The following is a 226,406-nucleotide window of genomic DNA, read 5'->3' as shown; positions in this document are numbered from 1 at the left end:
GTTGGGAGCAGTGGAGGAGACGTGAGTGCGGGTGTTTCTGCATGGCTGCAGACTGCTGCACCTTGGGGGCCGACTGACCCGGGTGCGAAAGGAGGAAGAAAGACAGCAGGCTGTGGTGAACACTTGCTCGCTCTTTCCCTCTTTCTGTCTCACTCTCTCGCTCTTTTGCCCTATCTGTAGCCCCTGGGGAACCCTTGCACGCACCTCTAAGCAGCCTCTGTATATTCACTCCCCATGTGTGAGTCTTCAATCGCTCTGCCCTTATATAAGGCCTCTTTTCCCTCTACATGTGTGTGAGGCCCTGTCTCTCACTCTCAGCCACTGTGGAAACCTCTGCTTTATTTTTCTCTAGGTGGGAGTCCTCATTCATACTGTAAATAAACAGCCATGTCTTTTTTTAGGGGAAGGTGGTCAAATATCTTTTAAAGTCCTCCTCCTTGACTGAAAAAGAAACAACTTTCATCCAAAATGCAGGGCATAGGTAACCTATAGCTTTTTAGTTTCAATCTTACTCTAACCCTTTAATGTGAATAAAGCTGGACTTTGTGGCATTAAATGCTTTCTCAGTCCTTCAGCATCCTCCCTTTCTCAACACACAGGACAGCTACCACTCCTCTAACCGCATGTACACAACAGTTTGACACAGATTTGGAGTTTATTCACACATCACATACTACAGTGGGTAATGTATTCAAGAAACATTGAACAGCGCTGCCATATATGACACAGGAAAAACAAAAAAGACACTGAACCCTTTCTTTGCCATTATATAAAAATAGTGTTGCTACAAAAGTATAAATTAGGCTTACTAATAAGATAACTCAGATCTGAATCTACACAGGAATCTGCTGCCAAAGTGCGATAAAAAAGACAAAATGAATAGAATCAAACACATTTTTTGCATTTTAGCAGAGTATAAAAGGAAGAAATGCCTGTAAAATAGGATGAAAGCAACACTAATTTCTTAACCTGAATTGATAATACAGACTATAATCCATAGTTAAACAGATCTCCTTGTTAGCATCCTTATACCATATTTTACAATTGAACTTTTATTATTTGAATAAGTTAAAATCCTGAAACAAAATAAAACTTACAGCTGATTTCAGTTTTCTAATAACAGTATCTAAGTTGAGTTTTCTATTATATCAAAACCTTTTGAAATGCTACTGTAGAAAAAAGAGGTATAATGTTATTGGTGCTCCCTACTGTATCTCTGAAATGAAGGCGCCCCCTTGTGGCATAAAAACAGCAGTTCTCTTGTATTTACATAATACATCCTCTGAAAATGGATGATGTCAGCCCATAAACACCAACCCATGATCAGCATCGCTACTCCCACCTTGAAAGGTTAAAATTCAGTCCGGGGTTGTTTATCTAACTCTTGATGAGTGTCTTAAGGTAACGCTACTCTGAGCCAACATGATTCACTTCCATTTGATGAGAAACACTGGCTTATAACTTTATATATCAGTATTCTTATTAAAAGCATGCATATCTTAGATATAATTCTCATTTAATCAACAAAAAGAATGTTATTTCTAGGTAAAATTAAGTTGACATCATTATGTCAACAATGGCATTTTGTCCCAGAGCATATCCTATTTAAAATACTTATTTAAAAACTGTAAGAAAAATCTCTTCGTCACTTCAATTGAGGATCACTGCTAAAACTGCAAACCAATGCAAACCAATATACAGTATTTCGACTATTTCTTTGACCAAAGCTAATTTTTGTAAGAGCAACTGATTTCCAATCACTAAATCACAACATTACCTTCTGAGTACTGAGGTAAAACATTGGATTGGTACTTAAAAAATTAAATTTAAAATACAATTTACAGCAATTTTCTTTTTTTTTTCTACCAAAATATAAATGTGTGACATAAATCAGTTTGAAAACAGCAGTATACATATTGATTTCAGGAATGAAAATTATCACAATGAAATTATGTATGTCTGGGTTACACTGGATCAAGCCATTCTCCCAAAGTCTTACAAAAACGGTGTTAAAACGTTAGACAACCAAATGAACCCAGACATAATAATAATTCCTTTTGAGAATCTAAAAAAAAACAGACATGAAAAAAAACACTGAGATTTATAAAATATTAAATCAAAGCTGTTAATGGAGGTAAGAAGGGCTACAGTCTATTGAAAAACGTCTTGTGTAGTTGTGAACTGTTTGCAATGTAGAGCCATTCACCACTGATTGGCTGACATAATTTAAGACCTTATATGCATTTCTAATAAAAGTCGACATTTTTATCGTAAATGGAAACACACAACTGTATTTAGGTGGATTAAATGATTCTCATTTTAGTAAGACTGATCTGTCCTTGGCTTTTCACTAGACGGTTCACTCAGATGCCCTTTAAATTCCTACGTGCAGTGCACCGACTTCCTTCTCCCAGTGCCCTTATAACCTACAGTCACATTACCTTTATTTCTAACAAAACTGTTCTTCACTCAGCCCCGAAAAAGGATGCAATGTCACGACTCCAGTGTGAGTGATACATTACATACACTGATCAGGGCGATTACAAACTGGGAACAGTCCATGACGGTGATGCTGCAGTTTGTAGCCTGTCAGCGTGATATTGTACAAAACAAGATGGTGACACAGTGTTAGAACAGTGACTTCTCCATTTCAGAGCACAGTGCATCAGTGCTTCCGACAGCTGACCGTGCACATCTGCAAGGTCAAAGTTGAAAACAGAAAACTCTGACCTCTGGAGGTTTAGGAAATTTGTCAACCAATTTGTCTACCATACAGGCTTTAACTGAAAAGAATGGGAGGCTGAGAGAAAAGTCATAAGAGTAATGTGACCATACTTTGTACTGTACTTCAGCCTAAAGGTGTGACTATTAGTGTTTAACATTTAAACCAGGAGTAAGTGATCAAGCTTCTGCCAAAAACAAACAAACAAAAAAAAACTGTTACCTCTGGCCAAGCAGGTGGAGACGTTCCCTGTTCATTCATGTAGAGTGGTCAAATCATTAAAATGTACTGCAGCCTTTAGGATCAAAAGGCAATATTTGAACAGCATCACAAATATGATTAACAAAATCCAAATGAGTGTCTTATATCACAACATCAGTGTGGATATATCTGCCTGTTCTGGTGTAACCCCTATGAATACCTCCAAATGTGATTTCTAATCTACTGAGTCATTTCAGTAATGTTTATAAAGTGTATAGTTGTGCTTGAGTGTGTTATTGTTAAAAATTATTCCCGACCTGAACTGTGATATGACTCTAAAAGCATGCACGTTCAATTAGTTCAACCTTTTTAAAACTTGGGAACACTGGAATAAAGCACTTGTCAAACACCACAGTTGCCCACGATTTAAAAAAGTCCACATTTGACCACCAGAGGACGCTGCTTCCAACCATTAGCCATAAATCCATTGGAGTCTACAGAAAAAACTACAAGCTTTAGAAAAGACGATGAAAAAAGGCCAGTGAACAGCAATATAAAGGCATGATGTTGGCTGTGACTGAAGGGGTTAAGGTGACCGCATGAAACAGACTTAAGGCCCAAAAACACAGATGACAAACTACTATTTGACTGATTAGTACCAGAGGCAACAAACAAATTTTACAGTATAACTTCCATTCATCCAAGTCATTTTAGGAGGTATCACGGAAATGTAGTCTGGAGTCCATAAAAAAATAAATAACTTGACTTCATTAGTATGCATGTGTTGACTATAGTGAATGTACTGGCAGAATTTGTTTTGTCCTGAAAGAAATAAACCCTCAGTGATCCTTTTTTTTTTTTTTTTCGTTTGTTGCAAATGGCACTAAGTGCATTTGGGGTGGAACGTTTCACAAAAGTCACGGTTCAGTACATACCTCGGCATTGAGGTCACAGTTTGGTGTGTTTTAGGTTCAGTGAGGAAAAAGTGGCGGTGCCTGCTTGGGTGCACTCATTCCTGAGAAAATCCCGTTGATTTCACAAAGAGAAAATAATTTACTGTTAATAATAAAGTGTAGGTGCGTCATGACAACAGTCATTTTTAATAGAGAAAGTCGGAAACTATGCCCTATGATAAAGCTTATTGCCTTAAAAAAATGGAAATCTGTAGCTCACAAAAGGAAGACAATGTTTATATTAGAATGATAAATGAGGAAAGAATAATAAATAAAATAATAACCATAACTTTCCTGTGGAAAAAGTTTTCTAATTGAGCTTTGAAAACAAACAGAGACACACACAGAGACACAGTGGGCAAGCACACACGGATTTGTGCACTTATGAATGAAATCCTTGCCTACAAGCTTACCAAACTGATGGCTAATAACACTACTGCTGTTTATCTGAGGGCAATGCTCAGGCAAAACGTCTTCGATGTAAAACGAGGTGTATTGATGCAACTGAGACAGCAGACACAATTGTAGGTGTGTCTTTTCACAGAGTTGACTGATGTGGCATTCCTGAATTAACCAGTACTGGAAACTATCATCAAGCCAGATAAAATGGCCTCTTGATGTTATTGTTCTATATTTACTGACATGCAAGTTGAGTTCCATCAAGTATTAAAGGATAACATAAGATTTATTCATTCAGCATGTTTCTTAATTCCTTGTTGGTGAAATCCAGCTTAGGTATAGCAAGGCTGGATGATATCAGTGTAAAAGCTGACGACAAACAGGTTCTGATATAATGCTGCCCTCTTTGTGCGTGAGCAAAAACTCAAAATTATACAAGTGAACCTATGATTTTGACTTTTGTGCATGTCTATAAGTTTGACTTGCACATCTAGCAGCATAAGACCATTTCGGAATTGTTTACCTCTTTCACTTTAGAAAGAAAACAAAACACTGGATTTCTTCACTCTTTTTAACATATACAAGGAGGACGGCATCATATTGGAATTAATGTTTAATCAGCTGTTTTTTTGTTTTTTTTTTACCCTTCTGGATGAAAAATGCATGCAGTGCAGTGCATGCAAATGATCCGCAGCTACATTTTGAGTCCACTGAAGCAACCATCAAATTAGCTGTAATGTTTTAGCTCTCAGAAATCTCCCACGGCTGAATATGTTGAAACATATCATTTTCAGTGGTACATAACAGTAGATCATAAACCTAGTACACTTAATTGTCAGAGGTACAATGGCAGTGAAGATTCACCGCTTGTTTTTTTTTTTTGGTCATACACCAATGAAAATGATATTTCTACAACATACTGTATATGCTACAGTATTTACTGCTATGTCCTTCTTTGACAACTTTGACAGTTTGATTGTTTTCAGAGGTCTATGACAGTAGTTTCAAGCAGTGAAAGCTGATTTTACCTGAAAATGTTGCCATCCAGTGAGAATAACAGCATTATAGCCTTGTAGCCTTTAAGCAGTTAGGCTGGAGTATTTCAAATCACTGGCCAAGAGAAGACTGAAACTCATCCTGCTTACGTGTGCATCCCAAACCGAGGGAGGCGTACCAAACAGAACAATCTTTTGAGAGTTAACGTTCCACCCCTACATTTTGTCCACAGTACTTTACAACAGTCCTTTCTCCATATAAAATATGTAATAAGCTGTTTTATGGGTGTTTGCAACCTATACAATGTGAGTTTTCCTGTAAATATCTGTCTCGAGAAGTATTTCATGTTCATACACATTGAAGTTTACAGTTGGTCTAAACCTACAGTATATAAATAATAGTCTTGAGTCATTTGTTGGAGGTGAAAGTTTGGTTGATTAGGGTTTGTTGGGTTTCTCTTCTAGCCCATGTTAGAGCGAAGGAAAATGAGTTTGTTCATTTCTTCAGCGGTTACCTGCTGCCTCCTCTTCATAGCCAGGCTCTGCTCGCACACAGTCACACACTCACCGCGTATGCCCACGGCAGGCACCGCAAGGAGCCACAGTGCCAGACGAGCAAGCCTGGGGAACTTCTCCCCCACTGCTGAACTCCAATACTGGAAGAGATCAGGTGTGCCTTGGAGAAGAGGCTCAGCCAGGTATTGAAAAATCTCTTGTCTAACTTGGCTCTGACTCTCATCATTACCAGACACTGTGCAAGATGTGGATGTCCCCCGTGCGGTGCCACCATTGCTCCCACCTCCCTCTATGCGGCTTATTTTAGGGGTTGTTGGGCCATCAGTGTCCCTTTCTTCACCACCTGAACCTCCACCACCTGTCATACCTCCATCCCTGGTTTCAGCAGCCATTTCGCATGCACGGGAGATTATGTCTTCATGCTGGTAGGCCGGCACTGAACGCAGCTTGAGCTGTGGGTCCAGGACCATGGCTACCTGGTGAGCTCGTTCAACCTGGAGAAAGATGAAACGATTCAGTGACTCTGTAGTGACTGTACCAAAAGCTGGCATCAATTCTCTAGTCAGATTTGTTTACTTATTTTCAATTATCACTGTATATCATATATCAGAACGTTAGCTTATTTTGTTAAATGAAAAAAGAATTTTTCTAGAATAATGTGTATAGGTACTGAAGTATTGCAGAAAGCATAATTTTGGTAACAGTGCTGAAACTCTGGCATTGTATCAGCAAAAGAACTAGTAAACTTCTAAAAAATCAAGTCCTACTCCTTACAGAATTTCACTTTTACAGCAAAAAGTAATTTAATAAACTTGAAAGCAATGGAAGCATTATCAGTTCAGTACCTTGAAATTTTCCTTAAGTGCTTCTAGGAAGTAGTGGCAGAGTTTGCTAGCTGTGCCAGTACCAGCTTCTCCTGCTTTGGATGTGAAAAACTTCTCCAGGCGTAGGTAGACGGGCAGCACCTGCTGTAAGGTTGGTCTCCTCTGGCTGCTCAGCTCCAGAGCTGCCAGGCGCAGAGGTGCCAACAGACAAGCCAGCGTGCTGAGCAGATGCTTGTTGAGACCTTGGAGCACAGGAGCCGTGGCCTTACTGCGTCCATAAGCTTCACAAATCTGTTCAAAGTGGGCATGAACCTGCAGAAGAGCTTCAGCCATGCGATCCCAGCAGGGAGGAGTGGGGCACTGTGCAGGGCTGTTCTGTGTACTTTCATCAGTTGTGCTTGTGGATGTGTTGGTGCTCTGTTCCTCACGAAATGCCAGTGTGGTGGAGGAGGCAATATCTCTGCACGTTGAGAGAAGCTCGGCCAGCTCATGAAGACCTCGAGCCTGGAGACTGCGCTTCCCAAGAACAGCCTGGACAACCGCGCCGAGTGAACACCCCGCGCACCGCAAGCATATCCTACCCCGGCCACCGCCACCTAATGGTGATCCAGCAAATCCTGCTGACCACACCCTGGGCTCTGAGACATACACAGTGCGAATGTCTGACATCACAAACTCAGACAGCACATTCTGCACCCAGTGGTGAACCTGCTCAGGCCCTTCCCTCAGCTCAGCCTCCCTCACGCCGAGCACATAGCGCTTCAGTCTCGACCCCTCCACCTGGTAAGCTGTGAGAACATAGCAAGCATCTGGTCCAGATGTCTGGGAGTGGCAGGTGACAGCGATGCCAAGTGAAGCATTGGAGCCTAGAGCACACGTGACCTTGACTTTGACTTGGTTGTACATGCGGGGCAGCTGGCGCAGTGCCAAGGCACTCATGTTGCCAAGAGCATCACGGGTGGAGTAGGCACCATGACGAGCACCCGTATCCACTAGGGTCTGTGCCAACTTCAGGAAGTCCTTGCTGTTAAGCACATTTAGCATGCTCAGATCTGAACACATTACCCGTAAGAGGCGCTCAGCCACCTGCTGTCGCTCCTTCTCAGGTAGTCCATTATTTTCTGACAGCACAAACAGCAGATGGATGGATAAGAAGGCAGAGCAAAACATAAGATAGATAATTAGTGTTAATGTTCGAAACTCACAATCACAGAGAATGATAAATACGTGGTATTAACATGGGAACAAACCTGACTTTGTTTTACAGACCAGATTCACGTCAAACTTCAAAATTTATACTTAACATGTTTTGAAATATATTCACTTGAGACAGAAGTTTTCCTCACAGCTGTAGTGTAAAATAAAATAATATATTGTGTCAGAGAAATATAATAATTCAGTATTTTTGTTTTGCATTTATTTGACTGAAACCTTAAATACACAGACAGGAAATTCAGAGATATAGAGAGGTATGGTGCACAACAAATGTCCATCGAAATCACCAAGCCACGTAAAAAAACAACAGCAAAGGGTTCAAAGAGTGAAGGGTTGTACAAACCTGTTCATTTCTCCATGTATACAATAAGAGTCTGACTGAAGTTGATGGTAATACTTACGGCTGAGTGTGTGGTTTCTCTGGGAGATACTTTGAGGCTGGATTTGTAGTTTAACTGAGGAATGGGCCTGAGCCTGAGAACCTCGCCACAGCTGCTCCTGAGGACCCGAGGCTGAGGAGGTTTTGGGAGAGTCCCCTTTGGTGTGGTTCTCATTGTCAGCTGAGGAGATACAGAGATGAAAGATCAGGCAGAGGCGACAACATTGTACAAATTGAATGGAGAAAGTGTGTGTCAAGTGTTTCTAGTGAAGAACAATGTAAAGAATAAATCATGACACAAAATTAAACAGACAAAACAACAGTCAGCAAAAGAAAAGCCAAAAATACATTACTTGGCCTCTCCATGTCTTTCAACTGGATTGTTTTCTCAGTCAATTTTCAACTAAGATCAGCAACAAATCTTACATGGAATATGTTATTAAAAGAAGTCAGTCTCACAGCAATAACTTGAAAAGCAAAAACATAAGCGCAATGCCAAACAGCAAATATTCATCATATGAGGTCAACTAGAGTAAAATATATTTTGTTTTCACATGTGAGGCTTGGGCAGCATTTTAAGACTGTCCACATGATAACTGTATACTTCTAACTGCTTGTAGGGCAACATGATTCATGTATGAAGGCAAACAAACTACACTTATGTTATCATCAAGCAAAAATACCAACTTGCTTAAATATAGGGATTTGCTTGCTATGTTTGTTGGGATACCATTGTAAAATTAATTTGTCATGACTTTCAGCTGTGTTTGCTTTACACTGGACGTGGCCTTTATTTCAGACATTTTATAAAATAATTGTTTTATTAATTGATAATTAATTAAAAGATAATCAGTAGACAAACCGTCTGTTGTATGTATTTAAAGTGTGACATGCATGATGCGTTAAAGCTTTTGCAATGAAACAAAAACTGTATCCAGCAGCCTCAGATCCAGATCTGCAACAACCCTCATTACAACAATGTTCCTTGGAACTCTATACAAATGTTGTGTTGTGTACAACAATTCTAAGCCTAAGCCTCAATAAACATTAAAAGGTTTATGTGTAACCATACAGACTTTCACATGCATTGCAGCCACTGAGGGTGTGCTCACATTCTGTATTTGTTTCCCTGTCGAGCTTAACATGCATTGTAGTGGTGGACTCACCAGCGTGGGACTGCATGTGCTCCAGCAGGTTGTTGTAGAACTGGAACTGGATGCCACAGGCACCACAAGTGTAGGGTTCTAAAAAATCACAAGGCCCAGAAGAGTGTTGACTCTTTGTTGGAGGCAAAAATGAAAATACTGCACAACTGTCCACCTGATAGCCTCTGTTATACCTGATCTATGCTGGAGCTCTGTCAAATGCAGCAGCTCTGAAAGTCTGTCCCACCAAGACGAGGTTGCGTTTGTGCTTTTTGCAGCCTAAAGTGGCTGAATTTGCAGAAGCACTTCTGAAAATTTTGTTGTAATTTGTAAAGGTTTTATGCACAATTTTGCATTTGAAGTCCAATGTTTGAATTTGGCCCAAGACTTCTGGTCCAAGCCCCCCTGAAAAAAATCCCCTCATTTCCTTTCTATTTCTACTGGATCCTGTCTAATACATGAAAAAATGTTTACATCTTTAAAACATCATTTTAACACTTCTAACAGCCCTTCCATCAATCTTTGTCCAACCTTGTAACAGCATGAGTCAGCAAATGCTTAGTTGTCAGTCATTGAAAGACACAGCTATATCTGAACACAATGCAGATGTACAATAGGACTAATGTTAATCATTCTGTTCAGACAATCCCTGGTGATAACGAAGCTAAATGCAGAAAATCTGTATAATCACGGTGGATTACTGAGAAACTATTTGCACCAAACAATGACAGATTAAGAAAAAATGAAGCGCACCAGAAAAAAAAAGGTGAAATGAGACGGAGTGCTGCATGCATATATTTTGTTTTTGAGCAGGAAGGTGGGGCTGCACTTACTCTGAGTTGTAGAGAAGGAGCTGGCCACCAGAGGGCTCGGAGTTCCTGTGGACAAGAGGATAGGGAGGGAGTTAAGACGACAGACACAGTGAGCCATTCTCTATTGCTCTTTTCCCTTGCGCATTCAGTTAGTGCCTAATATGTTTACTGTTAATTTTTAATATTTCTTATTTGTGCAAGCATGATTTACAATCAAGGAGCATTTACTCTATATTTCCGTGACTTGGTGCAGAACATAATGAGACCTCAGAAATTTTGATCAGAGACTGATGGTGGTGTTAACTGTATATAATCAATTTAAACAGAGCGTCTATTGCAGGGACATATTGATTGATTTCAGCACCAAGCAAACAAACAACAATATTCCTAAGCCCCAAGCAGACAGATACGTAGGTGCAAAGAAGACAGAGAATTATCTGCCCATTGAAAAAATAAAATAAAATAAATCCTTGCAAGTCATCACAGGCACTGTAATAACAATGATCAGAACATTAGAACCACAGCCATAAACGAGAAGTGGACTTCCCTCTTTTATTCTATATATGCCACTTCACAAACAGGAGCATGCCAGAGCAATTCCACATTTACTGAGAACAAGCTAAAAATGCTTAGAAAAAGATTTGATAAAAGTTACATTGAAAAAGTCTGCATCTGTTATTGCCACAAGGGCTGGTTTTAACCTCATCAAGACTGTAGAGTTCCCTGTTTCTTTTTGGGTGTTTTTTCCCCAAAGGAAAATGCTTGCTAGGTGGGAAGTCAGCTTTAGAACCAAAGTACGGTGGATGTAACAAGTACCAAGTAACCACCAAACACCTGTGGAGTATGACAACCAATTTCGCACATTTGCCTGCACAGGATGTAACAGCAGATTCACAGTACCTGTGCCGTCCATGGAAAACCACAGAAGGTGGAAAAGGCATCCATAAGAAGGAGCAAATTTAAGCAGTTAAGTGAAGCACTAATGTCAGTTTGAACTTAAAGTCCCGCAAAACAGGGTTTCAAATCAATTCCTCAAGCCTTAAATCTTAAATACCCTCTATAACATGAAATGTTCATGATCAAATAAGCAATTAAAGTCTGAAAAAATAAACATCCTGAGGTTTTTGGTTTTTTCTAAGAGTTTAACAAAGCAACTAACTCATCAGATTCTGATTCTAATATTGCTGACAACATGTGATGTCACCTTTTTCCAACAGAAAGCTCTATCGAAAATGCTGCGTTCGTGTACAACAACACTTCTCATAGAAAGAAGCCAATTAAATAATATGTTTTCAGGGTATGTAACTACAAGACTCTATGGGAGTGGCAGCTGTTGTCAGGAGCCAGAGGTGATCCAACATTATATTCAACAAGGCCTCCGCTGTCATGGTCTAAGTGTGGCGTACAATAATAATGATAATAGAGCACTTGGACTTGAGTTTTATATAGTAACAACTGATGCAAGGTAGGTCATACAAACCTCTTTACATCCTCTACTCCCCTCCATCTCAATTTTCAGCCAGGGCATCAGCTGCAAAACACTGTCTGCAAAAATACTCTTTCTATCTAAACCGACATTTACATGTACCTGCTTTGTAGCAGAACTGAAAATGCGTTTCACCGTTGGAGCAGAAATGATACATTTCCACACAAACAGGCACACATCCGCGCACAATAAGTGACTCAGTGCTCACCGCTTGAATTCTGCGAGCTGTTTGTGTCAACCAGACTAGACTGAATCGCACTCTCCAGTTTTCGCCTGAATGGACTGTCTGTTGGTGAAAGCACAGGAAAAACAATGACTGACATGGCCGTGCTAAAAACTGTGGATAATATTTTTAATTCAAGCTATTAACTACACAACAGTTAAGATGGAGACAAGTCAATGACATGCAATTCACACCTAATTTTAGTTTAGCATGCAAATCAATCACACTAACAGCCTTGACAAAGGATCCGAATGTTCATATTACATTTAAATATGGGTTTAATTCCTCTTCTTCATTCCATCTTTTTGACCCACTTCTAAGATGTGAGTGTGTGCCGTGCTTTAAATAGTTCTTTATGGCAGAGTGCTTCTTAGCAGAAAGATTGGGGGGGGGGGTTCATGTACCACAAAATACAGAACCAATTGGGAGAAAAATCAATGATTTATGATAGCTGGAAAGAATGTTTTCGTGGAGCAATGGAATGGAGTTATCTAAAATTGCCTACATTATTGACAATAGACTGTATTTAATATGTTCAGATCTTTAGTCTGACTAGAAATAGCTGAGGAATCTGTGCAGTCTACATTAAATTTAACTGTAATGTTTTTAAACACAATTTTAATGTGGTTAGGTGCTCGAGGCGATACAAAAAAAATCAATCTTAACAAGGAAAAAAAACTTTTTCCATGTATCATCACTTAAGTTGTGCAAATAACCATTCACGAAAGGTTAATAGTTTCCTGCAGCAAATACAGTAGCAAGGGCAAGATGACCCAGAACATTACATCCAAGAATCAAGGTTCTCTTATATCCTTTTTCCACTGGCTCAGTGTAACAGACTTCAGCCATAGTGTGGTGTGTTTGTGCCCATTTCCAATGCGCCCTCACAGCAGGACTGTGATATTATTGTGATGGTCTCTGCCCTCAAACGCAGCTATGCCAATATCATGGTAAAATGACTGCACTTGTGTGGTCATGCAGGCAGCAAGAGTCACAATGCCAATTTAAAGTGTTTCGTTTCTGGTCACGTTCTCTAAGGGGTCATTCCATGCCAACTCACCCAGAATTCAGAACTTTTCCCATTTCATGTCATGGATCTCCTCAAAAAAAAAAAAAAGAATGTAAAAACTTTTATTAAATTTGTGGGATCTTGCAAAATCCTATGCCTCTACTCCAAATACATTTTTAGTGATGATGTTTTTTTTTTTTTAAGTTTGGCCTTGGGAGCTAAATTTCATCATTTTACAATTCTTTGTATGAGTATTCTAAGCCTCACCAATCGCTTACTGTTCGCTGGTCTGGATTTCCCCAACGAAGACTCTTTCATTTTCAAAAATTAGGATCTCCACTAGGTTTCACTTTCCTGCAACCAAATTTGGTCCTGCATAAAAAACTGAGTGCCACAGATGTTGCTGAATGCAGCTTCTGAGCTGAAAAACCCACATTTTAAGATATTTTGACTGTATATTTTCCCAAGAAGGATTTTTTATTACCATGAAACTTTTTATGGGATAGTGTTAATATTCATTGCCGATATATCAAAAGATTTAATTTAATATGTTATATTACTCCATCATTTCATAATTTTTGGAAAAAAGCTAAATAATTAATAAGGCAAAAGGTATTTGGAGTAGAGCTATAGCATATTTTGCAAGGTGTCATGAATTTAATAGAAGATTTCACATAAAAAATCCATGACATGACCTGGGAGGTCCTGGGTGAGAAATTTCATACCAGCTCACCTGAAAGTTGTTTTACCATTTTGTCAGTGTCTATGTCCAACAGTATTTCAATTTGACATGTCAACCCCCAGAGACAATTACAAAGCAATCAAGTTCTACATCACCAGTAGCAAATATTATGTATATGATCTGTAAATACAAAAAAAAAAACAGGAAATAAAAACGTACTGCTCTAAGGCTATAACCACTATCTACCAAGGTTTAATGATCACATTTCAATTAGTTACCATCCTGTGTGTGTGTGTGTGGAGAGTACAAGTTAACTTTAAACTTTGCTTAGCACAATCAATCAACAAAACTACTGAAAAATGTAAGAGAAACAAATAATGCTTACTTTTCATTTTACCAGTCTGGCTGTGGCCAAACTTACTCATATCCATACTACCACAGTCCTGTACCCGTGATGCCTTTATATCAAAGGAGCCTACATCAGGAAAGATTCTCAGAGTTAGTTGTAGTTCAATAATCCAACTTAGATCAGTGACATAAAATTTGACACCACTGATGTTTTTCCTCAAAAAGATTTAAGACTAACATTGTAAACATTTAAAAACAACATTCGACATATTAGCAGTTCCTCCGTAACATACTGTATATTTATAAGAGGTTGTACATGTACAAACAGACCAATATAAGGACTCTCTGCTTTAAGCAGTAACTAATGGGCTCACCCATCGGAGTGTGAAGAGCAACATGCTCCTGGTATGGGTTGAAGTACTTGTACTGCTTCCCACAGAACTCACAAATATAGCTCCCAGTTTCTGGAGACAAGAAAACACAAAAACAAACCTTTGTTTTCCTCAAAATCCATGTTGGTGATTTAAACCTGTGTCATATCAATTAAGATCCAATTTGTTGGATTAGTTTTGTTTGATTTAAAAAAAAGTGACAGAATTATTTTGTTAATCATGCCTTGTGTCACGAAGGAGAATCAGAAAACAAGAGGTTCTTATAGAGTGGAGAAGAGGAAGGAGTTGGTGATTCTGACTGTATCTTTTCCTGGGCTGAAAAGTCCCATCGTAAAGTTTACATTTAGCAATACCTCATATTTAAAGAAGATAAAAACACAGGGGTCTCCCTGTATAGTGCGTGGAGGTTCACTCTATCCCCCCAATCAGTAGGAGTCATTAGTGCTGTGACAAGTGCAGGCTTCCCACCTGCGAACACTGCCAATTGTGTTTGAAGGGACACCCGCTGCCGTCGGTTGAACCCACGGTCTCTGCGGAGGTGGGCGAGTGCTTTTTCCCCTGCGAAGGAGGACTTTTGGACTCATGTTCTGAAACCTTTCCAGTGTGGAGTTAACTCATATGCTTACTGTTATTTTTCTAACATGGATCATCTGCTTGACTTAAGGTAAGCTTTCATTACAAACTGTGTCCAGTACACTCAACGGGACTCAGCTGGACTGTCAAGGTGGAACGGGAGTTTCAATGCCAAAGCACACAAATATGTTTTAACACAGATTTCTGCTTTTGTCTTCTTAATCGTCAACAAAATATGACATAAACCAAATGATATCAAATAACTCTGAAACATTAGTTTACAGTGACAAATAATCCCAACTGAATAGGTTTCTTCTGCAGGTTTTGATTACACTAAATACAAAACAACAGCTGCAAATTCCTTCCGAAGCCTCTGTATTTACAGTGAGTTTTGTAATCTTGATCTACTATCGCATCTCTCTTTTCTCTTTAAGTTTCCAATGACCATTTAAAGACATTTTATATAAAAGAAATTGAACTAACTTTAAAGCAAAGATTACATCAAACAGTCTTACTTGGTCCAATTTTCTGATAGGGTTCAACTGGTTCCTCCTCTTTAAGGCCATCCACAGGTAACACTACCTGTTCATAAGGATCTGAGAGAGAGAGGGAAGAAAAGAAAGGACAGTTATTTCCTCACTGAATGCTTAGGCTTGTCTTGCATAAATTGAGCTCATGTTTATATAACATTTTGTTCCCACTGTCATAATTCACACATACTGACCTCCTGACTGTTCAATTTTCATAGTGTTACATTGTCAAATGTAATTTTGGTCATGGGCACAAGCTTTGCTGCACTTTACTTATTCTTTATTTTCAGGGTGGATTTAAATGTAATCAAATAATAAGCACTGAGGTTACAACTGAAAAAAGTAAAATATCACAAGCAACAGTTTCCTTTGTGTGCAAAGCATTAATTTAACAGCACATTCATTTCAAGAAAATAACCCATAACACTTTCTCTAATCAAGAAAGCTTGATTAGAGAAAGGTATACATTGGTATTAACATCTCTTTGTTTCTTTTCTGCTTACAGTGGAGAGTGGCAAGGGCATCCTATTGTTTACCTACAAATTTAGACCTTCTCTACCTTCTCCATACCATAAATTCTTAAAACATAGCACTTTATTTACCTCCAGTGAAGAACTAACCTGCCCAAATTACACTTCACCTGAGACAGACTATTATTAGCAGCAGGCTATTACTTCTCACTTGATAGTGTATTTTCTAGTTTTTAGCAAAAATGCCCCACATTTTTCTGATCTACTCCTCTTTACCAGGCTGCTCAGGCTCTGCAGCCAGAGGACAGTGTGAAATGGAAAGTTCCCTTATGAATGGCTTTCAAATTCAAGCCTTGGAGTTTCAAAGAAAAAAAATGTCAAGCAAAAACTTCTTGTTACCATCAACTGCATGCAGGTCACGGTGCTCCTGAAAGCAGCTGTAGTATTTATACTTCTTGCCACAGATGTCACAGGAGTAACGGAAGCTACCTGCAGATTAAGAGATAGAGAGAGAGAGACACACAGGCACCATTTATATACATGACAAGCACACACAGGCAGGAAGACAGTGGATATTACTAGCAATGACAAGCAGTACATTGTGGATGAATGAATCGCAAACTCCAGGGGTAGATAACAACCTAATAATAATAAAACAAGAACAAAAACTTTTCTTTGTTGCACACTTTATAGTACATATAGCAGGAGAGATGGGAGAGGGCAGGTAGGTGATGCGGCTTAAACTGAACCATGGATATTACAGCGTATACACTGTTACCGACTGAACCCCAACACACAGCAACTTAAGAAGTCCAGAGAAGCAGTAGAGCACCTCGTACTCCAAGGTGTTCCAATTACTTTTCACACATTTGCAGAAAAGTATTTCATGGTGCCATATACTGTAAGCAGGGGCAGAGAGAGCAGAGTTTTGTTGTTAGTCATACTGTATTTGAAAGGTAGATAGATGAACAAACAAATGAGTTTAAAATACACAATAAGATTTGATTGCATTAGGACAGGCAGAGAGAGAGAGGGAGGCTAAATGAGATTAGATAAACAAGACCAACAGGCAGATGAATCCCTGAGGGAAAAAGTGAAAGAGAAGTTAATAATGATTAGATTATTTTATTTTGTAATATCTGCATATAAACAAAGCTTTAAAAAAATATGTGTGTGCAAAACAAACAAAAAAAAATCAGGTCAAGTCCATCTTTAATTTATGATATAATTAATTCTATATTTATCCAAATTCAATATAATATAGAGTTCTTAAGAATGAAATAGCATATTGTCGGCATTTTCATTTGGAGTCTGTCAGACTGTACATACTGTTACCACATCATTCAAACTGGACGATTTTAACTGGAACATTGAAGTGAAATGTTGTCACCACCCAAATCATTCAAACATAAATCTTTGAATGCGCATTAATACTGATTCCTGTTTACATGTTTAAACATTTATTCATTTCCACAGCCAATTCTTACCAAGTCTGTTGCAGGCTATGTGAGAGTGAAAGGATATAAGGGATGTAGATGATGACTTATTCTGCTCTTGCTGATTTTGTTGCAGTGGAATGCATTGTGCAGCCAGGTGGCTGTTGACAATTAAGAACACCTGAAGTGCTGTTGGCACACCACAGTGAAATCCTGTCTGAGGGCAATCTGTTGCATAAACAGCACAGAGCAACTGTAAGACAAAATCAATTTCTAAGCTCCTCTGTCCAGTCCAGTGACAGAGGGTAGTCTTCTCTCCATAATAATGGGTCTGACTGATGTTGCCCCAGCTGAAAGCCCCTCATCTCACACACCCAGGTGACAAATGTTTTATCATTTAACAGCAGAGCAACAGCTTCTAAATGTTTTCTGCAGTTCATTCTGACTCTGTTATTTCAATCAGCTGCACTCTTGAGTTCCTGAGGTATTTCAAAGTTGTATTTAAATACTGTGCAAAATATTCTACAGCAGAAAAGAAACTATTCTACTCTGGACTGATCATTTTTAAGTCTGAAAAATGTCTGGCGATAATTTAAGTCATAAGATAACCACTGCCAAAATGTATTCATAACATCATGGAGACACAGCAAATGACAGACACAGCTAAAAATGTGATGACTTAAAAAACCACTTTCTTCACTTCACAGCAAAAGGGTTCATGCAATTTATGCTTAATTGGCAACAAGGAAATACAGCTACAAAAGTGACAATTAAGGTGCCCTACTGTAATTGCATTTATAACACCTCAAGGGTTCAATACCATCCACATTCTATAATTTCTCCAGCAATCAACACAATTAAAATGAGCTTCCACAAATTAGCAGGTTCCTGGTATTTGTCAGTGTAATTAAAGTTACACTATACATAACGTTACTGCTCCAAGGACAGGTAAGGAGATATTCAGAGTAAATCGAAAACACAGTAACAACATTTGGATGGTTATGGATGTATGATCCTTGCAGGTCAGACTTGCAGGTCTCTTCGCTTGGATGTTTCTGTACGCTGGCTATTACACAGTCATGACAACTTTCAGTGTCCTTTGATTGGTGCATTTCTATCATAATTCATCCAACCAGATGTTGAATCCTGCCCACTGGTCTTGATGGATGAATATGACAGATTTTAGAAAACAATCCTGCCACTATTCAAATGAAAATGGAAACTGGCATTTCCATTTAATTTTTATATGATAGGCACTAAAACCAAGACATATTTCACATTCAGATGTGAAAGCACAGTTTGCATTTTCATTTTCAAATTTAGGTTGTACACTGTCTGCCAATGCAGCATCTCATTTCACAATCAACATGACAGGGTTATGTCTGCAAATGGAGTTTTTGACAGTGGTGTAAAATGGCTGAGTGCAAGTAAGAAGCTTCATAATTATCTCTCATGTGATGCTTATGTTGCAATGCAATGGCCAAACAAATATATGCTAGCACATATTTCTAGGGTAGATTACTTTGTAACGTGAGCACCGTATTTCTTCTGCTCCCTGGCAATCAGTATGACAAAGATAAAACTGTTGTCAGTGTGATAACTTTCGAGAGCTGTATAATCGTATCTCTTTGTGTAACTAATGTAAACCTCTATGGAGTGTTTTGGCGTCTGATGATTAGTCAAACTAGACTTCCTGGTCTCACCAGTACCTGAAGCAAAACACCCCCACCGCCCCCTTGCATCTTTTTTTATCATAGAGCTGTTTTTGGTCTGAACGCCCACTTCGTCAGAACTACGGAAGGCTTGTTCTAGCCGCGCTCCCAAAATACTCTCTTCAACTCGAAGCACTCCTCCACAACACTACAGCCAAACTTCTTCTATACCTGCAATCCTTCAATGCAGGATATTTTACAAACCATACTAACTGGGAACGCCACGCTTGTTATCAGCTGACTTGGCTTAAATTTCCTCAGTTGGTTTTAAAATACAGGCTTGTCATGAACAGCAATAGGGCATTATGGTAGCCAAGCCAATCGGACAAGCCTGGTCTCGTGTGGGCTCGATTATTATAACTCCATATCATTACTGTGTTGCCCTCAACCTGAGCTTTGAACTACTTTTACACACTGATGTGTTTTTTCTTAAGGGAATAACTGGTGACATATGTATGCATGCATATATAAAATGAATTGCTGCAAAAACAGGTTATGATTTGCCTAAGTTTGTTTTATCTTTACTTGCTGCTATGTTCTTTTGGGGCCACTTGGACTTCTCATAGAGGCAACTTATAGTTAAAAATACACATACAAATTGGCATGCCAGTCATTATCAAGTATAAGGTCCAGATATGTGACATCTAATAAAAAATGCTTTCCAGCATACTCCACCCTCTTGAGAATTTAATCTATCAGCATTTTCTTTTGCAAAGCAGCCTATCTGGCCTACTTATTAACACTGTCACAGACCTTTTGGTTACACTGGGTTTGTATTCCTCATACAGCATAAAAAAAATACAGTTGTTCCGTCTGCATGAGGATGATTGCTCTTTCTTTTCTCTCTGCCATGTTGATACTGTTGCCTTTAAGCGATGTGCACATTCACGTAATGATTGCTGAGAGGGCGTGTAGGAAGCTTTATAAATAACTCAAGTACTACTCTGAGGTAAGAGTATTTTTAGTTCTAATCAAACTTGCGCTGTGATTCCTGGGAGTGATGTTAAGATACCTGATAAATACAGGCGCTGGCAGATGATATACAATGCCATTAAAAGGAGCAACGTCCCCATACCTGCAACCGCCATTTATTTTCATAGGTAGTTTCAGGATTGCCTGTGTTGAATTAGAGGAACTGGTGTTGTCAGGCAATGAGGTTCCTTTGTGTCACTGTTTTGGCTGTGAGGGCGCAGGCTCAAATTGGCTCAGCGCAAAGCCCCCCTCCACTCAAAAATGTGTTTTGCTTATTGTTACTGCAGTCGGACGTTTGACCTTCACTGTGCAGAATGGCGTATGTGCAGAGTTTGTTTTTACTTACATCTGCTGAGGGGGGAAATGTTCTCTGCGCTCACCTCAAGCCTCAGTTTAATGTGTACATACCAGCAGGATTTTGTCACATCACAACTAGCCTGGAAGCCAATCATGGTCCAACATGCAACAAATGTGACGTGGAAACGTGAAACTTCCAGTGCACATTTTGTGTGAGAATTGTTTTTTCATTTAAGTAGAAGAAATCTACAGTGCCCAGCAGTTTAAAATTTGAATTTACAAAACATTAACAAGAGTTTTTAACCTGAATTTACTCAGAATTTACTCTGGGAATCTAAATTTCTTCTAAGTTCAACAAGTGAGCAACACAGTTGTTTCTGTGAATATTAAAGGGCGTAAACTGCTCCCTGTCTGCTAAATTACAAACATGTTTCCAAGTTATAAAACTGCGGACCAAGGATTTATCTTCCTTGGCAAAGGCAAAAGGACCAAAACATAAACACATCTATATTTTTTAGGTCTACATGAGCAAAACAGCTGAGCAAGAATAATAAAAATTCTGCAGAACTTTCCAGAGAATCATCATTATGTATATTTCACAAAATAAATGCAATCCCATACAGTTATGCATAGACTGTCAGTAGCAGATGCTTCAACTAAGTACAGACATCAACTTTAATTATCACTTTGAGCACAGACAGGGCAGAAACTGAAAGTCTGCTCACTAATTCATTTGCACTGTTTGTGTTGACAAGACATCAACCTGATATCTGCAGACAGCTGTTGGCTAGTGTTAGCTACCCGACAGGGACATACTGAATGAAGTAGAATCCACACACTCTTCTGTCGACTTCCACGGCTTCACATCTCATAGCCAGAGATAATATCTCCTCAACAAACACAAACAGAGCTCAGATAAGTGTGCAGTCTTTTTTTTTTTTCAGTCTAACCCTCCAGTCCACATAGACTGTAATTACTCATTATTCATTAGTCACAGTTTACAGGACTGTCATGACTCAAGGCGGCTCGTATAGCCATCTATCATCTACATTTCTTTTTAATTAAAATAACCTTTTTGTGCACGTTGTAATAACTCAATTTCCAGCTGGAAGACATTTCACACATCATGCAGCCTGAACTGAAGCACTACAAATAACCGCTACCTACACATAACATTTAGCACATACGTACAGTATTGGCAAAAGTTTTAGAACAGTCCCATTTTTCCAGTTTTTATTGAAATATAAGCAGTTCAAGCCCAGTGAATCATTTTAGATGGTACAAAGGTAAGTGTTAAGCTACCAAAAGTAAAAAGAAAAAAAAAGGTTATGTCACCAAAAACTGAAAAAAATCAGGCCTTTTTCAGGGATTAAGAAGTTGGTTAATTTGTAGCTTTCCTGCAACAATGGTAGTAAATTAGGCCTTTAAAGTTAATGCATACTATTCCTACAGGTGCCCCAACTTCTGGTGATTACTAACAAACCCTTTCTCTGTACAAGGGCAGTGTTTGAAGAAACTGTGGAGAAAGTGGTACTACATATTGTTATCAGAATGGTAAGAAACAGGCAAGTAGACAAAAGAAGACAGACTAGTTGGTCAGGGGTCCTTCCTACAGCAAGATAATGGCCCAAAACATTAGAAGAAAAGAACTAGATGCTGGCTTCACATGATGAACTGGACAGAAGCTGAAAGTAAAACAACCAACAAGTGCAACACATTTGTGGGAACTTCTGAAACAGTTTTGGAATATTTTTTTCTGAGCAATGTTTGATTTCCATTGTATGACATAAAATGTCAAAAGGGTGTTCAGCTGCTGAATGACACAAAATATGTAGTTCAACAAGAAGATTCCACAATTCTTTGTTTTTAAAATCTCCAATTGTTTATTTGCTCTATGCTTTAATTTCAAAGACACTGAGACACAGATTTACGTACATTTAAGCAATAGCTGGAAAAAGAGGTTGTGAAACTTTTGACTGGTAGGGTACATGTTTACTGAGAAAAGGTACAAATGCAAAGATCGATCTTGGGATCATTCGAACAATAAAAATCACAATTTAAAAATCAATTTTTCAGAACATCAGAACACTGTGTTAACACATGGCATTACTGAGCCAGAAATGTTGAGGAAACGTTACATGCTGCCCAATACCAGAAAAGTAAAGAGACAAGACTGACAGGAGAGAGGAAGCAGGATGGAAAGCAAAACCCAGGACAATGAGGGTACATGATATGGCTTTTAGCCTGCTAAGTCAGTTAAAATGTGGTGCACTGTTTCAGTCTTCTGTATGAAAATCTAAATGATATCTGGTAAAACAGCATAATGTCTGTTAAATGACCCAAGTATGCAATCAACAGATTGTGCTGGCATGCTGATAAACTTGAGTGTGTTTGAGTGTGCAAAAGTGTACTCACTGTTGGGTGTCTGGGGTAGGCCATCGGCAACCATGGACTCTGATTCTATAAAAGTATACGAGAAATAGGAAACAGTCAGCCTTGTAGAAACCTTTATGGCCGAATGGATGAACGCAACTGTGTGTTCACGTCACCTTGAGTTAAAATTGTTATCTCTCAGATTAAAATCATTCAGAGGCCCCCCAAAAAAGGATAATAATTAGTTAAATAAATACAATTCCTGGCCAAACCAGGGCATGTATGACTCATGTAGAGGAAGTGAATAATTTTAGGACCATACTGTCAAGAGAAAAACAGAGCGAGCAGTCAGTTATTGTTTGACTTTTCATTAAGATGACGTACATTCATAATAAAAGCTATAGTGTCTTACCTCTGTGTGCCCTGACGTGTGTCTGAAAGCAGTTATAATACTTGTACTTCTTCCCGCATACCCCACATACATAGGAACCTGCATGAGAATTCAAAGCAGTGTCATAAAAACAAAGCAACGATATTATCAGGGGTATATACATATAGCATATTTGACTGTCATAAAATTTAAGATCTTAGTTCTCTCCTGTCTGCTTCACAACCCCCATTACAACTACTGTGATTATCTATCTGTGAGTTACTTCTCTGAGTAAAACCATATTATTACCAACAACCAGTTAATGTTCTTTGCTCTTTTGCAGTTTTGAATTTGAGTCCATCCTTCAGCTTAAAATTAGTTGAGATTCCACTGAGATCTTTTCTCAGCTTTTGTTGCCTAAAAAGGGAAGAATTACTACAAATCTGATTAACTGATTCAATTACTGGGAATGTCCTGAGCCAAGATTGGTATCAGGGATAATCGAGGCATTTTTAACTGGTCAGTATCAGCTACATAAACCCAGCTTCCATTTCCAAGTCATTGTTTATAGTGCTTCAAATGTGAGATGTCAAAAATGCTAAATTGTGCTCCATTAAAAATGTTTTCAGACACGACTTGGAAATTTGATGTGCTGTTGAATTACTCTGAATTATAATGAGAGGGGATTTAATATTTTGTACACCTTATTTTTATTAAAGAGGGTAAACGAAATACTAGAGGCATTAGAACTTACTTGGAGGTATTACTGCAGGACTGTTGGAGTGCATTAGCTGTAGCTAGGTCTACCTAATAAAATCGTTACGGAAGCTGCACATGCACACATACCCAGTGAGTATGTGTGTATTTGTGCCAATGATTTCACCAAGGAATTTGCTGAGTGGGTGTGGGCAATATTAACAATAATCATTACCAACATCACGTGAAAGCATCAAGTTAGAAAATTAGCAAATGAGCAATTCAGAACACCTCTTCAAAAAGAAGCTCAACTCAAAATACAAATAAACACATTTTCTAAATTAGCCCGACTGGTCCAGTCTCTACTTACTTAGCACTTGGTCTTGGTTTTTATTCACCCAGGATACCGGTCTGTAAGATTTCAGCTGCCACCCCAATACTTGGATATGAAAGGAATTTTGTTTATGCTCACAGGATTGGAAAATTACATTTAAAAAAAATTTACCAGCAACAACAAGCTGTCGATAGTTTTCATATGGGTTATTTCTTCTGTAGAAAGTAGTTCCACTAAAAACTGTTCATAGCAAGATTTGTGGATTATTCTGAATACCCAGAACTTTGCTTCTGAAAAGAGACCCTGCTGCTAATTTTTTTTAAGCATTTTAAATGCTGTGCAGCCTGTTTTGATAGTCAGGGAGTAAGGCCAGGGTCTAGGGACACCAGGCCTGACCGAAGTCAGCAAATGCATGTATATACACACACCTATGCATGAGTCTGTGCTCTTCGTTGGAGGAGGAGTACCAAGGGCAAACATACCCTCGGTCTGAGCTCTACGGGATCCACCTCCACTTGCTCCTCCCTCACTTCCTCCAATGACAACACAGATCTCGGCAGGATTGGCATCACCAACTTTCCCGTTGCTCGTCTCCGAGGTCCCAGGCTCTTTCTTAACTGTGACAGGTGGTGGACTAGGATTCTTGGTCGTTGAGGCTAAGGTTGGTGAGGGGCCATCTGTGGCTGCACTCCCACTGTCCGCCTGCTCCTTCACAGAACTGGGTGCCTCTTGTGCACTCATGACTCCGCCTCCTCTGAGCCTCGGCTTCTGTATGACGGAAAGACACAGAAAAAGACTTTATGGTCCTGTAACAATGTACAGTCTTGATTCAAGCATAATAGTATCTAAGCATAGTATCAGCTCTGCCAGGTCAAACATAAATATTTTGTCGTGGAACACTACAGCACAACCAATATCAGAGGGAAAAAGGCAGTGACTATACGTCAGCTTTGTTTTGAGTGAAGTGCCTAAAAGTAATAAGCTGCATCTGACAACTATAGAAAGCCTAAAAAAAACAACAAATTGTGAGACAGCCACACCTCTTTTTTTTTCTAAATACAGTCAAGAGATGTGTGAGCTGAAAATGCACAGGAGACACCTGTGACACTGTAATTTTGAGGACAGGAAAAAACAGAGAAAATTTTGTGCTGCTAGCAATGAAGAACAAAGTGGCTTAACTGTTCTTAAGTGACCTTTGATGGCATAAATTCCACAGCTTTGTGGCACCCAAATGCTCTAATTTCAGAAATATCCAAATTACACAACTTGCCACTTCAGCACAAGGCTATAAAAGGCCTTGTCAAGAGAATGTGCTCAAAATGCAACCAAGCAAAACAGAGTTATGCCAGGATGACTGATATTATGGAAAGAGGGAAAATTGGTCTTCTATTAATAGCACACCAATACAGCAACAACAAGCCTTTTCATAGCCCTAATACACCTTTCTTTGGACATGACACACAACCATCAATCCTCAGCAAACAGGCCCACGGACTGGACAATGCTGAGACAAAACATTTAAATAGCTTAGTTTCATCAGTAGAAAAATTAAAAGTACTGTCAGCTAAGTCATGCAGTGTGTGTAACACTTTACGGTCCTTGTGCAAGGTTGTGCAAATTGTGTGTTTTGTAGATTTCCTAATAGCTTATACAAGCTTTGTTTGGAACAAGCTTAAACTGCTTTTTTTTTTTTTTTTTTTTTTAAGCTGGTTTGTATGTACAAATGTAAATTTGTGCACAATTTCATGAAAATGTAGTCAATGTTTGTAACTTGTCATGAACCAATTGTAGAGCAAGGGAAGTCTGACCTACTGGTAGCCCTACAGTAAAGGTCAGAGGATCATCAAAGCCAGCAGGACTCATCCTCTGGGGCCAAATTATCATGGCAAACCATCCATTTAATGGCAAACATTTAAGTTTTTAGCTTGAGTGTTTCCATTTTAACTTTTCCATTATGGTCATTTTCTATTTTCAGCTTCATTGAAGAGTATTTCCTTTTCAGTTTTTAATTGCCATTTTCAGTGAGCATTGCTAAAGCATTTTTGTTTGTATTTCCTGTTTCAAGGTATTTCCATTACAGGTTTTTCAATTTCCTTTTCCATTAGTCTTGTCACAGTGTCTGGTTTCACCAGTGGCATAAGGTGCGCAACAAGTGTGTACATCTGTGTAATTTCATCCATCGTCCAGAAAGTAGTCAACAAGTTGCATTTAAATTCACAGGTTATCTGTGGGAGCTTGTTAAGCATTTTAACACTGTTGAATAAAGTAATTACTGTTATTGAAAGGAGCAAATGTCTCACAACTACTGTACCTGACTACAGAAATGAGCCGGACTCCTGCTCAGTGATATTAACTTAAATTATAAGCCAGGTTCACACTGCTTTAATCAGAGGTTCAAAACCACAACTTTAGGCCACAGATGTTTAGACTCAATGGCCACATCCCCCACACAGTTCTTTCTACACTGGTATAAACCTACTCAAATCAAAGCTGCAACTTCAATGTAGGATCCATTTTCTTTCCAAATACAATGTGCTAGAGAACAGAGCCTGAACAACAAAAAATGTGCAACTGCTCAAATACTTACAGTCTGAACTGTACTTAATCAGACATTAAGAAATAAATAAATACAGAAAAAAGAAAGATTAATGAATGAAAGATTAAAATGAAATGATTAAATAATCCACTAAACATTCAAACTAAGTTCATCATTATGAAATACTACTTCACTGTTTATTTTCACAACAGCAGTTTACTGCAGGTCAGTTTTATTTCATCCCAGCAGTTTTTATTTCAAAATGTCCTTTCTCCTAAGTTTGTTTTTATTTCACAATGCCACTTTTCATCTTTCTTTCAGTCAAGACAAACAGAACAAAGCAAAGCTACGTGATAGGCTGTCCTCTCAACAAACCAAAGCAACAAACAATCACATATGATTATTTATTCATAATGCCTTGTTTATTTATTCAATATATAACACTCTGGGTCTCCATACAAGAGCAGCAGGCATATACCACAGTCTGAAGAGTAAATGCATTACTGTACAGTCTGGGTAATATGTATGGATTCATAATTATTTTTATCTATACCTAGATATCAAAGAAACATTTAGAAATTGTGACACTTGTAGTGTCATGAATGCAACAGTCACACTAAAAAGAAAAGTACATTTTAGCACTGCTACAAAAAGAGAATGTATGAACCAGATTTTTAACCTCATTTGGATGCAAGAATTCACACAGAAATCTTTTGGGTCAGCAAAGTTAAGTCACCCATTTATTGTCTACGCAGCAGTGCCAAATTTTACATCTCAGTGACATGATAAATTAAATAGTCAGTTCTACATTTTTTTCTAGCTTTAGGACTGAACAGCCATATGGAACAATTGAATTCTTGAAATAGCGGGCATTCCCCTTTAAGAACCTTGTTCAATGATGCCTCAAATTCTGCTGCAGAAGGGCATTTTCATATTTAAGATCAATGGTGGAGTTAAGGCAAGAAAATGCTTCTAAATGTTTTGTTTCAAGGTAATTGGAGCTCAAGTTGTATGTGTACATATCTCTGTTTTACTAAATATCATTCAAGCATTGCATTACAAAACATATCTATAACAGAAGCTATCCTTTCCTGGTGTTTGTCTCTAAAAATTGCTCCTTACAAGGCCTGTTGCAGTGGGCAGTATCACCAGTGGGACACGGTCCACAATACTACATCGTGAATACTGTGATTGCTCATTCATACACTATGGAAACAAAAGTGATATCCACAAAAATAAATAGCACCTGCGAGTGAAAAGGGATGCCATTTTAACATTTTCTGACTCATGGAGAAAGAGATGATGTAATTCCATTATAGCAGTGAATTTGTTAACCAAAATAAATACAACTGCTCCAAGATGGCAGTAGTTTGAGTGCAGCCTTGAGCCAGCTTCTGTCAACAGGCAAGTTTGCTCGGTGTATAAGGGACATTTAAATTTTGGGAGGCCCATTTTTCATTTTTACTAGACCTGCAGTATCTAGACTGACAAGCTTAACAACAGTATGAACTGTATGGCTGTTTTTTTTTTTTTAATAAGCCATTTTAAAAACAACTGGCTATGTTTTTACAATCTTGTTCCTCCTGAAAATGCTGTGTGAAATGTGTGTTACTGTGTAAATTTAACAGACAGTCACGAAAAATACAGTAAAAGCCAGGCTTCTCTGTCTCAGCATTTTTTTTCCCCAAACGTAGCCTAAGGGAAGCAATTTCAAAGTCAACAACACCGGTATTTGACAGTGTTCTGGCAGAACTTACACTGGTATGAAAATTTTCTACCGTGACAAGTCTAATCCCTCACACATACAAAAAGCAATGTGTCATCATTGTTCTGTTATGTATGATAGAGTAAAGGCCTTCTGTCAGCTTAAATTCTAGTCAAAACAAATAAAGACAGCACAAATATAGCAGCTCTTAACTCTGATGCATTTATCATTCGTTCATAAATTATTAACAGTAAAGGAAATGCATTGATAACGTCACTTATTGGATTAAGTTGAGTTTTTCAAAGCTGTGGAGTAAAGGTCATATCAAAGGCTTTTTTAAGGTCAATGTCAGTCACAAAGTGTTATAATTAGGATCAGCTGATATGATCTCAATCAGCAACAGCTTCCTTTTCTTAAACTTTTTTTTTTTTTTTTACATTAAGTTTCAACATAAGAAGCCTAAAGAAGCATCCAACCACTAACCGTTACAATACCTGCTATTCAAACATACTACTACATTCCTCTAGGGGGTTAATCGTCTTTTAAAAATGACTCATTACATCTCATTACCAGTGGCAAAAAGTAACTAAGCAGATTTACTCAAAACTGTACTGTATTAAAAATATGCCCTGATGTTTCTACTTCACTTCAGTATTTCTATTTTCTATTACTTTAGACTTCTACTCCACTACATTTTGAGCAACATCTTGTACTCTTTGCTCCACTACATTTTTCTGACTGCTGCAATTACTGCAGATTAATATTGTAGGTTAAAAACACATATAGTAAGCTTATAAACTACAACACATTGTCAGGATTAAAGCAGTGGCCTCAGTAGTGTCTGGCTGGGGCCCCTTGCCATGTTTAAGGGACATTACCCCACTAAACTTCTCACATGGTTTCATTTAAATAATTCTTTGAGCCACAAAGAGGTAAGACTATCCATTACTTCATAGAGAAAAAAGGAAAGATTAAAGTCCAAAAAACTAAAACAGATTTGTGCAGCAGAACTTTGTTTATTCTGCTTTGCTCTCCCATTAATCATCTCATGACCTCTCAGATTTATTTGGTGAACATTAGGAGGGGCCTGACCCCTGGGTTGCAAACCGCTGGACATAACTACATAATTGTATCTAAAGTATGAAAAATAGGTGCACCTCAAACAGCTACAACAGTAAAACACAGCTGACACACTGCTGCATTCGTATTAACATTGTAATAATCTCATACATAGTAATAGATGAGTCATGGGGGACATTTTAGTGCAGAACGAGTACTTCCCTTAGAAAAGGAACATGATATTGGCACAATTTGCTCACAACACACTAATAAAAGATCCCAGAGCTCACTAAGCACTAGCAGCCTGTTCTGTAGCTGACAGGAGTCAGTCGGTGGACTGGAGTCCCACATGGACACACTCCCATAGTGGGCAACAGGGCCATCTTAAGCCTGTGTGGGGCTAGAGAGGACCACAAGCTGCCTCTGGACAGCTGTGAGAAGGAGATCAAGCAGTGAGATCAATAATGGAGTGACAATTCTTTGCTTCTGTTTGGATATCCACTGATATTGACTGGCTCCTGATTGATCGGAGTATCCCTACTGATCAATTGCTGAAAATTAAGTGACTTTTGCCAACTGTAACCAAACAAAATAATGGCAAGGACACATGTGTGTCTGAAATAGAGCAATCCCTTTGTCATGCATGTTATATTTCCTGTGCAACATTTTGAATGCATACCCTGACTACATGAAATGCCTATTGTGGCCTTGTTTTTCCTCTAATTAAAGTCAAAATGCAAAATTAGCCATCTGGCCTTCTGTTCTTTCAGTCTGAAGCTTCTGATATACTGTAACCTACAGCACTATGGCAGAATGAAAATCTAAACCAGATGTACATTTGCTTGATGTTCGTTACGATGCATAACCTAAACCAACTAAAACAAAAGGCCAACAGAGAAGATAAACACTACTACAAGACCAGGAAATATGGTTAAATCAGCAAATGTTATTTGCATATCAAGGATCTACAGATAGTATCAGTGTAACAGGCACTGAAATAAGCAGGCGTAGGTGGCATTGTGATTTATGTCAATTTATTAAACTAGTTTTCTTTGTAATTTGACCCAGCTGTGTTTTGAAATGTCAATGCATGCATATTAACCACAATATATTATATTACTGCACTAAATTTATCGAGGTTTACAGACTAAGGAGGTTAGGCATACAAGGAAAACATCTCTAGGACGTACCTCTGTTCAGAATTAGTCGAGGTACTTAAAATAATTGGCCTATATTTGGGCAGTACTGTATCTGCCTTTGCACAATAATGAAGTAAATCAATCACTGTGCTGGGTTAAAGCAAAAAAGAAAAAAATCTTGTGCTTCTAACTTAGAGGGATTTTCTTACTTTGAATTGTATCTTACTTTGCCAAAAAGAAATCACTGTGCTCTGAATGTTAAGTAGACTGGAATAGAGATTCCAAATATAAAATACAAATTTGTTTAAGGCTCATGAAAATGTTGCCACTCTGGAGGGATTAAAAATAGGAATCAGCTAAAATGGGGGATGGAGGGGGTCACTTCAATCACTGCTTTCACTGCATGTTTGTATTATCCAGAGCAGAGTCAGTGACTAGGAGCAAGGGTTGACCAAAACCTGTTTCACACTAAATGTTTTGCCTGCTTTTCCCTGTTTCTTTAATCAAATGCACATTTTCCTGTCCTCTGAAATAAATGTCTTCCAAGATGGTGTATGACCAATGATTTCAAAAAGCAATAATGCAGAGAAATGGATAAATCCCCCACCCCACCCCTCACACACAGACAGACACACACACACACACCCACACCCGGGATGCTATGGAAAAAGAAACTGTGTCATCTAGTAAAATTCCATCAGCATACACTCAAAAACCGCCATAAAAACCTTTTCAATCTATATGTTAATGCCACGAATTAAAATTTAATAACATGAGATATTGAAAAGCAGACTTGAATTATACAAAAATAAATCCTGAAAGATCAGGCCCCTAAAATTAGAAATTCAGGGCGGCATCCGGTCTGCTGCTAAACCCTTGTAGGCTGGCAGATTAAATTTTTGATGAAAATCAAAATTACACTGCACACTGACGCAGGCGCAGCAAACCTGGCACTATTGTGATTTATGGATTCATTAAACCCGCGGGAGTTTCACCCCTCCCCTTTTCACTCAAAGAAATGAGATTTGCTTTGCTGAAAATTTGTATTTTCAGAAAAGCTATTCAGGCTCTGCTCTACCTTCAGAAAATGGTCAAGGAAAAAAAGGAGCTTCTGTGTACATAACCACTGCACGTAAACAGGCCTAATTTTCATTGCTGCAGCAATTGAACGTCCTTATGCATTATTCATGAAACCAATAAGGTTCATTTTTACAAAGGAAGAGGCAGGAAAAATATGTGCAGAATGCACAGAATTTTTTTAATGCAGCAGCCCCAACCTCTGAAAAGCCTTTCCCTGGAGACTAATTTAAGTGGAGCCATTTTCAGACATTTTCAACATGCCATTATGAAAATAACAGAACATAAAATGTTCACTATGTTTAAAAAGGATGTATGTTTCTTCCGACGCAACTAAGCACAAATCATGAATCTGTAATTGTACATTAACAAAAAAGAACTGGCACGACATCAAAGACAGAAACTGTCTGTCAGAAACAGCCCTTACCCTTTAAGCAGAAAACAAAACCTCTGCACTAAGTTGATGACAATTAGAGCAGCAACTATGTTTCAGTCACTCTAACCCACAGACTGTGATATGATCCCTCACCATCTTGTGTTTATCAGATCCTGGAGGGACAAGTTTCACCCCTCTATCGAAACTATTCACTCCAAATATCCTCAGTGAAACAAAGCTTTTGTTCATGTACTGACAGACCAGCATTCCTCTTATGTTACTTAAAATGAGAACACTCCCACAAAAACAGTTCGCATTAACCAAATCAGGGTTTAAGGTGTTTTTCATTGCAACACTGCAGCATTATCCCTGAGAGCTTTATAACTTATTACTTGGTCCTTCAGGTATTCTGCATATAAACATTCCCATCACTTACAGAGTGATCCAACCCTATTAAACTCATGACACTGGTTGCCTCTCTTCAGTTCTGTACTTTAACTGAAACTGCTGCATTTTGATTAGACTTTCCAGGCAAAGGTCAGAATTTACACCCAGATTTTGCATACCAGCCATACAATTTCCACCAGCTCTCTGAATTTATACAGATTTGAAGGTCAGCATTAAAACTACCCACAGCAAAATGGCCTCCACAGTTTCCCTTACATTAAAATAAAAGCAAGCCATGCAAGATGGGAAACAGTTTGGCGTCTGCAGGATTAATATAAACAGTAGAGGCACTGGTTGTGATTGTTTTTCCTGCCCTCAAATTATGCTGACTTGGTCTTTCTTCTTCCAGTCCTGTTCACTTTGGATAGTTATTTTCCGCTTACACATTTCCAATCTCCAGAAATAAAAGCCCAAATTGTTCCATGTTTACCAAGCAGCAAATTATATCTGTATACACATCACAGCACACAAATACACATTCATACAAAAACAAGCAAGGAGACACAGAAAAATTGCAATTAACATGTATGTTAGACTGAAGAGATATAGGATATATAGGACTGAAGAGATATAGGATAGATTGGATGGATATTATTTGTTTTCACATGACAAGATTTCTCACATGAAAAACTTTTTTTTTAATGGTTAAACCTTTAACACAACAATTCAAGGCTGGAATATTCATTATAAAAGCAAGGAAAAAGGAAGAGAATAAACTTGCACAGTGCTTTGAATGCAGTTTTTGTAAAGGTCATTTTGCATTAATTAGCATGATAAGCCCATGGTGCGTCTCCATTTAATCTCTATATACGGAACACGTCTATTCATTTCAAAAGCTCCAATTCAATAAACAATTCTCAAAACTAGTCTCATTACAATTTTTCCTCTTTTTTTGTAATTTCTCAAAATGGCTGCCTACAGGTGGCGCCATTGACCCCCAGTTTTAAAATCCCCTATCCTCTTCCCAAAAATAAAAGTCGAAATGTATTTTTGACCAGACGACACTTCGGTGTTTTCTCTCGTCCGTCCACCGAGACTACCGAGCCGTCAAATACAAGCGAAAGTGACGGCGGTGTTGTGTGACTTTCAGAGGTGCAACTCCAGAGCTCTGCTCAAATTTGCAGGAAAATTCACAAAACATGGCTGCAGGAGGTTTTTGTGTTTCAGATTGTTCCTCCCCTCATCGTCCTTCATGTTGCCACTATCGCCTGGTCCCCCCTTGCTCCATAGGAATATACCCAGTGTTTCTAGCTAGGTGGTGTATATCTGACCAAAACTAGGTGCACAGACGACTAGTCAGCAGTTACACGGAAACTTCATTACGAAAATTCAGTCCGAAAAAAAAAGGGAAAAAAAAAAAAAAAAACATCAACAGATTAGGTCTATTTCGGATGGCTTCAAAGCCTGCACCTGGTTTAGTGGCAGGCAGTAGTGCAAACAGACAGACAGGTCTCGTTTATTACACGGTGGGGGGACAGAAACTTAGCATCCGCCACTGAAATTTCTCAAATTTAGGATTTCTAAATCAGAAAAAAGAAAACACAGCGGTTTGACATACCTCCAAAAACGATGCAGCTCATGCGAAACAGGCTCCCGCTCCCGAAATCTTCCCTCCCCGACCAGAGGTGACTACACAACTGCTTCCTCAAAAAAAAAAAAAAAAAAAATTGTGAATTAGTTATGAGAAATTCCAAATGTTAAAAATTTTCACCACGGCGTTTCTTCCTTCCTCCGCGACACGCTACGTTACATTTTAGTAAAGAGTAATGGCGTAATAAATTATGAATTTGCCGAGGTTTACTCAGTCCGTGCACCCTCTCCGTGTCTGCCTTGCACAGGGGGTTTGTGTTGCGGTTCCTCCTGTGGAAATTTTCGTCCGCCATATACAAGGGCAGATTCCGAAATTGCAGCGCCGGCCTGTGTATTAGCCTACACGAAAAAAAAAGAAAAAAAAAGAAAAAGGAAAAAAGTCTGGGAAGAAGGCAGAAAAAAAAAGAGGTTGGCCGACCATGAAGTTACACGGGGAAAAAAAAAAAGGAGACTGGAAATTACGCAGAGGAAAAAATTCTCATATGAACTAAGAACATTGCTACAGCAGGCTTTACTGTGGCTCTATACTGAAAGCTACCGAGACACTGGGCTGTTTGACTCAGATAGTGGCTTCTGATTAGGTTTATGTTTGATCCTGTTTAGCTCATGCCCAACTTCTGTGTAGAGAACGACGATAGGCTCCTGGTCAGATAAAGGGTGCAGGTGTTTCCTGGTGTTTTTATTGCTCCGAATTTAAATAAAGTTGCAGCCCTCCATGAGTTTGTTCCACAAAAAAAAAAAAAAAAAAAAAAAAAAAAAAAATACTGTTCAGGACTATTAATTAATCGTGCACAATTTATAAATTTCATACAATCTGTTTTCCAAAAAAGAGTGGCTGCTAAATCCACTAAAGCCTCAGATGTTAGTGCTGTTTACTAAGCAGTCTCTACATACGGTTTATGTTACGGTTACTTGTGAAGAGCAAGGTTTTGGTTGGCCAACAAATTTTGATTTCAAAACCCCTCTCAGAATTAACAATCTTTTTTTCTTCTTTTAAAATAGTTAAGTTTTTGTTTCCAGATGTATAAAGAACCATCTTGGACTTGTCAACTAATAATAATTAAAAAATAAATAAAAATAAATAAAAATAAATAAAAAGTGTTTCAAATAAACTTTATGAACAGGTACAGGCTGTAGGCCTACATGAGAAAGTTGATTTGATTACAGAACACCTACATACATACACAACAATAAAAATAACAACAATAACATGATGATGTATTGAATTGTGATAGTGATATTATATAATATGTATTATAGCATCTCTGATGCGATCGATGTAGCAACACTGTCCATAAGCCAAAACAGCATCAGCAAGCAATAATGTACATACTGAAGATATTCAGGCTATTCTGTGCTTTTTCAGGGGTTTTATTATCCAAAGTGGCCCATTCAGAACCTCTGAAAAAACTCTGCTGTTCTCTCATAAAGGATGTGCAGTCATATTAGGAATTCATAGATTTATTAATGACCACATTCATTATTTAATAAATCATCAAATTATCCATCTAATCAATCAATCAGCCAATTAATTAATTCAGTAATTTGTCATTAGTATATACTTTCTGTCAGAAATATGCCTGAAGTATTTACTCCTCCAGGACAGCAGTGGTTTTATTGGTTTGTTTTATTGACTGGTTTTATTTTATTTCATACAAACACACACACACCAAAAAGTTTTTTCATAGAAACAAAAACTTAACATTGATTCACAGTGACTGTAAGAGTAAAAACAAAACCAAAAGTGAACATTAACAACAAAGGGAAAATAGAATGTAAAAAACAGAAGTAAATGTGAAATCTTTACCAAACGATCTCAGTTACAAACATGAAACACTAAATGAAGTGCTGCATAAGTTTCATTATGATGATGAAGTAATAATCTGGGGAAGGATATAAGACAATTTCCAAAGCATTAAATATGGTGTATGACCCTACAAGAAGGGCCTTAAGGGAGGCCAGTAGGATACTAATGACTTTTTCAGTACTTACATGAGGGACTATGAATGAAAGTGTAAGAATAGTCTAATCCAAAATGTGTTTTTGGGGCATCACAGTAAACACTCCAACAGAAACAGCATCTTTGTCACAAATCCTGGCGGAGGCAGCATCATGCTGATACTTCTCTGCAGCTGGCCCTGAAGGACTGGTGAGGGACAAGGGGTCAAATGTATGCAGCAAAATAAAGAGAAATTCTCAGGAAAAAATTGCTGTGGTCTGCAATAGAACTGTAACTTGGGAGAAGATTTTCTTTCTGGCAAGACATCAGTCCTTAACATGAAGCCACAGCTGCAAAGGAATGGCTTATAAGCAACAATGTTAATGTGCTGGAGTGGCCGAGTCATAGTCCAGACCTCATCCAATCAAGAATTTGTGGCAGGTTCTTGGAAAGTTGTGAGTCATGTCCCATGTGCGACTAAACAGAGCTTCAGCAGTTTTGCAAAGAATAATGGGGAAAAACTGAAGTTTGTCCAGATGTGAAAAGCAGATACAGACCCACCACAAAGACTGCTGCTGACTTGAAGGGTGTAAATATATATGCAATCATTTACTTTGTGTTTTACATTTGTACTAAAATCAATTTGTAGAGTTTTCTCTTTGACATTATTTTTTTTTTTTTTTCTGTTACCCATGTCAAAAACCCCAATTATATTCACTTATTTGATGATTTATAGTGTTTAAACGACACAGGAACAGTCCAAGGAGGGGATGAGTCCTTTTTATAGGCACTGGATCCATTAGATAAATTAATTTTCATTTCCTCATTACTGTAACATAATTTATTTTAACTTTAATATCAAGTGAAGCCAGGCCATTTTCCCTTTTCTCTTCAACATGCAGATTGTTTCCCACCAATACAGTCTGATATAAAGATATGACTGGTATTTGAAAATTCTCCCACAATTTTTGTTAATGTAGAATAACGATAGGTCTTATTTTGAGAACTGCTTAATGATTAAATTGATATCCCTTTGCAATGAGAAAGTATTGATATCCCTAATAATCAATATTTACATTTGCTGTATAGGAACAACAAGCCTCTCTCTCTCACTCTTTTGTGCTGCATTTATTTTCTCTGTCCAGCAGAGAGCACCAGCATACCAATGAATAGTCACTTCCATTACCTCCATACAGTGGCTGGTGAGGACTCTGCATTTTTACATTGACACCTGCTCCGTTTTTTGGTCTGTCTCCCTCTGCTGTTAATGCTTTGCAAAGATCTGACCCATCTCATCTTATTAGTCTGAGATATGTCACCTCTGAAGTCTGGTCTTTTGCCTCCCCAGGAGAGCGTGTTTTCTAGAGGCCCCGACATCATGTTCAAGGAAAGTTCCCTCATGAGTTCAGGAACTTCTTCATCATCATCCATTCTCAAAGCAGTGGGGCGATTTTTAGGTGGCACTGTTAATTAAACAACAGTAAAGCAAAGATGGCGACAGCAAACAGTATCATGATACTGCAGCTAAGAGAGCCTTTATATGCTGGCCCTAGCATATTAAATATGCTTGAGCCAGACCATTAAGTGCTTTAAAGAACAGGTACAAAATCAAAGTCAAGCAAAGTCAGTACTGTGATGGACAGGCACCCAGTGGAGATGTTTAAGAAGCAGAGTGATATGATCAGACTTTTTAGTCCTAGTCAATTAGCTAAAGAAGCTCAAGTGGCTTTTGCAGAAAAGCATGTTAAAAAGTACGTCACATCTGACACTAACACGTGTTTCCAGGTCTGATTGGGATAGAAATGATGGACGGCTATTTTGGTAATGCCACCGATGGGTGAGCAAAAAGTAAAGTCAGCATCAATTAAAGCTCCTAAGATTCGTTGTTTGTGAACAGGAAGTGCTAAAAGACACTGGTGAATTCCAGAGATAGCTCACTAGTTGTGACCAAGAGTTCATGGTGACACTCTCAGATGTGTATTAAATCACTTGATGCTGTCACAAGAGGTTTTCCACTTATTCCACAGTGATGACAACAAAGGCATTCAATTCTGAGGTCCAGTGTGCAACTGAGACAAGAGACGAAGAGTGAAGGATGTTTCAGGAAATCGGGGGTGGAGGAAACAGTTCTTCACAGCAGCAGAGAGCAAACTGAATACTTTGACTAAATACTGGGGAAAGAGTTTTTGACTGATGCTGAAACATCTGGCAGCTCAGAAATTTGGGATGAAATGTTTTGTAGCAACTGTCATGTCCTTAATATTACAAAATGCACTCTATCTTTCCCCACAGCTCAAGGTTGGCCTGACCTCCTCTCAGCCTACTTTTTGAGAAATATTCCTTCAACTGGCAGAAAGACCAACAGGTGAGAGGGGCTGACAACAAGGATGCTATTTTTTCCCAATGACCTACTTGGGCTTGAGAGCCGCCAGACCTTTGCTGCATGCTCAAGAGCTCGGCATAAATTAGTAGATAGTTCCCACCAAACTGATGCCACTAAAATCTAGGTCTTCCAAAATTTGAGAAAAATGACATGAATAAAGAGAACAACTTACATGGTACTTTGGTGCCATGGAAATAATTGCAGAATTATTCAGAACTAAAGAATAAGTTGTTGCTGTTGTTTTCACACAAAACAACTGCTCCACATACAAAATCTTCACTGTGAAAGAGAACTTAAATTTACAGTTTTTTTGTATGTAATTTTGTGTATGTAATGTCAAATGTATACTACAGTAAACTGACTTAATCTCAAGATGAAGTTACTTAAACTATATATCTGACAGGTATATTGAATACATTTTATCATTACCTTTATTTACTGTTGGTTGCAGCAGACCTTTTTCACAGCAGACATTTTGTGATAGTAGGAAAAGCACAGGTGTTACTAATAACATCAACGACGGCTGTGTTCAATTCGAGTGTCCCAGTGAGCCATGACAGCTGACTGTGAGCCAGCCTGCACAACACCAGGACCCTGAAAGCGATGCATCTAAATGGAATTAAGCCGTAATTTAATTTAGTACTTACACCAATGTTTTTTCTGCTGTGATAAAATGTCTTCCATGCCCAAGTTCGTTCAAAACATACTGTACGTGGCCATATGAAACAAGCAGTGGATGAGCTTAAAGAAGAAGTTTAAGAAGAAGTTTGGAATGAAAATAATGTGTGTTTTGTGCACTGATTTATGCTCAAACTGTAAAAACACACAAACCACACAAGGAGGCTTGGGTATACAGTAAGGATAGTGTTCAGCCCAAATGATGTACACAGACATGAGCAGAGACAGAGCATGGACATGCATGTACACATACTGAGTATTTGCTGCTGTTATTGGGGTGTGTTGACATCCTTGTGCAAACACAGCAGATGGCCTCATTTAAGATAAAGCACTGAATGAGAACAGTGTTGATATAAACAAAACATTTACAGAATGATAGAATCTCTGCGGTCAGTTGAAATATCAACTACCTCAGTGTAACCAGCCATTACAGTGTAAAAATTCATACTTTACCTAATATGTATTGTTGGTTCAAGACAACAGTAGTTGTTGGCTGACCACGGACAAGTAAAAACAGGTAGGAATCCTGGCTGTTGTTTGTCGTGTTGCCAGTGGTAATTGCAGGTTTTTGTCAAAGGCCAATCAAATCCATGTGCAGTGTGTTATTTAGGATCAGGGAACCAAACCTCTTCAATTCTAATGCTGACCCCAGGCCAAGCCAATAATTTAGAATAAAATAGAATATTATTTGTTTTTCTACTGGAACTGATTTAAAAACAATCAGACATGAGGCTTAACAGAGTTAAAGGAACAGTTAGATGTTTCAGAAGAATAAGCTTGTTTGCTATCTTAAACACAAATAAAATCTTAATTCATGGATCACTTACTTGTTTTTGCAGAGCTTTCAACCACATTTAATGGTTATATAGGTTATTTGAAAATAAACTTCACAAGTATCTTACTCTCTTACCTGTATGCTGTAAATTTCAACATGCATTTGTGACTGTTTACCGGATTGTGCTAGTTCCACCCTCAGTCAAATTATACCTTTCTCATTTACGTAACACGCAAATCTAAGTACAACTATACTCAAAAAAAAAAGTTGTGCTTCTTAGGATAAACATGGATAAAAAAGTGACTTTTAACCTGCTTTACTCTTGCAAAAACAAAATCCACAATAGCAAAAGTGGCACTCTGCCTATTTTAAGACAAACTGTCATGTTCTTTTCAACCTCAACAGGCAGGTAATCAGAGGCTCCTGGCTGTTTTGTTCCTTACATGATTGCAAACCATGACAAAAGCACATAGCCAAAAAAGTCTATAATTGCTTTAATGCCATCTCTACACTTACACAGTGAGCACCTGATTAGGGAAAGAGAAGTGAGTAATGTAATTATAGTTATGACAGGGTAGTATGAACTGACTAAAGCTCCTATGCTTTCAAATGTATCAGAAGCCAAGAAAGGTTGAGGAGGAATCTAAGAATAAAACATACAATGATTATGCAGTAAACCTCTGCTGCCCACAATGACAAAATGTGTCTGATTACAGCAGTGGCCTTTCCAGAGCTAATTATAGTCATCCACTTTCTGTACTTGAGTGTTGTTTTTATGTTTGGTCACTGTACAGTCAAGGCCACAACCTAAAATCATCATCAAGGAACTGAAAATATAAGAGGATGCATGCAATGTATTTATATTTTTCACTGAACTTGCCTTTGACCAAAGTGGGAATCATCAAAGAAAGCGTTTTAACAAGGCAACCAGTGACTTTTGTGACTAAATAATTATAACTCAATGTAATAACTCTGAATAAGCGTGGTCTCTGCCAATGAAAGCCTCACATGATTTGAATTCATGGGAATGATGTCATGTCAGTCTTAAACTAAAACTAAAGTTTGCTTTTGAAAGCTGAGAGGGTCTTATGAATGTCTGAAGTAAATTTCATGATAGTCTGACACGTAGCTGTTGAGATATTTCACTCTAAACCATGAACCTCATGACAGTGCCACAGGAAAAGTCAGGGGATTGCCAAAGTCGTTAGGATATCATGTCTGGAAATCATGACTGTCCATACAAAACTTCATGTCCACCCACCCAATTGTTTTTTAGATATTTCAGTCTGGACCAAAATAGCACGCTGACCAACAGTGCCGCTACTGTGGCTAAAAAGTACCGAAAGGAGTCAGGTGAACACATGTGATTTAGAAATTCACATCATTGTTTACACATTAACTTCTTTGTTACCATTTTCTCACGCTCCCACCTCTGTGTTTTAGAACCCACGATTTAGTGTGCTGAAATGAAAAAAAGGTTTTCTGTTCAAACATCCAACAAACACAGAGCAGTTCACACTGAGGCCAAGGTTAACAACTCATTCCATCCATGTCTCCTCCAATTAGCAGTAAAACTTTATATAGCCTCTACCAAACCCTCTTCTTCACGGAGAAGGCTTCTGAACTCAAAACAGCCTCTTAACCGCGTTTTCCCATGGAAATTATTATTTGTGCTATTGTGTGGTGACTTTGCTCTGGTGAATAATTATTTCTTATTGCCTGAGGAGCCTCTCTTGAAACTAGCATTGGTGAACAATTTTAGGTGTCATACATTTTACATGTCATATTTCCATTTTCTACTCTTTCATGTCCCTTCTTCACAGTGTTTTTTACTCTTCCTTTGTTACTGAGAGTGAGAGAAGAGCTGGGGGTGAGCCAGATTTGTCAAATTGCTTCATCACAGTGAGGAATATAATACCATGAACAAGTAGGAATGTTTGATGTTTGGATGAGCTTTGAGGTGTTATTTTATTTGCCAGTGTATGTGTATGTCCTCCTATTACTTTGTCATCTGAACACGACAGCTTGTCTACTTTCCTTCTCTCTACCATTTGATAAACAAGGAAACAAGTGCATAGATGCTCTTTTCCTGTAGAGCTTTCTTTGAGTAGTGGTTTGGTATCAATTACCATCTATACAAAAACATTATGGGTCATATTTAGCCAAGCAAGATAAGATTTGTACTTTCTGTACCATCATGCAATGCTTTTTGCTACACTTGATAATACCTTATCACAAAAATAGTTCCAGCACTCAGTATCTGTAACTTTGAGTTCAGAATCACAGATACGAAGTCAGGTCATCCTGTTCCATTCTGTGTCTGTCTTTTTATCCTCAGCTTTCTGTGTCAGAGTCATTCTTTGACCATGTGGCTGTCCTCCAGAACTCAGAATTCAACCCCATTTTCTGCCCCTTGGGTGCCACATGTGATCACCACTGCACCGCGTGAAGAGGTTTTCACTGATATGATGATCAGACTGAGACAAAATACAAACATTCAAAAATAAAGCTACAGTTCCGAGGTATCGCTTATGCTGATGTACAGCACATGATAATCCCCACAGCTGTAGCTGACTCTCCATTCCACATTGCTGAGTTCATCACCAGCTAAATTAAGAATGTACACTGATAGATAAATTGAGTTTAGTGTTATTGAAAACAGTGACAATGACCTAAATGCACCATCTGTCATAACTTGCTTGAGAACAAAACCAGGAAGCCAGCCAAGTTAGAGCGACAGATTACAAAGCACCCCAAGTATGAAGGAAAACAAAATGATTTTTCCATCTGCAGAGGGAAGAATACACTTTCCAGAACTTACAGATGGTGACAAAATTTCAGAAGACGCACAGATGGCTTCGTATCAAGCTGAGGAGAAATAAAACTGAATAATAAATGACCCCACTGTTTGACTGTTTATAAGTAAAAGTTACATGATTCAACTCATAAGAGTCTATGTGAACACAATCAGGGATTGTTTTTGGCAGTGTGGAAGACTTTGGAACTTTGGGACCATGTGGTGCGCTCATCGTCTCAAAGCTGACTTTTGACCTGACCCAGAGCTGGGGTTGTGACAGTTGACAAGAGACAGGCTGTCTGACCTCTAACCAGAGAGAAGGTGTAGTGACAGCTGATGACACACACTATACTCATGCACTTTGTTTGCACAAACTTAACAAACTCCATACTTTTTAAACACAAAATAACCCGCTATTCCTGCTTTACATTAGATCACTGATGAGATCAGTTTCAAGCGAGATGCAAGCATTGTGCTGGATCATGGTGGCGAGGACAGAACGTAGCCACAAAGTCACAGAGCCAGAAGAGGCCAGTTTGCACCCTCATCTATCACCAAAGGAGTGAGGGGCCCGCAGCTTCAATGAGATTACACCCCTGTGTGGCGGCCATATCGTGGCTGGGCAAGGGTTTTCTCGGATCACACTGAAGGCCCTCAATGTGATGTACAGCTTTGAGTTTCAGTTTCTACTCAAATAGAAGGCGGTTATGTAACTGTAACAGTATATATCTGGGGCAAGAGGAACTCCTAACACAAATTACTGGACTAACAAATTAGGAAAGCAAGACTTTTGAGGGGATTTGTAAATTGCATTTACTCATGAGGAATGTGCTCCTTTGCAACTCGGATATGGATATACTGTATGAGTGTGTGTGGATGTCTGTGTGTGGATGTGTGTGTGTGTGTGTGTTAGCATGACCTGAGCATTGACATCATATAAATGAGCAGTCTATAAATGGAACCTCATTAGCAGGCTGTTATAATAGAGACAGGGCATCTCAAGGACCCTGGGGGCTTTAAATTCTGCAAGTGATGCAACACTCAGAGACATGTTTTTGGCTCTTTCACAAAAGAGTTTATGTTTGAGTTTTTGTCAGCTATCACCTTTGGAAACATATGTTCCAGTGTCACTGCTGCTTACTATTTTGAAAAGAAAACTGCTGAATATTTTGTTCAAAAAACATTTTGCTCCTTATCTGCTAAATGGTCCACTGAGTTCACCAGTCGGTCACAAACTTTGTCACAGCTTTATCACAGTCGTACATAAACAATTATGTTCATATACTAATAAATGGCAAAAGCAAATGCATTTTGTGGGTGACACAAAATCACTGGTTTGTGTTCAGAGGCTTTTTTTTTTTTTTTGAAGTATTGAAGTGCTACATTCATAAACAACAGCAGTCAGCAGGAACTGGCTGGGGTGGATGGCGAGCACACAAAGCACATGACTGTAACGCCACAGACTGGGGCTAGCATCCAGAGCCCTGCCCTTTGGTAACAGTAAGAGAAAGATAGATGGTTTTGGTTAAAAGTAAATGAACATGTGGTGTTGGAAGTCACTGTTAACCTCCAACCCTAACCCTCAGACCAGATCACAGTCTTTCCTTAACCTTAACCAAGCACTGTAAGTGCCCAAACAGAACCATAAAAGTTTTATAGTGATGTAGTCACTACAAGTGGTACTGCAACATCTGATATCATATATGCCTGTGAACATTTTACTTTGGGACTTGCCTTATATGTAGATTTACAGCATAACCTCATTACATTAATAAAAAACGTAATTGGTGACAATTACATTTTCAATAAAACATGTTTGCTGTTGCAGTTTAGTTGTGTATGCTTTAGTGCCATAAATGCCATGAGGAACAATGCTGCATTGTTCCAAAAGCAGGGCCGATAAAGAGACTGGCTGTCTGTGTGTAGACCCAGCCCCAGGAGTCCATTTACATTTACTGTTTATTTATCATTTCTGCCACCTTCTCTCCCTTGTGGCGCATCTTATTTCTTTCAGTGTGGATGATGATGTTGTCAGGTTCACCGAGATCGTCACGTCAGAGGAGTTGGAGGACTTTTTCAGTGTGAGGACACCAGATCTAGCTTTCTCTACTCAGGGAATTTTCCATTAGGGTCAAAGAGAATTGCAGTTTTTGGGTGGTGGTCACCTCGTTCACCCTTCTCTTTCTGTGCCACCTTCTAAACTTGTTATTGGTTATGTAATGTTTGTCCCTTGAATATACTTCCCTGACCATTCACACTTTACCGAGAGCTGAATATAGCTCTTTGAAGCCACTGTTCTTGTGTGAAGAGGCTTTTTCATTTTCCATATTCATCACCCTCTGTGTAATCTGCACTCAGGATCCTCTTGTGCAGCTTGCTTCTGTCTCCATTGTCCTGAATGTAACATAACAAGCAACTAAAGATAAATGTACCAAGAGGGAGACTTAAAAGAATGGCTTAATTAATTTTAATTTGTAAGTAGGTGGAGGACATTGGCCAGTGAGAGAAAAACCTGGGCTCTTTCTGTACTTGCCATTTGTCTCATTCCTCTTTAAAATTTGTCTTATGACTTGTTTGATTCTCTCATCATCTGACCCAACTGCTGCTATTTTGAGCATGTTCTCCCTCTTGCTCTCCTTTCTGAGTATTACCTTCATGGTGTCCTCTTCAGTGTCTCTCATATCTTTTTCTTTTCTTCATTTCCATTTTCCCCGTCAATCTTATCACTGTCCTCCTCCCAAATCATCTTCTCTCCCCCTCCATCCCTCTGTCTGTCTGTCTGTCTGTCTGACTGTCCCTCTTGTGAATGAAGTCAGTGACTGAAACTGCGAATGGGACTCTGCAGCCTACACAAGAGTGTTACAAAACACTGCAGTATGTTATTCATAGGGCTGCCCTACTTTCATCAGTACCTATTTGTGAAAGTATACACACCTACTCTGAATGGATGGATTCATAAATTTTCCATTAATAATATTCCGAAATGATGATTCATGTACGTAGGTTTGCAAACAGAACTGATCTGAGACTGTGGTAATGAGCCTATCTACTTGTACCCATGTGTGCACCGTGCAGTCTTTACAGCAGCCGCTGCTACTGCTGATTTTGGAAAATTACATCACACAGTCAGTTTGTGATGCTGACAACTTAGTTTCCACCACTGAAAGCAGAGCTGAAGACCATTTTTCCTGTCGTTTACTGCCTAAGGTGGGAGAGTGGTTCTCTGCCCCCTGTGAATGCAAACTGTTCATCAAAGTCCTGATTGCTCCCATACATAGCAGCTCCAGATCTCTGTATGCATTACCAAGGTACTCATTATCACACTCACTTGCAGTTTGCTGCTTTCTGCATGTACTCAGAGTAAGGACAGAGAATGAATGTGCACTTCATCCTGAGCTGGCTTTGGTGTTCGTTGCACCAGCATTCAGGATACAGGTTTTATTTACGCATTGAAAGAGTGGGTGCTCTAGTTATGTCTAGTCACGTACGTCACGTACATTTTTATTCAAGTACATATTGTGGTGGTTTGGTGGTGGTTTATTTGGAAAGCCTGGGCCACCGTCAGGATAGCTTCTAGGCAGCTGGTGTCTGACAGAGCATACATATAAGATGACACATGAGACTGGAATGATCCCATCAGATACAGGAAGCAACACTTTTTCTTTTATAGTATAAGAAAGAGAATCTGAGTTATTACATCACAGATTACAACAAACACAGCTTTAACGTGTGTGTTTGTTGTCTAAATTTATTCCCCTTGAAAACGACAGTAATTTAAGGGCACGTGTAAATGTTACGCACATGGAAACCTTGTGGAGAAAACGATCCGTCCGGTGCTGCAGTACACGTGCCTTTGTCATTCATTTATTTCTGCTCTGTACTGTCTTTCCTTCCCTTTGGGGAGTGTGTCAGTCCTTTTTTCTGTCTTTACACACATCAGAAATGGAGCCACTTAAGCTCATGCTCTAATTGTGTGAAATTACATAATTGACCTACAGGTATAACCGACTTGGAGAGCAGGGGAATAGGCTTTGCCTTTATTCTCTCATTGTTCTGCCCCTGGTTTCCATGTGTTGTAAAAGCACTAGTGTCTTTCCTCTCCTTAAAAGCCTTTTTTGCCCCCATTACAACGGGAAAAAAAATGAGAGAATGATGATTAAGTGCAGACGTACAGACATTTCAAACCTCAGTGTACTCTCTGACAAAGCAAACTATATATTTTTTTCAGCTGTGGGAAAATAAATGCACGTATAGCATGAAGTTCACATTGAACATGTCACTCATGATTATCACATGGTATGGTATTTTCCTTAACTAAGACTTGACTTTTCATTTTATAAACAACATAACTGCAAACTACTCTTTTCTGCCTGTATATTTGCTAGTATTGACATGATGTCATTCACCCTTTTGTTTTGTTTTGATGTGCGCAGCTAAAAATACACATCAAATAACCTTAATGGATGACTCCCCCTTCTATGACGTTGGGAGCTACAAATCCAGCTGTGTACACAGTCACAAACACACACATGTGAATGTGCACTATTGTTTGCGCATCATTTCTCATCATAAAGCTTTGCTGGTGATGCCAGAGTTGAGGATTATGCTAAACCAAACGTGAGCTCTAAGCTGGATGAGTTTCCAACAGCTCCTATCTCATTTTTGAGGCTTGAGTGGGAATCGAGCATCATGGTGACCTAGATGTTTTATTCCAGGCTTCCAGTTATGGTTTTACTTGTGAATGAATGAAGTCCAGTAAAGATTATTTTTAGATTTTACTAAATACTGCTCAGTATGTCTTGATTTATTTCATTCCATTTCACTCTTCCCTGCATCAACCTTTCTTGCACAAGCCAGGGAGTTAAAGTACATTTGTGCCAATAAAAAGTAATAAAAAGAGCATTTATCATTTCCACCAAAGATTCATGGGGATCAATAACTACAGATACTGCGGTTGGACTTTCATGTTGTTGCCCATACTTTGTCATTCAAGACTGAGTCATGAGCAGCAGGATATTGTCAGAGTGCACTTACCAATCAGCTAAAGTGTTGACATCCCACAGAGAACCCTCCCATGGTGATGTGTGTATAAATATATATATTCATATGGAAACGTCATGTACCCATACAAATACAAGTACTGTAGCCCATACAAAACTCCATGACGTGGGCTGCCCTATTTTGATCCCCATTTTGATTCAGAGCTTTACAGGATGTGTTTGGGGAGGGGGTTACGTTATATAACGTATAACACCAAAATCATTTTGAGTGGAGAATGAAAGTGTGGCTCATCAGTTGATTGTAGAAGTGAGAATTACTCAGATCAGATGGAAGCAGAGCTGAACACACTCTGAACACAAATACGCACAGAGACATAGTTTGTGGTTCTGGTGCCATTAGTTTATAGCTAACATCTGGACAGTTGATACACTGGCTGTTTGGGGTGAATGAGTGCAGATAAACTGCACAGAGGTTTGTAGCCTCCTTGCCTCTTTTGAAGGTAACACACAACCTTTTGCTGTGGACCACTGGAAATCTTGACTGTATATTTTTAGGCCTTGAAAACACGGAAGACAGCCTCATGTGACAAGACAGTCAGATAAAATTGAAATAACGTCCCAAAAAAAGCACCCAAATTTGACTTTTTACTGGAACACTGGTGCCTTTTACCTCAGGACCCTCCTCCTCTGGGGGTGGACACGCTGAGTTATCCTCCATAACAATAACAACAGCTATAAGTTTTCTATTCCCTACATCTCACTCCTCCTCAGACCAGACAGACACGGGAGTGGTTTTGTTATGTTTGCCATGGTGTTTGGTCACGCTCACTTGAAGCATTTCCAGTAACGGGCAAGGAAGTAATACACAGTGCATCATTTTACCTTCCCCCCGGTGGCATTTTTGTCTTTCATTCTCAAAACCCTCTTTAAACAACTGCTTAAGCCTGTTAGTCACAGTGTGACGTAAAGCATGCGTCATTACTGAACTGATGAAAGTTATGAGCATGTGTTTGGTATAATTGCTGAAAAACGGCAATTGTGTGAGTGTGTGTGTGTGTATGTGCTGCTCCTAAATTTCTGTTAGTGATTTCAGTGCTCCAGTGAATTATCTGTTTACTCTATACCCATCTACTCATCTACACCACCCAGCTACTCATCTGTTGTTTGTAAGTCGGAGTTGATTCAAGGGGCACACTCACATTCCCTGGTATAATAAAAGTTCAACAAGGAAAAAAAAAAAAACCTCACCGGATCCACTGATATTTAAAGCATGTAAAAGCAGAGTTCTCAGGAAACAGCTAATAAGTACCAGTTGTGGGCTGATTGCTCAGTATTTGCACCTGGTATTTATTGGCTGTTGATTCCTGACACTTCCACGTGCTCCTGTTAACTAAAGCTGTAAGATTGAAACAGCAACAATATCACTCTCCTTTCTGAAGTAACTCTTATAAAAAGAATTAATTAAATTTTCAATCTTTTTTTTTTCATTTACAGGATAATTTGGCACAAGTTGTAACACTGGCTCAAATATTTAACATTTAATATTTAAATAATGTTACATGATTTTATTTCTTAATGAGATGACGTTGATGATATACATTAGGGTGTATTTATATTTTACAATTTAGGGGTTAAAATAGAAATTATTGTTTATTTAATCATTTATTTTTGCTTCTGAGTAACCATAGAAAAAGAGTGAAATGTAATGATTTAATATTTGGGATGAATGCTTCAGAAAAGGCTACTGAGAAACTTTGGGCTTGTGCGAGGAGTAAAGGATGAGGTGGCCTTCCCAGCAAGATATAATTTCATTAGTTATTTTTAGTCTCGGAGAGTTCAGCAAAATACGTTTTATCATTCTTCCCATGCTGAGGAGGAGAAGGAGAATTGCCAGTTACAACATTATTGTAGGACATTGGCCTTTAGAGGAGGAGAAAACATACCTAAAAGCTTTAAAGTCAGTTACATTTGCAGTAACAGGTAACTGAAATTAAATTTAAAACATTATAGCCATTCAGACACTGAACCTGCACCCACTGCAAAGCTTTTAAGGACAGAAATAAGTTTATCAAGAGAAAGATTTTATTTGAAGTCTGTCAAAGATACCAGACATTGCCTGTCTTATAAGAAAGTCTCCGCGTTGTTTGTTTCTTCAAGAAATTTCTTCATTTCATAAATGTTTCCCAAAATTCTCCCAGTCATGAACAAAACAGAAAATGACTACATTAAGTACATTCAAGGCATTTGTTTTTTTACCCATTTGTCATGAAGCTATACAAATTGATGAATTAAATTTAAATTGCTAAGAGGATTTCTAAGAATTTCTTTCTAAGATAATGTCACCATGTTTCTTCTCTCTTATACTGATTTCTGAGACCATTAAGCAGTTTTAATAAAGCACATATCTTAGAATCTGTTGACTTCGGTCACATGTATGCCTGCAGGGAGTAGAATTAGGCATTATGTTGCCAATCTCTGGTTCCTGTTTTCTAATTTTACACCAGAAAAAAGGAGATGAGGAGTTTCCTGACTGCATCCAGAGGGATCAAGCCCTGGTTGCTAAGAGACTAATGGAAAATCAGGGGCTAAAGGAATGGCAGGAATGAGTCACTGACCAGGGAAAACTGAATGTGTATGTGTATGAGTGAGAGAAAGAGAAAATTAAAGGGGGAGATGATAAAAAATTATCTACCACTGCATCACTATGGAAAAACTAATGAGTATAATCATTATTCCCTTTGGTTTGGTATTTCAATCCAACATCTGTTCGCTTGTGTGTACATGTGCAACATCTTACCACTCTGATCTTCAAAAGCAGCTCCTCCCTTAGTGGCTGTTTCTGACTGACACAATTTTATTGATCACTGCTCCACTGCAAAAATAGCAAGAGGAATTAAAATTCAAAACATGACTCCTTCCTTCCTTCCTGTGAATTAGAGGCACAGAAACATGAGACTCTACCTATGAAAGAGATCAACAGATAATGCTTTTCTTTAGAGAGCAGTTCACATTGTGGCTGCAAGTCCCTTAGGAACTTAAGTTTATTGGACTTGCTAAACCAAAGCTTGTGTGGTTACATATTCACATCTGTGCAGCGTGTCTAGAATAATGTGTCACGGAGCAGAGAAATGAGAAACATGACGATGAGAAGCAGGTTAGCAGCATTTATTACGCATCACTTGGACCTCCCAGTGCTATTAATGTCCTACTGACGCCACTACGATGGCTGGATTCGTGCAGGGATTAACTACTTCGTGGGCAAACTAAAATACAAGACATTAAAAATAGCTTAAAAAATTGTTACTTGTTGGGAATCTAACCCACACCTGATAAAACAGTTTCTCAAATACAGAGGTAGCAAATCACACAAATTAAAAATAACATCCCCCATCCCCAACCAAAATGATGTTTCATGCCTCAGAGATTTCAGGTTCTCTATTAATCTCTATTAATTAGTAATGATTTTTGCAGAAAGTTTATCAACAGATCTTTTGAACATTTTGTTGTCTTTTAATTCATGTAATTCATGTAATTCATTAACTGACACGGGCATTTGTTGTCTCATGGTATAGCTTTCATTGTTAATGAGTTGCACTCGTATTTTGTTTATAATCTCCTCTGAACTTATTAAATACTCACTTTTCATGCATGATGATTGATGTAGAAAACAGAATCATTGATGTTAAACTTCTTGTTATAGAATTAATAACACGTGATACGTTTCCAGTATTTTATTTTTATTCACTCATTCCATTATCACAACTTATCACAACTTCTACCTAAACCTAATAAACCATGGCTCAAGCGTTTATTTTTGTAGTTTCTGTCCAGAGTTGGTAAATTTAGGTGCTGCATTCAAAACCTGGCAGTGCACACTGACATTAACCGTTGTGGTATTAGGTAACAAGTCTGTGGGCGAGGGGAGGACATGTGTTCCTGTTAGGTTTAGCATGATTAGCTGAATCTGCGCTGAGGTCTTTCCTTGACATTTTCAAAGTGAGAGAAAGGAGAGGGTGTGTGTTACAGAGCTGCTTTTGTGGAACAGCCATTTATGTAACTTGCTCCCAGTATATCAGTACCACAGATAAGGTGAAACAAAATTGCTTCATGCAGTGACACACAGACAGATAATGAGATAATCATTAAAGATAATTGTTTCACAAATAGCCTCGCATGCACACACACTCATATTAGTACAAAAATAGGCCTATGTTTGCAAACAAGACAAAAATATTTTAAGTGCCAAAAAATGTGCTTGACAGAAAATGTTTTGAAATCATTGCCTATTTATATATTTGAGCACATATACACAGACTCATGATGAGGTATTTCAGCAAACAAGCAAGTATTGTGCCATTTGCCAAATAGCTTTACCATTCAGCTACAACAGAAGTCACTGAAAGAAAGTCTTCTTCGTGTAACATTTAAAACATAGTCATGTTGACACAGACATTGGTGACTTGACTGTCCCTGCAGCTTAGAGAGAGAAACCTGCTCATCAGTTTTTGGACTTTCCAGAGTCTTCTTCTTTAGATTAAGTGTTACTGCCTGTTGCAGTCAGGAGGGAAAGGAAGGAGAAAGGAGCAAATGTGTGTCAACTATCACATGAACCCATAATCTCTACTAGTACACCTTGCTTCACATTGAAGTGTTGTATATGTAAATGCTTCTCCCATTTGGTAGCGGGTACTGCCAGATAGCAAAGATGGAAAGAAAGCTTTTACATGTTTCAGACTTTTACTCTTGCCGCAAGAAATCAGTCATGCCCCCGCTGGTTTGAAAAGGCTCTCACAAAAGACCTGGAGCTGCTGCAGATCCTCGTATACCTGCAATTTTTCAAACCACCACTTAAGTATGTGGGACACACTGTCTGAGACAGGAATAGATCCAAAGGAAGTGAAAGCAGTCACAGTGGAAAAAGCTCATTTGTCATCACCACGGTTTTTACTAGGCCTCTGTGGCTACTGTTGCAGATTCAAAACTAGTTATCCTGCCATTGTCCAACCACCGACCAAATAAACATTTTAATGTGCCCTTTTTAACAAGGAAGAAATGCTTTTAAAGACAAGAACCACCTCAAAGAAACAGGGATGCGTGGAGACCAAAGCTGCATCACTGTATTTTCCAAAATCATCGACAGCCTCACCCATCCACATGTGTTTGCTTTGGGTGACGTAACCAAAGTGAGTACAGTGTATAGATTTCAGCCTGAAGGAACAGTAATCAACCAAGGATACACAAAGGGACTTAAGAATAAACAAATCTGAGAAGCTTTACCTCCTCATCAGCTGGAATTTCTGCCTTTTTTTTTTTTGTTGTTGTTAAATGAAGAAATTCCAGGATTACTGAGTAGACAGTCCTCCCACTTGTGTGACAGTAACTACGAAACTGGATGCCACTGGCCACAGATGGCTGGCAGGCCTCACTGCTTATGATTTTGTTATTCAGTGTCAGTTCAAACACACTGAATTACATTTGTTGTCCTGGAACCAAGGCATGGAAAAAATGCTTCCCTCTGGAAATAAAGCTGTTACTACACTGTAGATTAGAGTCAGTGGATCGCCAGGTTTTTCTTTTCAGATTAGTGGTAAAAAGTGCATCCAAGTAAGATTCCTGGCATGTATGCTCTCCCAACATACCTGGAGGAAGAGTTCTGATTTATTTTTTGCAATCAGTGTGTAAGGCAGGGATAAACCCATCACCCCGCTGGACATTCCTAAACAGACTGACCTTTGTCTACTTGTTTACATGCAGTCAAATTGTTCCTTTTTCCTTCAGGTGTGGAGTGGAACTTCTACAGCTCCTCACATGGAGCAATAGCGGCTTCGCCCTTTCATTACCACAATATAACCACTGTGGTGGAAAGATGAGTTAAGTAGGATTGTTTCTGTTGCTCAGGAGTCTAAAATAGCACCAAAGAAGCTGCCTCCTTAGGCGGCTAAGGCGTGCCATTATTGAATGACTTTGATTTGACCCAGCTTAAACCGTTACAGCTTTATTGTGTCATTCTTTTACAACATATGATTTTTTTTTAATTGTGTGTTTTTGATCAGAGGTTTTACCATGTGATCTGGCCCACCTCGTGTTTATTTCTAGTGCATGTGTCTAGTGGCACTTTGTAACACAAAGTTTGGTGTGAATTGGTGATGTGGAAATAACTTCTGTTTCCTTTTCTTACATTGATTCTTGTTGTGTTGTGAAATTTTGGAGTGAAAACCTGACAAAATCAAAGCTCTTGCAAAACACGCCACGAAATGAAAGCACCGTCAGAAGAATTTCAGCCGTAGAATTTCTTTATTTCATAAGCACACAGTAACATTTTGATTTAAAATGAGACTCAGACCAAAATACATGTTAACCACAGAATGTCTGACCCAGCAGTCATACATACAATGTAAACTTGGCATGATATAAGTGTACTCTTGAATTATAAATATTGTTGAGCACAAACACTTTTCCTTGGAGGTTTGGTGGTGCAGCAGGTTGTGTAGTGTCTTCTCCTGACCCACTGTATCGCAACCTTGGAGTCTGATGTTCTGCTTTCTACTTTACGCTATTCTTCCGCTTTTTACACCCAACCCCTCCTTTTCTGGTCTATTTTTATCAACCATATAGTCCATTTTTATCTGGCAGCCAAGAAATGCACCATTAAAGAATTAGTGGTCTGAAATCACAGGATGTGGCCTAAAGCCAACAGAGAACAGCTGTTGACGAGTCAGCCTCTGATCCCATATGACAGCACCACTCCTCAACCAAATCTCCCACCCACCGCCCTGAGTGATGACACAAACAGGAAGAGGAGAGGAAACAAGTCATTCATATGTCAGACACTAACCTGCCCCAACAAATCCATAACTTCTCCCACTGGGTGTTACCACCCAGAGGTTAGAGCCCTCCTCTGTCTGCCTGGCTGCAGACATGTAGGTGTCTCGTGGAAATACTTACAAACGTGAAGCACAAAAAAAACCTAAAAGGCTGGTGAAGTATTTCAAGGATTTCTGCTGTGAGTTTGTTTTGGAGTCTGTCAGAAATTACTTAATGCATCTCTAAGCTGTGGCCAAGCTCCTACTGTATGTTTCCATTCCCCTGTGCCATACAGACACACGTGCCCACATGGCATGAGCCAAACAGCGACTTTTCAACTGATCCTTCTAGGAATTATTCTTCTAAGAAAAGTAGGAGTCTAAAAGAATTCTGATCCAGTGTTTGCAGAGATCATAAAGTTAACAAATTAATTGAAAAAAAATTGTTTGATCAGTTATTAATTTTTTTTTTGCTTGACCTTAACAGTAAGTGTCCGTATAAATGGGGAGAAGAAGAAAATAATGGTAGAGAAAAATGCTCAGCAGTAAGAGCAGTTACATTTTTCAAGCTCCCTATCCTCAAAAGACCATATGCCTTATTTATTAATAATTTGCAAACATTTTCAACACATTAACTTAAAAGGTGATAGTATGATATATATGAAAAACCTAAACTGGCAACCACCTCTTCATTGTAATTGTTATTATTGTTATTATTATTATTACTGAAAAGTGCCACATAAACGCAGTGTACTTACTTACTTGAGTCCCTGCTTTTTTTTTTCTGCCTCCTGCATTAACTTGCACAGGCTTGGCTGATACATTAATCCTCAGGGAGATCCAGTCTGCAGATGCATGACTCACTGCCAAGATGGAAACCGCTGAAAACCCCTTTAGCTGATCCAATTCCATCAGTCACCACATTCTTAGTGATGGAAGATAAACTTTCTACAACCAAGTTGAGACTGATATTTGCTGCCCTAATATTTCTCTCTCTGCAAGGGAAGTTTTCTTTTTCTATTACTGTTTGTATCCAAGTGTTCTGCATGTAGAAGTAATAATTATTTTGTTTTCTTTTCCACATGCCTGGTGCAAAGACAGTGCTATTTTTGAAATCTGTTATTTCTGTTTATCTGCAAGAAGGAACAGAAATGCATCTTGGGTGCAGCTCAGATATTACAGAACCTTAAAATTTGCCACTTAACTGGTTCAGCTACAGGTTTTTCACTGCACAGTGTTTTATTTGGCATCCAACATGGTGCTAAACCATGTTGGATACTCCTCTATAAATGTTATAAAATTATCCAAAATTATATGAAATAAACAGTATTTTGCAAAGCTCATGACTTTTTCCACACACACAATCTGTTCTTCACGCACAGCACTGAACGTCATGTACTTGCAGCACACAAAGAACAGACAAAAGACAAAAAGACAATCAAGAAATGGAAAGCAAGAAAAGCTGAGACTGGTTAGTGTTAAACTGTTGCGTAACCAAATCACTGTGACAGAGAATCGGAAAATGGATAAACCACTGAGCTGTGGCAAACACCTGCAGATGCAGCTCAGTACACCTAATCCATGTGTAAACCTTGCATTGATTATTCCATGTAGGCTATGTTTGTATGTGTGCAGTACATAGACTGTTGTCAGCGCATGTGTTTGTGTGTACGCCTTAGGAAATGCACTTTGTTGATGTTTGCGTGTTTATGTGTGTGCAACCACATCGATTTCTGAAGCACTAATGCCTTCCATCTCTCTGTGCGCTGCCTCTGAATAATGAATTACCAACACAAAAATACCTGAAATTGCACTTTTTAGAACATGAGTGGGTTTTTAGATGTTTAAGAGATCACCTTTGATGATCTCTTACAACCAATTTTGTGTTTTATTTGAAAGAAGGAAATTACAGCTTTATCCTCGCTGTGGAACATGAAAATATGTTTAATTTTGTGAATGTGAATCCTCCAGCTTTGTACGAGCGAGACCTTTAAAAAGGGACATCATAAATTCTTTGTGTCTCAGTGTCTCAGCGTGGAAAGGCAGTGAGATGGCTTTCAGTTTCGACTGATACTGATGGAGGTGTTCGTGTTTTTCCCTTTAGTTTCCTTTTTAACAGAAAGATGATTTCAACAGAATGGATCTGATCAAAGCACTGCCCAAACAAAAAGCCTTCTCCTAATGGGCAGAAACAAACCTCTGGTGGGAGAAAAGTGGACAGAGCAGAGTATAAGGCTGCCGTTCACTAGGTGGTTTAAAGCTGTTCTAATCAATATTTCTGAATTAACAATAGATGAAATGATTGTGTGACATGTAAGGGGTCACTCATATGATTACACTGAATTACTACCCTTCTCTGCAGTTCCCCCTCTGTGTTTTAGCATCTTTTAACCTATTGTTTTGGTTTTGTGGTTTGCAGCTTTACTGTTTTGTCTTACAGCTACTGTCCATACCAGTCAAATCCACCTGACTTGAGCTTCCTTTGATTCTGGCCCAGCCTCTCTGTAAATTCCATGCTGTGGCCTTAGGATAATCCAGAGCCACATGGCAGCAGAGGAGAGATGAGTATTTTGACCTTATCTGGCAAGGTTAAGAGGCGTCCCAGCACTGGCTTTATTATACAGGGGTAAACAAAGCTGGGTTAAATGGTACAATAGTAAACGGGATCAGAGGTGACTGATGCTGGTGTTTCCTCACATTACAGCTTGTTGAACATTAACCAAACAAGTTCATTTGTCTCATGTCTCGCTGTGAAGCCGCAGCTTCAAGAGTTCCAGATTTACTGTGTATCTGGCGACCAGGACAAAAGAAACAGAAGAGAGATAGATGGAGAGCGTCGATTCTCAGTCACTCCTGTCTTCTCCTAAGGAGTCCATGCATGAAATCTAGTTTCCATATCCTGTGATTACAGAATTGCATCCAGGAAATGATTTGTAAACCTGAGTTACAAAAGGCTTTGTGTAGCACGTGTTTAAATGTAAAGAATGCGCGAATTTGCAATCGTTCCCACTGGCTGGCTCAGGTGATGAGGTGTTGACGTCGTTGGGGATGTTGTTTCTATTTTCACCAACGCACAAATCACAGCTAACCGAGGAGAAAATTACACATTTGTTGTTTTCCATGCTTCAAGGCTTGGAAATATGCAAGGAAGACAGCATTCAGCCCCAAGACCAAGTTCATGGTCACATGAAATGATGTGTGAGCGTCATCTTTTCACAGTCACGGATCATCATTCCTGTGATGACGCCTCTCATTTTTTCCAGTTTTTTCATCCCAACTGAGCATTTTTCCAAGGAAATAGGGAAAGTGTGCCTCTAAAAATGCTTCTTTTCAGTTTATTTTTAATTGAATGATTTTCACATGGCCCATGAATGATATAAACTTTGAAGCCAGAGACTGCCGACTGAAACTGAGTCAGCAAAGTATATTTTCTGTGGAACTGTTCTTGTAACAGTAAACGGGGTGAATGAAAAACTATGAGAAAACCGTTTATTCCCAGACTAGTATCATAGTGAGTGATCTTCATTCCTCTGTACTGGCCGCTCAACAATATCTGAGATGCAACATGTGAATGAGCCTGTGAGTCAAGCTAGATTGTGGAACAATGTCTTAGGTAGGACATGTCAGGGTGACATCATGAGCTTGATTCATTTCCGCTGTTTCACTTCCCCACTTTGAATGACACACACACACTAATGCCAGTTCACCACAGAGTCAAACGGCTCATTAATGTGATTCAAGAGACACAATCAGTGATGCAAAGCACAGGGGGAGGAAACAGTGCCATATCTGGCAGAGGGTGCACGTCTGTGGCTGCCATCAGCAGCCTGGAAGCTACATGGGGTGGAGGAGGGGGAGCCTGGAACATTTCACGCAGGGAAAAAAAATCGCTCCAAGAAGAAACTGAAATTGCAGATGCAGATTGAGTTAAGTCAGCTTGGACAGCAAAAGAAATACACTGCTCTGAATTTGGGGTTGGTAAACAACAAATCAGTTTTTATCGGTGCATTCTAAACCTGCTCAAGTGTTATCCCATGCATGTAATGCTCACTGCAAAGAAAAACACTCCAGTATTGGACACAGTGAAATTTTGAAGTTAACAAAGAAATTGCATGGTAATCCATACGAAAGCTGTCAAGATATTTTCCTCTGAATCACAAGTTTCTTTCTGTTGTAAATATACATTGTAAAGCTTTAGTATTATTTTTGGCAGCAAAAATGAACATGGACTGTTTTTTGGGAGTCAAAAGTGAACTCCAGTCTCTGGTGTTGAAGGCAAAGGTTTCATCTGCCTCCTTATTTTTGTAAAGTAATTAGTTAGGTAATATACAGTGATCTCCCTGAAGAGCAAAGAGATGGCTGACAGCATTTTAGAGGAATTAATGAACAAATTAATTAAACCACCAGACCAAGCAATAGCCCCAAACTGACAAAATGCAAAACACTATTGAAATATCTTCTATTCTATTAAAGACACAGGTTTTGTAAACATCACTATAGATACTACAGGAGTTTAGTGGCTTGAAGCGTAATCTGATGAAGTCAGTGGGTTTTCGGTTGATTACAATCCTATTAGTGAAGTGCATTGTTTGGGCTTAGTGTTACTGTGCTTACAACATTCATCATTTAAAGTGTTTTGTTGTGGAGTAGCCCACCTGGCTTTTCTCTTCTCCACTGAGATGGAACATTCAGTAGTGTTCCTGCCAAAAAACGGGTTGATGAGAAAAAAAAAAAGGAAAAACTGAAAATGTTTTAACGTGGGGCACAAGGAAGACTTGGCAATGGCCAATGTGTAAGGAAAATCTGAAAATATTCTTTTTAATGTGTAAGATGGAAACAATCAAAATAAAAAGTCAAAAGAATCTGCCTTGACTAGAAACTTTCAGACAGGATTGAGATGTAAAGGGATTGGGAAACATGAACAAAAAAAAAAAAGACCAGATCCTCTTGGGCCATTACCATGTCTGTCTCTGAAGAGCCGTTGAACCTCTTGAACTCAAATGAAACGTGGAAGTGGAAACACCTGTCACACATCAGATGGTGTAAAGTGGGCGTATGGACCTGAATGGTGGCCAAGAAAAATGCTTCATGTGTTTTTCCCCCACTCTTTCTGATTGACCCTGCAGAAGGTTACCTTGATTTTACACCTCAGCCTGTACATCTCAAAATAAAGTGTAGCACAGTGTTGATTAAACGCTGTTTCATTAAAGAGGAACCATCTGGAGTGGTTTCACCTCTAAAGATAACTCTGTCCTTGAGCTTCAGAAACTACAAAACTGACTATGTGGTGCCTTGAAATAACCTGGGAGGACACAATCAAACAACAATCTGTTACACCAGATCAGGATTTCTAACACTGGGCCCAAATGCAGACCTCAGAACACATAGACAAATAGGGCAGTTTGACAGTTTAATAGTCTTTAGAGAATCAGATCTGTCAGAGGAGGCTAATGAATGGAGATCCTATAGCACAGGTAAGACAACAGACGTGAGTAATCCAAACAAACAGACATTCTTCAACACAGGTAAGTAATTTTCCAGCTAGGTTAGCCAACGTGTCTGCCATGAACATGGTCAGACAGACTGGTGATGAGTAAATTGAAGCACCAGTCTTCAATATATCCAGGAAGAGGGTGGAGGGATGACTGGATTCACAACAGGTGTGCAAGTGAGTTGGTGAGGAATTGTCACGTCCCCACACTTTGTCCTGACAAACACAAAAACACACACACCCACCAACAGACAAAACAGACATACACGGACATACAACACAGCAGAGACAAGAGGAGAAGGAAGGAGACCCAGTCTAACCCTAACACAAACTGTACTGGTTTGAAGTTATGTAATGTAATAGATGGTTTCATGGTATTCGCTGAGGAGTCTACAGAATAAGCAGTTAAGAACGGAAACAGTTTGGCTAAGGAGGGAGAAATCTGCCAATCCCTGACACCCAAATTGCATCGTGCTGCACATTCGCTCAGCACGTTCAAGATCACAGCACGACAACATAACAGTGGGGCATTTAAAAGTTTCAAAAGGGGCGTCTACAAGATAATAGGTGGAAGCTCTTTTACCTTTTTAAAGAAATTTTACAGGAGAAGATGCAGTCACAGACAGTCTGTTTCCCCCTGTCTCCAGTTTAAAACCAGACTCAAATGATCATTGGTTCATATTTAATAACAAGCATGTGAGTGGTACCAATCTTTTCATCTAACTCTCAGGAAGAAAACAAACAGGCTTTGCGTATCAGATGGCTACAACGGCACATGACACATATGGCTCTCTTTGTGAGGTTTTTTTTTTGCTTGCTTGCTTGTTTGTTTTCTTTTAATGTATTTTATGTATGTTGTGTGTCTAATTCTGAGGTCCACAGCTGTTTCCTGCCAGTCAGGCTATGCCTGCTTGGATCTCTTATACAATTTGGTCAGTGGAGGACTTTTTCATCAAGTGCTCACACACACACATTCATGCCTATGTATGGTACACAGACAGACAGATAAAAACACATGCATGTAAACATATGGACCTTCTCTCAACTCATTTTCATGGAATTCTAACAGAAAGTTCCTGCACCTTGTGGCTGGTTAAGCGATGGCTTCATTTAGAAATTGTTTTGTTTACATGTAAGGTTAAAGATATGGGTTTATCTTGCTCAGTGTGGGAGGACGGTTATCTACTGAGACTTCAGCAACAGATCAGATACTTGACTCATCATGTCTGCCGCTGTCATCTCTCCTCCACATGATGAAAATACAACTTTGACTGATTTGCATTGATTAAACTATACAAATTTAACTTGTTACAGGTCAATTCTGTTACCTTTGCACAGTGCTTTGTTTCCAGTCTTTGTGCTAAGCTAAGTTAGCTGGCTGCTGGTGAAAGTGAAGAAGTGCATTTTCTAAAATGTCAAACTATTCCTTTAAAGTCCACCATTTCTAGTATTTTGCAAAAACATCAGCAATACTTGTATAAAATGTACCTATCTCTATAAAGGCCATCTATTTATAAAGCTGACCTGTTCTGATTAGACCATTGGGATTAGACAGGCTATTAAATTCTGCTTCCTTCCACTCTCCCTTCCTCTGTCTGTTGCTGTTTTTAAAGTCCCTGTCTACCAGCAGCGACAATGACATCCGCTCAAGCTACCGAGTTACGTGCTTGTGATGGAGAACTGGTGAAGCTCTGGGGCTGCGCATGAGGCAGGCAGTGTGCCATGTGCAAAATGCTCCACCATGAAGGGGACCTCAGTGCAGCCAGGGCCCCCCTGGCCCCTTCAACCCAAAATGTATTTTTACATTTGTGCCAGACTGAGGAAAATCTGGAAACATGTACCTGTGAATTGACAGATGGTACAGTTACAAGGGCACAAAAAAAACCATATATTGAGCTCATGATGACATCAGCTAAAATAGCAGGTCAGAAAATGAGATGAACGTGGCAGAATAAACACAGAAAAAGACCAGACACTGGTGAAAATCCGCCTCTTTTATCTGTCCACATGTTGCGCTAAACTGTGTGGATGAGACTTGGGCTAATGGTGTGAAAATAAGAGACTCATTCCATGCGGCACACAGAGCAGACGAAAAACAAACACACAAGTCCTACACCAAACAGGACTGAGGGGTCCACTGAGTCAGCGGGGACAGCTGGGGAGACGTGATGTTTCTTTTGTAAACCTGCCAAGAGTTGAAAGGATAGGCTGATCTGAGAATTAAGGCTTAATCAGGGCTTAAGCCCCTTGACTGCTGCGCAAATAAGAGAATAATAATATGAGGGACCAGAGGGGAAGCCCCACTGAATTCAGCATGACTGCATACAATGGGTCTTCTGAGTTCATGGTTCTAAAAACAGATATCTAGTACACAATTTAGCAGCTTGCTTTTGAGACGGTTAATTACACGATGTCATGGCTGAGTTATGGTTTTACGAGGAGTTACGTGTTTGACAGTCTCTTGGCCAAATGCTGTTTGCCCCCTGCTTCCTGTCTTTATGCTAAGCTAAGCTAATTGCCTCTGTTGTGAGCTCTTGCTTCACAACAGACTGATATGAGTGTGTATGGTATAAACCCAATAAACATCTTTCTAAAAATATCAAACTATTCTTTTAAGAATTTTTAAAAAAAGAAGAACTAACTGAGTGAAGTGATCTTTTTATGCCAGAACTGTGAAAACAAGATGCATACAAGCCTTCTGTCTTGGTAATAAAAAGTGCTAAATTAAAAAAAAAAAAAAAAAAAAAAAAAAAAAAGATCAGAAACTTGTTCGCCTGTGGTCTGGCAGACGAGACATGGACATATTTAAAATGTTGTCCAACACAGAAAAAAACGTCTGCAAATAAAGATAAGAATATTCACTCTCACGCTATTTCCTAAAGAGCATTTTTTTTCTTGATAAGAATGTGAGATAAGAGACTGTCACAACGGAAGAAACATTGATAGCTGTATTTGGAATAGCAGGACATAGATGTGGGCAGGAAATGCGAGCTGGTGTGTTTTGGGGCTCAGGTGACAGCTGAATTTGAAAACAATGACAGGCACTGTGATATGGTTTACACAGATGACAGAGGGGAAGGAAGCTTCAACAAAAGGATTTGGTAAAGGAATCCAGCACAAAAGCAGAACCTCCATTGAACGGCACACAAGATGAGCGTGAAAAAATACAAGCATGGGTTCTGAAGACAAAGGGACAGTCAACGGGGAGCGAGATGGAGAGGAAACAGGCCTAAAGAGGAGGCAGAAAGGTTGATGACAATTCCTTTTGGAAAAAGAAACTGCGTCTGTCAAAACAGATGGCAGCTGGTAAAGAAGATTAGTCGCTGTTACAACTGTCTCCAACACCACTTCAGACTGATCAACTCCCCCCAAACAGACAAACACACACACCCACACCCACACACACACACACACACACTGTATTCACAGACCTCCAACTGTTTCCTCTCATCCCAACCCAACAACCAGGCCAACACTCGACCCTGTGTGACACTCACTTGCTTTTCTTTTCAGAAAACCAGACAGCTGTGATCAGGACGAGTCTTTACGGTCAGCATCATCAAACACTACTCCACTGTCTCCAACAATTTAGGGTTGTTGACAAAGTTATTCTAATTCATTCATACAATTCATACGATCAGGGAACAGGGAACACAGCAACATGTGACAGGGCAAGAAATGCAAGTGTTCAGTCGACGAGGCAAAGTCAAATTATCTAAACCAAGAAATCTGTGGAATCTGTGATTTGTGACAATTGTTTGAAACCTGCGTGCGTCTGATCGATTGCGTTTCTTTCCCGGATCTAGGAAATTAACTTGTTGAGTTCAAGGTTGTTAATGTCTGTTACTTTTCATCAGAGCATGACAGCTTGTGGACTGCTTGAATGCACATCAGTCCTGGCGTGTCTGTGGGCGACCTGCCCTGGCATGAATGTTATCAAATATGCACTATAAGAAAAATCCAGAGACAACAAGTCTTACTTCATCAGTTGGTTGGTTTATTTATCATTAGCAATGACACCAAATGTACTCTACTGTTTTCACTTGCTATCATAGGAGATGCATTTTGAATTGTAAACAGTGAAAATGATCAAATGCATTTCAGAAAACTCCTTACAAGCAGTGTATGACCAGGGAAAAGAGCAGATTGTACCTGCTCTTGCTCACCTATGTTTTTTTAACAATACACGTCATCTTATAGTTTTGAGTCTCTCGTATTTACATAGATACAGCTGGGTCCCACATTCATCACCAGAGACCTATCGGTTTTTTGTTTTTATTTGTTTTTAATGTGTTATCACATAGTTTTCTTAAAGAATTATATTTACAACCATATCGTCCCCAGCTGCCTGCTGCCGGGGGTTAACACACAGTTAGAATCACTTGCTTAAAATTCATTAAACTACTTATGGTTCTTGAAAGTTTACGTTGTAAGTCAACCTTATAGCTCTAAGTTTTTTTTCTTAACAAATAAAGTTAATACAGAGCTCAAGCCGTTCGTCTTCCCCATAAAAATTCAAAATTATCCAAATAAATGAACAAACCAAAAACAATAATAAAATAAAATAAGAAATAAAAAAATATTGCACTTAAAGTTCAGGACAGCATTGGACCTGTTTGGTGGTTAAGAGGAAAGTGAAAGCTTTTAGGCGAGTGCTTTGGAGGAGGAGGTGAGAGTGTCTGTAGAAGCATCCAGCAAGTTAATCTAAATAAATAGGCAAACCTTTGTACAACGTTGAAGCAGTTTTTTTTTTCCTCCAACTATGACACGAGCAACCTGTGTATTGCTCAGTAGAACTAGGGAGTGCAGGTTGGAACCCTAAAGCAAAACATGTCGAAGAGTAGAAACAGCTGAGAAGATAAACCAAACCGGAACCTGTCATAGCAATGTCCTGAGAATGCTTCCACGATTAGTCCAGAATGAGCTACAATGTTGAAGGAAATGTCGTTTGGCTGCACCGAACATATTGTCTTGAGTTTTCGTTCCTTGTTGTAAACAGTCTTTGGAGAGAGGAAGGAAGCAAGTCGTCTTTTTCTTTTTTTTTCTGGCTTCGAATGTGATTTTGAATGTCTTTTAATGTGAGAGTGACACACATCTGTGTTTCTTCACAGCTTCAGTCCATCCGGTATTTATACATTTGTGTTCTTTGCCCGTCCCTGTCTCCGCCTTTGGCCCTGTTGAACGCTCACAGTATCTTTCCAGTCTTGGGATGAACTGAATAAGTTGAAAGTTGTTTATAGAAGCTTTGAGAGGATGTAGAGTTTAACAGAGATGGATGTGAAACAGCCACAACGCTAGCTTTCATTCAGACATCATCCTGGTTTTTTTTCTCTCCATCACACACTTTAGAGCCTGATGAAAAAAACGTGAAGAAAAAGGACTTTGTGTCGTACCAACAGCTTTTGAAGTGGCTTCACAGAGGACGTGGTGGAGGAAAGGAGGGGATTTAAAGTGGGAGTTTCAAAAGGAAATAAAGGAAAAAAGTGACAAAACAGTACCGGACTGTCTTCATGTCTGCAGGGTTTGTTTTTGTTTTGTTTTTTTTGAGTAACCCCTCCTTTTCTCCAGTACAACTGGACAGAAACTTAAAAACACAAATGTCATATTTTTCTTACACAACACTGAGATTAAAAAAAAAAGACAAAAAAGAAAAAGCAACAGTGATCAGACAAGCGTCCAGCTCCTGCTTCAGCCCTCACCTGTGGGCTTCTGTATTTTTTTTAGTAACATCCATTCATCCATTCATCTGTCCATCCATTCATCCATCCACCTGGTAACTGTGTAAACTACATTCCTTTGCAGTGCCATAGCTTTGCCGTGTCCTCTCACACCGTGAAAACAAAACCAAAAAAAAAGTCAGGAAAAAAACAGGATGACAGACACAGAAAGAAAAATTAAAAAAGGCAAACAAAGAACCTCACATCCCGCCCACCCACTGTACGTTTTTCAAGTCTGCCCCCTTTTTCTTCTCTCGTCATCATCGTTCTCTTCTCCTCCGTTCTATCGTTTTCTGCTCTCTTATGATGAAGACGAAGTCGAGGTGGAGCTGGGCTTTTTTTGGTTGATTAAGTCCAAGTAGAGTTCTGAGCGGAGGAAGCGGGGATATGAGTCCTTTTCCATCAGCCCGTATATCCGCCTCTGTGCTAGGTCAAAGCAGGAGCGTGTCACATTCTGCAGGTTGTCCTTAGTGTGATCTCTGGTGTACGAATCCAGATTTACCTGCAGAGGAAAAGAATGAATTAAGTGAGACAAGTACTAAATTATGCTCTTATTTTAAAGACACAAAAAATGGAAAGTTCATGTTTTCTGTTTTTCTTGCAGGAGGCTGTTTTGATGTCATTTTTTCCCTGTTGTGTTCCCTTTCACTCACCTCTTTACAAGACTGGATGGCGATGTATTCTGCAAAGATTTTCTTGGCTTTTGAGGCCATCTTGGACTGCGACTTGATCTTCTTGTATTCCTCACATGCTAGCCAGAATTCCAGATTCTCTTCGCTGAACTCTGTGCGCAGGAAGGCTCTGAACGCAGCCAGACCATCTGAGAGGAGGAGGAGAGGGAGGATAAACAAGAGGAGAGTTGACTAGAGTGCCATGGCAACCTCACAGCTGAAGCGCTCCTTGGAGTTTCAGTGCCTAAAATAGCTTCATGACAGCCTTTTGAGTCATGTGGTTGGAATAAAGTGAGACATTAAAAAGCTCTCTCAACACCACAGTGCATATTCTTCTTTTAAGTGACATCACACCGCTGACCCAATCTTTCCTTTACTATTCAGCATGACATCTATGCACACGAGATGAATGAACAAAGACAGGACTGTTTCAGTGTGAGGAGGGGGAGAAAAAAGACTAATACTGCAAATCTGGGCATTCTAAGTTTTGGTCCAGTTAATGATTTGAGGAAGAAGGCAGCCAGGAGAAAGAAAGGCAGGAAGCTGTGTCCACCCACTGCTTCTGTCTGCACCTTTCCGTTCCCATGATTCACCCACGCTGATAAGCAGAGCCAGTGCAAGCAGTCATCTCTTACCTCATTCTCGTAAGCAGGAGTGAGGTAAGAGGTGAAAGAGAGGAAATTAGAAGAGGGAGAATAAAGAGGTCAACAAAGCCAGATGAGGAACAGATGTGGCGCTGGCTTTGTATCAGCTTTAAAAAAAAGAAAAAAGGAGTGGGAACGAATGGAGGAAGATGAAGTGTGGAAAACCAAAATAGCAACACACTTGCAGGTTGTCTTTTTTTTGTCTCCCCTCTTCTTTCTGTGTAGCACATGGTCTCTGTCCACTGGGATTAGGGAAACTTGCTGCAAGCTTCACTGCGGCAGTGTGTGTATATGTGTGTGTGTGAACGTGAGAGATCCATCAGTACATGCATATCTCCTGTGATTACCACCCTCCCCCACCACCTTAAGCATGCACTGTATTCACCCATTATCTAATACTGTGTTGCACTAAACCATATGGCAAACATGTTCAAGACAAGATAGCTGATTCCCACATGTGTAAAGTAGGGAGAAGATGAAATACAAAGGAGAAAAAATAAGGAAAAAGCATTTAAAAGTAACTTACATTTGTGAGCCAGCAGCTTGTCAAGTGAGTCCCCCCATTTCAGTGCTTCCTCCGGGGTGGGCCTGCAGATAAAAGCAGAGCGATTCTTTAACAAGCCCATCTCAGCCAGGTTTCTCATTGTGTGACCCATCCGCAGAAGTTCGTCTATGCTGGGTGGGTGAGTGGAAACGTGGAAGTGGGTAATTCCTCTCCGCTGCTTCCTTCCAGTCTAGTCTGTGTCTGCTGCTCTTTCCCTCACATTCGGTTCTGCCTTACGAGTGGTTCCAACACTGAGAGCCATGAGTCTGTCTGCCTTAGTCTGGTGGGGGTAGGCTTTTATATTCCCTCTGAAGGCAACTTGGCAGGCGGGAGGGGAGGGGCTTCGGCCAGCCAATGGGGATGGAATGTTGGGTTTAGAGACCTCCTCCCCCCACCGGTGTATGTCTGCCCCCTGCTGCCTCCCATCCTTTCAGTACCCTGCTATAAAGCATGGCTCTTTACACTCACTGTAATCCACATCTGAGGCCTGATTTGACAGACACCTATCATCATCTGTCCTGACAAATCAACACAAATCGCATTCCTTCTTACACTTTACCATCTTGTTTCTCTTACTGTCATCATGTGTTCTGAAGCTGCTGTTGCTGAATGCTTGTCTCTCAGATTCTTGAATGTGTCTTATGATAAGATTAGATGCATTTAAATAAAGTATAAGTATCTTTTACACTTTTAAATCTGTGGTTTTACTGCAATGACCAAAGTACAGGCAATATAAAATCAATGGCCGAGATCTCACATGTGTGATATTTTACATTAATAAGTTTGATTTGGTAAATACATTTTCTGGATAAGTAAAAAAACAACAACATCCAAACAATTAACTTTCCCTCCTTCTGTCATGCCGTCCCTACTAAGACATCCTCCCATTCATTTTAATAATGCCACGCATTAAAAGCACACTCCCATCTCTCCTACTGCCCACATGTCTGCCTTCCAACACCAGGACATCACCAGTTGTGGCAATACCCGGAAATCTCACACACCCACATGCACATGTTGTCAGGAAGTGGCCACTTACTTGACTGACTTCATGGATTTGTCTAACTTGCTGGCTGGGTTACTTCCTGGGGATTCATTCCTCCTCCGCAGGAAAGCCAGCCGATTCTTCATGTCTTTGGCCCTGAGTGAAAGAAAGATGAGGGAGAGAAAGAGGGAGTGAGTTGGAAAGAGAGGGAAGGGCGAAAGAAAGATTTATGAGTACAGAAGAGAGGGGAGGAGGGGAAAGTTGAGGTGGGACAAGGAGAAAAATGAAATCAGGGATGACAGGAATGATAAAGTAGAAAGAGAAAGTAGACAAAAAGAGAGATGGGAAGAAAGTGTTGAGTCTCCAAGTCCAAAGTCCACAACTGAAACAATCCAAGGCATGGGAATCACCAATTAAGCTCTTCAGCGCTGTAAATCCAATCGATATGAAATCAAACCCACAAATGCCAGAAAAGATGAAAATAAATGCCATGTTGTGTACATTTTAGTCTTCAGCCAGGTATGTTGGTGTGGTGGAACAGAATTTTTCCAAAAGGCGGATATCAAGCTCCTTTCCGTCGCTTTGTGTCAGTGTCTCTCCTGTCAATCTAATATCTCTAACAGTCTTTCCTGTAGATGTGTCCCTGGCAGGTTCCTCGGCAGGGACTGAGCGAATGTGGCAGAGAAGGAGGAGAGAGACTCAATGCTCACTCCTCTGTTTCATCACGCCATTCTCCATGTGCCCAGAGGGGTTCCTGAGAGGGAGCTGACCCAGGGCCGAGGCAACAGGGCACAGTGACCTCCTCACTCCTCTGCTGCTTCCCTCCAGCAGCAGCCTCCAAAATCCTCCTGACCGCCCACCTCACCTGTTTCACCTTTCTACAACTATCTCTCACACACACACGTGTGCGCGAACACACACACTCACACACAGGCCCCTGGTGTGCATACGTCACCTTAAATCTCAAACAAGGTAATACGCCAACCCCCGGTCCCAACGGGCTCCAAAAGAATTCTGCGCATTCCCACAATCCCATGGTACCTGTCCTGGCTTTTCCCGACCTGGAGCACGTGCTGCCTCATTGGGATGTGACCTCACTCAACACCCATTTCCTGAGTCCCTGCTTTTGATTTCCACTGTGGATTGGCTGGCCTGCTAATAATGCAGCGCGGTGGTGTGTGCTCGCTGGCCCTAATCACTGCAAGCTGTCCCACTGCCATCCCACAGCCCCCAGGAGAGCATGTACACCCCAAATTAAGAAACAGAGCTTCCAGTTATAGATGCTTATCATTCAAACACACAATTGGGGGCAACTGCAGATTAGCACAAATACTGTAAATGAATGCACTCAGATAGGGATGAAAGAACGCCCACGCAAACGTTTCAAAAACACCCCCCTGCACCTGTGCCACCTCATGCCCACTTCACTGGTGCTTTCATGCCAGTCACAGGTGTTGGGAAACTCCCAGTCTGCACCAGTGCATACATGTGTGTGTGAAGGGAAGAGGGAAAGAGGTTTTAATTTATGCATGGTCACACACACAACGGCTGCCCAACTGAACAAAGAACACAGTCAGCTATAGATGTTTGTGTTTTTCCAGTGGCTGCAGGAAAGGAAAGGTAGAAACATGTTCATACACATGATACAACATGACTGCATGAGCTGTTGGAAATAACGGGTGAATAGCTCCTTTAAATTCAGGATGAGTGTGACTTTGTAGGTGGATGGGTTTGGGTGTGTTTGGGTTTGGGGAGCTGAGCTGGTGCGAATTACTTTAGCCGACTCAGAGAACCACAAGAGGCCTCATTGGAAAGCATTTGTCAGATTCAGGAGAGAAGAACTTCCAAAATGCTAGATGAAAAAGGTGGCAGAATTTGGTGTGACATCTACAAAAAGCTATGTGAAAGCTTTATTTCTTTTCTCAGGCAAGGTAACGGAAGAAATGAAAATTTTATATGGGGAGAAAATGAACTGAAGAAAACGGAGAACCAAAAAAATTCCCATAAAAATCAGAAAAAAACCTAAATTATTTTGTAACGAACTCCAAGGAATACTTAACTGTCTACACAGTATCACTGGCAGAAAGATGACTTATCTGTTGATTGAAATAACGTAAGCGCCCTGAGTCAAACAGGCATAAACCAGATGCTAAATTGTTGAACAGAATTTAGGTCTCTGTTTCATGGAAACAACGGGGTGCTCTAAAGCAGCACCCCTGTGAATAGCTCACACGTGCAAGCCTGAAGGACATTATTACCCAAATAAAACCTCTCTTGCTGTTAAATAAACTCATAACATCAGAGCAATTTATTAGATTGTTCTATTTTTAGGTTGCACTCAAGGCAATTAGGTCTTGAGCTGTGCATGAAGTAGCTAAAAAGGAGCCTCTGTCTTGCCAGTGCATGTGAGGAAGAAAGGAACTTTTAATTTATGAGGGTTGGAAAATATTTTGTTGGCCCGACAAAGGACACTTTATTATTCATGTCTGGTTTTATACAAGCTGAGCCCAAGTGGGAATGATGTGACAATGATGTCAACAACAGGCACTTTAAGGGAAATGTATGTTTCTATCCTGCCACCATGTGGGTGTCAAAGGATACTGCAAAACGCAAGCAGCAGCTCTAACTGCTTGCAAGGCGTTCTTCCACTGCTCATTGTTTGTGTCAACACTGGAAACAACTTCAGCTTTCATAATCCCATGATTTATTTTCAGAACTCAAATATAGCTCAGACAATATGCTTGAAAAAAAAAGTGATACGCATTTGCTGGTTGCACAATCACTTCCTGGTTCTACTTATTACTGCTCAGTTGTTTATGGGTCAACAATAACAACTGTGTCATATATACGTATCTACGAAGGTTGGAAAACAACTATTAACTGCCTGACTGAATAATTAATGCTAGCTAACATCAAATGCTATCTGTCATTGTACAAGTTCGCGAACATTAACTGTCCTATCAGTCTAACATTAGGTAACGCATATCATTTATCTAGTGCTAATTCTCTAAAGCATTTTCCTAACCAGCATTTTATATCAGCCTTAGCTATCACCAGCGTTTTGGGTTAACAAATATTAATCTGGTTTAACTGGTCTAACTAAGATTAGGTAGCTACCTAACATTACTCGCTCTGTGTAAAGTATCATGGATGTGTACTGTTAAGGGACTGAGCAGTAGTTGTGACCCTCTCTGACCCTGATGTGCCGTTCTTGCTCCTCAGGAGGGACTGGTTCAGTGGGTCGCTCTGTTCTCTCCCACACACAGCGTCGTGGTATTTCAACGGTACAGCCAGTTCATTCAAAAAGATTTAGTACAGCATCTTTAACAAGCCTTCTTTGACTTTCAAGGGTTGTTGGCCCTGTGTGCTGACTAGTGGTTAAGTGTCTCCTGCAGACTTTGTAAAATTTGAATAATGCCATAAACAGTGGGACACAGCAGTGCTCGGAGTATTTCTTCACCTGTTTTGGAAAATTGTTCCTGTGTACTCTCGTGGTGAAATAGCCTAAACATTAAAGCTATCAAGCACTCTCCAGCTAGCTAGCTCGAAATAAACAAACAGACACGAAATTACTGATATTGTTTGGAATTGGACGTACGTCACAAAGTCTAGTGCATGTAGCATATTACATGTAGCTTCCTCATTTAAACCGCTGCACACTGGCAATACTGACTGCAGCAACACTTCTTTCTGCAGTCTGCATGTTTGGGTTGCATGTCGTACTGCAGGAGGTGTGAGGTTTCTTTCTGTACAGCAAACCAACTGATACAGCCTCTGTGATTATTAGCTCAATGGGAGTCAAAGACACACTCTCCATCCTTTCAACAGCGTCCTGCAGAGGACTTATAGTCATGTCTGTCTCCTCCAGACATGCAGACGTTTTACAAAATCAGCTACTTAACTATAACTAATCACCTAAACAAAGGGAAAACACTATTAGTGTGTTGAGTAAAACCTCCTTGGGTGAAGCTCTAAACCCCTAACTCAGACTTAAAGCAGGAGGAAAAGGGGACTGATGCATATAGGCAAAGAGAGGAAGCACCTCACAGCAACAAAGCCTGCCATTTTTGACGTAAAAAGTCTTTTGCATTATAATGATACTGTAGTTGTACTTTTTTTTTTACCCAGTGTTCTTTGCACCTCTGCTCCTTATGTGCTAATGGCTGCTCTCAGTCTCACTTAGAGAGCCTCTATATTTAAAGTTGCTACTTTTTCCTCTTCACTCCATCTCTCCAGCTGCTAATAGCTACCCAGCAAGTAACGCCATTAGCTATGTATCACACTCCATTTGATTTATTACATACAGTGACCCCTATTGTTAACTTAATCTGCTAAAAGACTGACACATGCTCTGCAGAAGATTATCAAATTAATGGGTATGCTCAACTGTCCCATTAGCAAACTATATACAGCGTGTCCATGTTTGCAGCACATGGCATAATGTGTGCACACACACATGAGTGTGAGAGAGCCCGCTTTATGTGCTTGAGTGAAGGAGCAAGAGGTCTTTAGCTCCGCAATTATCTGCAGGTTTCTGTACTCTTTATTCCCTCTTTGCTTGGCTCACATTAGACGCACTAATAGCACCCTGCTGGCTATTCCTGGTGTTCTGAAAAGTAGGCCGCACTCCCAGGGAAACGCTCTGGGAGCACATGGGGGAGAACTGCAGACAGACATCCTGCAGATCACAGTGTACCACACAAGCACCAGCCAAATCCACTTCCCCATTTCATCCCAGTTTTCTGTTTGCTTTACATGAGACTTTGTTTCCCACAGTGGAGCAGTTCACTCTTTGTAGAGCCTGACCTGTGAAATGTGGGGTTTAGCGTTGAGCACAGAGGAGGAATTGAAATACAGATGGCGAGAGCAGCAACCCTAAAGCCTGTTTTCATTCCCTCTGCCACTTTCTATTTACAGAAGGCTGTGTGCATGTGAAGTGAATACAGGACACAGCACACGAATAACACTGTGCAAGCGTCTGAGACTGTTTGTGCATCTGTGTCTGTGCGAGTATAATGGGTCAAGGGTTATGTCAGTGTGCTTCTAACACTTTAAATAACATTAAGACTATTAGGGCTATTATGAGTGTTTATTCACAGATGAAACAGTTCAGATATGTGATGTATCATACACATAACATGAAAAATAAAATGTGTAAGGCATGCCTTCTCTGCAAATCTTTGAAGTGCCTCATAACCAAAAGAAAGTCACTCTGCAATATTCCTAGAAGAACAATGAAAAAAGGGAATTGTCCTAAATTTTGTCCATAAATATAACACCATCACATTCACACTCTCTCTCAATCAAGACCAAAAAAAGAGCTCTATTTCTGAGCAAACTCACCTTCCTATCCACAAAACCCACATGAGCAATCCTATTCCTGAAATCCAGGCTGCGTATAATAAGAAAAAGGGGCAGCCTCAAGTTAGAAGTTAAAGCTTCTTCCTCCAAAATAGTTTGAGCGCTTCAGCCTCACAGGGGATTCTTCTCCCTCACTGCGACTGTCAAATGAGATCCATGTAGAGGTCAGATAGATTCCTGCCAGCTCTAGAGCAACTATTCCTGTGGGACGCCAAACAGCACCCACCCACGCTTTTCCTTGCCCTCCCTTCTGGTATTTCTAATTCTTGATTACGAAAATCATAGCACAAATGAACCCATACATGCACACACGTCCACTGCCTTGCTCTTACCTTTCCAGGTACTTCTCTGAGAAATCAACCATAGTGTGAAACATGGGTGCCAGCCTGTACGCAGGTTCACTTGGTGTGTGTGGAAATTTGACAGCATGTAAGCGTGTGTCAAGAGTGCCGGTGCTCGGGGCCCAGGGGTTTGTTTGACAATCACATTCCTCTAACCCCTGAGAGGCTCTGGTGGAGCTTTATATAGTCCTGGGGGTCTGGGGAAGGCGGACCCTGGGCTCACCCAATCACCACACAGTGTTTAGCGAGGATAGATTCCTTCCACTGGGGAAGGGACAGGTTTTTAGACTTATGGGTTAGTAAGTTGAGATGACATTTATCTTTTTAGCAAAAGAAGTGACTTGACTACTTTAATGATATGTTTATCTGTCTCAGCTAAAAAGCAGTAGAGTTCTGTGTTAAATATGTTACCAGGTTTTAAGAGAGACTTCACACATCAAAATATAATTCTTAAATATTCTTTTATAGTTTCTCTGCACTGGATGCTTGTTTTAAATAAACTTTATTGAACTCCTTAGTTTTAAGAGATGAAGTTTAGTTTCTAGCTGTGTCTTACATCTTTGTATTTATCGTAACATCCCCAATAAGGCACTCAAAAGGGATAAACATCAAACATCTTTTCAATATGTACTTTTACATACAATGTCTGAGGGGCTTTAGTCATGTTTTAAACATTATGCCATAAGCTTAACTGCATCGGCTATTACCCAACAGCTACACATGCACATACCCATTATAACACATGGGAGCTTCCTCATGATTGCCACACACCATGATCGCCACTGTCTATAAATGAATGATTGACTATGCTATGTTACCTTGATTTTAGTCCAGTTCTACAGGAACTGTATACTGTATATGTGCAATCAGTCTATATAACAAAGTGAATGAAACACACATACTAAGGGGAATCTAACTAAAAGAGAACTCTGCTTACTGTGCTGCTACTAGCGTAACACAACTGTCAGTGGTCAAGTTGCATTGTGGGTAATGTAGGTGCTAAGTCAAGACAAAAAGAACAAATGTGTGGAATCACATACTGTTGCAATAATGCAATACTATATCCGTGGAACACTCTTTCAAAGCATAATATCGCCTGATCAAGTACAATAAATGTGTTCAGCATTGTGGTGGTACTTTCAAGAGCTGAAATCTGACACTCAACTAAAAATCAAAACCAACACCACAAGTATCCGCAGCAGGACAAACATTAGCCCTATGCATTGACTTTCATTTCAGTTTAAGTCAAAAACATCTGGACTTCTATTTTGCTCTTGAAGAGATCTGTCAGTCATCCAAGACATTTCATCAGGAAGTCCCAGCCATTTAAAACTACATGGGATGTCCACACATTGATGTCATGCTTATCTTAGTCTATATTATATACCTTAAATAAGGAGGGAGGAAATTCCAGTTTCAGGAAGTAAAGTTAACCTTAATTTAATAATTCTAAATGTCTATATATAACCTGGAAGACCAAGGCTCTTCACAGACATAACTTCTTGAAGTGGTTCACATAATCTCAGCACAGATTCCACAACAAGGTCAGTAGACATCATGTCTAACTATCTAAATGGCATTCACCTTGGCCAACATTCACAGCAGCATTCTCCATGTGCCTGAATTTCCTGCTTTACGAATTGTTGTTGGACACCTGTTTTAATCTCTGAGGTGTTTGTCCCCCATTCTTGTCAGTATGAACACGTCTGTTGAGGTACACCCAAAATTAAGAAGTTTGCCTCTGGGCCTCATCCTCTTCACAAACTTAGATTAATCTGTCAAAAACCTCACATTTCTATACATATTACTCCGGTGCATTAGTTGATTAGTTTATTGCTTTATTGCTACTCGTTGGAAACCACCAGATGGGGGGAAAAAGGAGTGTAGCTGTGCAGGGAGTCATTGCTTGCGGAAGCACAACACCTGGACTGAGTAAAACAAAAGGTGATAACGGATGGGGGTGGTGGGGGGGGTTGCAGAGATAATGAAGACAAACCCAGGAAAAACAGCTGTGCTGGAACCAGAAAATTAGTCACAGGGAGCAAAATGTGCAAAAAGGAGGTCAGGAGAAGAGAGAAAGATGAGCTGGAAGTGAGAAAATGCAAAAAGATACAGATGGTAAAGCAAAAGAAAGTAGGAAGGAAGAGAGAGAGAATGCTTAGGAAGTCAAGGACCAGACTGTGGTGTTGTAAATGATGCATGAGTGAGTATTAAACAATGAATGACCAAATGAACATGTCTAATACAAGAAACAGCCTCCCTCTATCAAAGCAAGTCTACATCTATATGGTTGATTTTTATGTACCCATAAAGATCATGTGCCCAAAAAGGTTAAAACAGCACACATTGTACAAAATTGCAGGGCCTTTAGAGTACAGAAAATTTAATCCAGTGCTACTTTTGGATATCCTACTCCAAAAATCACATGGCTAAAGGGCATCTTTAACTATAAATGGCTACATCCCAGCATGATTCCACTGTGCAGATGTACATCTAGCTGCTGCATTGGTTCTCTCTATATGTTGTAGATCAGTCTCCAACATCTGGAGGAAATAATTTCATTTCCTTCATGCTGAGTTATACAGAATAGCCTAAGATTTCAATCTATAGCAACAACATATTGCATTTGTATTCCTCTGAGTTACACAGAAAGATATTGAGTTGACAGTATATTTATTTGTGTGGCTTAATATGGCTGAGTAGATTTTTGCCCCTGGTGTAAGATTACAGTGTGGAATAATGAAAAATGGCTGAATATGGATCAAAAATACTGGACAATGAAAAAAGCTTCATAAGTGATGACAGGCTCAAGAAACCAAGGATTACAATCACAGAATCCATGTGAGAAAACATTTAGAGTTTCAACCATGCTCAGAAAGACGATCCTTTATATACTGACTGAATGACTGACAGATGACAGTTACAACAATGACAGGAAGTCATTTTATCTACAAAAGACAAAATGTTTGTTTCCAAGCAGCCTTCATCAGTGTCACAAATATGCAGTGCAGATGTAAAAAAACAAAAACAAAAAAAAAACAGATGAGTGAATTTAAAATAACTGGCTTTGCACTGGAACAAGGACAAAGTGACTGGTCCATCATAATAAAATGTGTATTCAGACTATCAAACTAACTAATTCATGAAATGAAACCTGGAAATATTAATAATTGTCGATATTATTAATATTTATTCATTAATATTAATGTAATATTAATCTGGAAATATTCCAAAGTGTCTACACTAGAATATAAATAAGAGAAGGACTTGAACAGTATCCAAAACCCCATAGCTTCTGTGTCCCATCTCACGTCTAAATAAAAGGCAAAGTATCTGAGAGGTAAAAGTCATTTGACTGACACAAACATCTGGACACTTCAAATTTGTATGTGTATTTGCTGGTTTTGACAAAAAAAATTTCTTCGTGACAGAGTGATGTGTAATGTGTAATATTAGATGAGCTGGCATCGTGATGCATATTTGTTTGTGTTTGTTTCATGTTTGCTTACTGCTAGTAAGCCAATCACTGTTTGCTAACCATGACCTATGGCAAGAAATGCTTGTCAAGCTGAGTTGCAATGTGTAACCATGACTGAAACACGTACACATTACACAGAGTCATCACTGTTTATCCTGTGTATCAAGTCGTTATTTAAACAGAATCAAAGGATTCTTTCTTCTTGAATCAACTCAGCAAATCCTGTTTGATGTTACAACAATGAAAATTGTGTTTAAACACAATTTATTGTAATAGCTTGTTCAAAACAGATCACAAATCAATCACTGACTTGGAACTATGCCTGTATTTGTCATTTCTGCGACTTGTCAAAAACAAGCGCACACACTAGATTTAAAACTACACTAAAAAGAGACAAAGAACATATTTCTTATCCCTAAAAATCGGTTCTGTATTCTCTGAGATGTGTTATTAAAGGAAATAAAATGGAGCTGAAGCTGTTTGCAACAGCTGACAAAAAGGCAACGTTCCCGGGACTCTGGAAAAAAAAAAAAAAGCTGTGGAATCTTAATCACTTAATCTGCTGGTTAACTAAACAATATTAAACACAGCTTGTGCAGAAGAGTGGGCAGCTATCAGGCCCAAGGATAGCCACTGTGACACACCCAAACACACCCAAACAAACACTCTCAGCACACACACACACACACACACACACCTTACTTCTCACACCACTAATAATGTGCGAGACCCATATGGTACCACACTCCTCAGTAGCGCACACATCATTTACCACTTCATTATGTAGATTATGAACAGCGTTGAATGATTAGCTTTAACTCTCACTGGCACCTTTAGCATAAACATGCTTCTGCATTGGCAGGCCTGTGCACATGTGCAGGCGTTTCACAGACCATCACAATGGTCAAAATACTTGCATGCAACAACGTTTGCATTAGGGGGCAGGGTCACAAACTAAGAGGAAAACAGAAAATTCAAATAGGAGATGTTTTAAATTTAGCCATTCCAGTGTGGACATGTCCTAACATCTTCAGTCCACTAATCCAATCATACTCATGGTAACACACTGACAGAATAAGTCCTGATATCTCAATTAACCCCCCATGGACTGGTATAAAACAAGTCATTATCATTCACCATTAGTTTGGGCACAAGTAATGACATCCTTTCAAAATAATGGGTGTTAGAGCAGGGTGTGAAAATCGTTCCATTTTACTGGATACACAAGCATGAAAATAAAAGGATAATGACTGAACACTGAAGTGGCAAATGCTATTGTAGTTGTCAGGACCATGAAAGATTAATATTGTATTGTTTCTCACTCACAGTCATTCCCATGACTCATTTTTCTCACACATTCACAAGGAATTATCTTTTTATTTTAAATCTAAGAGTCAAAGCTTTGACAGGCCAGTCCTTGTTTACAACTTTCAAAATGAGCAGAGGATAAACGTGAAAATGCCCACAGAGAGCAAACACACAACAAAAAGATTCATTTGTGTACTTACAGGTTCTTGGATTTCTTTTTCTTTGTCCCTTCAGGGCCGACCTCGCAGCTACAGGGGGATCCGGAGCTCAGCTGAGGGGAGAGGAAGGAGAGCACACACTGCATCATCCACCCTCCACACAGAAAGAGGGCCCTGTAGCCTCATGCAGATACCGTGGCTAGCTTTAACTAGCTCCGATAGACTATGACAACCTAGCTGGCTAGTAAGCTAGTAAGTCCTTGGTGTGTCCAGTTACTCGAGACTGAGACTAATCCTGTCTGTAACAGACACAGCCAGTCACCAGAATGGTAAATCCATAGCAGCAGTCCACAGTTTAAGTCCCACAAGGCAAAGCCCTCTGAGGTGTGTGTCTGTATGGTGCTGAATAAAACTGTATGCAGCAGCTTGTGTTTGTAAACAGTATGTGTCTGGGTATAACAAAGCAAAGGAAATCTGTGAGAGTGAGAGAGTGTGAAAGACTTCAGCTGTTGTTTCTGTTGGCCTCCAACTGTGCCCTAAGTTTCAAGTGTTGAGCCTAGACCCCGGTTTCACATTACACTTTATGCCAACCCACCATTTTGATTGGTTTAGAGAGAAAGGGAAGTTGCTTCAGGGTGGAGAAGGGGTCAATCTTTACTAATCTGATGGCCCTAAGCTGCCCCATTGTATGTGTGTGTGTGTGTGTGTCTGAGAGGCTCTAAATAATGAGCCATTGTATTACAGGAACACACATTTGAATCTGAGCTAGATACTGGTCACAACTGCTAGCACATGGTGGTGTGTGTTTTATGTTTTTATGGGACCCAATTTGAGTCTCAGCCCTCGGAGTGAGGACATTTTGGGCAAATTAAAGACATTTTTGGCTGGCCTTCACTTACTTAAGGAGCTGTTTTGAGGTTTAAGTGATGCATTACCCAAAAATAAGCTTAATCTAATGTTTTAAAGTTGACTTTAGAATTTGTAGTTGCTTCAATGAGGGAGAACAGCAGCTTGAATTCAGTCAGTTACAATGTATTCTAAAGACAACAAGATTTCACAGTGTGAAAAAAAAAAATTAAATTAAAACATCTTTACAAAGCTCTCAAACCCCAAACATCACAGGTTTCTCCAACAGTACAGTAACAGTTTTCCATGTTTACTTTTTTTCCCCACATTTTCTTTATGCCCATTAATTCTTTCTTACATTGGAATCCAACTGATTTCAAGCTGACCACAGCTGTCGCTCTCCATCAATGAGCCACAAAGTTTTTACAGTCAGCTTTCAAGCTTACAGCGGGTGAGTGCTGAATCACAAGACAGACTTTGGATGGAGTACCCCTTTAAGGTTAGCATCTTGAGCATATAGTGTGTATAAATGTTGCACGTGTTTCCAAATTGTAGATGTTTTCATAATTTCCTTGCGTTTTTTCTATTTGCATATGTTTTCTTAAGTTGCACTGCATTGAGCTCTCATAGTTAGAGTCTAAAAATGCACTACATGAATACATACTAATGCGTGTGAATGCCTTTGTGTATCCAATTGTGCAATAAGAATACACATTGTGGTTGTGGGACTATTATTGTATTTAAACAATGATACTGAGCCTCATGAGTAAACATTTCCTGCATTTTCCATGCATCTATGTTGAGACACCCTAAATGTACCAGCTGCCCAAAGTAATATCTCATTCTGCTTTTGTATTGTTGTTGAACCTGATTATTAAATCACAGGTTTTAAGCTATTTATAACTATTTATAAGTGACTGGCAACTGCAAAGAACACAGAAAAAAAACATTAGATGAAACTGCTCTACAGGAAATAAAACATTAACTCTTCCATGGCTTTCTGTGAATTGTTTCATCCTTCATTTTTTTTATAAATCAGAAACTTGATGATGCTAAAGCCTGAGACATTTTTAAAATTAAATTTATAATTCCACTTATGACTATGTTAGAGTATTATAAAATTGAATGTTCTACCAGGCTGTCCCCCTAAATATTTTAAGGTCACGTGTGTTCTACCACTAAAACAGCCTGGCAGCCATCCTGCTGGTCTCGGGAAATATAAGCTGATTTTTGAGAGTTTCTGAGAAGGTTGTAATAAAAAAAACATTTTTAAGAAATCCCTTCAGACTTTCCTGTCAGCAGCACTGAAACACATGTCAGGGGTGTGAATCAGACCTTGCTCATTGCTGATGTGGGTGAGTACAATGTGTTAGTGCTCCTTGACCTCAGTGCAGCTTGTGATACTGCTGATTGTCGAACCCTTATTGAAAATTGGCTAGTTCCTCCAATTTGGGTGATAATTCAGTAACTAGATAATAAAATAATTCCTACTATCTGTGAAAGTCTTTTCTCCTGATAATCCTGAATTGCAGTGGAGCATCTCTCTGCTACATCCTTTCATAACTCCACCCTCCAACTGGCATATGACAGATTGTCATTGTAGGAAGCATACACTGGTACACTCAACGCTTTCAGACCGAAGTCACAGTTGACCGTGAAAGGTGAATGAGTGTATGTTACATAGGAGCAATCTAAAAATAAGTACAAGCTAAGAACAGGAACAAAATGTATTTCGAGCTGCTGTTTGATGGATGTAAAGACCTGTCAAACTATACAGTGTGTTTGGGTCGCATGTGTGTGGAGGGAGGTTTGCTTTCCCTTTCTATTTGCATTACTTTGAAAACACTTGGAATATGTTTATGTTCATTCCATAGGTTTTATGAACAAAATTTGATATTTTAACCAAAGATAGTAAAAATGTGATGATATCTGGTGATGACTATTGGTGCCTGAGGTCACTCCTACAAAAGAAATGTTTGAGAGAAGACCACTGGTAATGTGGCTATGATGACCAGGTAGATGTATTTGCACTTACACTACAATAAAATATTTGACATACAGTATATCCTCCAGCTCTAGGAGTACATGTAACAAGATCATCCCTCCAAAAACAGCTACAAACACAGGCAATATTGGTTTGGATGAGATGGGATTAAGTCACTGAGGCTCATGAGAGACATCAAAAACTTCAAAATCTAATCACTAATCACTAATCTCAGAGGGAACAGCACAACAGGGGAGTTCCAGTCCCTTTGGAGCCATCACCGAGGCTTTTCCCTAAAAACACAGTATTCAGTTGGAAAACGACACAGACTTTGCCCTCGCCAAGTACATTTGTCCTCATGTAGCCCCCAGGACAAGATTATACAGGGGTATCAGGGAAACAAATTAAACTGTGTAGCAATTGGAGATCAGAGGGATCCTCAGCCTGTCGGGTCAGCCTTTGTTCAACTAGCCGTCTGCGTGTAAGGACTGGATAGCTATTCACACTAGACTGCTATGTTCCATCTGGATGAGCTCCACATGGATACACACACAGAGAAATGCGTCCGCTTTCTTGAGACAACTGGGATTTTTCATTGAAATGTATGTAAACTGTTCAAAGTAATCAACACACATCCACTACTAACCACAAACAACGTCAAATCTTCTGTCGACGCCCAATAGCAGAACCATTAATCAAGATACATGCTCTTTGTTGTATCTGTGAAAAGTCAGTTGAAAGGGAGGGGTCTTCTTCAAATTACAACACTGTGACATAATATCGTATGAAAATGGGCATCAAGCTTCCTTTTAATTCCCATTTACGAGAAGGTGAAGGTGCAATCTACAGGAACACAGTGATTAAATTCTACCCGAGAGGGGTCAGTATGGGCTTTGACAAATCACTTCTTTCGTAACACTGAATAGCAGCCTCAAACAGGTCGTGGATTCTAGATACTAAGCTATAAATTAACTATTGTCAAACACATTTCTGTTTGTTTTTGGCATCTGGATTTTTACAAGGACATGATGTTGTTGACCATGACCTTGTAAAAATCAAATTTTTTTTAGCAAGGACATTAACTAAAAAAGATACAGGCCCCTCAGACTGCTACATTCTGACTACAGGGCCTTATCCAACACAATCACTTTACAACTAGAGAATGTCATCCCCAAAATTATCCACATGGACCAAACAGCCCACGGTGACTGTATCAATGGACATGGAGAAGGCTTTTGATGGAACAGAGCCAAGAGTCCTTCTGCAGACCCTGGAGGCTATGAACTTTAGGGATTTATTCAATATATCAAAATGCTCTTTAATGCCCCTAGGGCACAGATTTTAACTAATGGAGTTTTGTCAGATGCTGACTCTCTCTCCAGGGGATTTAGCCACGGATGTAAGAGCTCACCTGGATTATTTTCTCTTGCCATTGATCCTCTGGCAATTGCCATCAGTTCAAACCCATCCATCACTGGCATGACATTTGGCACAGTTGAGCACAAGCTATCTCTGTATGCGGATGACCTTTCTTTTATTATCCCTAACTAATCAAACTAGTTATTTTATAATTCTTGGGGTTAAACATATTGTTACTTGGAAGCACTCCTCTTAATGACAATCCTAATATCTCAAGTCCTATTTCTGACAGTATTTTGCAAAGCTGAAACAAGAAAGACCACTGGTGACCTACATACTATTGTTTTCTAGATTCCTCCAATTACCTGAATTATTTGATTTACCAAGGCCTAATCTTTTCAAGTACCTGCAAATAAGACATTGGATTAGAAGTCAGTCGTTGGGATCACTCCCTAATTTACCCCACTCTGGCCCCAACACACAAAAGAGACTTAGACACACCATGCACACACCCAGACTGCCTGGCAATGGCCAGTGGAGCGTAAAAAAGTCTGAGTCTTTTCTAAAAATAACCCTGGTGTGTGTATTTGTGTGTGTGTGAACATGCTTTTGTGTTTAGACTCCTCACATGCCTCACTGAAGACATTAAGAAAACACAGAACTTGCCAAAGACCACACGGCGATATAGCCCCCCGAGGCATGGGATGTATGCTGTTAGCGGCCGCAGGATGGCTGTGCAGATACACAGATAAAGGTTTAACCTGACTACATGTGTGCTGCACACGTGTCTTTGTTGCAAAACATGCATGCACATGTGTAGGTAATCATATGGGCAAACATGTTTCCGACAATGCAAAATAAGTTCCAAACATTAATGAAAACATTTACAGACACACATGCACATGACTCGGGAACATGTCTGTTTAGCACAAGTCAAGAGAGAATAGTGTGTGTGTGAGTGTGTGTATGTATGTGGAGACAATGGTTAGATTACCAATGCACTGCTATTCCCTGATAGGAAAGGGCACAAATGTGCGTCTCTTTGTCTCGACAAACTGTATATTCTTCAGTTGTATTCTGCACTAACAAACACATCATAGGAACAATATTCTAAACACAGCTCAGAAACATTCTTGACCCAGTCAACCCAGACTCCAAATCCTCCAACAGCCTAAAAACCCCAGAGATGAAGAAATGAATCTTTGTCTTTGTGTATTTAAACTTCTCACAAGATCAACCCCTGCTGCTTTTCTTCATCAGACCTCCTTCGGTCTGCTTCCTTCCTTTTCATTCCCCCATTTCTTCTTTTACACGAAAACAAATCGACAAGCTGGCGTCTGAACAGTGTTATGTGGACCCAGAAACTTTCCCATGCTATTTAGTGCAGAGTGAGATTGGTGCTACCTGTTAGACCCCAGTTTCCCGACATTGTGTGGCTCTACTCTGTGTGTGTCGGTGTGTGTATGTGTCACACCCAGACTGACGCAGTGATGTCACCCATTCTGACGTCATGAGCCTGCTCTTGACTTAGGTTTAAAGCAGCACTGATGCTGACCAGCTTTGATATGAACACAGGCTTTTACAGTAACTACCCAATTAATATATAGTTACTGAAATATTACAGTTTCATTAGCTTGATGTAGCTCAACAATCAATTCTGCTCGTTTTAATCTCAAAGCATTCTTGAACATGATTGCTGAATGTGAGAGGTTGGTGCTGCTCAAATGAAACAACTGATATTTACACAAGGTCAGGTTTAATTCTTTGGCAGAATTATGTGTATGGAGTTTGCCGGCCTTGGACTGGGCTATAATCAGTGACTAATGTGGTTAAAGGGGGTTAAATGTGATTTTAACCTGTGTTCATTAAACTTTTATAAAGATAATATCTGTGCGAAGACAGTAACATTTGCTGGTTTAGACTCTTCTGTATATATACTTAGTGTGACTTTCTACTGAGGAAAAAAAAAAGGAAAAAGGGAGCACTGCAGACTTAACCAAAGTCATATGTTCATCAGTATGTGGAAGCTGCAAAGTACACAAATAAAGGAGGAAATTATTCCCAAAATTGTCTCCATGTGACTTAGCAACCCAGACTGCTCTATTTTCAATTTGGATTTAATGTGTTGTTTACTATACAGAAAACATAGATCATACTGTGTTATGTTACCAAAATTCCCACTTGCACATTCATATGTAGTCACAAGACTCATGAATCACTGAATCAGTTATGGAATTCAAAGAATTTTGGCTTGTCTATTTCTGCACTGATTAAAACACAAACAAAAATCATTTTCTATTTCTTAATTTCAATAACAAAATAAAATAAAGTCTGAAATCCATCCTTCTTTCCTGCTTCTCTGCCCTTACTTAGAATGGTTGACTCTGTTCATCATAAACCTCCTTTTCATGCAATAACATGACAATGAACAGGCAGCAGACAACAGCAGGTTAGTTTGGCACAGAGTGAGATGTGAATCACAGTCACAGTCCATTATCACACTGTTTTTATCAAGTGTGTGAGGCACATGTTAACAACTTATTAAGCTGTAGCATCCAACAGAGCAGACTGTTTTATGTAACAACTAAACAAACACGGCCTGTGACTATACAAAAAAAAGCTTCTAATAATCCTTTACACAGTGGCCAAATTGTCTTTGTAGCACATGAAGCACAGATGGATCGAAACCATGTGAAGAGAGCAATGACAGAACCAAAGCATCTCATTAATTAAAAAATGACTTAGTGTCCTGGCTTAACAGTGCAAGACCCATGGTGTATAAATCAATCACTCTTAAATCTGAACTTTTGCCTCATGACAGAAGGGAAGCTAACGCTCAAATTGTACTCTGAAGTAGAAGTATTTTTAGTCCTAGTTTTACCTCCCAAGAGTGACTGGAAGATCCTTGATAAATACACAGGCCCTGAGGGAATGTGATCCCAAAGTCAAAAAACACATGGTTCCAGAAATGAGGGACTTTACCATGAAACTATCTTCAATCTGGGCAAAAACATTCCTAATTTTAAAATACTTGCAAAAATATAATTCTGTTTCTATGTTAAGCTTTAATAGCATTCCTTGCATGACATGTATTAGTAAACCAAGCAAATAACTGGACACAGCGTGCTTGTTTGATGATAATCTTGGCAATTTCTTGCCTTTGATAAGTGTCTATGCTTCCGTGTAGATCTTGGCCAGAGAGTTGAAAGAAAATAAGTAAAAAGAGACAGAAAACAGAATTCTGGGCTCCATCTCTGAGGGGCACTGGAGGAACAATGGGGCCTTTATAAGAGCTAAAAAAAAAACAAGAAAATATAGTGAAAAAAAGATTTAATAAAGGCACAAACTGATGCTTAAACAAAAAAACATGGGAGAGAGATCACAAAAGCAAACGCTAGACTCGGTGGGGGGGCTGTAATGATAATCAGGCAATCTAATCCATACATGAAACTGATGTCAAGTGAAGTTTTCATGGGGTTATGACAATGGCTCACAAACGTTATTCATAAAGAAGTAAAAAAAGTGAGTCTGTTTTGAGAGTTCATCACAGTTCTTCCTTTGTTTCAAAGAAGCCTTGAGAAAACATCCCTGATGTGTTTTGCCTTTATAATTTTCTTTGATGTGTAATTACATAACTGCTTTAATGTCAAGTTTTTGTTTAGTTTTTTTTTTTTCATTGTTTCAATTTATATCACAGGAAATATTTTTCCAACTTCCTTTACAAATAAAAGGAAATTTGGGGCCAAAACAAAGTTGCGGTTGTAGCAGAGGGAGTGTGATTTTGTATGTGTGTGATTCTGTGAGAACGTGGGCGCTTGTGTAATTGGATGGCAGATGCTAGCACACACTCTCACACACACAAGCACACACATACTGTACAATACAATGGCAAAACCACAATATTCAGTAATATCTGATAATAAACTCAAGTGACCTTCACACAGGATACTGACTCATTCCTACTTAAGCTACATAATGAAAGCAGATACAAAAGGTGCATTGTCTGCACGTTTGTGTGTGTCTGAGTGTTTCACAGACAGAGTACAGTGTGTGTGTGCGCGTGCGTGTGTGTGTGCGTGTGTGTGAGTGGGTCTTTTGTATTTGATCTGACTCTCCTCTGCCTCCTGTTATTCAGCACAGCTCAGGAGATGGCTGCTTCCTGCATAAGTACTTCCCATGTCACAGGATGTTAATGAACAATGCTGATACAACGTCACCTCTGCAAGCTGCTCTGAAATGCTGTCATGTTACCCTGTCCTGAAACTGGTGCTATCCATTAAAATGTTATTGACATTTTCTGACCAGCCGATGACCTTTCTGCTTGGAATTTTAATGGCTGCAGCCTCACAATTCTTTCCAAAGCTGGCAGTTACGTACAGACCGGCCATCAGGAACACCAGTGGGCCAATTATTCCCAATTGACTGCAGCCACAATGGGGCAAAGTATGAATATATATTTTCTTATTATCTTACATTGCCTACATAAATTGCATAACTGGTTTTCAATAACTTAATGAGGGTTAACTATTGAAAAACAGACTTTTGCCAACTGTAGCACATTAGACTCATTTCACACAGATGATGGATTTGTGGCTTAAAATCAGTGACACACACGTCCTTGGTCAGTTACACTGATCAGATGAATGTTCTTATTATTTCTGGATATCAAACTTAATTCACAAAATCAGATGCATGAAAACATCTAACAACCCATCTTGTAACATCTCTATCTATCATGCTAATAGGCTCAATCACTAAAAAAAATAGTAAGGAAAAATAAGTGGTCATGCTGACCTTGTATGGAATGACTTGTTTCATTGTTTTTAATTTTGATTTTATGGTTGGTGGTTACCGTCCAAATATCTTAGTTATTACAGCTGCAGAGTCAGTGTTGATACAGTAATTACTGTACTGTATAATAATAAATAACATTACAGTGGTCAAGTTGGATTTAATTTGCTTATACAGTGTATTTATGGTAATGCTGTTCTGATACAGACATGACGCACTTCAGTATTTTCTGTCCACAGTCATACAGGTGTTAACTTTTATATGCCATATTGTTAAATTACCTACTTACTAATAGCATTCCTGTCCAACCGGTCATTCTTTTCATTCATGTATCATTAGGGTGAAACCGTGCTAATGTACAGAAAGGTCACAGCAAAAGCATTCCTCATGTTTAACTGCAGCCCTGTGTTTGAACATTTATGTGAGTGACGTCCATCACACTGTCTCAGTGCTGCAAAATGCGGCTGGTGGCCAATCCCTCAGATACACATACTATATTCTCATTCAGTCGCTTCTTACAGATCTGCAGTGCTGAACTCTACGTTAAGAGATGGAGTGTTGTGATGTGCAGGTCCTACTTTGGGCCGATTAGTCATTATGGGAAGTGGATTCACAGCCAAAACGAAGGGAGAGTTTCCATTCAAAGTAAAACAATTTCAAGGAAAGCAGCTTGTCGGGGTCAGATGTATGGCATTCGGGAGGGAAGGGAGGAATGCTGTGAATGAGATTCAACCTAAGAATGATGTGGGTTACACACCAGCTCATGTAAAGGTCGTGCTTCACCTTTCAGTGGAAGTAAACAACACATTGCAGTCATGGAATATCTGACTTTACTGTTCATATCTGGAAGCAGCCCGCAGCAACAACCCTTAGGCGACTACTACAAATTTCTGTGTCATGCAGAAAAAGGTTATTCAACCCAATTAGATGTTTTATTTCATAGCACATGCCTTGTTCTAACAATTTTCAACTTTGATTTCCCTTTCTTTACCTCCAGGGCTGATTGTTCCCTTGACCCTGTTCCCATCCTGTGAGGACAGCATGTGTGCTCCCATCATCCCACCAGCATTGTTCACCCTGAGTAGTTGTGCGTGTCCTGCTTCTGCATGTGCTGCTGTACAGTTCCGTGTGTCAAAAATTCAAACCCAGCCAGGGTTTTACATGCTGATGTGGACCACAAGCTGGCATGCAGATAAAGTACACCACGTTCCTGTAATCTCACTGAATGTACAATTTTTACTGCAGACAGAACACACCGGGACTCGGCACAAAAAGATTTAGTCTTTCAAAGTGTGTCCTGTCCACATGACAATTCAGAGCAATGTACAAACAGCTTCCTAAAATGGTAACAGACAAGCATTTAAAGTTGCAACTGCTGATCTCAGGTTCTGAGATTTGCAGGAGTTTATAAACACTCATCCTACAAAAAATGAAAGCTTCAAAAAATTTTCATCTTGAGTGAATATAAAGAACGTTTCCTCCTTGTTACTTTGCTGAGGAGAACATTTTACATCACAGCTTTACTTTTAATAATTATTGTAAGGAAAGTTATCTTGGGTATTCTTACTATATCACACAATATGCACTCTCTCCTAATGCTTGAAACACTGAGTGGCATAATTTGGTGGTGTGGGAGACAACATAATTAAGTGAACACTCATTAATCTTTGCTAATTTTGGGCAAAGCTTTGAGAGAGCAAGAGAGACGTGTGCACTCAAAATATCTTTTTGTGCATGCACAGTTTTGGCAGTGATATAACTTCATGAAGGATAAGAAAATTGGTTTGTTTAAGGTTAATGAAAGACTTTGGTCATGGTTAAATTAGATAATTAACTAATCATAATTCAATGTAGAGCTGTTCTGAGTGGGTTCAGAGTGGGTTCAGAGCGGGCTGGGAGCTGAACCAGGATCTTTACTACAGAATGTGTGCCCACTCGAAAACATTACTATGGTTGAAACACTTTCCACTGCACTGTGTGTGTGTGTGTATTTATATACAAGAAACTATCTACATTTATGTAACCAATTCCCAATTCAGACACAACACTGCTGTGGCAACGAGCTCTGTAAACACCCCCATGCAAACGCGCACAAGACACAACTATGAAACAAGGGGCCTTCTGGATCCTGTCTTGGATTAGATGAACGTCAGGAGAGGGTTTTGTTGCACTGGTGGCAGCATCCAAAGTCCTGTCACTTAATGACCTAACTGCAAATACTGCAGGGCACGCAGGTGGGAAGAGAGTTGGCTGAAATAGGTCCAGCTACTAAGTGCCATGACATCAGGCCATCAAGTCTTACGAAAGACAGACATCATCAAATGTAGATTGCTGACAGTAACTACTGTATATTCCCCTAAGCTGGTTACTCTGCAGCATGTGATGTGCCTTTGCGTTATTGTATTAGTCATGTTTATTGTCATCGTCTTTATATGCTCTGCCAAACTAACTGATGGTAATTGAAACAATGCCCTGCCTCGCCAGTTCCAGGCTTTTGCAGACTGGTTTGAATTGTAAGGTGTTGATGTGATATTGTCCTACTCTATGTATATCACTCATGGGGGTCAATACCCACACTGCTGCTGCCTTAATCCCCTAATTCTGTCAAATGTCAGTACTGTCAGCAAGTGTCACGCATGGAAACAATCTGTTACAGTGTGGATAGAGTTACAAGTGACAAGCCAGACACCTCTATGGGCTGACATTCATTGTTTGACTTGTTTGCTTTGTTCCTCTGTTCAAATGGGAAACAACCAGGAACAAATTAGTTTTTAGAATCAGTTTCAAAGGAAGCTATTATGGCCCTAGTTCACATTATATCAGAGATATATCAGAGTTAATGAATGGAAACAGCATGTTCCCACACTCCTTCACACACAGTTCACAGCTGTAACTATCCAGGTAGCTCATTAAACCTGTTCCCCATGTACTCACGAACAGCCAAACAATTTCCAACAAATAAACAAGAGGAATGCTAGCTTCATTAGCTTGGGATTAGCTAGCCTTTGTGGTGAAGATTTGTGAAAGTGTTTAAGTCCATGTGGAACCTACTGAGTGTTTTAGTGGTAGAAAAAGAGAGTCAGAGGGGAAGCATACAGGATACGGGGTGAGCTATTTGGCCATGTAGGAGCTTCCCTGGCAAAGACGGATTAGTGTGGGAAGCTTTGAACTCTCATGAGGTCACAAAGAGTTTCTAAGTTCGCAAAGATAAATGGGTTTCATTTCAGGGGAAAAATAGCAAAAGTGTAAGACTTTATTTTTGGAAATGATCTTAAATAATCCTGCAGGTGTTGTGCAACAACCTCTGACTCTTTGCCAACAGGGGCACTTTCAGTTTTAAATCCTTTGGATAAACTAAAGTTTAATGTTTCCCTCAGACATACAATAAAAGGTTTGATCTCTTATTCTACGTGTCTGCTTCATACTATTTTAAATGAATTTAAATATAAAGTGTAAGGATAGCAATATAAAACTACAGAAATAAAGCCATCATTTACACACATACTGTATATTTTAGAAATTGAGAGTTATAGTGAAAACATATGTTCCCACATCCTGAGGGTTGGCAGGGTAAAGGAAATGTAATAAGCAGATGTGAGGAATTTATGTAATAATATTTTATTTCATCTGACAATCAAAGTTACAATAAAATGTCTCTGTAAGGAACGAGTGAAAGTGAATACTCTTCCCAGAAGGCTCTTATTTGTTATCACAGTTGCTCAACTGGGAATGATGTTTCCCCTTCCTGTCAGTCTCACTGGCTATCTATGGAGCCAAAATATCTTATGTACATGTCTTGGTCGGTCAGAGGACACCATCCCGGAGAAATGTGAATAATTATTAAACAAGATGCAAAAAAAAAAAAAACCCTACAATTAACTCCACCCTCAAACAGCAACAATGATGGCTTAGCAACCTTAACTCAGAACCCAAGACGAAGTTTGTCAAACGTATCGGTTAGTCCTCATCCTCACAGCCATTTCTCTAGTAAAAGTGAAGGATAAATCTAACCTATGTGTTGCCTGCCCAAAGTATGTTTATCAAAGCAGGGCTAAGTTAGAGGAACAAATCACACCTTGATTTAAAATACCAATTTGATTTATATTACCTATAGTACCTATAGCGCCTGGTGAGGACGCTGACATTATGCCTGGGACATGTTGCTTTGACCTCAGTATAATGGAAGGAGAAAGTGAGAGGACCATTGTGGTCATGTGTGGTTATATAATATAAAAATTTATATCTTAGTTATGTCTGAGAGCATTACTTTTTTAAGAATTCATATAAAAAGAAAAGATCTGTCTGGAACCTTCTTGACAACATCAGCACTTCACCCACAGATCAAGAGAGCTGTCTCTGATTTCACAATACAGAATTCCTTCCTAAAGGAAAAAAAAATTCTGTCTGTCCTGTCTTATGCAACAACTTTTTCCTTCTGGAGCAATCTCATTTGCAATATATTGACTTCCTTAATTTCAGCGCACTCTTGAAAGTAAAGTCATTGAAATCTTAATGTGAACTGTGAAGTAAAACACCATAAACTGAAGGACATCGCATTCAGTTCATTCACGTTTTTGTCAATAGATAGTTCAGCGACTGGACACTGAGCTGACATTTCTGAAAGCTTGTTCAGTCTGCTCAGTAAATATTTACATGTTACTCATTTAGCATTTCACTGGACGTGTCCAGCCTGGCTGCATCCCACATGGATTTGAACTCTGGAGACCTTTTGTCCCTTCCAGGCCATCTACTGTACAGTCAAACAAAAGAAAAACCTTCGTGTTTACTTACAACACCACCCATTCAGTGTGTCATAGCGCTGTCATAGAATGCATGATGATTTTTCTGTACACCTTGGCCCTAGGCACTTTACCTACAGCATCTATTTTGTTTCGTATTTGGACAAAACAACAGTTAAAGCGATGACACTGGCACTCATCAATACCTAGTATTTTTAAATTGTTTCCACGAACCTCTTACGCAGTTCATTCAGTAAAAAACAAACTATTATTAGCTCTGGTCATGTGCACTGACCCGTGTGAGGTACACATCACAGTCTTGATATCAACAAGTGCTGTGCCTCTCTCATACAATAACCTTTGAGCTAAGATTAGGTATACTACAAGGAACATGCACATTAGGGTCTGGGGAATGATGAGAGGTCAGTACTAATAGATTTGTCTTGGAAGACTGCTGGGAGCCTGGTAGACATGTAGTAGAGGTACTTGAAGATAACTTAACAGTCAGTACACGAAGTTTACTAATATTTTTGTACGCGGGCCTAAAATAGCATGTTTAGGTTCCTGTAACTGTTTATCCTGCTTATCACAGTGCAGTGGACATTTAGTGGAGATCCAGGAAATTGAAGACACACTATATTCTGAAGGTACAATACTCCAAACATGTTGTTCTAAGCTCATTTGAGTGCCCTTACGCCTATGCATATCTGCTATTCTATGTTTATAAGGTAAAACAAATGTACTTGCACCTTCTCATACTGTTCTTGTTCACTTTCCAACTACTGTAGCCCATAGAACTGACAGGCACATTTTGCAAAAACACAAAAACAGTCATAGAGCTCAGTCCAAACAACCTTTTTGTACACATACGCACACAACGTAATGTTTGTATAGGTATCCCTTCTATTTTCTCATTCTCCCATGTTTGTGAATCGATCTGATGATTTTGGATTTAGTCCCTAGGACAAAGGTGAGTCAGTCAGGTTAAATGAAGCAGTGTGTACTGTTTGCCTAGCATTAGATTACCCTGTAGTGTTCACCCTGGTTGCTTTAGCCTCACAAATAAAGCATAACATGTTGTTTCTGTAGTTTGTAGCCTAAATAATTTCTTTCAATTTTCCCTGTTTCACTCTTCTTTTATGACTAAAGTAGCAATATTTAATTTACTTTAGAACATCAATTTGGTTGTGTAGTAGTGCACAGGGTTGCTTCAGACAGAAATAACAGATTGCGTCGCAGTGTACCAGCATTGAATGGAAATTGCCTGCTCAAGTGATGAATTCTGGATGTTGTTCAAGCTTAACAAGAGTCCTGCCCTCCCTCTTATTGCCATTGTTAAATATAAAAACATTAGTAATGAATTGTTTTTACTGTTTTATATCTAGATCGTATCATAAAAACAAGAGAGGACTGATGACGTAAAAAAAAAAAAAGATAAGGGATAGCCAAGTCAATTTTATTTATATAAGGGCAAATCATAACAAAAGTTATCTCAGGGTACTTTTCATATAGAGCAGGCCTAGACCCTACTCTTTATAATATTATTTACAGACCCCGAACATTCCCCCATGAGCAAGCACTTGGCGTCAGTGGCAAGGAAAAGATAAAAGCAGATGTTCATCCAGGTCTGCTTTATTGTGTTCCTCATTGTTTTCCCCAAATCCATCTCCTTTTCCATCACACACTTCTGATGAAAAGAGAGAATCACCAGCTTGTTGTATAATAATATTGGTCAGATGACTGGAAGTGCAGTACCCCCAGACCACTTTCACAATGATTCATAGCTGTCCATTCCAACATACTAACTCTTTTTATTTTTCTAAGCGTGTGCGTCTGCATACAAGCACATGCAACACCGCCTGCTTGCCCACCTGTTTTCTAGTCTGAATGCATGTTAACCTATTTTGTACTATGTACCCCTGTGTATCCTGCGACACAACGCAGGAATGTGAGCCATCCCACAACCATCAGTAAACACATTAAAATTGTTTCCTCCCAACATCTGGAAAGACAGCTGATATTTATCCAGATTTCAAACAAACATTCAGACCCCATAAACAAAATGTTTGGTCTGCCTAAGCCAAATGTGCTGGGTTAGATCCACATGTGTCTGTTGCAGCAAAATCTGTGCAGATGAAACACAAACTGAAACAAGATGATAGATAGTGTGATGTCTGGAAAAAGAAATAGGATTTCAGAGTTTTGGACAGCAAGATGAGACTTTAATTCAATGGCCTGATTGGAAAGAACATGCAGTTGTTTAGTCTTATTTACGGCATTCCTCTCACCTTGTGATGGAAATTAGGGCTTTTCAGTCTCTGAAGTGCCATGGTAGCTAAAAACTATCAGTGGAAACAAGTGGAATTATTTATTTATTTTTATTAAAGTGGGACTTCTCATTCCTTTAAATTTCCATTTTAGTTGTTTAACTAGCTAAACATTTTAATGGGGCTATTATGGTGCCTGTAAAAGCAAAAGATTCTTTGCTGCCCATTATCATCTAATCATAGTAGCTTTAGCAGCTCATATTCTCTTTAACCAGTGATGGCCTCAGTGTTAGGATACTATGTCTTCTGCAAGTAGTTTTGCACAATTTGTGCTTTGCAATAGCAAAACCTATAAGCACAGGTAGATACCTTTGACTTTATTTTCAAAGGTGTTTTTGTGGTAAATGTATTGTTAAAACCAATCTAATCAAAATTCTGATACGACAGATGTAGTCTGGAACATACAGACTGATAAGACACATCCAATATATGTTGTCTAATATATGGTATGATTGATTAAGGAGGTTTGAACACTATTATTTACCCACTGGTAGCTGCAATAGTACTTTGTTTTAAGCGGTTGTCAAGAAAAATCTCTTAGTCAAACAAACTGACATTATTTCTCTTGACCTGCTCTCTGTCTGTCTCTGCTTCTCCTTGCATTGATGATAGGCCACTAAAGACATCAAGTGAGAGGAAAAGGTGCAGGGCGGAAAGAAAAACAGGACCAGAGTCGGTGCTCGTTAAAGGGCAAGTAAACACTGCCTGGCAAGGGAAAAGAGAAGTGACAGACAGAGACCGAGAGTAGGGGGAGGGGGGTTCACATTATGAAACAATAGAAACTTGTTCTTCTGTGGCTGACTCTCTAATGCATGCACACATACTGTACAAGTATTATATATATGACCCTAGAGGGACATATACCACACTGAAAGTCTTTTAACAGCTTAGATCCTGGACCAAATCATCCTCTGCCAAAAGCCTATGGTAAACACAACTGTGAGTCACTGTTTAGAGCGTTGGATCCCAAGGCACTGATAAATAAATGGACTTGAAAATAAGCTTCAGTAAAGTCTGGGAATTTAGTCCATCACTGCATCTAAAAAATGAACTGCACGCAAACCAAAAGACAAAGCAACACATGTCCTTGCTATGTTCTTAATGTTAGCTGTTTCTTCACACCTGACATGTTACTGGCATGCAGTATATTAACATGGAAGCTAAGGCTTACCTTATATTATTGTACTGAATATGAGCGCCAACAAGCTTTTAAATGCTCATGCAGGGTCATGAATCAGAGTTACCAATCTTAAGTGATCCCATAAAGTTCCCTTGGTCAGAGGTTGGACGCACAAATACACACACTCGAATTCTGCACCTAGAGATGCCACGAGATTTATGAATGAGGGGAGATGACAGATCATTTTAAATAATGGAAACACAGGCCTCAAAGGAACAGTGTCCATGACGCCAATAGGTAGTAAAATTACCCTTGAAACTGCCAAGACAATAGGCTCCAGCCCGGCCTGCTGCATTCCTCCTCTGCACAGCTCACACACACTGCCATTTAAGGCTGCCGAGCGTGCTGACAGACTTGGGAAAGGCAGAGGTAGATAAAAAGGAGCCATGCATCTGATATTCTGTTATGATAAAGAGAGCCCTTAATCACCTCTGTCATTTGTCTGTCTCATATCACTGTCTTGTTCTTTCTTTTTTCCTTCCATTTTCTTTCCATTTGCTTGTGCTCCTTTTTTGAGAAACAGTCATTACCAAATGGGTACTGATGAAACAGGCATGCGGGTGTGCATTTTCATACTAATATAAACAATGTTGTTGCAAGAAATGATTGCAGAGATAATGACCTGTTTGAATTCCAGTTAAAGTGTAATAATTCTAGGGATATTATAAAACATATTACTTCATACCTAACAAGAAAACAAGTCCCAGTGAGATTTCTCAGTTATTATCATTACTTCACCTTGGCCAAAGTGAAGTGAGAAAAGGCTTGACACACATTGCTGGGCTTACAAGATGTGACGCATGCTTCCCTCTGTTGGACAACTAGAACAACTGCTTCCTGCTCTAAAATCTATGGCACACTCACAGAACAAATCCTTCCCAAGTAGAAGGCTAAAATAATTATTTGCGATCCAAAGCACATATTAAATTCCCTTTTTCAGAATTCTTTTAGTTGAAACTTTTATTGATAAGTTTACTACAGTTTCTCAGGCCTGCTGACACGTTTCCTGAAACAATACTGCTGCAAGGAGAAAATCCCAGAACTTGGCCAAACTTTTATCACAAACTGAGGCCCTTAATACAAAAAATCTTCTCTTATAGTTTCAGATGGCAAATTTTAAATACTGACAATACAGTAGATACTGCATTAAATGCTAATGCATTCTACATAGTAGAAGTGTAACAGCTACATTACACAATGTCTATGTTGATGAATTATTTAATAACTGGCATTTTGTATTTTTTGTATGTAGGCTGAGTGCTGTATCTTGTGCAGTTAATATTTCAACATTATTAACCTGCATGCAATGATTTGTGTGCATCTTAAATATATTTGTAATTTGTAATTGGTAGAAAATACCTCAGTAGTTTTAGACTGTGTGCTATAGATAGTACTGTGCAGTATTCATGCTTCAGATTGTACTGGTAAGTTAGTAAACACTTTAGACAGAACATTCTAGTTAAATTTATATTGTAAAACATCCTGATGTCTACAGGATTCCTGTGCACCTACTCTATTTTACCACTTGATGTCAGCCTTTTGACAGAAACCAGCCAACTGAAACTTTGGGCTGAGCTGTTAGATCATTTATTCACCACTGATGCAATAGTTAGGAGAGACATACTGTAGGCACAGAGCCGTATTTTACATTTTACTCAGCATGTGAGGTTAGACAGTAAAAGTGAAATACTCTGAATGCTATTATAGACAACATGCTAGTATTAATGTGTGTGTATGTTTTAATGTCTTTGGTTCTTGGTCCAAGCACAGAAAATGTACTATAATTGTGGCAGCTGATGAATCTTACTACAGTGCTGTATCTCTATAACTTTATTGCTGTGTGATTCAGCACACACTGTAATATTAGTCGAGTGTGAAGCTGCTTACCTTCCTCCCAGAGAACAGCATACACAGCTGATGCATGGAGCCTCCATTCTTCGTCAGCTCTTTCTTCAGGGTTTTGGGGGATGGGAGTGTCCAGCCGCCCTTGTGGTGCCCGCCCCCAGCCTCTAGGCAGTTGATGGCATTGTCGGAGGTGAAACAAGGCGTGCGGGCATCCTGCAGGAGGCTCCCTTCACTGTGGGTGCGTCGGCGGAGGGAATTCTGCACGCTGAGCCCCCCTCCTCCATGTTTCTCACAGGTGGCACCCTCCACCATGCTGCGGCGCTTGCTGTCACTACGTTGCAGGTAGGCATCATCACTATCGTCTTCCTCATCCTCCTCTTCAGACTCCTCATCTTCATCTTCATCATACTCTTCTTCATCAGTGTTGGGTGAGGAGAGGGCATCGGCACTAAAGGAGCGATCAAGGCGCAGCTCAGGGATGACAAATGAAGATGAGGAGGACGAGGGTGGAGCGTTGGTGTCAGGCGGCTCCGAGGCATTGTCCTCATCTGTGTTTGATACCACCAGGTTTAGGTTGATGTCCTCTTCATTCATTTCTCCCTCCTCCTCTCTTCCTTCTTCTTTCTCTTCCCCCTCACTTACAGTACTCTTTCTGCTGGCCCCATCTTCCTCCTCCTCCTCCTCCTCCTCTCTCCCGTCCCCATCCTTCGCCCCTCTCCAGATCTCCATCTCATTTCCCTCCATACTCTTGCAATCCTCACCCTCTGTGGACGGAGGTGGTGTGGGAGGTACCTTATGCCGCTCCTCAGATCCCATCAGACCGCCAAGGGGCATGTAGACCTCATCCAAAGGGGTCAGCGGCTCTGAGGGGTGAGGACTACCCAGGGTTGGGGGCTCAGAGGGGCTCGAAGGATACAGACTGCTTTCCTCACCTTCTGAGCTGCGGGGGGGCAGGTGGAGGCACACACCTCCTCGATCTCCTCCTACTCCGCCCAGCTCACATGAAGGGGCATCCACCTTAGGCTCCGACATCTATAAAAGGAAGCAGAGAAAGAAAAAGGGAAAGGAAAGTTAGTCACATCTGTTTGGAAAAAGAGGCGGATGAATAATCCTATAATTTATAATCACAAAAATGATGATATACTGGTCTTTCCATCTGGGCCTAAAAGTGGGTTGTGTGCCCAAAGCTAATTTTGTTAATTTTAATTCTAATTTCATTAGACTGACAAAAGGCTGAACTGCCAGAGACCACATTGTAATATCAGTGCCAGTGAGTTCATATTGTGATATTGCTGTTTTTCCTCACTCGTGCTGCTATCAACTGTACTACACTGGTGCTTGCTGGACTGATTCAAACTAAGCTGGTACTGGGCCCTCAGGGACCGTGAAAGAAAAAAAAAAACAAGCCAGATCTCAGAGTGTTTGCACCAGCCACACATCTTTTCACTCTCTCTGATATGCTTCTAAAATTTAAACCTAGAATAAATTTCTTTTTAACCCAAATAACCGCACACACACAAACCCTCCAATGCCTGCACTCTCTTCCCAGGGGCAAACATAATATTCTTGCCACACACTCATGTGCACATGTGTGTATATAGTAAACACACAAACACACACAGAACAGCTGAGGTCCTAACCCCCTGCCTTTGGCAATCTATCACTATTACCTCCTTCCCAAAATCTGCTGGTTTTAAATGGTGCTTTAACCTTTTCTAGCCCGCAGAGCCCTCAGTAGGAGGATCATTACAAATGCATTTTGAGTGGGCCAACATCATTCATATCCACAGAATATTATTTCAAATTCAACTAAAGATCATCAAATGTTGTGAAGGATACTGAATATGTTTATAAAGTTATGCACAAAACTTTTTTTTTTCCCAATTGATGTCATGATGCTGCCAACTGAGTTTTTTTTTCCGACAAAATAAGTGACAAAAGATTTTTCTAATTTTGAATCAAAGTCATGTGTATATGTTTAAAAATTTAAGGAGAACACTAGATTTCAAGAGGTAAATCAATTGTGTATTTTCACATAGTTGTCATTCTGTAAACCTGTTGATTTTGGCCCAAGCACATTTTGACAAAGAGGCTTAGAAACTTGTTAACATGTACTCATGAACATGCTGCAGCTATTCAGAGATACTCTGTGCTCCAGTAAACATGGCTTACAGGAGAACATCCAGAAACTTGAAAGCATGCAAAAATACTTTAAACAATGATGATGCACTGGTTTAAACATTTAAATTAAATCTGAAGTGGAAAGTTATGACATAAGTGAGTTAAAGTGGTCTGAAAATGTTAGCTATCAAACCCAGCTAGGGTTTTACCACAAGAAGTTGCTTGTGAGCCAAAGCCAAAAAAGAGAGTCCCTAAAAAAAAAAAAAGAAAGAAAAACTACAACAAAAGAAAGTCAGTGAGAAGGACTGCATTGCCCTTGTGACCATCAGTTTTATAAAATGCACTTCTGAATGTCACTTATGAGAAGGAGAGATTTGGTAAAGTATAGGCAAATAGTACAGTACTACAATATTCAATTAGGGCAAAGTGTTATTTCTATATAGCAGTAGATGTGGACAGTCAACATAGATATGAATATACAGTATACAGTCCATAATACCCAGTTATACACTGTACTCCTGAGTGGATTTGGGAAATCACAAGTCCTCAGTTCACAAAACAAATTCTACCTTCTTCAAGTCTGCAGCAAGACTGGTGAAGGGCCTCATTGTGCTGGCCAAGTTAACCCATGATGACAAGCTGTAGTCACAAGACGCTGTGCTATAATTGAAGATAATGCTGCCTCCTCGCAGACAGTCCTCATGATATTTCTCAAGCTGTTTGTGTACTTTTGAAGCTCAAATTAGTTTCCCCAGATACTGTAGCCCTGGCTGTCTTCGCCTCTAAACTTTTGACCTGTATTCATGAACTCATGACTCATGTCAAACGTCAGCCAATATTGATTTAAGCAGAAGTGATGTAATTGTGATATTGATTCATTCATCTGATAATTGGTGCAAAACAAAGAAAGTCAAACAACAAACTTCATGAATAACAGGTGAAAAATAAATCTACATAAAAACATTTAACTTCTGAGTATTTAACAAAAAGAGATTTGCACTTCACAAGCACAGGTGATAACAAAGATAGTATTATTATCAGTGACCACTTTGCTCATGATATTATTATTCACTGTTCATTTGAACAGTTGATATAAACTTGGTACCGTTAATTGGGGAGGAGAGGTGCTAGCTGTGAGTACAGCCAAGAAGAATGACAGACCTAATTAATCTGTCAAACATAATCTTTGATCTCTCTGCGTGAGTTATAACATAATGAAGTTTAAGTATAATGTACTGCCTAAAGATCAAAGTATTGCTAGTGCTTATAATAGAACGCTGCATCAGTGGGTGATGGGCTCCCGACCATTTAATACTCAGCTTGCGGCTGAGTATTAAATGGTCAGGATGGGAGTCTGAGGCTGTGGTCCTCTGCCAGAAAATGGTGTAAGTTCGTGTAAAAGGAGTAAGTTTTTACACCAGGTGAAGGAGAAGAACTGAAAAACTGGTCTGTGGTTGAACGTAATTGCTGACCCCTTATCATTTTAGTAAGAGATCATTCTCTGAGTATCACAACCCAAGTCTTGACAGACCTTTTCCTTATTTGTTTGTTTGGGTGGTATCTGTTTCATTTACTATTTCCCAGTGTGGTCACTGCAAAGCCCTTTGAGACCAGAACATAGACCCAGGGCTATAAATATAAACTTGACTTGCCTTTAGTCCATAGATATGTACAACTACCCCAAGGTGATCCAGAGCTCTCATTTTCCCTTCTAACTCCCTCTTAACCTCCCTGTGATCCCATCTAAATGGTTCATAGCATTGTTACAACCAAGACATCAAGGCCTCTTACTGATTCACAGGTTATATGAGGTGTATTTTTAGAATGAAATGCACTTTCATAAAAGCAACCATGGAGGAAAGTGGAAGCAAAGCCTCTGTCTTTATCCCTTTCTGCCCATCCCTTTCCTGCACTTTCTTTGCTCATGGTCAGAATATTGAGCCACTGTCTCAACTGCCGCTTGTAATAGTATGAACATTTTGAAACATCATGGCATAAACATTAATTCTTCTATCTATCCATCACACATTTAGACCTGAGATTTACACAGAGTTTCCCTTTCCCTTTCTCCGCCACCCTAAACCGCATCTCTCTTTCCCTGTCTTACATACATAAAACCCTGACTGTTGAAGATATGGCTTGAGACACAATGGAGCCACCTGTCCTGTCAGATACACTTGTTTCTTCTAATACTCTCCACAGTGGAGACACACACACAAACACACACAAAAAACTCAAGCAGCTTCCCATTAACCCTGAGTATCTTTTGAGTCTGTCCAAACATCTTATCTGAAGATATGAAAAGAACAAACATATTAATAAATGTATTAATCTTCAAGGCTTTGTCCAGTTATGACATTTACCATTTTGCCTACACTCTCTAACATTCTCTCTTCAATGAGCCTGATTCAAAAGATGGATGAAAAGGCACAAGCTAATGGGCAATGAGACCATGTGCAGGGCGCACTTGCTGTTTTTCTGCACTTGTATATGTGTATGTAGGATATACAGCGTGTGTTCTCAAAAGTCATCAATGATTCAACAGAACACAATCTCTAGCATTGCCTCATTTAAGAGCAAGGAAACAAAACCAACACTAAAAGGCAGAGAGAGTGGGATGCAGGGTAAGAGAGTGAATAGATGGAGGAGACAAAGTAGATAGGACAAGCAGAAGGGAGGAGGGGAGTCAGTGATAGGCAATGACACAGAAATGCAATGAGCAAGTGGAAGAGGGCAGAGAGAAAGAACTAAAACAGGAGGAGGGAGGAGAGGAGTGAAGACTACAGCTTGGAAAATGTCCATCTTTAGATGTAGATGGACCATTAACACCATTACAGGTCTAATAATGACCTAACTAGTTAATGATGACCCTTTTTTTGAATTGCGCAGATTTGAATTTCAGAACATAATTCTGGAAGTGGAAATGTCTGGTCTGTCTTTGTGGTCAAGAGTCAAACAGCATAAGACTGGATTCAGCTCACTGAGAAAATGTGATTTAATGCTTTGGTGCACAGCTAACTCCATGGACTCCTTGAGCTAAGACTATGCTTCATCATGTTAGACATTGTGCCTGTTATTTGTGTTGAAGGCCAGGAGGCAGCCATACTGACGACTGACATTTTTCCACCACGAGTTAGTGAACCCCAGTCAGTTTCACTTTAGGTTATTTTATACAATTCTTTATGTTTTGGTATTTAAAGGTTAGCCATTAAATCTGGCACAGATATTGACAGTCCCCAGATCCTGCTAACTTTGGTGATCCTTGGTGAGGACATTTACATTATAATATTTAACAAATGACAACCACCTCTTTTATAAATGTTTCACATATTTGCGGCACCATCATGACATATGTATCATAAAATCTCACAAGTTACTTAACATGTTGACCTTCCTGCTTACACCAGTCTCACACAAAAGAACTAAGTATTACCACACAGATCTTAAATGCTTACAACATGACAAACCCTTCTGATATACGTAGCCAAAGGCCTTTATTCTCGTATCACTCTGGCCAGTTATTACATGTCTTGCTAAAGTTCAAAAACAAATTTTTGACATCATTGTTTATCATAAACAAAAATCAAAGAGTTTGATTTTTTGGTACAAGTAAGAACTGCATTTGGGCTTCGGTCCAAAATTAAAAATAAATAAATAAATCACTAAAAAGTCCAACAAAAGGAAATGTATGAAGCATAGTGGCCCTCAAAATTAAAAAAACAAAAAAAAACAAAAAAAACATATGCATGCTTGTCAGCCTTGGGAATCCCAAAATAGGGGGATTTTTAAAGCCAAACTGGGGCATGGAGGGAAGCTACTCTTGACCTCATTTCCTCCATTCTGTGACCTGTTAATGTGGAAAAATGCTGTTTGGAAACTGCACTCAGAAATTAATAATCTCACACACTGTTTTATTTCACAATTTCTAAGTCACATTTTGAAGCTGAATGTAAAATTCTACATATATTAAACCTTAAATTGTATTAATGTGTTTACCAGCAGTCACCACTGATATGAGAATGTGGAGGGACAGTAATTATGGTGCACATGCACTCAACAGCTACTGGTGTATTTCACAAAAAGAGCATCCCCTCTGTTTAACACTATCTGTAAAGAAAAGAAAGTTACACTTTCCAGTGACATCTGCCAAATTACTCATTCCTGACTCATACTTGGTGTTACTGTGCTGACTGAGTGGAAAAGAACCACTGAAGAAACCAGGTGAGAGCAGCGAATACCTCCAAAGTCCTATTTCTCCAATATTCCCCTGCAGAAATGAATAACTGACAAAAACGGCCTCCGTTTGAAAAAAATAATCCTATTCTGAAGGTCTAGCTCTCTGAAGGTTAAAATCTTTTAATAAAGATAGAAGTACAGGAGAACACACACACACACACACAGTCGTGGACAGTCACCCAGAAACAATCATGTGAACTCTGTCCCACAGTTACCATGGCAATAGGAGACCCATCCCTGGGGAGCAGCTGTGCTGCGTGTCCTCCAAAAGCTAAAGATGTACCTATGAACTCTGTCATCATAGTTTCCCCAAACCCCTCCTGCTTCTCAATTTCAAGGTGCCATCTTTCATCTTTATCTCTTTCCTCCTTTCCCTTTTCTCTATTTAATTTCCTGTGTCCTAGTTGTTTTTAAGTAAGACATTACATTAAAGAGCATTAAAGTCTTCCCCTGCTCCACTCTACTTAGTCTAATATTAATGTTTTAATGTATCCACCATTACACTTGCCAAATCCATCTCCAACCTCAATAAATCCAGCTCAAGTCAATGAGCAATGCTGTTAAAAATATTGTACACCAAAGGGACATGGCTTTTCTTCTCCTTCTCTTTTCCACAACTCCATTCTCTTTCTCCCACTAACTCAGTGGTGGACCTGTACGACAGTAAGTTGGCTGGCAGGATGTCCACATGATGTACTCAATCAGTCTGTATTAACCCTGTTATTTAGTCTTATCTCATTGATTTCTTAAAGGGACATGTGAGGTCAGATAAATCTAGAGAATACTTCCTGTTAACATGGCCCAGAGGGAAAGCATAAAATGGACAATGAAGAGAGAATGAGAGCAAGAAATGGAAACAAAGTTATTCAAACTGGGTATTTTCACCCTTGTTCTCCTTTTATTTATACTGACAGATGAGAAAAGTATTCACACCTTCTTAGTTCAACACCAAAGAACCACTTTAGGAGTTTAATGTTTTATCCCACTTGTTTTGGCTTATTTATAAAAAGTAGCACCTACTTTCTGGCATACTGATGACCATATCACAAAGAAAGTGGTTTAGATTTGTATTTTAACCATGGGTTTTTGTCTACATGTTATTACTTTTCACCCAATTTGCCATGACCAATTTCCTACATGCAGCAGTCCTTGCATCTTAGCAGACACAATATAATCCCTCAACAGCTTCCCACTAACAAACACTGCCAATTCTGTTTGATTAGTGCCAGGGCTTTAGATTTTCTTATGCATATTTCCCGCCTGCCAAACTTCTAATTATGTAAGGAAAAGTGAAAGGAAAGTAAAAGCAGCATTATCACACTGTAAAAATATTTTACAAGTTAAATTCCTACATTCAAAATCTTCCTTAAGCAAAAGTACATTATCAGCAAAATGCACTTCTCGAAAGTTTATTTACATTATTTTAGCCTCCACCACTGGCATTTATATCCCTCACCCCTTAATCTGAATCTCAGTAGGTGAAAGTTGCATTAGACAAACCAATTTGATTAGAACAGCAGAAATATTACAAAGAGGGAATGAGAAGAACAGACTAAAGATTAAAAAAAAATTGAACTCAGTCTCAGAAACAGAAAGAAGGAAAAAGAAGCTGAAACAAATACAATAACTAGAAGGTACTGAAAAACCACTTTCTCTTCCTGTGTCCTGACAGCACAGGCACAGCAGAAAGGCATTCAAACTAAAATTACTGTGTAACCAGTTTTACTTGGAAGCATGTTCCTGTATAAAATTGTCATTTGGAAACTATAAACCTCCTTGGGAATGTGCTGCTGCTTCTTATCTTATTCAAAAGGGATAGCAAACCTGTCTTCTAGAGTAGTTTTGAAGCACATTATTTTAGTTTTGAATCACTAACTTTGTTCACACACACACACACACACACACACACACACACACACACACACACACACACACTGCAAGTTGTTTATTTGCCTTAGGTGAAATAATTTGTTCCAACCCACGTCACAGGCTGTTACATAAACTCACACAATCACACACACATACAGTTTATTTCCTACATTCCTGCAATCACGGTCATATATTACTAGAGACCTGCATATGTTCTGTCTGGTCTGGAAGAGGTGCATATGTTGATAAGCTTGTCATGCAGCATCTGGTCCGATAATCATCCTGATGTTTGTTGATGCTTTCAAGAAGAGTACAAACAGTGTGAGACTGACAGGAAGACAGCCCATATGTTTGTGTGTGTCTATGCTTGCATGTCTGCGCCAACAAAATATATATTAGGTATGTTTTGACATGTAATGTCCAGAACATTCTGTGGTCTGAAGATTTAAGAGCTATATTATTGCTTTGTATAATACCAATAACTTGTTAATGGGGCAGACCATATAGATGATCAATCTCTGAATGGTCTCATTATATGCACCGCAATGCACCGACCTCTTTTACCCTCGATTTCACTGAGAGAAGAGTGATGAGACGGTAATAGTCGTTTATCTACCAGAACCCTTCATTGTGATCACGCAGAAAGGGAAGAAGAAAACAGAAAATGGAAAAGGGAGCAAGGGAACAAGTGAAAAGGGGTCTGTAGATCAAAGAAAATCAAAGAGACAGGATGTCAGGTGAACACTGGGAACATAAAAGTACATCTTTTGACTGAATCATGGAAAAAAAATGTTATCAAAAGACTAGGAGAGTGACAAAAATGTTTTATTTTCCAGTAGAATTCTAGTATTTCTGTAGGTCCTTCAGGTTTTTTTTTACTGATGCTTCTGGTGACAATGTAAAGTAAAAACAAGTAAAACTAGCAAGGTTTGCACGTGACGGTGGCAACATTATCAACATATGACTGAAGTTCATCCAGTCAGATGTCCATAATAATGCTGCCATTCATGAGAGCGGTGAGCAGGAATATTGTGTGTCAGCAATACTAATTGAAGCAGAAATACAGTAGTTCATTATCTGACAGGAATACTTGGCAGTGAGTTAAACCTTGGAGATGTCAACTGCAATTTATTAACATAAGGTCTTTTCTCATTAATATTTCAGTTTGAACTGGGAGGTGGTGAAGTAGCGGTGCTGTATGTATCCATGTTTGGGTTTATGTTTTAGCCCTCATATTGCAATGAAAGTCATTCTAAGAATAACATGGCATACTGTCACTCCCACAAGATCCTAGGAAGAATCAAGATTCATTTGCTCACAGAAACCAGGCAAAGTCCATGACAGCCAGAGAGGGGAGAAATGGGATTTGTGGGAGGGCGGGGGTATGAGTGTCACATCCAAAGATGCAAAGGCATTATTGATAGAAGCTGAGGGTTCAGAGAGAAAATGTCATTGACGTAACTTGCCCCGTGACGCCAGGCAGCTGAAGACAATGTGACCACTGAGAACGACTGGAGAGGGCCTTAATAGAAAGAGTGGCGAGAGATGTTTGTGTGTTTGTGTGTGTGTGTGTGTGTGTGTGTCAGTAAGAGACTGACAGTGAGAGAAGATGCATCTATCTTTGTTGTCCTTCATTGTGCGTGTGTGTATGTTTGTCTGCGTGACAAACAAGGGGTTGTGATGTGTGTGACATTGTTTTTTCCAGGTTATAACAAATAACAACTCATTTGTTCAAGCTTGGTCTAGCTGTGTAAGACCAGCTGACAAATCACATTCAGTCTTGTGTGTGAGTGTGTTTGTTTGCATGTGTACGGGGCAGAGGGATGGGCCACTGACACTGTCTACTATTGATCAAAGACAAATGAAAGATCGAGTGGAAGAGAGGAGAGGAGTTTTTTTTTTAACCTATTCTTCCTTTCTCATTTAAAAACTTCTAAACTTCATATCTTTCCACCTCTGTACTGTAAAATTCATTCAAACACATGCTACTATTTGCTCAAATGGTGTATTATCAGTTATCTGCCTATTTGTGTATCAACAGGCACAGACACAGATTACACAGCACTGCATCTAATTCTCTTTCTCTTTCTCCTTGTAAGAGGAGAATCACCCCACAATTCCCTTAATGAGGAAAAGAGAAAAGCAATTTTCCCCAGTGTGCTTCCTGTTGTTTTTTTCCCCTCTGGTCTCTCTGTTTGCTCTCTCCTCTTGTCTCTATCACTTTCAGCTTGGCTCTAACACGGTTTAGAGTATGTCTTCTTAATGGCTATCTCCCTACCGTTCTTTTTCTCTCACTCAGTCTCCCCGTTCCTCACCCTGTGACTTCCAAGCCATGTGGAGGGCCAATTCATGTCACCCGCACACAGCCAGAGCACAAATGACTGAAATACATGCCCCAAACAGGGGATGCAAACAATCTGTTATTCAGAAAATACGGTCCACAACTATTGTTTGTCAAGACGGAGATATTACGAGGGCAATTATATTAAAGAGCGCTATTAGAGGCTATAAGAGGAAGGAAGGATAACTGGATGGAGTTATGGAGACAGAAAAAAAAAACAAAGACAAACAGTAAGAAAGAAAATGGAAAGCAAACAAAAAAAAATAAACAACCAAACAGAAACAGGCAGAAAAAGTGAAGTTAAATGACTCAAAACAGAGCATGACACTGACACCCAACTCCTCGTATGCGCCTGTCATAAAGATCCCAGTGATAAATAAGCCTTTATTGCTTTTTCCTATCTTTCCTCTCATCTCTCGGTCTTGTTTCTATCCTCTCTCTGTATGACCAAACCACTCCCTGCCTCCCAGCAGCACAGCCCATATCAACATCTCAAACTAACATGCATGAGTACTCAAAGCCAAAGAAAAGAACCAGAAAATCTATTTGCACAAAAGCTCTCTGTTGTTTAGTCACAAATAATGATGTAGTCCACAGATGAGGAATGAAGTTATGGTATAAAAAGCCTACCTGGCACGAGGAAGCAGTTCCAGGTTACAATCCACTAAAGGCAGATACAAGGCACTCCACGCATCCCCATTAAAGTGGCCTACTTCCTCTGTCAAACTGGTGTGTGAGTGTTTGTGGTTGGCTGGGCTGCTGTGTGTGTTTCTATCAGTGTGGGCTAGGCCAACTGAACTGTGCAGAGACAGAGAAAGAGAGAAAGAGAGAAAGAAAGGGGAAGAGAGCAAATGCCCAAGAGGCTAAGAAGGTAGACTCTCAAGCTGCACAAACAAGTGAGAAGGAAAGAGGGAGAGGGAAGGAGAGAGAGAGAGAGAGAGAGAGAGAGAGAGAGAGAGAGAGAGAGAGAGGGAGGAGACAGACATAATGAGAAGAGACAAATGAGCAGTGAGAGCTCAGAGAGAAGCATATGCATGCACGTGCGTGGTGTTTATGTCCACTGAACTTAGTGACTGGTCTATGATGTCCTCCATAATTGCAAATATGTGTCTGCAAATATCATCTGACATATGTGTACATCTATTCATTTGTGCCTACACCCAAACCCCTCCCTCGTTTCTTTGTTAAGACATTAAGGCTTTATAGCCAGATCCCACAGGATGCACAAAGCACACAATGGACACATTCCCATTGTAAACACTCACTAATATATGTCGTTGAAACAAACCTACACCTATCCGACACACACGATGCTGCTACACAGTCATAGCTTAACAATATATGAAACAGGAACTGTGCCATATTGTAAAAACTTCCTTTCTTAAAGCATAACACTTCATCTTTAACATCTTTAACATTATCGCTATACCGTGGCTTTTCACCTAACCCCATTAACAGTTCAAACAATTTTAAATGTGGCACTTACTCAGATTTAAATCCTAAACAAATCCTATATTAGATCAAAGCCTATAAAATCTGATCTGTTAGCTTATGCCAAGAATTTATGTAGTGCTACACACAGGCTACACACACCTTTTGTACTGCACTACACACGAGCAGCTGTTGCAGTCTAACGATGTGTATATTTGTAATTCTTTGCATATTGCTCAACTGTGATTGATCGGCGGTCATAGTCGTTTCTTCTGTTTTGTTATCTTTTATCGTTATTGTCTAGGTCACTGTAGATGTACTGTATGGCTATATATAGATAGGTTTGCACTCTATAATTGCACTGAGTCATAACCTGCCACAATATCCTTGTCTTGGATGACATCAATGCACCATTTCTATTCAAACAATGCCTCGACAAGACAGAGGCCAAGAAGGACTTCATGAACCCTGCAAGAGAGCTGAAAATTGTTAGCCCACTTTCATCTAAGCCTGGCTAATGGCAGCTTCTGCCTTCACCATGCATGGGTTTGTTGTTATATGTTATTCTATATAGGTATTTACGTTCTCAGAAGATGTAAACAACAAATAAGAAAACATCCTATAAGGCATAAACACACAAAACTGTGCTAACTCTGCGGCACTACAGGCAGCATCAGCGCTTGAGCTTGCAAAGCTGTTAATGTCGTAGCTGTGCCACTTGTTGAGTTTAACAAACGTAACATTTCCTAACATTTCAACAGCAACGCCTGAATTTTGTACAAATACCAAAAAGGCACTTTTTGCCAGTGCCAAAGTTAAAGAAACTGGTTTCCTTTTTTTCTGCTTTAGTACCCAACCAAAGTAACGATTTAGAAGAAAATATCAGATTAAAAATAACACACGTGACCAAGCGTTCAGTGTCAACTTCGAGCACTTGATAGTTTTTGATACTTGATTCCACAGACACATTTTGGTTGAACTCATAAAGCACTGAGGTTTGACATCTAGTCCTAAGTGCAGCTGTTAATGTAACAATAACACAACCTTGATTAAACCACACGGCACAGCCTATCTGCCTATCTGCCTCTCTCCCTCTCTCTCCTTCTCTCTCTGTTCTCTCACCTTTCTGTCATTCAGTTATCTCAAGATCCTCTCAGTGCTACTTGAGAAAGGTTTTTTTGTATCTCCTCAGTGTGACAAGCAACATTTGACAATGAAAGGAAGAAGACACACACACCTGCTGTCTCTCTACACGGTTCCTCAGGTCAACGACTATCCATCACTGACAATATCCTTCAAGAGGTAAATGTCTGACACAAACCAAGATGGTTTTGTATCAACACGTCCTCCGACCAGAAAGACCGTATAGAATGTTTGCTACACTTAGTCTAATAACTGAACTGTATTAACTCTATGCATAAATAGACAGTGAAAACAATGCACTAAAAGATGGCAAAGTGTTTAACTTCCCTGCCTCTGGAGCTGCCTGAGCCTCCAACCAAAGAATGAATCACACCAGAGCTATTTGTCAGATTTCTCCAATACTTCTGTCTCAATGTCTGCCTTCCCATTCTCAAGGAATTATTAATTAGGAAACATTGTTCCATACATATGATAATGAGCACAGTACAGGCAACATTCCTGCACAAAATTTAAATATTGAGTATGTAATTCACAAAAGATTAAGCCACTAATCTTTGCTCATCTGAATTAAAAGAAAAAATCCTCCATCACCAATCTCAAAAGAAACAGTTACTGCACAACATAAAATCTTTCTTTTAAATCCCTGGTTATATAAATGTGATTGACATGCAAATAGTTGTGACTTCACCTAGACGAGCATTTGCAGAATAGTTGTGGCTGTGGCACGCAAACAGTGCAACTTACACACACAACCTAAACACGCGCAAATCCGCATACATTTACACATTTAGATCACACTGAATAAGCAAGCAAACAAACACAATAATCCTAATCTCCACGATAGAGTCAGCAGGAGAGGTATCCAGAAAGGGCTCTCACTTTGACTTTTGTAACAGCAGTAAAGAATGATAACATACATTACCTTAGACACAGGCATCTGGACGCGTAGTGTGCTTGCTTGCTTGTATGAGTGGGTAAAGTGTCTTATTTTTAGTGTGTGTCCCGGAGTACAGCAAAGAATACAGTTCATCCACACATACACACAATGAGAGAGCACGTGTGCAGCGCGAATAGATTCAAGCTGCTAATCCAATGTGACCATATGTGATTTTTTCCCCCCCCTGTCCGTTTTTTTGAGGATGTGTCAGTGCTTCTTTTCTCCTCCTTGTTCTGTTTCTTGTCTGTGTTGTTGCTGCAGTCCCAGCTTTCTCCCCCAGCTCGGTAATAACGTAAGTGCCAACGTGTGTGCGAAAGACAGGGAGAGGGGAGAGAGAGAGAGAGAGAGTGAGAGAGAGAGTGAGAAGGGGGTAAAACGGGATTTGATGAAGGAGGGGGAAATGGAAAAAAAAAAAAAGGACAGATGGAATCAGGGACAGGGAGAGATAAGGGTGAGAGAGTCAGATGAGGAATTGTAAAAATGTGATGTATTAAAGACATAGAGAGAGCAGTGGTTATGAAAAGATCAAATGCAACTAACTCTCAGGAGACCAAAGCAGTCAGTGTCCTTCATTCTCCCTCTCTCGCTTGCCATCTCTCCCTCTCTTCCTCTACATGCTATTTTTAGAAGTTGCTCTGTCGCAAATCAAAGCACTGAATCAAAACCTATCAAAGAGCAGGATGTTAAGGGCCATGTCTTTCACACCTAATAAGACCCACACACAGACACACACACACGCAAACAACTCTGTCTGTTACAATGACCATGTGTCTGCATCAGACCTGAGGGGAGCCTTGTAAGCTATTCATCAGGCCTTATCTAATCATATCATGTGCTAATATATAATGGGCTTTTCAAATAGCTATTTTAAACATTGTCAATTACACTGCACAGACTGCTGTCTCCCTCACCGTCTCTAGCTAAAGGTATTCTCAAGGAAACATTTCCGGATAATCCATAAAGTAATGATTGACATTTAAAAAGTAGAATATCAACTTGAGGCAAGCTAGATTTCAGTGTTTGCCAGTTTCATCTGCTTCTAGCACTTTGCTCTTTTTCTGTTCCGTCTGGTTAATTGGTAGCAGAATGTTTTTAAGTTCTCGGTCTCACCACTGTCATCAAACACTACCAATCACAAACGTCCTTGTGTCAAAAAAGACCCTCACTATTAGCAAATTAAACTATTATCCCAGCTCCATTGCATGCTCAGTGAAGCAAACATCATTTTTACGTGTAAAGAATGCGTGTAATTAAAACTGAGAGTGAACGGATTTCATGCTCTGCTGTACCTTCTTAGGACTGAGTCCGCGAGGCTCTTATCTATACTAGCTCCTGTGCTGATGCATAATTGCCATTATATAACACAGTTATGAATAGTTAAAGGTGAGCTAAAATAAAGCCAAACACCACTCCATCAAAGGGAAATCATTAATGTTTAAAGAGAGACAAGGGAATTAATCCTGTGCTACAGGCCACAATGAATAGCATCGCTGAGTTGTGTGCATGTATGAGTGTGTGCGCATGCACGTGTTTGTGTTAGTAACTAACAGAGACTCTCTCTGTTAGATAGACAGTAAAGGGAAACAAAGACAGTGGTAAGGACGGACAGAGCGAAGGTGAAACTTGACGGCGCAGAAAAATTCGCAATAAACTCTTAAAAAAGGTAGAGAACTAAAAGTTTGATGAGGGTGGTAGAAGAGACAAAAGAGAAGACAAATGACCAGAGAGAATATGAGTCTCTGACTGAGAGAAAGAAAAGAGCCATGATGAGGTTTAGTCTTTTGCAGCCTTTGAATTGTTCTCTTGTTGGGATTGTCAAATTCCCTATCAAAGCAAAATGAGGAGAATACACCAGAAATAAAATTTCTGACATATGCATCCACATCAGGTCACTATGCCACTCAGTGGACAGCTGTCCTGGACATGCTGCTACTCGATGCTAACATGGCAACATTCAGCAAAAGCTCTGCAAACGTGTTAGCACCAACCCTCTACTCAAAATCTATGACAATTTCAAATCTTGCAAAAGTAAGGTTTGAACTAAAGTGTGAGAAGAATCTGTTCTGGGGGAGAATGTTGCCAGTGCCTCACCTGGAGAAAATGGTACCACCTGCTTACTGACAGCTCAGCTGGGTATAAACACTGGTCTGCATTTAAGCTTTTTGACAGATGATCTTTGGGCAGCAGACTACTCCATTGCCATTAAATCCTCTTAGAAACGTAACGTAACATACCATCGTCATAACTCCACCGTGATATCACTATACATGAAATGTTTCAGAGTGGTTCCTCATATCTGCTCCATTTGAACCAGTTCTAAATCTGAATGTCACACTTCGAGAGATAACACATACCAAAAATAGTAAGCAGTGTGCCATTTGTGTATCGTGTGTGTGTGTGTGTGTGTGTGTGTGTGTGTGTGTGTGTGTGTGTGTGTGTGTGTTTGTGCACACACATGTGAGAAGAAAAGAGACGAGCAAAGACAGGACAAATGCAATTCATCCGTGTCTAATTAGAGACAATGAAGGGGAAAGTTGCAGAAAAACAACGAGAGCAAGAGAAATGTTAATCATGTGAACATGTGCTGATACAGATGTTGCCCATATCATACATACATACAGATAGATTCTTTACATTTAAGATCTTGTTTCCAGACTTTTAAATTGAGTGCAAGAAGACTGTGACTCCTCATACCTGACATGTACAGTCTAAATGTTTGTATTTCTAATGTTTATCAATCCCCCTTCATGATGAGGCGTGTAGCAACCTCTCTCATAGCTCACTCCTATCCTCATTGGACATCCCCTGAAAATAAACTGTCAAAAATCAGACACACTCCTTCTTTCAGCTACTTGTTAGCTATCTCCTCACACTCTCCTGTGTCACATAGTGTCTCCTGCTATAACCCAGTGAAGCTGTCTTTCTCCTAACAACTCTAAGCTGGAATACCTACTACTGCACCTGTCACTGGCTCAACACACTGTCCATCATCACACTATCACTTCCAATATGCTTCCTCTTCTATCATCAGCATCTTCCTGACAATCCCCTCTCACTGCCAAGATGACCAAGAGTCTTTTTTCGATCACTGATAAGCCGCTGCTATGTAAGGCCCATACGAAACCCGAAACTAAACCTGGTCTCGTACAAATTCACTCTGCGTCATTCTCTATCGACCTTCTGGTCATCTTTCAGTTACTCTGGAACTTTCTACAACTTCTACTGTAGATTTGTAGCTCTATAGCAAATCACATGTCCAATGTGGGGAACCAAACATCAAACAGACAGGGTTAGTGACAAGCTGGTGAACACAGCAAAGTATTTATTGAGTAAAAGTTGGTAAATACCAATAACTTACAGCACATTTGCTGGGTGGACAAAACCACAACTCCAAATGAATTATAATGCTGTTTACACTGCCTCCAAGTGGCCACATTTATCAGTTATTGCAAGTTTAAAGGTCCCCTGCAGAGTGTCTAACCTGTAGTAGCGCTGCGGAGCTGTTTTTTCTACGAGTCCCTGTGTTTTATTTTTCTATCACACATGCACAGGCAGATAATACGGGTGTTATACTATATATAAGGGTGTCGCACGCATTAGTTGATGCCTGTCGCACACATGGAATGTGTCATACAGACTGAAGGAGCAGACAAAGTACATTAGGTGGTGCCGATCGGGGGAGTGAATAAAAACCGTGTTAAAAGCTGCTGCTTTTCTGAAGAGCTGATTTTCCATGCTGGGAAATACAGTAGGATAGTGACACATCCTGTCAAGCTGACGCTGCCATGATGGTGTCAGTTTGTGTGGCCATCCTTACAGTCTTTACAGTCAAAATGGAAAAAATGGCAATCTGCTTATTTTCTTTTTGTTATTTTGTGTTGCTGCTTAAAATGCAGTGTGTCCTAGTGGTGAGAATATGCTGCTCAAAAGATGCATATTCACTAACACTTCCTATCTGTCCAGAGCTTCGTGTATCATTGATCGAGTGCATACTTGTTTGCCAGAGGTGGAAGGACATGGTAGAGTAGGAAAACAGAGGAGAGGAGAGACCACTGCATTCTTAAATTTCATCAGGAATAAACAGTTTGACAAGCCGAGAGAAAGAGTGAGACGGAGAGAGAATCAGAGAGGGTCCCTGTCACACTGCGTCACTGCTTCCTCCAACATAAATGCTGTATTATAACCACTTCAGCAGCTAAAACAGATTCTCATAAATGCGAAATGAGACAGCCACAGAAAGAGAACAGAACAAGCTGACTCCAAACCTCAAAAGACACTTTGTTCATTAGCAGCAGCCATCTTTTTTTTTTTTTTCCACTGTTCATGTGAGCCTATGCTCTCATGTTGAAAATGTGTGCAATTTTTACTGCAGATAGTTTGCTTTCCTCTGACTCAGAGAGGGAGTGCCAGCATTGCTCATCAAATGCTAACTGTGTGTGATGAAGTGCGTCTGTCATTTTCAAAATGGCCAGTCCTGCTTAAATTCCCATTTGAGGGCATGTGTGTGTGCAGCTGAACAAATTTATTTTTCCAGGAGCTTAGCGGCTAATGCTGCCCAGACAAGAATGTACCGGAAGCTTTTCAAGGAAGGAGCTCAGAGATTTTTAATGGCTATTGGATACCAGACCACTAGGCTAAGTGTTTGTTTCTGTACATGAATGCAGAAACAAATAAAATTATAGATTATATAAATGATTATATGTTAATGTTAATGATAATGATAATGTTTATTTACTGTCTAGTTCCTTGGCTCTTTATCATAAAAAAATAGTGCCGCAGTTTGTGTTTGGCAGTAATTTAGAGTAATTTGAGAGAAACTGCAACATTCACCAATTTTCTTTTCAAATTAACAAATGGTCCAGGTTTGTCATAATAATCTGCCTTTCTGTACAAGACATGAACTCGTTTACATTTTTTTAATTACAATATCTCAATGTGAATTAATTTGGAGCTTAAATATGTTGATGAAATCATCAAAAAAAAATTTTTTTTTTTTTTAGATTGTATTGGCATATTTTGATTTAGCAACAATTCTCTGACCCTGACAAACCAACTGCTGCTGCAGGGTCTCTAAGTAGGTCACTGTCCAGGATCATCCCTTGTTATAAAACCTGAAAGTGTAACATCACCCGCTGCTCAATATTCTCTCATCCGTCTCCATTACTATCTCATCCCCCTGGCCGCCACCCATCTGAGTCACAGACCCCCATACTGCAAGTCATTTCTGTGTATCTGTAACGTCACAGTATGGTGCTGACAGACTGAAACAGTCAGAAAGGCAGAGGCATCAGTTATTCAAGTTGAGGTTAGTCATCATAAATATTTGCCCTAAATCTCTCTGTTTACCATCTGCTGACTTAAAACGAAGCTCCACACAAAACAGAAACTTGCAAACTCTCATCATGCTCTCAGAGGGACTGGAGGATTAGAAAATCTCCAAGAGAAAAGGGCTCATGTCCAGATTTTTCCAATGGGAAGCAATCAAAGTGTTCAGGGATCAGAGGAACTAGGGCAGCTGCTGACATCAACACAGTGGCGGAGCAACCACATTTGCTATAAAAACATGAATGAATAAAGTAACACGAGTGCATAGAATGGATGTGATTTCCACAGTATGTGTGTTTTCCCCTTTGGAGAGGATTCTGCCCTCTCTGCACACTTGAACATAACTCTTGAGTAAAGTGCATGCTTCAGCGAAGTGTGGATTTACTCGGCTTTGTGCATGAGAGGACAAAATGCAGTTTCTGACACAAGGGAAATGTGTGATTCAATGGGTAATTTTCTAAAGCTCCTTTGCTGCAATTCTTACTCACTGGCAGGAACACGCACAGTGCATCAAAGATACACTCCTTTCAGTTTACAAAGTAAGTTCTAGTGTTGAGTCAGCAGTCACAGTGGGGTAGAAATGGAGTTATTTAAGCACTACCAAAGGAATTTTCTTCCATGTTGAATTACAGGAACATTTTCTGAGATGTTTGTTTGACTCTACATTATACAATTTAATGATTCTGAGACAAGTGCATAGTACTTAATAAAAGACAATTTGTGCTAAATCAAGATACAAACAGTATGTTTACAGTTATATCAATCAGTGGGACACTGCATCAGATTATTGTCATGTTTAGCGTAATTTGAGTTTTATACTTCTTCTTTTATGTTATGAGTCCAGAAACAGAAAAGATCTGACCCACATGTGTCTCTACATGTCTATGTATAGGAAAGTGGCCTCCTTTCATCTACCAGTATGAAATTACCCAAAGGAAACTTTCCATATATGATATCATTTTTAAAGGGTCCCATGCAACAGAAATACCACAAAGGCATTCCCCTCATGCCTCCCGCACTCGACAAAGCTGATTTACATATAATTAAACACATTTGGAGTTGACTGAATACAAACTATGTGCCTCTAAGGTACTCTGGAGAAATGCAATCAAAAGTGAACTAATTTGTCTAGCTATAAAAATGTTATGATTAAGCATGTAGTCCTTTGCCTTCAGGACACCATTCAGACTTCCATTTAATAAGAGATTACAGTAAAAGGTTCTAATAAACCACACAAAGAAGGTATACAGGCATAATTCCACAGGGCAGAACATACATGCATCCTTGCATGTATAATTCTGCTTTTTCAGGAATAATTATGTTTCCCTGTCTACAGGAAAATGTGTGATGTGTGAAACCATATCCAACCCCAAGCCTGCCAGATCTGAAAACACTGTTCATTTGTGATAATGACATGTATCTGCTGTATTTTTTTGTTTCTGTATAGATTAAAAGACATTAAAACACAAACTATAGGAACATCGCTAAATCAATCTTATTTTAGGGCCAAGGATATAGAATACATCGGGGCAGTTTCTTTACCACATCTATACTGATCAGTGCCCTGGTTTGGTCAATAGAGTTTGAGTAAATGGTATTGACTTAACGTGACCTAACGTGACTTAGCATGCTTACCAAGCTGTTTACTTATTGAACGCATTGGACAATTTAGTGTGTGTAATGTGTTCATTCATTCAGGTGGGTGCGCCTAACTGACACGGATCATGGGAGGAAACAGGCGAGAAAAGCAACATGTACGATTCCCATTGTGTTTCTGTGGAAAGCAAGAATGTGTGTACACACTGCATGAGTGTGAAAACATTGTAACAGAAAAATTCTGTTTGGAAGCTTATCTGTTGAATTCTGGGGCAAAGTTCATAATGTTCACCCTTTTTTTTTTTTGGAGAGTATTAAAACATGGGCCAAATTCACTTCTGGGTGCTCAGGTGTCATCCTGAACCTCTTCAGATAAACCATATGGACAAAGATACACGTGTACATGGCCACAGAGATAAATACACACATGGAGAGAGAGAAAGGGATGAAAGACTGTCGGCTTGTCCCTCTCTCTTTCTCTCTTTCATGTGCTGATGAAATAAAGCCCTAATGTACAACAGGTGTGCCATCTACACACAAGGCTATTTATCCCTTTAATCACCTTTCAGCTAAACTCAGACAAACTGGGTTGGACACCTTTTAAATTGATGAAGTGAATGGGCTGTCTCTGCTGTTCATCAGAAATGAAAGAAGTAAGGAAGAAAGTAATGAAAGAAAAAAGCTTTAGGAATGAAAGAAGCAAGAAATGGGAGCCGTGTTGAAGAAATTTGGCAAATCCAAAAAATCATCTGCTAAAATCTATACAAATAAATGTGCATTACAGACAGTATTGTGTCCACACTTCAAACCTATGAAAGGACGTAAATCTCTCTCTTCAAAAGTTTTTCCAGATTGCAAGCCATTCACACATCTTTCACTGAAATTTCCTGAAATAGCAATTAGTAAACCTGATGAGAAAAGAAAAAAAAAAACCTTTTGAGTAGATTTCTCTGGGTAACACTTGAAATGACCGAACTGGGCCACGGCAATCTCATTCACAGCTGCCCCAGCAGCCACCCTCTTAATCAGGGCGGTCAAAGACCAGTGAGCACTTAAAGATCAGTTACAGTGCATCCTTAACAACACCCTGCACCACCACTGCGCTACACTGAGGACAGGGGTGTAATGGCTTAATCTACCAGTGATTAAATTTGGTTTTGATTCTTTCAGAAACAATTCAGTGCATCATAAAATGTGCATGATTGGATTTGGTTAAACTCAATTTGATCTAATTCATTTCATTGCTTCCAAGAAGTATAACAGGTCTACAAAGATGAATTGTAAAAAGAAACTTAAAGAGGCTCTAACTAATATATTGTATTATGTATATTATTATATTGGACAGATCAAAACAGAATGTATTCGGTCAGTCATAGTGACAAACAGAGAAATTTAATCAAATTCTGCAGCTCCCCTCACTCGATGGAGAGTTTTAGCATCTTTCAGCTCACTATTTTGGCTTTCTAGCCCATTACTCCGCTGTTTTAGCTCACTCCTACCATTCTCATTGCGTGTTCTCAGCAGCAGCACCCAGCTGTTTTCAGCAAAAACAAACAAACCACATCCAGCTAGGAGTGGGAGGAGACCAAAAACAGAGCTAAAAGGAAAGTGAATACTGGCCTTATATTTGTCAGATGAACACAAGCAGACCAAGTTATATGGTCCAAAATATATCATATATCATATATATGGAGGGGAAACTGTAAAAGCAAACAACACCTGCTCAGTACTATGAAAACAAGACTGAAGCAGAACATCAATACAAATATGTCAGTGAAAATACAAAACCTCAAATCCTACAGAAGGAAAATTAAACTTAATATTTATTTTTTATATCACCACTGTCACCTCAACACAGACAACCTGGCACACAACAGAACACTTGGTACTTTCAATTCAGTGAGGTCTAGTGTGGTTATTTCTTCAAATTATCACAACAAATATAACTTACCACAGTACTCAGTCAAAACACTGTCATTTTGTCAAGGTGAAATTTAGTTAATGTGTATGAAGTGCAGTATCTAAAAACCTGCTTTTGCTGGCAAACATCTATTCTACTCTTTAACTGTAACTGAGCAGAGCAAAGCAGGACTTACACTGGAGTTGACACTCCACTAAAGCACAGCAACTATTCAAATGTAAGCAGATAGAAGGCAGGATTAAAGTTCCCCAAAGAAATGTAAGACTTAAGTGGAAAATCGTAGTGATGCCAGTGTGAGCTGCAGGAAAGTGTTATACGTTACTGACTTGAGTGTGCATGCTTGTGTGGCATTGGCGGGGCATCTGTGATGGGGGTATGCACAAATATATGCACTGCCATGTGTTCATGTGTTTACTGATTCATCTTTGGCCTCAATCGAAATTGGAAATGCTCTTAAATGTGTGTGTCCGTGTGCCATACCTGTTCGAAATGCGGAACGAGTGGCTCCCTCCGGTGAAGCTGGAGCTGCTTGTCAATGTTGTCCTTCAGGCACTGACACACGCGGCGCTTCTGGTCTGCTGAATAGGCTTCCAGGCTGAGCAGGCAGTCACACTTCTAGAGACACACAGTGAGAGAGAGAGAGAGAGAGAGAGAGAGAGAGAGAGAGAGAGGGTGAGAAGCAAAAGGGGTGGCGGAAAAGAAAACGGGGCAATTAGGCATCTACTGTCAGAGAAATAAAGAAGTGTTTCCTGATCCTTGGATGTGAAAGAGTTCAAGATGGGTAGAGCACGAGAGAACAAATTAGAGGATTAAAATAGAAAGTATGAATGTGAAAAATGGGTGAGGCAAAACAAGAGTTTTTTCCTTTCTCATGGCCCCTCTTTAATGAGACCTTAAGATGAGACCTACCAGTGTCTGTGAGTGTGTGTGTGATGAGAGTGCCTTCAAAGAGGATAATGACTAGCAAAAGAGCTTAATCCATCACAAGTATCAGAGGTGTTAAACTCTTTTGTGTGTGTACGAGCATGTTCGTGTGCCTGCGTGTGTCCAGCAGAACAAAATACAAAAAAAAAAAAAAAGAAAGAAGAAGAAGAAGAACCCATAGTATTCATGACCAACACTGGCCCTGTTAGTGCAGTATGTGTGGCACAGCCCTGTGGGTAGCAAAACGCTAGCATTAGTGAAATTAGATAATAGCCAGTATCCACTTCAGGCAGAATTTGATATGCTGACAAAATAATTATGTGACTAATGGCAAGATGGTACTCTTGAAAGAGCACAAATCAATACAACCCTGCTGGGAAATACATCAGAATAAATACTTGACAACCAGTGGTTAAGTTAGAGTTGGCAGAGTTTGGTCAAATAGCTTTTCACTGACAAGGGCATAAAAACTCCTCGGCTGACTCCCCAGGACATCCTGAATCTGTGTTTGATCTCAGTGATGTCCAGATTAAATCTTTAATGGATTAATGGGCTCATTTGTTTTTGGACATGATTCCAGCAATGTACTTTTGATAAAAGACAGATCTTATAAAAAAAAAAAAATCTTTGATATAATGGATGAAGCTCATGTCGATTTTTGCTCCAAATCCTAATTTGGAAACAGCTTCCGAGCAGACCTCTTAAAAAGTTTAAGGAGGGAGATGAATTGGAGTATGATATCTGGGATAAGAACACTTTGTGCCAGTTAGTGTCATTTTGAAGTCTGGGGTCTGGGGCTTCTGTGCTGCTGAGTTTTAAGCAAAGAATGAAAAACAGCAAAGATGTTCTGACTAAAATATTTAAGACTCAGCAGAAAAGTTTAAATTTCTTTCCAGTGATATCAACATTCACAACACTGTTTTGATAATAAATCATCTTCAATTGATGGGCAATATTGTAGCGCTTTGACATTCTTGAGCATACCTCAAATCAAAAAAATAAATGGTTCTTTAACTTCCAAACTACCAAATCACTATGTAGTCACTTGTGCACCCATACACATTCACAACAGCTCCTCTCACCCACATCTGCTGTAATATCACTGAGGTGTATTCAGTTGAAGAATTGTCTCGATTATTCTTTATTTTTCTTATTAAAGTCCAACATGAAAGGAACCTATTGTTCTGAAGTACATTTTTTTTCAATTTCTCCTCTTTCCAATTTGATCATCTCCATCTACCTCGGTTGTTCTGCTTCCGGCAGTGTCAGGGAAAAGCATTTGTGTCCTGACATTTTTGGGTACGAGTCAGGCTATAAATAGGATTTTTCCATTTTGTGCAAGTCTTCAGAGATTGACTGAAGTCCTGAGGGCTTTTCTTGACGCCCACTGCCCTGGTCAGTGGTGAATCATGATGCTAGTTTCTTTGCCTCTTTCTTGGCTGCATGGGCTTTTGCATGCCCTGTTGTGTTGCTATCTTGTGGATTATTTGTCTATTTAAATGTCACTCAGTGTCCTGTTGAAGATGGGAATGCTGCTGTTCTAGTGTCTACTGGCACAAAGTGTTTGGTGGTTAAAGACTTGTCAATATTAGTGATGCTAATGAAGGGTAAAAAGGCATTTAAAACCTGCATCAATGGTCGCAATGCAAAGACTGTTTTGCTTTTTAAGAGCATAAAGCGTGTATTGCACACAAGGCAGAGTTGTGTGTTAATGTGGAGTATTATTAAATAAAATGCAAAACAATACTATACAATAATCCAAATATCCAGAAAACAAAGAAACACAGAACTGAGGCAAAATAACAAAAGAATAACACATGAGGTACTGTAAGAGAAAAAAATAAAGACAAATTTTCAATTCAAAAGTAAAGAAATAAAGAGACAAAAAGAAAACAAAGAGAAACAGGTTAGACAGCAAAAACATTTATGGAATCAAGCCTGACTGTTTTCAATTGCGCCAAGAGATGATGAAATACGGTCTTTTTCAGGGCGGACAGAAATCAATGTTGATGTTCTTTGATATCCATCATTTGGACTGAATCTGAGACTATAAAGGTGCAACAGAGGCCATAATACTTGGAACGCATGCACACACACACACACACATACACAGGCATGCCAGCTTCAATGTAAACAACTAGCTGCTGTGCAAACCCTTATAATATTGCTGTCAGTGAAAATCTCATAATTCTATCTAAGGTTATTTTTGATTTCTCACATAAAGGATTACATGATATTGTACAGGTCAGGAAAGGTCAGCAAAAACTCCTCAAAACCCAGTGGGTAAAGTGGAAAAAGCAGAGTCATCAAGCTGACAGTAATCCTGCATCCATAGGTCCCTGTGAAGCGGACTCTTTGAGGACATATTATTGCCTACCTAAAACTGAAGGCTGTGATCATTAAGGATGTGTTTCTAATCATTTTTAAGTAATCTTTGCATATATTGTGATTTACATGTATCACATTGGCTAGAGAGAGCAAAGCAAAGCTACTCATGCCTGGCCAAAATTAAGATGGAGCAGTGTGCATTCTGAATTTCTCCAAACTGACCCATGGTCACACCCTTAGACAACTAACCTTCAGTCATGTAACGCTAATGACACCTGTTAATGCACATGCAACGCAACACCTCACAAACTGCACATGGATACAAACACACACAGACATTTGCCAATAATATATTTCAAATTTCCACAACTGATGTGTGATGTATTCATGTTTCTCTGTCTTCGATATCCTTCAACCCTTAGTTATTAATCATTTGAGATGAATAACATATATATACACACACACATATATATATATCTACATATATATATGCCTCATATGGCAAGGTTTTTCCAGGCAACTCCCTACTGTCCCACATTAGAGAAAACACATCTGCGATAGAGCGGTTCAGGCTCCCAGAGGCATGTATGCACCTGCATCCACACACACATACATGCACAGACACACACGCACACAATCATCCAGCTTTAAAATCTGTACAAAATACCAGTCTGAACTCTTACTATGAATACAGTCTTACTGCAGCTACGTATTTACAAGATACAATCATTCAGAAATAAAAACAACAGGCCAGCCAGCTGGGACTCTGCTTTGTGAGTCATAGTGAGCCGCAAGTCTCAGAGCTGCAGGAGGGTTTACATGCCTAATCTGTCAAAGAGAGGAAGTGTGCGTGTTTACACAGTCTTGGTGTGTAAATATGAGGCACACAGCGCATACTATACTGTAAACCACTTACTAGCATCGTGCACATTTAGTCTTGGGTAGAGAGAAAAGGGGGGAGTAACAGATGATGACAAATCTAGCATAACACAGAGGTCATTCTTATTGTGAGTAATACAGCATTCACATTAGTACATTTTCTTTTGTGTCATATCTTAAAGATGTACCATGCTCAGCTAGGGGGATAATAATGATTTATTTTTGTCAGCTATCAATTTCCATTTCTCTTGTTTATTTTTGTTTACCACTATTACAAGCTTAAGTGCTGTGATGTCTAACTATTCATTAGTGCATCTGTCTGGGATAGTTTTCCTGACAGTGATTTCCACATCATGGCATTACATCAGTTAAAATAATCAGTCATTCCTGTAAATTAGTAAACTGTTGACAGCTGGTTACAGACCACATGTTTTAGGCAGGAATCATCTGCAGCAGGCTGGAGCTTTCTATAATTTTGGCACTGCAATATATCTCACAGGACAGCTGTCTCCTTGTTTCAAACAGATTTAAGTGGTATTTCAGTTTTTCTGATGCATACAGAATGTTTGTCTTTCATTTAGTGTTAAAGGAACTTCAAAAGCTGAAATTCGACCAAATAATAGAACATAGTTTTCATGCTGGGACCAAATTGCCTTCAGCGTTTCAACTGTTTTGAGTTTGAAGGGAATTCACTGGAATCTACATGACTCTGTGGAAGCAAATCTTTAGGGATTTTCATGTTAAGGTCATGTTGCTTCTTGGCATTAAACAGCATCTGGGCAGTGACTCAGGCTGCAGTCCCAGAAACAATCAGTTACCCTTTTCCAAGACAAATTGAAATTTGTCAGGTTCAGCGCCAGAGTCAGGTCATGAATGAAGCCCTTATTATCAGATTAACAGATGGGCTATTTATATTATTCATAAAATGATAACCTTAAGAACCATATTAGCTAAAATAGCTAATGGTCCCTTTACTCTAGCTCCCCTGTTTATAAATTCACCCATCCAAGAGATAAACATGAGAGCTAATGAAACAAAATTCAATGAATGGCCTGCCATGGAGTGGCTAAAAATACAGGCAGCATTTCCCCTTAATCAGATTGATTAAAGTTCTCCCTGGTTGAAGCCCTCCCCCTGAGCCATCTGGCAGATGAGTTTTCAGTGTGTCACTGGACTGCTGTCAACACAGTTCACCTAAGCTGCTTCCATACAGGTTAGCATGGTTTCAGTGACAGCTAATGTACGTAATACGACTGAATGGGCACATGTTCAGGTCCCTTTTTTTATTTCACACTGCCTGGTATTATTAACTCTATTGTAATGTTTTGCTTTCACGTGGCAAAAATCACATAAACATTACAAAAGTTTAAAGGAAAAGTTTGAAATATGCCTATTGGCTTTCTTGCCAAGAGTTAAATAACAGGCTTGTGCCCCCCCCCCCTTCCCACTTCCAGTATGGTCCATGTCAGGCTGGGGTAATCAGCTGCTGGCTGTAGCTTCATATTTATCAGATCTTTTTCTGAACCACATTCAACCCTGATAGAAACCAAGGTATCTGACAATGCAAGTGGTTTTGAGATGAAGAAAAGTGCTCATAGGGCACCGCCATGAGCTATTAATCCTTCCCACTGTCCCAGCAGACCCTCCAACCCTGTGATCCTTCGTGCCCTCATCCCAACTCTAGAACAACCTCAACTTCAATTATCTCTGCACTGTTTGCACTCATTACTGATGTAAATAGCTCTGCTCTTGGGATAGACTTCTGTCTGAAGTTTGTTCATGTAAACATGTGAGTGTTTTGAGTCTACACACTGGGGGCAGATATGGCTTTTAAATTTTTAAAAGTAGACAGAGAGCGAGCCAATGAGTAATGCACAGAAGGAAAAGGAATCTTCTCAATCTAATGTGCACAACACAGAAGATCAGTGCACTAAAACGAGTACACATATGCTCACTGTGGTAATGGTAATCTCTAACAGGCAATAAAATAGGTCTGAAAGAAGACATAATGCTACAGACCAAACTTGCTTTTACAGGATAATGATAATGATACTGTGGCAATCAAGAATACTGTAGTGTATGTTTTGTCTTTGTAATATTGTAAATCTCAAAAAAGCTTTTCAAATACTTCCAAGAAAAAGAAAAAAAATGGCAGCAAGAATGGTGAAGTATAAAATATAAAATGTAAAGTGCCAGTGTTCATTGCACATCCAGCCATGATCCTCAGGGATCAAAGGGTTTGTTTCCATAGCAAATCCCTACACACCATCACACAACACCGTCACACCAAGCAGAGTCAGACCCTATTAGCCCCATTCACTGGTGCTGAACACGGTATCGTGACTTGTCACTCCGTCACAACTGTTAGTTAAAGATGAAACTACCAGTACATCATTGTCCTATTGTCTCATAGTCCTACATAATCAAGAGCACGCTAACATAGCCGTTGCTCTTATGTCTTTGGACAAAACCTTCATCTTGTCTCCAGTGTCTCTGCAGTGTGCTATAGGGTACCACTCCCCGCTATTTGCTTTGGGATAGCACTTAATGTTGCAGACCCAAATTAAGTGTGAACACACAAACGGAGTGGAAGTAGGTAGGGAGACAGATTTTGTACAAATATTCATGGTGTTGTTGAAATTTGGATTATCAGGTCTGGTTCCCATGCACGACCGTCTCATGACTATACTGAAAGATGAAAAAAATAATTCCTGAGCCTGGGAACGTAAATAATAATAACACCTATGTAAACTGATTTAAAAAATAAAAACTGCTAACTAACAAATTGCATCACACTCAAACAAATGCATGTTTTATATTCCTCAAAAAAATGAAAGCATGGAAAGCAAATTCCTCTCAACTCAGTGGCTTTCCCACACTCTTTCATCTATTTCTAGTTTGTTTGTCTGGGTTCCAGCTCAGAGCTCTTCTGTGGTTTGCCTAGACAAAGTTGCCATGAAAAGAGCATGTAAACTTGGGACCTTGGCCCGAGGCCCTTCCTATAGCCGCCAGGGAGGATGATAAGCACATGACAGGGCCAAGAAGAGGCTTTGTGAAGTCAAATACTGTTTCCAAAAAGTTTTATCTGACAATTTTTGCTTCTTTTTTTTTTTTTTTTTTAAATCCGTAGGGTTGCATGTTTACTTTTGCCATGATCATTATCCAGTTAGTGAGGTGAGTGATCATTCTGCTTTTTTTGCCTTTTCACATAATCACATCAGTTGTGCTTTTATTACATAAGCATGAATGCTGTATCTTGGGCCTAAGATAAGATTAGCATTCAGGTCAGTGCACAGAGGTTTTTGTTTACATTAAATCTGTTATTTTGACATGTGACGTAGGATAAACACATCAGTGATTTGCATATGAATTTAATGGTCATGCATTTGATAGTTGTTGTGAAAATATTTTATTGTTAAATCACTGTTAAATACTGCTCGTGTGTACATACTTATGAAAATGAATAGTATTATTAATTTGGAAATTACTTCTGAACACTTTTCCATAAAAGCCAGGGAATAATTCAGATGCAGATTGCCATTTGTCCTGCACCTGATGAAACAGTGATTTTAATGCAGCTCAGGAGAATACGTTGATCAGCAATGCAGCTGGGTATGTTGTTGGTGGTCATAGATCTCAATGCAATCATATTACTAAGAAGGAGGTCTTTAAGTGATTATATTTAGATGTATAGCCAGTGTCACTGCAGCCCTGCCAATCTGTGCTGGAATGATAAATCAGATAAAAAGCAAAGTACTCTTTAAGTTGTGGCTAAACTGGAGGGAAGAGGGTACATATCAGTTCAATCAGACCCCAGAGAGCTTGGTCCTGCCGTGGCCATGTTATGAATAGCTACCATAAAGTAGGTATTTTGCTGACGAGAACCCCTGGGTGCATATCATTCACACCCTGCCTTCAAACTGCAAGGAGCAGCCTGTATGTCATGCAGTCAATTATGTGCCTGAAAGCACAGAGAAAATTAAATGCAAAAAAGGCATACTGTTCTGTATATGTATACCCACACTGAAGAGCAAAACACCTATAGGTGCACATGCTTATTCGAGGGGTGTTTGATAAGTTCTTGGCCTAACGTTGAGATGAGTTATGCAGGTCTTGTTACACGCACGTGTAGTTCAGTTCTTTGAGTGATTCTGTAGAAAGTTTAAAGTTCACAACTGTTTGTGGTATTTCTGTTTTGTAAGTCAGCACTGTCTGAGAAAATAGACAACACTGGCCTTTGTGCAGTCATCCTCTACCTCAGTTTTAGGGGCTTATCACATTCACGAGTTCTTTTGCATGACTTGACCATGGCAGCCTTGGACTACGACCTCTTCCCAAAGATGAGGAAGGAGCTCAGTGGTCGCCATTGTTACAGTGATGATGACATCATCACTGCTGTGGACCTCCATGATGCCAAAGGATCCGTATGCTCCAAGACCGCTAGACTAAGTGTGTAAATGCAGGAGGGGACTAAAAAAAATATATGTGGTAGTTTTTCTAAAACTGATTCCTTCTACTATAGGATATGAACTTATCAATGAGTCGTTGTAGATATGTGTAAGATGTCTTCTTAGTCTGAGAGAAAGCATCAACAGTGAGTCTTCGCTTGAAATAATCAAATCAAAATTGCACCATTTACTGTGTGCACAAACGTCACATGAACGTCATCCTGCACATAATAAACCAAGAACACTCTGACCTTTTACTGTACAGACCTGCACAGAAAAAAAAAGACTATTTGTATGCACAGTGCTGTGCTGTGTTTGCCTGATCACAGTGCTCCCTTGCTGTTCCATGGCCTACACGCAAACCATCACACTGTGATTTCACCTAGTTTAACAGTATGTCTCTGCATTTGGTGCATGTTATCTCATCTCTTCTCAATCATCACATTCTCTACGCTGCTTCAAGTGTACAAAAGATAATTAACATTTCAAAACCAATGACTGCAAACGCCATATGAAATATGATTTGCATCCACGACTCAAGGGTGAAATCGCGTGCAACAACTGACCACTGCAGTACAAATCTGACATGTAATATAAATGTATCCAGACTACGCCAAGATGAGGCAAGTAGTTTTAGTCATTGTTACTGCTGTGCTTTGATAAGTGGAGATTATTCATGATTTTGTGGTCATTAGTAGCTACTGTATTGTGCCAATTAGATACTAATGGTAATTTCTGGGAAATAGTGATAAATTATTGACTATGCACTTACTGGAATTCTCAGCTTTCATTCGTAGAAACCACTATCACTTTATGCAGCCAGTTTTGGTACAGTATAACACCAGGAACAGCACAATATGATATAAGATATAACCTATCTGAAAAACCTATGTATGTTCTACTTCAGCCTGCACACACTTCCTTTAATCATGGACATCCTTTAAATTTGTTAAGTCTGCACTATAATGCGTTAATTGTTCTTCGACTTCATGCAAACAACTATGGGTATAACTTGCTCAAGACAGTGCAAAATTACATTTAGCTCAGCGTAGTATAACACAATCACTCAGTCGCTCTTCTGAGTGGCTTCTTCATAATAAATTATACTTTTACATGCTTGAATTTTTCTTGCATTTTTTTTCTACAAAACTACAACTGCTGCTTTCACAAAAGGTGGCACTATGATTTCTGTTCTTCCTATTTCATGCAACTGAGCCACAGCAATACAAATCTCTTTCTCTAAAGCTGAATGTGAATGCTCAATGTGCCCTGAGCAGAACCCTCAACCAGTAGCACTTACATCTCCACTGTCAGATAGCAGGTGCTGCTGAAGAGAGCTCGCCTCCCTGACGAACCTTCTCTTAGGCCCGATGCGGTCGGCCAAGTTGCCCATGGTGACCCTGATGCTCTCCACCAGCCAATAATTTCATACAGTGTTCCTCCTTTCTCTCACTGTTTTTCGTTTACCTACGCGACGACTTCTTGCTTCCTCTCTTCCTGCGTCACTGACACACTTATACACACACGACTTTCCAGACACACAACGGCACCCCACCCCCCCTCCACCACCACCACCACCAACACACACTTTCCTTTAACGTGTAAATCTGGGTTACATCAGTTCTGTTTTGAGCAAGTGCTAAAATAGCATGACCTCCAGCTATGGAGAAGAAGGACAGGAGTAGACGAAAGGAGGAGAGCGGACGGTGACAGTGTCAGAGATGGAGAGCTAAGGAGGAGGCCAAGACTGAAATCGTACAGTTGCTCAGAACTTCAGGAGAAGCAAAGGGAGCCTTTCTTACTTCCGTAGAACTTAGGTGTTATTTTACGTTAGACTGTGCTAACAACTTCTAAATAAATCAAGAAATATTAATTATGTAAAAAGACAATTTCAAAGATGAATGCCACCTTAAAAATGGAAGGTAAAAACAGTGGATGGTAGAATATCCTGAATACCCTGAAGTGGATGAGACATAATTTTGCTCTTAACTTGTCCTTGCATTTGATGCTTTGGGAAATGCATGTATGTGGTGATCTGTGGGAACCACATATGTTGCTGCATGGTCCCTTGGGAATCAGTGCCCATTTCCAAGTTTGGTCAGCACAGATTTCTGTTTGTGTTTGCTTTGTGTGCTGATGTATTTATGTATGTTGAGTATGGATGTATGTGTGTGCAAGTGAGGGTTTCTGAGATTTTTCTTTTTTTTTAAGTTATTTATGGCAGCATTGTACAAGTACAGTGTTTTATTTACTTTTAGGCTTGTCCGGCAGGGGGATGACATACAACACAGGTCCTAGGTCAGATATAAGCTCAAGACAAATGCACAAAAGTGCCCAAAAAATTATATGACATGATCTCCATAATGTGACATAAATCCCATTACGTATGTTTGTAATTTTGGTTTTAGTTGTGAGCAGGTCAAGAGCAGTGTATCTATAAACAGAAAGGGGAATAGCAGTCTTCAGGGCAAATGCAATGTATAATTAAAGCTGCAAGCAGCGATGACGGGCCCTCGCACCCCTTGCGACCCGCCGGAGTCGCAGCCGGCGCAGCCAAGAGTACCAGAGGCCTCCTATGTCCTCTCCTCTTCTCCCCAGTACACGTCATAGTACAAACAGGTTATTTCCTGTTACCAGCAGGGGGCGCCACGAGTAAGGCGGGAGTTTGACATATGGAGGCGTTCAGGGCAGAGCCCTCATCATGCTCATGAAGTTTGACGATGTTTGGATAAAGTATGTGGATGTGAGAGCCATTCAAAATGTCATGGCAAATTCACCAAACGCCATCGAACTTTGGCGAGCCACAGAGGCCACGCCCTTTAACTTAGAGAAAAGTCTCTTATAACTTTTGATCATCATGGTCTTGAGGTGAGGTCCACCAGATATGAAGTTGATCGGGTGAAATCCCTAGCACGAGTTCATCCGCATACCAGTGGTGGAAAGCAGTGAAATTTGGCCGCCAAAAACAAAATGGTCGACTTCCTGCTGGGTTGAGGTCATGGTGTCAAGAGACTTTTTTTTGCGTCTGGAAGTGTTCTTTATGTGTACCGATTTTCATCTTCATACTCCAAAAAAACCCATATGGAGAGGGGTATTTTAAATCTTCAAGGGGGCGCCGTTGAGCCATTTTGCCCCGCCCAATTACAAAAACCCCATCAGAGTCTAGGACCAGCCCCCAAGAACGTGTGTATGAATTTTTAGGATCATAGGAGGTGGTTAAGGTCATTACAAATCCAAACGTAATTTCACGGCGAGGGATCGTCAGTTGCCGCGCCGCCACACAGATGCCATTGCACCCAGCTTCACGGCCTTTATAATGTAGCTTCACCAAGTAGTTGGGAAGGTTGTAGAGCAGAAACCAAGCCGATGGTGTCAACTATTAAGGAGCAGTACACTTCAGAGTAAGAATAGGTCATTTCCTGTTACCAGCAGGGGACGCCACGAGTAAGGCGGGAGTTTGACATATGGAGGCGTTCAGGGCAGAGCCCTGATCAAGCTCATGAAGTTTGAAGATGTTTGGATAAAGTATGTGGACGTGAGAGCCATTCAAAATGTCATGGAAAATTCACCAAACGCCATCAAACTTTGGCGGGCCACAGAGGCCACGCCCTTTAACTTAGAGAAAAGCCTTGAATAACTTTTGATCATCATGGTCTTGAGGTGAGGTCCACCAAATATGAAGTGGATCAGGTGAAATCCCTAGCACGAGTTCGTCCGCATACCAATGGTGTAATTCGCCAAAATCGCCAACTTCCGACCACAATGGCGGACTTCCTGTTGGGTTGAGGTCATGGTGTCAAGAGACTTTTTGGTGTGTCTCGGTATGATCAACATGTGTACCAATTTTCATGCACCTATGACAAACTAAGCCCAATGGGAGGGGGGTTTTGAAAATTTCAAGGGGGCGCTGCGGAGCCATTTGGCCCCCCCCATTTACAACGACCACAAAATATCAAATTTTTCACCAGACCTGATGAGTGTGCAAAATTTCAGGCGTTTTAGAGCATGGGAAGGGGTTGAAAAATGCAGTTGTTTGGGAGGAATAATAATAATAATAATAATTAAAGCTGCAAGCAGCGATGACGGGCCCTCGCACCCCTTGCGACCCGCGGGAGTCGCAGCCGGCGCAGCCAAGAGTACCAGAGTCATCCTATGTCCTCTCCTCTTCTACCCAGTACACGTCATAGTACAAACAGGTTATTTCCTGTTACCAGCAGGGGGCGCCACGAGTAAGGCGGGGGTTTGACATATGGAGCCGTTCAGGGCAGAGCCCTCATCATGCTCATGAAGTTTGAAGATGTTTGGATAAAGTATGAAAAACCCATATGGAGAGGGGTATTTTAAATTTTCAAGGGGGCGCAGTTGAGCCACTTTGCCCCGCCCAATTACAAAAACCCCATCAGAGTCTAGGACCAGCCCCCAAGAACGTGTGTATGAATTTTTATGATCATAGGAGGTGGTTAAGGTCATTACAAATCCAAACGTAATTTCATGGCGAGGGATCGTCAGTTGCCGCGCCGCCACACAGATGCCATTGCACCCAGCTTCACGGCCTTTATAATGTAGCTTCACCAAGTAGTTGGGAAGGTTGTAGAGCAGAAACCAAGCCGATGGTGTCAACTATTAAGGAGCAGTACACTTCAGAGTAAAAATAGGTCATTTCCTGTTACCAGCAGGGGACGCCACGAGTAAGGCGGGAGTTTGACATATGGAGGCGTTCAGGGCAGAGCCCTGATCATGCTCATGAAGTTTGAAGATGTTTGGATAAAGTATGTGGACGTGAGAGCCATTCAAAATGTCATGGCAAATTCACCAAACGCCACCAAACTTTGGCGGGCCACAGAGGCCACGCCCTTTAACTTAGAGAAAACCCTTTAATAACTTTTGATCATCATGGTCTTGAGGTGAGGTCCACCAGATATGAAGTTGATCGGGTGAAATCCCTAGCACGAGTTCATCCACATACCAATGGTGGAAAGCACTCAAATTTGGCCGCCAAAAACAAAATGGCCGACTTCCTGCTGGGTTGAGGTCATGGTGTCAAGAGACTTTTTTGTGCGTCTGGAAGTGTTCTTTATGTGTACCGATTTTCATCTTCGTACTCCAAAAAAACCCATATGGAGAGGGGTATTTTAAATTTTCAAGGGGGCGCCGTTGAGCCATTTTGCCCCGCCCAATTATAAAAACTCCATCAGAGTCTAGGACCAGCCCCCAAGAACGTGTGTATGAATTTTTATGATCATAGGAGGTGGTTAAGGTCATTACAAATCCAAACGTAATTTCACGGCGAGGGATCGTCAGTTGCCGCGCCGCCACACAGATGCCATTGCACCCAGCTTCACGGCCTTTATAATGTAGCTTCACCAAGTAGTTGGGAAGGTTGTAGAGCAGAAACCAAGCCGATGGTGTCAACTATTAAGGAGCAGTACACTTCAGAGTAAAAATAGGTCATTTCCTGTTACCAGCAGGGGACGCCACGAGTAAGGCGGGAGTTTGACATATGGAGGCGTTCAGGGCAGAGCCCTGATCATGCTCATAAAGTTTGAAGATGTTTGGATAAAGTATGTGGACGTGAGAGCCATTCAAAATGTCATGGCAAATTCACCAAACGCCACCAAACTTTGGCGGGCCACAGAGGCCACGCCCTTTAACTTAGAGAAAACTCTGTGATAACTTTTGATCATCATGGTCTTGAGGTGAGGTCCACCAAATATGAAGTGGATCGGGTGAAATCCCTAGCACGAGTTCGTCCGCATACCAATGGTGGAAAGCACTCAAATTTGGCCGCCAAAAACAAAATGGCCGACTTCCTGCTGGGTTGAGGTCATGGTGTCAAGAGACTTTTTTGTGCGTCTGGAAGTGTTCTTTATGTGTACCGATTTTCATCTTCGTACTCCAAAAAAACCCATATGGAGAGGGGTATTTTAAATTTTCAAGGGGGCGCCGTTGAGCCATTTTGCCCCGCCCAATTATAAAAACTCCATCAGAGTCTAGGACCAGCCCCCAAGAACGTGTGTATGAATTTTTATGATCATAGGAGGTGGTTAAGGTCATTACAAATCCAAACGTAATTTCACGGCGAGGGATCGTCAGTTGCCGCGCCGCCACACAGATGCCATTGCACCCAGCTTCACGGCCTTTATAATGTAGCTTCACCAAGTAGTTGGGAAGGTTGTAGAGCAGAAACCAAGCCGATGGTGTCAACTATTAAGGAGCAGTACACTTCAGAGTAAAAATAGGTCATTTCCTGTTACCAGCAGGGGACGCCACGAGTAAGGCGGGAGTTTGACATATGGAGGCGTTCAGGGCAGAGCCCTGATCATGCTCATAAAGTTTGAAGATGTTTGGATAAAGTATGTGGACGTGAGAGCCATTCAAAATGTCATGGCAAATTCACCAAACGCCACCAAACTTTGGCGGGCCACAGAGGCCACGCCCTTTAACTTAGAGAAAACTCTGTGATAACTTTTGATCATCATGGTCTTGAGGTGAGGTCCACCAAATATGAAGTGGATCGGGTGAAATCCCTAGCACGAGTTCGTCCGCATACCAATGGTGTAATTCGCCAAAATCGCCAACTTCCGACCACAATGGCGGACTTCCTGTTGGGTTGAGGTCATGGTGTCAAGAGACTTTTTGGTGTGTCTCGGTATGATCAACATGTGTACCAATTTTCATGCACCTATGACAAACTAAGCCCAATGGGAGGGGGGTTTTGAAAATTTCAAGGGGGCGCTGCGGAGCCATTTTGCCCCCCCCATTTACAACGACCACAAAATATCAAATTTTTCACCAGACCTGATGACTGTGCAAAATTTCAGGCGTTTTAGAGCATGGGAAGGGGTTGAAAAATGCAGTTGTTTGGGAGGAATAATAATAATAATAATAATAATAATAAACATTACAAAAACAATAGGGCCTTCGCACCACTCGGTGCTCGGGCCCTAATTAAAGCTGCAAGCAGCGATGACGGGCCCTCGCACCCCTTGCGACCCGCGGGAGTCGCAGCCGGCGCAGCCAAGAGTACCAGAGTCCTCCTATGCCCTCTCCTCTTCTCCCCAGTACACGTCATAGTACAAACAGGTTATTTCCTGTTACCAGCAGGGGGCGCCACGAGTAAGGCGGGAGTTTGACATATGGAGGCGTTCAGGGCAGAGCCCTCATCATGCTCATGAAGTTTGACGATGTTTGGATAAAGTATGTGGATGTGAGAGCCATTCAAAATGTCATGGCAAATTCACCAAACGCCATCGAAATTTGGCGAGCCACAGAGGCCACGCCCTTTAACTTAGAGAAAAGTCTCTTATAACTTTTGATCATCATGGTCTTGAGGTGAGGTCCACCAGATATGAAGTTGATCGGGTGAAATCCCTAGCACGAGTTCATCCGCATACCAGTGGTGGAAAGCAGTGAAATTTGGCCGCCAAAAACAAAATGGTCGACTTCCTGCTGGGTTGAGGTCATGGTGTCAAGAGACTTTTTTGTGCGTCTGGAAGTGTTCTTTATGTGTACCGATTTTCATCTTCATACTCCAAAAAAACCCATATGGAGAGGGGTATTTTAAATTTTCAAGGGGGCGCAGTTGAGCCACTTTGCCCCGCCCAATTACAAAAACCCCATCAGAGTCTAGGACCAGCCCCCAAGAACGTGTGTATGAATTTTTAGGATCATAGGAGGTGGTTAAGGTCATTACAAATCCAAACGTAATTTCACGGCGAGGGATCGTCAGTTGCCGCGCCGCCACACAGATGCCATTGCACCCAGCTTCACGGCCTTTATAATGTAGCTTCACCAAGTAGTTGGGAAGGTTGTAGAGCAGAAACCAAGCCGATGGTGTCAACTATTAAGGAGCAGTACACTTCAGAGTAAAAATAGGTCATTTCCTGTTACCAGCAGGGGACGCCACGAGTAAGGCGGGACTTTGACATATGGAGCCGTTCAGGGCAGAGCCCTGATCATGCTCATAAAGTTTGAAGATGTTTGGATAAAGTATGTGGACGTGAGAGCCATTCAAAATGTCATGGAAAATTCACCAAACGCCACCAAACTTTGGCGGGCCACAGAGGCCACGCCCTTTAACTTAGAGAAAACTCTGTGATAACTTTTGATCATCATGGTCTTGAGGTGAAGTCCACCAAATATGAAGTGGATCAGGTGAAATCCCTAGCACGAGTTCGTCCGCATACCAATGGTGTAATTCGCCAAAATCGCCAACTTCCGACCACAATGGCGGACTTCCTGTTGGGTTGAGGTCATGGTGTCAAGAAACTTTTTGGTGTGTCTCGGTATGATCAACATGTGTACCAATTTTCATGCACCTATGACAAACTAAGCCCAATGGGAGGGGGGTTTTGAAAATTTCAAGGGGGCGCTGCGGAGCCATTTTGCCCCCCCCATTTACAACGACCACAAAATATCAAATTTTTCACCAGACCTGATGAGTGTGCAAAATTTCAGGCGTTTTAGAGCATGGGAAGGGGTTGAAAAATGCAGTTGTTTGGGAGGAATAATAATAATAATAATAATAATAATAATAATAATAATAATAATAATAATTAAAGCTGCAAGCAGCGATGACGGGCCCTCGCACCCCTTGCGACCCGCGGGAGTCGCAGCCGGCGCAGCCAAGAGTACCAGAGTCCCCCTATGTCCTCTCCTCTTCTCCCCAGTACACGTCATAGTACAAACACGTTATTTCCTGTTACCAGCAGGGGGCGCCACGAGTAAGGCGGGAGTTTGACATATGGAGCCGTTCAGGGCAGAGCCCTCATCATGCTCATGAAGTTTGAAGATGTTTGGATAAAGTATGTGGACGTGAGAGCCATTCAAAATGTCATGGCAAATTCACCAAACGCCACCGAACTTTGGCGAGCCACAGAGGCCACGCCCTTTAACTTAGAGAAAAGCCTTTGATAACTTTTGATCATCATGGTCTTGAGGTGAGGTCCACCAGATATGAAGTTGATCGGGTGAAATCCCTAGCACGAGTTCGTCCGCATACCAATGGTGGAAAGCACTGAAATTTTGCCGCCAAAAACAAAATGGCCGACTTCCTGCTAGGTTGAGGTCATGGTGTCAAGAGACTTTTTTGTGCGTCAGGAAGTGTTCTTTATGTGTACCGATTTTCATCTTCGTACTCCAAAAAAACCCATATGGAGAGGGGTATTTTAAATCTTCAAGGGGGCGCCGTTGAGCCATTTTGCCCCGCCCAATTACAAAAACCCCATCAGAGTCTAGGACCAGCCCCCAAGAACGTGTGTATGAATTTTTAGGATCATAGGAGGTGGTTAAGGTCATTACAAATCCAAACGTAATTTCACGGCGAGGGATCGTCAGTTGCCGCGCCGCCACACAGATGCCATTGCACCCAGCTTCACGGCCTTTATAATGTAGCTTCACCAAGTAGTTGGGAAGGTTGTAGAGCAGAAAACAAGCCGATGGTGTCAACTATTAAGGAGCAGTACACTTCAGAGTAAAAATAGGTCATTTCCTGTTACCAGCAGGGGACGCCACGAGTAAGGCGGGAGTTTGACATATGGAGGCGTTCAGGGCAGAGCCCTGATCAAGCTCATGAAGTTTGAAGATGTTTGGATAAAGTATGTGGACGTGAGAGCCATTCAAAATGTCATGGCAAATTCACCAAACGCCACCAAACTTTGGCGGGCCACAGAGGCCACGCCCTTTAACTTAGAGAAAAGCCTTTGATAACTTTTGATCATCATGGTCTTGAGATGAGGTCCACCAAGTATGAAGTGGATCAGGTGAAATCCCTAGCACGAGTTCGTCCGCATACCAATGGTGTATTTCGCCAAAATCGCCAACTTCCGACCACAATGGCGGACTTCCTGTTGGGTTGAGGTCATGGTGTCAAGAGACTTTTTGGTGTGTCTCGGTATGATCAACATGTGTACCAATTTTCATGCACCTATGACAAACTAAGCCCAATGGGAGGGGGGTTTTGAAAATTTCAAGGGGGCGCTGCGGAGCCATTTGGCCCCCCCCATTTACAACGACCACAAAATATCAAATTTTTCACCAGACCTGATGAGTGTGCAAAATTTCAGGCGTTTTAGAGCATGGGAAGGGGTTGAAAAATGCAGTTGTTTGGGAGGAATAATAATAATAATAATAATAATAATAAACATTAGAAAAACAATAGGGCCTTCGCACCACTCGGTGCTCGGGCCCTAATAATAATAATTAAAGCTGCAAGCAGCGATGACGGGCCCTCGCACCCCTTGCGACCCGCGGGAGTCGCAGCCGGCACAGCCATGACTACCAGAGTCCTCCTATGTCCTCTCCTCTTCTCCCAAGTACACTTCATAGTACAAACAGGTTATTTCCTGTTACCAGCAGGGGGCGCCACGAGTAAGGCGGGAGTTTGACATATGGAGGCGTTCAGGGCAGAGCCCTCATCATGCTCATGAAGTTTGAAGATGTTTGGATAAAGTATGTGGATGTGAGAGCCATTCAAAATGTCATGGCAAATTCACCAAACGCCACCGAACTTTGGCGAGCCACAGAGGCCACGCCCTTTAACTTAGAGAAAAGTCTGTTATAACTTTTGATCATCATGGTCTTGAGGTGAGGTCCACCAGATATGAAGTTGATCGGGTGAAATCCCTAGCACGAGTTCATCCGCATACCAATGCTGGAAAGCACTCAAATTTGGCCGCCAAAAATAAAATGGCTGACTTCCTGCTGGGTTGAGGTCATGGTGTCAAGAGACTTTTTTGTGCGTCCCGAAGTGTTCTTTATGTGTACTGATTTTCATCTTTGTATTCCAAAAAAACCCATATGGAGAGGGGTATTTTAAATGTTCAAGGGGGCGCCGTTGAGCCATTTTGCCCCGCCCAATTACAAAAACCCCATCAGAGTCTAGGACCAGCCCCCAAGAACGTGTGTATGAATTTTTATGATCATAGGAGGTGGTTAAGGTCATTACAAATCCAAACGTAATTTCACGGCGAGGGATCGTCAGTTGCCGCGCCGCCACACAGATGCCATTGCACCCAGCTTCACTGCCTTTATAATGTTGCTTCACCAAGTAGTTGGGAAGGTTGTAGAGCAGAAACGAAGCCGATGGTGTCAAGTATTAAGGAGCAGTACACTTCAGAGTAAAAATAGGTCATTTCCTGTTACCAGCAGGGGACGCCACGAGTAAGGCGGGAGTTTGACATATGGAGGCGTTCAGGGCAGAGCCCTGATCATGCTCATAAAGTTTGAAGATGTTTGGATAAAGTATGTGGACGTGAGAGCCATTCAAAATGTCATAGCAAATTCACCAAACGCCACCAAACTTTGGCGGGCCACAGAGGCCACGCCCTTTAACTTAGAGAAAACTCTGTGATAACTTTTGATCATCATGGTCTTGAGGTGAGGTCCACCAAATATGAAGTGGATCGGGTGAAATCCCTAGCACGAGTTCGTCCGCATACCAATGGTGTAATTCGCCAAAATCGCCAACTTCCGACCACAATGGCGGACTTCCTGTTGGGTTGAGGTCATGGTGTCAAGAGACTTTTTGGTGTGTCTCGGTATGATCAACATGTGTACCAATTTTCATGCACCTATGACAAACTAAGCCCAATGGGAGGGGGGTTTTGAAAATTTCAAGGGGGCGCTGCAGAGCCATTTTGCCCCCCCCATTTACAACGACCACAAAATATCAAATTTTTCAGCAGACCTGATGAGTGTGCAAAATTTCAGGCGTTTTAGAGCATGGGAAGGGGTTGAAAAATGCAGTTGTTTGGGAGGACAAATAATAATAATAATAATAATTAAAGCTGCAAGCAGCGATGACGGGCCCTCGCACCCCTTGCGACCCACGGGAGTCGCAGCCAGCGCAGCCAAGAGTACCAGAGTCATCCTATGTCCTCTCCTCTTCTCCCCAGTACACGTCATAGTACAAACAGGTTATTTCCTGTTACCAGCAGGGGGCGCCACGAGTAAGGCGGGAGTTTGACATATGGAGCCGTTCAGGGCAGAGCCCTCATCATGCTCATAAAGTTTGAAGATGTTTGGATAAAGTATGTGGACGTGAGAGCCATTCAAAATGTCATGGCAAATTCACCAAACGCCACCGAACTTTGGCGAGCCACAGAGGCCACGCCCTTTAACTTAGAGAAAAGTCTGTTATAACTTTTGATCATCATGGTCTTGAGGTGAGGTCCACCAGATATGAAGTTGATCGGGTGAAATCCCTAGCACGAGTTCATCCGCATACCAATGGTGGAAAGCACTCAAATTTGGCCGCCAAAAATAAAATGGCTGACTTCCTGCTGGGTTGAGGTCATGGTGTCAAGAGACTTTTTTGTGCGTCCCGAAGTGTTCTTTATGTGTACTGATTTTCATCTTTGTATTCCAAAAAAACCCATATGGAGAGGGGTATTTTAAATCTTCAAGGGGGCGCCGTTGAGCCATTTTGCCCCGCCCAATTACAAAAACCCCATCAGAGTCTAGGACCAGCCCCCAAGAACGTGTGTATGAATTTTTAGGATCATAGGAGGTGGTTAAGGTCATTACAAATCCAAACGTAATTTCACGGCGAGGGATCGTCAGTTGCCGCGCCGCCACACAGATGCCATTGCACCCAGCTTCACGGCCTTTATAATGTAGCTTCACCAAGTAGTTGGGAAGGTTGTAGAGCAGAAACCAAGCCGATGGTGTCAACTATTAAGGAGCAGTACACTTCAGAGTAAAAATAGGTCATTTCCTGTTACCAGCAGGGGACGCCACGAGCAAGGCGGGAGTTTGACATATGGAGGCGTTCAGGGCAGAGCCCTGATCATGCTCATAAAGTTTGAAGATGTTTGGATAAAGTATGTGGACGTGAGAGCCATTCAAAATTTCATGGCAAATTCACCAAACGCCACCAAACTTTGGCGGGCCACAGAGGCCACGCCCTTTAACTTAGAGAAAACTCTGTGATAACTTTTGATCATCATGGTCTTGAGGTGAGGTCCACCAAATATGAAGTGGATCGGGTGAAATCCCTAGCACGAGTTCGTCCGCATACCAATGGTGTAATTCGCCAAAATGGCCAACTTCCCACCACAATGGCGGACTTCCTGTTGGGTTGAGGTCATGGTGTCAAGAGACTTTTTGGTGTGTCTCGGTATGATCAACATGTGTACCAATTTTCATGCACCTATGACAAACTAAGCCCAATGGGAGGGGGGTTTTGAAAATTTCAAGGGGGCGCTGCGGAGCCATTTTGCCCCCCCCATTTACAACGACCACAAAATATCAAATTTTTCACCAGACCTGATGAGTGTGCAAAATTTCAGGCGTTTTAGAGCATGGGAAGGGGTTGAAAAATGCAGTTGTTTGGGAGGACAAATAATAATAATAATAATAAACATTAGAATTACAATAGGGCCTTCGCACCACTCGGTGCTCGGGCCCTAATAATAATAATAATTAAAGCTGCAAGCAGCGATGACGGGCCCTCGCACCCCTTGCGACCCGCCGGAGTCGCAGCCGGCGCAGCCAAGAGTACCAGAGGCCTCCTATGTCCTCTCCTCTTCTCCCCAGTACACGTCATAGTACAAACAGGTTATTTCCTGTTACCAGCAGGGGGCGCCACGAGTAAGGCGGGAGTTTGACATATGGAGGCGTTCAGGGCAGAGCCCTCATCATGCTCATGAAGTTTGACGATGTTTGGATAAAGTATGTGGATGTGAGAGCCATTCAAAATGTCATGGCAAATTCACCAAACGCCATCGAACTTTGGCGAGCCACAGAGGCCACGCCCTTTAACTTAGAGAAAAGTCTCTTATAACTTTTGATCATCATGGTCTTGAGGTGAGGTCCACCAGATATGAAGTTGATCGGGTGAAATCCCTAGCACGAGTTCATCCGCATACCAGTGGTGGAAAGCAGTGAAATTTGGCCGCCAAAAACAAAATGGTCGACTTCCTGCTGGGTTGAGGTCATGGTGTCAAGAGACTTTTTTTTGCGTCTGGAAGTGTTCTTTATGTGTACCGATTTTCATCTTCATACTCCAAAAAAACCCATATGGAGAGGGGTATTTTAAATCTTCAAGGGGGCGCCGTTGAGCCATTTTGCCCCGCCCAATTACAAAAACCCCATCAGAGTCTAGGACCAGCCCCCAAGAACGTGTGTATGAATTTTTAGGATCATAGGAGGTGGTTAAGGTCATTACAAATCCAAACGTAATTTCACGGCGAGGGATCGTCAGTTGCCGCGCCGCCACACAGATGCCATTGCACCCAGCTTCACGGCCTTTATAATGTAGCTTCACCAAGTAGTTGGGAAGGTTGTAGAGCAGAAACCAAGCCGATGGTGTCAACTATTAAGGAGCAGTACACTTCAGAGTAAGAATAGGTCATTTCCTGTTACCAGCAGGGGACGCCACGAGTAAGGCGGGAGTTTGACATATGGAGGCGTTCAGGGCAGAGCCCTGATCAAGCTCATGAAGTTTGAAGATGTTTGGATAAAGTATGTGGACGTGAGAGCCATTCAAAATGTCATGGAAAATTCACCAAACGCCATCAAACTTTGGCGGGCCACAGAGGCCACGCCCTTTAACTTAGAGAAAAGCCTTGAATAACTTTTGATCATCATGGTCTTGAGGTGAGGTCCACCAAATATGAAGTGGATCAGGTGAAATCCCTAGCACGAGTTCGTCCGCATACCAATGGTGTAATTCGCCAAAATCGCCAACTTCCGACCACAATGGCGGACTTCCTGTTGGGTTGAGGTCATGGTGTCAAGAGACTTTTTGGTGTGTCTCGGTATGATCAACATGTGTACCAATTTTCATGCACCTATGACAAACTAAGCCCAATGGGAGGGGGGTTTTGAAAATTTCAAGGGGGCGCTGCGGAGCCATTTGGCCCCCCCCATTTACAACGACCACAAAATATCAAATTTTTCACCAGACCTGATGAGTGTGCAAAATTTCAGGCGTTTTAGAGCATGGGAAGGGGTTGAAAAATGCAGTTGTTTGGGAGGAATAATAATAATAATTAAAGCTGCAAGCAGCGATGACGGGCCCTCGCACCCCTTGCGACCCGCGGGAGTCGCAGCCGGCGCAGCCAAGAGTACCAGAGTCCTCCTATGTCCTCTCCTCTTCTCCCCAGTACACGTCATAGTACAAACAGGTTATTTCCTGTTACCAGCAGGGGGCGCCACGAGTAAGGCGGGAGTTTGACATATGGAGCCGTTCAGGGCAGAGCCCTCATCATGCTCATGAAGTTTGAAGATGTTTGGATAAAGTATGTGGACGTGAGAGCCATTCAAAATGTCATGGCAAATTCACCAAACGCCACCGAATTTGGCGAGCCACAGAGGCCACGCCCTTTAACTTAGAGAAAAGCCTTTGATAACTTTTGATCATCATGGTCTTGAGGTGAGGTCCACCAGATATGAAGTTGATCGGGTGAAATCCCTAGCACGAGTTCGTCCGCATACCAATGGTGGAAAGCACTGAAATTTGGCCGCCAAAAACAAAATGGCCGACTTCCTGCTAGGTTGAGGTCATGGTGTCAAGAGACTTTTTTGTGCGTCAGGAAGTGTTCTTTATGTGTACCGATTTTCATCTTCGTACTCCAAAAAAACCCATATGGAGAGGGGTATTTTAAATCTTCAAGGGGGCGCCGTTGAGCCATTTTGCCCCGCCCAATTACAAAAACCCCATCAGAGTCTAGGACCAGCCCCCAAGAACGTGTGTATGAATTTTTAGGATCATAGGAGGTGGTTAAGGTCATTACAAATCCAAACGTAATTTCACGGCGAGGGATCGTCAGTTGCCGCGCCGCCACACAGATGCCATTGCACCCAGCTTCACGGCCTTTATAATGTAGCTTCACCACGTAGTTGGGAAGGTTGTAGAGCAGAAACCAAGCCGATGGTGTCAACTATTAAGGAGCAGTACACTTCAGAGTAAAAATAGGTCATTTCCTGTTACCAGCAGGGGACGCCACGAGTAAGGCGGGAGTTTGACATATGGAGGCGTTCAGGGCAGAGCCCTGATCAAGCTCATGAAGTTTGAAGATGTTTGGATAAAGTATGTGGACGTGAGAGCCATTCAAAATGTCATGGCAAATTCACCAAACGCCACCAAACTTTGGCGGGCCACAGAGGCCACGCCCTTTAACTTAGAGAAAAGCCTTTGATAACTTTTGATCATCATGGTCTTGAGGTGAGGTCCACCAAATATGAAGTGGATCAGGTGAAATCCCTAGCACGAGTTCGTCCGCATACCAATGGTGTATTTCGCCAAAATCGCCAACTTCCGACCACAATGGCGGACTTCCTGTTGGGTTGAGGTCATGGTGTCAAGAGACTTTTTGGTGTGTCTCGGTATGATCAACATGTGTACCAATTTTCATGCACCTATGACAAACTAAGCCCAATGGGAGGGGGGTTTTGAAAATTTCAAGGGGGCGCTGCGGAGCCATTTGGCCCCCCCCATTTACAACGACCACAAAATATCAAATTTTTCACCAGACCTGATGAGTGTGCAAAATTTCAGGCGTTTTAGAGCATGGAAAGGGGTTGAAAAATGCAGTTGTTTGGGAGGAATAATAATAATAATAATAATAATAATAAACATTAGAAAAACAATAGGGCCTTCGCACCACTCGGTGCTCGGGCCCTAATAATAATAATAATAATAAACATTAGAAAAACAATAGGGCCTTCGCACCACTCGGTGCTCGGGCCCTAATTAAAGCTGCAAGCAGCGATGACGGGCCCTCGCACCCCTTGCGACCCGTGGGAGTCGCAGCCAGCGCAGCCAAGTACCAGAGTCATCCTATGTCCTCTCCTCTTCTCCCCAGTACACGTCATAGTACAAACAGGTTATTTCCTGTTACCAGCAGGGGGCGCCACGAGTAAGGCGGGAGTTTGACATATGGAGCCGTTCAGGGCAGAGCCCTCATCATGCTCATAAAGTTTGAAGATGTTTGGATAAAGTATGTGGACGTGAGAGCCATTCAAAATGTCATGGCAAATTCACCAAACGCCACCGAACTTTGGCGAGCCACAGAGGCCACGCCCTTTAACTTAGAGAAAAGTCTCTTATAACTTTTGATCATCATGGTCTTGAGGTGAGGTCCACCAGATATGAAGTTGATCGGGTGAAATCCCTAGCACGAGTTCATCCGCATACCAATGGTGGAAAGCACTCAAATTTGGCCGCCAAAAACAAAATGGCTGACTTCCTGCTGGGTTGAGGTCATGGTGTCAAGAGACTTTTTTGTGCGTTCCGAAGTGTTCTTTATGTGTACCGATTTTCATCTTTGTATTCCAAAAAAACCCATATGGAGAGGGGTATTTTAAATCTTCAAGGGGGCGCCGTTGAGCCATTTTGCCCCGCCCAATTACAAAAACCCCATCAGAGTCTAGGACCAGCCCCCAAGAACGTGTGTATGAATTTTTAGGATCATAGGAGGTGGTTAAGGTCATTACAAATCCAAACGTAATTTCACGGCGAGGGATCGTCAGTTGCCGCGCCGCCACACAGATGCCATTGCACCCAGCTTCACGGCCTTTATAATGTAGCTTCACCAAGTAGTTGGGAAGGTTGTAGAGCAGAAACCAAGCCGATGGTGTCAACTATTAAGGAGCAGTACACTTCAGAGTAAAAATAGGTCATTTCCTGTTACCAGCAGGGGACGCCACGAGCAAGGCGGGAGTTTGACATATGGAGGCGTTCAGGGCAGAGCCCTGATCATGCTCATAAAGTTTGAAGATGTTTGGATAAAGTATGTGGACGTGAGAGCCATTCAAAATGTCATGGCAAATTCACCAAACGCCACCAAACTTTGGCGGGCCACAGAGGCCACGCCCTTTAACTTAGAGAAAACTCTGTGATAACTTTTGATCATCATGGTCTTGAGGTGAGGTCCACCAAATATGAAGTGGATCGGGTAAAATCCCTAGCACGAGTTCGTCCGCATACCAATGGTGTAATTCGCCAAAATCGCCAACTTCCGACCACAATGGCGGACTTCCTGTTGGGTTGAGGTCATGGTGTCAAGAGACTTTTTGGTGTGTCTCGGTATGATCAACATGTGTACCAATTTTCATGCACCTATGACAAACTAAGACCAATGGGAGGGGGGTTTTGAAAATTTCAAGGGGGCGCTGCGGAGCCATTTTGCCCCTCCCATTTACAACGACCACAAAATATCAAATTTTTCACCAGACCTGATGAGTGTGCAAAATTTCAGGCGTTTTAGAGCATGGGAAGGGGTTGAAAAATGCAGTTGTTTGGGAGGACAAATAATAATAATAATAATAATAATAATAATAATTAAAGCTGCAAGCAGCGATGACGGGCCCTCGCACCCCTTGCGACCCGCGGGAGTCGCAGCCGGCGCAGCCAAGAGTACCAGAGTCCTCCTATGTCCTCTCCTCTTCTCCCCAGTACACGTCATAGTACAAACAGGTTATTTCCTGTTACCAGCAGGGGGCGCCACGAGTAAGGCGGGAGTTTGACATATGGAGGCGTTCAGGGCAGAGCCCTCATCATGCTCATGAAGTTTGACGATGTTTGGATAAAGTATGTGGATGTGAGAGCCATTCAAAATGTCATGGCAAATTCACCAAACGCCATCGAACTTTGGCGAGCCACAGAGGCCACGCCCTTTAACTTAGAGAAAAGTCTCTTATAACTTTTGATCATCATGGTCTTGAGGTGAGGTCCACCAGATATGAAGTTGATCGGGTGAAATCCCTAGCACGAGTTCATCCGCATACCAGTGGTGGAAAGCAGTGAAATTTGGCCGCCAAAAACAAAATGGTCGACTTCCTGCTGGGTTGAGGCCATGGTGTCAAGAGACTTTTTTTTGCGTCTGGAAGTGTTCTTTATGTGTACCGATTTTCATCTTTGTATTCCAAAAAAACCCATATGGAGAGGGGTATTTTAAATCTTCAAGGGGGCGCCGTTGAGCCATTTTGCCCCGCCCAATTACAAAAACCCCATCAGAGTCTAGGACCAGCCCCCAAGAACGTGTGTATGAATTTTTAGGATCATAGGAGGTGGTTAAGGTCATTACAAATCCAAACGTAATTTCACGGCGAGGGATCGTCAGTTGCCGCGCCGCCACACAGATGCCATTGCACCCAGCTTCACGGCCTTTATAATGTAGCTTCACCAAGTAGTTGGGAAGGTTGTAGAGCAGAAACCAAGCCGATGGTGTCAACTATTAAGGAGCAGTACACTTCAGAGTAAGAATAGGTCATTTCCTGTTACCAGCAGGGGACGCCACGAGTAAGGCGGGAGTTTGACATATGGAGGCGTTCAGGGCAGAGCCCTGATCAAGCTCATGAAGTTTGAAGATGTTTGGATAAAGTATGTGGACGTGAGAGCCATTCAAAATGTCATGGAAAATTCACCAAACGCCATCAAACTTTGGCGGGCCACAGAGGCCACGCCCTTTAACTTAGAGAAAAGCCTTGAATAACTTTTGATCATCATGGTCTTGAGGTGAGGTCCACCAAATATGAAGTGGATCAGGTGAAATCCCTAGCACGAGTTCGTCCGCATACCAATGGTGTAATTCGCCAAAATCGCCAACTTCCGACCACAATGGCGGACTTCCTGTTGGGTTGAGGTCATGGTGTCAAGAGACTTTTTGGTGTGTCTCGGTATGATCAACATGTGTACCAATTTTCATGCACCTATGACAAACTAAGCCCAATGGGAGGGGGGTTTTGAAAATTTCAAGGGGGCGCTGCGGAGCCATTTGGCCCCCCCCATTTACAACGACCACAAAATATCAAATTTTTCACCAGACCTGATGAGTGTGCAAAATTTCAGGCGTTTTAGAGCATGGGAAGGGGTTGAAAAATGCAGTTGTTTGGGAGGAATAATAATAATAATAATAATAATAATAATAAACATTAGAAAAACAATAGGGCCTTCGCACCACTCGGTGCTCGGGCCCTAATTAAAGCTGCAAGCAGCGATGACGGGCCCTCGCACCCCTTGCGACCCGCGGGAGTCGCAGCCGGCGCAGCCAAGAGTACCAGAGTCATCCTATGTCCTCTCCTCTTCTCCCCAGTACACGTCATAGTACAAACAGGTTATTTCCTGTTACCAGCAGGGGGCGCCACGAGTAAGGCGGGAGTTTGACATATGGAGCCGTTCAGGGCAGAGCCCTCATCATGCTCATAAAGTTTGAAGATGTTTGGATAAAGTATGTGGACGTGAGAGCCATTCAAAATGTCATGGCAAATTCACCAAACGCCACCGAACTTTGGCGAGCCACAGAGGCCATGCCCTTTAACTTAGAGAAAAGTCTCTTATAACTTTTGATCATCATGGTCTTGAGGTGAGGTCCACCAGATATGAAGTTGATCGGGTGAAATCCCTAGCACGAGTTCATCCGCATACCAATGGTGGAAAGCACTCAAATTTGGCCGCCAAAAACAAAATGGCTGACTTCCTGCTGGGTTGAGGTCATGGTGTCAAGAGACTTTTTTGTGCGTCCCGAAGTGTTCTTTTTGTGTACTGATTTTCATCTTTGTATTCCAAAAAAACCCATATGGAGAGGGGTATTTTAAATCTTCAAGGGGGCGCCGTTGAGCCATTTTGCCCCGCCCAATTACAAAAACCCCATCAGAGTCTAGGACCAGCCCCCAAGAACGTGTGTATGAATTTTTAGGATCATAGGAGGTGGTTAAGGTCATTACAAATCCAAACGTAATTTCACGGCGAGGGATCGTCAGTTGCCACGCCGCCACACAGATGCCATTGCACCCAGCTTCACGGCCTTTATAATGTAACTTCACCAAGTAGTTGGGAAGGTTGTAGAGCAGAAACAAAGCCGAGGGTGTCAACTATTAAGGAGCAGTACACTTCAGAGTAAAAATAGGTCATTTCCTGTTACCAGCAGGGGACGCCACGAGTAAGGCGGGAGTTTGACATATGGAGGCGTTCAGGGCAGAGCCCTGATCATGCTCATAAAGTTTGAAGATGTTTGGATAAAGTATGTGGACGTGAGAGCCATTCAAAATGTCATGGCAAATTCACCAAACGCCACCAAACTTTGGCGGGCCACAGAGGCCACGCCCTTTAACTTAGAGAAAAGCCTTGAATAACTTTTGATCATCATGGTCTTGAGGTGAGGTCCACCAAATATGAAGTGGATCAGGTGAAATCCCTAGCACGAGTTCGTCCGCATACCAATGGTATAATTCGCCAAAATCGCCAACTTCCGACCACAATGGCGGACTTCCTGTTGGGTTGAGGTCATGGTGTCAAGAGACTTTTTGGTGTGTCTCGGTATGATCAACATGTGTACCAATTTTCATGCACCTATGACAAACTAAGCCCAATGGGAGGGGGGTTTTGAAAATTTCAAGGGGGCGCTGCGGAGCCATTTTGCCCCCCCCATTTACAAGGACCACAAAATATCAAATTTTTCACCAGACCTGATGAGTGTGCAAAATTTCAGGCGTTTTAGAGCATGGGAAGGGGTTGAAAAATGCAGTTGTTTGGGAGGAATAATAATAATAATAATAATAATAATAATAAACATTAGAAAAACAATAGGGCCTTCGCACCACTCGGTGCTCGGGCCCTAATAATAATAATAAACATTAGAATTACAATAGGGCCTTCGCACCACTCGGTGCTCGGGCCCTAATAATAATAATAAACATTAGAATTACAATAGGGCCTTCGCACCACTCGGTGCTCGGGCCCTAATAATAATAATAAACATTAGAAAAACAATAGGGCCTTCGCACCACTCGGTGCTCGGGCCCTAACTAAAAACATGAGAGGGTGTTCTAAGTCTGTCTCTCCCTGTCCTTCTCTGTCAGTGTGTGTGCATGTGTGTGTGATCTTTGTACAGACATGCCAGAAAGAGCAATTCAATTAGAGTCTATCTCATTACACACATATCGCGTTTGAGTAAACATAAACAAACACGCACACACATCAGCAAGCAAAGGTCAGGGTCATTCAAATGGGTCTTCATCTTCTCTCATCTGCAGAGCGCAATAGTTATGCTACTCATGACCTCTGTGGATGCTCTCTTTTGATATCTTTTCCTCTCTCCATCCACCTCACATGCTCCTCCACTTCGCATGCCAGTGTACCCTACCAGCGTGGAACAAGAAGGTCAAACACTCTGTAAAGACTCTCATCATTTAAAGATAAATGAGAACTACAGCAGTTTAGCAGTTGGCCATGCCGCTTTTGAGTGAGAAGAGAAGAGAAGAGAAGAGAAGAGAAGAGAAGAGAAGAGAAGAGAAGAGAAGAGAAGAGAAGAGAAGAGTGCCTTTTTCATTACATATTTTCAATCAATATAGCATAAAAACGAATGCGGTTTATGACAAAACAGCGCTATTATGGATCTAAAAGTACCTTTCTTAGAGTATTTATTACAGTGCATGTGGGAAATAAGAGCTACATTAAGAACAAACTGTATGTGGTGTTTCATTGTGGCTACTGTTTGCTCCCTGAGGTATGAAATGAAATGAAGTGCTGACAGGTGTATCAACTATAATAGATCACTGCACATTTTGTGTATGTGTGTGTGTGATTGTGTGGGGGCATGTGACAGGATGGATGGAGGAATGAATCTGACAGGGGAAAGTGAGGAGGCTGTGCCAAGTGAATCCTAACTGGAAACAAGCACATACACACAGTCTCGTTGCTGTTTTCTCTGTCAGTCTTCGTGTCTGACTTCGGTCATATGTACTGTACGAGTCTGGTATTTTTGGGAGCATCCTTGCGAGGCTGTTTTAGGTAAGATCAAGGTATCAAGCTGTCATTGGGCCCTACTGCTGTTTGAAATTTATTTGTTCACATGTGGCATTTTTATGACATCTTTAAAGCTAGGAGGGACAAAGAGGCTCACAGAGAAAGCAAAAATAAGAATTATACAATACAAACAATTCAACAAGAAAGAGCATAACAGTATAAAAAAGGAGAAATATGATGAGGAAAGCTACTGCCTAACCCAAGAGCTGATACAACCATTCCAGCAGACCTTTTTAATGTGTTGTATAAAATCCAAAATCTACCTTTAACTCACTCAAACTCTCTCTCTTTCTCTCCCATGCTGTCTTACGTAAGACTTTCTATTTATATATGTTGCCTAATTGGATAGCCTGAATAATATTGGAGCCTTTTCCTTCCTCTTCTCCAGCCTGTGGGACAGATATCAGGCCTGTCTCATTCTGTCTGGAATTTCCGAAAAAAAAAAGGCCCTTTTAAAGATTCATAAGCTGCTAATGAGGTTATGCAGCACATTTCAAAGCAAAAAATAGTGTGACGATATGCGTATGCAAGCGCGTGTGTCTGCGGCAGGAGGGGATGGGGTTTATATAGTTGCTCAGTGAAAAGATTAACCATATGAGCAGAAGTTTGCAGCTGAAACAAATTGCAGGCGAGTCACAGCGGCTGGATGGATTAAAAAAAAAAAATAGCTCCATCAGCTATCCAGTCTGTTCAGCTTATATCTTAAAACCACTTTTGAGACATCCAACCTTCAGCTTAAGTGGGGAGCTTAGAAAGCTCTAGGTTCATGTAATTGTTTTCAAAGGATCAAAAAGAAAGACTGATTTGTTCAAGCCAAATTCCATAGATTCACAAGACATGCAAATTCAGTTGGGACTTTTACACTTCACGGCCATGATCTCGTCATTTATACAGAGGCCCCTTTGCACAGGTGCCCCAGCCAACCACAAGCAGTCGCTCATACAACAATAAGAACAGGACCCTCTCTGGCTTCCCACCAGCAAACACTGCCAGTTAAGACTGATGCTGCTGCAGTGTCTATTCCCTATGACACCTAAACATTCTACAGAAACAGCTACTGGTTTTTTTCCCTCCCTGTGTTTGATGTGACGTGAAAGCAGCATGAAAGTGTGTTGTGACAAAAAGTCATTTCACCATAATTACACAGTACACCCAACTTGAACATAAGGTGTATTTAAAGGACAGGTTCACATTATTTTCAGTCTATTTCAATTCCATTTCCATATGTATACTGAAAGAGTTATTGGTTGTGGCAATCATTCGTCCTGTGCGTACTGGCTGTGAGTAGATCCCTTCCTAACCTGACACCACGGTAAGAAATGGAGGACAGAATCCACAGTCCTTGTGGTGTGTAAAAATGACTTCTAAAGTTTAGCCAAAGCTAACATGAAGGCTCAGAAGTCTGAGTTAGACAAATCAAGTGGGTTTTTCGAAGTTCTAATAATTTCAGTGCCAAATTCCATTCTATTCTATTTCTGTTTCTGTTTCCCCAGACAGGTTTTCATTGCTTCTGTAACATATCTGGAGCAAGTAGCTTGTGGAAAATATGGTGTGAAAGCAAGCAGACTACATTTATTGTTTTAATGTGTCAGATTAATCCAATAAAATTTCATAGCTTATGTTCCTCATCTAATTTTGTGGCGATTGTGTGTTGTGGCGATGAATACTGATCTTGCTACCACTCAAACATGTAGCATTTATGCCTTCTTGGCCAACTGAATATATATATTTCAACTGAATGTTGTGAGGGATTCAAAAGGATTCAGACTGGATACTGGATTCTGGATTTGATGAAGTACTATCAAATCCCAGCCTTTCCCTGCACCATGGTACCACCCAGCTACACATCCTTGTTAGTACAAAAATCATGCATCTGCACATGTTAATAATTCAGCATGATGTTTTCAGCACACTTTTATACTGTGCTTGATTACATGTTTTACATCAGGAAAAATTTGGCAGCAGATGATGGTGGTGATCATATTTTTAGTGGTTCCAGAGAGTGTGTGGCGGCCATTACACTTGGACACAAACAACAGCTTGAGAGATGTGTGCAAGACGAGGAGGGAGAGGGTGTGAAATGGAGGAAGAAAGCAATGAGTAGAAGTGATGAAAATATAATGTATGGCAACATTAAAAGGATGATGAAACCTGCAGTTTCATTACTTCATTGCATACTTTCTGAGTTAAAAAAAAAAAAGTACATAAATGTGAACGGAGAGCGGTAGTGGAAAGGGAGGGGCTGCTGAAGGGGAGGGAGAGAAGGACTGGCTACCACCACCTGTAAACATGCTCATTAACTACAGCAGATCTGCCAAAACAAGAGAAATTTTCAAGACTGAACTATCAAATCCTATCAGAGTGTCTGTCAGATAACTATTACACCCTCCTTGTTTTCTGCCTTATTCCCAGCAGCTTGCTTTTATGCTTTCTGTTTCCTCCCTCTCACTTTGTTTGAGTGTGGCTGATTTGAATTTTTTATGTGAACACTACTGTCTAAGTATTGTAGCGACTACTGGGAGGCCAGGCAGTGATGCAGAATCCCACTGATATTTTCAGTGATTTTAAAACTAATCATGCAGACCCACAGTTAAGTAAGTAAATCAGTGTAACTGCGAAATTTCAAAATTTTAATACAGGCATTAATGTGTATTTTACATCTCAAACAACACCTTGGTATATATCATGTTTAAGTGCTTTTAAAATCTTTCTTGCTGAGCCTTTAAACTTCTCAATTTTTCCCAAGAACTTTTGTTGTGGCCATTTATTTTTTATACTGCTGAAACAAAGGTTCGCCTTTAAAGTGCCCATGTTGAATAATTGGTGAACACAGCAATGTAATATTAATAATTCTTTTCCCTTTCATCTTAAATTGATAGCCTGAGAGGTGTTACTGCAGATGGAGGAAAGGATGATTATTTGGCATAAAATTTCTGATTGTGTAAACAAAAAAAAATCACAATATAAAATATGTGCATCATATTTGAACACATCTATAGTAGTAGATGTAGTAGTTCAGTTTTACACTTGGGTCAGTACTGTTTCTTTATGTTTATTTAAAATGAGGCTTAGGCTATATCTGAATTTATAAAATACTTGTCCATCCAAAAAAATAAATAAATAAATAAGCAATAGCTTGATCTTGCAATCAAAATCTTTAAACTATATGTTTCTATAATGTAGATCTAAACAACTGGACACTGAATGTGTGATACAGACAGGTCAGGGATGGAGTCGGATCTGACAAAGACACACAGAGAAAAGACATTTTCATTAGAGCTTTCTGCTAATCCTTGTGTCTCCCCTGTAATGTGATTTCCACCGGAGTCAATTGTCCCTCCGGCTCACAGACAAAATAGACTGTTCACATTAGACCCTCCTTTTCCCTCTTTCCCTTCTTTTTTCTTTCAAACAAGCACAAACAAACACAATGTTTTCTCTTACCTCGGTCATGTGAATAAGGTAGAATCTCAGTTCTTCAGCATAATCTGTAAGACAAAGTAACAAAGAGATTACTTACTGCCTACTCTCTTTCCTCTATTTCATTCTTACCCTCTCCCTTCCTTCCTGCTTGTACATAAAGCAGCATATTTGAAGCACTTTGATTTCCGATTATGATTTCGCCAAAATGCTGTTATTGATGGAAAGCTTTTACTGTAGGTCAGCCTTATAGACTTTTACCCATAACTCACCAAAGAAGCGCTCTGTGAGATGGGCCTGTGGGTCTGGAGTCAAGATAAATGGTTTTAATCGAATGATCCCTCCCCTCTGACACAGACACACACTCAGACATACACCCACATAATCTATATGTTGTGGTGATGTTTGCTATTTGTATTACAAGTGAGCGCACACACAAGCCAGCAGTTTAACCATGACTAGCAATCTTGTCTGATGTTCGAGATCACACTGAGGAGCGGCTTGGCCCTGAGGTGAGATTTAAAATGATTAAATATGTTCTAGAAAGACAAAGATCATCCATTCAGCCCTACATGCCTCCTTGTCCCCCATTCTTTTGATCTAAAATGGTCACAGAAGAGCATTTGTCTGTCTGTCTGTCTGACTTTGAATCCTATGTATTTAATTTTTGGCTATTATCTAAAGTTTTTAAAAAAATCAGCTACTCTGCTTTATTAAGACTATGTGGATATGTTTTGATCAGTCTTGATTGACAGTGCCCGAGGAACAAATAATTATAAATAAACTGTCATCAAATTCTGATTCATATGTTGCTGAATCCTGATTGGTTAACGGAAGTGGCATCGCCTTTCTTCGAAATGTGCTCTGTACTCACTTCAAACCAGTGAGAGGAGCTCAGACACAAACAAAAACACAGAAATCTTTCATGTGAAATAACTGACATACTTCTTTGGCTGAAAATGATTCATGTAAGACCCAATAGCTCACAGTCAGAGGCTGATTGAGAAAATACAGTGAGTTGTCAGGGCCTCTAATAATACGCACTGAATGAATAATTTGTAAATGAGGTTGTCACTCTGAGAGGGTGATTCAAATGTACATAGAAATGCAGGAAATGCATTCAGATGCTATCTAACTAAATGTGTTTGTAGCTGTTAAAGTTGTTTTGTCCCTGAGCTGCGGTGAAGAGATAGTAACACAAAGAGGGCATTTGGTGATTAAAAATAAGGCACAGACTCCATTACGCAGGCATCCTGTTACATCCAATATCGAGCAGAGGAATGATTTCAGCGTGATTTCAGATTTTTGCATGTGAGCATCGTTCTGAGAAAGTCTTGTGAACCACTCCTATGAATTTGAAGTGAAATGTATGTAAGGGCATGCTTTGTGACACCGCAACCAATTTTTAACCCATTTTTTTGATCACAGAGAATGGATTTTTTTTAGGAGACAATTAAAGTCATAGATTCTGGATTTTTCAATAAGGTAAATAGAGTAGATGGAATTTAAATATTCTTAAAGTATGCAACTGAACTTTTTTTTTTCTTTCATTACAGACATAAATTATTATCTAAAGCAGAGCACTTATATCTGCAGCAAGTTAAGCTGGTAAACTTCACCAGCCTTGGGTCTGGCTCCCCAGCAAAGCAAAGAGCAGGTCAGCTTTTTTCTTTCTTCTAAATAACCTATGTGTTTAATACACACTCAGCATCTTCACCCTGAATTGTGACGGCAGATACTCAGAGGCAGCTCTTCCCCTTTTTCTTGATTCCCGTGGTGGCTGTATTTTACAAGGTCTCACTGATAGCATTTAACAGGAGAAACCAGCTCTCCCTTAAAAAGGTGAACGCAGGAGTTGTCATGATCAGTGTGTGATGTAGGGAGAGCAGGGCCCATGTGAAGTGCCGTGTTTTTCCACATTGTAAAAATGTGTTCCTTTTCATAACCAACAGCAGAGGTCACTATTGGATATCGTTGTGATTTTCTTAAAACCAGCAGAGTGCTGTCACACAGCATGTAAGAGGGGCTTGCTGAGGAAGTCAGGTGAAAAGCTTAGTAACACAACCATTTTAGTCCACCGTTTTAGTTTAAATTAAACAATGGTGCTGTTTTCTGTAAATCCTAAAAATGCCCATAGCCTTCTGAGTACTGTTAAAAAGACACACTAATCATGAACTTCTGAAAAGTTATAATCTCAAATATAAGTGGATTCACCTAATAGTATTGACATGGTGGTGTGTCAAAGGTGTAGTAATTCTAATACTTTGCTGTCACTCACATTTTCTTATGAACACACTGAAGAATAAACACCCAAAAAACAAAAAAAAACCCTGTCTTGTCTTGTGGAAGTGTTCATGTTAGTTTGTTCAGCCCAGTGATGTCTGGACTGACACGTCGTAATTTTTGTTATATGTGTGTTTAATATCAATCTATTTAATGCCACTCTCACTTCCCACGCTCCTCGGTCTAGTATCGGGGTGACAGGAACACAGGAAAGCCTCTGTATTGAACTTGCACTGAGTCACTACATGCACGCGCACACACACACACACACACCCACACACACACATACACACACGTCAAACACACCCTTGCTGAAACAAACACAAACCCCCGGCGCCTCTTTCCTGAGTGACGCTGCCGAAGCGAAATAACAATGACAGGCAGCGGGGTGGAGATGTGTGTCTGTGTGTGTGCGTCCTCTCATGAAGCACACACAGACACGCAAACCCTACTGAATCCCCACCCTGGTGATCTCCGATTGTTTGGGTGAAGGGTGGAGGTCAGAAGTGTTCCAGAGATGTCTGTGGAGAGGGTAGAGTGGTTTTGACCACTCTGCATCAGAAAGCTATATTTTGAGTGTTTACTAGATGTTGCTCACTGTGTCAGCTTTAGCTGCAAAGGAAATGTGTTCTTTATACACCTGTTGTTTATCTGAAATTAATAACCCTAGTCAGTGTTTGATATTTCTGTTGATTCTAAATGAGCAAAAGGCCAAGAGGTAACCTCACCATCATAAGCCTGACTCAGCAAATGTGCTGCACTCATCTGCATTTATGGAAAAAAAAAAAAACTAAGATGTCACTAAAAAAAACTGAAACACGCTGTGAAAAAAGTGTAAATTAACACCGATCGCCCTCAGCACAATACCACAACAGTGAGTTATGTGCACTCAAGATCTGCTCTTGGATACTCTGACTGATTTAAGAATGATCGTGGCTTCTGTGGCTATGTAAGGCTACACTAACACCTGTATGTATGGGGCTTTATCCACTGAAGGTCAGGCCCAGCCTTCAAGTGAAAGATTCAAACCTATTACTCACTCAGACAGCATTGTTTTGTACTGAGTAAATGCGTTTAATTTACAATCAGTCTGGGGGTAAAACATAGCCTCATTCCAACACCTGCTACCCTTGTAAATCACTCCCATTATTCTGACACTACTGCCCTACCGTTTAGTCCCATTTACTGTCACACACTATTTGGTACTATCACCCATTATACACTGCTATATTTTAGCAGTATTGGTCTGTATCCCCTCTCCCGTTACTCTGTCCCAAGCATGACTCCAAACTTTGCCCGTGTTTCCGCCCACCACTCTAAACACAGATATTTACAGTGAGCCCTATTTATTTGACTTGCCTGTGCTGTGTGCAGCCCTGATGGCCAACCTATTCTCTCCACACTGCCAGAGGAGATGGCTGTTTACACCAAGGTGAAGTAAAGAGACAAAGCAACAGGAACTTGAGCAGCATTTTCCTAAATATCCTCTGGCTAAGTTCAGCTGAAAGGGCCACTGTAAATCATAGTGCTGTATGTTTATTTCCAGTTGTGCTATTTGTGTGTTTAAGTGTTACATTACTATTATTCTGTGTTAAATTGTAAAAGGTTAAACATGGTTTAATATGGTAACATACAGATAAAACTGTACAATTTTGGCTGCTGTTTTGTTGTTTTGGGGGCTTTTAAGAAAGTAGTAACATGTAGTAGTAACATGAATTTCACACAGTTCGGTGATGCTTACGTACCGTCCTGGAGCCGGAGCTGTCTGAGGTACAGGGGACTCTGAAGGACGTTACACCTTCCTGGCTCATCTTCCCTTGTCACCAGCATTAGATCATTGTAGACAAACACTGTAACCTAAAAAAAGCAGATGGCCAGAAGTGGAGGAGGAAGATGAAAAAGAGAAGGAAGTTTAAAAAAAGAAGAGGAGGAGTGGGTGAGGTAGAAATGAAAGCAAGAACAGAGGAAGAAAAAAAAAACAGAATTTAACTTCACACTTCAGTATCACATCATTCGAAGACGATTTTACACCTTAAAGTAGTCATTTGTCACCACATCTGCAATTAAGTGAGATGCACATATAAACACCTAGAACTGAACAAGTCTCACACCCATAAGAGCTGTACACAACTCATGTCCTAGCACAGGAAATGCAGTTCACACATACACAGTTATGGCAGAACATAGCCTGCTGAAAGTTAACACTATGTGAAATGCACTAAGTTAATCATAAATTCCTCTTTTGTATTCTTTCAACAGCTAAAAAAAGAAAAGCTAAAATAATGAACTTGATACTAATCTGGTCATAAACAAAAACTCGCCCTTCACTGTAAATTTTAGCTTTGTCAGATTTTGTGCATGCCTGCCTGTAATATAGCCCACTGTTGATTAAATGTTATACATGTGTGCCATGTTGACTGCACAAGACATTGCATAGCTTTTTAATGATATCATGGTGGAACAACATAATCCAGTTCAATTTAGTATTTAATTATGGACAATTGCTACTTTGGAGATTTGATCAAGAGTTTTGCAACATGCCCTGATAGCCCATGACTGGCTTTGCGCTTCTGCAGCCGTAAAGTGAGATAAGTCAGTGATACATTCAAATGAAAATGAGTAGAGATAGGAAAAAGAAAAAAACATGAGAATAATACACACACTATTCTCATGTTTATAATAATAATGAGAATAAGAAAAAAAAGGAGTAGATGATAAAAATTATAAACAGAAGTCCATGTGTGTGAATAACAGTTGCTTATGCGAGATTGTGCTTTCAAGCAACACAACATGCGTACAGTGTAATTCATGCAGATGGGCACTGTTTCAAGACAGTGCTTTTGCTTTGGTGGCTTCCTGGGTGAGATAGGGGTATTTCAGATGTAGCCAGTATCTGATTAGAGAGAAAGAGAAAGAGAGAGAGAGCATGTGTGTGTTTGTCTGTGTTTAGGTTTGAGTGGGTGGGTGGAAGAGGATGTAAGTAAAAGTAAAGACCACGGACAAAGCATAAGAGAGACAAGCGGACTTAGAATGCACAACACGTGTTCTAAATGTACACACATGCACAAACAAATACTGTATATATTGTTCATAAATGTTGACACAAACACCTTCTACTTTTATTCCCACTCTCTCTCTCGACAATTCTTCTATTCTCGTTTTACAACTAATAAGATTAAAAGGTGTTATCTAATCATAAATACTATATGTATCCTGTACCCAAAATCCCACATCATCCTCTGTTGTATTGTAAATGTCAACATAAAACTGGCTTTCTCATTCTACTTTAATTCATTAAGCACCAACACATGCTGTATGACTCTACTGACAGGATAATTAGCAGGTTTAAGTTTAAACTGATTTCATTATTTGCATAATTACTTGATGACTAGAAATAACTTCTCATGTTAATGTTAATGACAGGTAATGTTAATATCATGTGCTATCTTTCCGGACATTTACTATTCTTTATTGAGTGTACTTATGATTAAATCCACTTAAATCTGTTGTGTTCAAATGTCACTTTGAAGCATTGCTAATATTTAATCCACTAAAAGTCCATTTTATCCAAATGTCACTTTGGATTAAATCCAATTTGAGCCATGTTCTGCTTATTATTTGTGTTCAGACATTATAATGAAAGTGGTGCATGTTTGTGAGGACAATAGAGTTTGTGCATTTGCCTCCAGGGCAGACTTAAAAAATACTAGTGAGTAAAGAGTAAAAGCTGGAACAACACAGAGAGATCATTAAAAACAGCCTGTATAAAGTGGCACAGTGGAAGAAACTCCCTCCTGACAAACACTGGCTGTTAAATATTTGTTTAATGACTGACCCCAGAGAGAGGCCAAAATTACCTTCCATGCCAGCAGTCACTGCACTTCACTGCACCGCAGAGCAAAGATTATCTGACAGGGCAAATTAAAGAACTGTGGCGAGAGCTTAATTCAATACAAAAATTCTCTTTTCTCGTTCCACATACAGCACATTCCACACACACACTTGCTTAACATGCTTCGATATAACAATGACATGCCAGGCGGGATTCCCTCACTTGAGTCCAAAAGAAATTTTCCAATATACATCTAACTGTGCCATTCAGTTAGAGCTATCATGTTCTGTCAATGTTTTCTCTTCTAGTCTGCACATTTATCAAGTTAATGCAGTCATTTGTCGAGTAAGTACCAGTAGATTAATGTGGCTAACAGTAGTTAATATTAACCTGAAATACAGTCATATGTATGACTGTAATCATATGTAACATTACCGGACCTAGTTCAGTGTTTAGTTTCTTTGTAGAGAAACGTTTTACATGTAACATCCTACAGGCACATAAAACAATGCTATTTCTTTTTATTTCTGACACCTACAACATTAAAGTACTTGTTACAGAATAAAAGTTAATACTTTTAAACTTCTGAAAGTATGAGCACCCTTTTACTTTTCTCACATAGGTATTATATATTTTCCAGTTACATCTTTAGAATATACTGTAAAAAAAAAAAGACTACTGCAGAATACTATTGTAAGGTGAGCTTACTGTGGAAGAATCATTAAAAAATATATATACCAAAAGAGCTGCAGTTTCTTTTGATTCATGAAACAGAATTTCTGTGATAGATCTCTGGCACTCTTCTCCCTCATCAATTATTCATTTTCCTCAACTCATGTGGACCTGATAGCTCTGAGTAGTTACAAATTCACTGGAGATGTTCAGATGTTCAGACATCTCCTCTCAGGATGTTGCTCTTGTTCTCCCTTTCTATCTCCATGCATAACACTAAAACACACACATTTTGACTTGAGATGCACACTGGGGCAACGGGCCGTCACTTCCGGTTTGGCCAAATAAACAAACCTCATAAGCGGTTGTGACAAACCAACAAAATGTTTGCCACTAGTCTGTTTGTCTCGTGCAATCTCAAGAGGGGAGGAGAAGAGAGGAGAGGAGAGGGGAGGAGAGGAGAGGAGAGGAGAGGGGAGGAGAGGAGAGGAGAGGAGAGGAGAGGAGAGGAGAGGAGAGGGCTTCAATCTTTCTATATCAATCAAATTATAAAACTCTTTGAAAGAGCACAAAGAAAATCACATTTCCTATTTCCTCAGATCACTAAGATCCAATCCTGCACCTTCTAGGCACCATTTTGCAGCCCTTGGGTTTTCTTCAGATTAGTTTTAGATTTGCACTCATTGAGCATAAAGTTCTGAGTGTTTCCTGTGCAGTGAGGACTTCGACATTGAGCTATTTACACCAAGAGAACATGTAGCAAACATACATTCGGAAATGTTTTAACGTGCATTGAAATGATACACACTCACATCACACGCATGGACAAAGATGTACAAACATTAGTATCGCTACTGCACTGATGGCACTTACCTTGAGAGAGTGGTGCTTGCTCTCATGTAGTATCATCTCCTCAGATATGATGAGCGTTCGGCTGCACAGGTCAAGAGGCTGGACACAGAACAACAACAGATTACCCCACCAGATGAGGACATAAAGTTTTTGAACATCATTTTGAGGATCAGTCATTGATAACTGATGTGTCTAATCAGATATCAAAAACCTCATGCCCATTTAGCTGTTATTAGCATTTGCCAGATGTCAGACTCATAAACATATGTTAAGCATTTCTCAAGATAAAAATTCAAGAGGATAATATTGCATGTTATTGATTAGTAAAAAGGTTGCAGTACCAAATCCATTTCAGCTCCCAAATCCAAACGATCTGCTCAACAGCTAACAGTAAGCGTGAAACACAACTGAAACAGTTTTTATGAAGACAGAAAGCGAGCTGTGAGGCAGCATGTGTGGTCGGAGTATGACAAGACACCAACACTTAAAATGAAAAATACGGCAACGTAGGAGGAGGGGACTTCCTCTCAAGTCCAGGGTTTGAAAAAGGGCCAATTCAATGTGTGTGTACGTGAAACAGGGTCAGGGTAGCATGTTTCTGTATGACTTAACAGGAAGTACCACCGCAGTCCCTGCATTTTGAAAGTGTGGGCGACTAAAAGACCCCGACATACCAACAGCATTCAGCATGTTCTAGAAAGAGAAATTATCACATCACAACTATCTTTTCTCACTTTGGTCTTCTCTGGGTATTTTATCACATTTTACACATTTATGTTGCAATGACACATGACTTAACATTACTTGTCTCTGCTTCCTAATTTCAGCTAGTCTCACTTTACAGAAAGTCTTTCTGATTATCATACTACATTAAATATATAAAGTATTAATACACTATTTTCTGCACATAACTTTTGCATATACAAGCTGAACAGATCATACACAACCATCAATGAAAGTCAAAATAAGCCCTTTAATTTGATCAATACAGTCCCTTCTCTTCTTGTAGTGTAATAAAAGATAAGTCAAGAAGAATACATTCACTTTAGCGCCCTCTGTTTCTCCATCGTTTCCTGTATCTCTTGGCAGACAGATAAGGCCTTTAGCCTAAAGGCACAAATTCCAAAAACTAAATCTGCATATCTGAAATGTATTATGCATAAAAATAGACCCCTCTAGACTTGCAAAATTTAAGATACTCAGAAAGAAAGGTCAGTATATTTTACAAATGCAAAACATCAAATTTCTACTTCCTTTTGACACAAATGTGCAGGGGAAAATCATCATATCTAGAACTATAACCATCTGCTGCACCATTACACATGGGTTTCCCTGTTTCACCACACAAGCCTGGTTATCATGGTGACCTAGCGGTCTCAGATGCATACTATGTAATCGCTACTATGACTATGCAGTTCAAGTCTGGCGAGTTCTTTGCATGTCATCCCCTTATTCAATTTTTTGGCGAGGGTTGGGTGAGAAGGTTAATACCACTCTTATATCTGTCTGATAAATATGAAGCTCTAGCCAGCAGCCCATTTGCTTAGCTTCACGGCTAAAGCTAAAGGTATCAGAATCTGTTCTTTGAACTCTACTAATTAAGACACTATATCTTTTCTGTTTGACCTGCAGAAAAACAGAAGTGTCAAATCGTATCAGCACCCATTCCAATACAAAGGCTGAGAGCTGGAAAGAGAATATCGCAATGTGATTGTTTACCCTAAAACATATACAATAAATATAAATAAACTAAAACTAAATTTAAGGTTAGTTTTACCGTAAAACCTCTATATAAACACACACAAATATTCAAACAAATTGGCCTACCTGAACAAAGATGGGGAAGATAAGGATCTTGGGTGCCACTTTGACATATCCATAATTGCCATGTGGAGTATGTGAGCGGACGATGGTACAGTTCTGATAATTGGCAAAGTTGGCGTTCTGCTGCTGGTAGATGGGCTTGCCAGCATTAGTGGAGGTGGATGAGGTCTTTGTCATCTTGGAGTTGTTGGACCGTCGTAGGAAGCCGGTGCGGCTAGAAAGACCCCCACCACCTCCTCCTCCGCCGCCCCCACTCACACCTCCAGAAAAAGCACCCCCACCCCCACCACCACCACCACTACCACCATCAAGGGGTGGTGGACCAGAGGCCTGCCGTGTGGGGTATAATCTGGCAGCTGAGGAACAAAAAGAAAGTGAAGCAGGTTGCACATTAAAACATAGATTACGTTTGCTGTAATTTCTGGGGCCATTTATGGTTTGTCAGTAATTAGCGCCTGAAGTAATCACTTTCATTAAGTTCACAGAGCTTACACATGGTTTGACATTTGGAAAACATACTTATTCACTTTTTCCTGCCAAGAGTTAGATGAGAAGATCAATGCCACTCTCACATCTGTACACTATATCTAAGGATGGAGCCAGGAGACTAAGCTTAGCTTAGTGCACAGAAAAGAGAGTGGCATCAATCTTATCATCTAACTCTGAGCAAGAAAGCAAATAAAAATACTTCTCAAAATGTCAAACTATTTTTTAAAAGTTCACCAGACCTTCGTGGTCTTGGTGTTACAGAGATGTGGCTACACAAGCGTAGCTGCTCAGGCATCAAATTTGGGGCAATAGTTGTCAACAAAAACAAAGAGCAGACAGTAAGAAAGAAACTAATAATAATTGAATGTTGTAAGTCATTTAGAACAGGATTCAAACAGTGACCAACAAAAGTATTTTGCATTCGTTGTATTTCTAAGGTCATTTTAATTTCATGTTCTTTTTGGGAGCAAGATGTTAAGTGAATTCAATCATATTTGTTAAATTAACAATAACCTGAAATATGAAGTCAAAAACTTAATTAACATCCAAAATAAGAGAGACATCAAAGCCAACTTGGCCTTCATCCAAAACACCCAAAAGAATTCATTGTAGCCATTTACAAGAAATTGCAGGAATATGAACATAACATAAAAATCTTACCTAATGTTCCCTGGTTGTCTTGGTAAACAGGCCTCAAGATCTGAAAGAAGAATAATATGAAATCATATTAATATTAATAATACTTGTTTTAACTGACATCTAAACTACATGTAGAATGGAATGAAGTTAAATGCAACATATCAAAACAGTAAGATACAGTATGTTTTTGTTTTACAACTAAATATTTAATATATTGAAACTTGAAGCATGATTCTGGTCTTAACTTTCTATGACGTGATGTTATCTGGATAGGCAAGGGCTGTGATGAGACATATTGTAATAATACTATATATTGTAATATAGTATAATATAGGAGAACTGTCATTTTAAAGAATATGACAGATTTTTGTCTCTAAAATATGAATGTTTGTTTTTTGGGGGTTTTTTTTTAAAGATTTTATTCTGTAGTATTTGTGTGCTATACTTTCATTTTGAATGCACAAACACCATGAGTTTGTGTTTCAGGACCAAGCTGGACATTATCATCTACGGGTCCTTATACAGTACTGAATTTAGTTTCCAGGGCTCAGCTGAGCCTGTTTGAATTGCACTGGACTCCGTGAGGCAGCGATGGTTTCTACCTGTCATAACAAATTAAAATCAACTGAGGGAGTAAAGAGAGAAAGCTGCCACCACGTCACATGTTGTTCAGATTAATAGAGGACGTGAACTAGGAGCTGGAAAGTTGAAAAATGTTAAAAACATATCATTATCATACTTTTCTGCCAGCTTATTACAATAAATATTAGCTGCGGAGTGGGCTTTCAAAGCTCCTTGTGAATCAGAGTATTGTGTCAGTGTGACATGCCACCGACATGACCCATTTCCAAGGGGCTTTCGGTATATTTAGCCTTCCACCACAAAATCTAACCAAATCCTTGCCTCTTTATTTGTGTGGCAAAGAAGTGGTGGCTGTTTGAAGGGGGAATGTTTGTTCACTATGTTGGTAACTCTAATCTGAACACCCTGAACTTCTTCTTTCAATGTACTGTCTGTCATTTCTCTGAATCAGCTTCTGCTCTTCCTTTTAAAAATCAATCCTTAACTGAGCCAGAACCTGAGAAGCATTTATGGATGAAGGTGGACACTGCATGAAGCACACACAGACACATGACACACACAAACACACACACAGCTTCAAGACACAGAGAAACTTAGTGGAAATCAAACTTAGAGGAAGAGAAATGGGACATAATATTCAACTTAACCATGAACTTCACATGTAACAGCAACAGGATTTAGTTAGTTAGAAATGTTTTGGAAGTCTGGATAAACTGTTTAGATACTGTTGGCTGAACCCAGGTTGCAATGGATAAAAGACAGAGGGCACTGCTGCAGGAAGACTGACTCAAACACATCCTGGAACTTTTGGTTCAACATGTTTGTTAGCCTGAGGTGGTTAATAGGTTAGTATCGTATTGTTAAAGGGTGATAGCTGAGGAACTCAGTTCAGTCTTTTTGATTTAATGAATTTGCTTTATTTTGTTTTTATGATAAAAGATTTTACCTCATATACATAATGTCACTAGATGCAGCCATCAGTACATGCTATATAAAAACATCATGTACATGTCATATTGTGCATGTACATACATGTTATACTTAATGTAAAACTGAATATTATGTAATGGACCAGTCTTGGAATATGGTATGTGAATTGTAATAAAATATGTATTAAAGTAATAATTTTGTTCTCTTTCTTAAATGCTAGAACTATTTGTTTTTAAAATACTGATGTATAATCCATGGAAGACAGATGATTTATCTATAAGATACCTGTAAGATAAATGCTACATATGCATTGATTTCCTAATATGAACTGTTTAACTGCCAAAGTTTCACATAGTACAGACATACAATGTATTATCAACAACTGTATTTTATATGTTATTGTCTCCTGTTGCTTCTTAGTCTAAGGCCCAAAGCCACATGACTGAACTATATGGTGTATGTTCAAAACATGTTGTAAAGCACAACATCAGTGAGAGTTGTAACCAACCAACCCAGATGGCCCAGACACAGTGTAAATACAGTCTTTCTATCTATCAGCACCAGGGATGTAAGGTAAGGAGACATATCTAGGATGAGCCACCATATGACCATGGTGAGGATGAGGAGGACGAAGAAGGTGATGAAGGTGCAGCCCGCCACCAGTCTGCGGTACCTGGCTTCCAGGGTTTATGGGCGCCAGGATGATGTAGTTGTCCCCGTTAGATGCCTTCACTCTGGTACCCTTCAGTGTGGCAGTGTGAGGGTGGTGCAGGTGTCGCGGTTTCCCATCCAGCTCCTCGGCTGACCCTCCCTGGGCCCCCCACGCCAGGGTTCCCATGCCCAAGCCACTGCTATTTCCAGCTTCGGAGCCGTTGACCAGCAGCCTGCGGGCGGCAGTGGCGCGGTGGTGGGCTGGGAGAGGCGGTACAGCTGGGGGGGTTTTGCTGGTGCCAACATCTGGTGCACGCCTACGGGTAGGGGGTGAGGGAGCGTCATAGTTTGAGGTGGAGGGCTTGTAGGAGGGACGGTGAATGAGGCCCTCGAAATTAGGCTTAGCTGAGGGACCGGTGCGCCACACCACCACTGTGATTTCATTGGCGCTGTTTCTGCAGGGAGAAAGAAAGGTAAAGATAAACAAAATCCATGGGAATAAATATGTATAATAAGTATTTTGTGAAGCTGTATGACAAATGAATAATTTCTAAATTACATGAAATAATGCATCATGTAAACAAAGCATTTTCTTGCACATTGTATTTGCATTATATGAAGAATTCAATAAAATCACAACACCTACTGAAATCTATCTACCTCTTTTCTGTTAATGAAATGTAACTGCATCATGAAAATATATATATGGAATAGTTAATGAGAAAAGGGTATCAGGGGATCAACAGCATAGCTGAGCTTATGTTGTCAACTCCTGATAAACTACTGACATCACAATATCTAATTCACACTTCACTGTAAAGCCTATTATTCGTACATTGCAGGTCTTCTTTTGGAAGTCATACATGAATGGCTCAGTCCATTAGATAATCATTACAAATCACTAGTCCTGAGTCCTGAATAAGCCTCTGAACGAGATTCTCCAACAATTCAGTGTTAATTGTCCCATAATCCTCTGGTGTGTTGGGGACATTACCTGATAGCATGGGCTAAATCCACACATTTCCACTGCTCCACTGGCTGACCATTTAGCTGCAGGAGCGTGTCCAACTGCTGCAGACCTGCCTGATCTGCTGGACCCCCTGCCAGAGTGAAGAGAAAGGAAAAAATAAATAAATAAATCAGATCATGACACACTTTCACGCACCATTCATGCTGTTCAAGGAAGGCTATAGTTCCTTTATGTATTTAGTTTGTTCTTTCAGTCTTGGATGTACAGAATGACAAATTACTGTAAAGATGAAACAATAAAATAATACTCTAATAGAGATAAAATACTCTGTTGTTTCATGATGTAAAATTCTGTTTTGAATCCCTTTCATCTCTCCACAAGGACAACAACGAAGCCATCAGCTCAAGATTCAGCATCTCGTTCAAAGACAAGGCCGTAAGGTGAACACCTGCCAACCTGGAGGCTTGGCTCCCCTGTTGTCCACTTGACTGACAGGCACCCTATTAACTGCAACACCCTGCTGACTGAGCCAATCCTACTGGTAAATCTCAAAGCTACAACCGGTGGAGTAAAAGAAAAAAAAAAACAACCACAGGTGACGTGAAACTTTCATCATGTACAGGGCGTATACATGAGATCTCAAACTGAGCATAACCAACACCAACCAACATTCACTATAAACTGTGCCATCACCATATTGTTTACATAGTGCCTTTAAATAGGAATACAGGAAAAACAGCTCAGCTCCCTGCTTTGACTCCATATATTTTATATATCATATAGAACTGTGCAGCGTCAAGCCATGTTCATCTCATATATATTATTAAAACTAGAAATCAGTGTTGTGTGGAAGACCTGAAGTAAAAATGAAAAACATTACTGATAGCCTGACAGTACTACAATCAAATCCACTTTGGTAAGTAATTTTGCTTGCGGCTACTTTTAAATTTATAAATGTACCATTTTTGAGTTTTGGCACTTGCATGAGGAGTTGCAATGAGACGCCCCAAGTAAAAATGAGTAAGTAAGAATTTTCCATCTTCAAGCAATTTAGGTCTAGAGACAGTGCAGGGCATTGAAGAGCTCAAAATTTAAACAACTTCTGTCTGGAAAGTTGAGTTTCATTCACGCTGACATGTTCATGCAAAACTTGCCTGGATCAACAGCCTGTACCCTCACAGGGGAATCCGAGCAGATGGTGAAGCCATATCCATCCTTTCCTCGAAGGATGGTCACCTGCAGAACACACACACACAAACAATTATTTTTGTGATAGGAAGCTCGGATCTCTCTCTCTCTCTCTCTCTCTCTCTCTCTCTCTCTCTCTCTCTCTCTCTCTCTCTCACAACCTGAGAGACCAAAAGTAGCATGCTGGCAAAATAATCAGCTTCCTTCCTACAGGACGATTAAGTAGATTTGGATTTCTACTTCCTATTAAAACTGTCTTGACAGCAGTTTCCCAGTGAATCCAATTAGCTGAAAGAAAGGGAAAAACAACTACAATAGAAAGAAAAAAGAAAGACACTCTTTGTCCAGTAGTTGGGGAAGAGTTTCATATACTGAATCTACTGAAAGCAGATTTCTTCTATTTAATACAAATGGAAAGTCTCTCTCACACAAAAACATACACATTTCATACACAATATACAATGTTTGTTGTGTACACAATGAAATGTGATCAGTAACACAGTAAAATGTGATCTGTCACAGGGTTGCTTCAAGATTTACATTCTTAATGAGTTCATAATCTATTGTCAGAATATTTTTTCTTTTCTTTACTATAAAAGTAAGCAGCACCCAGCAGGAGAGTAAGGATATTACAGGATAGGAGAGAAGTATAGGAGAGAAGTAAAGTACAGTATCTCTATCCAAATAATGTCAGACTGTTGTGCCCTATATTTCTAGTGTTTTAATCCAATTCTGTATTTAAAAAAAACAAACATAGATGGGCACATTGACGGATGTGGATGGATTTTACTGGAATCAATCAACTAAATCCAATCAGCAATGTAAACGTTTGACAAATCTCAACATTATGATACATTATTTTAAAATACAACAGGAACACACATTGTTCCTGTTGTATCCACACAGAGAGTATATACACAGCCAATGCTGATGACTCTTTCCCATTGTCTCTCTTTCTCTTTGACCCAACATCGTCATTCAGTACCTGTGCCCAAAAATCTGAGCCAAAGTCAACAAAGTTCCATCCAAAACATCTCACTTTCCAGTCTTATCTGCTGACAACAAGCGGCACAAAACACACAGACATCCCTCCCCACAAATTCTCTCTCTTTTTTTTCTACAGCAGAGGAAAACTACAAGTATATGCTACTAAATTACCAAGTCTACCCATGAGCAAGACGCAGCAACTTCAGTGAAATACAGTGATTATTCAGGGGCCTGAAGCCCGTGATGACCCTAAAATGTCGGGTACGATTGTGGTTTCTCATAGTCCACTGATTTAATGTGGCCTGTGTCACAGTGTGTGGGGCCACAATTCTTTTACCATATTTCTCTACCCTTAGGTCCCATGAATTTGTCTCTATTTCAGTCTACCTCCAAAATGACATTGCTGAAAAAAATTAGTCATGCTAGAGAATGACAGCTGACTTTGTTCCCTGCCACACAAAAGAAATTAGGCTTGGCATCTGTTTTTGTACACATGTACCTTTGATGTGTCTGAAACTTAACCTCCTCATGAGACAAAATCGATGTGATGACGTCTTTATAATTCTTGCTGAGTTGTTGCAAGTATTACAGACATTCACACACAAACACACGCCACAGGAGACAGATACGTGGCATGTCAGGACACCCTTTATAAGTAGTTTGACCTTCCTCTGAGGCTTAAGAAACACTGACTCTCACACACATATACAGGTGTGCATATGACTCCTCAATTTCATTCATAACTGTAGAAAAAAAAAGTACCGACAGTATTATATTTCATATAACTGTTGCCCTGCTTTGAGTGTATACCTTTGTATGAAGACAGACGGGTATAAACTAATCATCCTTGATCTGGCTGCGTGACAAAAATGGAGATAAACCGGCAAAGGCAGAGCAAGGAAATAATGAGCTACACAGAAACCAAGGAAGAGACTGAAGGAGAAGAGATGAAAAAATGATAAAAAGGAATACAACAAATGAAAGATAGATTAAATAGTGGTAAAGGAGGGCAGTGGGGAAAAGTGATCGTGACAGAACAGATGACAAAGGCAAACGGTGGAACAGATGGTACAAAAAAAAAACATTTCACTGGAATTAAGGAAGGCAAACAACAAACGGAGTCAATAATATTTTGAAAGATCAGCTTGAAAATTAATGTGAAAGAAAATCTAGAAAAGCAATGACTGTGACTGACAATAAGTAGAGTTAAGATTGCTATCTATCTATCTTTATATGTCTTTTTATCAAAAGCTGTTTCAGACATTGTACACTTTTTAAGGGAATTCCCAGAGCTGCCTAATTTGGATTGGTTGGATCCAAACTACAGAGCCTTTGCAGCGTTAATTCAATTTGTAAGCATGGCGGAGTCCGAACACTTGGACTCCCTCTGCTCTGCCAAAGAGAAGCAGCCCCACACCCCCTTTTCCACTTCTAAATGAAAGCAGAGGGATTATTCTCAAAGTAGAACAGGAAAGAAGGGCACGAGAATAAAACAATAAATTAGTATGAATGCTCTTTAAGTGATTTTTTTTTTCACTGCTTCAATCCCAAGACATTTTTCTGAAAATGAATGAAGATAAATGAATGGTAAGACGTTCTTAGCATGCATTAAATATTTAAATTGTATGAGCAGGGTCTTATTGATGAATTAATAATTCAATCAAAGGGACTGTGGAAGAACTGACTAGACTAAAAGATTTTAACTTTCTTGTTAAGAATTTAGACACACCCAATGGGAAAAAACCCGTGTGTGTACAGTATGAGTACATTAATGTGTGACAGAGCTTTTTCCTTTTTACATTCATGCCTCACTGCTCCACGGTCCTTTCAGGCATGACTGTGTGAAGCCAGGAGCAAAAATCCTGCCAATCTCCTCCTGACGACTACAGTACATGTCCTGTCTTCATTCCAACAGTGCAGCAGCAATAACATTAACTGCCAACAGGTGAGTATCATCTAAATGAAATCTACTTATTACACACATGTATGTGCTTAGACAATGTTATCTGGGTCAGTATGTTCAGTGACTTAGACAGCACACCAAATACACACGCACATGGTGCGCTGATGTGCCCTGATGTATTTTTGTCATGTCAGAGTAGTCTTACAAATATTCTGTGATTCTCTGATTGCAGTCTTCATTTTTTAGTCTCTTGTATTTGTTCAAATTATATAGATTTTTTTTAATCTTGTTTCCATCCAAGTAAATTAAATTGTATTTTATCATTACATTGGATTTACCTTTCTTAAACAGTGTAAAGCAGATGTGCACAAAGTGGCTTACATAAGGAAAGCGGCATCTGTTCATATCATAGCAAATATTTGTCTCCTCTCATCAAGATCTTTCTCTCACTATGTGAAGGATAAATAATGTAAAAGACAGAGAGCTACTTTTCCCCTCCCAAGAAACACACATCCTTTGAATCTACATTCGCTTCAGGGCAATTATATCTTCCAGGATGCAGTTGAAAGTGCATTTTCTTCCGCACAGTAATGGCAGAATATTAACATCCGACCGTAAGCAAACAAAGATATCACCACTTCAGGTTTTTAGGTACAGCTTTTGCTGTTTTGCAGCTATATCAGCTATGGAATATATTTTATCTTCTGCAAATTAATTATGAAAACAATGATCAGAGATTGTAACTTTCACACCTTTCATTCATTCTCCCAGTCACTCTCTCTCTCACAATCACTGGTTGTTACTGTGCACTCGATGCACATTTTCTCTCTTCCTCCCTTCCCTCGCTTTAATCTCCGTAACAGACACACCTGTGGCAGCCTACATCCGATGCACAGGTGGCACAGCCCGTGGATAGTGTGCATCACACCGCCACCTCCTCCTCTTCCTCCTTCTCCAGCGTTCAAGTCTGCAGCCAGCACACACACACTGCGACGGTGACTCTCCACCTGGCCAGCTCCTCTGCAGCCCGAGTATCTCCACAGCTTCCTTTGTGCGGCTGAGTGTGTGCTCCTGGGGCTGTGCTCCGATGGCTGGGTGGACTTCAGGGTGTTATGGATCATCTCAACAGTGACAGCAGCCAAAAGAAGGTTGGAGTGGTTTTAGTCTTGCAGTGTCTAGTGCAGTCCAGCTGAGGTGGCTGTAGATAACAATATTGTTTCTCACCCTGCTGGAAAACAGGAATCTGTTGAGTATAACAAAAATGGTCCTTGGAGAATTTTTTTTTTTTTTTCAGCCAAACTGGCCGCCACTCTGCATCAGCTTTCTTCTAATGAGTCTAGATTCAATTTTCTTTGTAGCAACACTCTGTGATTGACCTCCAGCTGCACTCTTGTCCATTCAAGGTTTGTTAGTAACAAGGCCAGTGATCAACGCATATTCCTGTGTGCAAGTTTTTTTTGAGTCTGTACCCATCATTTTATCCACAGCTTCATGTCTTCCTCTCGATTATTTTGAAACTTCAGTTCAGTCTTCCCTTCTTTTTTCCTTTATGTTTTCAATCTTCTCCTCTCTTCTTGCATTTGCTCTATCCCGCAAGACAATGTCCAGCTTCTTTGCTTTGTTGCCTGAACAGCAGCAGTTGCAGTAGCGCCTGACATCAGCTGTGTGAGAGTGTGTGGCGGCGTCATGTAGGCGAGACTGGCGCTGGCTCGGCCTGCTCAGGCCACACTGTAGCTCCTGGCTGGGGCACTCATGGGAACTCTTCAACAGCAGAAGAATAGGAGGAAGTGCCTCCCACCGCCACCCCCCTCCACACACATACACACACATGCACTTATGCATACCTCGCCACCACACAGCCAGGACAGCTTTGTGTGCCTGCCCCCGATAAGGCCAGTTTGCTTCCTGAGTCCACACTATGAGGTTGTGAGAGGTGCTATTGCTCTCAGTCCTTTGCAAATACACACTGTAGTGACTAATGTAGGTGGCACAAGTGAGACATGAATGAATTAGAGTGAGAAAGGCAGGATTTTAAATAGGACTGGCTGGTCAGGCAGAAGTATGAAAACCATTGTCCAGCAGTGGACTGTAAATGGAAATGTTTCTGACTGTTTACAACTTTAGGAGTAACAACTTTATGGCCACATTTCCCAACAAAAGATAATGATAGCAGATTGTTTGGGGCACATACTTTACACACACGCACACGCACACACATGCACACACATCAATCAGACTTCACACCTCATCAGAGTCTTTCCACCTTAGCTCCCACACTCCCTAGTCTCCGTCCAGACATTATGCTTGTTTGTTATGTTTTCAACTTCCATATTTCCTCTGCTTTTCCTTTCAGCTGCTCCCCCTCAGCCCTTTAACCACACAGTACGGAAATTCACAGGTCTGTGAACTCTGACAATCTCCCCTCCTCTTCCAGTTATCCAAACATGACTTTTATTTTTGTTTTCAATATCCGTATGCCTGGGAAAGAGGTGGTAATCTGCAAAAAAATAACAACACCACCTCAGCAGCAGCGCAGGAAAAAGCCTGTTAAATTATGGCTAAAATAGTGGCCCGCCTAACCCCTAGCAACCCCATTAATTCCCAGCTTGCCTCTTCTCCTTTTTGTTGTTTGGATGTCTGGCCCATGGAATGAAACACGGACAGAGAAGTGACAGAGAAAGAGAGGGGTGAACGAGGAGCGATGCCACACTAGTCTCTACAATGCTAATAAAGTGGCAGAAAAGGCCGTTGTCTTAAGATCCCTTCATGCCAGTAGTAATGGCAGCTTTTCCCTGTTTGCCTTTTCAAAAGGGCGAGGGTTACCCGTCAAGCACACAAAAAACACTTTCTCTCTCTTTCATGCTGCGCTGTTCACCTCTAAATAGGCAGAAGGACGGATTAGAGGGAGAGAAGAAAGGGAGAGAAGAAAGCATGTCTTAGGGAGAGGAGTGAAAGAAGAGTTTGAAAAGCTTGTCTAGGAGCCAGACGAGGCCAATCTGGTGGTTAGTAGTGTGGGATCTGTCTCTCTCTCTATCGGTCTCCCTCTCTCTTTCTGACCTCAATAAACAGCTATCAATGGAGGGGGCGTCTTCCACGCCAGTGAACACACAAGATGGGTCTAAGGCCAAGTTCAGGGTCACATCTCAAGTTGCACTTAAAACCCAAACTGTGGAAGTTAAGTATATGGATTCATAACTACACTCACTACAGGTGCAACATTTTGGAGGTGGCATTGTGCACAATATTGTGACTGTGAGATGGAATGGATTCAAATTAAGTTTAGTGCCTGATAAATGTATAAATCAAATTAATTAAACTTTGAAATCCACAGATTAGTGAACTTCAAAGTACTTTACAAACCAATAAGATTCGAAAGAGAGTAGAAATATAAAGAGTAAAAATTCATCCTGTGAGGACCATGAACATCTGTTAAAAAAAAAAACACCACACACCACACCGTGAGCAGTTCTCAACCTGAGCAGGACAAAGGTCTTTGCAAAGCCTTTCATTCACCCAGGCACACACACACTAATAGCAGCAGAGTACATGCAGTGCTCTGGCTTGTTCATCTGGAGCAATCTGAGGTTCAGGGTTTGTGGATTAAACTGTAACTTCTTTCAAATTAAAAGAAGGTGCAGAATAGCAACACACACACACACACACACACACACACACACACACACACATCCTGCATCTAGCAGAGAACAGATGAGGGTTAGGAACAGCCAGGGCCCAAGGCCTAAAATACTCACAAAGGGATATGTCCTGGCAATTAAACTAACCATTCTTCATTTATTCTGAGACGCTGGCCAGAAAATCTAACCTCACTGTCCTCTTTTCAGTTCACCTCACCCTTCCTTCCCATCTTTCCCGTCAGACAGAAGTGTCAGACCCATTTTCACAGAGACGGTTTAGGAGCTAATGCTAGCTGACAAGCAAAGTGATGCAGGGGGACATGTTGTCCAGGGCGCAACTATTGCCAATATTCATGAACCCTCTGCCACTTGCATCAGCAGATAGCTTTTTTTTTTCCTTTGCCTGTAAACATAACTAGCAATTGCTGACAAGACAAGTGAGGAAATGAACACTTGTTGTGCTGCAGGTCAAATTCATAATCTCTGCTTCAGATGATCATTGTCGTGATCTGAGGGAACACTCATTTTCTCATACTCACACTATGGAGATATTTGAACATTTCATGACAGGCCAACATATCTAAAGTCAGAGGTTCTCTACAATTCTTGCCAACATTATCTTAAAAAGCAAACCATGGGAACACCAGCTCTTGGATAAATTGAGTGTCTCAGACAAAGCAAAATAACAGAGCTTGATTGGTGTGACATTTTTTAGATTATAATTTATCCCAAATGTGGTAATTATCTAAATACAATGATTTTAAGCAAATATGCAGAGGGAAGTTGTAAAAGTGTAGACAGTGGATAGGAAATTGTTCTTGAAATAGCCTTGTGGTTTTCTGAGGGACATTCTTTTGTGGATATCAAGTATTATCTTCACCGACATCTGAAGTGTCCAAAGCCTTAAATGAGCCCTGTGTAAATCACTGAAATTATTCAAGTGTAAGGCCATCATCAAACACTGAAAAATGTTTGAGTAGGTAAAGAGTGGGCAGTTAATGATACCACGGAGCTCTTTGTGTTGTATGGGTGATGGCCATGGGGTGACGGAGGGAGAAAACAGAAAGAAAAGAGAGGAGGAGGGGGTGGTGGAGGAGGCCACAACAGCCAAAGAGGAAATACGCAGCGGTCTGGTAGGGAGCAAGGACAAGGCAACAGAAAACGAGTATAGAAAAGAAGAGAAAGTCTAAAAGGTTTTCCATTCTCCACTAATTTAGTCTGTGAATGTGCTTTTCCCCCTCCCTTAACTCTCCGCTGAGACTATTCCACACAAACCGCACAATCATCTGTTACTCTGATTCACCCGGAGATAAAGAGGAAGAGAGAGAACAAGTATTAAAAGGGAGGGAGGGAGCAGGACTGAGAAAGGAAAAGAGCATTTACAAACGCGGATGTAAAACTTTTCCATCTCAGTGCTGCACCACATCAGTACTGCCCTCTTCACCTTCCATATGACTTGGAAATCCTCTCAAGCTCTTGACATACTAGATTCAGCCTCACTATTTAGAAAGCGATGTAAGGAATGTAATGAATCTGTTGCAATTCTACATAAATTAAACATTTTGCTTGGGATAAACTGTGCCAAGTACAGTGAATCAGATACACAAAGCAACAAATAAGCACAGGGTCAAAGGTAGTAACACTCCTTTGTGAGACAAGTAATCCCTAACTTATGTTTCTGTGTGTGTCTGATGTGCGTTACGCGTAGATAGAGGACGAGTGTGTGAAAGGTGAAAGGAAAGTGAGCTCCTCTCTCTAATCCTGCCCAGTCAAGCTTATTACAGTAACTCCATATGAGCACTGCTTTCCACAGAGTTCACATCCTGGAGTGTTTCAAAAGAAACACGGATACGTTTCACTGACACACTGATCTGTTGAATAGGCCAAACTGTCGAAGTCATAATGGCCACATTTTTTAAACAAAATGATACCCATGTGTATTGCAAGAACCGACTATTTTTGATGAATCCCATCCAGTTTGGTGATACAAAACTATTCAATTACCTTCCCTCTTTGCTTCATTGCATTGCCAAGCAGCCAAACAGCTTTATGAATTCAACTGATTAGGCAAATCTAAAGGTAGCTGTAGTCTTAGTTACACTTTTGTTTTGAAGGTTTGTTCTTAATTGTGTAACACTGGTGGAATCTCAAGTGCATGAGAGGCATTTCAGCTGATAACTGTGATACAACAAACAGCATTTCTCTAAGTACATTCTGGACAGTTACAAGCTCTGTTCACATGTGGAATCTGCAGTATTGTTGGATTCAGGTAACCATGTAAGGCACAGCAGTGACTTTTCACACTTTGGATCTTCTTCATGCAAAGACGGTAGTCTCTTTCCACTACACACAGCAGTGCTGCTAGAAAACAATGGCAAATTGGACACCACAGGAAAAGAACTGTCAATGCTTTCAAGTACAGAGGCTACCTAAATGATGGATTTTAAAGCTCATTTAGAAGTTGAATGCCTGCTGGGGAATGAACTCATTAACGTCTCCAAGAAACGTTTTTGAAAAAAACGTGAGGATAATGTTTCATTTCAAAAGCACAACAAACAGTTATGGTTAAATACATTTCATTGTCGACAAGACATCAAAGTTAAGATCTCTTTTCATTCCAACTTTGCTTATAAAAATTTATCTCATGATTAAAGCTATAACCTGTTTTGCTGGATTTTTGTCCTCTAAGCAGTGTGTATGATTGAAAGCTGAATGTTTAGGGCTATGCTTCTGAGTGTGAATGTGAATTCTTTCTTGTTTGTGGCGAGCATATTTGGAGCACACTGGGGCACTTCTCTTATAGCAGACTCGGCTATGTGTGGTTGTGGCTTCCACTGTGTCTTTACTTAGGGTCTGTCAGTTTGTTTTATTAGGCTACTGCTTACGCTCAAGTGCTGTCTGTTTTCTGACAATACGCTGTAGAAAAATCAGACAAAGTGTAGTTGGACTGAAAGCTGTTTGATAACCTTCTTTTCAAGTGCCTGTATACGGTTCTCTTTTTTCAGATTCTGCTCCATCTATAACAAGTACCTTGTGTTACAGATATGTGATGCATCACAGAAGAATAATATGTGCCTCGTGTGGGCCAGCACACGAGGCAATAAAGACAGGCCCTATTCAAACATAGCCAGCGACACACATGCATCTTAACCTGTAAACGTGATTTTGCTAAAGTATTATCTGTGTTGGCATTGTGTGGGAACAGAAGCCAGAGTCAATTTTCCATGAAAGTCACTCTGGAAATTTGCCAACTCAGAACCCAGTAAGATTCTAAATATGAAGAATAAATCTTCCCCCACAGCTATAGTGTCAACAAAGGCATGCAAAAAAGATGGAGCATTCATAACCAACAAAGCGATCCTATCTCTGGTGTGACACTGCAGGCAGGGTCAAATGACTCAGGGAATAAAGACAGAATCACTCCTCTGCCAACAGTCATTACTGTATATGTTCCTTTTCGCCCACTGACTTTTAATACTGTCTGCACCGCTGCTCTGTTTTTGTGTGTTCTTTTTGTTAATCGTTTATCCATGTAAAGCGTCTTTAATTGCCTTCAAAAGTTATGTATAAATAAAATGTATTATTATAATTATCATTATTAGTTTATGAGCATCTATATATTTGTTTCTCATTTTAATATTTACTAGATTTGGTGGCTCCAATTTACATTTAAGCAAGTCCACCACTTCCAAAATCAGTCCATATTTATGAAAAGTTACTGTGTGTTTAAATGTTGACTTCTCTGTGTCAGCATAGGACATTTTAAATGTAATCTAGCCAATGTACAACTTACACACTGGACTCAACTCCCCAGTGTAACAGCAGTTTTGACATGTTTAAAATACTGCTCATTATCACAGTGGGAACAGCATGAATCATCTAGTTTGTTTAAAGTTTCCTCATTCCAGCCCAAGTTCAAAAACACACGCCTATTTTCTGTCACAATATAAATGTAAAGTAAAAGTGATTTGCAAATTTAACATTTTCATTGTTTTATTACTGAGAAAGAAAAAAGGGCTTGGGCATCTATCAGAAAGGTTCTTTAGGCCTCCAGGCCTCTGGGAGGGCAGGTCCTTGTGCTGCTGTGTACTGACTGGTTTGACTGCCAGCTGAGATGTAAGCATCATGCTTTGTTGCTATAGCTTAAAAGCAAAGAAACAGTGTAAATCTAGCTGAGGAGGGATAATACCAGTCTGCATAAAAAAAATTCAGCTATTCAAATGGCTACATCTAACTAGCTAGCTATCTAATATCTAGCCTGCTAAATGATGTTAGCAAGTGCACTTTTCTCTGAGCAACCTTTTCTACGCAAGACTGTCCAACAAGTCAAGGTGTATGTATCACAGGCTGCAGCCCAGCTGTTAAAATAAAGATGCTTTGATGGGATTCATCCAGAAAGTTCCCAATAGAACTGATAGCAACAGCATGAATCTCTTACAGGTCAGCAGTAAGTAGTGACACAAACTGCAGTGCACTGGGGACCGAGCACAAAAATCTGCACAAGATAAAAATAAAGTATTCATTTTTGGCATTAGTATGTCCATTATGGGTCCCAAACCATAAATTAATCCAGTGAACCACCAAGGTCTTTGCATGCAAATAGGTTTCTGTTCCTGTTGTTATTATCGCTGCTGCTCTCAAATAAATACGGACTTAAATAATCATTGTTTCCTCTTCCTCTGCTGTAAAATGGGTTAAAGTATCATCAGTCATCCTCCTGTGTCTCTGTAAACAGTTTAAGTGGTCCTCCTCATTCATTTTTAACTAATGCACGGCCACTGAACAGTCAACAATGTGGAAATTGAGAAAATGCATTTTAAAGAGACATCAAATCTGAAATATTAATACAAAATTAAGAAGCCACAATACGTTAAAGGACGAGTGAGGAGAATACTCTGTGATTTCCCCGAACAGAAAATGAAAACTGGCATCACATCCGACTGCGCTTTCGCTTTTCACCTTTCTCATGACAAACCATCATTCTGCTTCACATGTGACTCACATGCAACTGAGCCTTTTGACATATATTGTCTTCCAAGAAATGACATCTTGCCCCATTCACTGCTCCAAGCTCAAACGCATGATTCAATGCGTACATAGTTCCTACGGTTGCTGAGAATGTGTAACATGGAATTCATGCAGCAAATATCTTACTGAAGGCATGTTTATGCATGATGAGTTTGTTGGATATGGTGCAATGTCTCGGGTCAACTACTACATATATTATATAGACCTATTCATTCATTGTGCACGCACATGTAAACGCAATAATTAAAACACGTTAAAGGACATGCAAACTACCAACAAACAAAGAAAAAATAAGTTATGTACATGTATAAAGAAACACTCAGCAAAACATGCAACAATTAGTTTAATTAGACATTTATGTCCCTACATACAATTAAACCTCCACAATATTTCAGTTACTTAAGTTCACTTGCACCCACGCAAAGAGCAGAAAAAGCAAAGGATATAAGCATGGTAAAACTTTACATGGACATATATAAAAAAAAAGGTTTAGTCATACTTACTGTTAAGCATTGCATATTCTCAGGGCGATTGGTCTCGGGGGCAGCACCATGGTTTGACAGCACAGCCTCTGAAATGTAGACAAAGGAATCACGGGCTGAGACAGTGCCTTTGGAGCACATTTCTTTCTGTGCCAACGCAAAACAGCTTTCTGGATGCACAAAAATAAAGTCCTCAAATAGTTCACAGAGTCCATAAAAGTGACTCAGAAAGATAACAACAAGCAATTATGGCAACAGTTGTCTGGAGCAGCCTTCGCTGGGCTGGGATTCAAACTTCAGAGCGCACATAAAAGGCAAAAACAGGCCAGCCGAGTCAAGGAAAATCCCGTAAGATGCAAGGATCCAACAAACTGCCCAAGAGAGGAGTGGAAGTGAGAACAAGTGAGAAGGAGGGAAGAAGGGAGGGAGGGAGGGGTGAAGAAGAGAAAAGGAACTCCTCTCTCACTCTATTATCTGTCCGTCACAGGGCTCCTGGGAAGTTGCTATGGTTACAGGGACTCACGCCTCAGTGTCCTTTTAACTATTGCTCATAAAGGCAGCATTCAGCTTTGGGCCACAATGCAGATCTCCCTCTCCCTGTTTTCTCTTTCTGTCTCTTTCTTTCTGCATTTCCTTCAGTTTTACGTCTGTCTACATCACTCACTTTATACATTTTTGCCTCTTAGTTTCCACATTTCTCTGTCAATATAACTTCACACAGAGAACCCAACCGTCCGCCTCCAAACATGTTTTTATCCTTTCCCTTACCCCTCTCTTTTCTATACCCTTCCATCACCACCCCTGCCTCCATCACCATGGCAGAGAAATTATCCTACCCCAGACTGTGAAATGTTATTTTCCAAACTGTGCCAACCCAGTCCAAACAGCCCCAACACAAGTAAAAGAGTGTAAGTGGATCAGTAACCTTCTGCGAGAAGTGGGAATAATCCCATTATATACACACAAATACCTTGAAATGTCTGCTTAAGCAGCTTTAAAGTTGGAAAAACGCATTGTAACACTGCATTATAGTGTCACATTTATATTTTGAATTTTCTTCATGCATCACATCAATGGGATGGTATCAGTCTGTATTGCAACAAAATATTCCAATCCAAAACACCATCTTTTTGTTGTTCTACTGCTTAGGAAATGGAAATGAAATAGAGATGTCTTGTCCCACTGAGAAAAACAACAGCAGCAGTCATATGCTTAGGTTGAAGTGACAAAGTCTTCTAGCACCTGTAGTAAGTATGACTCTCGAAAGGAACAAAGAAGGACTGCACCATTGGAGACCACTGTTTGTTTCCTGTTTCCTAATGTCAGCCAAAGTTTCTTTAACCATGACCACAAGCGTTCCCTAACCTTAACCAAATGGCTATTATTTATATGTTTGATGATAAGGGCCCGCTAAAGTTGACAAAGTACTTATTTCAATCCAAACTATGATCTTTTCCTAACCCTAACCAAGTTGTGTTTGTGCCTAAACCTAACTAAACGTTAACCACAGCATTTTCAGACCATAAAACAGATTTATTTTTCAGTTTTGGGAGGCACTGACAAATGATATCATTGCGCCAATGAGGGCATCAGATCAGAAGACGTTTCTATGTGTCTTTTTACAAACAAATGTTGTAGTTTGTCATGGAGTATTTGTTGATTTGTAATGATGGATCTTTGTGCATCCAGCAGAGTTTAAGAGGTCAACCAAGAGCTACACCTAACCCTTGCTCCTCTAATGTTATCCACTAACACCAAATTGCAATGAAGATCGTCCAAAACGTCACAACCCTTCACAAGAATCCAAGGCTGTCGAGAGCCAGTCCTTAAATGGTTAGTCAAAAGAGACCACATACACATCAGATAGAAACAAAAAACTTCCCTCCAGACATGGTTTCATCGTTTAAAGCATATACATATCTTCTCATTTTCATAATAATTTATGTCTAATATGGTTTTATGTCTGATAATGTTCAGTTTCCTATAAAGAAATTTCAGAATTACACCTCCTTGTATACACAAGATGTCTCCTATTTCACTCAAAGCAGGTTCCCTTCTTAGTACACATACTGTGCTGTGTAAATGTTTAAGGCACTTTATATGTTTAGATTCTTATTCTCACAGGAGTCTCACAGTCTGATCAGTCCCAAATTCATTCTGCAGCACACCATAACAAGCTCAAACATACATCCAGAATCAGAAAGAGCTATATTCAGCGACAATAACTCTACAGAAGAACTGTGACAAGTTCTCCAAGATGCTTGGAACAATCTAACTGCAAAGTACACTGAAAAACTGTCACTGTCACACCAAACACTGATTTGATTAAGTTTTTTTTCTGTTTACTGCACTTCTGTGCATACTGTATGAAGTTGATAAATAAGAGTATTCACAGCATTGTTTTTGAAAGCATCCTGACTTTACACACCTGAGTATTTTGCCTCTTTAGCATGATTCTAAAAATCTAAGTGCAGTAACAGGCAAAACACCTATGAGTTTAAATTATATCTGTAATCTACTTAGAACAGTCCGCATGTGTGGACAGTTAAGCACCTCTCAATATTTTGGACACAGTTTCTATTTTCCTCTGTGACCCTAAAGTTTAACCCCAGAGTAAATGACCCAATCCCATAGTTGTGGTTGCCATCGTAACCCTGGGGCTTTTTAAAAAGAGAGATTCTGCCACTTGTGAATCTGAAACCTCAAGGGGTCCAGCTAAAGAGAGGGGCTAACCTGGCTGGCATCAAGCCCAGGAGAGAAGCCTTTTGTCTGTGTAAGACATCAGTAACATGGGGCATATCAGGGGAGAGACGTGGAGCAGCTGGCAATGAGAAACATCCAGAATGACTGACATAAAAATGGGGGGAAATAAAGAGGGACAATAAGAGATGGAAATAGTGGACAGTGGGAAAAGTATACACAAGAGAAAATCATGGAATGGGGGGAAAAAAGGAATGCATTCAAAAGAAGGGAATTAGAAACTGAGAGGATTAGAGAAAGACAGACAATGAAATCAAATGGAAAAAAACCCAAAAAGAGGCAGAAAATGAAGACATGCAAAGGGCGAGAGCAAAGAAAAGAAATCAAAAGGTGCTGGCAGTCTTCTGCAGTTGAATCAGCCAGTCTCAGATCTGCCAGGACATAAAAAGCCCTTGACTCTGCCCCAATCCCTCATTGCACCACTCACTCACTTGACACTCAGCCTCTCTTTTCACCTCCTGTCACCCACAAACAAATAAATACTTGATAGAGAGAGTGGAAAAGCCAAGACGGGAGAAGATTGCCTCCACTTCACTGCACTGTTTGAGTCTCTTAAAATCACCTCGAGTACTAGGAAATGATTGTTTACACTGCTAACACCAAGAACTAACACAGCCTATAAAGAAATTAACTGATGTGGACAAGCAAATGCAAGATTTTAAGAAATGACACTAACACAATGATGACTGGGTGGCAGCACATTTGAGCCTGACGTGGCTGCTGTGACAGTGTTTGCAGAAGTAGAGCATCTAAAATATGTTGAGCTTTTGATTGTAGTTATTTTGAAACTTTTTTTTTTTTTTTACAAGGGATGTGAGTTTGACAAAATATATGCAAAGTACACAGACAAAATAAAGTTAAAGATTACGCTTCTCCACAGTTGTTTGGCCTTAATTTTAGATGTCAGCATTACTATCTGGTAATGAAAGAGATTTTTGATACAGCCAAGCACTCCACTTTGGTTGATAGTTAAGCTAGTTACATCGCTGAAAATTAAAAATATTGCCAAAAACAGCTATATTTAAGTTACAGTGAATGTAAAGAAAACTTAGTAAGCAACTAGGTCAAGTTCAAGCTTCCTGTCAAGATAAAGGTATAAAAACAAATAAGACATAAATATAAAAAAATCTAAATTGTAAACAATATGGATTCATTAAAAACCTCCTAATCACATGGGAATTATACTCAATTCTCCAGCTGATCTAAATAAATTGGACTGTGTTAAACTTAGAGAGAATAAAATGCCAGTTAAGCAGTGTGAGTCGACTGTACTACTACTCCTGCTCATGTTGTTATCCCTTTCACCCACACACTGTTTCGTTTAGAAAGTGATACAGTCATTTGAAGAGCTTTTTGGCAATGGCTAGACAAAAGCCTCAATTTATTGAACAACTAGAGTGGAATGTTTTACAACTGGGCTCCGTGTACAAGCGAACCTCTTTCTGCACGTCAATTTCTACACATAGACGGACACGACAGAGGAGCTGATACAGAGATCAGAGTAACAGGGAGAAAATATGAGTGCAGAACAAGTACAGACTTACAAACCTCCAGAGGTCTGAATAATGCAGCATGACTGACATTAAGAAAGTTAATAGGTCCAGGAGGCATGCTTGGTGTAGCGTAGTTTTCAGTAAACAAAGCTACAAGATTTTCTGGCGATTGACCGAAATTATTTTGGCTGAAGAAATAAATGGCAATGACAGATGACATGAGTATCCATGAGGAAAACAACAAATCAATAATCGTCCAGGACTGACAGTACAGACATACATGTCAATATGTGCACATTTGGCAACTGTATAGAAGTGGAGGGGTAAACTCCCAACATCTCTCTCACGATACATGTCAATAAAAACTTAAAGGTTCCGAGTGAAATTTTCTTGTCAATAACGTAAAATTATGTTAAGATTCAATGTTTTGTTAGCCTTGTAGCTCTTTGTGGTAAATACATCAGTAAATGTGTAGCACATCACTATAAAGACTGAATGCAGCCTTGAGCCTCAGGGCGCTTTTGTTGGTCAATGGACAAATTGATCCTGAAGCATAGAAGAACAGACGTGGAGTGGTTACTGCAGCCTAAATTGTTGAATCCAGCTCAGTTCCTTTATATGTTCCCTTTGATCAGGTTGGCCATTACCGTACCCTGTGTTACAATCGCACTTTGAGTCATAAGTATTTTGTAGACTGAAGAAAATGAATCAGCTTATGGTACAACTGCGTTGCAGGCTGTTTCTATAACTACGTGTACACACATCCTATACTGTCCTATTAATTACATTTAAAACATGCTAATTTTTCTCATTGTTGAACTGAGTTTCACAGTGACTTATTATACATGTCTATTCTATGTGCAGTTCGAATGCAGCAAACATTTTTTTTTTATCTATCTATTTTATCTATCCCAAGTCTATGGGGATCATTTCCATCCTTCAGTAGACCAACGGGATAACTGTGTGTAGATCAAAGTGCTTTTCTTTTTCCATCAGTTTTCAGAGGTCAAATGCTCCACATCTTACATCTACATTATGGGAATACTGAAGGATGAAGATGATCCCTGTAGGCCTTCAGGATAATCCACTAAATCCACCAGGCCTACCAGTCATTAGTTTCAATAAAACAAAAAATCAGTGAGCCAATGTCAAGATTTGCTGACATGTTTATTAAACTTTTTGATGCCCTCTTGTCACATTTGGGACACAAGTCATGTCCTAAACAACTGGAATGACTGAGAGATGCTGGGTAAGCTGATCTTTTCACCATGAAAACTGAGTCATTAAAAGCCATATCTCCCACTGAGAACAGGGTGACATGCATACAACTGATTTAATTTAACAACTAACAGAGAGTTATATCTTCCTTTTCCAGAATCATCTGTGCAGACAGTGGATGGGAACAACTATGGGATGCAATGAAACTGGGCTAATCTTGATCCCATGGAAACGCAAACACATTTGTTCTTCTGAAAAATCGGTTGGTATTGCCGATGTGTAGATGGCTGTCTAAAGGATTCAGTCTGTCATTCTGCCTTAAATAGATCTCAGTCTAATAATTACAGTACAAGAGACTTACAAATATCTATTGTATTGGTTCTTCTCCTGTTTTAGAGGCACTGACCACAACACATTTCTGAAAGGATACAGCCTCAGTTATCCCAGAATTGTTTGCAGGAGGTGGAAAAAATAACAGGAACATATTACAATCTGATGCTATCCAAAACAACACCACCACGAACTATAGCCTCAAATATCATGGATGAATTTAACAGAGCTCCGACACTGTCAACAAAAACTGAATATAATAAGTATCAATTAGATAGTTTTTCTTGAACAATTACTTCATATATTATAAGGTATTCCTGTTTTATGTCATACCAAGGAGAGAGCAAATCGATAATCGTAAATCGATTCACAGGTTATGTACTTTACATGTTCACACAAAGTTTGATCCCTGAGAGGAATGCATTTTCAAAACGCTTGAGTTATCTGCACACTAAGAGCCCAAAGCTGAATACGTTTCAAAAATAAAACAAGGGTAACATTTAGCCAGAGAGATATTTGTGCCCTGCCTCTTGCCTGACCTAGGCAGCTGCTGAGCGACTCACTCATTTACGGCATCACGTCACATGGAACAAGACAATGTGATGACTTTTGGGCATTTTGGTTTGCCGGACAGCAGTGACCGATGTCTTTCAGTTCCTGTTTCTGTCCCGAGTAAGGGAGAATAGCCACAAAGGATTATGTCTGCTGTCTGTTGAATCAATGTGTTGTATGATTGTCCCTGATAGGGATTTGTACAAAGGATTTGAGGAGAACAAGAACAGAAACATTCACAGATTGGGATGGAATTTCATATGCAGGCTGAATAGTAAGTCCAAATCAAGCATATGACCTACAGTGTATTGTATATAACCTGTTTAATTTTTTTTTCACAATTTTGACAACTTGACTGTGTTAAAGTGCCCACAAGAATGAAAAAATATGATGGAACATTTTTATACTCCTGAGCCTACATATGCATGTTCTTGGTGTGAGAACGGTGTGTCATTCACACAGAACTGTCAGTATGTGCTGTGACACATGATAAGAATACCTACTAATCAGGATGGGAATATGCTTTTTTTTCCACATGCGTGCACAGTCACACTCCCTCCAGACGTGCCCACTTAGTTCCGCCCACCTTCTGCATGTCTGCAGATCAGGAAACTGATTGTAATTTACTTCGTGTCCATGGCGACATTCAGCTGTCTAGGTTCATTGCCTCTGACCCTAACACATGGAAGTGTCCACCCACTGGAGATTAAAGACTACGCTATTTGGAAGCTGGCAGTCTGTGGAGATTTGTGCTTGTGAGGCACAGAGCATGGATAGCTGTGATGGCAGCATCCTCTGTGGTTGTCTGAGACTGGCTAGTGGATGCCCCCTTCCCTATCACCCCTAACCGTTCCAGAGGACAAAATGTTCCTCCAGTCAATCTCCAAGCAATGTATTTATAGTTTCCTAATAATGAATCACATTCTCAGAGACTGTCTCTTGTCTGTACTAAGCTAAGCTTGATCACAGACTTCATGTCACTCAGTTTCTGTTTTACTCTCTGAATGACAAGAAAGTGAGATCCACCAAGCACTTCTTTAAGATTTTCAAACCCATTCCGTCTCTTTGAATCTGCAGCTCAGGTGGGACACGCAGCATGTTTCTTCATAAAACGTCTCACGGAAAAAGGTCAGATTCAGTTTCAAGTTTTGCATTTCAAAGACAAAGTTCCTTGTGTTAGTTTTGCTCTAGACATTTGGTTTAGTTCTTCTCAGTTAAAGAAGTCTTGTGCAGAGGATAAAATATACTTAATTATGCACTTAAGTGACTTACACACCAATGGCCAAAGTATGCGCACAGCTGTACACGCCCATACGCACAGTATGGGTTTTGTTGCACCTGTTAGGCTGGGAGAGATTACACCTTGTTATTGGTCTGTTCAACCGCAGGCATGACTTAACCTAGTCATAGTAGAAAAAAACTCTGTTGTTACTAAAAACATTAACGAGGGCTCTGTTCTATTAAAGTGCCCCAGTAAACCATGACAGTGTGACAGTGTCAGGAGCCTGAAACTGCAGCAGCTAAATGGAATTCAACCATCATTAATTTTAATAATTACACTTGTGCTTTTCCCACTCTGACATGTCAAAATCTCTTCTGTGAAAATGAAGTCTGGTAACCTAACAAAAACTTTACTTTCTTTTCAAATCCTGAAAATAATATTTCATCATATTGTGTATATTATAAAATAAAAGTTGACAATGTCAAAGGAGAGGAAAGTGCAACACAGCAGCACAGAGATGCGGGTATAAGCCATTGGGTCAAATGCTTCACTTCAGATCAAGTGGATATAAGCCCAGGGTCAATGCTACCCTTCAGAAAAAGCATCAGATGCATGCCATGTCAGAAATATACTCATCATCAACACATTGTCTCAGATGAGCTCACACAGCCAGTATTCACCAGAACAACCTAACAACATAAAAATACCCCCTCCTCCATGCCCATGTCCACCCCTTCCATTTAAGTTAATCACATAGTATACATTTTAATCTGCTGATTTAAAGGCACAGCTTGCCATCTGGAAAGGCCTGGCAGCGTTTATATGTATGTGTGTGTGTGTGTACAGTATGTCGGGATCTCCGTTCGTCTATTGTGAATAGTGAAACAAGTGTGTGTATGAAGCAGATGACACACTTTTTAGGCACGAGCCCAATGGCTGTTCTGCTATTTTTTGCTTTCACGCATATGGAGACCACCTGACCCACATCGTAAGCTTATTGGAGGGAAATGCATTAGCCATGGTAAAACACACACACACGTACATGTCGCCATGGGTCAGCTGTCTTCATTGACACATTTACGCACACCACAAAAGTACAGCTAACGGGAGTTTTCTCAAACACTCGCATTTCTCTTTCATTTGTAACAAATGCACTGACAGAAAAAAATATATATGTAGATATGCTTGTGTACAAACATGAACAGATGGCCTGGCTTACTTAATCTCCAAAAAATATCCTGCCAACCCAATGACCATCTAGTTTAATGAAGAGAAATTCATCTTAAGCACTTTTTTAATCTCCACTGATATGTAATTAATTTATTAGAAGACTGAGCACAGTTTATCCTAACAGATTTATTTCCGCAGCTTTAAGCAAAAAAAAAACAACTTAGCAACATAAACAATCATTTTTTGGTGTTTTATTTTTCCCTATTTTAATAATCTACACATGAACCACATGCGTGCAGTATTACTGAAGCCTAAAAGAGGTCCCTGCTACTGCATCATACAAAAATGTTTCCTGGAAATCAACACTAATCGCCCTGTCACTCTTTATAACAGAAATGTTGTTTGGCTGCCACTCATGCACAGCCTTTCGATTTCAGCCTCTCAACGCATGTTTAGCAAAGTTAAGATGGCAGCCTTTGTATTTTAGCCCTACAGTGTAATTAGCTGTCAGTGCTCAGTGGATAGGTTTTGTTGTGGAAGCAAGAGGAAAGTCTGCCTGAGCCACAGTGGTACTATGGAGTTAAGAGAAGAATGATTTCTTACAATATGGCATTTAGAGACTCTTTTCGTGATAGCCCTTTTCTGTGAAAAAGTATATTTTCTTTGAAATGTTTCTGTCATTAAAGTATGTCAAAAATCTAAAATACAGAATACAGGATTTTATATAATTAATACTCCTTTAGTCTGTCTCAATACAGTTTGACTTTACCAGCCTGTGTGTAGCACTCAGCCCCAAGCACATGTATTCCTTCTTATCATTTATTCTAGATGTAAATCTTTAAAAATGGGTAACAAAATAATAGTTTCTTTTTTTAATATTTAAAAAACAACTTTCTCAAATAGGTGGATGGTGTAGCTATTATGAAATGTTCCTCAAACAAGAGTAAATACTGTATTTGTTTGGTGCTTCATTTGCTGCTCCAGTGAGTATTTACAGCAGCAGGGCAAGTGGGATTGAATCAAAATAAACTCCAGTAGGCCTGTTCATCCTGATGAAGCAACACGACACACAGTGAAACAGTGTGGCTTACTGATGTGTTTTTAACAACAGGGGTCACGGAGGAATGGGCTGGAATCATTTCATTGTTGTTTTTGATCCTTTTTTGTTGTTGTTGTTGTTGTTGTAGAGTGTGTTGTTGACTATAAAAGATTTCTGTATGTAATACATGCCCCAAGCCAACTACTGTGTGTTTCCTTCCCATTAGATCAGGATGATGCTACATCATGTGCTGGGCTGCTAACTTCCTAGTCCAACCTACGTAAATCTGCCCTCAGGGATTTTGGCCTGGTACTGTCCTGACTCTGAACTGGCACAGGTCTCTGAGTGAGGGATTAGTGAGACACACTGATCCAAATAGTGAAGCTCTGGTGAGACTCTGTGCACATTAACACAGATCAATCTATCAGACCAGTAAAAGATGATCTTTGCATAGAACGTTAGATTTTCTTTATAAGTGGATTTATGGATATAGGATTATGACGAGTGATTTAAACGAGTGACTTCTTAAAATGCAAATATACAGGTAGAACATGCTCTCTGTATGTCTGTATGTATATTTCCCCATTGCAATATAATTTATATGAAGACTGGAAAGCAGCTGCAGCAGTTTGATAAGGTAATACTTGAAAGGTGGAAAGTAAAAATTAAATGTGGAGTTTAGTGTGCCAGTTGTGCCAGAGTTTTTTGTTTAAATCCACTGACTCAAGTTGGACTCAACTCACAAACAAGATGATTGTTGACTCTGAGTGACGTTTGGAGTTTTAATTTCCCTCCAACAGTACGTTTATCTACCTAATCCTGTACCCAACCTTTTTCGTCACCATTTACTTGCCTAAACTTAACACTAAGCTAATGTTTTCTCATCACGAACTACATGAACAGTGAATATAATATATAATTATCTGGGGAAAAATGAAATATTCACATAATTTGCATCTACATGTTAATTAAATGGTTTCCATTTTGGGGTTAATTTCATTACGTTTACCTGTCTCACTCTTGTATGACTTCAGGGAAAATATGAACACTGCACTTCCTTCACCCAGGAATCAAGAAAATTGTGCCTATTCAAACAGTGCTTACAATAATTCCTCTAACTGCTGCACAAAAACAGAATATACAAACAAACATATTTTTGGAAATCAACAATTCAGATGCTTGCTCATCTATACAGAAACCAAAACACATAGTAAAAATCTTCTGTCAGCTTCATTACACTTAATACTGAAATACTGAAGGATGTTAAAGATTGCTGCTATGGCACCACTGCTTTTGAGCAGAGAGAGTTGGAGGAGAGAGGCGTGATGACAAGAGGAGAAAACGATAAACTGGCCTTGAATTCAAAATATTACAAGAACAAGCTGAGCCTGCCAAGCTCCCAGTGTGCTCCTACTAACTCTTGTTATTTAAGGGTTTCCTGTGAAGGTATGCTGCAAACCATGGTCTTCTACAGGGTGGCAGTTAGAGTTACATTGTTTGTTTAGTAAATGTCTTTTTGCATTCTGCCACAGTACCAGGGTACATAACAGCTGTAGAGAGGACTAACAGAAAGTGACAAAGATGACTTTGAGTGACTAAGAAACTGTGATGTCTGAGAAAAGAGAAAGAGGAGTGTGAATATAAACTACAAGTGAAGGGGGGGAGTTTAAATGCACTGACAAACAAAGAGTAAGACAGAGGGCAAGAGAGAATGGACACACATTGAATGATATTGTAATGAATTAGATTTTGGTCATCTCCATGTTAATGCATGTTATGGTGCAGCACTGCCTCCATGGCCTACATTCTGCCAGCTGGCAACACAGAAGTGCATGCATGAGTATGCACCCCCCACTCACACACACAAACACACACACATGGATCTGATGAGACAGTAGTGGGGCAGTATTTGCTACTGGGAAAGATGAGAATATTCTGCATCCATTAATAAAGCTAAGCATGCAGTTTTTTGTTTTTTTTTTGCTGCCATGACACACTGCGAAACTAATGAACTAAAAACTTCCTTTAATGAGCTTTCTAAGCAGCTGTGACTAACTGTTTTCGTGTTATAGTTAAACACCTTCCAGCCTAACATCCCACAGCTAAAAGAACTACTTGCCTATGTAACCCTTGAGTACAAGTCAGGCTCCCCTCATGCAAGCCTTGTGGCTGGTTGGTTTCCTGCTGGCTGACTCTTGTCCAATCCAACACTCCTGTCCCAGTTCCATCCACAGAAGCATATAACTAATTTTAAAGTTGCATGAGGTAGATTAGCCTAGTTCAGCCAAGCAGTGTAAATTGGGATGGGTAAGCTAACGTCTTATGATATCACCGTCATTCTCAAAACCCACAATGGAACGCCATGAATAAGCAAAGGAAAGTCGATGGTACTGAGAGCGTTGTCGTTGTGGAGAGAGAAAAGAAAAGTGTATGTGGGAGTATGTGCATGTCAATGAGTGCTGCTGTGAAATGTTTGTGCATATGTACATGTATGTACCAAAAGGTGGGGTCATGCTATAAGTAATCCACAGAGTGGGTAAGCTAAGCTCCTTAAAGGGGTCTTCCATGGAAAGCAATTGTGACAAATTTAGCTCAGCAATAGAAATTTAGATAAGAAATGACAGATCAGCAGCGCATGCACAGAGTAGCAAAGGGAGATTAAAAGTAATGTCAGCAACAATAAAACCAAACAGAAGAGAAATATATGGATAAAAGAAAATAAGGGTGAAGAAACAAGCAATAAGAGGAAAAAAGAAGGGTGAAACGGTGAAGAAACAGAGGGAGAAAGCGCAACAGACAAAAAAATAAGATTCAGAAGAAAACATTCCTATAGCATCCATCCAAAAAAAAAAAAGAAGAAAAAAAAACACATCGCTCCACAATGCAAATTTGCTGCTCTGCAAGGCAATGTGCAACTTCCAAATTATCCTCCTGTGCAGTGAGTAGAGTCAGGTATGATAACACAAACATAGTACTCACCTAGTCTAGGCTGCCCTTATGGCTGGCACAGAGTAGCATAACTCCAACACACACACACCACCACCACCAATGTGAAACTACGGGTGAGGGCAAACATAAGTAGGAAGAGAAAGAGCACTCCAAGGTGGAGAGAAGAAAAACAGATTTCCAAACAAATGTGTCTGTGTGTGTGTGGGTGTGTGTATGTGTGTGAGTTGGGTGGGTGTGTGTCTGTGTGTGAGGGGATATCCACTCCAACAGCGGTATAATAATAACGGTATAGGAGAGCTCCGTCTCTCTCTCTCTCTGTCTCTGGCAACTGTGACGCGTCAGAGTTTCGTCCAGACCCCTCCCTCCCTCCTACTCTCCCTGTCTTTCCCTCATTCGCTCTTCCAATCCCTCTCTCTTTCCCTCTCTTAATCCCCCGCTTCCCTGGTTGCCCCACCTCCCAACCAAAAGACTGATAAAGACTTTGAGCCGCGAGTCTGGCACACTACAGGTACATACAAGTACTGTATGTGGGGAAAAATGTATAAATATGTATGTGGCTTGTACTTACTGTACTTAGGTTGAGTTGAGCCAAGTGCTCAACACATCCGTATTAAATGAAAAACTTTGCTTAAATAAAATGTTTGCTCATTTAAATGAGGAAATGTCTAATAAAAGAATAATTTAACAGGCCTGAGAGTTTGACCAAGCATTCAATGCCAACATTAGATGCTTCACACATTTCAGTGAGTTCTCCAAAAGAAGAAAGGTTTGATGCTCCTAAATAACAGTATCCCAGCCTGAATGATTAATGCTTAATGATTAAGTTAACTTACCAGTGGGGTGGTAGTTGTGTTGTGTGGGTACTTTAAGATGCTTCTTCCTCCCCAGCTCTTCCCCAAGTAGGTAGTACCATCCTTGAACCTCCTACAGCACACACACAAAGACTGAATATATATGTGTATATGTGTGTATGTGAGTGGGTGCGTGTGTGTATGTGTGGGTATGTTGACTTTAAGCTTGGTGATTCAACCTACTGAGTAGTAAGTTTAAAATGAATCCTCTATGTGAGTATATGAACATGTACAGAAACACATACACAAAAGCAAGGACACACACACGGTCTCAATGTGCTTGCCCCCCCCCCCCCCCGCTGGAAACACTGAACACACACACACACACACTCACCACTCACAATGCTTTAGCTTATTCCAGCAGCTGATGTCCCCCACTTCTGCACTTCTGCCTTGTGAGCCAGATGGTGTGTGTGGGTGTGTATGTGATTGCATTGATGTGTGTGTATGTGTGTGTGTGTGTGTGTGTGTACATGTGTGTTATGTGTTTGCCACTACTATACGTGGGTTACATAAAGCTGCGCAGGCTCTGGCAGAGGGGGTCTGATTTGTAATCCTGATGATGTGAACACAGTCTTGCAAACAAGGACATGAAAACACCGTCATAAGCTCTGCCATCATTTTACTCTGTCACACGTTTATTACAGCACACACTCACACACAGACATATACACACACATGCACGCACACACACACAGCTAGCCACTGCTTTTGTACTAAATAATGTGATGCCATGGACAGTGACAATAATCTCCATTTTAAAAGCATCTTATCTGAGTGGACAGATTTCTGCAGGCTGTGGGACAAGGGGGGAGGACGGGCAGAGGGACTTGTATAGAAGAAGGGGGAGGGGAAGGCATATGTCCTGAAAGTCAGTGAGGGATTTACACCAATCGTTCAATATTACCCTGCACATGTGACAAAGGGGTAAAGAGCAAGGCACAGAGAGCTGTTAGTCAGGAGGGACACAAACAAGAAAGATGGAAAGAGAAAGCAGGAGATGAGAAAGAAATAAAAAGCACAAACTGACAAAAGGGTGAAAACAAATAACAAGATGTGACAGGCAAGCAAAGCAGGTAAAAATAACAGCTAACACTCATAAGCTCCAAATCCCTGTAAAATAAAACAGAGAACACAGAGAAGGGAAACAGAGACGGATGGGTTTCTAGGAAGGGATGGATGGAAAATAAAAACAGGAGAGAATTACAGATGTGGTGGAGGGGATGAGGAGACATACCTCCCTGTGACTCAAAGCTAAAGCTCCCTTATTAGCATATTAAGCCAATTAAAAATTAATTGTGATAAATGTTAGAGGAAGGAAGCCATTAGCCTGACTAAAATATAGTTTCTGTCCCTTGCTTGTTTTCCTCACTTGATGTGGATGTTAATTGAAACTACAGAAAAGAGAGTAAGAGAAAACAAGAGGTTTTGTAAATTTGCAGCTGTGTTCATGCTTGTTTTCCTAATTTTACTTCTAAACACCAAATTTAGTGTTTTCTGTCAATTTCTCAGCCTGTTGTGAGAAAAAACAATGAAAGCAATGATAAAAACAGCAGCTAATTGAATGCAGACACCACTTTCCGTGTCATTCAAATTGAAATTTTTGGCTCTACTTCCTTTAAATGTCTTAAAGCCTCAGACAAAGAAATTAAAGGCAGGCACTCGAAGACTTTTTCAGCCTAAAAAAAAATCTCTTAGTCACACTGAGGGGGGGGGGGGGGGGGCGGGGGACTTAAACTACTATATCACCAGCACACTTCTATTGTCTGCTTCGAAAACAGCTCAGATTATAGGGTTCAAAAGGCAGAGTACTCCAATGGTGAAGGGCACCAACTGTGTCCTGCAAGTACAGAAACTGACAAAGTCCATAATTCATGGCAAAAAGTTGTTGCTCCTTTTTATGAGGGCTTTTCTCATTAGCGCTGCAGCCATAATGCTCATACGGGTTCCCTGCATTCTCTAGGGCAGAATCTAGTTAGTCAGACAGTATATTTGCCATAATGAAGCATTTATAATAGCTGTACCCTTACGGTATACTGTAAAACTGTAAAAGTACTGTAAAAAGAATACATCTACTGTCTTTATATTGTCTTAAAAGTACATACAATTGCATTCTAAATGATGCAAAAACACCAAAGTGCTGGAGCATTACATGCAAGTTGCAGTGGTTAGTGCACAAACCACTAAAATATGCACTTTCTTTTTAAAATGTGAATATGTGGTACACTGCAGGAAAAAAAATGCACGTCTGCAAAGGCAGAGGAAAGACAGTTGGATAAATTAGAGTTGAATAATTAAATAGTGCAGAGAAAGAGCTAAGAAAAGCAGTTATGTGCATATACTGTTCAGCAGAGGCAAACCTATTACTTCTAACTCTGCCAAAGAGCAACACTGAACTCTTGGACCTCACATTTATCTGCTATCACCTGGGACAGTTTGGGGAGAAAAAGTGAGGTCTGAGTGTTCTTCTATATTATGACGTGGGTGTGTGGGAAGAAGTGGTGTCAACCTTCATGTGTCTGTCATTGTGTGTTTGAGTAGTTGTCCTCTCCCCATTCATTGAGTGTCTGAATATCCCACCAAGAATTGACTCAGAGTTATCAATTAGCTTCCTCTTTTGTATGTTCTTGCCATGCTAGCGGCACAGTCGGTCGGTCAGTCCTCAACCTTGGTTTGGACTGAAATATCTCAACAATTATTGAAGTGATAGCCATTAAATTTTGTATAGACATTGATGGAAGACTTGTACTCTTGTTTCAGTGTCAGGGAGAGTATGAAGTATCCGTCTAGTAACAGCTACCGAAGCACAAAGGCCAAAGCAACAGTGAAGAAATGTGTGTAATGAGAACAGGATGTACCGTGTTCTAGAGACAGCTCAGACACAGACTGACAAAAGGGATCGACTTTGGACTTTGTTGTCTTGTGACAGAAAACAAAATGGGACTGGCCATCATTACAGTGCCGGAGATATCAAAACCTCTAAAGATAACATTTTCTTTTAAGGTGTAATGCTTGTTCATAGTCTGACCATGTGGTACACTGTCTATCTAAATCACTATCTATCACTGTCTAAAATAATTTTTATTATATTAAATGAAAGACGTGAGACTCAGTGAGACTAATAAAGCAGGCATGTGTCTGTGTGTGTGTGTGACCCATAACATTTCAGTAGAGAGAGTGACTCAAAAGTGTGTTTCGCTCCAGTATCTGGCGGCAATGTTGCTGTGCTGTAACACTGGTAACCCCAAAGTGTTTCTTCTCAAATATTGAGGTCACTGGAATTCATTCACACTGCACTAAACTCTGAAATTCATGGTCTAATGGATGGACACACACACACACACACACACACACACACAAACACACACACACAAAGACTTAAAGTTTAAAAGAGAGCTAAGGTCACTGTTTACAGAATGTCTTTATTCCTATAATCTATGTATTCAGACTCACCTTGTCTGTGTCCATAAGGGAGTGAACACCAAAGCTCATGCAACCCAGCAGTGCACTCATCCTGTTGATACACAGAGAGACAGAGTGAACAGATAAGCAGGATAAAAATCAATGAACACCCATAAATAAAGCTGATGGGTCATCTAACTCAGGCCTGACATCTGAAATGTGTTTTATGACCTAACAACAAATCCAAACTAATCAATGGGATGTTGTTTATCATCTTTATGACAGATTTTGTCACACATAATCTTGCCTCCTTTATTATGGAACAGAAAGGACAACATTGATCCCTTGTGTGAAATCAGTGCTGTTACAAGGATAATAAACCACATTCAAGCAAAACAACAATAAAAAAAAAAAAACGTTTTAAGCAATAAAAATGTGAGAATAAAAATGTGGGAAATATTTTTCATGAATATGTCAACACAATTGACATTGAACAAATTTATTATCAGACTTATGGGTGTGTGTGTGTGTGTGTGTGTGTGTGTATGTGTGTGTGTGCGTGTGGTCGTGGTGGTGGTGGCAATGGAGTGGGCAGGGATGTTTAATTATGCATACATGAGAAAAACAGTTCTCGACAACCTCCCAGCTGGACAGGACTAATGCAGCTGCTGATGCTGTTTTGAGAGCAAACTGGCCGTCAGCACAAATGAGCACTTGAAATGTTTCTTGGCTCCACTCGGTAGAATGAGTCAGTGACCGAAAAAGCTCCACTGCATTGACAGAATGTCATGAAGACACTATTGAGTTTATAATAGCCTGTTCTACCAGAACATCCCGAGAATCCAGATTCAGCTCTGTCAAACTTTTTCACCAGAATAGAAAGCCAACAGTACATGCCCACCATGCAAGCCCACGGTATTTTCAGACATGGATCACCACAGGGGAAGACAATTGTTTCTTTGAAAGATTAATGCAGTGACACTGTATACTTTTCTTATTGCAAACAAATCCCATAAAAAAGACCAAAACCAACAATGATCCTACTAACAAGAAGTACCTGTGTAGCCAAATACTAATATACTTTATTCCTTTTACGTCCAGAAATGTAACAGTCAACAGTGCTGTGCACCACAATGCCTAAGTACAGCTGTGTACAGAGGGAGAAACTATCTGTGCAAAATAAATAAAATCACAAAATACATAATGTATAATGGCAACACATAATCCCAAGGATTCTTTCTTCCAAATGATACTGCACATATTTTTTTAGTTTCCTCTTCAAAGTTGCATGGCCAAACACTGACCAAGCACTGTCAATCTATTCACAGCAATTTCATCACTGTGCATTTACACAAGCAGCACTAGTTTTTGGGTATGGAGAAATAAAACCAGGAATGACGTTATTATCCTGATTGGATTTGTGAACAGACAATTAAGTAAAGATTTTTCTTTTTTTTCTTTGCAGCACACTGTGTCATTGTGTCCATACATTACAGGACTGCTCACATTCATGAAAGGATCAGCTGCTGGGTTTGGCTACAGCAGCACTTTGGCCAGTGTTCTGTGGTGTTTAAGAGGATTTGCTGAAGAGGCACTGCTTCCCACAACTTCCATATAGCAGAAGGGGGAGTCAAATAAGCACCTTTTCATGACATTTCTGGCTGGACTTTATTAAAAAATGGCTTCTGAGGAGGATCTGCGTGAAACGGGGGTAAAGTTCACTCCTGCAGAGATGCCGTAAGGAGATTTTTTTCCTTTTTGTTTTGACATTGGTGGCTCATGAGCTGCTTCTACAGTTTATGTATGAATGTACAGTGCTGATAAGACAACATCTTGTACTATGCAGGCCACTGTGCACAGCCCATTAACATTGAAATCTTGTCTGCAGAGCAAAATCCTCACAGTACCTGAATCTCCACCTAACCATTAAATTAGCTCTTGTAACAGGCCTGGCAGTTTTATCTCAAAGCTGACATTCAGGGTCTATGCTTTTTTAAATTTTGTCAGAGTTCCTAGAAGTTCAAAGACACACAGAACATTTCCTGCTTTCCTCTCCTGACACACATTATTCTCAGAAATGGGGGAACATAATTTTCTATTCAACACAAGGTCCAAACCAGCGCTTTCATATGCAATAATGTGAATATTGCTTTGAATGAATGCTATGAATGTGCACTGTGTCCCTGGGTGTATGAGAGTGGACTTCCTTAACAGGTTGTGATCTCGAGGTCTTTTCCTTGATCAACTCCACAATAAAGCCATGGGCGGAGTTGGTCAGGTCACTACTTTTCATCTGAGGTGACAGGCGGCTGGTGCTGAACAGATGCTTCCCTGGTTTGTCGTAGAAGACTACAATACTGTCTTTGCTTGACAGAGCAGCTGGTAAATCTATGGTTATGTGTGAAATGGCTTTGAGTGGATTTGAAGAATGTGAACAAAGCCTGCTAAGCACAAGTTTATGTATCATAACCTTGATTCTGAGCTATTCAGTACCAAGAACATCTAAGAGTCTACTTTTCAGTTAATGTCTGTCTATTGCCTAAAGGAGAGCACAGTGCCCAACGCTTTTAATAAATGCAATTTCTCAGGAAAGCTATACTATATAATTTTATCAGATGATAAAAGGTACAGACAAATATTCAAACAGGCATATACCGTATGTGGCAAACACTGAAGAATACTGCTTCATCAAATGTATATTACTATTGGAAACATTTAGTCCTGCTGGCTTTTCCCAATTAATACCAGCGGCCATTTGGTGTGAATGAGGCTTAATTGCTTACCAAAGATCCGTAAATCGCTCTTAATCTGCGCCCCAGAAACTGTCCCAAAAAGGTCTTTATCTTCATAAGCATTCTATGACATAAACTCAACACTCGTTTAAGCCCATCATTCTATACAGTACATCTGCATACATCCTGTAAAGCACATGCTGTATGTGATATTTTGTTATTATGCAACTGCAACCCACAAGAACTAAAAGAGATTCTTACAGTAAACCATACAAACCATGTTAAGAGAATAGTGTTCTTTAGACTTTAGCACATACAGTAGTAGGTGTAAAGTATAATACTTTCCTTCTCTCCCTTCAACACAACATAGCACAAAAAATTTGTGACTCATTCAACCATATGTCCTCCATCCCCAGCAATGACCCTGTTTCAGTGTAAGTCTGCTGAGGCAGGGAGGCGAGAGTAACACATTCACTCTGCCAGATTCAGAAACAGACATACAAAGAAACACACACAGAGGGAGGCAAACACGCAGAAGTATGCAGCAGCATCAATTATAAAATGGTATTTTGTTGACCCAATAGGAAGCTTTGTGTCTGTGCATGCGTGGTGTGCTCGCTAATGTGTTACAGCTTCTTGGAAACAAACACTTTAAATGCAAGTTTGAATGAAAGAAACAAAAACAATTTACTTCATTATCCTCTCTCCTGTTAATATTATCATGAGCCACACTGTCACCATCCTCAATTTTTTCAGCAGGTACCTTGTTGTGGAGTCAGAGTTCCACATTGTGAAGAGCAGCCTCTTATGAAGGTCTCCCCCTCTGACAACACTGAAAACAAAGGAACGAAAGTGAGTCAGCTGGTCTTAAATGTTAACTGTCTCGAGGCAGAATGTGAGGCATACTTTCATTTGCAGTGCAGACGTGTCTGCATTAGTTTGCACCACCCAACCAAAAACTTGTGCTTTTCTTGGGGCTTCAGGAATCTGTTTCATAAAAGTAGTTAGAGGAAATGACACTGGAGAGTGACTGGAGGGAAACAACAGAAAGAACTGCAGTTCAGACATTAGCTCAAAGCTCATATTCACATAAACACACGAATAAGGCCAGGTGAAAATTCACCTTGCTTTTTTGTAACTCGCTAGCTAACTATATGAGCTGCTTCCCCTGAAACCCACACAAAAGATTTAAAAGCTCTGTAAATACAATGCAAAGATTACTCATATCCAGGTGGAATTTATGGTTTAAGCAACATAGTTTTAAGCTAAGGAAACAAAGATTTTCAAAAAAATCTTGAAGCAGTCCACACATCTTGGACAATTAATGGTTGTAGAAATTGGCTAAATGCTTACAAGTAAAAGGTTTGTAAGAAGACGGGGTTCCTACAGTGAGGAACCATCTGAGTCTTCTGTCTGTCTGTAGGATCACTGTTTGGGAACATGCCAACCTGAAGAACACAGAAAAACAAAATGTCAGGTAATCCAGTTTCCACCATTGTCTTACAGTGTCTGCATGTGCTTCTTTTTATCTTCACAGTAGTACATACCTTAACATAAGAGTCACATGGCCCCTGGCATTCTTCCAGTATGCCTCTCGCCTCCAAAACTGTGAACACATATAAAATTATGGAAAAGCGCATTACATGAGATCATATTATGTACTGTTGACTTTTTAGTCACATTAATTATGCAGTAAGTGCACATCAAATTTTCAGGTTCTGGGTCAAAATGAGGGAACAGAGAACTAACACTTGACCCGCAAAAGCTATGTTCCACTGTAAAGCTTACTGTGACTCAGGTCCTGCATAATGTGCAATATTTTTGAATGAACTCACTATTACTACAAAAACATGATCAGGTTTGTTTATATAGACCACATGTTCATGTATCACAGATCCAGACAATATAGAAGCATTTTTGCCAGATGTGATGGATAAGCTGATTTGGTTGGGGAAAAAAAGGGCTGCCATGTTTAACACAGCTTGCCTGACTCCTATTAACTCGCCCATATTTTCGTTTCTTGCTTAATCACAGTGAAAATGTGAAAATAATTTGAAAGAATTCCAGTGGCTGAGAACTAAAAAGAGAAAATTTCAAACTTCACAGAAACAGCTGCTGTTGATGCTGGCGTAAATCAAAATATGATGCTTTTTTTTTCTTGTCTTCACCACAGCCAGCAAAGCCATTTTACTGGGGGTATTTTAGCCTGTACCAGGAGCTATCTACCCCCACTTGGTACTCAAAAACCACATGAACACTGGGACAGGGTGCTTGTATGAAGTGATTTAATCTATATCAAATCCAACCTGTCAACTTAATACAATATAAAATAACTATAGCTATCCACTCATCAACTGCAACACCAGCCACAGTCCCTGAAATAAATAAACTATTTACTAATGTATTTACCACAGTTTTGCATTTAGAGGAGGGTTGTTCAAACTATGAAATGACAATTTTCCAAGACATATTTAGTGGTGGGATTGTACTGAGTTGCATTATCTTGAGGTGTTTTTATGGTTCTGTTCATCCTCCTGTAAACTGAATCAGAAAAGATATTTAGATATTTTATCAGTTGTGTCACGACACAAAAAAAGACCGGACAAGGACAAAATACTCAGAAAAACATCTAGTTTGACATCTGATGAGTAAATGGCCATTCACACAGAGAAATGACAGGGGCACAAAAGACGCTGAGAGGGGAGATGGAGTCTCACAAACAAAAGTAGGAGGGTGCACGGCTTTGGTTGCTGGGAGACCAAAATAAACAACCACTTTTGTTGGATTAATGTACCCAGCTCCCTTCCCTCTCTACCTACGCCTTTTCTCATGCATGGTAGCTTGTCATGGTTTGACAGGTGATGTTCCATTAAATATCTCACATTGTATGTTGCACATCCTATGTGCTATAGAAATACGTTGACTTATCATGTACTTTTTCAATATTTTACATTATGATTTTATCAATATTTGACCGGCCCCAAGCAGGCACACACTGTGTTTTACTTTCATTACAATAAAAAAGTGTCTCCACAAAAGTGTCTCTCTGTACGAGCAGCCTTTAACATGACTCACCACTAACAACAAGTACCTCTTGCTCTTGGATGATTGACAGCTTCAGCTGACCTATTGAAAACAAGAGAAGGAGGGTTATGACAGGGAGGCAAGTATCATTGCTATATAATGGTTTATAATAACAAGTGGTTCAACATTTTGGTAAATTCACTTATTTGCTTTCTTGCAGAGATCATGACTTCTGCTTAAATATGAAGCTACCTGGAGATGGTTAGCTTAGCTTAGCACAAAGACCTGTTTTACAGGGGGTCATGTACTTGACTATTTCTTAACCACACTTCCTGACCTCTCCACTGGTTCCACGGAGACCTTAAAATTCTAAACAATAAAATACTACAGGAATTCTAACAAGATGTTAATAAACAATAAACAATATCAGACCTGGCAGCAGAGGAACTACGAGCACCCACATGCAAACCAAAGTGGGTCAAATAGCCTTTAAAGGCCAGTTGGCTTTGTGTATGTGTATGTGTGAGTGTGTGTCTGTGTTCTGCACGTTGTGGTTGCAAAAATCTGTTCACATTGTAACATTGTGTCATCTCCCATCTGAGGACCAAAGACTCAATTACCATAGGTTTGACAATTTTTTTAAATTTAACTTACTTAGGTATGTCTGTGTGTGTCCACTGTCTATCAGCTGTCACTTTTTCTCTCCCTCCCTCTCCCTCTTTCCTGTAAGTCTCCTAGTGCTCCTACCAGCTCTAGGAGACTTGCTAGCCATGTTGACATGGTCACTGCTAACATTGGCTTTGTGCTATTTTTAATTAATCCTGCTCATAAGGGTGCAGTCTAAAGCTGAAATGTGGGAGCCTCGTTGTGTGATAACGCTGCTGGCACTTCAGAGCTTGGGTACAAGGGATGTTTGTCGTTCCCACACTGAACTTGGCATGGTTTTGTGCTGCTGGCTGCAATGGAAGAACAAAGTGAAAACACGCCTGGACCTGCCTGGCACAAAGGTAGTTATGAAGTAGTCTGAAACATCTCAAAATCAATCTATATCACATTGAAAGTATAAGCCAAACCAAGAGTTGTAGGAAAGCAGCAGTATAAAGAGAACACGTGAATACTGACCACTGTAAGTACAAGGCTTTTGAAAAATTCTCCCATACACTTGGCACATTTTTGTGCAGGAGAGAGATCAGTATAGACAGATTTGATTATTTGTAATCCAAGTAAATTAAACACCTTGGGGTGAGAGACTGAGAAAGTGTCATGCAGATTAGTATTATTGCTTTTTCTGGTTTTGCATTTTGGAAATAATTCCACAGTACTGTGAGAGGATATTCCTTTCAAAAAAAGAATGTCCCTAAGTCTAACTGACACCTTCTTTCCATCTTACGTTGTCTAAATGGGTAAAAGGTATTCATGTTTGCAGTGAACAGGCACCAGGAGTGGGAGCTGTATTGATCCTTTAATGGGATTTTCCTTCATTCTTGAAACACTACAAGTGATACCATGGAACACAGAGTCAATACGTGGCTCCAACAGATGGAATACATTAGCCTTGTAACATCAGCTCATACAAGGAGAGAAAAACAGAATTAAGATGTGGTAAATATCAGTCAACTGGGATTTAAACGATGGAAGATAAACATGCAAAGGTTTTCAGAGGCAAGGAAGAAAGAAATAGGAGGCACAAGGGAGAAGAGGAGAGCTGTCTTTTTGGAAAGTAGATATAAGAGTGGAACACTGACATTTCGGAGGCAGAGGTTGTAGTCTGTGAGAGCAGGAGTGAATTAATATGGCATGGCAGACGAGACAGCACTGAGGGTCAATACATGCACAAATAAAAACACACCCACGACACATGAATACACATGAAAATGCACCCCCTCACACTTCTGGATGCGTGGTTAATGGTTAGGTGCAGATCATGGTCTTGATCATTGTTCTTAATTAATGAGCAAGCATTAATGAGCAAGGCTAAGAGGCTACAGCCATGCTAGCAGCTCTGTGATACTAGGCATAGTAGTGATTTGAGCTAAATGCTAACGTCAACGTACTACTCACAATAACAATGCTAAGGTGCTAATGTTTAGCATGTACAATGTTTACTAGGTTCACTATTTTAGATTTATGTTTAGCATCCTAAAATGTGCTTATTACCACTGAGCACACAGCACAACTGATGGCTGGGGAGTTTTGCAAGTGTCTGATCATTAACCAGAGTATTGGACAAGTTGAAATAACAACCAAATGATGGTGCCAAAGAAAAGGTAGACCAGCTTTAAATAAATACCTTCAGAGGCTGAAGGTTTCCTGATGTTGAATTTCCAGAAAATCTTACTCTGAAATCATCTACCTCTAAATAAATGACTGGGATTTATGCGCCACTACCCAGTCTACTCTAATCAGACACATTTCTGTCAAGGAACAAAGTTCAACTGTCACAAGGACTTCAAAAGCTACTAAATGTTCCTAGAGTTCAACAAATCCTGATTACTGAGGCAAATTTGTGATTTTTGGCCCATATAAATAAAATTGACTTGCCTTGGATATGCTGTTGCCACTTACAGAAGATGTTAAACATGCAAGCCCCTTTCCCTCCCCTGTCCACTGCTTTGGTCTTTTAGAAATGCACTAAACGCACCCTCGGATGGCAGAGATGCCATCCTCAGCCGTGCAGCTGATGTGCTTGGCAGGATTTAGAACAGGAGACACTTTAAAATGCCACGCTTGTACAGGTGAAGGAAGGTCAAGGGAAAACAAGCCTTCAGTGTTAGGGAGATGCCAACCTTTCAACCTTTACAGAGAGAAAGAGAGAGAGAGAACCTGTAAATGAAGTAATGTAGAATAATAAAAGGCCTAGAATGAGATTTTTTTATAGCAGCAGTAAAAAATAATGAGTCCCCACAACAATAAAAGTATTCAGCACTTTGGAGAGGCAGATCAGGTAAAACTGAAGACAGAAAACTAGACAGGAAAGAATAAAAAGGTTAAACTCAACTATAGCACTTAAGAAAATATTTATTATTCTGACTACAAAGAACAAAGAGACTCAGTTTTCTAGTGTTTGCATTTAACACAGAGTCACAGTGCTGTAAAGACAGAGGCTATTCACAAAGCTGCAAACACCTTTCATTTACATGGAAATTTAAAAAGTATTTAAAAAAAAAAAACTTTCCTTGAGTCCTTGTGTATCTTTTAAAACACACTCCACTTCCACTTATTCTATAAAAGCACAGTCACTGACCCCCCCTATCAGTTTACAAACATAATTGGTCTCCACTTTGGGACAAAACTGTGAGACCTTTTTGAGTTGGCAGACTTAACACTAAAATAAAAACCCAAATAAATTTTCATCGTGCTTTGTTGGTGTAGTTGTGGACAATAAAGATGAAATTCACCTTCAACATGTTATTGTCCCCAAACTTCAACATCAAGTCGGGTCATATTTGTTTTGTTGCCTATCCTCACTGTTGTTTGTATTTAGTTATTTCCCAGGGTACTCTGTGTTGAACAGGTGAGTCATATTTTTGTTTCATTCCTTCTTTGTATGCAAGACCTATTTTCCTATTCTATCTAGTTTTTTGATCTTGTTTCTCCCTGCAGTCTGTTTACTTCAGACTTAATTTGACACAGAAATCAACAGATATGAAGTCCTGCCTTGCCTAACATACTTCCAACTAAACCTGATAAATTGTGAAGAATCTGTAAAATTATGTATGAAAAAAAATGTTACGCAAGGCTAGGAAAAATATTGTAAGCTATATTTAATTAGGAGATTTAAGGGAGGAGACAGAGATAAAAAGCTCCAGGCCATCAAAAAAAGATGCGAGACACCAAGACTGATACTGACAGTAGGTCACTCTCTATCTGACTTCTGCTCTACCGAGCCTGTCGTTGTTCATGTGCCAGCTCAATCAGGCCACAAAGTGCTGTTGCCTGTCCAGTAACAGGGCATGAGCAGGGCTGAGTCAGCACTGATCTGACATGAATTTTGTATAGGTTCACGTAACATCCTGTGACCAAGGTACTGACTAATGTGATTTTTTTTTTTCAAACTTTACACACAGAACAACACACAAAATAACACAAGCAAAATCAACATAGATAGATCCAGTCATGCGTCATATATCAATGATGAACTCGAACATCTGTTGTTGGTTTTCTTATGTCCAGACATACAAAACAGCGACATCCATTTTACCACATTCTGTCAGACAAGGAAGCGTCTGAAATGTTGCCCTACTTTGTCATTGCAACAGCAGCCCATTATGTCACTGATGCTGTCACTCAAGACGATGCCATGCTTGCCATGTACCTCGGAGGCTTTACTCCTGATTCAATGCTGATAACAACCCAGGGCCATAACAACCACAGAAGACACAAAGATAAAATTGGTTCAGGAATGGAACGAACACTTTTTAATATTTTCTCAAAAGTGCAGGATGTAATCCCAAAACACATCTTCAGTCAAATTAACAAAAAAGGAAGAAAAGGCTATACTAAAACTGGTGAGGTTATGCAGTGTATCTGTGCATGTGCAGCTCTTCGTTATCCTCTACCTCCCACTCTTTCTCTCTCTGCTTTAATAGGCTTTGCTGCTTATTTGTCACATTTACATTTGAAAACCTGTGCCCCACCAGCATCCAATGAGGCCAGGCCAGGGTACATTGTTGGTCTTTATGTGACAGCTAAAGTAGCCATTACCAGCAGAAAGGAGCAAGAAAGGAGACGAGAGTTAATCCATGTTCTGTAACATTTTCTGTGAGAACGGGAGCCATTTTGAAAAGTTGGAAAACTGCTGTGTACAGGATTTAAAGTTTTCATCTGGGGCGGGCGCCAGTTCATTCTATTTGATCCAAAGAGAGAACAAAGAACAGATTTGATGAGAGACACACAAGGTGTCCTCTCGTTTCCTCGCTGAATTTCTTTTAACGGGCTTGTTATGTAACTTCCCAAAATTTATCTTCTTCTGTGTTAGCTGCCAAAACCAGTGGGATGGAGCTCTTGCTGTCTTACCTAATCAGGAGAGTAGAGTATCAGATTCACTGTGTGCAATCAATCCATAGAGGGAGACACCTCTTTGTCAGATGCCAGTATGCCTTGACAGACAGGATAGTAGAGTATTATTTGATGGTTTCAAAGAGAAGGAGGTCTGGGGGAATTAAGTATCTGGAAGACTACAGATTTCATATTTCTAAAAGGCCTTGGCCTGTGCTTAATATTTAATAAGCTGAAATGCTCCGTGCACTTTAATCATGATGACAAGGCTTATCCATTTCTAGGAGGGAAAGAGAGATAAATGCTCAATGCATGAGGAAAAATATCAAATGAAAATACAAATAAGGGGCACACAAAAGACACAAAACACTGACTCAATATATTTACCCTTTATTAATTTTATACTCTTTTTCCTTGTTCCTCTCTTTTCTCCCTTTCCTTTCCACCCTTCATCCACAACTTTTCTTGGCCTCTACCTTTCTTCCTGCCTAACTGAGGCACTGCCTGAAACCCCAGTCAGTGGTGCTGTAATTAACTCCACACAGCGAGAGTGACTGTCAAACACAAGGTAGCAAAAGACACAAAAGCTGAACAAAGAAGAAACCACTCTAGTCAGTAGTTACACTTACAAACTTGTCTAGTTGCTTCAAATTTCCAAGCAGCAAACTGGGCCATTTTCCGATACCATTAGACAGAGTGTGTAAATGTGTGTTTGTAAAGTTGTAGAAGAAGCCATTTGTTTATTTCTTTTACAGTCTGAAGACATCTAACAAGATTAATAGGTGGAAGAAATGGCAGAAGTTGCAACTCCTTGTACATTTACAGCACATCACTAAGGTCTTCTGCTGCAGCACATGTACTATGAAAACTATAAAATTATTGATGACGGAAATAATGAAAAGTGCAGTCAGATCCTTAACTCAACACATATCATCTCTTGAAAAGAACTGGGGGTTCGATTTGTAGAAAGGAAAACTATACTTTAGATAAGCCACAAATCGCCAAGGGGATGGGAAAGCATTAGTCCTGACCAGGTTGGTTGTTGTAACTCATTCTTTGGCAATGAAAAATCTTTCCCTCGGGGTGACCACAGACACACAAAGCCAAACAATAGAAGCTTTCTGGAAGAAGTTAAGCTCATGGCAAAGTTTGACCCAGTTTTGAAAGGGCACACTCTCAGAATAAACTCATCGAGCGCTCAAGTGGGAGGATCATGCACAATAACACCACATACTGTATTATCAGAAATCCAGTCATCACGGTTTGAGCTGGAATGCCTGGTGTCTGACATGCTGAGCAAGACACATTAAAATGGAGGACACAGAGACAGCACAAATCATTCAGAATGGTCTGCAGAGGAAAGCTTGTGATCATCATTTAAAGACAGGGAGATCAGGCCTGTGACTGTGCCAATATGAGAGGAAAGAAGGGTATCCAAACAAATGGACCAAAGGGGCCTATTTGTGCCATATGGGTCAGATCTCGGTGTAACAAACGCAGCAGATTCTGAGACATCTTGGGTTACTCTGGGTACTGCCATAAACCCCTGTTTTCTATTTCAACAAGGTGATACCAAGTATGTATGATGTAAGTATGGCACTAAAATTATGTGTGGAAATTAATCCTCTAAATAGGCCTTTAATGTCAGCCACAGTCAAAAACCTCCCCCCAGACGTCCTCCTGACACACCCACACATGCATCGCAGGCACAAAATACAAAAGCCACCCCAACAACTGTAACCGCACCCCTGTAATACCTTATCCATATTCATTTGTGAGGAAAGGTAAATACTGGATAATGGATGAGGCTTTAGTGATACAGTAAATAGTGCAGGTGCACCCTCCTCCAGTCTAGCTAATGCCCTCCATAAATAATTCAAGGTGTCCCCAGATAAGGAGGGGCAGCCTCATTACCAGACCAAAGGACCTGTTGCAACATCTGAGCCCACTTGTTGCTGCGAGTAATATCCTTCTCATGTTAGACACGCTGCAGGATCGAGTGTCTGTGCTGTCAAACCTACGTGACACAGTCCTTTATATAACACATTCCTTTACTGTCACCATAAAAAATAAATAAGACAGATAAATGCTTACACAGACAGCCACTCTTTTGCCGCCTTTTGGTTGATGCTATGATGGATGCATGATAAAAACATTTTTAACAAACTATCACATACTACAGTCTACAACTATAGACTATTTTTCTCCACCGAAAAAAGAAAGAAATCTACCTCACCATGGGTACTGAGGAGGAAGGACGATGTCTGAGGGGAGTTGGCAGGGGGCTTCCGCAGGTAAACTCTGAGACAGGTCATCTTGGAGAGAGCATGCTGGCTGCTGCTGCAGACAAGGTGGTTTCAGCAACTATAAAGGAGAGAAGAAATGAAACTTGATGCCTGTTTGTGTTTGTGTGTGTGTGTGCGTGTGTACATTCAGTTAAAGACAAAGACAAGCATCACATAGAAAAGACATTTTTAAAGATGTTTAAAAACGTGCTCAGACAGTGGTAGGATCACCAGTCACCTGTTATCACAGTTGGCAATTACAGGGCTCAACTCTTTTGTTTTCCAGGAATCCCATCAGCTCAAGCAGTTAAGGCTAGATCACGATAACTGCTGGAAGACACCAGTTTTATCTATATCTAAATCTATACGCAATGTACAAATCAATCTGCACAACAGTCATATGAACAAATATATTTTAAAACCCATAGTATCATTAAATGTGCATGTGCACAATATGCACAAAAGTTCAAACATTTGTTTCTATGTTCTGTATCACTGACACTGACACACCACAGCTTCCTCATCTACACAAGTGGTGTAGCCTCTAGCCAGGATTTTATAATTATCTGCCCTAAATGTGGAACAAATGTAGCTTGAAAAGGACATACAGCAACAGCAACATTACTAGGTTTAGTCATAGTCTTTAGTCATAGTCATCTATCCACTGCGCAGACACACTGCACACAGCAAACCCACAAAACCTTGTTTCACAGGGTTCATCTTAATAGTTTGATTAATTCTGTTTAATCTGCATGTTGTTAATGAGCCACCTACTGGTAACAAATGGTTTTGTATTTGAGGTTAAATAAATAAATAAATAAATAAATAAATAAATAAATGTAGGTATGTATGTATGTATGTATGTGTGTGTGTGTATATGAGAAAAAGGCTGCTTCCCATTATAATAAAGTTTCCTGGATTTCTATGGGTTAGGTGGTTTAGCACCATTTGGTGGTGACCACAGACAATATGGGCTACACTCACTGTATTTGGCAGCTGTCAGATGGATTTGCCGTCATTTGACAAATATACACAGACAAGAGTATTAATAACATGTGAGAGCCCAGGGTAAACTTAACAATTACTGCACAGTTTCCAAGGATTGATCTGGTGGTTCACAGAGGGAAATAAAGTCTGCCATATTAATTTCAGCTAACAAGGAACAAATAACTTAAACAAAAGCAGCATACAGCCGCATAAAGAACAAGAATAATGATAAAATGTGTTCTTAATACCCAGATTAAATCATCAGTGACTGTGTACTGTAGAATCAATAGAACTGAGCCAGTGCTGTGGTTGTGTGGCAATAATCCAGATTACTTTACAGCATGACTTAACACACCTCTGGGTGAAATGTGACACAACAGCGATAGCTACAGCACATTGTTTTGACATCTTGCCCAGTGGCTGTGTACCAGTAACCCAGAGATGAACTTTCAATATTAATCCTGATTACCAAGCTGGCCACTCTCCAAGAATGCACCCAAATCAAGCTTTATTTAAGGGAGATGAAAGAAGATGGTGGTTGTATTGCCTTCCACCTACCACACACAGTGTCCAAATTCAAATCAGCAAGTATTGTGCACAGAGCATGCTCACAATAGTACGCACTCAGAGAAACTATTTTGGGCTGACAAAAAATATATCTCCAATTATCTCTTTCTCCTGCCTCTTGCCCCTTCCTCTGGGTTTTGAAAAGTCATAATCATGTTCCTTTTTCCTCTCATTCTGTCTCTCCACAAAAAGCCCCTGATTCATTTGGTCCTTATCAGTTACAGTGAAGGGAAAACAAAGGAGTTCCTTGAAACTCATACTCTGCTTCCTTCAAGGGGAAACTGGACAGATAATGCTGAAGTGGCATGGCTTGGTCAGAGCAGGGTTTCCATATGGCAGTCTCCCACACAAAACACAAAAAAGCTCTATGTATTTTCTTTTTTATATATTGATGTTGTTTAGCAAGCTCTAATATAGAGTGACTAATTAGAATAGCAGCAGTACAATGTTTTAGCCCTTGAATGGTCAACCTCACAAGCAACAAGTTGTGAGTCAAAATTATAGAGCCCTAAATTTGATGGAACCACTATTCCTATGTCCCTAATAGGTCCAGGCATGATAAGGAATTGCAAGGTATAGACATACAGTTAATGCAAGGCAGAATAGTATGTGCAATATCAGGTGCAACTGGAAAGGGAAGGTAGAGGCGAAGGAGACTTAATTAAGATGGAGGAGATATGTAGGAGAGAGCGGAACACGCTCTTCCAACAGATGAATTTTCAATTTGCGCCGGAAGATTGGGGATGACTGCGCAGTTTTGGCTGGAGGTGAACTCCATCATTCTGGAAAGAAAAGAGAGAGAGCTGGAGAGATGTCCAGATTGCCACAGGGGACGGCTGAGCACCTGGTGGGAACAGACTGGAAAGCATAGCTGCCAAATCAACAGAGTGAGTGACACATCATACAAGTCTATCAAATACACATCTAGTTGCAATTAAAGAAGATCAAGATGTGAAGCACTGACATACTAGACATGGAACAATGCTTAAATATAGAAAATAAAAAATAAAGACAAAAAAGCTGCAGTCAGACTTTTAAATACATAATCAAGGGCTGAAATAATTTCTTATATGATCAATTAGTTGATCACAGAAAATTTCTGACAATCAATTAATTTTTAGTTATCAACTGCTCTGGCCTGCCATATGTACACTCATGCAAAAATAACACCAGAGATAACCATTTTCTACATAATGCTGCACAAAAATGTTAATATTGCAAAACACTCCATACAAAAGCACTATAGGCAGTGAGTAATTTTCTTATTATCAAAAAATAATCTTGATTACCTGGTTTTACTTAACTCGTTAACTTATTAAATCAATGTTTGTTGATTTTAGGCATGTTGCAGGTAAACAGTTATGAATTAAAAAGGGGTAGGCATAGTCTGTACAGTAGCAGTCAGTTACATCTGGTAGTTGTAGCAGAGTAGTTTTTATATTAGGCTGATACTAAGGTATTCCTTCACAGATTCTTGTGCTATCGTGAGTAAATAGTGTTCTTTTCCTGGTAGAAGGTTTGGTCACTCTCCACTTCCTCACACATCAGTCCACAAATCCACTGCCCATTAAAGAAGAACACCTGTTTCTTGACACCAACATTTCTTTGAGTTGTGGTCTTGTTCCTCTCTTGCACATGGTGTTGTTTACTGAATGTGGATTCTCTTCATCAAAGCAACCCTATGAATCTGTTATCCATTTCAGGGAGACATATTGATGTTATGAAGCTCTTGAACCAGCCAGGCCTGCAGACAGCTCCACAGTGATGCTGTAAATCTCCAAGGTCTATCCGACAAAGACTCAGTTTCCTTTTGGGTTTAAGGCTTGCTAAATTCTCAGTGGTCTTGTTCATTTCAGTGTCAGCTATTAACTATTCAGCATAATAGTGCAGCACATTTTGCTCTAGGCCTAAGAGAGCCTGTGTAAAATCTTACTCACTGTACTTAAGAATAATTTTGAGGGACTCTGTTACACTTTGCATTTACATGAGTATATGCCTCTTTTAATGTATATTCCTATTTGAGATTATATCTTTATCATTCCGTGTCCCGCTTAGTTTATCTGATTCTGGGCATCATTATCATACTCACTGCATCTCTGGGCCACCCTGTCACTTTCCTTTGGCTCTTTAATGCAGCAATTTAAAGAAACTTCACTGAAGGAAAGTGAAATAAATTTGTGTTGTTTTTAAAGAAGGCCTTTCATATTTATTCAAATAGGAAAACAGCTTTTCACTCTAAAAACGATTATTTCCGAAATACATCTGTGTGTGTAGAACTGCATGCATTTGTCCTTTTTTTGATACTATTCAGTCAGAGGCTGACAAAGCATTTTATCCTTTGTTCATATTTTAATATTGTACATTAACACACTAAATTATTAAGACTAGCCTACATAAACATACAAATTAATATAACAAAGACTCCCAGAAAGGCCAGAGAATATTTACTACATAATTTGACATTTTTCCAAAAAAATACAATGGCCCACCCTACTGGTCATACCATAAAATGCAGTCATGTGACAGTAAACTATCAGAAAAATGCACTGCAAATTAAAATACCATACCTACTTGGACATACATACATTTCAATGTAAATCCTACTTAGTAAGAGAAAAAACATTTGACATTTAGAATAGTTTATAAATGCAATTTAAAATTCATCTAATGCAAGTCCTTGAGATGCTGGCTTGTTTCATGTGACAATGCACATGCAAACTAAACTCAGACATATTTTTATAAATGTGCATTATATTTTCTATTTCAAATGTATTATAAAAATAAATGCTAAAAGTGTCTTATTTACAGTTCCTGCAGCACCTATATGTAACCACAAGATGTCGCAATTCCACATACTACTCCACTCAAATCAGCACGTGTAAAATAGATGGGCTAAATGATAATAAACCTTTCATTCAAGTCGATGGAGATATGTCACCTTTTGCTACCATCTTTGTTTGGCTAGGAAGGAGTTAGAGAAGTTTACTGTAAAGTCAGTGGGAAAGACCACTGTTGTTCAAGCCAAGAGTTATTGGTATCCTGGAAGCATCTTAAAAACGGTCTTAAATGTTTTTTTCAAATGTCCTCCTGGACTTTTTTCAACTTCAATTAGCTAGCTCTCTGATTTATCATTACAAAAAAGGGTGCCACTGTTGTCACTCGTAGCCTACCTTTTTATATGAAGTGGGATACAGGCGTTTTTAGGCCAAACGGGAACTGAAGACACTGAGTGTCTTGACTGGAAGAGGCTTCTTTTCGAACCATGGGAGTGATTCACAATAATGTTTTATAAACTATAAAACGGGACTTGTGTAGCAGCTAGCAGCAACCGCAACATGCGTCTGTTGAAGGGAAAGAATAAGTACACTGCGCATGCGCCTCAGGCAACCATGCCAACTACATTTAGAACGTAAATCAACGGACGTTGCCAACGTAACATTTTGCGTACTGTTTTTAGTGTACATCTACGTGGTTAAGCATTTAAGGTAATTTTAGCTTCATTTGGCGCTAGCTATAATAACCACTGTCATTGAATGGATTTTAGAAATTGTTGCTAATACATACCGACTACAGAAAAGTGACATGGATAATTAGTCTCTACTTTTTCCACCCGGAAAAACAGGTTAGTAGGGAGGAAGCTCTTCACATGCTCATTTCAGTTAGCAAGTAGCGGCTTAATGGTGCTCAGTTTGTTCCCAAGGCACTATAATAACGTGCATTTCACATATAAAATGTACGACTTACATGCCATCCTTCACAGAGGGTGAAGCGTTTACAAGAGGAATTATAAAAGACATCTAATATCTGGGTTGCCTCGATTATAGCTACATTTCACGTAAAGGCGTCTGTGGATACCATCTTCTTATAGTCCAATACGATCATAGTAAGTAAAATCAATAGTCATTTTGCCCAAGGTTAGCAGTGTATCAGCTATTTGTTTTCGCTTATGGTCGCCACTGAAATTGTAAAGGATTGATCACTGACAGTAGAAGTGTATAAAAATATGAACACCACATTCATTCGTCTTTGACAGCTATGGAGTTTCTACCAGTGCTTGAGCCACTAGATAAACCCAAGGAAGGAATATGGTAAGTGAATTAAGATTAAGCGGGGATACTTGTGATGTAGAAAAATAACATTTTGCTAAAATGTTGTTTTTGTCAACAGGTATTCTTTAATACCCAGAGGAAGTGCTCCAGGTGTAAGTGTGGGTCACACTTGCACATTTATTCCATCTAGAGAAGGAGGAAAAGGAAGAATCCTTATTGTTGGTGGAGCCAACCCCAGTGGCAGTTTCTCACATTCCCATATCATAAATCTAGGTAAAGAAAAACAATATAAAGCCAGCTAGGAATCTGTCCAGGGCTATGACATTCACCTAACTGTGTTTTATAAGCCAGTCCTCACCCCATATTTACAAAATAAATTTCCTTTGTATTACTTTGACTGTTGTCAAGTTTCACCCATGTTTGGGCTTTTGTGTATACCATCAGCTGCATGAAGACTTGCTCCTAACATAAGTAAAACTAACAACAAATTTGACCTAGGTCAGAGTATAATCTTTTACCAGTGACAAATATGCAACTTACAGTATGTGTAGGGAAAGCAGGTCCTAAGGACATTATAATGTTTTGTTGCTGAATTTATTAGCAGCAGTAACGTTAGAATTATGTTGTTTCTTACTTCACTAGATAATCATGAATGGGACATTCCAGAGTGGGAGGATTTGGAGGCACGATATGAGCACTGCAGCTTTGTGCCAGAGAGCTTCCCACAGAGTTTGTGGGTTTTTGGGGGGGCACAACAGAGCGGCAATCGCAGCTGTATCCAGAATATACAGCTAACAGGTAAATCCCAGCATATTTTCACCTCATAATATGTCTTTACTCAGATAGTACTCAGATCATTTCACAGATAATGCTATAGTCATTGGAGGTGCTGATGGATGAAATCATCTTACTGTAGAGTTTTGTTGCAGTAAAATCTGCTGACTTTACACTCATAATTGTAAGTCTCAGATTTAGATTTTCAGGTAACCATACTACTTGGTTTTAACTGTTTCATAAAAAAGTTGCTCTTGTGCTATGTTAATACAGGTGAATCGTACAAAATGTAAGAATTGCTTTTTGCACATAGTGACCAATCCCTTCTGTCATTTGTATACTTGTTCAGACAGTGGTTCTCACTGGAAGGATGTATCTGTAAATGGGAAGCCCCCCTGTCCGAGGACATACCACACCAACTCAGCCTGCCTTGGGGACAGACTGTATGTGTTTTCTGGTGGTGAAGCAGGAGCTGCACCTGTGTCAGACCAAAAACTTCATGTCTTCGATACAGGTTTGTGTTGAATTACCCAGTTGCCTAACACTGTTGTAACGAGCAAAATAAATATTTTAAATATAAAATATTTTACCTATGGTTTCTCAGTTGAGTTTAACATTCCACACTGTAACAGTAATCATATGTGCATATTAATAATTTATGTAATTGTGTTTCAGTGTCTTCCACCTGGTCCCAACCAGAAACACAAGGCAGACACCCACCAGCCAGACACGGCCACATTATCATAGCAGTGGGTTCAAAGCTCTACATTCATGGAGGCATGGCTGGAGACAAATTCCACAAGGACATGTATTGTCTCGACACAGGTAAACCTGAACTCTCTCGAATCATTTTCAGAGGAGTCAAGTTTCCCAGCTGCCTTGTATTTATCTCAGATGCTCGCTATACTGCATGAAAATGTAGTGTGTCAAAACCTGGAACTGGGATGCTTTAAAATTTATTATGAGAAAAAATAAGACTGTGTCTGCTGTCTGAAGGGAGCATGAAGTGGGAGAGAGTGCAGGCCAAAGGAGACAACCCACCAGGAGTAGCAGCCCACTCAGCTGTGGTGCTGGGAAAGAACATCTACATCTTTGGAGGGATAACTGCAGATGGAGCTAGCAACGCCATGTACAGATTCAATACTGGTATACTGCCTTTAAGCTTTTAGCTTCATTATGTGATAGACCAAAAAAATTCTAAGCTTGAATTTGTGCCCATGTTAATGCTATACTCTCTGCTTGCAGACAAAAATAGATGGCTCCTATTGAAATTTGAAGGAGATATGCCACCCAACCGCCTAGACCACTCCATGTGTTTGTTGCCATGGAAGGTGTGTGATGAGGGGAATGGAGATGAGGGGCAACCCAACAGTGCAGCAGCCTCAGAGACAATACATCTGGCCTTTGTATTTGGAGGGATGGACACCCAGGGTGTCATACATAATGACTGCATTGTGACTGTGGTGACATGATGTGCCTTTGTGTTGTAATAAAATGTTTGTATTACATACCTGTTGCAGATTTTGTTTTACTGGAAACCCTGAAACTGGTCAAGAGGTCAGTTTACTTTTTAAAAGCTTGTATTATAGATACTGAAAAGAACATTGTTTAGCAAATACAGAGTGCACAGAGTTCTGAAGTATAAATCTGGGTGGTAAGAAAAGGTTTAAAATTTTGCCATTTGAGCCAGTGGTGAATATCTGTAAGAGTTGGACACAGTATTGACTGATTAAAAACATTTGGTGATCTATGCCAAATGTTGTACCCTAAAACTGTAAATGAATGCAACAAGAGACAATTAACATTTTATATCAAACATTTATTTCAATGTCTTTCCAGAAGTACAATGACCAGATTCAATAAATAACTTTTAATGTTGCCCGTGAACATAATGAGCCCTTGATCCCACAGACACCCTACTCAATGGACCCACAAACACCTGCCCACCCGCCCCATTAATCCCCTCCCCACTACTGAACCACCTTAGGACTGCCTGAGAACAGCAGCAGCAAGCCTCATACTGGGCTGACGAATATCTCCGCCTTCCAGCGAAGAGAATACCTCTCACACACTGAAACTTATTTTAAAGTCTTTCTGAAGAATCAGTACGGTTGCTTGTTACCGCCACCCCTTCCCAACCATTCCTCTCACTATTTGAGTCCCATCAGTCCAATATGTACATCTAGATGCCACTACCAGAGAGGCAAGGGGTGACAGAAGACTCCACTTCAAACCTGCCTACAACTCATCCTTCTCATCTTGCTCGCTGTCAGCGCCCTCAGGTGGGGGTCCACCTGCACTACCGTAAAGCTTGCTGATAATGGGTTGAACCACCTCCTCCAACTCCTTCTTCTTGGCCTGGAAGTCTTCCAGCTCAGCATCTTGGTGAGACTCCATCCACTCAATCTTCTCTTCAACAGCCTTCTCAATGGCTTCCTTGTCATCATCTGACAGCTTGCCGCCAAGCTTTTCCTTGTCGCTGATCTGGTTCTTCAGAGAGTAGGCATAGCTCTCCAACTCGTTGCGGGCGTCAATCCTCTCCTTCAGCTTCTTGTCCTCGTCAGCAAAGCGCTCAGCATCATTCACCATGCGCTCGATATCCTCAGGTGTAAGACGGTTCTGGTCGTTTGTGATTGTGATCTTGTTCTTGTTGCCTGTGCCCTTGTCCTCAGCGGTGACACGCAGAATACCGTTGACATCAATCTCAAAGGTGACTTCAATCTGTGGTACACCACGAGGGGCAGGAGGGATGCCAGTCAGGTCGAAGGTACCCAGCAGATGGTTGTCTTTTGTCAGAGGACGCTCACCTGAAGAGAGAGTTGATAATTATTAAGCTTGTGCTACATTAAATTTTTTTGTCTACATACAAAGAAAATGCAAGTGATAACTGTTTGCCATCAGCCCTGTTTGGTATTTTTACACTGCAATGTCCAATTCTTACCTTCATAGACCTTAATGGTGACAGTAGGCTGGTTATCAGAGGCTGTAGAAAAGATCTGGGATTTCTTGGTGGGCACCACAGTGTTCCTGGGGATCAGTTTGGTCATTACTCCTCCAACAGTCTCAATGCCAAGAGTCAGAGGGCACACATCCAGAAGAACCACTTCACCTGTAAGAGAGGAAAATATTTAATAAACAGGTCAAAACAAACAAAAAATCTAGGTTCAGTGCAACAGATGTTTCTAATATGAGGATGATGACCTACCAGTGTCCTCCTCTCCAGAGAGAACTCCAGCCTGCACGGCAGCTCCATAGGCCACAGCCTCATCAGGGTTGATGCCCCTAGAGGGCTCTTTGCCATTGAAGAACTCCTTCACCAGCTGCTGGATTTTGGGGATACGGGTGGAGCCTCCAACCAGGACAATCTCATCAATGTCAGACTTCTTCAGGTCAGCATCTTCCAGCACCTTCTGTACAGGCTTCATGGTGGAACGGAAAAGGTCCTGAAAAAGTAAAAGGCATGGTTAATAAGCCTGTCAAACATAATGGTCTATTTTAAAAAATGTGTTTCAGTTTTGCTACAGTCATTGTTTTCACATAACTGAATTGACTGAATAACCTACCATGTTCAGCTCTTCAAACTTGGCACGGGTCAGGGTCTCAGAGAAGTCTTCTCCCTCAAAGAAGGACTCAATCTCAATGCGGGCCTGGTGCTGGGCAGACAGAGCCCTCTTTGCCTTCTCAACCTCACGACGCAGCTTCTGCACAGCACGGTTGTCTTTGCGCACATCCTTGCCAGTCTTCTTCTTGTACAGCTTGATGAAGTGCTCCATGACACGCTGGTCGAAGTCTTCACCTCCCAGGTGAGTGTCACCATTGGTGGCAACCACTTCAAACACGCCGTTGTCAATGGTCAGGAGGGAGACATCGAAGGTGCCACCACCCAGGTCGAACACAAGAATGTTCTTCTCGCCATCTTTCTTGTCCAGGCCATAAGCAATGGCGGCAGCAGTTCTAAAAGATACAGTTATGATTGTCTATTATTTTAGGGAAAGGGAGGAGATTTTTTAAATACTTCCACAAGGACATCAGATGATTAAATTATTTTAATTGGACACTTACGGCTCATTGATGATTCTCATAACATTCAGACCAGCGATGGTTCCAGCATCCTTAGTGGCCTGGCGCTGGGCATCATTGAAGTAGGCAGGGACAGTGACCACAGCATGTGTGACCTGAGGAAAAAAGGCAAAAATCAGACTTAGTCATACACTGTTTACTTAGGACTGGTATTTTCTTTGATGTATATTCTTTGGCAATTTTTGTACCTTCTTGCCCAGATAAGCCTCAGCAGTCTCCTTCATCTTAGTCAGCACCATGGCAGAGATCTCCTCAGGAGCAAATGTCTTGATCTGGCCACCACCAATGTCAACCTGGATATGGGGCTTGCTCTTCTTCTCAGTAACCTGAAGAGAAACATACATCAACGTTAACATACCAAGTATGTCACTAAACTATTACACCAAGATCTTTAGAACCCACGACCTATACTTCAAACCATCAAGGAACAGAAACTGACCTTGAAGGGCAGGTACTTGATGTCCTGCTGCACAGAGGAGTCAGCCCAAGCACGGCCAATCAACCTCTTGGCATCAAAGACGGTGTTCTCTGGGTTAGAGGTCAGCTGGTTCTTGGCAGCATCACCAATCAGACGCTCACCCTCACTGGTGAAGGCCACATATGATGGGGTGATGCGGTTACCCTGGTCATTGGCGATGATCTCCACACGGCCATTCTTAAAAACTCCAACACTACAGGAAAACATTTTACAGAGTATTAGTTATTTAAAAAGGGCTTCTTTATATGAGTGGCATTTAATTTCAGTGTTGCATCATTATGTTGACTTCTTAGACAATCAAGCCAAATTCACTGTTTTCCTTACCATGAGTAGGTGGTCCCCAGGTCGATTCCAACCACAGTTCCCAAATTCTCCTTCCTGTCGTCGTCCTCGGCAATCACAGTGCCGGCCACCAGCATTACAACCCACAACAGCTTCATCTTTGCTTTTTTGTGCTCGGACCTACAAAGAAATCTACGGAGAAGAACAACAATGTCAAAAAAAAAACCGTGGCCTCTATGTCGCAACGTGGTAATGCCTGGTGTCATTAAATGGCCTTCAGACCTATGATGGACTGGAAGCGTGGCCTTGGCATATAAGTGTCCGAAAAATGTGTAAGCGTTGAAAGAATATGGGTTAACTGGGTGGAGCGCCACTGCCTCTTCCGATTGTTAATACCAGTGACTAGATTTTTTTTCCTCCATCCGCCGGTAGCTAGCAAACCACGTTAGCGTGTCTAACGGACATGCGAGGAAAAAACACACTACCGTGATGAATAATTAAAAGTATGTTTCTTTTGAATTGTATATTGCAATCATAATAACTGCTCGCCTGCTTTAAATTCGGATAAATATATCCCTACCGTCAAATGTTAGCTTAGATGCCTTCGTCGTTATGAAACAGTCTTAAAATGACGTTCAACGTTTTAGAAAATATAAAATATTACGTCGCTGCATTATCACATTCACAACCATGTTTGTACATACCTTAATCGTAGCTTTGTCAATGAATTGACGGCCTAGATGGTGCCTCAACGGATACTCTCGCCTGCAAAGTGTTGCTCTCCTATTTCTGAATCCTGTATTCTTGCTTCTGTGAAATGATGTTGAATGAAACCAGCTCTCTCCATATATAAGCCGTCACTTCTTCCCCGTCGTGGAGGCCCGCGATTGGCTGAGCAGCTGCTCGTTGGAACGCGCTGATTGGTTTCCACCGGCACGCTGGCCACTGCTGATTCGCACACATCGGGGCGCGGCGACATCACGACTTTTGCCCACTGCGCCGATGCTGATTGGGTGTCTGTCAAGCGGCTTCATGAACACAGTTGGTGCAACGACACGCCACTCCAATGACCGAGGAAGAGTGAATTTTCACATTTCATACAGCTCAAGTTAGTGCTTCCTTTTTTTTTATGTGGGGGTCATTATTCACAACTACGATCCAAAGGTTTAGACAAGGTAGTTTTTATAAAATGCAATATTACTTCCTGTAGCATGACTAAATGAACACCACACGCAAGACTACCTACGATATTTTATCTCTGCAGACTAAAATAAACTAAAACCAGTGGCTAAATAGAACAGAAAAAAACACTCAGAAATTCAAACCACTACACTTTTGGGCATTCAGAAACGCTGGTCCCTGGAGAAACAATCGCGGGATACGCATTATATGCCTTTTACTGTTGTATCTGTTCAAGGTGGCACTATAACTACTTTAGAAAGTTATGTAGATATTCCAGTAACTAGGATTTGGGCCCTGGCAAAAGGTCACAAGATAAAATAAGGGGTTGTGAGATGATTAATGGGGCAGGGAAGAAGAAGAACAAAACAACAGTTATAACAATTATTTTGGTCCGTCCATCCATCTATCTTCAACCGCTCATCCGGAGCCGGGTCATGGGGGCAGCAGTCTAAGCATAGCCCAGAAGCCCAGACTTTCCTCTCCCTGGACACTTTCTCTAGCTCTTCCGGGGGGAATCCCGAGGCGTTCCCAGGCCTGCCAAGAGACATAGCCCCTCCAGTGTGTCCTAGGTCTTCCCTGGGGCCTCCTCCCGGTGGGGCATGCCCGGAACACCTCCCCAGGGAGGAGTCCAGGGGGCATCCCAAACAGATGCCCGAGCCACCTCAGCTGGCTCCTCTCAATGTGGAAGAGCTGTACTCCGAGCTCCTCCCGGGTGACTGAGCTCTTCACCCTATCGCTAAGGGAGTGCCCAGCCACCCTGCGGAGGAAACTCATTTCGGCCACTTGTATCCGAGATCTTGTCCTTTCGGTCATGACCCAAAGCTCATGACCATAGATGAGAGTAGGAACATAGATTGATTTGACAGTCATTGGCATGTTGTTTTAAGATGGGTGACTGTGTGGTTACTGTGTTGGTATCATGAATAGTAATGATGACTCACTCCCATGAGTAAGAAATGTGTAAATCCTGTGTAATTTGCATGTGACTAAACAGCCAAAAAGCAAATACTGTTACATCAGATGAACTTGATTGTCTGGGCATTTCATCAGACAATGTAAAAACCTGCAAAAAGAGTTTAAGGCATCCTTGAAATGGAAGCAGTCTGCGATCTGACTATAAATTTTGACATGACCACTCTTCAGCCTACTGCAGATATACTGAATCATTTTTTCTACACTTTATATAAGCAGGTTGCAATACACATCAAACAAAATCCCATACAATGCAC

At 40.3% G+C, this 226,406-nt stretch overlaps 4 protein-coding genes across 18 annotated transcripts; 1 reads left to right on the top strand and 3 right to left on the bottom strand.

The window, feature by feature from the left end:
- Positions 1-3,748: 3,748 nt before the first annotated feature.
- Positions 3,749-34,621, bottom strand: znf618 (zinc finger protein 618). 9 transcript variants are annotated; one of them, XM_041058691.1, is made up of 17 exons: positions 34,205-34,620; positions 33,962-34,043; positions 24,493-24,832; positions 24,101-24,169; positions 23,077-23,154; positions 22,707-22,751; positions 16,274-16,363; positions 15,390-15,470; positions 14,770-14,859; positions 14,284-14,373; positions 13,947-14,036; positions 11,856-11,933; positions 10,183-10,227; positions 9,371-9,448; positions 8,227-8,385; positions 6,632-7,731; positions 3,749-6,280 (listed from the first exon to the last, which is right to left on the bottom strand). In XM_041058691.1, the coding sequence occupies exons 3-17, from the start codon at positions 24,803-24,805 to the stop codon at positions 5,732-5,734; spliced, it is 2,955 nt and encodes a 984-aa protein (XP_040914625.1). In that variant the 5' UTR covers positions 24,806-24,832; positions 33,962-34,043; positions 34,205-34,620; the 3' UTR covers positions 3,749-5,731. The 9 variants fall into 9 exon arrangements, with proteins under 9 accessions (XP_040914625.1, XP_040914624.1, XP_040914627.1 ...); XM_041058690.1 differs by having other exon boundaries at positions 33,962-34,040; positions 34,205-34,619; XM_041058693.1 differs by lacking the exon at positions 9,371-9,448 and having other exon boundaries at positions 33,962-34,621.
- Positions 34,622-64,531: 29,910 nt separating this feature from the next.
- On the bottom strand, positions 64,532-217,569 carry rgs3a (regulator of G protein signaling 3a). 4 transcript variants are annotated; one of them, XM_041058710.1, is made up of 24 exons: positions 217,503-217,569; positions 212,730-212,857; positions 205,547-205,597; positions 204,019-204,077; positions 203,825-203,919; positions 203,235-203,303; positions 199,791-199,851; positions 196,320-196,410; positions 182,775-182,842; positions 170,685-170,766; positions 169,555-169,660; positions 168,583-169,015; positions 166,419-166,458; positions 165,273-165,625; positions 163,467-163,544; positions 159,835-159,946; positions 155,831-155,874; positions 121,538-121,672; positions 98,180-99,169; positions 79,109-79,179; positions 68,475-68,576; positions 67,418-67,479; positions 66,230-66,396; positions 64,532-66,078 (listed from the first exon to the last, which is right to left on the bottom strand). In XM_041058710.1, the coding sequence occupies exons 2-24, from the start codon at positions 212,806-212,808 to the stop codon at positions 65,878-65,880; spliced, it is 3,549 nt and encodes a 1,182-aa protein (XP_040914644.1). In that variant the 5' UTR covers positions 212,809-212,857; positions 217,503-217,569; the 3' UTR covers positions 64,532-65,877. The 4 variants fall into 4 exon arrangements, with proteins under 4 accessions (XP_040914644.1, XP_040914641.1, XP_040914642.1 ...); XM_041058707.1 differs by lacking the exons at positions 182,775-182,842; positions 196,320-196,410; positions 199,791-199,851; ... (4 more) ...; positions 212,730-212,857; positions 217,503-217,569 and adding an exon at positions 174,478-175,314; XM_041058708.1 differs by lacking the exons at positions 165,273-165,625; positions 166,419-166,458; positions 168,583-169,015; ... (9 more) ...; positions 212,730-212,857; positions 217,503-217,569 and adding an exon at positions 163,787-163,909.
- Positions 217,570-217,756: 187 nt separating this feature from the next.
- Positions 217,757-220,924, top strand: rabepk (Rab9 effector protein with kelch motifs). Of its 4 annotated transcripts, none has more exons than XM_041059649.1 (9): positions 217,765-217,954; positions 218,157-218,215; positions 218,366-218,420; positions 218,500-218,654; positions 219,024-219,179; positions 219,505-219,669; positions 219,831-219,980; positions 220,152-220,301; positions 220,401-220,924. In XM_041059649.1, exons 3-9 carry the CDS (start codon positions 218,368-218,370, stop codon positions 220,625-220,627), a joined length of 1,056 nt encoding a protein of 351 aa, XP_040915583.1. In that variant the 5' UTR covers positions 217,765-217,954; positions 218,157-218,215; positions 218,366-218,367; the 3' UTR covers positions 220,628-220,924. The 4 variants fall into 4 exon arrangements, with proteins under 4 accessions (XP_040915584.1, XP_040915583.1, XP_040915582.1 ...); XM_041059648.1 differs by having other exon boundaries at positions 218,093-218,215; XM_041059650.1 differs by lacking the exon at positions 218,157-218,215 and having other exon boundaries at positions 217,757-217,817.
- A 29-nt stretch (positions 220,925-220,953) lies between these two features.
- hspa5 (heat shock protein 5) lies at positions 220,954-224,842 on the bottom strand. The gene is made up of 9 exons (XM_041059646.1): positions 224,700-224,842; positions 224,038-224,187; positions 223,675-223,906; positions 223,424-223,561; positions 223,218-223,330; positions 222,719-223,109; positions 222,361-222,598; positions 222,097-222,264; positions 220,954-221,962 (listed from the first exon to the last, which is right to left on the bottom strand). Exons 2-9 carry the CDS (start codon positions 224,151-224,153, stop codon positions 221,394-221,396), a joined length of 1,965 nt encoding a protein of 654 aa, XP_040915580.1. The 5' UTR covers positions 224,154-224,187; positions 224,700-224,842; the 3' UTR covers positions 220,954-221,393.
- Between the last annotated feature and the right edge of the window lie 1,564 nt (positions 224,843-226,406).

The sequence above is a fragment of the Toxotes jaculatrix genome, chromosome 16, assembly GCF_017976425.1.
Source record: "Toxotes jaculatrix isolate fToxJac2 chromosome 16, fToxJac2.pri, whole genome shotgun sequence".
NCBI classification, from domain to species: domain Eukaryota; kingdom Metazoa; phylum Chordata; class Actinopteri; family Toxotidae; genus Toxotes; species Toxotes jaculatrix.
Note: the sequence above shows the minus strand (reverse complement) of the source record. Positions and strands in the feature narration are given on the sequence as shown.

Bases quoted from the DNA above. Each gene is read 5' to 3' on its own strand.
- znf618 (XM_041058691.1), bottom strand. From the start codon at position 24,805: ATGAGTGCACAAGAGGCACCCAGTTCTGTGAAGGAGCAGGCGGACAGT. The intron at 23,155-24,100 runs GTAAGTAGAGAC...ATTCTCATGCAG, and splicing joins AAACCAAGACCAAGTGCTAA to GTTCCTATGTATGTGGGGTA. The intron at 8,386-9,370 runs GTGAGTCCACCA...GTATCTCCTCAG, and splicing joins GCACATGCAGTCCCACGCTG to CTGACAATGAGAACCACACC.
- rgs3a (XM_041058710.1), bottom strand. From the start codon at position 212,808: ATGACCTGTCTCAGAGTTTACCTGCGGAAGCCCCCTGCCAACTCCCCT. The intron at 169,016-169,554 runs GTAATGTCCCCA...TTCTCCCTGCAG, and splicing joins GATTTAGCCCATGCTATCAG to AAACAGCGCCAATGAAATCA. The intron at 67,480-68,474 runs GTAAGTGGCCAC...TTTTATCTGCAG, and splicing joins AAATCCATGAAGTCAGTCAA to GCCCACCCCGGAGGAAGCAC.
- rabepk (XM_041059650.1), top strand. From the start codon at position 218,368: ATGGAGTTTCTACCAGTGCTTGAGCCACTAGATAAACCCAAGGAAGGA. The intron at 218,655-219,023 runs GTAAAGAAAAAC...TTACTTCACTAG, and splicing joins TTCCCATATCATAAATCTAG to ATAATCATGAATGGGACATT. The intron at 219,670-219,830 runs GTTTGTGTTGAA...ATTGTGTTTCAG, and splicing joins ACTTCATGTCTTCGATACAG to TGTCTTCCACCTGGTCCCAA.
- hspa5 (XM_041059646.1), bottom strand. From the start codon at position 224,153: ATGAAGCTGTTGTGGGTTGTAATGCTGGTGGCCGGCACTGTGATTGCC. The intron at 223,907-224,037 runs GTAAGGAAAACA...GTTTTCCTGTAG, and splicing joins CTGGGGACCACCTACTCATG to TGTTGGAGTTTTTAAGAATG. The intron at 222,265-222,360 runs GTAGGTCATCAT...CCTCTCTTACAG, and splicing joins CTCTGGAGAGGAGGACACTG to GTGAAGTGGTTCTTCTGGAT.